Below are 288,358 nucleotides of genomic sequence, written 5' to 3' on the forward strand. Positions count from 1 at the left end.
TACAGTAGATAGAGTGAGTTGTGTTTACTGCATTAATCTCAGATATCCTGCTGTCTGATTATCCTTTGTTAAATCCTTACTAAATTAATAGAGACCTGTCACCATGAAATCTGCAGGCAGCATGTTATAGGGCAGAAGGAGCTGAGTAGATTGATATATAGTTTTGTGGGAAAACATTAAAAGGGTTGTATCAGCTGGGATTTTGATAGCGTATCACTAGGATATGCCATCAAAGTCAGAAAGGTGCGGGCACCCACCTCTGAGACCTGCATCTATCTCTAAAACAGGCCCTCAAAAGTGAAGGAGAGTGCATCGTGCATGAGCGGCATGGTCTCCACTCATTTCTATGGGAGTTCAGAAAAATTCTGAGCGAACGTGCTCAGCTATTTTCTGAACCTCCTTAGAAATTAATGGAAGGTGGCAGCGCATGTGCAGCTGCGCTCTGTTCCGTTCTGGAGATAGGTGCGGGTCCCAGAGGTGGGACCAATACCTTTCTGGCCAATGTCTCAAATGGGACAACTACTTTGAAGGGCATCTGTCAGCCAATTTGTGCCTATGACACTGGCTGACCAGTTACATGTGCACTTGGCAGCTGAAGGCATCTGTGTTGGTCCCATGTTCATATGTGCCTGCAATGCTGAGAAAAATGTTTTAATATATGCAAATGAGCCTATAGGAGCAACGGGGGCGTTGTCATTACACCTAGAGGCTCTGCTCTCTCTGCAACTGCCGCATTCTTTCCACTTTGATTGACACGGCACCATCACGCCTGGTCCTGTCAAAGTGGAGAGGGACTGGTAGTTGCAGAAAGCAGAGCCTCTAGGTGATGATGATGATGATGTATAGTCTTGTGTACACGCAGTCTTACCCTTAGGGCCTCGATGCGCTTAGTTGGCTGATTCAAGACCATGGGGCGCAAAGGCCTAGAGAATAAGGCACCTATTCCAGAGACCAATTTCCTAGCACTTATCAAATGGAGAATTAAGAAAAAGGGAGAAAAGGTAGGGGGATCTCAAGGTTCAAAGGGTTCGGACGAGATATAGAGAATGTGAAGAGAACAAAATTAATAAACGTGAGGAAAAAGTATCTTTAAAATAGAAGGGACATTACCAACCGTGAATTTATAGACTAAAATTTAGGAAAACCCCCAAAATTATACGAACCAAAAATAAGTGTTATATAGGAAGATCAAACGCCTGTTTGAAAAGTAAGGTTTTTTAGTGCACGTCTGAATGAGAGAAGACTGGGAATCATTTTCAGGGCCAGAGGTAGGTGGTTTCAAAATCTGGCCCCTTGATCCAGAAAGGATCTACCTCCACGTCTGATCTTGTTAACTTGCGGGATGTTAAAATTCGCAGAGTTACTAGACCTCAATGTACTCAACGGGGCATACCTGGTGAATTTACGTCGCAGGTACAGGGGCCCAACACCATGGAATACCCTATGCATGAAGCATCCAATCTTGAACATCACCCGTTGTTGGACGGGGAGCCAGTGCAAGGCATTAAGAGAGGGAGTGATATGCTCACGACGGGCAACACCCGTTAGTAGCCTTGCTGCGGCATTCTGCACAAGTTGAAGTCTATGCAAGTTCTTCTTAGGGAGTCCTGTGTACAAGGCATTACAGTAGTCCAACCGACTGCTGATTTGCTGCTCTGACCAAGGCTTTCCTGAGAGGGGATTCAATGTATTTTAAGATCCTCCTCAGAAGTTTCAGCTGGTAGTGACAGGTACTAACCACCTGATTTATCTGAGGAGCCAGGGTTAATCTGGAGTCCAAGACCACTCCCAAGTCCCTGACCTGGATGGCTGTCTCAGGGACAGGTCCAAAAGACAATGGCCATTGGGGTGCTGAGGGTGTAATTTTATGGTCACTGAATGTAATACATTCAGTTTTGGTGCCATTAAGCTTTAGATGATTGGCACTCATCCAGTGATCAATCTCCAAGAGACATCCGGCCAGATCGACTTGATCAACTGTTCCTTTGGCAAGCCTAAAGTACAGTTGTGTATCATCTGCATAAACATCAAACTAAAGATTGTGGCTCCTGATGAGGTCGGCCAATGGTCTCAGATAGATGTTGAACAAGACTGGGGATAGTGCCAAGCCTTGTGGTACTCCACAGGACAGTGGGAGATCGTCTGAGTGAAATACCCCCAGCTTCACTCGTTGTACCCTGTTCTGGAGAAATGAGACCATCCATGCCAAGGCCTTTCCATCTAATCCCGCTACCACTTTCAACCGGTTCAGTAACACTTGATGGTCAATAGTGTCAAAAGCGGATGATAGGTCCAGAAGGACTAGGACCATAGAGTCCTTCTGGTCTGATGCCATCAGTAGATCGTCCTGGACATTGACCAGAGTGGTCTCAGTACCCCTTCCGGGTCGGAATCCCGACTGGAAGTCGTCAAGAATGTGATTGGCCTCCAGATATCCCTGTAGTTGTGCAACAACCTCCCTCTCGCCTATCTTTGCAGCGAACGGCAGTCCTGAAATCGGTCTAAGGTTACTCAGATCGGTCACAGGTAGCGCCGGTTTCTTAGGCAGGGGTATTACCACTGCCTGCTTCAGAATAGCCGGCACCTGACCGCTGGAAAAGGAACTATTTATAATGTCTCGAATGTATGGTGCCATTGCAACCGCGGTGGACTTCACCACGGCCGCCGGGCATGGGTCTAGAGGAGAGGAGGAGGATCTAAGAGCTCCAATGATTTCAATCGTTCTCTCCTCAGATGGGCTAAAATTTTGTGAGGGAATAGGGTAAGGTTGAGAGTGAAGAAGAAAGTGTCTCGTCCGTCCTATGAACCATAGGGATACTGTCCCTAAGTTTCTGGATTTTTTCAGCAAAGTAGTCGGCCATTTGCTGGCACAGTGCTGGAGAGTGCTCCGTTGTTGCAATCTTACATCTAGGATTGGCTAGTTGTTTAGCCACTTTGAAAAGTTCTCTGGTGTTGTTAGCCGCATTGTCTATTTTATTTGAGTAGTATGTTCTTTCGGTATTTTTAATATTATCTCTATACTTTCTCATACTTATTTAGTATTTAATTTTAGTGTCTTCTATGGGATTTTTTTCTCCAGGCCTTTTCAAGGGCTCTGGTAGTCTTTTTATCCTCTCTTAATTCAGCAGTGAACCAAGGCGGGTTTTTATTAGGGGGGCGAGGTTGCTGTTTATGTTTCATAGGTGCTAAGGTGTTTAGTGTGGCCTCTATACAATCATTAAAAGCTGTTAGCTTTGCTTCCGTGGATTCTATGGAGCAAAATAAATCTATATTCAGATCCTCCTTAAAGCTATTGCCATATTCCTCCAAATTAAGAATTTTTAAATTTCTTTCTTGGGTGAGAGTCTTTGTTGGTTGTAATAACAACGCCCCCGTTGCTCCTAGAAGCTAATTTGCATGTATTAAAATATCATATTTCTCAGCAATGTGGACACATATGAACATGGGACCAACACAGATATCTTCAGCTGCCAAGTGCACATGTAATAGGTCAGCCAGTGTGATAGGTACAAATCTGCTGAAAGAGGCCCTTTAAGAAAAACTAAATTTATTCATTGAAATTCAAGTTCATTCTGAGTTTTAACGTCAAGGAGGTAGTCCTACTGTTGACTAGAGAAAGCCACCTCCTTGACTTCAAAGTTTAGAATGAAAATGAACTTAAATGAATAAAATACTGTATAAGTTGTACTAAATCTTTTCCCACAGAACTATATATCAATCTGCTTCTCCTGCTTCATAACATGCTGTCCACAGATTGCTCTGCACTTCATGATGATGGGAACATATGATCGATTATAGACATTTTATTCTTCTACTGATTGTCAAATACAAAACAAAAAATGTGTCCACAATGAGTTCAAAGTGAAATTTGTTGGTCTTTTCTGTTCAAATCAAGTTTGTGTTGACCTAGAGCTTGGCGTTGAAGCAGATGTTGAATTCAAACAGGTCACGACACAGCGCAGATCGTTCTACTAAATATTTATTGTCACATGACAGAAATGTCTATGCAGAAAAAGCACACAACACATAAACATCTGTATTAAATTACATCCAAATCTGGGTAATTTTGACAAAATAATAGAAAATTAAAAAGTAAATCTAACAATTTGCAATCAGCTTCTCATTCGATGCAATTTTACACGGCTGAAACAAATGGTGAAAATGTGCTTAAAGCTGACATTGTTCTAGGAAGAAAAGAAACAGTCAATGGAAAAATGCAATGACATTTACATGTGTATTGCCCTTCCCAGTCAAACAGGCTATCAATATGGAGAAAGGCTACTCTGACCCTTCAACATGACCATGTTTTTTTCCTAGTGGTTTTCCTTGAAAAGGTTTTAGAAAAGTCCGATCAGACAAGTTAACAAGGTTTTCCAGGATAAGAAAACATGACTGCTTTCTTGCAGAAACAGTACCACACATGTCCACGGGTCACCTTGGAGCTGATCTGTGTTACCTGACACAACCTGTGAACAGGTATAGTGCTGTTTACAGAAGAAAGCATTTTTTTTTCCAATTCTGTACAACCTCGTTAAGAAGTTGACTGGTGGGTGCATTCAATGTATAGGAATTCTAAAAACCTATGAGTGAACTCTTAGGCCACCACCTTCTTTTTGTGGAGGGCCCTCTAAGCCCATGTCCTTACAATGAGGAAATACGTGAGACCTTCAAGGGAAGAATATTTGGTATCAAGTGGGTCATGTTGGAGGGCCAGGATATTACTGGTTCCTTTAAGTGTCCATTAACAATTTATAAATAAAGTCACATCTAAAATCTTACATAAATTATCTTAACAACAAATAAACCCAGTGGTCACTGGTGAAATACGCAATAGACTGGTAAAATATGCTTATTCCATTTATATTTTAAGTCACACAAAAAATGAGGTTAGACTAAAAAGTCAATTTTGCTGGATTTGTCCATAGATAAATGCACTTCATTTTCTTGTGGCCAAACAAATACAAACAACAATTATTAGAAATCAATCATCATTAGAAATTATCTCCAATTTACCAAAAGTGGTTATGGTTTGGAACTAAAAATTATAAAACTGTCAACCAAATGTATAATAATCTTTTCATTTGAAAACTATTTCATCTTAAATAAGTGATCTCAATCACAAAGACAAAAAGTTACCTACAAAACTTGGTCCCATCACCCACCAAATCCAAAAAGCCATTGTGATTGGCTACTGGCCATGTTTACATCTTGGGCACTGGGAGTGGAAACTTGCCCTTCTCCTGTGACTAACACAATCTGGTGCCCTACAGAAGCATAGAGACCTTTTGTAATCATGAAATACTAAAGGGATTTTCCAAATTTTTGATACTGATGACCTATCCTCTTGAAAGTTCATCAGTATCTGATCAGTGGAGGACCCCCACCAATCAGCTGTTTGAGAAAGCTACGGTGTTCCTGTGAGCGTCATGTTCATCTTGCAGATTACCATAGGCCAGTGATGTCATGTTCATTAGTCATGTGGCCTAGGCGCAGCTCAGTCCCATTCAACTGAATGGAGCTGAGATGCGATATCAAGTGCAGCCACTATACAATGTACAGAGCTGTGTTTGGTAAGCTGTGAGAACGCAGCGGTTTCATCAAACAGCAGATTGGTGGGGTTCCCGGGTGTCAGACCAACGCTCATCAGTCACTGATGACCTATCCGGAGGATAGTTCATCAGTATAAAAAAAAAGTCAGAAAACCCCTTTAAGGACTTCATACTGAATAAGTACAACTGGAGGGTTCCTGTAATGCTTTTGCTATGTAGATTAATTGGCAGAAGTATTCCCTATACTGCTCTTTAAGAAATGCATATTAGTGTCGCTTGGTGTTCATGGCCAACATGGCTTCAGCTTTGGACTTGAAGAGGAATTCACATAATTAAAACTTTGTAGGATATGTAGAATTCTCAGTTATTGCCCAAAGGCTGATTTATTTCATCAGGATTTTCATGTTAAAGGGAATGTTTCATGATATCGTAGAGAAAGGTTGCCCACTTGTGATCCCCCTCTTTGAGCCAGAGCATTCCCCATTCTGGAAGACATTAGATGTCAATGACAGCCATTCAGCTGAGAGGTCATCATAAGACAGATGGTCATAGCTTCCACTGGTAAAACCAACTGTTTGCTTGCATGCTAGGAGATGGACTCACTGATTAGAGAACCCCAATACTGGAGAACGACCCCACATTTCTTTTACAGAAATCTCTAAAAATGATCATAGTTGAAGGGCCGCCACATGTCAATGACACTTGTGCGTCATGTAATTCTCAACCAGAAGAAGCCCATCCTGGTAAATCCATTGTATTGTGCTGGAAATGTCTGCATACTGTTTGAATGCCTATTGCTATTGCAAGACGAGCAAGTTAATGTCACAGCATCTGAGATTCTTTCCTGCAAATTATAATGGTTTTCAAATTTGAAGAATTATCTTGAAGTTATTGATTATAAAGATGAATTCTAACCAGGAATACAGCATCATTTACGACAGATTAAAAAAGAAGCGGTCACAGTCGTGGCCCAATTGTCTTCCCATTCAAGATTTTAATTAACACTATAATTATATACCTGGTATGTAGCATGGGTCCATTACTTACTACTACTATTTGTATCACCATTACTGGCTATTAAGATATCTAATAATACTTTTTTCTTCAATTAATTTTTTTTACATTTATTTGAAATTTGGCAACTCTTTTTTATTACATTTTGAAATATTAACAGTGAACAGTCTGACAAAATTCTAAAAATCCATTAGACAAAATTAAGAAAGTAAAGAAAGTAGACCTAAAACTGTAGGTGAAGTCATACATACATATTTATCTGAGATCCAGTTTTAGCCTTACCCGTAAATTTAAAAAATGTTGATCTTTTACTGACTAATTATACATTTACTGACAATTTGTAGCTAAAATCTGTTAACATAATTTGGCTCTTTGTGTATTTCTAAGTTACTCTACATCTATTTACAGACTATATTATAAACAGATTTGGTTCTTATATTATGAAAATGTGATATATTTTCAGAAATATTGTGTATCATTATTTATGTTCATAATATAATATTATTCTTATTATAAATCTTAACAAATTATAGGTTATTAAATCATTAAAATGGTTTTGACTTTTACATTGGAATATGTGGAACTGTAGTGCCAAACCTAAACTACAGTTACAAAACACAGATTTAAATAGATTATACATTATATCTTCTAGAAAAAAAAATTAAAAGCATAAATGGAATACTCTAAATTTTAAAAATGCCCCAAAAAGTCATTTGTCATGAGTATGTGTTTTTAATCCAATATTGTTTTTTCCTGTGAACGCTTAATTTTCCATCTCTAAGCCCCTTGAAGAGGACAGAGAAGGAAAAAAAAAAAACAGTAAATAATTCACCAGCTTCAAAACGAATTCATTAAAATGCATACAGCACATAAATACTGAATATCTTATGGTGGTTAAAGGGGTTTTCTGATTTCTGGGAGTTTGACATCAGGGACAAACAGCCTGATCAACTGTTTGAGAAGACACCAGCGCTCACAGTAGCACCACAGACTTCTCTCAGCTCACCAAGCACAGCGCTGTACACTGCAGAGTGGCTTTGCTTGGTATTGCAGCTCAGCCCCATTCACTTCAATGGGGCTGAGCTGCACCTAGGCCACGTGACTGATGAACGTGGCCTAGGCTAAGCTGCAAGAAGGCTGTGGCACTAATGCGAGCACCGATGCCTTCTCGAACAGCTGATTGGCCAGGATCCCAGGTGTTGGACTCCCACCGATCAGACACTGATGATCTTGGACTTTGGAATGAAAAATAGACCATTGTGTTTTTTCTGAGAAAACCCCTTTAACGCCTAATATCATGTTTTCACCGTTTTCCCAAGAGCTAAAGTACAGACTCTGTATGTATATTTAGATGCTGTACATCCAATAACTATGGCTTCCAAAAATTTCCACTGCTTTCCATCATGAATGGGCACACTACTCTGGCTGTAGCTCACCTTCCTTGAGAACAGGGTTGGATTAATCCATTATCCAGAGACAGGACACCATTCATTGTATGCCTACCAATCCTACATGTCTATTGGAAGGGGGGGGGGGGTAAGTGGTTGATTTGCTACTAACCGCTATGAGGAAGTGAGTTTACATTTATGCCTACTACACCGTTTCTGTGTTGTATTGGGCAACTCTTGAACCCTGGATGTACGGTATGTTTCCTTCCATATCATGTTCTACATTGGCACCAACTCTTCATGTTCTGAAGGTTTTGATGGTTTAGTGCCCCCCTGCCTAGGATGTCCATTAAACAGGGACCCCTGAGTGTTTATTTCTGAAGGATCTCTTGGCCTTTAGGTGTATTAGTGGGCGTCTGGGAATAGACAACCCATTATGCAACTGGTGACTTCACCATAACCCATAATCTGCCTAGGAGCACTGTCTACTATTTTCTTTTAACCTATTAATTAGGATCAGACATGTTGAAATCTAACATCCTGATCATTTGTTTCTCAAATCCATACACACGAGATAGCCATCAGGTTACACAAATTCAGTGGATTTGGCCTACATTCAGGGGCGTCGCTAGGTTAAAACATTCGGGGCCTGGGCTGCCTGCTAGATACAACTGTATTGCCGTACACAGAACGGCAATACAATGGAATCTTACACTGGGAAGAGATGAAGGACCTTTGGTGACATCACAGGTCATGTGATCAGCAAAACAGGCTGTGATAGGATGACCTGGATGATGTCACCATCATGTGACCAGGGCAGGCTTGGACCAGAGTGAAGAGGAGAAGGAGCCTAATGCTGATGTCTGTACAGGAGAGGTAAGTGAAGGGAGAGGCAGAGCAATGCTGGGAGTTGTAGTTATTTAACTGGGATGTATGTTAGGGCTAAAGGGAGGGATGTTATTGACATGGAACTGTGTGCTTGAGGTGGCTGGGGGAGGGAGTGATGTTATTTACATGGGACTGTATGTGGAAAGTGGATGGTGGGGGGGAATGATGTTTATGTACATGGGACTTAATGTTTAGGCCCGTGTTTCCCAACCAGTGTGCCTCCAGCTGTTGCAAAACTACAACTCCCAGCATGCCTGGACAGCCTTTGGCTGTGCGGGCATGCTGGGAGTTGTAGTTTTGCAACAGCTGGAGGCACACTGGTTGGGAAACACTGGTTTAGGCTACGGTCACACTTGCGTTTGGTGATCCGCTTGTGAGATCCGTTTCAGGTCTCTCACAAGCAGCCCCAAATGCATCAGTTTAACCCCAATGCATTCTGAATGGATGCGGATCCGTTTAGAATGCATTCGTTCGGCTCCGTACGGCCCCCCGTTCCATTTTGGAGGCGGACCCCAAAATGCTGCAAGCAGCGTTTTTGTGTCCGCATGTCCTTGCGGAGCCAAACGGATCCGTCCTGACTTACAATGTAAGTCAATAGGGACGGATCTCTTTGCATTGCCACAAAATGGTGCAATTGTAAACGGATCCGTCCCACATTGACTTTCAATGTAAGTCAGGACGGATCAGTATTGGGACTTAGAAATTCAAATCTAATACAAACGGATCGGTCCTGAACGGATGCATTCGTTTGTATTATATCGGTGCGGATCCGTCCTGTACAAGTACAGGACAGATCTGCACGAACGCAAGTGTGAAAGTAGCCTTAGGGGGTGATGTTTACATGGGATTGTGTGTTGGAGGCAGCTGGGGAGGAGGTGATGTTATTTACATGGGACTGTATGGTGGAGGGGGGATTATAACTGCAGGGGCACTGCAGATCCAGGGGACATTATAGGCTGCTGGGGGCTCTATAGGAGGGTCTTATAGATCCGCCTTATTTCTACTAAGCGCACTATGGGGGTCTTATTACTACTGAGGGGTCTGTAGGGAGCTTTATCACCACTGGGTGAACAATAGGGGGCCTTATTTCTACTGGGTACTCTGTGAGGGTATTATTAATATGGGAGGGCTCTTCTAATAATGGGGGCATTGTTGAGGAGCATTATCACGGTTGGGGCAGTGTTACTAACGAGGGCATTCTAGAAGGGAATTATTATTGGTGGGACTATGAGGAGCACTATTACTATGGGGGGCAGTAATGTTTCGTTAGGATAGTATTTGGGGGTATTGGGGGGGGGGTTGAGGTTTTGGCATAGCAAGCAGCAGGATAACACTGTGGGGACTCCAGTTGGGGGATAATGATAGAATGTGAGGAAGCTAAGATGTCTGTGTGTCACACTCTGCAGAGACGAGGCGGCTGAGAGAAGTTGTCCAGACCAAGTGGAGAAGATGATGACAGAGAGGAGACGTCACCTGGAGGCCCTGGATGTGACAGGTAAGTGCCGCTGTATAAAAAGTACAGCATAGTGCGGGGGGGAGGGGGGGGGGGCACATATTTATTGGGTCTTGTGCCCCGGATCTTTTGAGACCCTAGCAACGCCCCTGCCTACATTAATTGAACGTGTAAGGCCAGCTTAAGTCTAACTTTAGAGTCATATGCCAGATAGTGCAGATAGTAAAATTATTAACAAATGATAAATTACTATAAGTCATGATTACTACTACTTCCTGTTTAATGCTTACTTACCTATGCAAGTAACAAAACCTCTAATGCTTTCTTCTTCAGCTGTACATACAGGTCCTTCTAAAAAAATTAGCATATTGTGATAAAGTTCATTATTTTCTGTAATGTACTGATAAACATTAGACTTTTATATATTTTAGATTCATTACACACCAACTGAAGTAGTTCAAGCCTTTTATTGTTTTAATATTGATGATTTTGGCATACAGCTCATGAAAACCGAAATTTCCTATCTCAAAAAATTAGCATATTTCATCCGACCAATAAAAGAAAAGTGTTTTTAATACAAAAAAAGTCAACCTTCAAATAATTATGTTCAGTTATGCACTCAATACTTGGTCGGGAATCCTTTTGCAGAAATGACTGCTTCAATGCGGCGTGGCATGGAGGCCATCAGCCTGTGGCACTGCTGAGGTGTTATGGAGGCCCAGGATGCTTCGATAGCGGCCTTAAGCTCATCCAGAGTGTTGGGTCTTGCGTCTCTCAACTTTCTCTTCCCAATATCCCGCAGATTCTCTATGGGGTTCAGGTCAGGAGAGTTGGCAGGCCAATTGAGCACAGTAATACCATGGTCAGTAAACCATTTACCAGTGGTTTTGGCACTGTGAGCAGGTGCCAGGTCGTGCTGAAAAATGAAATCTTCATCTCTATAAAGCTTTTCAGCAGATGGAAGCATGAAGTGCTCCAAAATCTCCTGATAGCTAGCTGCATTGACCCTGTCCTTGATAAAACACAGTGGACCAACACCAGCAGCTGACATGGCACCCCAGACCATCACTGACTGTGGGTACTTGACACTGGACTTCAGGCATTTTGGCATTTCCCTCTCCCCAGTCTTCCTCCAGACTCTGGCACCTTGATTTCCGAATGACATGCAACAGTCCAGTGCTGCTTCTCTGTAGCCCAGGTCAGGCGCTTCTGCCGCTGTTTCTGGTTCAAAATTGGCTTGACCTGGGGAATGCGGCACCTGTAGCCCATTTCCTGCACACGCCTGTACACGGTGGCTCTGGATGTTTCTACTCCAGACTCAGTCCACTGTTTCCGCAGGTCCCCCAAGGTCTGGAATCGGTCCTTCTCCACAATCTTCCTCAGGGTCCGGTCACCTCTTCTCGTTGTGCAGCGTTTTCTGCCACACTTTTTCCTTCCCACAGACTTCCCACTGAGGTGCCTTGATACAGCACTCTGGGAACAGCCTATTCGTTCAGAAATTTCTTTCTGTGTCTTACCCTCTTGCTTGAGGGTGTCAATGATGGCCTTCTGGACAGCAGTCAGGTCGGCAGTCTTACCCATGATTGCGGTTTTGAGTAATGAACCAGGCTGGGAGTTTTTAAAAGCCTCAGGAATCTTTTGCAGGTGTTTAGAGTTAATTAGTTGATTCAGATGATTAGGTTAATAGCTCGTTTAGAGAACCTTTTCATGATATGCTAATTTTTTTAGATAGGAATTTTGGGTTTTCATGAGCTGTATGCCAAAATCATCAGTAGTAAAACAATAAAAGGCTTGAACTACTTCAGTTGGTGTGTAATGAATCTAAAATATATGAAAGTCTAATGTTTATCAGTACATTACAGAAAATAATGAACTTTATCACAATATGCTATTTTTTGGAGAAGGACCTGTATACATTAGATGTAGTGCAGCCAGAGATGTGTCTAATCCACATATTGTGAGTCTTTTCCTTTCTTTCTTCTGCTTTCTGATGTCGGTAGCTGCAGCTGCATATCCCTCCTCTCCCCTCCTCCCAGTTAGTTATCTATCTACTGCTTTATAATAAATGACTCTGTTTTTAAACATGTAGTGAGACGGAGAAAAGGGAAATTACAGGCTGAGTGATACAAAATAAAAAAATAGGTACAGATCAGAATCATTTATACTATGCCATTCTTTCATCCGAAGAGGTAAACAAGAACATATTACTTTTCGGTCCCGCTCCTAGATAGTATTGAACTTCTACAGAAATAGGACTTTAACAACAACCATAGACCTTTTGAAGGCGAGAGATGATGTCATTTATAATAATTTATAATCCGTGTGCAATAGGGTGGAGCTCATCAATAACCAGACTTGGTGCCTATTATTGTACTTTTTTTTTGGGAGACTACTTTTTAGCATCCACCGCACCCAAACAGTGTAAGTACCAAAGGAAACTCTATACTTCTCAGCACAGGATGCGAAAATGCTCCGACCAGTGGGATATACTCCGTGACATAGGGGCAAATTGCATAGGTACTGCATACTTTGCACCATTATTTGTCATTTTTCAGTGTATTACGGTTACAATTTTCAATAAAAAACAAACATAAAGAGGTGCTTAGGAACAAGACTCTGGGAATTCAGAACAAAGCTCTGATTTATGACTGAAATGTGCTTTTTACAGCAAGGAATTTCACTAAGCAGTCCACTAATAAACCTGACAACAGTAGGCCACCCATATGTCAGGAATATATTTAACACATGAAATATATCAGGCATATGGCAGCCAAAAGATTCCTCGGTATATACGGAACAATAACATAAAATACAATCAAAACTATACATTGATTTCTAAATAAATAAAACATAAATTAAACTGTAGCGTGTAAGTACTTTTCACTAGTATAACAAATAGATTGCGATAGTTCCCCTTTAATATATACTCTGTGGGTGAAGTCAATGAGTCTAGTGGAGAAGGATGAGTTAGGATGTGCATTAATGGCAGAGAGACCTACCATTGTCTTTGTGAGAATATTTAATCGAAAATTAAAGGAGGTTCTCAAATTAGTATTTAACAACCCCTATCTATTGGACATACAGAATTACAGCTAGGAGGATCTGGCAGCAGATTTCCATTAACCTCGATGGGCACCAAGTCATGTTGTGTGCTTTAGAAACCCCATTTTAAAATACTCTATTAGGGAGCCAATAGAAGAGAATTTCCCCTTCAAGATCTTCATCTAGTGGAGTGCATCTTGAGGACCTGAACTTACGGGCATTAATGGGAAATGTTTCATGTCTCATTTTTTCTGTGGTGGCACTGCAAGAAAATTGAAGACTTGCTACCCTGTGATTAGCTTATTGTTGGGGAACCCTTTTAACAAGAATACATGGAAACTTCTTTAACTTTCTCTGCAGTGAAAGGTTAAAAAAAGTAATTCATATATAATATCTGAACTCTGGAGAACTCCCATCCAGCAGCTGCTTGTGGGGCGTCCTGCTGAAAGCCGCTACTTACCTTACATTTAATTGTAGAGGAAGTTAAAAAAAGTTTCCAGTTTGATTTTATAAAAGATTTTTACCTCTTGTATTATTTTTTTTCTTCGCTGCAATGGGACGTGTTCTTGGTCTACTGTGTAATCATGAATGATGCTGGTGGTCGACCTATACCAACACTCAGCACTAAAATGACGATATGTTTGCAATTGGAGAACCTCCTTTAAATCAACCTGCATCAATGACTTACATATCAGCGTCCATCTTTGTTCTGATCTCTAGCCACATTCAAATGGGATGGAATCGTGTAGAATACCAGTTAGACCTGCTCTCGTTGAACCCTTTCCAGAATACCTAGTAACTTACCTACACACAGTTGAGGCAGACATTTTATTGAACGTAATATCCACGATAAAGCATTTGAGGAACACGTGACAGCTCTAAGACACTCGTCTCGTTCCTTGGTGATATCACTGCTAAAAAGTGCTCTGATTGGTGGTCCCAGCATGGTCAAACTCAGTTCCACAAAATGGCCGCCTACACTGTGTCTAGGTGTCACTTAGAAACTTGACTTTGATATGGATGAGATAACAACAATGTAAAAATAAGAACAAGCCTAAGTGAAATGAGAACCATGAAATCCATACAGCATTTTCTTCGAAGAAAGTTACAGTAATGAGATCCCCCTCTGTCAGGAAGGCTTCATTGCCGAGTTCTCTGACAGCAAGTGAGCTAATACATTTCTTAAAAAAATATTGCACTGCTATATATTGCACTGCTAATGGATGTGATGATTTACAGTGTAAATAACCCACATAGAGCGGCAAGTATATTCTTTAAATTTGCTTGTAAAAATAGACTGAAGAGCAAGTCAGAGACATGTCTCCCTGTCAACACCTTTCCCTGAGGCAGCTTTCTTCTCTGTCTTGCTTTCAGAGCTGGAAACAAACAAAAAAAAAAGTCATAAAATTAGTCAGGCATTAAGCTATCCCTTTAAATAACAACTCATGCAACGGAGGAGGCCATTTTGTGGGCTGCAACCACAAAGCACTAAAGGGCTGATGACATTACATGAGGACTTCAACAGAAGCATTGACCAAGGCCTCGACTAATAGCTTGTACTTAGACATAGGGCACCCTGATCATTCTTTGAGGGTGATGTCACTTGCCTCTAGTCTTTGTTTCCATATCGATGCAGGACACAAAATGGCTTCCTCTACAGCATCAATGACAGGACATTTTAACAGTTTTGATCATGATAGGCATTGATTCAATATTACAGCAACATATTAGCCATGCAATGCAAGACAATCTGCAAACAATCAGCAGGAATGCTGGAAGGAAAGCAGAGTAAGCAATTTGCAGAAGAATTAGGCATTTGTAAGGCAGCTGTGGCATGCAGACAAGCAGATATTCCAATTTACAGAAGCCAAGCCGGTTGACAGCCATAGGATTTTCGCATGCGTATTATTAGCATTTAGATCGGTTTAAGCATTCCAATGATTTCCATAGATCAAGACAATGAAGATATTGCTGATGTTAGGTTAAGGCTACAGCAAAGTTCTGGTATCCTAGGTGGCAGCATGGTTACTGCCATAGATTTAGTTCCCACCCACTGTTGCTTTGACTTTTCCAATCTAATGTCCACATTGATAACAGATTAGTCTGAAGCTTAGGCCAGGACTGAAGTACGATTCCCACCATGCCCTGACTGAAGTTGGGTATCAGAGCATAGTGGTAGTTTTGAGACTACTGGCTTAGGCTATAGACCTCAATGAGATCTGACTTGACCACATGCTGTCACCATGTTACCCTATGATTAAGATTATGAGATTGGTAGAAGAATAGATTTTCGTGGATTGGCGTAACCTGGAGCATTTAAGGTGTCACATAGTCCCTTTGAAGGTATACTTCACTTACGGCCACTTTCACTCAGCAGGTTTAGCAAACCTGTAATAGCTGCAATAGCCTCACTACACACTACGCTCTGGCGCTTGCATATTCTACATATTGGTAAGTTTTCCTGTCAGGCTGCTCAGCCATCATGGCATATCATAGGTGGGATCACATAATTACGATTTATCATAAGGCAGTGCAGTGTGTAATGATTCTCTGCTTCCTCACCATACTAGGCACCTCTGCAAGTGGTGGCACCCAGCCCTACTTATATTCTAGGAGAGGCTGCTGGCGGCCCTTTTAAATCCTTCCCGGGGAACCCCTTTATGAGCTTCCTGCATGCTGCTGAATGGAATGATAACACAGTAAGCAGTAACCTCCTAGGCTCCCTCTAGTGGTGACTGTGGGCATCCAGGATGTTATTATTTATGTCTAAGCAGAGGATCTGGAGCTCTGTACCAGAAAAACTGAGCTGGTGGCTATAACGATATTTAAGAAATTAATTGGCAGAGAGTTTGGATTTAAAAACAACGTGATCATAAAGGATGGACATTCACTTTAAAGCCTCGTGCACACAGCACTCCCACAAAAAGGTTTATTCTCTGGTCTGTTAGAAAGGTACAAGATGTAAATTGTAGTGAAGGTCGACTATAGTTGTGAGTTATAACCTCCCTTCCGACCATCAGCTGTGTCACGTGTAGGTCACTTTATTTTCGAGCTGGGCACACTTTTATATAACTATGGGTTCTGGATATCTAACCGTACGATTACCGCACAGATTTCTTACTATTTACAGACAAGTACCAATACATATAGAAGCAGCATGCCAATTCTGGGACGACAACAAAAAGGAAAGCAGATTTTAATCAAATTCAAACACAATGTGATAGTCTCATGAATTCAGTCTTTCGGTCACTGGAAGTGAGCGAAAAATATTCTTTAAAGTAGCCAATTTTACTTATTTATTTCTGAATCTGAATCTTTCCAAAACCCAGCGACATCATTAAGCAAGAGTTTTTATACAAAATTGAGCCCAAAGTGACTGAATCGGCGTTCCTAATTTTTGTACCTGTAGCCAGATTTCCTTTTTGTGTTCCCACTGGTAATCCATTGCAGAGTAATCAATGCGTACGGAGGCAGACAGCTCATAGTCATACAAGGGTTAATGCGATGGCATGTAGATGCAGAGAGATCTTACCTTTAGGGATCAGCTTCTACAGTGATTATGAAGGGGAGCTTATGGTGGAAATGTAATATGCAAAACATTAAATACGGTCGTTCTGCATGGACACAGAAATTCAGATCATGCTGAGTCTATTGGGTAACGTGTGCTATATAGGTCTTCTGCCTATGTATTATAGTATGTACAGATGTAGCAGGGTTAGCACTCCAGCTCTTAACTCAGATTTCTTAACTCATTACGTTATCTTGAGACAAAAGCCATTGAAAAGCAATTGAAGGTGTTATCTAAACTAAATGCGTAAAGCAAACACGTCTCATAAATCATGAGTACTACGTACCCTGGAATTATCAAACATGTTGGAGGAAGGGGTTGTCCAGGATTAGAAAAACATGGCTGCTTTTGACAAAAACACCACCACACCTGTTCACAGGTTGTGTGGGGTATTGAAGCTCAGCTCCCTTCACTACAGTGAAGTTTAGCTGCAATACCGGACACAATCTTTGAGCTGATGTGGCGCTGTTTCTGGCAAAAAAAACTAAACAAAACTGTAATCTTTGTCAATCCCTTTAACCTTTAAGAATCTGTTGTGCACATTTGGTAGAGATGGGTTTAGGTTACATTTTTTTTGTATTTGATGAGCTCTACATGTCCAAAATAAAGGGACACATTTATTAAAAATGTCTAAGAGACCGTTCACATGGTATATTTTTGTACAGATTTTGGAGCAGACAGCTGCGCTGAAAGTTTGTCGAGATCCCTCCAGAGGCCACGTCCTTTATGCTTTCCCTTAATTTCACTGGGAAGCAGCTCTAAAGATTTCGGAGCGGTGTTGTGTTTTAACGCCGTGCCCACATTAGTAGCGGCGGTTTAAGGCCATGGCAGAGTCAATAATGGACATGTCCGTTCTCGGCACAGCCGCAGCTGTAAACCCCTGCTTGACGATCTTCAGCGCTGCCTCTCATTCTAAAGAACGGGAGGCAAAAAGGACACCCCCGCCGGCGAGATTTCCGCTGAAGGATACACTGTGTGAACGGACCCCAAAAGAAAAACTGGCCTTGTTGTCAATATATCCAAGCTCATTTGCTAACAGGGTTGTCCAGATAGAAACCCCATTTCCAAACACCTCACTGAGTGGACACAGAAGGAAGTCCTCAGTTCAGGGCGGAGAGAGAAACCACAAGTAGTCATTCTTGTTCTGGAGGACACAGAGCATTCATGCCTTACATCAACAGCCCATAGATTTCAATGGGAACTGTGCAATGCTTTATGTCACCTGTTGGGGCAGTGTAGGCCAACTAAACACTCACTGTAAGGTTCCCTTAGGCTGAGTTCATATCACCGTTTAGCTTTCTGTTCTTATGATCCGTCAGAAGAAGAGAAAAAAACAAAATAAAACAGGGTCCTTTAAAAAAAACAAAAAATGGATCCTGTTGCATCAGTTATGCATAGCCTTTTGCATCAGTTGTCATCCGTTTGAGCCATTTCCGCCTGAGATCCGTTTTTGTTTAGACTGGGAAAAAAAGTACTGCATGATGGACTTTTTTTCCGTCTCAAAAAAACTGATTTTGCATGGAAATGGCTTAAATGGATGATATCTGATGCAACAGGATCTGTTTTTTTATAGGCTTCTGTAAAAAGATGTATCCTATGCATAAGGGCGCATTCACACGACAGTGCCGTATTTTGCACAGAACAGGCGGCCCATTATAGAAAAGCCTAGCATTAGGTGGATTTGGTGATCTCAACCCCTTTGCTTGGTTTTCCTTCCTTTGAGGGATATCTGGCTATCACTGTGTTGAAGACCCATAACTGGGGCTCCACAACTATTTAGCATATTACTGTTTCCCAGGGAGCTTTGCACTTTGGATTGCTGTGTCGAGACTCTTAAATGAGGCTCACAGTGTTTTCTGTAGATGGTCTCCCTAAGATCAGCCGTTTTGTTTGAGTAGTCTCCAAGGCATTGCTCCCGGTTAGCCTAGAATCCTACTCCACACTGATGAGGGGCAACACCCCGAAACAGCTGTCTGTGGATGGATAACTGGCATAGGCATTCCCCGTCACATCCTTAAAGCTTGTAAAAGAGCGGGATCTTGACATAGGGGCCACTTAACATGGTGGATTTGGTGATCTCTGTAATGGGGACACCCCTTTGCTCGGTTTTCCTTCCTTTGAGGGATATCTGGCTATCACTGTGTTGAAGACCCATAACTGGGGCTCCACAACTATTTAGCATATTACTTTTTCCCAGGGAGCTTTGCACTTTGGATTGCTGTGTCGAGACTCTTAAATGAGGCTCACAGTGTTTTTTGTAGCTGGTCTCCCTAAGATCAGCCATTGTTTTGTTTATCATTATTAATAGGACATGCTCTAGATTTTCTGCGGGCCCGCGGAACAGAACAACGGATGCTGACAGCACATGGTGTGCTGTCCGCATCTTTTGCGGCCCCACTGAAATGAATGGGTCCACACCCGTTCCGCAAAATAAGGTCATGTGAATGAGCCCATTTATTTTATTTTTTTACAGGATCCTGTTTTTTTTTCTTCCTTTCTCTTCTTCTGATGGATCATCATAACGGAAAGCTAAACGGTGATGTGAATGCACCCTTAAGCGAACATCCCCATTAAACTGTGCTAGATGAACGCTGTACAGCTGTGGGTTACTATGGATAACAAAGCCAGTTGTTCTTCTAGATAATTTTGACTAACATGGTTTTGTTAGAAAGAAAAAAAATCTATTTCCTGTTCCAGGAAAAAGAAGATATAATAGTAATCTGGTCAATCTGGAAGTAAATTATATTTAACAACTTTTCACAGGATAGGTGATAATCAGCTGGCACAAGGAAATATGTTGGCCAGCAGAAAAGGATAAGTAGCAGGTCACTGAAGTGTCCCTTGCTAACAGACTTTAGATCTCTGTGTTGCATGTAAATGATGTGTCTGTAACATGCTGGGATTCTTTCACGTAATGTATCACAGGGACAGGTAATCGCGTTCTGCGCTAAAATTTCGTGCAGTAAGGCTGGAATTGCACATGTAGTTTTTGATGCGATTTCTGCAGCCAAAGCCAGAAAGGGGTCCTATATGAAGGGGACGTATAAAGGAAGGAATGATATGTTTCCATCCTAAAAATTGCATCAAATCTTAAAGGGCATCTGTCAGCAGGTTTGTCCCTATGACACCGGCTGACCTGTTACATGTGCACTTGGCAGCTGAAGACATCTGTGTTGGTCCCATGTTCATATGTGTCCACATTGATATTGTAACATATGAAAATGAGCCTCTAGGAGCAACAGGGGCGTTGCCATTACACCTAGAGGCTCTGCTCTCTCTGCAACTGTTGCCCCCTCTGCACTTTGCTTGACAGGGCCAGGCAGTAAAAATGTGATGGCCCCTGGCCCTGACTTCAATCAAAGTGCAGAGGACATAGCAGTTGCAGAGAGAGCAGAGCCTCTAGGTGTAACAGCGACGCCCCCATTGCTCCTAGAGGCTCATTTGCATATATTATAACATCATTTTTCTCGGCAATGCGGACACATATGAACATGGGACCAACACAGATGTCTTCAGCTGCCAAGCGCACATGTAACAGGTCAGCCAGTGTCATAGGTACAAAACTGCTGACAGATGCCCTTTAATGTTTACGACTTCTCACAAGGGGTGAGCCATATGTCAACTAAAGGGGTTGTCTGAGATAAGAAAAAAAAAATCATGTGTCTTTTTACCTAGCAATGATGCAGTTTTGGAAATAAAAAAAGCCATTATGTTTTCTAATTAGAGACAACTTTCTGTTTTAAAATAATTGTATTCCTCGTTAAATTACAATTCTGGAGCATCTTTACTTATGACTATGTTGTGCCTTTCCTCAATTATTCCCCCAAGAAGTTTATGAACAAATTGCTAACTGAATGTTTGTTTATTTTTGTCAGAGGAATTTGGCGAGGAATCCATGCCCAAAAAGCCGGAACCTGTCTGACTTTTTTTTTTTTTCAATGGTAGGCAACACTGCACTTACTGATACTGCAGTTTATAACCACGACCACATCAAGAAAGGACATGTCTGGATGGACACCAGTCTGCACGGCCTGACACTGTCTAATCAAAGACATACTGACCCTGTCCAGTGTGGGAATGCGCCAAAAAGTGTTAACACCCAGTTGGCAAATCATTCATAAACTTCTAGTAAGGATAACATGACACTTTTAACTGGTCAATTGGGCCCCCTGGCACTCTTAGAATGGGGGGACTCTCTAATACAATAATCACAGGTTGCTGGAGGACTCTCTAATACAATAATCACAGGTTGCTGGAGGACTCTCTAATACAATAATCACAGGTTGCTGGAGGACTCTCTAATACAATAATCACAGGTTGCTGGAGGACTCTCTAATACAATAATCACAGGTTGCTGGAGGACTCTCTAATACAATAATCACAGGTTGCTGGAGGACTCTCTAATACAATAATCACAGGTTGCTGGAGGACTCTCTAATATAATAATCACAGGTTGCTGGAGGACTCTCTAATATAATAATCACAGGTTGCTGGAGGACTCTCTAATACAATAATCACAGGTTGCTGGAGGACTCTCTAATACAATAATCACAGGTTGCTGGAGGACTCTCTAATACAATAATCACAGGTTGCTGGAGGACTCTCTAATACAATAATCACAGGTTGCTGGAGGACTCTCTAATATAATAATCACAGGTTGCTGGAGGACTCTCTAATACAATAATCACAGGTTGCTTAGTAAAAATAGCAAATTTACTTTATTTCATACTTGTTTTACAATATATTGATCAATATTTAGACAGACTATAATTGAACTACTACGTCATTCATATTGTGTACACCAGTATCCAACACACAAACGGCGACACCTTTTTTAAAGGGGTTGTCCAAGATACAAAAAAAAGAGCAGCTCTTGTCCATGGTCTGTGTCCGGTATTGCAGTTAGGCTAGGGCTACACAACGACATGTGTCGTGCGACAACAAGTCGCGAGACACATAGGGCACAACTACACTGCAACATGTGTCGCGCGACATTGATGTCGCACGACAATTTTTATAATGATAGTCTATGGTGTCACACTGCGACATGCTGCGGCTGCGACATTCGCAGAAAAATCCATTTTGGATGTTTTTTTTTGCGACACCATAGACTATCATTATGAAAATTATTGCGCGCCATTGGTGCGACAAAATGATGCGGACAAATGTCGTTGTGTAGCCCTAGCCTTATTCACATGAGGCTGTGATACCAGACACAGCGTATGGATTGGAGTGCCGCTGATTCTAAGAATAGTCATGGACAACCCCTTTAAGAATATAGGATTGACCGTGACATGAATAGGCCAAGATCTACTTATAGAAAAATAAGGTAAATAGGCATCAAATATAGAACGAATAGAAAAATGAATGTAATGAAAGTAAAGGAACAATCACTGACAAACGTCTGAAGCCATCATCTAGTACATATGATAGGGATGAAACTAATCATACGACACATGATATATCACCTTCAGCTTGCTTATGAAATTATGACTAGGTTAAATGAATTACAATGAACCCGGTCAAATCTCAGCAAATTTAGACTAAACCATGTTATGTCATAAAAAAAATAATAATAAAATAGCTGTCAGAGGCAATTTAATAAATTTAAGAGAGAATTTCATTAAAAAATATATTCTACTATTATCACAATCACTCCCTTTATAAACAGTGGCTGGTTTGATTATGAATTGGGGTCTGGAGGGATTTTTCTTTTCCTCGCTTGCGCGCTGTAAAAGTCATACGTTGGATACTGGAGAAGATGTTCATGGCAGCCTTGATTCTGTCAGTGCAAATGCTCTAGTGTGTGTAAATTACATGCAAAGATGGCGGCTGTTGTGGCGGTGCAAACCTGTGCAGTTCAACGGCAGGGGGTTTGAAACTCCCTGCAGGGTTATTACCTGCCTATAGAGGGAGTAATTCTGATAATAACATTATATTAGGGAATTCGTAGTTGTGCAACTCCCTAATATAAGAATTAAAACTGGATCCAAAAGTCGAACTTAAAGGGAACCTGTCATGGTGAAGATACAGTCTCACCTGCCAGCAGCATGGTATAGAGCATGAGGAGCAGAGCAAATTGATATATATGTTTGTGGGAAAAGATTCAGTAAAACTTGTCATTTTTTTTCATTTGGAGCCCTGCTCATTCTGAGCTTAGGAGTCCAGTGGGCAGAACTACTCAGTAACTGACAATCACAGATTAGTGCCGCCCACTGGACTCCTGGACCCAGAATCAGCTGGGATCTACAGTGACGAACAAAAGGGTAACAATGTTCTGAACTTTTGACTTTCAGGCTCCATATCTCACCATCCACTACAGCTTCGAACTTGAGACTACCATCATTTTATAGACGATCATCTTGGCTATCTCATACATAAATTAGACTTGTAACTATTTAGCATATGATTAGTTCTGCAGATTCTTGTCATGTGACTGCATTGTTACTGTTTTGCTCCGGGTGGTGGAACAATCTTTTTCTTCTTGTAGACCACAAATACAACCTGTTTTCACATTCCGTAATAGCTCAGTGTGTTATTAGGTTGATTCCCAAGCGAAAGGTCACTGCTTCGAATCAAGGAGCAGTCATGAAGAAGATTTCCCAAGAAAAGTGAAACAGCATCATGTGAGCGCCACGAGTGTTGGAAGAATACGAAATGAAGTCCGTCCATCCATTCCAGAGCCAAGAGGTGGACGTCCGGGCAAAATATCGGAGTCGACAAATTGCTCACCACAAGGTCTATCAGTTCTGGCGTGAGAAACATGGCAGTGGGGGTGGCTTGTGTGCTTTGTAATAGTGAGGTCACAGATGTCCATGTAGGCACCGCGTGAAGAATATCGTCATAGCGCTGGCTTGAGTTTGCAAAAAGGTATGAACAGTGGACAGTAGAAGATTGGAAACAGGTGATTTGGAGCTATGACACGAGAGTCAATAGATTAGGCTCTGATGGGTGCAAACGGGTCTGGAAGAAACAAGGGAAAAGGGGGCTAACGGATCGAGAAATCAAGGGAACTGTCAAGTTAGGTGAAAGAAACCTGATGATATGGGGTTGTTTCACAGTCAAAGGGATTGGATACTTGACCAGGATCGATGGTGGTCTCAATGCCGAGTAATATGTGAGTATTCTACAAGACAAGTAACTTTGTACACTCGAGTACTATGGGAATGAAAAGGATGACAGCAGGACAACGACCCAAAGCATTACGTCAAGATTGGCAAAAAAATTGTTCAATGACAATGAAGTAGAGGTCCCCAGACCTCAATCCAATCGAACACTTGGGGATAGAGTTGAAGAAAAAGCTATTTTCCTATTCAAGTGAGTCGACCAGCATGCACCAACATTGGGAACGTGTAGAAGAGACCTGGGAGCAGAATCGGTCGAGATATGCTTGAATCTGATAGAGAGTATGCCCAAAAGGATTCAGAGAGTGTTGAAAGCCAAAGGCGGATTTACAAAATAATAAAAATAAAAATTTAGAATTTTAGGAACAAAACTTGACAGCGGCGAATCATTAGATGTCGTATATCTGGACTTTTCCAAAGCATTTGACACTGTACCACATAAAAGGTTAGTATATAAAATGAGAATGCTCGGACTGGGAGAAAATGTCTGTATGTGGGTAAGTAACTGGCTCAGTGATAGAAAACAGAGGGTGGTTATTAACAATACACACTCAGATTGGGTCACTGTCACTAGTGGGGTACCTCAGGGGTCAGTATTGGGCCCTCTTCTCTTCAATATATTTATTAATGATCCTGTAGAAGGCTTGCATAGTAAAGTATCAATTTTTGCAGATGACACTAAACTGTGTAAAGTAATTGACACGGAAGAGGACAATATACTACTACAGAGCGATCTGGATAGATTGAAGGCCTGGTCAGAGAAGTGGCAGATGAGGTTTAACACTGACAAATGTAAGGTTTATGCACCTGGGAAGGAATAATGCAAGTCACCCGTACATACTAAATGGTAAAACACTGGGTAACACTGACATGGAAAAGGACCTAGGAATTTTTGTGAACAGCAAAATAAGCTGTAAAAACCAGTGTCAGGCAGCTGCTGCCAAGGCCAATAAGATAATGGGTTGCATCAAAAGGGGCATAGATGCCCGTGATGAGAACATAGTCCTACCACTTTACAAATCGCTAGTCAGACCGCACATGGAGTACTGTGTACAGTTCTGGGCTCCTGTAAACAAGGCAGACATAGCAGAGCTGGAGAAGGTCCAGAGGAGGGCAACTAAAGTAATAACTGGAATGGGGCAACTACAGTACCCGGAAAGATTATCAACAATAGGGTTGTTCACTTTAGAAAAAAGACGACTGAGAGGAGATCTAATTAATATGTATAAATATATCAGGGGACAGTACAGAGATCTATCCCATCTTCTATTTATCCACAGGACTGTGACGAGGGGACATCCTCTGCGTCTGGAGGAAAGAAGGTTTGTACACAAACATAGAAGAGGATTACTAGAGAGGGGTCATTGATCCAGGGAGTTATTCTGATTGCCTGATTGGAGTCGGGAAGGAATTTTTTCCCCTTAAGTGGGGAAAATTGGCTTCTACCTCACAGTTTTTTTTTTTGCCTTCCTCTGGATCAACTTGCAGGATAACAGGCCGAACTGGATGGACAAATGTCTTTTTTCGGCCTTATATACTATATTACTAAGCAGTTACATGACAATAATCTGCTTAAGTTGCAAGTACAATTTATGTGTAAGATAGCCAAAATGATTGTCTATAAAACGATGGAAGTCTCACATTCGAAGCTGTAGTGGATGGTGAGATATGGAGCCTGAAAGCCAAACGTTCAAAACATTGTTACCCTTTGGCTGGTCAGTGTAAATGAATAACATATGTTTCCCACCAAACTATATATCAATTTGCTCAGCTCGTTCTGCTCTACAACACACTGCCCACAGATCAGACATGATGTTCAATGTGACCAGTTACCTTTAAGCTTAAAATGGTTCCCATCCAATCCACTTATGGCATATCCACTGGCAACCCCATAAAGGCCTGATAGTCATGAGTCACACCTCCATTAGTGGGAGAACAGGCATATCCTGGCCCCTTTTTGCCAGCATAATTCAGTCACCTGGTGCTTTGTGCTTCCACAGAGGGGTGGCTATGCTCCATTGAAGTCTACAGCAATGATGGAAGCAGCGCTGCTTGCTGGCTCTTTATGCATGGCCTTATCACAGACCGGTCCACTGAAGCCAAGGCAACCAGTGGCTTCTGGCATCAGCAAATGGGCGTCAGAAGAGCCTTGTCATCCTTGGGGTGGCAGTCCTAAAGGAGCGACCCACCAGATTTCAGGCATTTGTGGCATATCCTGTGGATATACCACAAAATACATCACATGGAAACCGCTTAAAGATATCTAAATGCGTAGTATGGCTGAATAAAAAAAAAAAAAGTATTCTCTGCATATATTACAGAAAAATGTTCCACTACTAGAACTATGCAAAATGAGGAATGAATGTACTAAGAAAAAAAAATTAAAACCTTTTAGAAGAAAAGCTGGATTCCTTAGTCTTTGCATTTTCTGAGGTTATTAGCAGAGTCTTCCACACAGAGGTTTTTGCCATTTCATCAGAAATGTTTATTACTGATGGGTCCTCTCTAGACAGAATGGACACAATAATGCACACAATGAATAAAGGCACTCTCTGGTCACAGAGCTCTCTCCGAAGTGAAAAATATTTTCAAATTGAAAAATACTGAAAATTTTACATTCAAAATGTGGTGAATACTACCGACACGGTGTGGCAACAGGACTGCAGTGTATAACCAGTCTGACACATCCACTTATGGTATTATGTCTAGGGAAAAAAAAGGGAGGGGGGTTCGTTTTTTGGTCCCTGCCAATACAGTGGTCCCTCACGTTACAGTATTAATTGGTTCCAGGATGAGCATTGTATGTTAAAACCATTGTAACTCTATGGAAACTTAAAAGTCCCAAAATGTCATCCGAAGTTAAGAGAAGATGAAGATTTAAGAAAAATAACTAAGAGATAAAACAAGTTGTTACATATAACAGTCAGGGTTAGATGATAGAAGTTGTAAACCACGTTCTATGATGAGGACAGGAGCTTCTGCAGGGTTCTGTATAGCACACGTATTGTACCAGAAAAATAAAATGGAGTATTCTTCACTTGACATCCAAAGTAGCCGTTCATCGCGGTACAGACAGGGCAGTAGAGGAGATGTACTACCATACTGTACTGTAAAGAGGAGCTACTACACACCAATACAGTGTTTTACCAAAGAAATTCCCATGTTGATTGGCTGGATCTGAATTGGAGCCTAGTTTTAACCTTCAATAGTCCAGGAAAGCCCAATGTAAGTGGAAATATTGTATCCTGAGGCCATTGTGTCTTGGGGGACCACTATACATAGTTGGCATCAGTCCCGAATTTGGAGAGACAGTTCCTAATTTTCAGTGACAGTCCCTGCAAATTTGGGCTACTCAGGGTTGAAAAAGAATTATACTGTATATGCACATAAGTGGGCAGAGCTGTGTGTGTTTAGGGGAAGGGCTTACATGCCCCCAAATTACCAATTATAATGCTGGTAATTATGCCAATGCTGCAAGCATAGATGACACGCTGTATGTCATAATTGCCACTTCTACAAACAAGTTACATGTATAACAAAGCACCATCTAGGTCTAACCCTAATCATCATAGGGTATAGGGATCCATGAATGAGAGACAGAGGTACAGATTGTCTGAACACGTACATGGAAGGTGCAAAAGGAATGCAATTTTTGACACAAATTTAGGCACATGTCAACCGTTGAGCATCATTGTGTTTTTAGGCCTATGATTCCACCAGCCTACAGCAGCCACTAGGGGGATTCCTGGCGTTTTTTGCATACAGATGTGTTAATGAGTTTAATGGGAGCTCTATATAACCATATAAATAGAGCTCCCCCTTGTGGTCACTTCAGGCAGCCAGAATTTTATCTAAATGATGCTCCAACCCATTTTTAACAGGACATTATTGTGGACTTAAAAATGAAATGATGCTCTAATTTGGAGAGACACTTCAAAACTATCACAACCTTTGCATCTTTGTGTAATTTTATAGATGTTTTACAGAACATTTATACACAAGCCTTTAGCCCTGTAAAAAGGTATACTCCCTTAATTATATCGTCCAGTTATCAATAGCACATAAGCTATTAACCAATATACCGTGGATAGGTGATAAATTTATATTTGAAGGGGTCCAGCTGCTAGGACCCCAACTGATCTCGGGAATGGGGGTCCCTACGATCTCTGTGTGAATGGAGCAGTGGACATTTATTTCTACTTCTCAATGACCATTAATCCCAAGTGTTCTACTGGACAGAGTGGAAACGTTGGGAGTAGTTGCGGCTCCCCTTGGAGGCCTAGGCAAGGGAGGTCCCTCAGACTTTTCCATGTTAAAGTAACATAAAGAGGTTTTCTAGGTATGATTGGTGGAGTATATTACAATACATAGGTTTTCTTAGTGAATTCTATGACATAAAAACTTACTGATCATAATAGTTGCATGTACAATTTAGTACATTGCTGTTGTTGACTGGGGAAGAAAAACAAGGATCAACGGGTCTCCCGAATTGTCTACCTTAAAGGGAACCTGTCATTAACTTTATCCTGCCCATACTAACGGCATAATAAAGTAGAGACAGGTGAGATGATTTCAGCGATCTGTCATTTCTAAGTTAAAAGTAAGTGGTTGCTGAGAACCAACATCACAATCATTGCAGACTGGGCCTGGAAAAGAGTCACGGCCACCTGAGAAGAGTCATGGTTATTCCTGCTCTCCTGCTGATGACTGACAGTCTTCTACCTAGTTTTCTCCCTTTCTCTCTAGGAGAGAACTGCCAATCTTTTCAAGGCCTGGGCTGTAATGATTATGATGCTGGTTCTCAGCAACCACTCACTTTTAGCTCATAAATGACACACCGCTGAAATCAGCATTTCCGTCACTATTTTATGCTGCCCTCAGTGAGGTCAGCATAAAGTTGATGACAGGTTCCCTTTAACAGAATCACAATTTCAAACTTTTTGAATTAAGTTTTAAAATCCCTTCTTTTAGGGTACGGCTACACAGTCAGGTTTCTGCACGCAGTTTTGGAAGCCAAAATCAGAAGTGGATAATAAGAGAAAGTATAAAGGACAGATAAAATGTCTCCTCTTTTCTGAATTCACACAAAGTTCTAGGCTTCCAAAACTGCATGCAGAAACCTGACCATCTGGCCGTACCCGTAACACAAAGTATCGCTAGGATTTCGGAGGACATGATAGAAGGTAAATGTGTGCTAACAATGCAATGCCGTATACGGTTTATCCTATTTTAGGACCACTAGATTGCATTAAAAAATATACATATATTACAGTGAAAGTCTGTGCTAAAAAACACGCTATACTATATGTCTATATCAACAGAAGTCATTTACGAATACTTTGCTTTACTGCTGATTTTCCTTTCACAGTTCAGCCGGCTTATCTCCGCTATGCTGTCAGCTCTGTGACTTAAAGGGGTTGTCCCATGAAAAATATTCTACAGTTTTTAAAACCAGCATCTGGATCTGAATACTTTTGTAATTGCATGTAATTAAAAAATTTGCATAGCCACTGAGTTATTCAATAAAATGTATCTGTATAGCGCCACCTGATGTTCTGTTGTTTTCTTATTTCTTTGTCCAGCCCACTGAGAATGCCGCACATGCTCAGTTTCATCCTTCAACTGCCTCCTGAGCTGTGATAGGGAGAGCTGAGACACGCCCCCTGAGCTGCAGCAGAAAAGACACTCCCCTTGAGCTGCCAGCTTGATATAAACCTAGCAGAGCAATGACTGGGGAGATCTCTGGACCCATGTGAGTTACAGGGCTGGTTCTAGCTTTGTTGGAAAGATATTGTCACGTACTAAAAGATGTCTGGTCCTCATTTTTTACATTAATCAGGAGATAACCCCTTTGAGGACGACCTGTCTCCTCTCCTGACATTTCCATTTTAGTAACTAATTCCCCATGTAATAACAATTCTGGAGCTTCTATTTTAATGACTCTATGTTGTGTCATTTTTTTATTATTCCTGCTAAAATTTCATGGCTAAAAGGTACAACTTGGTGTTACCGGTTGGGGGCATGTCCAGTCGGTGCTGCTAGTGTTATCCTCTGCAGTGACAACCCGCCCCTCCCCACCTGTCAACATCCAGTTGTACCTTTATTCATAAAATCCTAGCGGGAATAATAGAGGAACAGTACAGTATGGAGTGATAAGAACAGATGCTCCAGAATTGTAATTTCACATGGAATACAATTATTTATCAACATTAAAACAGACATATCAGGGGAGTTAAAAGAGCCTCTGTAACAGCTTAGCTATATGGCTCTGTTCACATAACGCTACAGCTATACAAGTATTAAGGCTGATGACAGCCTGTATTTGTGGACGGGGCGTCAGTGCCCTATATATACCTGCCACTCCTGTACACCTGTGGTGTGTCTCACGTACCCCTCCCTCCCACCCCTTTTTTCATACACTCCAATAGGGTACGCCCTCTCCAGGCCTACCCACGCCCGTGGCTCCAGGCACAACTCAGCCATGTAGTTCAGGTTTGGCATGCCTTACCCACGATCAGTACGTGTCAAGCCCAGTCCACAATGGAGGTATATGTACAGAGAATTCCCCAACATATACCTCTCTGACGTATGTCACAATGTTAGACAGCAACGTATTCTGCTTGGTATACACTTTATTTTGTGGTGCGTACTGATGGAGGACAAAAAGCACACTCTTTTGGCCTCTGGCAGGTGAGTGGGTGCATACACTAAACCTGTTCACATAGTGTCGTGTGAACACAGCCTTACTATGTCACTTTTATTCCAGCTCCAACAATACACTGTTCTCTGGAAACCCAAAAACAAAATCTGCAGAATTCTGAATTTAGCTTTGGACATAAAAAGAAAAGAAAACATTGTGTAATTCAACATAAAAGCAATTGCAACGTTATTCAACATTTTAGGGTGGAATTTACCTAAAGGGGGTTGGCCCATCACATAACACAATTTCTGAATGCACATTTTAGGGAATCGTCCTATGAGAACAAACCCTTTCAATTAGCCTTAATAGGGTATATGAACGTCATATGGGGGTGTCCCCCACTTAGAACGCCCCTCTATTCAGCCTTATGCACAATGCTGAAATACAGCTTCTTATTGCGCAGACCAGTAACATGACACCTATAGAGGGGCATGGGGCCATATTGTATCTTTGTATAATTCAGGTTTATATATATATATTTTCATATATATATATATATATATATATATATATATACACACATACATATATATATATTGTCTGATCGCTTCTCCCATAGACTGCAATGATTTACTATGACTTGGATCAGCATGATCGCCGATCCCAGTTGTTGAGTTTGTGTGCGCTCCATACACTTTACACCACAATGTAACTGTACATCATGGTGTGTGTAAGGGTTATACTGGTTGTCCCATGAAAATTATTCTACATTTTCAACTAGCACAAGGTTCTGAACACTTTTGTAATTGCATGTAATTTAGTTTAGTAACTCAGTAATTAAATAAAATGTATCTGAATAACACCATCATCTGTTTGCTCTTTTTCTTCTGTCCACCTTGCTGAGGTGGTCGCACATGTTCAGTTCCATACTTCAGCTGCCATCAGCCATATATTGTGTTAGGATCTGTGACGGTTACACAGAGAGAGCTACAGCAAAAAGGACCCACCCCCTGAGAAAAGACAAGCCCCTGAAGTGCCACTAACGTGCTGGCTTGAAATAAATCTACCAGAGCAATTGGAGCAATGAATGGGGAGATCTCAAGATCCATGTGCAGGACAGGGCTGGTTCTAAAGAGATTGTCATGCACTATTTGATGTCTGCATTTCGTTTTTTACATTTACCATGGGATAACCTCTTTAAGTAAGTTCTGCTGTGTCATTTGCTTTGTGCTTAAATAAGGAAGGTGCATTAACAATATCACGAGATTACCTGCAATTCCCTTCCATTGGTAACTGAACTGTCCCTTCGTCTTCCAACACAAGCATACTTTGTTCTTCCTAAAATGTCAAAGTACAGGAATAATGTAAGGCCAAATGGTGCAATGGTGTCACATAAGCTGAGCTGATGGAACCTAAATCCCACAGTGTAACCAGCAGAAGTGCACTTTATCTCCATGCAAACTAAGCAATCGCTTAAGGTCTCAGAGATCAGAGAACAATCAGCTGGCTAAAAAACTAAAGGTGCAGACATACCACCAGTTCAGTTAGTCCAGCTGCACAGGGTCCCCGGATAAAGGAGGGCCCTTCCCAGCTGTACAACAGTAGCAGAAGTGCCCAGTCTGCAGTGCTAAGCTGAGTATGGGGCTAACTGGGTCTGCATAGGTGGAGCTAATGGGTGGAGGGGAGCTTAGAGGTGTTACGGGGTGGAGCTTTGTAATGCAACAGGGGCCTCCAGATATGACTTTGCTTGGGGCCCCCAGAAATGGCAAATTCTCACTTGGTAACCAGAGCTGAAAGAATATGGTATTCTTTTACATCAGGGGTCAGCAACCTTCGGCACTCCAGCTCTTGTGAAACTACAATTCCCAGCATGCTCTATTCACTTCTATGAGAGTTTTAAGAGCAGAGCAAGCATGCATGCTAGGAGTTGTAGTTTCTCAACAGCTGGAGTGCCGGAGGTTGCTGATCCCTATTCAAGATACTAAACAATCAGTCAGATTGCAGCTTTCTGAGCTTTGTCCCTACATATTATTGGCTTACTCAACTCTCTAGAGCAATGATCTCTAACCTGTTGCTCTCCAGCTGTTGAACACTTAAGATAAAACTCCCCTCATGAAGGTCTGTGTCCATCAGGCAAGTTGGGAGTCATAGTTTAGCCACAGAATGAAAAGCACTGTTCTTGAATACCTAGTTAACTTTCTGCTTTGTGGGTTAACAATGATGAGCGAAAGTCCATTACAATAGTTATTGGTCTTTTTCTTTGTGGAGAGGGCTAGAATTGGCGTATGGAGTCTTATAGGTCAGGCAATGATCCCTGGGAAAAGGGATATGCAGATTAGCTCACTTCTAAGAGGAAGCAAGCTGTAGTGCTCGCTCTGTAGTGCCACCTTGTGGAGGAAGCTACCCTATAGTCAATGACCGACCCTTTAACCAGAGTTGCAACATGACTAAGGACATTGGGCCAACCTAGAGCCTCCTCCAAAATGAAAAGCCTGCTGGATTGGCTAATATTCTTAGTCAAGTTGCAAGGGCTATTAAAGGGTTGGACATTGGCTAACTACCTCCACTAGGTGGCTCGGCAGGGACAGCTTCTTTCTCTTGGAAGAGAGCTAATCAGCATATTGTAACAATGGATCTGACTTCATAATGCATAACGGTTACCTAAAAGCAAATGTGAGTTTGAATTGAATATTTTGCCCAAAAAAACCTTATGGATCCTGCTAAAGCGCCATAAAAACAATGCTTATTTATACACATGTGGCAACTGCTATGGACCCCTAGGAAAGAGAGAGCCTAATCTTAGGTCTCATCCCCTTTGTAACTGGGTGGTGAGAACCTGTGCAGGGCTCTCCTTTCTCATCTCTCCATTACATGACATTTTAAAAAGTGAGTTATAAATACTGTACCTTTATTTTATTTTAGGCTATTTGCAGTCTCCTTCACCATTTTATTACAGGTCGGATAACCGCTTTAAATTATCTTTTGCTAACATTGCTGCAGTTTCAGTAAACCTTACCTTTCTATGAGTACAATGTTGATGGCCTCTCCTCGGGATATGTCATCAATATCTGGTCTGTGAGGGTCCGACTTTTAGCACCCTTGCCCATTAGCTGTTTGAAGAGGCTGCAAGGCTCTGGTGAGCACCACGTCACCTTCCTAGGCCAGTTACGTTGTGTTCATTGGTCACATGGCCTAGGTACAACTCAGCTCCTTTCAAGTGAATGGGTCTGTGCTGTAATACCAAGCACAACAACTATACAATGGATGGCGCTGTGTTTGGTATGCTGTGAGGAGGCCACAGCATTCACTGGAGTGCCGCGGCCTCCTCAAACAGCTGATTGACAGGTGCCAGGTGTTGGACCCCCACCGATCAGATAGTGATGACCTATCCTGAGGATAGGTCATCAATATTCTACTCCCAGAAAACCTGACTTTCAATGGTTTTTGGTGTATCAGTTTAAAGTTTTGTGCAACTAGGATTTTACCGTGTTAAGTTAAAGGGGTTGTCTGTGCTGTTACTATTGATGACCTATCCTCAGATTGGCAGGGGTCCAACACTCGGCACCCCGCCGATCAGCTGTATGAGGAGACGGCGCGCACAGTGCGCATGTGCTGTCTCCCTTCTCTCTTCCTGTTTATAACATAGACTACAGCAGCGGACAGGAAAAGAGAAGCGAAACGGCATTTGCGCACGCCGCCTCCTCATACAGCTGATCGAAGGTGGTGCCAGGTATCGGACTCCAACCGATCTGATATGGATGACCTATCCTGAGGATAGGTCATCAATAGTAAAAGCCAGGACAACCCCTTTAATCTTTGCTACATCTGGCATATAATATACGTAGCTTACTGTAAGTTACATAGTTTTGTACATGACAATGTTCCATTTACCTCTTTTTCTGCATCTTCCAACTTCTTTTTCTTACTTTCAGGCATTAAATCATCTAACCAACTCAACTCCCGTTTCGTGAAGAAAAAGTCCATTAGTTTCCTTACAAACACCAATGCCAGGACCTGGTCAGAAACATTGAATGACTAAAGAAGTAATGCAAAGTTTACATCAATAAATATAGAGCAACACAATGTGAACAGTTGGTCCAAAGGAAAAGATGAAGAAAACTAGGAAGAAAGAAGAAAACAAAGATAAGACGAAGCAGGAAGAAGATGAAGAAGAAATAAGGAACAGCAATTTCTAAATCAAACAGTAGGACTTTAAAATGTTTTAATTTAATTTTAATTACTTCATTTTTTGTATATCTGGTCAAATATATAAGTTACCAGTTCTCTTAGGGCAGATATTTGCTAATATCGAATGTAATTTTGCCCCTTCATTGCTTTAGACACCAAATCAGCAGGGGGTGACAATGGGCACACTAAAAAGCGCTTTCCAATGTAAAGCACACGTAGACCATTTTATTTACTAATGTTAAAGGGGTTTTCTGGGTTAAAGTGAATAAGAGCTGAGCTGCAGAACCCTGTCATGGCCACTACACTGTTAAAGGAGGAGAGCTTCCATGACAAGAGTTCACCTAGCCAAAAACCCTGTGCAGGGCTGTGCTGGGAAGACTTCGATGCTGCCCAGACCAGCCCCAACTGGTCAAGCTACCAGTAAGACTGGAAGCCAAGCCAACCAGGTTCCTGGATCAGCGCTGAATTCCTGAGTTAGGCGGGGGATTTAAGTCTACTACTCGGCTACAGTGTCTTCTGGTTACTGCATATATGGTATCCAGCTCAATTTGTTCCTTAGCTTTAGATCTGCTTGTTAACTCTCTGTGTATTGACCTTGGCTATCTTCTGGATTAAGTCTTAGTCTGCTGTTTTGGCTCATTCTGATTATTCTGAGTATCCTGAATGTGGCTTGCTTTTGGATTAACCTCTCAACTGTTGACTTTCCTTTATCCATCTCTCCTGGTGGTTGACTACTCTTTGCACCCCCAGTCTACCTAGTAGGTCTACTTCTAGCAAGCTTGCACCAGAAATCCACTACCTTAACCTGCAGATGTAACCTGGGTCTCTAGAAGCCAAGTCTATTCTTCCTTGCAGTAGGCTCTGATGAATATCTAGGGATAACTGTCAGTTGTAATGAACAGTTGATCAGTTGGGGGTGCCAGGTGTCGGACCCCCACCGATCGGATATTGATGACATATCCAGGTCATCACTATTAGGAGCCCAGAAAATCTCTTTCATAATTGGGTGTCATATTAAACTGAGACTGACATTTCTTTTTACATATAAAACACAGTACAGTACCTGCTTTATATAGTACCCTATATACAACACAACACTTTTTAATACTCGATTCAGAACTAGCCATTACTGCCTCTCACCATCATAGGAAATACAATGGCTGCCCGAGATACTTTGATGACCCATAGCAGTATAAGGCAAGTCAGCTGCAACACGGTGAATAGATGGACCTTCCGCAGGGGAACATGTCTCAAGTAGATGAAGTCTGGCTGATGTTTTGGTGGCATCCAGAACAACATGATTCGATCAAAGAACTACAAAACAGAATCAGGTTAATCATTCACGTGAATCTTTTGTTTTCCTCTGAACTACACTACCAAGTTAACGAAGTTCTTGTCTGAATTTAAAAATGAGGGTGAACATCACCTTCCTGAACACAAGGCAGACACTTGAGATAGATTAAAGCACTTAGTAGAAGTGGGTGTACTTAGAGAGAAAGGGTTCAGGGATAGATTGTTGGGTTGGCTGCTATATTTTCATAATCTGGACCTGGAACTATCTCTAGAATAGACCCTTCAACCCAGTCAGTCACGATACTGTGGCCTGAAGTGCACGGCTCTACGAAAACACCCGAATGGGCATGCTACGCTGTAGCTTCCATAAAAGTGAATGGGCACTACAGAGACAACACACAACAGCCTGCCTGTTTACATAGCTCTGCCACCTCTGGCTACTTCATCCAGGTGGGACTAGGCCAGGGGGCATATGGTGATGGAAATTCCACTTTAATATTGCAAAAATGGGCACTGATAATACAAAAATCTTCTAGAATTTAAAAAATCTATAAAAACATTTGATTTTCACTATAGATTTGCACATTGTATCAAAGTACCCATCCATTTTTAGAACCATAGCATGTAAATTCACTATGAACCCCTCTCAATGTAGATGGGTCAAATCCGCAGCGAAATCTGACTCTTATTTGAGTTTTTCTGCAGTTTGCAACAGATTTGCAGCAAAATCCCCTGCTGGATATACAGGGTATCCTTGTCAGGAAGGAAAAGAAGAATACTTTGTTTTAGCAATAATAAAACACATTACCTGAATTCCCTTTAGTGACGAGGCACCCATATAGAGAAAGACGCCATAAAGAACGGGCATAGGAATAAACTAGATCCAAAATAAAAAGAAAAAAAAGAAAAAATCAAAGCATGCTAAAGTTTAGTCTCAAAAGATCTACGTAATCTAGACAAATACATTCATTTTCATAGACATATTACATGTTTTTGCATTCCTACTTGCATTATGGGCAAGCTATTATGAAAAGTAATTTAGACTACATAAGAATATTTTCACAACTATGCATTTCGCTATTTTTAAATTTTACACAATAATATATTTTAAAACATGTTGCTACGAGGGGTGTTCAATAAGTTATCTCCCTGAATATGAAAAAAATGTTTTTGAGAAAACTGAACCAAATACTTTTCAATGTAATACCCCTTGACTTCAACACACTTGTTCCGCTTCGCCTCCACTGATCGGATGCCCTCAGAATAGACGTAGACTCCTCGCTGCTGCAGGAACCCTGTTACCACCTCCTTGACTACATAATCATCAGGAAATCAATTTATTCTTCCAAAAGAGAAAGTAATCACTTAGAGCAGCAAGGTCTGGACTGTACGGTGGATGGTTAAAGTCCATGAAGCCGCATTCCCCGATAGCAGCTTGTGAGCTGACGCATTGTCGTGAAGCAGCAACACACCTGCCGACAATTTCCCATGGTGTGTCTCTTTGATTGCCTCATGTAACTTTCCAGTTGACTGCTTCACACTAAATTTCTTTGGATTGGTGACCCCTTGTGCTTCCATTGCATGGCCTTTCGTTTGGCCTCAGGATCATGGTGGTGGACCCATGTTTCATCACCACTAATAATTCGAGAATAGGAGTCTCCTGGATTTTCTCTAAGAATGTCTAAATTCTCTTGTCTAAATTGCTGGAGTTTTTTGCTCAGGCGTCAACATTTGTGGCACCCACCTGGAACTGACCTTTGACATCATCAAAACATCATACTAAAACTGAAATGCCTAATTCATGAGCTACAGTATAACACTGACTTTGACCCGACGATCTTCCAAAATCATGGCCTCCACTTTAAGGCACATTTCCTCTGAAGATGCTTCCACAGGTCGCCCTGAACGGGGCTCATCTTCAATTAATCCCCTACCCCAATTAAACTGCTTGGCCCAAAACTTTACTTGGTAGTAGGATGGTGCACCATCACAATATACAGCAATCATCCTTTCATGGATTTCTTTAGGCTTCTTTTGTAAGAAATGTAATCATGGAACAAAGCTCCAAATCCCTCGCTTTCTTTGTAGACCCGCACTGTACTGCACTTGCCACCCTGTCACTTCCAGGGCTTTCATCATACTGAACTGCCACTGTGTGCGCTGCATGTCCAGAAATGTCTGAACATGCACAGACAAGCTCAGCTCTCTAACACTGACAGAACATGCTGGGGTAGATAACTTACTGAACACCACTCGTATGTACTTTTTTTTTTCATTTCATAAAGGATATCTGTCAGTAAAACCATCAGCCTCTGTAGAACTGTGCCTGTCAGCATATTGTAATGATATTTGTCCTATCTCAATAAGTGCCACCAATCTGGAGAAAAAAAGGCTTTTTACCCTATAAATATTAGCCCCCTGGTGCAAGAAGGGTGTTGCTATTGGGGGGCGGAGCCTGACTGGCTACATGCCGGACGCTTGAACGCGAGCTCCTACTCCACAAACCCACGTTCCACTGCCAAGTTGCTTCAAATTAGCCCATATGGTGAAAATAGGCAAACACAGACCTGCTGAACAGATGGAGACCCCCAAACAGAAACAAGGTCAGTCAGAAATAGACAAAATCTGGAAGAGAAGACAGGTGTTGCCTCGAGCAGGAAAATCTAAGATGGCGCTGGATCCCGCGCTAGAGTCAGACGTCATTGAAGACTCAGACGTGGACTCTGCTGAAATGGGGGCAGCTGCACCTGACACAGACAGGGCCCCACTGTCTCTAAGAGCATCCTGAAAAGGACATTAGAGCAAGCACTAGGCCCAGTACTAAAAGAACTTGTGGATATAAAACAGGAAATGCGACATATTAGGAACAGGGTTGAGGCACTTAAATCCAACCAGGCCTCCCTTATCTCATTTGGTGCCGCCGCGGTGAAAAAGAAAATCGCTTCACAAAATGAGTCCCTGAACCTGGCACATATATTAATTGGAGAACAAGAAAACAGAAGTAGTAGGAAAAATATACATATAAAAGGACTACCCGAGAAGCCAGGAGAAGATATACAGGCTGTTGCCAAAACCCTCTTTTTTTCTCCTACTGGGCCAAGACCGAAGAAAAGATATAACAATTGAAAGGGTCCACAGAGCTCTCAGACCACCACCAAAGCAAGGAGAACCCCCCAGAGATGTAAAATGTGGCTTACTTAGTTATGTGGATACGGCTGCCATACTCACTCGCATGCTGCGCCCACCCACAGAGCCACTGAAACAACGTACGGTCATGTACAAATGGCTATTCCCGTTTGGGATGACATTTTTGGTGGAGGGCCAAAGAAGAGTGATTAAGACCCCAGCTGATCTACCGCCAATATGGAGCCTCCTGAATGTAGAACCTATGACCATCCCATCGTGGCTTGCGCTGCCTGGCACCTGAGATAGGTGGTCAGTCTTGCCGGAACAAGAAGTGGTATACTGTCCCCAGTCAGAAGAGCAGGAGGATCAAAGCACAGTCTGATCATCATATGGACTAAACGTAGGACTCTGAGGGTGGTAAATTCAAGTTGGTGAGGGGCGCTACCTGGCGTATGCAAATGTTGGAGGTCCAGGTAGGGCCTCTTTGTGGACCGCATGGTTTAAGTTACTCAGGTTCCCTGGCCCTTTGTTCTAGTTAGAGGAAGATCTTAATCTCTGGCTTAGAGTTATGTAAACCATATTGTGCATTACTATCTACTCAGGCACTAAAGCAGGTTATTAATTCGGTTTAACAGTTTGTATTAGGGAAATGGTGGAACGTGGGTGAGGAGACACAGTTCAGGATAATGACTCTGAGTCATATTATCTCCTTTCCTATTATATGCAAAGTTCAGAGTGGTGAGGGATTTCTGTGCCTATTAGTACTATCTGTGCTGTGCTCTTTATCCACTCTCCCCCTTCGATTTAGGTTTCTCTTGAGAGGATTACTCCTTTTAATTCTTATTTTCTATTGTTTGTTTATGTTCTGCTTTCCTACATCTGGTGGCGAAAGGTATGGGTGAGGATAATTGCTGGACTTGGTACCTGTCTCGTCTTAACCTATGGCCAGTATCAAGGTAACGTTGTTTAATGTGAGGGGTATGAACACCCCACAGAAGCATTAACAGGTATTGGCCATGTTAAGGAGGGCCAAGACAGGCATTTGTTTTCTTCAGGAGACACCCTTTAGAACAGACAGTGTCCCATGGCTGCTGTGCTCCCTTTTCAGTAAATCGTATCATAGCACACATAGCAGTGCATCTAGAGGTGTTAGCATTGCCATTGCAAATTTACACTCCTGGACTCTGGTGCTGATCCAGAGGGCCGCTTTATTTTTGTTAAAGGGACAATAGGCTCAGTGAAGATATCACTAGCAAACATATACTGTATGCGCCGAATAAATGCAGATTCCCTGGATGAATTATACTTTGCAAACATTCAATGAATTTGCAGATGGGATCCGTGTTTTTGGTGGTGACATCAATGTAGCCCTGGATCCAGTGCTAGACTCTTCTACTGGTCTTTCTATTCACACGCAAAGATCCCTGGGTCGTCTCCACAAAGCTTTTCAGATGCCAGACTGATAGACACACGGAGACTCCAAAATCCTTCATCAAAGGATTACACTTACTTTTCTGTGGTGCATAATACCTTTCACCGAATTGATTATGTATTTGTCTCAGATCATTATGTGGAGATGGTGCAGAAGACAGACATAGGCCCAATAACAATCTCAGACCATTCAGATGTATCAGTCTTAATCCCTTTCTCTAACCTCCCTGAAAGGCATTGGACCTGGCGGTTGAATGAGATGTTATTCAATAGGGAATCAGACTTAATAGCCATTCAAAATAAACTGTAGTTCTCCTTCAAGGAAAACAATACCCCTGATGTGTCACCTACTACTATCTGGGAAACTCATAAGGCAGTTGTGAGGGGAGAATTTATCGCTTTAGGTAGTAGTATTAAGAAAGAGAGGCAGAAATGCACTCAGTCCCTAATTTCACAAATAGCTGCCATGGAAAGGCTTCATAAGAGATCGAAAGCAAGATTGACACATGAAGACTTAGTTAAGCTACGTCAACAGTTTAAGGACTATCTTAATATTCAACATGCTAAAACATACCAATATGCCAAATTTAGATATTATTATTATCATGGGGACAAAGGCAATCGTATGATGTCCTACTTAATCAATAAGAGGAGGGAATCGACTTATGTAAATTCCATCTCAGTAAGGGGGACAGGTAAGGTCTCCATAGCTAAAGATATTGCTAGAGCCTTTAAGAACTTTTACTTGTCACTTTATAATCTAGAGGGTAGCCATAAAGAAGAGATACAAGAGACAAATGAAGAGGCAGAGTCCTTGCTGAAATCACTCAACCTACCTAGGCTATCTAATGCAGACTGCAATAACTTGTGCCTGATTACCTCGGAGGAACACATACAGTCGGGTCCATAAATATTGGAACATCGACATAATTCTAACGTTTTTGGCTCTATACACCACCACAATGGATTTGAAATTAAACAAACAAGATGTGCTTTAAGTGCAGACTGTCAGCTTTAATTTGAGGGTATTTACATCCAAATCAGGTGTACGGTGTAGGAATTACAACAGTTTGCATATGTGCATCCCACTTGTTAAGGGACCAAAAGTAATGGGACACAATAATAATCATATATCAAACTTTCACTTTCTAATACTAGGTTGCAAATCCTTTGCAGTCAATTACAGCCTGAAGTCTGGAACGCATAGACATCACCAGACGCTGGGTTTCATCCCTGGTGATGCTCTGCCAGGCCTCTACTGCAACTGTCTTCAGTTCCTGCTTGTTCTTGGGGCATTTTCTCTTCAGTTTTGTCTTCAGCAAGTGAAATACATGCTCAATCGGATTCAGGTCAGGTGATTGACTTTGCCATTGCATAAAATTCCACTTCTTTCCCTTAAAAAACTCTTTGGTTACTTTTGCAGTATGCTTTGGGTCATTGTCCATCTGCACTGTGAAGAGCCGTCCAATGAGTTCTAAAACATTTGGCTGAATATGAGCAAATAATATTGCCCCCGAAACACTTCAGAATTAATCCTGCTGCTTTTGTCATCAGTCACATAATCAATAAATACAAGAGAACCAGTTCCATTGGCAGCCATACATGCCCACGCCATGACACTACCACCACCATGCTTCACTGATGAGGTGGTATGCTTAGGATCATGAGCAGTTCCTTTCCTTCTCCATACTCTTCTCTTCCCATCACTCTGGTACAAGTTGATCTTGGTCTCATCTGTCCATAGGATGTTGTTCCAGAACTGTGACGGCTTTTTTAGATGTCGTTTGGCAAACTCTAATCTGACCTTCTTGTTTTTGAGGCTCACCAATGGTTTACATCTTGTGGTGAACCCTCTGTATTCACTCTGGTGAAGTCTTCTCTTGATTGTTGACTTTGACACAGATACACCTACCTCCTGGAGAGTGTTCTTGATCTGGCTAAATGTTGTGAAAGGTGTTTTCTTCACCAGGGAAAGAATTCTTCGGTCATCCACCACAGTTGTTTTCCATGGTCTTCCGGTGTTGCTGAGCTCACCAGGGCGTTCCTTCTTTTTAAGAGTGTTCCAAACAGTTGTTTTGGCCACGCCTAATGTTTTTGCTATCTCTCTGATAGGTTTGTTTTGTTTTTTTTCAGCCTAATAATGGATTGCTTCACTGATAGTGACAGCTCTTTGGATCTCATCTTGAGAGTTGACAGCAACAGATTCCAAATGCAAATAGCAGACTGGAAATTAACTCTGTACCTTTTATCTGCTCATTGTAATTGGGAAAATAAGGGAATAACACACACCTGGCCATGGAACAGCTGAGAAGCCAATTGTCCCATTACTTATGGTCCCTTAACAAGTGGGAGGCACATATGCAAACTGTTGTAATTCCTACACCGTTCACCTGATTTGGATGTAAATACCCTCAAATGAAAGCTGACAGTCTGCAGTTAAAGCACATCTTGTTTGTTTCATTTCAAATCCATTGTGGTGGTGTATAGAGCCAAAAATGTTAGAATTATGTCAATGTCCCAATATTTATGGACCTGACTGTAGGTCTTATTAGGTCCCTTCCCATGGGCAAAAGTCCTGGGCCTGATGGCCTCCCAGCCTGTTACTATAAAAAGTTTATGCCGACTCTGATTCCGCATCTTACAATATGGGGAACGGCATTGTTCCAGGGTACACCTTTACCTAAACAAGCACTGGAGGCTATTATTACTATTCTGCCTAAGGAGGGGAAGGATCTGGAGCAGTGTGGGAGCTACCGCCCCATCTCATTACTGAATGTAGACTTGAAGCTATGGGCTAAGCTGCTAGCTAAAAGAATGACTCCACTCCTCCCCAAGTTGAATCATTCAGAGCAAGCAGGTTTTGTACCAGGAAGGGAGGGTAACCACAATTCCTGTAGAGTAATACACTATATTCACTATGCCCGGGATAACAGAATCCCCCTAGGCCTTTGGTAGAATCAACTTGTCATTCATGCAAACTTTCTTAGATCACTTTGGCTTTCCCCCAATCTTCATTCGGGCTATTATGTCCTTGTATAGCTGCCCTAGCGCTAAAATCAGGGTAAATGGCATTTTGTCTGATCCTCTCGATATACATAATGGCACTAGACAGGGGTTCCCTTTGTCCCCTTCCCTTTTTATTTTAGTAATGGAAACCCTGTTGAGAGCCATCAGGAACCAATCAGGTATTGAGGGCCTGAGGGTTGGGGATCAGGTGCATACTATGGCGGCCTTTGCAGACGACTTGTTGCTAATAATCACTAACCCCTCCCAGGCTTTTCCCCATATTCTCACTCTATTCTAGACTTTTGGGAAGATTTCAAACTTCAAAGTGAACTACAGCAAGTCAGAAGTCCCAGATAGTGTGGTTATTTCCTTAAAGAAAAACTTCCCATTTAAATGGGCTGCCCCACAACCGACATATCTAGGTATACAACTCACGAAAGACCGTGAGAAGCTTTATCAGGCAAAATGTTGTCCCTCTGGCTGTTCCCAATGTTTCGTGGGTAGGGAGAAAAAAATCTACTTAAGACGTTTATTATGCCCAAGTTCTTGTACCTATTACAGATGGCTCCCATTGGCCTTCCTAAGACTTTCTTCTCACAGGTTAAGTCCTTGTTTTCCACCTTTTTATGGCAGGGAAAAAAGCCGCGCATCTCTTACGACAGACTAAAACTGAGGAGGGAAATGGGAGGCTTTGGTCATGTGAGACATCCTCACATATTATAGAGCAGTCCAACTTAGATGCTGGTTGCAACTATGTATTGCAAAATACCATATCCTAGGCACAGATATAGAACTAAGTTGGCCATGGCTATGTCCGTGACTCCTTACCGCATGCGGTTGCCTACGGTTTAGTTTGTGTGTTTCAACCACAGGTGAGGGTCGCTGTGTGTGGCTCTCACTGGCAAGGAAGATGGAGGTCACAGGAGGCTGCTCCAGCAAGCATGGCTGAAGCAACCCACTGAGCCATGCTAACAGTGAGGCTTTATAGGCCAAGAAGCCACACCCCACAGTCAGACACACCCAGTGACACAACACACACACTGGGAAGGGAGTTAACCCTTCCAGCACCAGAGAAGGGAAAATACCACTTAAATGGGAAGTGCACACAATACATAAACACAAGTGCACACATACCCACACACCTAACATAAAGGGAGTCAGGTGAGACCGCATGCCAAAGCAGCAAGCTGCCTAGCACCGCTCAGGCTGCTCTGCTGACAATAACAGAACACAACTAGTTGCCCGCGGCAACCACAAGTTAGGCCACACACAGCGACCCTCACCTGTGGTTGAAACACACAAACTAAACCGTAGGCAACCGCATGCGGTAAGGAGTCACGGACATAGCCATGGCCGTGACAGTTCATTACACAAATCACATATGGCCAGTTTATGGAGACTGACACCAGTAAAGGGCATCTCGAACTGCCTTACCAGGGAAGTGGCTGTTTCTATTCAGACTCTTAACTCCGACCTGTCCTTGATTTCCAAGCCATTACCTATGTTGCCAGCTCCCACGATTCCGTTTCTGCTTCGGCCCGAATTAGGAAACTGTTCTGAGGTATGGAACAAGCTGGGTGACCATTCATTGGAGTCTATTTTGCAGATATTGAGAGGTGGGGATGGGGGTGGTAGGATTTTGTACCGGGATTTGCTCTCCAAGTGACTTTCTGGGGTCATTGGATCTGTCCTCGTCTTTATCTATCTTATTGTCAAAATATCTATCATTGCCCTCCTGCACATGGATGGAGAAATTGCTCCAGATTCAATCACCTCCTCAGAAGCTGGTTTCCTTGTAATACAATGCATTATTAACAGCTAAAAGGCGGGAGGTCCCGGCCTACATCAGGACATGGGAAAGAGAGCTCAATAGATCTTCTTCCGAAAAGGATATAACAACTGTACACCTTAGGTCACACGGTTTCTCAAGATGTGTCAGAATACAGGAACACTCTTATAAAACTCTAACCCAGTGGTACAAAACCCAGAGTCAGCTAAACCGTAGAGGTTTGGGGGGAGTCTGGTCTGTGCTGAAGGTGTGGACTGGAGGAAGGGACTCCTGTGCAGTGACCAGCTGGTTCACTGCTAATAGGTTAATGCTATAATGGTTCATTGACAAATCTGTTAAAATCTTTATTGTGATGATAACTATGCACTATGTATTCCAAAATGCTATGTATGGGTAGGAATTAGTTAACTGGCAGTCTTTAGTTTTAGTCACCAGGTAATGGGCTGGCCCTATTTTCCCCTTATTAGTTGAGAGTCTGCTGCTGTATGAGCTAGAGTGAAGATCTATTTGCATGTGCTGCTGCCAAGTAGGCCAAGACAGGAGTTTTTGCAAGGAATACACCGTGCTTGAGAGTCAAAAATGCCAGAAAAGCAACTTTGCTAAGGATTTACCTCTGAGAAAAAGAAAGCATTGAATTATTACAGAAAGTTGAGGACCTTAAAGTGTGTGCTGGACTGAGAATGCAAAGGTAATGCACACATAGAGCTTTAGACTTTACTGCATGTGGTTAGAGTTATTTATTTCTGGCACCCGCCACACTATTGAGATGGACTGGCCATCCAATCTAGGACTATGCACTGCAACTTGGAATTGCAGAAAGTTACTAGGAGTTTGCATGGCTTTGGTCAATTTGGGAAGTTTGCTAGTACTTACAGAGAAAGACTCAGGGAGGACCATCATTACAGCCACCTCTTAAACACAGCCCTTGGAAAAAAGTACTCTGTAAGATACCTGAGAAATGTGCCTGCTGCTCATATTTGTACTACAACCCCCATCATCTCTACAGTAGAGAGAGACTTTGCTTTATTATAACCAAGCGAGACTGGTCATTGCCTTTATCATCCCCCTACCTTGCAACTCTCCAATCCCTGTGCATGTTATACCTGGGGCGCGCTAGAGCAAGGCATTAGCCACCATAAGGACTGCGAGCACCCTTGCTGCTGCCGCCGCCGCCACCACCACACCTACAGTATCCTCCAACCACACCTTCCCCCTGCCCTTATTGCATCAAAGGGCTAATTTCCATAACACAATAAGGCTTTTTTTCTCCGGATTAGTGGCATACATTGAGATGTAATAAATATCATTAGAATATGCTGGCAAGCACAGATCTACAGAGGCTGATACTTTTAGTTTCAAGTATGTAGTGATATTTCCTTTAAAGAGGCTCTGTCACCAGGATCAACCCTATTAAACCAGACATTCTGACTGGTAGGGCTCATCATGCTGATAAAAACAATACCTTTTTATTCATATGCAGCTCTCAGACACAGCTCTGCCCTCAGCCTGATGTCTGGTCCTGTTAATCAAGGGGAGGGGCGGAGTGTGCAGAGCCCGGGGGTGTTACATAGCAGTGCTCAAACGATTCAGCCCCACCTCTTGGTGCTCCAATTGCTCATTTGCACATGAATAAAAATGCAGATTTCTCTTTAGCTGTTTAACATACATACAAAAGAAAGGTATTTTTTGAATCAGCATAATGATCCCTACCAGGCAGTATGTCTGGTTACAAAGGTTGATCCTGGTGACAGAGCCTCTTTTAAGCCTTCACAAGCTGATATTTTAAAGTGTTATTCTAGCACAGTGATGGCGAACCTATGGCACGGGTGCCAGAGGCGGCACTCAGAGCCCTCTCTGTGGGCACCCGCACCCTGGAAAAATCGATGGTTTACCAATATGCCTTAGACTTTTCCTGCCATTCATCAGTGCAGGGCGCACGATGAACAGCACAGGCAGCGCACTAAATGTAGGCAGGCTATTATAGATAACGATAAAGTACATGGAGGATATACTATATTGGACTGTAGTATTCAGGTTACATTGCCGTGTTGGCACTTTGCGATAAATAAGTGGGTTTTGGGTTGCAGTTTGGGCACTCTGTCTCTAAAGGGTTCGCCATCACTGTTCTAGCAGATAGATTTTATTATGCATTATCCAACATGTGCTTGGGTACTCCAAGTGGTGAATAGATGCAGACATTAGCATGGCCACCTCTTCATCGAGACAGGGTCCTAATCGTCAAACTCACGTCACAATTTGGTATCATAAAAGTTAATTGTTTGAAAACTCATTGGATTCCTTAAGTTTTCTATATGGCCAATACATGGGATCATTTTATCTTAACTTGGTAATATAGCTTTATCTATTTTGTATACAATGGTCCACATTTCAATTGGAAGGCAATAAAACACACTAAAAGTATCTTTTCATTGTAAGTCGCCCAAAAAATTATAATAAATAAATACATTAGTTTTACATACCTGAAGAACCCTTGTCATAAACACAGATGACCCCATAAGAACAAAGATCATGAGTCCCGTCACTCTTTGTTCCCGGATTCCCAAAAACTTAGGCTGCTCTCCTGGAGCGGAACACTCCGATTCCAGCTTCAGACTGTTGACATGTGTGATGGACAAGACAGTGGCAGCAACGAACCAGGGCAATCCCATCACAGAGCACACACCAAGCATAACCCCAACCATGAGAAGATCGAGATGATAACCACAGCCTTTCTGTAACAACAATGGTAAGTTGCTTATTAGTACAATGATGTCACTAGTTTCAGGTTGATGAACCAGGGTACTCTCAGTTTGCTAAAAAATTTGCTGTGGTCCACATCTCGTATGGCTTCCAGAACCCTAACCACTGTCAATTTTTAGGTGAGCTCCTCAGTTCAGAAGGTAATATTCAAAATGTCAGCTTGTTACAAGATCAGAAATGGCATTGACTGTGTAGGACTATGGACATACAGAATTATAGGAGAAAATGTGCCATCACTATAACAATTACTGTCTTCACACTAAAGTAATACTTATTCTACCTTCAACTTGTGTTCTTTTCTATTAATGATGACAGCTGTGATTTGTTGGTCCATAAAGATCAAAATGGTACATAGCAGAGAGGGAATAATGGCTGCCAACACAGTCCACCAAGGGTTTGGTCCTAAGGGATTTACAAGCCAGCCTCGGTCGTCTCTGGTCGGCTAAAAAAAAGAACAAAGTAACATTATGTGGCAACTACAGTATATCATTGTTACAGTATATGTTTTCAAAGAATGTAATAAAATGAACAACCTTTTTCTACCTTGTGACATTCATTGAAAGGACGGTCCTCCACACAACCATTTCAATTGAAAGTCTTAGCTAAAAAAAATCTCCTACTATTTTGTGCCTTCAGGTCGAAGCTCCTATGCAGAACTACGTGTCTTCATGCTATCAGACTACAAACCAACCTGGTGTAGTCCAATCCTGTGGTCACATTGATATCATGCAGTATGTCCTCTATATCCTGATGACCTACAGTACAAAATGTAAGTGTGGGACAGATGGAGAAGAGCATGGCTGCAGGATCAGACCGATAAGGGTACGACCACACCGTCAGTTTTTTTTAAATTAAGTTTTCGAAACCAAAATCAGGAGTGGATCATAAAAGTAGTGAAAGTATAATGGACAGGTATGACCTCTCCTTTTTTATTTTTATTCATTTTATTCATTATTCATTCCTGGTTTTGGCATCCAAAGCTGCATGCAGAAACCTGACTGTGCGACTGTACCCTAAGGGTTTGTAGTCTGTTACCATAGCAACACAGAGGTTTGTATAGGAGCTGTAGACACAAATAAAAAAAAAATGATTTTTAATGAAGGCTACCTGCAAGGTTACTTCATTTTAAGTAATCTATGGACTCCTTTAACGTAGGAAAAATTATTTTACATGTGTTAGTGGTTAACTTGAATTTTAAAAGTTGCATTAAGCTTCAGTCTGTATCTTCATTCCTTCAGTCATATTCAGACCCCTTGATAAGCAGTTTGTGAAGAGCACCTAGTTCCAGATTGTTCTCATGTGGACGTGTCTCTCCCAGGAATACATGCTGGATGTGAGGTGAGTGTGTCCAGGATGCTGCTGTCTAACCTAGCTCTCATGTATGCGCACAGCTTCATTCTTGTACTGACTTCTTTTACAGCCCATGAGGAATCTCTTCTCTCCTGTGCTGGTAGACACTGATGTTAAGGAATTTTTGATTTCCGCCTCCTCTTACAGAGTCTGCCCTGGATTCTTTCCTCTCTTTGTAAACTGAGACAGACCCCGTGAGATTCACCGCTCCCATGCAGAATGTCTCGTGTGTGCTTTCCTCACTATCCACACTGTGATACACTGCAGCCCGTGTGAGATGCCCTCCATGAGGACTCGGATACGTTAATTTCTCTTTACAATCTTAGATGTATACCCTCTTCCCCTTTTGATATATCTAACATTAGAAGCATGGACGAGGGGGAACGCGGCCAGGAGCAGCATACTATCAGATCTACAGCATGTTAGAAGCAGAAGGGCAGATCCTGTGTGAACATCCTATTATGTCTACCTTGCTTGTATTTACATATGGAAATTTGACACGTCTGTGTTCTAGACGTGCCTGTTTATGACATGGTTATTGAAAAACCTAATAAAAACTATTGAAAGTGAAGAGAAGCAGCAGGACAGCCCGCTAAGTACAGGAGTTTCAGATTCTACGACAGAAAAATATTAGGAATTTTGAAAGACGTTTACTTAGAAAGTTGCCTAATTTTGCATTTAGGAAACATATGATCAATAAAAATTCTGTGCAAAGATGTCTATAGCCTTCACAGCAAGCACTATTACTACCTGTATTCGTGGTACACATTTCACTGGCATGCCAATAGAAATCTAGCCAGAGTACAATACTATAAAATATTGACATCGCTGGGGACAAAGGCATCTCACATGGTATCCTTTCCCCTTTTTGACTTAAGTGTTTTTTAATAGATGCATTTCGAGGAAAACTTCCTAGACCTGCTTCATTAGGGCTCATGCACACGAACGTAAGGGCTCCGTGCCCGTGCTGCAGACCGAAAATTGCGGTCCGCAATGCGCGGGCACCATTCGTGGGGCAGCCGCATGCGGATTGCGGACCCATTCACTTTAATGGGGTCCACGATCTGCATCCGACGGTCCGCACTACTTTTTTGCGGAGGCATGGCCAGAAACACCACGGAAGCACGCCGTAGTGCTTCAGTGGGGTTCCGATCCGTGCTTCCGCACCACATCTCCGGTTTTGCGGACCCATTCAAGTGGTGGCGGCGGCAGGGCAACGGCCATGTGCATGAGCCCTTAATAAGATATTTTAGTATCAGCAAATAAAACTATTTTTATATTATATGTTTTCATAACACTCTATCAATTCTCCACTGTTTTCACAAACTCTGCTTGCTGCCATTCAATAGAAACCTGCATTATTAACCTACAGAGGTTGAAAAATAGGAGAAAGTGTAGTAGTAAAATTGTATAACTTGAACAAACTACCACATATAAAGTCATTTTATGGGTTACTTTTGGGATGAATGAAGGAATCCAGTATAAGTAACAGGATGCATCTTACACAAAATGCTTTTCATTTGAAATGGAGGAAATGTGGATTCTTAAAGAAGAATCTCTCCAGATTATACTGCAGCAATTTTGATCATCTCTACTTAGAAATTCATATTTTCCAATGTCTCCATTACTTGAAGAGTAATTTATCACATTTATAAAATGTGTCCAGGTTGATGAATAGTTCCCCGCAGGAGCTCTTGAAGCAGCTTATTATAAAATGAGATCGATGTCTAAGTATATACGTTGACAGGTACTTTTATAAATTCATGTTCCAGGATGGAAAAATAGGCAAAATTCATTTAGATTCTAAAATGAATGATTCTAGCAAACAACAGCCCCCTGAGCATCAACCCTTTACTGCATTAATCAGGCGATGTATCTATGTGGCCAACACTTTAAAGGGGCATTTCAGGATGATCTATCCTCAGAATAGGTCTGATCTGCGAGGATCCAACACCTCACACCCACTAATCAGCTATTCTACAGCATCTCCTGTGTGGGAACTACACAGCTCCATCCACTGTGTCCCGGACAGAGCTGATTACTGCAGAGCTGCTCCCATTCATTCAATGGACGTAGAACTGCAGTAACCAGGAATGTCTACTACACAGTGCATGGAGCTGTGTAGTTCCAGGGTCAGTGCTACTTGGTTCCAACTGATTGGTGGGGATGTCGAATTCCCCATTGATCAGATAGCGATGGCCTATCCTGAGTTTTCTGTGGTAGAACTTAACTGGCCCACACAGAGCCCTGACCTCAACCCCATGTTGGTCCTCTCGTCCGACATCAGTGTCTGACCTCACAAATGCTCCTCCGGATGAATGAGGAAAAAATTCCCACAGACAACATCCAAGAGCTTTCAAGAGTGGAAACTGTTACAAAGGGATGATCAACTCCACATTAATATTTATGGTTTTAGAAACCTCATAAAAACTCCTGTAGGCATCCCAATACATAGTGTATTTGGTGTTGTTCTACATGGGACAATGAGCATTATTTTTTGCATACATTTGTTAGATTACATTTTTTACACTGAATTACATATGGGGGGAAAAAATCTGAATTTTTGTGAATTTGCCACTTTTCTGTATATAAAACATGACATTAGAATATACAAGTCCAAGATAGAAGCACCTTCAATAGGAAAAGCAGCCAGTTGCCGGCAACAAGGTCCCAGATAGAGAAGACTACATAAATAAAAAATAAAAAAAGTCGCAGCACTTAAAAATAGTGAAGTGTTTATTGCTCTATATCCATGCAACGATTCCTCTGAGGACAGAGCTAAAATATTGCATGGATATATGGATAATGAGCGATAAACACTCACTCCAGCAGATTGCTACTGTACTGGGCGTGAAAATAGACATCAATCCCAAGCCTAGGGTGGCAAACAGCATCTACAAAAACCATCAGAAGGCATTTGCATTCCATTGACCTCACGCCACTTCTCTTAAAAGATATCATGTGCACAGCAAGACAGGAATGGACGCTGGAATGGAGGTCTATCCTCTTCAAAGATGAGTCCTGCTTTTGTTACACTGGTTTATACTCCTGGGATTATGATGTGGAGTGGCATAATATACGGTAGCTGGACCTCTATAGTCTTCATTTCATGTACAGTAACAGATTGTCGTTATATTGATTTGGTCATGAACCAGTGGTACAGCCATTTCTCCAAAGTGTCCCAGGAGTCATTTTTCAAAAGCACAATGCCGGCTGCATTTTGCTTGTGCTACTGTGAGCAGCCTGCATGGCCAATATGTGCTACCATGGCCTGCAGCATCTCTGGACTTGTCTCCCATCGAGAACACCTGGGATGTCATTGGTCGGCAATGGCAAAGGTTGCTGCCATCAACAGATCTTGATGATTTAAGTACCCAAGTGCATTTAGAGTGGCACAATATTCCTCAGACAACCTCCTTGATAGCATGTATTTCTGCACATGACGCTTAAACTCAATAAATCAAGATCTTTTGATTATTTTGCTTCTATTTGAATATTATTTCCATATCATTAACATGTCTATTGATCCTGTGACTTCCATAATTCCACAACTTTTCCTTCTTAGTGTTGCAATTTCAATGTGATTAAGCACTTATGGTCATTAATTTCACTCACATAGACGTTGTCGAGGATATTATACTAATGACCTATCCTTTGAATGGTATACAAAGAGAAGATCGGCACTGGCAGGATAGTTGCAATTCTATTTATTGCCACATCAGGAGAAAAATGACGCGTTTCGACTCTACAATCGAGTCTTGTAGAGTTGAAACGCGTATTTTTTTTTCTGATGTGGCAATAAAAAAAATTGCATCTATCCTGCGAGTGCCGGTCTTCTCTTTGTATATGTAAGCGGGACGCCGACCCTGGACACGTGCACCGCGCACCAGTTAAGCGGAGTGCCGACTGTGCTCTTGTGAATCTATCCTTTGAATGGGTCATCAATATTTCATTACTGTCAGTCCCATGGGGGACTCCCAACAATCAGCAGAACAAAGTGGTCCCAACACTGCAGTATCTGGCACAGAGATGACATAATAATCTGACTCTGCCTGGTACTGCAGCTCAGCCCATTCATGTGAATTGGGCTGAGCTACAGTATCACGTACAGCCACACTTATATGGAAGTTGCTGTGCTGGGAACAGCAGTAAAGGGGCTGCATGCCTCTTCATCCTACTAATCAATGCAATATCCTAGAACACTCTTTTAATTACCAGATATTTTCTTACCTTGAAATCACTGGGGACCTGAAGCTTTGGAGATGGAATTCCAAGGCCATAATCTATAAGAACCATTGACATTATGGTAAGGAACACAGCAAAGTCACTGATAATTGAACGAACCTACAATTAAAACAAAAGGACACATGAATTTGTAGCTTAAAAGTTCCAACAGTCAATAAAATTAGCTACATTATGTAAAATAATTACATTGTAATAAAATATAAAATGCCCCACCACTGTAAGGACCTGATAAACTCTATGTCAAGAACTGCTCGGGGCAGCCAGATGTATATAGACTAGTATGTATGTGGCGCATGGTCGGTACCTTTGTTGGGAAATATCTGCTGGTTTTGAACTGTTTCAGGGTTGATGAAAGTGTAACAGTGGAAAAAAATAAGATGATTGACCAGAACAGGACATCGGGAACGTATGGGCCTTCATGTCCACAGGCACCACCCACAAAAACTCCTTTGTATTCCTTGCATGCCTGAAAATACAATTGATGTTAACAATTAGTTTCATGCAATGCATTTATCTTATTTAAGAGTATATGTTAGCAGCATCAGTCATACTGCCTGGCAGAGTTGATCCTGCAGATTAAAATAATATCTGTCTTGTAAAAATTCATTGCAGCGTTCCCGAGATGAAAAGACTTATTATTCATGCCAATGAGGGCTTCAGCGCACCAAGGGATGTGGCCAGAATTCTAAAGCTGAGGTGCACAGAGGAGCTAGGCCCTGCCTTCAGTGCACTGAGGGGTCACTTGCTTAAAAAGCAAAAGGTTTTTTTCTTGCAACTTATTTTCATAAGACAGGTATCATTTTATTCAGCAGATTCAACCCTACCATCCAGTATGTCTGGTTTAATAGCGCTGACCCTTCTTACAGATGCTCCTTAGCCCCCTTTCCGAGCTCCACCCGGGCATGTACAGCAGAAGTTGGGTATTTAAACATGACACTTACTCAGAATCTGAGCAATGGCCGTAGCTGCCAGGTGCTTGCTGTTTTACCCAGCAGACACCTGCAGGTAATGTCTGCCATCGGTGGTAACATTTGACCCTGCAGATGCTATGGTCAATTACAAGCTCGGCATCTGTGAGGTCTTTCCCCGGGAATGCTGTCTGAGCCTGAACAGCTGTGGTAGGGCTTCATAGGAACATTGCGAATATCCCATAGAATGAAATGGAAATTCATTGCAGTCAATGGGAGAAGCTATCAGATGACTTAGAAAAGTAAGAAAAAGTTTTCAAAAACCTCTTCATTTATAGTAGGTACAGTACCACTTTAATCCAGAATAATCCCTAATCTCATGTTCTACTGTTTGAACGTGTAACAGTGTGCTGCCATATTCTGTTTGCTGTTCCATTATGGAAGCATTCATCAGTGTGCAGGAGGCACTAGGAGTTGTGAGGAAAGCACTGCGCTGGCTCTACTCATTCTTCCTGTTCTTCTTCCGGTCCCCGCTCTGCACTGTGTCCTGACAGTGTACAGTGTCTGGATGTAGTGCACGTAGGCACGCACTATGACCTGACGCTGTGCGACGTCAGGTTAAAGTTCAGCGCGGGCAGGAGGAAGACCAGGGACCAGTGAGTGGCAGCACCGTCCGGAGTAAGCAGGGTAAGGTTTGGTTTTTGTGATCTGAGATCTGATGGGGTTCCGATATGAGGCTGATGGGGGACATCTGAGGTTGATGGAGGTAAGGGGGGGGGGGTCTGATCTAAGGCTAATGTGGTCTTATCTGAGGCTGATGGGGGTATGATCTGAGGCTGATGGGAGTGATCTGAGGCTAATGGGAGTCTGATCTGAGGCTAATGGGAGTCTGATCTGAGGCTGATGGAGCATGGGGGTCTTGAGGGTCTGATCTGAGGCTAATGGAGCTTGGGGGGTATGATCTGAGGCTGATTAAGCTTGGGGGTCTGATCTGAGGCTGATGGAGCTTGGGGGGTCTGATCTGAGGCTGATGGAGCTTGGGGGGTCTGATCTGAGGCTGATGAAGCTTGGGGGTCTGATCTGAGGCTGATGGAGCTTGGGGGGTATGATCTGAGGCTGATGAAGCTTGGGGGTCTGATCTGAGGCTGATGAAGCTTGGGGGTCTGATCTGAGGCTGATGGAGCTTGGGGGGTATGATCTAAGGCTGATGAAGCTTGGGGGTCTGATCTGAGGCTGATGGAGCTTGGGGGGTATGATCTGAGGCTGATGAAGCTTGGGGTCTGATCTGAGGCTGATGGAGCTTGGGGTCTGATTTTGGGGTCTGATCTGAGTTCTGATTAAAAATATGTTTTTTCTTATTTCCTCCAAACCCTAGTTGGGTCTTATAATTAGAAAATTACTATGTGTATTACTTGATGAACATTATATTGACAACAGAATTACAGTCAGGGCCGATCCTACACGGGGTGCAGTGGGTGCCCCGCACCCCAGCGCTGTCACCCGAAAGGCGCCGAGCGCAGGGCCGGACTGGCCTGCCGGGATAGCGGGAAATTTCCCGGTGGGCCGGCAAGCCTGAGTGCCGCAAGGCCGCGGCCCTGGTGACAAGTGGGGGCGGCCGCGGCCGGCGGCAGGGCAGAGCAGGAGATGAGCGCCTCCATTGCTGAAGCGCTCATCTCCATAGTCATCTGTATTGCCGTCCTCAGGACGGCAATACAGATGCCTGTGCTGCGGCAGAGGAGGGAGAGGTGTGTCCCCTCCTGTTCCTCTGATAGGCTGCCGGCTTAGTGCTGGCAGCCTATCAGAGCTCAGGCCGGTGCAGGCGGCGCGATGACGTCATCGCGTCCCCTGAGCCGTATAGCGAGGGACACAGACGGAAGAGGCGGCCTGCATCGCATCGCATTGCTGGAGGTAAGTATAAGTGTATTATTTTTTTTATTTTTTTATATAGGTACAATACTGGGCTGGCACATGATAAGGGGGGCTACTGGGCTGGCACATAAGGGGGGCTACTGGGCTGGCACATAAGGGGGGCTACTGGGCTGGCACATAAGGGGGGACTACTGGGCTGGGCTGGCACATGATAAGGGGGGCTACTGGGCTGGCACATGATAAGGGGGGACTACTGGGCTGGCACATGATAAGGGGGGACTACTGGGCTGGCACATGATAAGGGGGGCTACTGGCACATGATATGGGGGGCTACTGGCACATGATATGGGGGCACTCTGGCTACTGGCACATGATATGGGGGGGCTCTGGCTACTGGCATATGATATGGGGGGCTCTGGCTACTGGCACATGATGGTGGGGGGGCTCTTATTTCTGGCACATGATTGGGGGCACTCTGGCTACTGGCACATGATATGGGGGGCTCTGGCTACTGACACATGATATGGGGGGGCTCTGGCTACTGACATGATATGGGGGGGCTCTGGCTACTGGCACATGATGGTGGGGGGGCTCTTATTACTGGCACATGATTGGGGGCATCTATGGGGGCACATCTTACTGCAGATTATTGGGGGGCACTATAGGGGCATCTACTGAGGCTAAAAAAGAAGATATTTTATATGGGGGCTCTGTATAGGGGCATTTTATACTGGGACACATTATGGTGGGTACTATGGGGAAGGGGGGGGCACTATGGGGGTCATCTACGGGGGCACTGAGAAGGGGTATTTTATATTGGCACATTATGGGAACATTAGCTCAACTGGGGGCATTACAAATGTTTTTGCATATTATAAGGAGAATTATTACTACTGGGGGGGCATTATGGTGGGCTTTATTACTCCCCCATGGTATGACCCCCTAGTAGCAGCACCAGCCTCTCCCTGCTCTGCTATCCCTCTGCCCTTTCTCCAAATCCTTATTATGAAATCTTTCTCATTAGGTTAAAGCACAACATCAGCTCCGCCGAGCCCCCGGCCAAAGTGTTGAAGTGGCGTCCGAGATCCCCAAGGGCCAAGTCAAGTAACTGTAAGTTTTTATGGGGGTTCTACAAAAGAGCTATCGTGGGGCAAAGTTCATATTCGTGTTTGCACACGTGTTTTAAAATGAATGCTTTCTCCTATTATAAACAAGTAAATAATGACGCAATGCTGTGGGGCTGGTGTGCAACTTTTTCCAGGGCTGGTTTTTATCCCCAGTCCGGCCCTGGCCGAGCGAGCCGCCGGGACTTTTTTTTTTTTGACTTTTTTGATTTTTTTTTTTTTAAGCCGAGCCGCCGATTCGTGGGGCTGAAGTTGTTGCCATAGAAACATTGTAAAGGGGAGGAGTTAGTAAGATAACCACGCCCATGTGGGGGCGCCAGAAATATTTCTGCACCCAGGCGCCTGTGACCCTAGGATCGGCCCTGATTACAGTTACCATTAATAACCCTTAATATATATTAAACATATCTTAATTTATGGTTTATCTGTGTGCCACTACTATGCAAGTGATATGATACAGTATGACATTACTTGACTATTAGATGTCATTCCCCCTATATGTCACTTTTATTTTACAGCCATTTGGGCACTGTAATGCAGCATTCTTACAGACACTTCATGAGCACTGTATTGAAGTATTTCTTAGGCGCTTCATGGCAGTAATAAATATTTTGCTGATCGGCAGCAATGTATTGGCGTGAATCAGATCATTACTTAGTCACTACATGGCAGTATTAACTGGCCGCTACTTATTTGGCCATGACATTCCAATATTGTATCTATAGAATTATGTGATCAGTGATATTGATGGAAATATATCTTTAATATGTGACAGAATTTTTCTGTGATGCGCACACGCATGGCTAACCTTACTAACCAATACCCCCTTCTTCGCCATCTTAATACAGATATACCCATGCCCACTTGTGCACAGTTTTAACACAAATTGATTGCAATCACTTTCCGCTTTCAAATGCAATCTCCTTCACCCCAGTATTACATGTCCAAAGCAAGGTCAAGATTCCCAAAAATTCAGATTCACAGACACAGCTAAAACAATATGCTGATTGCAACTGTTAAAAGGGAAGCAGAGTTTATGATAAGCTTAGGAATTGAAAATAAAAATTGTTATACTTTGATACATACCCTGAACAGCTGGGGAAAAAAATATTTCAGAGGAAACATGAGCTTTTGGATACATTTTAGAATAGTCTCACTGCACCATCTGTCATGCATCAAGAGAAATCCTCTTTGTTCTATGATGTTTTTAAGTTGGTTTTGTTAACAAAAAAAATAAAAAAAATAACTTTATTGCCGTGGTTTTAGCTTTATCTGAAAACGAACAGCCATAAAATGTGATGCATGAGATACTCGTGGATATAATTTCCTATTTCCTGTGTAAATCACGGATTTATATGACAGGAAGGAGCTCAAGCAGAACGCTGCGAAACATGGTAAGCTTATTGGCTTTGACCCCACATGGAAATATCACATAAACAATCACATCCTTAGATATATTAGATACTGAAAGCAGGATTAAAGGGCAAATGACAATTAATACTTGGCCTTTCTTGTTTTAATGAAGTAGAATGGGCAAAGTGTTAAGCTGACTTGAAACAAAATCGAATGAGAAATAAAAACTGCTTTTGAAGAAAACAAGGACCTATTAGCTACGAATCTAGATGGGGATTAGATAAAGGCTTGGGGCATAGCTTTTTTCTGGGCTCTCAAGGTAGTCAGCTGGATTAAAAGGAGGGCAAATGGGGCACATGCTCTGGCGTCCAGCAACCTAGAGGAACGGTTGCTTTCTCTATTTTTAAGGGTACTCCCAAGCATACTGGAAGTAATCTGTACTGCATGCAGAGTTTATACCGAGAGGGGTGAAATCCATCCAAAAGAAAAAAATTGTGCACATTGGTTCCATGGTGCATTTCCCATCCAAAAATCCAGAATCAAAATTCACAGCATTTCTGCTATGTGAGAACATGCTGACTCAACTATCTCCATAACACCCGTTTAAGAGCCGTGTGCATACACTGCCACCGCTCCATGGGTCAATTTCCAGACAGTTCCTCGTGTGCAAATTTGAACCAAGGTGAATTTTCCACGCAGAAATCCAGAAGGAAAATTTGTGGGAACATACTGGCTCAACTATCTCCATCACACCCATGGGCTTCAGTTAAGAGCCATGTGCATGTGCTGCCACCTCTACTATATCTGGCTGCTATTGGGTGTCAGGTGTGATACAGGTCCTTTGGTGGGATGGAGACCCTCACACACATCAGTCCAGCCCCGGCAGGACAGTAGTGGAAGGTTTTTGCTGTTGTATATGAGTCTATCAGAAAAAAAGTATCCAGTTTTGCAGTGGATTTCAGTCCATTTCCAGAACTGAAATTAATTTTAAAAACTAAATGGGCCGTCAATATTAGATCTGTGAGGGTCGTGGCACCCATGCTGATCAGCTGTTTGAAGTGGCTACACTTTATGAGTGCCAGAAACCCTTCATTATTTTCCATGCACTGCTCCATACTTTTACTAGCGGCTGTGACTGGTATTACAGCTTACTATATCTTCTTCCCATTCAAGTGGGTTAATAGAAGTGCGGAACTTTGACTGGTAAACGATGGAGGAGATGAAGCATTTGCCATAACCCCTATAAACAAGTGATTGACAGGGGTGTCTAGAGTTGGTCCCCCTCCAATCTAACATTGATGGCCTATCCTGAAGAAGGGCCATTAGTTTAAAGTCCCAGATAAGCCTTTAAGCACTGGCTGTAGACACAACTAACTTGACACATGATGGAGTCTTACAAGACCACAATTTTTTAGAACCACAGTCTGATAAGTTTGGTTATTTAATCAAAAGCACCTCTACTCACACTAACAGTCAGGTTGTTCCAGGTTATCTCTGATGTGGTTATATTGGCTTCATCCCAATATTTCAAAGTCTCATTACTAGGGCTAGTGGGCTCCGCACAACTGCACCTACAAAAGACACAAGATCCAGACAAGATCTTTGGGAGATAGTTTGACTAAGGATGCAATGGTAAAATTTTGAAATGTATCTTAATTGGTTTTCTCAAACTAAACCTACATAGAAAACCCTAGCATACTGCGCTCGACAGAACTCGTATTCATTCGCTGCATTGTGACATATGTTATGCCTGTTTTATTTGGGATGCTCATTACTCCAGGGCTATCAATTAAATCCATATACTATTGGACGACCTTGTAATCACACAACATATTTCTCAAAGCAAACCATGAACTACTGATCAGTGCAATTCTAATGATCAAAACTGTGGGGAAAAAACCCTAAGTGAGTTTTTAATTTATGGAAATTTACTAAAGTCTGAATTGAAAACATGTCCATATATTTTCTTGATATTGCTATTTGAATTAAGTCAATTGTCTACCAGGATCCTAAGGGCACATCCACACAGTCTGGTTCCCTGATGCTGTCTGGGATTGAATAAAAAAAAAGGGGAGAAGTTGTATCTGTCTTGTATACCTTCTCTGCTTTTATGATCCACTTCTGATCTGGGCTTCCAAAACTACATGCAGAAACCTGAGGGTGTTCCCGTATCCTAAGGGTTGGAGTCCATAGTTTATGGAGGCTGGAAATCCAGGTGCAATTGTTCAATTGTTCTATGACTCCAAGTGCACATTCCTTAAGAGAGGTAAAAGGACATATATCCACATCTCTTAAGAAATGTGTCCCTCAGACCTCTCGGGTTCATCGCATTCTTACTGAATATCTATTAGAGGACAATAAAACTTCCACATTCTTTATCTATAATTGCCATAACAATTTACTGCTACAATAGTTTGTTTCCTCCTCCCCTCATACTGATATGCTTTACATCACTCGTCTCATCTACCACATTATTCCTATGTACTCTGGTGTAAAAATATGTGAATCTTCAGATACTGTCTTAAAAGACGCCTGAATAAGAGGCCTAAGTCTCAAAGCTTGCAATTGTGTCATCATCTTTTCAGTTAGCCATCAAAAGGTATCAACCACTGGGGAATCTCAATTTTTATTTTTTATCTTCTATGGACTGGCTAGCTCAGTACAAGTACATTTTCATTTAAATGCAGAAATTGCAGTTAGTATGGGAACAAACGATCGTTAAGGCGATTGTTTTTCCCTATACACTTTTGTTGGTCAGCAGCACACACACAGAGCGTTGTGCTGCCAAAAACGATGATTTTTGAATACAGTACTGAATTAAAGAACTAATCAACCAGCAATGATCAGGCGATCGAACGTTTGTACCAACGTCCGTTCTGGATCATCGGTCCATGTAAAAGAACCTTTAGACAGTCCTTTTTTTAAATGTTCTATTCAGATATTCTGAGTTAATAGAGGAAGGTCCCTTGTTCAGCACCTCCATATCTCACAGTGGAAAGAGGCTCTTGCCTAGGAGAACCTAACTCATTTGTGCGGTCCGCTCACTATGATGAAAGCCTTTCCTGTACTGCGGCCTGTACTTACCAGCTGATTTGCTTATTATAATGGACCACTGCTAATAAAATAGAGTTGTTAAAGCTGTAACGATCTGTCACCTTTCCTGACATGTCTGATTTAGTAAATACAGACGTGGACAAAATTGTTGGTACCCTTTGGTCAATGAAAGAAAAAGTCACAATGGTCACAGAAATAACTTTAATCTGACAAAAGTAATAATAAATTAAAATTCTATAAATGTTAACCAATGAAAGTCAGACATTGTTTTTCAACCATGCTTCAACAGAATTATGTAAAAAAATAAACTCATGAAACAGGCATGGACAAAAATGATGGTACCCCTAGAAAACACAGAACATAATGTGACCAAAGGGACATGTTAATTCAAGGTGTGTCCACTAATTAGCATCACAGGTGTCTACAACCTTGTAATCAGCCATTGGGCCTATATATATGGCTCCAGGTAATCACTGTGTTGTTTGGTGATATGGTGTGTACCACACTCGACATGGACCAGAGGAAGCAAAGGAAAGAGCTGTCTCAAGAGATCAGAAAGAAAATTATAGACAAGCATGTTAAAGGTAAAGGCTATAAGACCATCTCCAAGCAACTAGATGTTCCTGTGAGTACAGTTGCACATATTATTCATAAGTTTAAGATCCATGGGACTGTAGCCAACCTCCCTGGACGTGGCCGCAGGAGGAAAATTGATGACAAATCTAAGAGACGGATAATCCGAATGGTAACAAAAGAGCCTAGAAAGACTTCTAAAGAGATTCAAGGTGAACTTCATGCTCAAGGAACATCAGTGTCAGATCGCACCATCCGTCGTTGTTTGAGCCAAAGTGGACTACATGGGAGACGACCAAGGAGGACACCATTGTTGAAAACGAATCATAAAAAAGCAAGACTGGAATATGCCAAACTACATGTTGACAAGCCACAAAGCTTCTGGGAGAATGTCCTGTGGACAGATGAGACAAAAATCGAAGTTTTTGCCAAGGCACATCAGCTGTATGTTCACAGACGAAAAAATGAAGCATATCAAGAAAAGAACACTGTCCCTACTGTGAAACATGGAGGAGGCTCTGTTATGTTCTGGGGCTGCTTTGCTGCGTCTGGCACAGGGTGTCTTGAATCTGTGCAGGGTACAATGAAATCTCAAGACTATCAAGGAATTCTAGAGAGAAATGTACTAGCCAGTGTCAGAAAGCTTGGTCTCAGTCGCAGGTCATGGGTCTTGCAACAGGACAATGACCCAAAACACACCGCTAAAAACACCCAAGAATGGCTAAGAGGAAAAAATTGGACTATTCTAAAGTGGCCTTCTATGAGCCCTGACCTCAATCCTATTGAGCATCTTTGGAAGGAGCTGAAACATGCAGTCTGGAAAAGGCACCCTTCAAACCGGACACAACTGGAGCAGTTTGCTCATGAGGAGTGGGCCAAAATACCTGCTGAGAGGTGCAGATGTCTCATTGACAGTTACAGGAAGCGTTTGATTGCAGTGATTGCCTCAAAAGGTTGCGCAACAAAATATTAAGTTAGGGGTACCATCATTTTTGTCCATGCCTGTTTCATGAGTTTATTTTTTTACATAATTCTGTTGAAGCATGGTTGAAAAACAATGTCTGACTTTCATTGGTTAACATTTATAGAATTTTAATTTATTATTACTTTTGTCAGATTAAAGTTATTTCTGTGACCATTGTGACTTTTTCTTTCATTGACCAAAGGGTACCAACAATTTTGTCCACGTCTGTACTTGCATTCCTTATGAAATGACAATTCTGCAGCATATTTTCTCAGAAGTCTGTATCGAACTGTTCCTCGGTAAAAAAAAAAAAAGGGGGAAGCATGGAAATGCTCCGTAGCTCTACTCATATATAGTAAATGAATAAAGAAGAGGCTATATACGGGTTCAGCCCTGGACAACCCCTTTAATGGATAAGGCAACTTGTATCTCAGGAGTTTGGCCAACTTTAGAGGGTGATATGAACACCAAGCATGTCCACATGGTTTTGGCCACACGATTTCATATTTTCCCAATTCAGACTTTAGTAAATCGACTCCTTGTCATGTCCTCTGTTGTATTCAGCAAGGACAGGTGGGAGATTGGGAGCGCGTACTAAGTGATCGTATAAGAGAGCTATGAAAGTGTCTGACAGGATAAAGCTACAGGCCTCTAAACCTCTCCCTCCCTCTGGAATTCATAACTTAGAGGAAAAAGAGACTGTACTTACGAATACTGTGTTAGTAGTTCCAAATTATTATTCATGTTGATTGGATAGTTCTCACCTAGATGAATCAGCTTTTCTAAGGCCTCGTAAATGAAAATGACGCAGATGAGAGCCGCAAACGCTTCCTCGGTAAACCGTGTAATGTAACACACCAGGGAACTCGCATCAGTGGCCACCAGGACTATACAGTTAAAAGCCGTCCAGAGACCGATGCTCGCTCTCAGTGAGAGGTACGAAAGCCCATATTCCCTATGGGAGGAAAGAAAGTGGAATGAAAAACTAATTGTAATATGTACATCGATATGAGATAGATGATAGATAGAAAGAAGAGATAGAAGAGATAGATAGATAGATAGAAAGAAAAGGAAGTTTCAGGGCGGCACAAACAACAATAAGAAAAAGGCAGTCAAGATGTGACCAAACATCAAACCATCGACTGATAGATAGATAATAAATAGATAGACAGATAGATATGAGATAGATAGATAAGAGAGAGAGATAATAAATAGATAAACATATAGATAGGAGACAGATGATAGATAGCAGTGGCGTAACTAGAAAAGACTGGGCCCCACAGCAAATTTTGGAGGAACGGGGCCACCCCCCCAGCAACTTCTTTGCAACCCTCTCCTCCCGTGCAACCCCCACCCCTGTGGCTAGTCAAGATCGCTCTCTCAGACGAGTCCCGGCTTTCGCTCCGTCCTTTTCCTACAGTGTCTATGTATATAATATCATTGTATAATACTGTTGAGGGGGCCCCAAAGCAGCGGCTTCCCCTGCTTCCCCTATAGCTACGCCCCTGATAGATAGATAGATAGATAATAAATAATAGATGATAGATAGATAGATAGATAGATAGATAGATAGATAGATAATAAATAGATAGATATGAGATAGATAGATATATAAATAATAGATGATAGATAGATTGATAGATAGTAGATAGATAATAGATAGATAGATATGAGAGTGATAGATAGATGGTAGATAGATCGATGCTAGATAGATAGACATATAGATAGATATGAGATAGTTAGATAGATAGATAAATGATAAATAGACAGATAGATAGATAATAGATAAATGACAGATAGATAGATAGATGGATAGATAGATACCAGTAAACTGAGTTTTATCAATTACTTGCAAAATTTGAACAGAATCTTTTCGAACACCAGCACTGGTCCTGTACTGCCCAGAATGGTAAGGGGTTGTCCACCAAACAAGGAATACGCTATCCCTGTCATTGAGGCTCCGAATAAAGACTCTATTGCACTCTAGTAGAATGAAGAACATACAGGTTCATTAGTCAACACAATAAGTAAAACAGTAAGCCATTGGTGAGAATACCATATGCTGTAAGGTACAACACCTACTATACGACCTTCAGTTGCCTCTCCAAGAAGACCACCGAATGTGATAACAGGGGACATGCACGCACAGTACAGGAACAGGAATGAAGCTAAACACTGCAGGCTAAAAGCATCCCTGAAGTCACTCCAGAAGAAAGGAGCTTTCCTCTTAATATCTAGGATCAAGCCCCCAAACAACCTAGAATGGAGAAAGAGTACAAATCTAGGAACTGAAAAGTATTTTAAGATGCTGTAAAATGTATATTAATAAGAAAGACCAGTCATCAAAATCTGCCCAGACTTGAGGTGTCTTCTTCTACATATGAAAACTAGTGGGGTCATTAATTAAGACTTAATAACCCTGTGCTAGCACTTGATGCGCCTAAGTTATGTAGAGGCGTCAGCCTCTAGATAACTTAGGCGCATCTACAGCCAGCCTATATCTACCCCAGCTTCCTTGCCTGCTGCCTGGTTTCTGTTATGCAGGACGGAAAAGAAAGTCCTGTCAACAGGACTTTTTTCCGTCCTGCATAACAGAAACCAGATGATTCCATTATACATGCCCATAGACCTCTATTATGACGGATCAAAAAGGAATGCCTGTAAAGGTTTCCGTTTTGAATTCAGTCTTATGAATTCCATTATTTTCCATTAAAACACGGAATTTATAACGTTGATGTGAACCCACCCATAAAAGTTACCCGCCCTTTCCCCAGATTTAAAATAAAAATAAATAAAAAACATAATGATCATGGACATCCCCGCATCCCAAAATGCCTGAACTATTTAAATACAAAAATATTTATCCCATACAGAGAATGGTGCAACAGAAAAAAAATATAAATGAGTGATTCGATATTTTTTTATTACCCACACAATTGAATAAAATGCGATCAAAAACTCACACAAATTTCAAAATGCAAAAAAATTAGCCCCTAACTCCGTAGATGTAACTATAAAAATGTTATGAGGGTCAGAATATGGCAATGAAAATAAAGTGTAAATTGTCATGCAAAAAAAAACACATCACATCATTATGTGAACAGAAAAAAATAAAATAAAATTATGGCTCAGGGAAGAAAATAAAAATGAAAAAATGAAAAAAAAAAAACTCCAGGGTTTAAAGGTTATGTACACTTTTGATGGAATTTTTTTTTTATCATTGCATTGTACTCATTTTGAGCCAAAATTAACTTTTTTAATTGGTTTCATAAAAAATGCTGAGTCCCTTTCTCTGTACATTCTTGAGATTAGTAGCATGCTCTGTATTTTTACTCTTTCCATCAGGCAGATCATCTCCTTATTTCTGACTTTATAAACACTCAATTAGTATCTTACTGATAAGAATGGGGCTTAAATAAGTGTTTATGATCTTTTAGTAAGAGATAAGCTTTAATAGATGACCACAAAGTGAAAGTGAAACTACCAGTCACACAGCTGGACAAACTGTTAACCCTTTGTGACAGAACGGCTGAATATTGTTAATTAAGACCAATTAAAAAAATTATTTTTAGCCCAAAATGAGTAAAATGCTATAAAAAAAATGCCCCTGAAGGTGTACGTAGCCTTTAAGGAGATAAGAAACAGTCGAGAGTAATAACAACAAAATGGACAAGTTGGTGGTTATGCAGTATAATATTCATTCAGCTCTAAACCATGACTCCTCCAATGTGTGATGACCAATTTCACGAGAAGTCAACTGCAGTAACCTATGAGTGTGTTTTTGGAGTGTGGGAGTCATTTGGGAAAGCATACAAACTCCATGCATATTTTTGACCATGTTCAGTCTCACCACTCCCACCCTATAGTCATTGCTGCCATAAACTGGGCTGTCCTAAATGCTGTAAAGTAAAATGTAACCAACCTTCCACTCCTTTGTAGCTCAGGCCCGCTGTGACCCTCATGTTCTTCTGACTCCCCTAGTGCTGCCGTCCCATTAGGCACACCAGGAGTTTTTCTCTTTTCCTAAATGCAATTGCAAAATGAAAGGTTTGATTTCTGGAAGCACCATTTCTATCTAAGCCAAGTGTCAGAGTCCTAGGAGCTTCACTTAGTAGAGATTAGAGCATTATTTTTTATCTGAGATGAAAAAGAAAATCTGATGTCAATAAGAGGTATTCTCACCTAGAAGTAGGGATCGACCGATATTGATTTTTTAGGGCCGATACCGATACCGATAATTTGTGAACTTTCAGGCCGATAGCCGATAATTTATACCGATATTCTGGGAATTTTCATTTTTGAAAAAAAAATAAAAAATCCCACAAATCTGCTGAAAATTAATGTTTATTGTTAATGTGTATTTTTTTTTTGGTAAATCTTTCTTTTTCATTTATACTTAATATTTTGGTGTTTTTATTTTTATTTTTGTAACTTTTTTTTTTTTTACTAACTTTTAGCCCCCCTTAGGGACTAGAGCCCTTGTCCTATTCACCCTGATAGATCTCTATCAGGGTGAATAGGAGCTCACACTGTCCCTGCTGCTGTGTGCTTTGTGCACACAGCAGCATGGAGCTTACCATGGCATCGAGGGCTTCAATAGCGTCCTGGCTGCCATGGTAACCGATCGGAGCCCCAGCATTACACTGCTGGGGCTCCGATCGGAGGAGCAGGGGAGAGGGGATCCTGTGGAGGGGGGGCGCACTGCGCCACCAATGTTTTTAATACTGGGGTGGGGGGGGCCCTAATGCGCCACCACTGCTTAATACTGGGGCGGCTTGGGGGGGAGGGGGGGAGCACTGCGCCACCAATGCTTAATACTGGGGGGGCTTAGGGGGGGGCGCACTGCGCCACCAATTTCTAATACTGGGGGGCTTGGGGGGGGCGCACTGCGCCACCAATGAAGCTTAATCTCTTATTTATTCATATACAGGAGGCGGGAGCTGGCTGCCGGCTCCCGACCTCTATGAGCAGTAGCTGCGATCCTCGGCACCTGAGGAGTTAACTACCGCAGATCGCAGCTACAGCTCATAGAGGCCGGGAGCCAGCTCGATGATCTGCAGCTCCCGCCTCCTGTATATGAATAAATGTGAGATTAAGCTTCATTGGTGGCGCAGTGGCCATAGCTCCTCCCCTCCTCTTGTCCCCTGTCCTTTCATTGGCGGCAGCAGCACAGGGGGAGGAGACACTGCTCCTTCTCCCCTGTGCTGCTGCTGAGGGAACACGGAGAGCGCTGACAGCAGCGCGATCTGTGTTCCCCATGCGCTATCGGAATATCGGCAAAATAAATGCCGATAGCGTTCAAAATCCTGAATATAAGCCGATAATATCGGTAAATCCGATAATCGGTCGATCCCTACCTAGAAGCTATGCTTTTAGGTGGCGAAGAATATCTCTGTAATAAGAAGATCATTAGACTGCCTAAAGCTCCTAAGAACACAATATGCATGTCACATAAAAGTGTCTATACACTTCCAAAAGCTGTTTCCCAAACGCTTGTTTGCACAACCGCTGTTCCTTCTGATTCATGTGTAGTTGGGTTACTTCTTTCCTGAGAAATATTTAATGGCAGGGGGGATACATAGCAAGATTTTCCATTAAAGTGGTGGACCTATATATACATCCTAGCTGCATGGCGCATCTTCAAAAAAAGAATGTATACATACAGATGGTGTGGAGGGGTTAAGAAACTCACAGTCTTCATTTCCCCCATCATAGTGTTGGTGTGTCTACGGATCATCCAAGCTAGGTGCTGTCCATGCCCATTAGATTAACTGGCAGATATGACCATTATGGTAGCCTCTCAATGGTTTCTGATGGTACTACAATACGCTGCCTTTCCTTATTGAAATGTGCCCATGCTCACATTGGGGAAGGGGGTGGGTCTAGGAGATAGCTGTCAGCCAAAAGGGCCAACAATTACCATTTGTGCAAGGCAGCACTCACATCGGGCATCTTAGATGTTGCTTTGGGGAAAGCTGTGGGAAAAACAGAACCCAACCACCACTCGTGAAAGCTGCTAAAAGGGAATTACATGCAGCATAAAGAGAAACAGAAATGGTGATGCTGTTAGGAATGTTAATGGGTTTTTCCAGGATTCTTCAACTGATGACCTATCATCAGTTTCGGATCAGTGGGGGTCCGATACTCAAGACCTCCGCCAATTAGTTGTTTGAGAAGGCACCGGCTCTCACAGTAGTGCAGTGGCCTTTTTGCAGCTTAGCCTAGACCAGTGATGGCCAAGGTTCAGCTCAGCCTCACTGAAGTGAGCATAGCAGCTATACAATGTATGTCACTGTGCTTGGTGAGCTGAGAGAAGGCCCCAGCGCTACTGCGAGCACCAGTGCCTTCTTAAACAGCTGACTGGCAGGTTGGACAACTACCAGATACTGATGACCTATCCAGAGGATGGTCATCAGTTAAATAATCTCGGAAAACACCTTTAATACTTTAGCCCCATGTGAATGAAAACATAAGGTTCCTAAGGGCTAGCTTTTATAGCTCTTTGATAAAATAATCGTTATCTGTCCCTCTTTAGACTTGGTTGATCTAAAGCCTGGATTGAAACAGCAGAGATAAGCATTTTCATAAGTAGTCGGGTGTAACTCACTTGTGATGGGACGTTTTTTGGTGGTTCAATACGTATTGAAGGATCCCACTCCCCTGGAGGAAGAACTGTGACTTGGTCAAGAAATTCATCTATTCCAGAGACCAAATCATTGCGATCTTTAGCTTTGTACGCAACATCATGAAATACCTATAAAAGGGAATGGGACATTCTGCACTTAGAATAGGACTGGTTGGATTTCAACAAAATAAATAATCAAGAGAAACAGTAAAAACTAAAAAGGTTTTCTTAGGAAAAGAAAAAGGTGCCCATACATGCTGAGTCCCTATAGACTGAATGTTTGTTCGGCTGACAGCCATGCCTCCTAACTGCCCCAAACACTTGCAGACCAATTTCAACCAAACAAGTGTGTGTTGTCAATGGGATAAGGGATTATCTCCCCTGAGAACAGAAGGACTGAGCACTGAAATTCAACATCCTTGATCCTTCCTAACCACAACATCATCTGTCATGGGAGTACCAGTAGACCTTCATACACATAAGATAGTCAATCCGTCTCACCGATATCAATGGATTTGGAAAACTTTTCTTTTATCTGTATGGGGAACTAAAGGTTTTAGAATCATGTTGCATCAGGGGTGGGCTGGTGGTGACTACCAGAGCAACAACCAGTCGTGGACACTGAATAGAATAGACTGTCTTAAAATGATGCTGCTGGCAAAATCTGAAGATAAAGCTACTTCTTGAGGTGGAGTTTCCTACCAATTGGGGGCACCTTAGGTGTCTTCAGGTAAGCTTCTCCTTCAGCGGTTATACACTCTGGTTCTGGGTAGTGGTTGTCATAATGCAATTGTGGACAATAATAATTATACAAGAAGAGTACAGGAGCAGATACACATGGCTCTACCAACCGGGGAATTATGTATGTGAGACTCCAGTAGTGGATGGACGTCACCACTCTGGTCAAGAGCTGAATTTTCAGCTTCTTATATGAGTATTACTTTGAATTGCTTGTCTCTTGAAGAATCTGGTTAGTACATAAACCACAGTTCAGCCAACACTCAGCAGTGAATAATAGGCCCTAGATCAAGTGGGCAGATTTAAATTGCTCTGAACCCTATGCCACAAGGCAACAGGGAACCAACCAAAAATTCTCAAGATATGTGAACATGGGTCCAAAGTATGGTAGCTCTAACCACTAACAGGAGGGCGTAGGCATCATTGGGATGTTTGCTATAGGGCTCCCCCTCCTTCATCTATGCCCCTCTTCAGAACAAAACCAGCTGCCAATGTGTTGGTGAAACTCACTTTTCATTTTCCATCACACTCTAGGGGTATGAATGTAGAAAACAATTCCTGAGTTCTATATCAAGAACCGAATAGGTTGATTGCCAAAAAGGGCCCTGAGTCACAGACTAGATTTATCCAATCTTCTCCAAAAGACTTAGTAACGGCCTTGTTATTTGCAGCATCATTCTCCAGCAGATGTAGGAATTTGCTGCTTCAATGTGCTTGTCATTCATTATTAATGAGAATCATCCTTAACCCATTTACAGCAGTGCACGTCATATCTTCGGAACGATTCATTTATTTCCATAAGTCTGAAACAGATTGTCTGTGTCCTTATGTCCAGATTTAGCAGAACTGTAATTGTCATTCGGCACAGCGCCTATGAATATATTTTCTATTTCCTCAAAGATAATGTGTTCTGAACAGTGTGAAACAATGGAGGACACTTAATTAGAGGTTATCGAGCCTTCTGTTTGTCTTTATTTTCTAGAGGGGGCCTCTTTATTTAGTAGGTCCCATGCTCAAGAAAAAAAAAACTCTTATTATTCACCATCTATGGTGTCTTCCCTGGCAGACTTCATGTGATCTAATATTACATGGCTGCCTTTACGACTGAATGGACGTCATGTAATACTACATTTGTCCACTAGTGGCTGCTGCAGGGGAAATGACCTCAGCTGATTATCAGGACATTTTAATTTTAAAAAGAAGCTGCTGTGTTAACGCCATTCTTTTAAAGTACCAAGTGTAAAGATTTAAACTTTATATAACGTTAAAGTTTAAAGTACCAAGTATATAAAGATTTATACTGCAACTCTATTCATAGGTGATAAGTGTCTGATCGGTGGTGATCCAACCACTAGGACCCCCACATATTACTTGGGTTAGGTCAGACCAGGTAAATGAAGAAGTGCTCATTCGTGCTCACGGCTACTCTATTCAAAGCCTATGGGACTGTCGAGGACAATCAAAAGCTGTAGTCCACTATCTTTGGCAGTCCCATAGAGACTGATTGGAGCGTCATCACCACTGCATCCTCGTGATTGGTCGGATCCCACTGGTTGGACCCTCACTGGTCAGATACTTGTGGATAGGTGATTTATCTTAGTACAACCGTTTATTAAGGAAGAGGCGAATAAATGATGTTACTTATTGTTACTATATGTATTTGTATATATTTTTATAGAATTTATTTCTGTAGCCGGGAACTGGACATTTACGTAGTTTTTACTGTAATATCCCTTCTTCATGTCCAGTTATTCAGTTTCTATAAATTTTATAACATTCACAAGGAGCGAGGTCAATACGTTGTAAAGAAGATGGAATAATAATTACCTCGTCTGTCATCAAGGTAGCAATTGAGCGCCCAATCTCATGATACTGCTGTCCCTTTCCAAGCGGCCCCAGAAGTATGAACAAAAATCTGAAAAAAGGGAAAAAGATCAAGGGCAAGTTCTTTAAGGTTAAGACATGCAAAACAACCTCTTAAAAACTCAAATACTAGTGACTCCTCGTTTCCATGGTTATGACCACCCTGCAATCCATCAGTGGTGGTCGTGCTACGAATGTCCATATAACGACGCTTTTTCCTACAGCGTACAAGTACGACCACCATTACTGTATTACAGGGTAGTCGTAACCCCTGGATACGAGTAGCGTATAATGTGATGAAAAAATGAATCAAGCCAGCAAAGGAAGCAATATGGACAATCACAATACATTAGTAAGTGCCTTGTATTAACTTTCTCTACATGATAAAAGCCATTTGCTGAAGTGAGACAACCCTTTTAATGAGATGAGCTACCATGAGTAGATGGGAAGTTATAAGATTAAATATAAATAATAAGAGCCATCAGCATTTTGCATGCTTGTTGGTGGTTTCCAGGCACTAACATATTTCTGTACAATCACATAAAGTAAAAATAAATTAGAATATGAGTAGAAACAACATAAAAAGCAATAAAGGGGTACCAAAATGCTAAATTATACTCCTGCCAACTAAAGTACTCAATGATGGATATATACTGTGAACACTAAGAACGTTATAAGAAGGTTATTCTTATATATTACATTCAATACCTGGACGGAATGGGCACTTCTGTAAGGCCAGAAAGCAGGACTGCAGGAGAAAGACGAACAAAAGCGACTACAGCGCGGTCCAGGAATTCCAGCTCACCGACTAGGATGTTTGATGCTTCGGCTCCAGCCGGGATCTTCTTCATGAAATGCAAGTCAAACTACGTTGGGGGGAAAAAAAGAAGAATTACACAAAATATTCTACATTTAATGTCTCCAGTTGGGTCCGCCAACACTTTGGTCGGGGTCCCTTTACTGTAACAACTAAAAACCAATTTGCATAATGATCCAGTTTTCCCTGTTCCTTTATTGCAATTTTTTACACTTGGACCGAGCTTTACATGTTACATATAAAATGAACTTTGTAAATACACCATTACATTGCATCTGTATTATAGAACAGAACTGCAGTCACAGTTCTGAAGGCTGCAGAGCTGAAATTTCCCAGCATTCCTTGCTGGCTCAATGTCTGCATATTACATACAGCGTATATTAAAAACTAAAAATGGCCAAATATTTTAGATAACTGAACAAACTAATCCTCCTACCTAATGCTGTTGTTTTTTGTTTAGAAAAAAAGACTAAAACTAGTGATACACAACACAAAATGCATTCAGATATTTTCGTATGATGGGAGGGCAATTATAGAGATAGGTGAATATGCCATAAATGTCTCAGATAAGAATACCCCTTTATTACAGCCATCAGACCCCAAAATTAATGTGTAACTGTCATGTTTTAAAAAAAATGCTGCAGCATTATGCATAAAGCAATCTTTAGTTTCTTCACATATCACTGTTTTCCTTGAGCTTTTCCCTTAGTTACCGCAGTTTTGAACCCTACAATATGAGGATCTTCTCAAGATGGCTCCTCTGCCAGTTCTCTGAGGCCAATACTGCTTTCCCTCACATTTGATGTAGCCAGCAGCTCCCTTCCAGCCAACCAGATTGGATTACTGAGAGACACGCCTCCGCACTCTGAAGCCTAATGCAGCCATGCAGTGTGGAGGACCGCCCCTCTGCCTTCTGTTTACAATTAGCCAGAGACAGACAAGCCAAAGCGACGGTCTTTTAAGGGACCAGTGGAAAGGGACAGGGGACATTAATGAAAGCTGTTATTATAAGGTAATTACAGATCCTTTGGCAATCATTGATAGTCTAACTCAGGTATACATGCCTAACTCTAATAAACTAGTAAATTAAAAGAAATATGACAGTTACACTTTAAAACCCCATACCAAAAAATGAATTTGGGTATTTTTGTATGATGGGAGGGCAGTTATAGAGATAGGTAAGAGTTACCGAGGTGAATATGCCATAAATGTCTGAGATAAGAATACCTCTTTAATATAGCCATCAGACCCCCACATTATTCAGACTCCAGATATCTTAATGAATTAGATCCCCACACCAGTAACTGTAAATCATTGATCATGGTTGGTTCCACCTATATACGGTGTTCATTCCATGGTCTTGGCACTGCCTGGCTCTTGTCATCTCACACCAGCCAGCGCTGAGCCTGAAGATCTGCTACCCTGGCTAAGTGTGACCTTCAGGCTGTTGCTGTTGTCTCCTCTGTAGGGGCTCATGGCCACCCCCTAGCATTGGTATACTGGGTGCTCTAGTACAAGACATCTAGGAAGACAAAAACACATTGGGTAACTAAAAGGAGAAGGCCTCCAACTGACGTGATTCCAGGAAGAGGGGAAAGGAGGATGAGATGGGAGAGAACAATGGGAGGTGGAGGAGCAGGAAGACGATACAGGGGCAGCTGTATTTAAGTCTGCATAGCCAGTATTAACATGTTATATGCTACGCATGCAGGACGTCTACTAAATGGAGGAACAATTGGAAGTGCTCCAGATAAAATTAACCGGCCTAATGTGTACGTGCAGCTTAACGGTCCCACTGCTTTATAAGAGGCCAGCTTAGCAGCTAGAAGTGTGTCTGATGACAAGCTTGTCGACTGCTTCATGTGACCACCATCAGAAATCCCCCGCAACATCTAGTGCCATACTCCGGTCCTCCCCAGGCAGTGGTAACATGCCCGTATATCCCACATGACAACTGCAGCCAATCATTGGTCTGAGCGCTATAAGGCACAAGACTGCAGAGGCCATTGACTGGCTGCAGTGGTCACGTAGTTAAACAAAGACTGGTAGAGAGGACTGTAACATGGAGATGGAAGCTGTGGAGGATTAAACTGTTAGGTACACTTTAAAAAAATAAAAACCTTTAGTGCAGATACGTGAAGAATGTTTTTCTAGAATATTTTGATGCAAAGAAGCAACATTCTTACATGTGGTACGAATTTTTTTTATACTGAAGCCTCATTCATCCCTTAATATATTCTGAGTACTAAAAATATCAATGATGCACACACAGTAAAAATGAATGCGAGATACATAATACTTCAACATCAGTAAAGATGCGCCAGTGACGTCATCCTAGCCAAAAATAATTAGAAAAGTTCAAAAGTGCGTCCTGCGATGGAAGCAGACGCTGCACTGACCAGATTCCCAGATACACTATGAAAATGGCCGTTATGTTTAGATTGTTCCGTCAGCCATCTGTTATACTTCGATATCCGCACACGTTCTGTGTTAGCATTTACAAGATTATCTATGCAAATTTAGCTGGCATCTCTCCAGAGTTTTTGAATATGGCACCAGAGATTTCTGGATTTTGTCAAATATTTATACATTTGGCGTTCCAAAAAAATAAAACAATATACACATAGGATAGTGAGACGCATTCAAGCAAAAACTCCGCAGCCGCATTACAACTTGGGATTAAGGATGAGTAAACTGGTTCTACAAGTTCGTGATTCATTCCGAACTTCTCAAAAAGTTGGGATTCAGACTTAACCAAATTTTTTGTGGTTCGAAAGAAAGAAAGCATATTTTAATTTGGCTGGCTAAGGCTAAGCCAGCCTCACATCTGCAACTAGCTGTTTCAGGACAAAAGCCTTTTATCACAGTAAGACCTCATGCACACGACCGTGCCGTTTTTTGCGGTCCGCAAAAAACGGAAGCCAACCGTGTGCCTTCCGCAATTTGTGGAACGGAACGGGCGGCCCATTGTAGACATGTCTATTCTTGTCTGCAAAACGGACAAGAATAGGACATGCTATATTTTTTTTTGCGGGGCCTCGGAACGGAGCAGCAGATGCGGGCAGCACTCGGAGTGCTGTCAGCATCTTTTGCAGCCCCATTGAAGTGAATAGGGTCCGCACTCGAGCCGCAAAAACTGTGGCTCGGATGCGGACCTGAAAAACGGTTGTGTGCATGAGGCCTAAAGCAGTTAAGAACAGCTTTTCTAGTTGCAAGGCCTTAGGGGGAACCTCTGGGTGGGTACTATTTCTATTATGGAGACTAGTTGCTATACATGATGACTATTGTAGGCTAGACAATGCTCCTCTTGATTTCTGAGGGGAATATATGCAAATTATCATGTCTAACATCTGCTGGCATCAGATAGGTTCGGGAAAGCTAATTTAAGTATCTTTCCCCAAAACCCAAGGGGCCATTGCCTGGCCTACAATACTGTGCACAAGCACTCGGCATACTAAGGGCTCTCCATAATGAGAAAGAGTACCCCATATTGTTGAGAGACACACATTTGTATAATAGACTCCGTCTTTCTCTCTCTGTACAAACTGGTTTGCAACTGAACTTTTCGAACTTGAAACTAACTGAATCTTACCAAGTTTGCTCATCTTTACTTGAGATTTTTAGAACTTTCAGTGTGTGCAACCTGCTCTTGTGCATGGGTTAGTTTGGATATTGCAGCTCCTTCTATATCTAGTGAGTGAAGCTGAGCTGTGATTTCAGCCCATCAATAAGAGTGGAGGGAAAAAAAACAGGCCAGTGCCCTGTGGGCGTTACAAGACCAATTAAATGTCCTATTAAACCAGCCCCTAGTCTGTTAATTGCTTCAACTGTCATCCACAGTCCATTGCACAGTGTTGCACTGCATGATGTAGAAGACGAGAATCTGATACATATGTACTATGGGGGAGATTTACACCGGTCTGTGATATTCCCTATCCACATTGTGGTAGAAATGGTTAATGGGGTAAAACCTGGTGACAATTCTTTTTTTTTTTTTTTTTTTTTTTTTTTTTTTAATACTCCACCCACCAACCAAGTGGGACCTTTGAGGGAATCATACTTGGGCTACATGCACATGACAGTGAAAAAAGGTGATTGAATAGCAGCCATCAAAAACCAGGACATGTCCTATTTTTGGATGTTTTCATGGCCTAACGGAACACATTGAAATCAATGGGACCGTTTTTAACAGGCACTTAGGAATGCACACATCTAACAGCCGTTAAAAATGGGTACACTAGTGCGCTATGGCCTTTTAGTGGTTAGGAAAAAACACTCACCTCATCCACTTGAACGCATCAAGGCAGTTTGTGAAGGACGTGCCCTCAGCGTGATGATGTCACTACGCAATCATGCTTGGTTTGCGCAGTGACGTCATCACGCTTAGCTTAAGTCCTTCACAATTAAATAAGGAGCAACTGCCTCTACGTGTGCAAGTGGATGAGGTGATTTTTTTTTTTTTAAAGAAACATGACAGCTGAGGACCACTATGTTGGATATTGAGGGCCACGCTAACAGCCATGAAAAACGGATGCAAAAACGGACAGAAAATGGATGCACACATGGTTGAAAAATGTAGCCGTACCCGCTCCCCAATGCTTAACTACCACCATAGACGGGGGTCATGTCCACCACTGCAGCCAATGACTGACCCCAGGGATGACATGTCCTCAAACGGTAGATCACTGCTGGTTCATGTGAAGCTTTGGGACACGTCGTCATTGCAGCCAGTCATTGGGGGTCAGACTCTTGGAACTCTCACTGATTAGCTTTTAGAAGGGGTTGTGGTGGGGGTGTGGCCAGCAGCAAAGAGGAGAAGACGTGTTTTCCAGTAGCTCCCACGATATCCTACTCCATCTAACCCACCAAAAGCATCTAGAAGAAACTACATTCTGCTGTCTGGTCACATCACTTCGCAATCTGCAGGCAGAGCTTTGTCCGAAGCTCCCCGGTCCATCAGAACGGGAGATACAGACACGGCCTAATCGGGCCTGTGAATCCCGGCCTCAATTAGCAGCAGGTAGCGGCACATGTGGAAGGGAGGCGGAGCCTACAGCCAATTGAGCTGAATTTTGCAGCTGGCCTACAGCAGAGAGGAGCGGATGATCGACTGGCGAGTTTCCCTTCCATCAAACCCCATCTGCGTGTATTACCTGAACGTCGGCACAGGTGGAGGACAAGTGGCTCACACAGAAGTCGGGTCCCGGTGACTCAAACAACCCCTCACCCTTGCAGAGTCACCTGTCCGGCGTGCAGCGACTGGCACTGCCAGAGATATTGTGCCCTTGCCGACTTGGCCCCTGAGAAGAAGTCGGCCATTTTAACTGCCCCTGCCCTCAGCCTTCGCTGCGAGGTGCTCTTCAGGTGCACTACCTACTAGGTCCCAGACAACAAGAGGGACATAGAGGGACTCACCTAAAAATCAGTAACAAGGAGAGACCATACGAGCCCGCAGGTCAGAGTCCCCCTGCGCAGAGTTTCAACATATCTAAAAGGTGCCATCTGGGGCAGCACACCTAGTTCTGCAAAGGCTTGTCAATGCCTCCCCGCAGGCACACTACCTTCATCGTTGGTGGCACCCCACTATACTCCCAGACACCTCAGGGTAGTTGTATATGAAGGAACAGCACACCAAAAGACTGAACAGAAGACATCCTGATGCATCCTGAGGGACGGACTCTCCATTCAGAATGCATTAGAATAAAACTGATCAGTTTTTTTCCGGATTTGAGCCCCTAGGACGGAACTCAGTGCCGGAAAAGAAAAACGCTAGTGTGAAAGTAGCCTTAATGTTTCCTAAGGAACTCTATAAATAATATTTGGAGTTCTGCTCATCAACTTAGATATTTAAAGGGCCAGCGACCCATTTTTTAAAATCAGTTTGTACACTGAGCTACCCACAATCCCAGCGTTGCATCCAACATGACATCCAACATGCTATACTAGACCTCCTTAGTCTAGCACAGAAGGGCTAGCAAGTGGAGAGGCCCAGAAAATTACATTCAAATACTCATACCAGGGAAACAGCCCTATCCTTGAAAGTTATGGTGAAAATCAGCTCACAAAAATCCTGTAGTATCGTTCCTCAGCGCCAAACAGGATCCCTAGACTCCTTTTTTAAGAAGAGTAAACCACAAAGCACAATAAAGCCTACTCGTCCTCATAACAACTCTCCAAGTAGAAACACAGAAGGAGAGCTCTCATCGAACGTACAAGAAATGGAGAGCGACAGTGAGGAAACTCCTGAGGATAGAGGCCTACCTATATCACGGTCCTTCCTCAGCAAGGCACTCACAAAGGCCCTAGAACCTGTTGTAAATGAACTGCAAGACATTAAACAAGATATGAAGAGTATTGGAGGCAGAGTACAACAATTAGAATCTACTCAATCCCAATTGATATCCTACACTGAAGCGACAACCACAGCCCTCACATGAACAAAATGGTAAACTGGATGGAAGACCAAGAAAGTAGAGCGGGACGAAACAACCTACGCTTAAAAGGGGTTCCAGAATGTATCCAAACAGAAGCTCTACCAGATACCGTCAAACAGATCTTCATTTCAATACTTGGAGACTCATATCCACTAGAAATCAACATCGAAAGGGCACACAGATCTCTCAAGGCTAAGCCTGGTCCCTCTGAAACTCCCAGAGATGTTATTTGTAGACTGTTTCATTCCAAGGTCATAGATTACATTCTACGCACAGCCATAAATAATCCACCCTCACCAGTGGAAGGTTCAAACATCACCATCTTTCAAGATCTAGCTAGGATTATGCTTTCCAAAAGAAACATCTTGAGACCATTGACGGAAGTACTCCACCACAAGAACATTGCCTATAGATGGCTCTTTCCTTTCGGCTATACACCCTGAGAGATCATTCGGAGTTACCAGAACTTTTACAACTTCTGAAGATCAATGACCTCGATATCCCAGAGTGGTCCCCTATACAAGATCTGGGCACCATGCCTGCTATACCTCCACCCACTCCCTGGGAAACAGTGGGGGCTGAAAAAAAGAAACAAGATACGCAGGCGTCAAGGGAAGCAAGCTCCCAGAAGGATGGAAGAGGATTTCACCTGATTTATTTGACAACGAATAGGTTTAAAGTTAATACCCATCTCAGGGGGACATTTTCTGAGTTTTTTCTGTTCTTATCATGAGTAAGAATGTAAGTACTTAAATGTTATTGTGGGAAGACCAGGGCCGGCTCGATCACCTGATTAAGTGGTGGTAGATCAGATTTATGGGCAAGTTGGGCCTAGTTGGGCTCTGGTGGAACGACCCCGGCCTGTCACTAACTTTGATGTTCACAGGCAAGACCAGGCTCTAGTGTCTTTAGTTCTTTTATCAAGCGTATCTTGCCTGTTAACCCTCTCCACCAGACCATAGTTGCACATGCTCACTTCCATCCTCCAACTGCCACCAGCAGTATCTTCTGTTACAAGCTGTGACAGTTAAAGACCTCATGCACACGGCTGTTGCCCGGCTATGCCCGTATTGCGGCCCACAAACAGGGGGTTTTGCAATATACGGACCCAGGCTGTTTGTGCACTGCATCACGGATGTGGACCCATTCACTTGAATAGATCCGCAATCCGGAAGGTGCAGTGCGGAATGGCGGCACAAAACCCCACGGAAGCACTACGGAGTGCCTCCACACCGCAAAAAATAGAACATGTTCTATTTTTTTGCAGTGCAGACAGATCACAGACCCATTCAAGTTGAATGGCTCTGGATCCGTCTGCGGCAGCCACACAGATGGTACCCATACATTGGGAACTGCACAGAATGGCCGTATGCATGAGGCCAAATAGAGAGAGTTGCGACAGAAAGGACATGCCCCACTCAGCTGTGATAGGAAGAGAGCTGCTGCAGAAAGGACACACACCCTGAACTTCCTGCTTCAAATAAATCTAGCAGAGCAATTGCAGCAATGAATTGGGAGATCTCTGGACCCATGTGAGGTACAGGCAGTGGCGGATTGGCCATAGACCTCACAGGGAAATCTCCCGGTGGGCTGTCTGATCCCTCCTCATGGCCGTCCAGTGGAGTTTTTGTTGATGTATTCTGTACTGCTGGCAGTATTTTGTGATGGACAGTGGTATTTGGCTCTGTTGGGGTGGTATAATGTACAGCAATATGATATTGCTGACCCTCGCCTACTTGCGTTGCCCTGCTGTCCATTAATTTGGACCTGAGTACAGAACAGGGCCACTTTTAGGTGTTTTTTCCAGGGCGACTTCAAGTTCCCAGTCTGCCCCTGGGTACAGGACTGGTTCTAGCGACGTAAGAAAGGAAGCGTTAATTTTAACGTAAATTTGTTTTCCCTTAGTCCTAACAGCAGCACAAGTGGGGAGTTATCCCCTGTGAAACAGGTAGGACAGGTGGAATTTTTATTGATTAAAATTGCTACTAAGACAATTAAACAATTAACCCACCCCCTATAAAGGGACACCCGCCCTTAAACCAGTGCTTTATCAGCAAGTACACAAACAAAAATAGGGTGGGAAATTTGTGTGCTGCTGTTAGGACTAAGGGAAAACAAATTTACCTTAAAATTAACGCTTCCCTTACATCCTAACCAGCATGCACAAGTGGGAACCTAGCAAGGAGCGGCACTGAGAATGGTACGTCCAAATGCCACTCCCTCAGAGCGCCTTGAATCTAGGCAGTAATGCTTCATAAAGGTGCTGTGGGAGCTCAAAGAGGCTGCAGCCCAGATTTGTTCTAGCGGGACCAAACTTTTCTCTGCGTACGAAGTAGATACTACCCTTGTAGAGTGGGCAGTGACAAAGGATGGAGGAGCCAACCCCTGGGCTAGAAAAGCTTCATGGATTGCCTCTTTTACCCATCTACTCAAAGAGGGTTTAGGAGGCCTTTAGACCTTTGTTTTGTCCTGACAAGGACAGCAGGAGGTGTTCGGATCTTCTGAAGTCCGCAGTTCTGTTCAGATAGATTATGAGATTTCTTGAAATGTCCAAGGAATGGAGGGCTTCTTCCTCTGGAGATGAGGGAGAGGGACAAAAAAAAAAAAAACGGTAAGGTGATGGTCTGATTAGTATTTCTAAACTGATGGTACCTTGGGGACAAAGGTTGGTAGGAACCTCAACAGAACTCTGTCCTGGAGGAAGAGGGTATAAGCCTCAGCGGCCGCTAAGGCCTGCAGTTCTCCAATCATCTTGGCCGAAGTTATGGGCAGTAGAAATGTGACCTTCAAAGATAAAAATCTAAGGTACACATTTTCCAAGGGTTCAAAGGGGGGAGAGGATAGCCCCTTCAGAACCACAGATAAATCCCATTCAGGGATAGGTCTCAGGATTCTAGGTTTTAGTCTTTCGGCTCCTTTGAGGAACCTCCTAAGTAGGGGGTCTTGAGCTAAAGGTCTACCTAAACAGGCAGAAAGCGCACTGGTATGAACTTTGAGCGTTGACGGGCTTAGACCCTTGTCCAGGCCGTCCTGCAGAAACTGTAGAATCGCTGAAAGAGGAGGATCTCAGGGTACAACCTCTTTATCAGCACACCACTGAAGGAAGATCTTGTATATCCTTGAGTAAGCTTTGTTTGTAGACTCCGCCCTGGAGTGTAAAAATGGTTCTCAAGACCTCCGCAGAAAGCCCTCTAGCTTCTAGTAGGGACCTGTCAATCTCCAGGCTGTCAGATTGAGTTTCCTCAGATCTAGGCAGGGGCCTGTGTCCTGATACACAAGGTCCTGCTTTAGGGGAAGTCTCCAATATGTGCCCTGACTAATCTTCATGAGCTGGGTGAACCAAGACCTCTTCGGCCAGAATGGTATTATCGCAATGACCGGGGTCTGGTCTTGCTTGATTTTCGTCAATACCCTTGGTATCATGGAAATTGGAGGGAATATGTAAGCCAGCCTGAACCTCCATGTTATGGACAGAGCGTCTATCGCCAGAGGATTGTCCTCCTTGTAGAGGGAGCAGAATCTGTCCACCTTGGTGTTTAAACGGGTCGCCATCAAGTCGATCTCTGGAACACCCCACCGGAGTGTGATCTGGTTGAAAACAGTCTCTGTTCAATGACCATTCGCCTGGAACTAGGCAGATCCCGACTCAGCAGATCTGCAACCACGTTGAGATTCCCTCTGATGTGAACAGCCAAAAGGTAGGATAGACTGGTTTCTGCCCAAGCAAGAATTAAACCAACTTCCTGGAGGAGAGGTTGAGATCTTGTGCCTCCCTGTCTATTGATTTAAGCGACTACCGTCGTATTGTCCGAGTGGACTCTTACCGCCTTCCGAGGATAGAGGAGCAAAGTGGTAGAGAGCGAGACGAACTGCTCTCAATTCTCTCAGATTCGAATGAGAGAAGCCTCTCCTGCGGACTCCAGGTACCTTGTACTGGATTGTCCTCCAGATGGGCTCCCCAACCTAGAAGGGAGGCGTCTGTGGTCAACGTGATCCAACAAGGTTGAATCAAGGACCTCCCATCTGATAGGTTTGTCCACCACCTGAGGGAGGAACGGACCTCGGTAGACAGGGAGTGCGTCTTGTCCAACCCCTTGGGGTTGCGATTCCAGACTGCTAACACTTCTTCCTGAAGTGGACATGGGTGCTTCTGTTTATGGGAGGATTTCCCATGCTGGTCAATATTCAGAGACGCCATCTGAAAAAACAACTTGGAAAGTAGTTTAGAATAGACTAACTGCAGGCAGAGAGGGAGAGTCTGGTGTCTGCTGAGCTTTTATAGCTAACAGACCCTCCCCCTAGCGTAGCTCCGCCCCCCCCCCCGCCGGAAGTGACCCACTGTCACTACTTTATCTATTTAAAAAAATAACAGAAGGGGTTGCCCCTCCCCCCCTGATTATATGTGTAAATCTGGGGCAAAAATAAAAATTAGGCACACCCGGGGCCGAAGCGCAGCTAAAATAGGCGCCGAATGCGGCAGCCGGGACCGCGGCAGAATACAGGCCGAGCCTCCACTCCAACGTGGGTTGCTGGGGGCTCACTCACCTGATCTCAGGTGACACCATGTGAGGGCGGAGAGGGCTCCTGCAGGGGGATATCGCCGGGATATAGAGGTGCAAACAGACCCCTATCATCTAACTGCGGCAGAGGCCGCAACCCAGCAGAACCTAGGAAAAAAACTGCCACAAGGACCAAGAACTTGGCAGCAAACAAATCAAAAATGTAACAGGCAGTGCCTGAACCTGTCCTCAGTCCACAGGACAGATAAAAAAAAGCACTGGTTTAAGGGCGAAGTACCTTTATAGGGGGTGGGTTAATTGTTTAATTGTCTTGGTAGCAATTTTAATCAATAAAAATTCCACCTGTCCAACCAGTTTCACAGGGGATAACGCCCCACTTGTGCTGCTGGTTAGGACATAAGGGAATAGTTATGTACCATATGATTCCTGATTTTCCTTTTTTAACATCAATTATAGGATAACCACCTTAAAGGGATTTTCCAAAATATTTTTACTGATGATGACCTATCCTCTGGACAGGTCACCAGTATCTGATCGGTGGGGGTCCGACACCCGGGACCCCAGCTGATCAGCTATATGAGAAGGCACCAATACTCACAGTAGCGCGGCGGCCTTCTTCCTCACTTCAAGGGAGCTGAGCTGCACCTAGGCCATGTGACCAATGAACATGACGTCACATAGCCTAGAAAAAAACTGCTAGAAGGCCGCGGCACTACTGTGATCGCCGGTGCCTTCTCAAATAGCTGATCAGCAGGGGTCCCAGGTGTAGGGCCCCCACCGATCAGATATTGATGATAGGTCCTCAATAAAAATATCGCAGAAAACCCTTGTAAGTATGTCACTTCATACGTAACCCTTGATTAGCATTACTAAGTTTTACTTGGAAACGTTCAATGATTTCCTCAGCATCACTCACCTTGGTAACATCCAAAGTGCTGTTTTCCCTGCTGACGTCAGTCTTGGCTTCGATGCAGGAAGGAGCAGACTGCGGAGACACCAGCTGACCTGCTAAAGAACACAGACTGTTATTTTCCAATCACTGTTCTGAAATCCCTTTCACAAGAAACATTCTGTATACAGAGAAATGCTCCTATATATATATATATATATATATATATATACACAGTATGTTCTGTGCTATATACATTACAATGCAAAGAGCACCAGCTGCATGGTTTATACAGCAAGACAATCCATGGAATATACAAATTCAGTAGAGCTGAGCTGCAATACCAGACACAACCTATGGACAGAAGTGGTGCTGTTTCTGGAAAAGATCAGGCATGTTTTTCTAATCCTGGACAAACCCTTTAAATATTTACTATCCATGCCCTTAAAAAGTGTATTCCATGGATTGTCTTGCTGTACAAGAAAAAGCAGACATTTTTTCTAATTAGGGGCAACCTCTTTTAGCTAGGCTTTTCTTAACCCTGGAAAATATTTGTTCAGTGTCTTAGCCCTGTATTTAACCCTTTTGGGCATCCACCGTACATATACAGGAGATGCCTGGCATTTAAACATGACGCCTGCTCGGAAGTTCATGTGACCATATGGTTTTTGGTTCTTCTGATTCGTCAGAAGAGAAAAAAAAAAAAACTGGATAAAAAAAAAAAAATGATCCTGTTTAGGGATGAGCGAACTCGAACTGTATAGTTCGGGTTCGTACCGAATTTTGGGGTGTCCGTGACACGGACCCGAACCCGGACATTTTCGTAAAAGTCCGGGTTCGGGTTCGGTGTTCGTCGCTTTCTTCGCGCTTTTGTGACGCTTTCTTGGCGCTTTTTGAAAGGCTGCAAAGCAGCCAATCAACAAGCGTCATACTACTTGCCCCAAGAGGCCATCACAGCCATGCCTACTATTGGCATGGCTGTGATTGGCCAGAGCACCATGTGACCCAGCCTCTATTTAAGCTGGAGTCACATAGCGCCGCCCGTCACTCTGCTCTGATTAGCGTAGGGAGAGGTTGCGGCTGCGACAGTAGGGCGAGATTAGGCAGATTAACTCCTCCAAAGGACTTGATTAACTGATCGATCTGCAGCTGTGGATCATTGAGCTGCTGATCCTCAATTGCTCACTGTTTTTAGGCTGCACAGACCGTTTGTCAGTCACATTTTTCTGGGGTGATCGGCGGCCATTTTGTGTCTTGTGGTGCGCCAGCACAAGCTGCGACCAAGTGCATTTAACCCTCAATGGTGTGGTTGTTTTTTGGCTAAAGCCTACATCAGGGTGAAGCTGTCACACCAAGTGCATTTAACCAGCAATAGTCTGTTCATTTTTTGGCCATATACTAAATCAGGGGCAAGCTGCGCCTGTCACCAAGTGCATTTAACCCTCAATGGTGTGGTTGTTTTTTGGCTAAAGCCTACATCAGGGTGAAGCTGTCACACCAAGTGCATTTAACCAGCAATAGTCTGTTTATTTTTTGGCCATATCCCAGTCTAATTCTGTCACTAAATCCATACTGGTCACCCAGCGCCTAAATACTAGGCCTCAAATTTATATCCCGCTAAATCTGTCCTTAGTGCTGTAGCTGGGCGAGTTATTTAGTGTCCGTTCAAGCACATTTCTTGTTCTGGGTTGAAATACAATTCCCAATTTAGCAATTTCATAATTTAGTGGTTTCTGCTATATCAGAGCTATTTGAAATCTATCCCTAAAAGGGTATATAATATTCAAGGTGCACATTGGGTCATTCAGAATAACTTCACACACACCCGCTACTGTGTATTTCCAAGTCTAATTCTGTCACTAAACCCATACCTGTCACGCAGCGCCTAAATACTAGGCCTCAAATTTATATCCAGCTAAATCTGTCCCTAGTGCTGTAGCTGGGCGAGTTATTTAGTGTCCGTTCAAGCACATTTCTTGTTCTGGGTTGAAATACAATTCCCAATTTAGCAATTTCATAATTTAGTGGTTTCTGCTATATCAGAGCTATTTGAAATCTATCCCTAAAAGGGTATATAATATTCAAGGTGCACATTGGGTCATTCAGAATAACTTCACACACACCCGCTACTGTGTATTTCCAAGTCTAATTCTGTCACTAAACCCATACCTGTCACCCAGCGCCTAAATACTAGGCCTCAAATTTATATCCAGCTAAATCTGTCCTTAGTGCTGTAGCTGGGCGAGTTATTTAGTGTCCGTTCAAGCACATTTCTTGTTCTGGGTTGAAATACAATTCCCAATTTAGCAATTTCATAATTTAGTGGTTTCTGCTATATCAGAGCTATTTGAAATCTATCCCTAAAAGGGTATATAATATTCAAGGTGCACATTGGGTCATTCAGAATAACTTCACACACACCCGCTACTGTGTATTTCCAAGTCTAATTCTGTCACTAAACCCATACCTGTCACCCAGCGCCTAAATACTAGGCCTCAAATTTATATCCAGCTAAATCTGTCCTTAGTGCTGTAGCTGGGCGAGTTATTTAGTGTCCGTTCAAGCACATTTCTTGTTCTGGGTTGAAATACAATTCCCAATTTAGCAATTTCATAATTTAGTGGTTTCTGCTATATCAGAGCTATTTGAAATCTATCCCTAAAAGGGTATATAATATTCAAGGTGCACATTGGGTCATTCAGAATAACTTCACACACACCCGCTACTGTGTATTTCCAAGTCTAATTCTGTCACTAAACCCATACCTGTCACCCAGCGCCTAAATACTAGGCCTCAAATTTATATCCAGCTAAATCTGTCCTTAGTGCTGTAGCTGGGCGAGTTATTTAGTGTCCGTTCAAGCACATTTCTTGTTCTGGGTTGAAATACAATTCCCAATTTAGCAATTTCATAATTTAGTGGTTTCTGCTATATCAGAGCTATTTGAAATCTATCCCTAAAAGGGTATATAATATTCAAGGTGCACATTGGGTCATTCAGAATAACTTCACACACACCCGCTACTGTGTATTTCCAAGTCTAATTCTGTCACTAAACCCATACCTGTCACCCAGCGCCTAAATACTAGGCCTCAAATTTATATCCAGCTAAATCTGTCCCTAGTGCTGTAGCTGGGCGAGTTATTTAGTGTCCGTTCAAGCACATTTCTTGTTCTGGGTTGAAATACAATTCCCAATTTAGCAATTTCATAATTTAGTGGTTTCTGCTATATCAGAGCTATTTGAAATCTATCCCTAAAAGGGTATATAATATTCAAGGTGCACATTGGGTCATTCAGAATAACTTCACACACACCCGCTACTGTGTATTTCCAAGTCTAATTCTGTCACTAAACCCATACCTGTCACCCAGCGCCTAAATACTAGGCCTCAAATTTATATCCAGCTAAATCTGTCCTTAGTGCTGTAGCTGGGCGAGTTATTTAGTGTCCGTTCAAGCACATTTCTTGTTCTGGGTTGAAATACAATTCCCAATTTAGCAATTTCATAATTTAGTGGTTTCTGCTATATCAGAGCTATTTGAAATCTATCCCTAAAAGGGTATATAATATTCAAGGTGCACATTGGGTCATTCAGAATAACTTCACACACACCCGCTACTGTGTATTTCCAAGTCTAATTCTGTCACTAAACCCATACCTGTCACCCAGCGCCTAAATACTAGGCCTCAAATTTATATCCAGCTAAATCTGTCCCTAGTGCTGTAGCTGGGCGAGTTATTTAGTGTCCGTTCAAGCACATTTCTTGTTCTGGGTTGAAATACAATTCCCAATTTAGCAATTTCATAATTTAGTGGTTTCTGCTATATCAGAGCTATTTGAAATCTATCCCTAAAAGGGTATATAATATTCAAGGTGCACATTGGGTCATTCAGAATAACTTCACACACACCCGCTACTGTGTATTTCCAAGTCTAATTCTGTCACTAAACCCATACCTGTCACCCAGCGCCTAAATACTAGGCCTCAAATTTATATCCAGCTAAATCTGTCCCTAGTGCTGTAGCTGGGCGAGTTATTTAGTGTCCGTTCAAGCACATTTCTTGTTCTGGGTTGAAATACAATTCCCAATTTAGCAATTTCATAATTTAGTGGTTTCTGCTATATCAGAGCTATTTGAAATCTATCCCTAAAAGGGTATATAATATTCAAGGTGCACATTGGGTCATTCAGAATAACTTCACACACACCCGCTACTGTGTATTTCCAAGTCTAATTCTGTCACTAAACCCATACCTGTCACCCAGCGCCTAAATACTAGGCCTCAAATTTATATCCAGCTAAATCTGTCCCTAGTGCTGTAGCTGGGCGAGTTATTTAGTGTCCGTTCAAGCACATTTCTTGTTCTGGGTTGAAATACAATTCCCAATTTAGCAATTTCATAATTTAGTGGTTTCTGCTATATCAGAGCTATTTGAAATCTATCCCTAAAAGGGTATATAATATTCAAGGTGCACATTGGGTCATTCAGAATAACTTCACACACACCCGCTACTGTGTATTTCCAAGTCTAATTCTGTCACTAAACCCATACCTGTCACCCAGCGCCTAAATACTAGGCCTCAAATTTATATCCAGCTAAATCTGTCCTTAGTGCTGTAGCTGGGCGAGTTATTTAGTGTCCGTTCAAGCACATTTCTTGTTCTGGGTTGAAATACAATTCCCAATTTAGCAATTTCATAATTTAGTGGTTTCTGCTATATCAGAGCTATTTGAAATCTATCCCTAAAAGGGTATATAATATTCAAGGTGCACATTGGGTCATTCAGAATAACTTCACACACACCCGCTACTGTGTATTTCCAAGTCTAATTCTGTCACTAAACCCATACCTGTCACCCAGCGCCTAAATACTAGGCCTCAAATTTATATCCAGCTAAATCTGTCCCTAGTGCTGTAGCTGGGCGAGTTATTTAGTGTCCGTTCAAGCACATTTCTTGTTCTGGGTTGAAATACAATTCCCAATTTAGCAATTTCATAATTTAGTGGTTTCTGCTATATCAGAGCTATTTGAAATCTATCCCTAAAAGGGTATATAATATTCAAGGTGCACATTGGGTCATTCAGAATAACTTCACACACACCCGCTACTGTGTATTTCCAAGTCTAATTCTGTCACTAAACCCATACCTGTCACGCAGCGCCTAAATACTAGGCCTCAAATTTATATCCAGCTAAATCTGTCCCTAGTGCTGTAGCTGGGCGAGTTATTTAGTGTCCGTTCAAGCACATTTCTTGTTCTGGGTTGAAATACAATTCCCAATTTAGCAATTTCATAATTTAGTGGTTTCTGCTATATCAGAGCTATTTGAAATCTATCCCTAAAAGGGTATATAATATTCAAGGTGCACATAGGGTCATTCAGAATAACTTCACACACACGCTTCTGTGCATTTCCAAGTCTAATTCTGTCACTAAATCCATACCGGTCACCCAGCGCCTAAATACTAGGCCTCAAATTTATATCCAGCTAAATCTGTCCCTAGTGCTGTAGCTGGGCGAGTTATTTAGTGTCCGTTCAAGCACATTTCTTGTTCTGGGTTGAAATACAATTCCCAATTTAGCAATTTCATAATTTAGTGGTTTCTGCTATATCAGAGCTATTTGAAATCTATCCCTAAAAGGGTATATAATATTCAAGGTGCACATAGGGTCATTCAGAATAACTTCACACACACGCTTCTGTGCATTTCCAAGTCTAATTCTGTCACTAAATCCATACCGGTCACCCAGCGCCTAAATACTAGGCCTCAAATTTATATCCCGCTGAATTTGAATACAATACATTGGGCCAAATAATATATTTGTTGTTGTGGTGAACCATAACAATGAGAAAAACATCTAGTAAGGGACGCGGACGTGGACATGGTCGTGGTGGTGTTAGTGGACCCTCTGGTGCTGGGAGAGGACGTGGCCGTTCTGCCACATCCACACGTCCTAGTGTACCAACTACCTCAGGTCCCAGTAGCCGCCAGAATTTACAGCGATATATGGTGGGGCCCAATGCCGTTCTAAGGATGGTAAGGCCTGAGCAGGTACAGGCATTAGTCAATTGGGTGGCCGACAGTGGATCCAGCACGTTCACATTATCTCCCACCCAGTCTTCTGCAGAAAGCGCACAGATGGCGCCTGAAAACCAACCCCATCAGTCTGTCACATCACCCCCATGCATACCAGGGAAACTGTCTCAGCCTCAAGTTATGCAGCAGTCTCTTATGCTGTTTGAAGACTCCGCTGGCAGGGTTTCCCAAGGGCATCCACCTAGCCCTTCCCCAGCGGTGAAAGACATAGAATGCACTGACGCACAACCACTTATGTTTCCTGATGATGAGGACATGGGAATACCACCTCAGCATGTCTCTGATGATGACGAAACACAGGTGCCAACTGCTGCGTCTTTCTGCAGTGTGCAGACTGAACAGGAGGTCAGGGATCAAGACTGGGTGGAAGACGATGCAGGGGACGATGAGGTCCTAGACCCCACATGGAATGAAGGTCGTGCCACTGACTTTCACAGTTCGGAGGAAGAGGCAGTGGTGAGACCGAGCCAACAGCGTAGCAAAAGAGGGAGCAGTGGGCAAAAGCAGAACACCCGCCGCCAAGAGACTCCGCCTGCTACTGACCGCCGCCATCTGGGACCGAGCACCCCAAAGGCAGCTTCAAGGAGTTCCCTGGCATGGCACTTCTTCAAACAATGTGCTGACGACAAGACCCGAGTGGTTTGCACGCTGTGCCATCAGAGCCTGAAGCGAGGCATTAACGTTCTGAACCTGAGCACAACCTGCATGACCAGGCACCTGCATGCAAAGCATGAACTGCAGTGGAGTAAACACCTTAAAACCAAGGAAGTCACTCAGGCTCCCCCTGCTACCTCTTCTGCTGCTGCCGCCTCGGCCTATTCTGCTGCTGCCGCCTCGGCCTCTTCCTCCGCCTCTGGAGGAACGTTGGCACCTGCCGCCCAGCAAACAGGGGATGTACCACCAACACCACCACCACCACCTCCGTCACCAAGCGTCTCAACCATGTCACACGCCAGCGTTCAGCTCTCCATCTCACAAACATTTGATAGAAAGCGTAAATTCCCACCTAGCCACCCTCGATCCCTGGCCCTGAATGCCAGCATTTCTAAACTACTGGCCTATGAAATGCTGTCATTTAGGCTGGTGGACACAGACAGCTTCAAACAGCTCATGTCGCTTGCTGTCCCACAGTATGTTGTTCCCAGCCGGCACTACTTCTCCAAGAGAGCCGTGCCTTCCCTGCACAACCAAGTATCCGATAAAATCAAGTGTGCACTGCGCAACGCCATCTGTGGCAAGGTCCACCTAACCACAGATACGTGGACCAGTAAGCACGGCCAGGGACGCTATATCTCCCTAACTGCACACTGGGTAAATGTAGTGGCAGCTGGGCCCCAGGCGGAGAGCTGTTTGGCGCACGTCCTTCCGCCGCCAAGGATCGCAGGGCAACATTCTTTGCCTCCTGTTGCCACCTCCTCCTTCTCGGCTTCCTCCTCCTCTTCTTCCACCTGCTCATCCAGTCAGCCACACACCTTCACCACCAACTTCAGCACAGCCCGGGGTAAACGTCAGCAGGCCATTCTGAAACTCATATGTTTGGGGGACAGGCCCCACACCGCACAGGAGTTGTGGCGGGGTATAGAACAACAGACCGACGAGTGGTTGCTGCCGGTGAGCCTCAAGCCCGGCCTGGTGGTGTGTGATAATGGGCGAAATCTCGTTGCAGCTCTGGGACTAGCCAATTTGACGCACATCCCTTGCTTGGCGCATGTGCTGAATTTGGTGGTGCAGAAGTTCATTCACAACTACCCCGACATGTCAGAGCTGCTGCATAAAGTGCGGGCCGTCTGTTCGCGCTTCCGGCGTTCACATCCTGCTGCTGCTCGCCTGTCTGCGCTACAGCGTAACTTCGGCCTTCCCGCTCACCGCCTCATATGCGACGTGCCCACCAGGTGGAACTCCACCTTGCACATGCTGGACAGACTGTGCGAGCAGCAGCAGGCCATAGTGGAGTTTCAGCTGCAGCACGCACGGGTCAGTCGCACTACAGAACAGCACCACTTCACCACCAATGACTGGGCCTCCATGCGAGACCTGTGTGCCCTGTTGCGCTGTTTCGAGTACTCCACCAACATGGCCAGTGGCGATGACACCGTTATCAGCGTTACAATACCACTTCTATGTCTCCTTGAGAAAACACTTAGGGCGATGATGGAAGAGGAGGTGGCCCAGGAGGAGGAGGAGGAGGAGGAGGAAGAGGGGTCATTTTTAGCACTTTCAGGCCAGTCTCTTCGAAGTGACTCAGAGGGAGGTTTTGGCAACAGCAGAGGCCAGGTACAAATGTGGCCAGACAGGGCCCACTACTGGAGGACGAGGAGGACGAGGATGAGGAGGAGGTGGAGGAGGATGAGGATGAAGCATGGTCACAGCGGGGTGGCACCCAACGCAGCTCGGGTCCATCACTGGTGCGTGGCTGGGGGGAAAGGCAGGACGATGACGATACGCCTCCCACAGAGGACAGCTTGTCCTTATCCCTGGGCAGCCTGGCACACATGAGCGACTACATGCTGCAGTGCCTGCGCAACGACAGCAGAGTTGCCCACATTTTAACCTGTGCGGACTACTGGGTTGCCACCCTGCTGGATCCACGCTACAAAGACAATGTGCCCACCTTACTTCCTGCACTGGAGCGTGATAGGAAGATGCGCGAGTACAAGCGCACGTTGGTAGACGCGCTACTGAGAGCATTCCCAAATGTCACAGGGGAACAAGTGGAAGCCCAAGGCCAAGGCAGAGGAGGAGCAAGAGGTCGCCAAGGCAGCTGTGTCACGGCCAGCTCCTCTGAGGGCAGGGTTAGCATGGCAGAGATGTGGAAAACTTTTGTCAACACGCCACAGCTAACTGCACCACCACCTGATACGCAACGTGTTAGCAGGAGGCAACATTTCACTAACATGGTGGAACAGTACGTGTGCACACCCCTCCACGTACTGACTGATGGTTCGGCCCCATTCAACTTCTGGGTCTCTAAATTGTCCACGTGGCCAGAGCTAGCCTTTTATGCCTTGGAGGTGCTGGCCTGCCCGGCAGCCAGCGTTTTGTCTGAACGTGTATTCAGCACGGCAGGGGGCGTCATTACAGACAAACGCAGCCGCCTGTCTACAGCCAATGTGGACAAGCTGACGTTCATAAAAATGAACCAGGCATGGATCCCACAGGACCTGTCCGTCCCTTGTCCAGATTAGACATTAACTACCTCCCCATAACCATATATTATTGGACTCCAGGGCACTTCCTCATTCAATCCTATTTTTATTTTCATTTTACCATTATATTGCGAGGCTACCCAAAGTTGAATGAACCTCTCCTCTGCCTGTGTGCTAGGCCTAAATATATGCCAATGGACTGTTGCAGTGGTGGCTGACATGAAGCCTGATTCTCTGCTATGATATGCAGACTAATTCTCTGCTGACATGAAGCCAGATTGTCTGTTACGGGACCTCTCTCCTCTGCCTGGGTGCTGGGCCTAAATTTATGACAATGGACTGTTGCAGTGGTGGCTGACGTGAAGCCTGATTCTCTGCTATGACATGCAGACTGATTCTCTGCTGACATGAAGCCAGATTGTCTGTTACGGGACCTCTCTGCTCTGCCTGTGTGCTAGGCCTAAATATATGCCAATGGACTGTTGCAGTGGTGGCTGACGTGAAGCCTCATTCTCTGCTATGACATGCAGACTGATTCTCTGCTGTCATGAAGCCAGATTGTCTGTTACGGGACCTCTCTGCTCTGCCTGTGTGCTAGGCCTAAATATATGCCAATGGACTGTTGCAGTGGTGGGTGACGTGAAGCCTCATTCTCTGCTATGACATGCAGACTGATTCTCTGCTGACATGAAGCCAGATTGTCTGTTACGGGACCTCTCTCCTCTGCCTGTGTGCTAGGCCTAAATATATGCCAATGGACTGTTGCAGTGGTGGCTGACGTGAAGCCTGATTCTCTGCTATGACATGCAGACTGATTCTCTGCTGACATGAAGCCAGATTGTCTGTTACGGGACCTCTCTGCTCTGCCTGTGTGCTAGGCCTAAATATATGCCAATGGACTGTTGCAGTGGTGGGTGACGTGAAGCCTCATTCTCTGCTATGACATGCAGACTGATTCTCTGCTGTCATGAAGCCAGATTGTCTGTTACGGGACCTCTCTGCTCTGCCTGTGTGCTAGGCCTAAATATATGCCAATGGACTGTTGCAGTGGTGGGTGACGTGAAGCCTCATTCTCTGCTATGACATGCAGACTGATTCTCTGCTGACATGAAGCCAGATTGTCTGTTACGGGACCTCTCTCCTCTGCCTGTGTGCTAGGCCTAAATATATGCCAATGGACTGTTGCAGTGGTGGCTGACGTGAAGCCTCATTCTCTGCTATGACATGCAGACTAATTCTCTGCTGACATGAAGCCAGATTGTCTGTTACGGGACCTCTCTCCTCTGCCTGGGTGCTGGGCCTAAATTTATGACAATGGACTGTTGCAGTGGTGGCTGACGTGAAGCCTCATTCTCTGCTATGACATGCAGACTGATTCTCTGCTGACATGAAGCCAGATCCTCTGTTACGGGACCTCTCTCCTCTGCCTGGGTGCTGGGCATAAATTTATGACAATGGACTGTTGCAGTGGTGGCTGACGTGAAGCCTCATTCTCTGCTATGACATGCAGACTGATTCTCTGCTGACATGAAGCCAGATCCTCTGTTACGGGACCTCTCTCCTCTGCCTGGGTGCTGGGCCTAAATTTATGACAATGGACTGTTGCAGTGGTGGCTGACGTGAAGCCTCATTCTCTGCTATGACATGCAGACTGATTCTCTGCTGACATGAAGCCAGATCCTCTTTTACGGGACCTCTCTCCTCTGCCTGGGTGCTGGGCCTAAATTTATGACAATGGACTGTTGCAGTGGTGGCTGACGTGAAGCCTCATTCTCTGCTATGACATGCAGACTGATTCTCTGCTGACATGAAGCCAGATCCTCTGTTACGGGACCTCTCTCCTCTGCCTGGGTGCTGGGCCTAAATTTATGACAATGGACTGTTGCAGTGGTGGCTGACGTGAAGCCTGATTCTCTGCTATGACATGCAGACTGATTCTCTGCTGTCATGAAGCCAGATTGTCTGTTACGGGACCTCTCTGCTCTGCCTGTGTGCTAGGCCTAAATATATGCCAATGGACTGTTGCAGTGTTGGGTGACGTGAAGCCTGATTCTCTGCTATGATATGAAGACTGATTCTCTGCTGACATGAAGCCAGATTGTCTGTTACGGGACCTTTCTCCTCTGCCTGGGTTCTGGGCCTAAATTTATGAAAATTGACTCTTACAGTGGTGGGTGACGTGAAGCCTGATTCTCTGCTATGATATGAAGACTGATTCTCTGCTGACATGAAGCCAGATTCTCTGTTACGGGACCTCTCTCCTCTGCCTGGGTGCTGGGCCTAAATTTATGACAATGGACTGTTGCAGTGGTGGCTGACGTGAAGCCTGATTCTCTGCTATGACATGCAGACTGATTCTCTGCTGACATGAAGCCAGATCCTCTGTTACGGGACCTCTCTCCTCTGCCTGTGTGTGTGCTGGGCCTAAATATATGCCAATGGACTGTTGCAGTGGTGGCTGACGTGAAGCCTCATTCTCTGCTATGACATGCAGACTGATTCTCTGCTGACATGAAGCCAGATCCTCTGTTACGGGACCTCTCTCCTCTGCCTGTGTGTGTGCTGGGCCTAAATATATGCCAATGGACTGTTGCAGTGGTGGCTGACGTGAAGCCTCATTCTCTGCTATGACATGCAGACTGATTCTCTGCTGACATGAAGCCAGATTCTCTGTTACGGGACCTCTCTCCTCTGCCTGTGTGTGTGCTGGGCCTAAATATATGCCAATGGACTGTTGCAGTGGTGGCTGACGTGAAGCCTCATTCTCTGCTATGACATGCAGACTAATTCTCTGCTGACATGAAGACAGATTCTCTGTTACGGGACCTCCCTCCTCTGCCTGGGTGCTGGGCCTAAATATATGCCAATGGACTGTTGCAGTGGTGGCTGACGTGAAGCCTCATTCTCTGCTATGACATGCAGACTAATTCTCTGCTGACATGAAGACAGATTCTCTGTTACGGGACCTCCCTCCTCTGCCTGGGTGCTGGGCCTAAATATATGCCAATGGACTGTTGCAGTGGTGGCTGACGTGAAGCCTCATTCTCTGCTATGACATGCAGACTGATTCTCTGCTGACATGAAGCCAGATTCTCTGTTACGGGACCTCTCTCCTCTGCCTGTGTGTGTGCTGGGCCTAAATATATGCCAATGGACTGTTGCAGTGGTGGCTGACGTGAAGCCTCATTCTCTGCTATGACATGCAGACTAATTCTCTGCTGACATGAAGACAGATTCTCTGTTACGGGACCTCCCTCCTCTGCCTGGGTGCTGGGCCTAAATATATGCCAATGGACTGTTGCAGTGGTGGCTGACGTGAAGCCTCATTCTCTGCTATGACATGCAGACTAATTCTCTGCTGACATGAAGACAGATTCTCTGTTACGGGACCTCCCTCCTCTGCCTGGGTGCTGGGCCTAAATATATGCCAATGGACTGTTGCAGTGGTGGCTGACGTGAAGCCTCATTCTCTGCTATGACATGCAGACTGATTCTCTGCTGACATGAAGCCAGATTCTCTGTTACGGGACCTCTCTCCTCTGCCTGTGTGCTGGGCCTAAATATATGCCAATGGACTGTTGCAGTGGTGGCTGACGTGAAGCCTCATTCTCTGCTATGACATGCAGACTGATTCTCTGCTGACATGAAGCCAGATTCTCTGTTACGGGACCTCTCTCCTCTGCCTGTGTGTGTGCTGGGCCTAAATATATGCCAATGGACTGTTGCAGTGGTGGCTGACGTGAAGCCTCATTCTCTGCTATGACATGCAGACTGATTCTCTGCTGACATGAAGACAGATTTTCTGTTACGGGACCTCCCTCCTCTGCCTGGGTGCTGGGCCTAAATATATGCCAATGGACTGTTGCAGTGGTGGCTGACGTGAAGCCTCATTCTCTGCTATGACATGCAGACTAATTCTCTGCTGACATGAAGACAGATTCTCTGTTACGGGACCTCTCTCCTCTGCCTGGGTGCCGGGGCCTAAATATCTGAGAATGGACTGTTCCAGTGGTGGGTGACGGGAAGCCAGATTCTCTGCTATGGAACCTCTCTCCAATTGATTTTGGTTAATTTTTATTTATTTAATTTTTATTTTAATTCATTTCCCTATCCACATTTGTTTGCAGGGGATTTACCTACATGTTGCTGCCTTTTGCAGCCCTCTAGCTCTTTCCTGGGCTGTTTTACAGCCTTTTTAGTGCCGAAAAGTTCGGGTCCCCATTGACTTCAATGGGGTTCGGGTTCGGGACGAAGTTCGGATCGGGTTCGGATCCCGAACCCGAACATTTCCGGGATGTTCGGCCGAACTTCTCGAACCCGAACATCCAGGTGTTCGCTCAACTCTAATCCTGTTGCATCAGTTGTCATCTGTTTGAGCCATTTTAACCTGAAATACGTTTTTCCAAACAAAAAAAAATACTGCATGCAGGACTGTTTTTTCCCCCGTCTAAAAAAACGGATCTCAGATGGAAATGGCTCAAACGGATGACAACTGATGCAACAGGATCGTTTTTTTTTGTTTGTTTTTTACAGGATCCAGTTTTTTTTCCTCTCTCTTCTTCTGACGGATCAGAAGAACGGAAAGCTAAATGGTGGTGTGAACTCAGCCTTACTGCTGTTTTAAATGGTACCTGAGAGGCTTTTCATTGGCAGCACTGCACTCCTGGGGCTGAACGGCTTCCCCGCGCCGAGGTCTGAGGCTACCACAGCAATAGTTCCTATGGAGCCCTGGCTCTATAGGAACATAATGAAACTCCCACAGGCTGCAATGGTAACTCACTGCTGTCTAAGGAAAGAGCGATCAGAGAGTCGCATGTTCAAGTATTTATTCTATAGCGTGAACTTCGTAAAGGGGAAAAAATCTAAATGGCCAATTATCAATTTTTTTCCTCGCCTCATCTCCCCCCAAGAAATTGAATAAAAAGTGATCAAGATGTCATACATGTCATACACACTCCAAACAGGTATCAACAAAAGCTTCAGATCCAAGACTCTGCTCTGTAGACATAACTATAAAAATGGTCATGGGAGTCAGAATATGGAGATACAAAGGAAAAAGATCCTTGTTTTTTTTTTCCACTTTTTCATTTTTTTTATGGAGAAAAACGATAAAAATGTGGTGTCGCTTTAATCGTACTGACCAGGAGAATGAAGGTAACAGGTTAGTTTTAGCACAAAGGGAACGAAACCCACAAAACTGTTGTGTATTTGTTTGTTCTTCCCATTCCAACCTATTTAGAATTTCTTTCCAGCTTCTCTTTACATTTTATGCAATATTAAAAAAACAAGCCCTCATATGTCTATGTGAATGGAAAAATACAAAAAAGATTTGGCTTCGGGAGAGTAAAAAAACAAAAACGCTAAAATTGAAAATTACAAGGTCCTGAAGGGGCTTAAAGCATTGTGGCTTGTTAGTGCTCCTCGAGCACACATAACCTGGGGCAAATTGCCCACCAGTCCCACCTCTCGGAAGTTCTGCCTTATAGTACTGTTAGGGAGTATTCTAGCAATGTTCATGGGGGCAACTCTGGCTGTCGATATGGGAACACAGTCAGTGGTGGGTAGACCATATCTGAGATCTCCTTAAAAGTAATCCTCTGAAGTTAACACCTTTGGGTGTAGCTTTTGACCCAGTCCCCAAGAGCTTTAAAAGGGTTTTTCGACATTTTAATACTAATGACCTATCCTCTGGATAGGTCATCTTTATCTGATCGGTGGAGGACCCCCTGCGATCAGCTGTTTTGAGAAGGCAGTGGTGCTCCGGTGAGCGCTGCTGCCTTCTCTCAGCTCACCAAGAACAGCGCCGTACATTGTATAGCGGCTGTGCTCGGTATTGCAGCTCAGCCCAATTTACTTCTATGGGCCGGAGCTGCTCCTAGGCCACGTGACCGAAGAACGTGTTGGCCTAGAAAAAGCTGGAGAAGGCCGTAACGTTCACAGGAGCGCCGCTGCCTTCTCAAACAGCTGATCGGCGGGGGTCCTGGGTGTCGGACCCCCACCGATCAGATACTATCCACAGGACAGGTCATCGGTATCAAAATTTCGGAAAACCCCTTTAAAGGCTATGGACAGCTTTGGTGCAATTTTTTTTATGATTGCATTTTACACACACATGGGGTCATTTATCAAACTGGTGTAAAGTAGAACTGGCTTTGTTGCCCACAGAATCCAGATTCCACCTTTAATTTTCCAAAGGAGCTGTCAAAAATGAAAGGTGGAATCTGATTGGTTTTGAGGAACGGGTTAAAGATGAGTCTGTCTGTAGAGTATCACTTCTGAGTGCTGTCAGCTGATGGCTCACCTGAAGCTTATCTTTGACACCCTGACCTGAAACAAACAGGGATGGCCCAACCGGAAGCTCTCCAGCTGCTGCAAAACTACAACTCCCAGCATGCCAACACTACCTACAACTAACATCCTTTTATGGTGGGAGTTGTAGTTTTATAACATCTGGAGAGCCACAGGCTGGCCATGCCTGTCATAAACACTCATTTAAGCCATATTCTTATCTGTTTGAGAAAAGATTAGCTATAATGAGTGTTTATGAGGTCGGGAGATCAGAGATAAGGCTTTATATGAACCAGCAGCTTACAGAACTCAGATACTCTGCAAACAGACTGATTTTGACCCCTGTATCTCAAAAACTGCTGAAAACTTTTAATAAAGACCAAATAAAAAAAGATTTTTAGCCCAAAACAAGGAAAATGCATCCATAAAAAAATGCAAAAAGATGTCCTTTAAACCAGGGACGAAGCCAGAGCAACATGAGATAAGTAAACATTCACTTGGGCAGCATGGTGGTTCAGTGGTAAGTGCTGCTGCTTTGAAGTCCTTGGTTCAAATCCATGTGTAACATCTGTATATTCCCCTTTGGCTTGCCTAGGCTTTCTCTGGTTACCTCCCACATAAAGTATATATGAACCTCTAGTGTTTGTATACTGCTGAAAACTGTAATTTTTGCTCATCTTGTTATCTGAGAAGTGTCAATGCCAAGTCATGTGGAGAGCCAGAAAATATGAACTGTCAGCTTCATATGTCCCAGCAGGTGGCGCTGTACCAATATAATGAAATACAGCCTGCAATGTAACGCTAGCAAGTTCCTGAGATAAAAGGTCACAAATGGGTATGCTGACACCTGCCATGTATTTAAAATGAGGTGACGTCTGACAAAGCGTTTTATGAGCCAAGAAACTTGTGTGGGCTGAAACGTTGCCTGGGAATAAACGGGTCATCACCTTTTATCACATTGTTGTGCTGCCTATTCTTTGGATACACTATACTGGAGGAAAGGTCGTCCACCTTTTCAGAGGATTTTGCACCCTAACTACTTTTTGTACACTGTGCTGCTGTTACTATCTGGTTTTTGTAGGAGCCAAAAAACAAAATAGTGCTTTAAAGTATGAATGTTAACACTGCAGGATTCATATGTACAGGTACCTCTTTCATTTTTGCATGGTTGAAACTACAGACATAGCAATTGCAGCAAGTGAGAAAAAAATATGTTGGAAACTTTCTGCTGTCTGCTAGTACTAGGAGGCTCACTTTATGCAACTCTGCTAACCATTCCTTTGACTCTGTTTGCAATACTACAGTACTGTATGCTAGCTGCTTTGCTATAAAGCAGTAGCATACCCATAGTAGAGCCGGGACAGCAGACTGCTATAGGGGAAGTGTTATCAAAGGGCCAGGCACTTGTTGTGATACTGACAAAGCAGCTACTTGCAGGGGCCACTGGTTGGAGCTAACTGCAGAAAAAAAATCCAAGTGCAGTGAGCTCCCCCTAGTGGTGACTGCACTCAACAAAAATTATTTCATTTATAAAATGTCCAACAAATATATCATGAAATGAATCAGCACAGAATGCTGAACCAACAAATGGAGGGGTGGGCATTTAAAAGGTTGTCCAGGCTACAGATATTGGTGAGCTACCTTCAGGATAGGTCATCAATATCAGATCAGTGGGGTTCTGATACCTGGCACTGATCAGCTTTTTCAGGCAGCCAAGGCACTGGGAACTATACAGTGTATGGGGTAGAAGAAGAAGGCTCTGTAAACAATGTCGTTTCTAGTGCCAGAGTACTGAAGCTCAGCAAACGTTCACTCGAATGGAAGCTGAGCTGCAGTACCATGACACAGCCACTGCACAGGATATGGAGCCTTCTGCTTCCAGCTCTATACACTGTATAGTCTCTGCCTGAAACAGCTGATCAGTGGGGGTGCTGATTTTTTTTTATTTTAAAGTGGTTGATAAAAGTTAAAAAAGAATTACAAGCCCTCTTCATAAGAAGCAGAAGGCCACTAACCCTCCACCCCAAAAGGCTTTGCAAGGTAAGGAACTAGTGACCTCCTCTGTGGAGCCTGTCTCTGACATTTGCATAGACTGCCACCTACACATCCAATGGAACTCAAAGTCTACACACACACCTCCCCGACATCGTAAGAAGGTGTGGCAACTCCAGGTTTGAATGTGCCTTGATTTTGATCTATGGGTGTGGCCTGCGTCACATGAGCCAGTGGTAGGTGGGACTCACAGGCTCCTCCCATTGTATGTGTGATTTCATGCTGGAGGTAACTGAGAGTTGTTCGCTGTGTGTCGGACCTTATGCCCCTGTAAATGCCCATACGGCCCCTGTAAATGCCCATACAGCCCCTGTAATTGCCTATACGGCACAGGTACGTTAGCGTTAGGTCCTGTGCCAGTTTGATATGTGAGGTGCGCAGGCTCCGGTATGTTTTTGATATAAGAATATATTGGCGAAAGTCTTATTTTAATATCAGTGTGAGGGTTTCGCCATATATTGTCAATTGCATTTACCATTGTAGTGCACCATTTTTTGTAAATCTCTGTTTTATATAGCACATTTGGCTATCCTGTGTAGGATGTCTTTGTGGTACATGTGGTCCGCTGCAGGCATCCTCCATTGTATGCATTTTTGCTGGGGATTGCTGTTAGCAACAGATCACATGTGCAGGATTTGCTAACATCATATGGGGTTTTGAGCATTTTCTGCCTTTTGAGACCACTTTATTCTGTTATTCTGCCTTTAAGAATTGACATGCATAAAGTCACCCTACCATGAGGTCCGCTACCTGCTGGTGAAGCGCAGCTGGAGAGACAGTTTTCACTGAAATGGTGATAAGCTACACCGTTCTTTCTTCTGGAACAATAATCTCTTTTTTATCAATATAACTGACTCCCTTTACTGAAATGTTAACATTCTGGAGACAATTGAAATATAACTTTTTAAACTTTGGCATGGACTTTGACCTTCGCTGATGAGGCCTATTGCATACCATGTTCTGCCAGTGCAGATTCTTCTGCAAGAAAGAGAAAGATGTCTATGCAGCGCCACCTAGGTAAAGCTACCCTATGGTCAATGTCCAACCCAACAGTTATTACTATGTGGTTTTAGCCAAACCAAGAGCCCTCTCCAAAAGGAACCCATCTGTAGACATCTGTTTTATGGTCCTTGCCTATTGTTAATAGATAGTATGATGCCGGGTTAGGTCAGTGAGATGTCTTTATTGTGGGGCTCTGTTTTCCCTTGTGGAGATATCCAAAACTCAGTGCTCCATGGGAAAAGGATATCCAGATTAGCTCACTTCCAAGGAAAAGTAAGCTGTCTATCTAGTGCCACCTAGTTGAGAGAGAGAGCCTATACTTAATGTCCAACCTTTTAACAGGCCTTGCAATATGACTAAGGATATTAGCCAAACCAAGAGCCTTCTCGCTGCATAGTTGCCAAGAGACCCAAATTTGCAGGGACTGTCCTAATTTTTAGAAACTGTCCCTGCAAATATGGTTTGTCCCAGGCAGAAAATAGGCAGGGGTTACATAACCCTCACCCATAAATGGGCGGTTCAGCGTGGTTTAGGGCAGAGGTCCTGAACTCCCCAACTGAAATGTTGGTAAGTATATGGCTGGTGATGCCCCAGTAGAAAAAGTTTGAGAATCCCTGCTGAAGACAACACGTCATCATGGGCCTGATTTCCCTGGAAAACTATCAACAGTAGACTACTTGTCACAATTTGGAATAGGAATCATTTACATAAGGGAAAACATAATATGGAAATACTGGAAATGAACAATCAGCATTTTTATGCCTTTTGTATCAGCATCTTCCTTTTTCAGCTTGAAATTCATTAGACCGGGGTTACATGCTGCAATTCAGTCTTCAGAAGTGATTGTCTACACTGATTGTCTACGTGCAGCCATCAGCGATCCTCTCCTCCGTGACAGTGATTACAATCTTATCATTATTAATCTGAAGACTAAAATGTCTCCTGTTTGCATGCAGCAGAGGTTTTTATCATCCCAGATCATTTAGTTTTGGTTTTGTATGGTCTTCTTCATGTCCATTCATTGCATTTTTTTTTTCTTTTGGTGGTTTTGCATCAGTTTTTGAGCACACCATAGGGTTTATAATAACAGGATCTGTTCCAAAGGATTGACCCTTAGCAAATGTGGTGCCAATATTCAAAAAGGGGACAAAAACTGAGCCTCGAAACTAAGTCTAACATCTGTCGTGGGTAAACTGTTTGAAGGTTTTCTGAGAGATGCTATCTTAGAGCATCTCAATAAAAATAAGCAAATAACTCCATATCAGCATGGCTTCATGAGGGATCGGTCATGTCAAACTAATTTATTCAGTTTCTATGAGGAGGTCAGTTCTAGACTTGACAGCGGCGAATCAATGGATGGCGTATATCTGGACTTCTCCAAAGCATTTGACACTGTACCACATAAAAGGTTAGTATATAAAATGAGAATGCTCGGACTGGGAAAAAACATCTGTAAGTGGGTAAGTAACTGGCTCAGTGATAGAAAACAGAGGGTGGTTATTAATGGTACACACTCAGATTGGGTCACTGTCACTAGTGGGGTACCTCAGGGGTCAGTATTGGGCCCTATTCTCTTCAATATATTTATTAATGATCTTGTAGAAGGCTTGCACAGTAAAATATAAATTGTTGCAGATGACACTAAACTGTGCAAAATAATTAACACGGAAGAGGACAGTATACTACTACAGAGGGATCTGGATAGACTGGAGGCTTGGGCAGAGAAGTGGCAGATGAGGTTTAACACTGACAAATGTAAGGTTATGCACATGGGAAGGAATAATGCAAGTCACCGTACATACTAAATGGTAAAACACTGGGTAACACACTGATAAAGGACCTAGGAATTTTTGTGAACAGCAAACTAGACTGTTGAAACCAGTGTCAGGCAGCTGCTGCCAAGGCCAATAGGATTATGGGGTGCATAAAAAGGGGCATAGATGCCCGTGATATGAACATAGGGGCACTTTTTATTAGGACCAGCGATTTAGACGCCTGTCTTAATGAAGTCCTAAGTTGGCGGTGGTTCAGCCGAAGTTAAGAAGAGGAGCCGGCCTCTCCATAACTTTGGCGCATCCAGCGCCAGTTGTAAATGTAAGACAGCTTCCTAGATGTCTTACATTTGGACCTTTTCTAAGCCAGGCGCTGAAAATGGTAAATGAGACGGGCCCGCTCACAATTTTAAACCTGGCATGAGCGGTTCCGATGCAGAATCTGGCAAAAAAGGACAAAATGCTGTTGTATACTGATGCATTTGGTATGGCAGAAGGCCGGAATTCATACCGGAAACCGATGGACCCCATTGTAGGTGTTTGTCATAAGCCAAATCCAACAATTCAGCAGTGTCTTTTTTGCTGGATTCTGCAGTGAGAGGCTTCTGCTGGAACCTTGGCTGCAGATGTGAACTTTGCCTTAGATGACATAATTTTGGTCTGCAAAGCTATGGACAACCAATGAATCTGACCAAATGCAAATACACGTGGTATAATGAAGTGTTTATCAATCCCACTTTGGAACCTAATGTCCTTGCAAACTAATCTAGGGATACCAGAAGGAGAAGCAAAAGTGGCCACTTGAACAACATGGTTGGCAAAATAGCCTGAGAGTTGGGGGAAGCCAACAAATCTCAGCAAAAACATGGATTCAACCTCTGGTTGAGAATCATAGAATTCCTTTCCAGTCTCCATGCTAAACTTCTCTGAGGTACGGATAGAAGTCCCCCAGCTGGGAATGGGAACATCCTATGGACTCCCCATGATAAACTGGTTGAGAATCACCAGTATAGACCATGACTTCCTCCAAGTAGTGGACTTCCTCCAGGTAGTAGATTGTCCTGTAAATTGGCTATATGCAAAGGAGACACATTTGTACAATTCTTTATAAATGAGGTGAAAACATCATGACTTAGACCAGACAAGATGACACAAGGCAGACAACAATATGACTTTTGTACTTTATATGGTCATTTCAGGAGCAGATTGGCAGAATATTCCAAATTATATGATTGTAATAATGTATTATTCTTACTATCAATCTAGTAATCAACATTGATATTGTAAGCCATTACTTTAGGCCATCAATGACTACTTTTACTTGCGGACCATACAGTATATCCACATGACCAGATATAGGCCATTTTTTCCAAAAACAAATTATAAAGCCATTGGTTATCAGCCAATTCAGTAGAAATAGACTATATGTACCAATCTGTCTCTGAAGAATGCAAAATTTGTGAACACGTAGTTAGTTACATGCGATGTACATATAGTAATAGTCATCTAGAGTCCAAATGTGTACGTTTTACACTACCTCAAAGGCCAAGGGGAGGAAGATGAGAGAGGAACAGAGATGAGATGATGAGCCTGTTAGAGACACATACAACAAAGACAGAGTAAAATAAGGAAGGATAACGATGAATGACAAAACACACAGCATATCGCTACATACATGACCTGACTTGTGCTGTTGTCATAGGACGCCATTGAAAGCCTACTGTTGTTGAAGCATCCCACCTACCACTGATGTGACATTTCTTTCATGTATGGAAGATATTTTTAAGTTTTTAGTACTCAAAGACTTATTGAGACAAATCGGGTGGACCCAGTGACCACTTACATATGTTAGTGAAAAAGTAATTTTATAAGATATTCTATATCAGATATCGAAAAAAAGCCAAAATTCTGTCATAAAGCTGGTCATGCACATGCCTCCAAATTCTTCCAGGACCAAGTATTGGTAACACCAATACTTCAAGGTGGCTGATATAAAAGAATTAAAAATAGCAGATTAAAGGGGTTCTCCGGGAATAAAGAAAATAAAAATAATTAAATATTACTTAATTATAAATGTATTCCCAAATACATTTCCCTAAGTTGCAACCAGAAAAGTCTAAAGTTTTGTAAGGCCCCTTAGGCGAAGGCTCTGCCATGTGCATGGGACCACCATGGAGTCTCTGTGGATCTGTACTATGGAGCTGTAGAACTCACTGTAGCACCACACAATACTTTTGTTGTAAATATATCTATATGAAAGTACTGTATGGTCCCATAGGGTGCCCTATTGCAGCTCCACACAACAAAACATTTGTACAACTATGTACATTAGACGTCTAAAATAAAAGCTTTGAGAGTCCAGATCACGGGGGCATCATGTACAAACATAAACTTGAATACTTTTAAAGAGCACTTGTCACCTGAATTTATGGGAATAATGCCCTTATAACATAAGGTGGGCCAAAAACTAACTCCTTCAAATTGTATAGGTTCCATGGGGACAAGTTGTGTGCATACCTACTAACACTGTCATTAGTAAATTTGGGGTATGTAAGCACTTGCCCCAGGAATGCCCACAAATCCGCCCACGAATGCCTAATTATTGGTGGGGTTAACACAAGACGGCCCATTTCGGCCTGGGATATTCTCTGAAAATTAGGGACTGTTGGCAACTATGGTTGTGTCATACCTCTTGATTGGTCAGTGGAATCCCGCTGGTTTCCCCATTATTGCCCTAGGACTTGGTATCTGTGACATCGGTAAACGTCGTTAAGCTTCTTTATATAAAGCAGCTTCTGGTTTACCTTGGCACTATATGATAACAAAGGAGCATTTCACAAGGCGTAATATCCGTCACCTATCTAAGACGTATTATTTAATGATCTGCTTGGCTGAGGAATCCAATTTACCATGTAGAAATGTAATGACATCTGACACTGCTCTAGAGACAACATTAATACAATGAGGGATGTGTTCCAGGGATGAGATTTCGAGATAGCACACGTATCATTCAGATCAGGCCTAGTAATGGTTCTGCATGGCTTCATGTTGCTTAAGACCCAGGCACTGCTTTATGTAGTGCACCACAATTAGGTGCCTAATATTTCTAATGAGAAAGGACACAAAAGGATTAGTGATTATGTTGGGCACATCAAGGTTTTATGACAATGGCTGATGTTGGATAATCACAAATGGGAAATGAAAGTTTTATTGCATGAAATACAATGAATTACAAAGTACCGTACTCATTTCCTATAATTACCTGGCAGAAAACAGAACTGACAGTGATTACAGGAAAACAGGAGAACAATATTTATTCCCGAGCTGTGGCTATACTACAACTCCTAGCATGCCTATGTAAATCGGTGAAACCCCGTCAAACCCCCACCTAGGTGAGAATCCATAGCATGATTGTTCCTTACACTGTCTGGCCCCAAAAAAGGTTCAGCAACGTTATGTGTCAGGTCAGCGGACTACCTGAACATACTGAGTGACCAGGCTATTCCATCAATGGATTTTTTCTTCCCTGATGGCACGGGCATATTCCAAGATGACAATGTCAGGATTCATCTGGCTTCAAATTGTGACCGAGGGTTTCAGGAAGAAAGAGACATTATTTCACCCATGGATTGGCCACCACAGAGTAGAGACCTGAACCCCATTGAGAATAGTTGGGAATTTGCGCAGTGATCCAAACCACCCAAAGCAAAATCGTGGGGAAAAATTCATGCAATGCTGGACAGAAATAAGTGTTGTGACATTGCAGAAGCTTGTGGAAACGACGCCACAGCGAATGTGTGCCATAATCAAAGCTAAAGGTGGTCCAACGAAATATTAGAGTGTGTGACCTTTTTTTTGGGCAGGCAGTGTATAACTGCTTTAACCATTTGTTTCAGCAAAAGACTTGATGGATGATGTTCAGTGTAGGTTGTGATGCTGTATTTATTGCGTTGTCTTACATGTGCGCAGGACCTGAGGTCACTTGACCTTATCTGTGGGGGTTCTCAAGTCAGTGAGTGTTAGCGGTTCTTTGTATGGACATCAATATGGAGGACAGGTCATCAATATCGTTATCCTGGAAACCCACCTTAAAGTATTGTGCCTTCCTGTAGAAACACTGTCTAGGCCTCCTGAGGACACATTGTGTCCAAGCAAGAAATGCCTGTGACTGTTATTCCAAGTACAACCCCAATTTGAGGTGAACAACCCAGTGTTGAGGTGTTATACCCTGAAGGCCACAGGCTGTGACTGCTGAGAAAGTGGAGTAGATGCTATGACTACTGGGGAAGTGGGAAGGCACTTTTTAACTACTGGTGAACTCCATTCTGATGATGAGGGGCCAAAACTCAAGTGATGTGTAAGTCCTGGTTCACACAATGTACATCAATTGCTCCTCAACCTAGTTCCATAGACCCAGTCTTCAGCACGTCCTTTCTGGTTTCTAAGTTTTAGAGCTGGCTCCTACACCTGGTTTATACTATCCCTAATATTTTATGCACCACAGGTTAATCCTTTAAAGTGGTTGGCAGCTTTAGAGTATCCACGTTTTGTGGGCTTTGTGTAAAGCATGGATGTGCCGGGTCTTCAACAGTGAGGGACTTTCCTGGCATTTCAGATCTGCTCTGGCTAATATATGAAAATCCTGCATAAGAGAACCTCCCTCTACTAACTCAGAACTCACCAAGACTACTTTCACACTTGTGGCAGAGTGATCCGGCAAGCAATTCCGGCAAAACGTATGCCAACTGATGCGCATGCGCAGAACTGGAAGGACAGATACGCCATTCCGGTATTTTGAATGCCAGATCCGACACTAATACATTCCTATGGAAAAAAATGCCGGATCCGGCATTCAGGCAAGTGTTTAGTTTTTTGGGCCGGAGATAAAACCGTAACATGTTGCGGTTTTATCTTTGTCCTGATCAGTCAAAAAGACTGAACTGAAGACATCCTGATGCATCCTGAACTGGATTGCTCTCCATTCAGAATGCATGGGGCTATGCCCTCCCTAGGACGGAACTCTATGGCCTCTTTCACACTTGCGTTGTCTGGATCCGGCGTGTACTCCACTTGCCGGAATTACACGCCGGATCCGGAAAAACGCAAGTGTACTGAAAGCATTTGAAGACGGATCCGTCTTCAAAATGCTTTCAGTGTTACTATGGCAGCCAGGACGCTATTAAAGTCCTGGTTGCCATAGTAGGAGCGGGGAGCGAGGGAGCGGTATACTTACAGTCCGTGCGGCTCCCGGGGCGCTCCAGAATGACGTCGATCACGTGATCCATGCGCGTGGGGCGCCCTGACTTCACTCTGGAGCGCCCCGGGAGCCGCACGGACGGTAAGTATACTGCTCCGCCGCTCCCCACTACACTTTACCATGGCTGCCAGGACTTTAGCGTCCCGGCAGCCATGGTAACCATTGAGAAAAAGCTAAACGTCGGATCCGGCAATGCGCCGAAACGACGTTTAGCTTAAGGCCGGATCCGGATCAATGCCTTTCAATGGGCATTAATTCCGGATCCGGCCTTGCGGCAAGTGTTCAGGATTTTTGGCCGGAGCAAAAAGCGCAGCATGCTGCGGTATTTTCTCAGGCCAAAAAACGTTCCGGTCCGGAACTGAAGACATCCTGAACGGATTTCACTCCATTCAGAATGCATTAGGATAATCCTGATCAGGATTCTTCCGGCATAGAGCCCCGACGACGGAACTCTATGCCGGAAGAAAAGAAAAGAACGCAGGTGTGAAAGAGCCCTATGCCAGAAAAGAAAAACGTTAGTGTGAAAGTACCCTAACAGAGTGTTTGACAATACGTTTAGGAAACCAGACAAACCCTATACAGAACACATAACTGATGAAGCAATCAAACACTGTAGTAATACATAAGCCCAACTGTATCTCACCTCCTGGACAAACAATACTTGCCAATTACGTTTGTTAGATGTACAGGCGGAGATGCAGTCATTAATCATATCACCTGAGGGACAAGACCCTCAGTGATTTCTGAGAGTACATTTGCTGCACGTCCTGGAGGAGCAGAGCAGAGGATGGGAGTGGTAGTGGCTCTGGCTTCAATAATCATTCAAAGTGGCAATCCTTACACTGGTGCTCATTAGGGCCAGGATAGTGATCGGAGGGTGCACCTTTCCTTCCCTTGGGGCACACCTCCTCTCCAATGTCTCTCTCTGCAGAATCTAGGGCTGGCAATAAGGTTCTTGCAAAACGTGTCTGTAATTTCCTGGCTGATACAGGATTAAGTTATGGTGGACCGGACCATGTCCAAGTGTGAAGGGTGTATTGTCCCTCCTACTGCAGTAAAGTCTCAGCCTTAGGCCTCATGCACACGACCGTTGTTGTGTCCCGCGTCCGTTGTTCCGTTTCCGTGATTTTCTGCGGACCCATTGACATTCAATGGGTCCGTGGAAAACTCGGCTAATGCACCGTTTGTCATACGCGTCCGTGATCCGTGTTTCCAGTCCGTGAAAAAAATATGACCTGCCCTATTTTTTTCACGGACAACGGTTCGCGGATCCATTCAAGTCAATGGGTCAGTGAAAAAACACGGAGGAACACAAGATTGTCATCCGCAGTCCGTTTTTTTCCTATCATTTGCATGGCAAACTTGACTTATTTTTTTTACTTTCCTTCATGTCTGGAGATCCTCCAAAAATAAAGGAAGACACACAGAAACATAAACGGACACGGATCACGGAACAACGGAACCCCTTTTTGCGGACCGCAAAAAAATACTGTCGTGTAGCATGAGGCCTTAAACAGCGAACACCTTACTGACTGACTCCAGTGCTCGGTCATGCAGATTCTGAACCTTTTATTTCTTTCTTTCCCTTTCTTTCTGAGTACTGTGAAGTAGAGATGGTTTTCTCTGTGTAGATTTCTCTGATATTGATTCTCTGATGTGAAGGCCTAGTTCTCTGAGGAGAGTGCACATGTAGCTCCCACTAGAGTGAGCTATGGGGGAATCTAACTCCATTTTCTAACTTCCTATAGTGGCAGAGTCAGGATCATTAACCCCAACTGATCCATACAGTGATATGCTGGTACATTACAAGACATTAACATAATAAATAACAAAATCAGTTTCAAGTACCCTATTCTGAGGTACTGCTCATTCTCTCCTGTTTTATTGCATGCAGTAGATAACTTGTAAAATGCAGTGCACTGCAGAAAGAATTTATGACACAGATTTCCTAAAAGCTGCTTTGTCTGTAATGCATTTAAGGAATCACTTTGGATTTTTTTTTAAAAATCTTTACCTCCATTTGTAAAGTACATTGGGAAAAAGCTAATACAGGCAATTCTCTTGCTGGGCACTTTACTGCCAAACTATCATTTCCGTGCCCCTGTTATATCATGTGATATAGTCCAATCTAGCCTTCTTACTCTTGAGGCTTATGAGTGGCTTGCACCGTGCAGTGAACCCTCTGTAGTTACTTTCATGCAGTCTTCTCTTTATGGTAGATTTGGATATTGATACGTCTATATCCTGGAGAGTGTTGTTCACTTGGTTGGCTGTTGTGAAGGGGTTTCTCTTCTCCATGGTAATTATTCTGTGATCATCCACCACTGTTGTCTTCCGTGGGCGTCCAGGTCTTTTTGTATTGTTGAGGTCACCAGTGCTTTCTTTCTTTCTCAATAGTGTAGCAATTTCTCGAATGGGATTTTTATGTTTTCGCAGATGAAGGATGGCTTGTTTCACCTGCATGGAGAGCTTCTTTGACCATATGTTTACTACTCAGCAAAATCGTCAATATGCAAGCACCACACCTCAAATCAACTCCGGGTCTTTTATGTGCTTAATTGAGAATGAAGGAATTACCCACACCTGCCCATGAAAGCCTTTGAGTCAATCGTCCAATTACTTTTGGTCCCCTTAAAAACAAGGTGCCACATGTAAAGGAGCTGAAACTCCTAAAGCCGTCATGCAATTTTAATGTGGATACCCTCAAATGAAAGCTAAAAGTCTGGACTTTATGTCCATTATATAACTATAACTTGAATATGTTTTAGTAAACAGGTAATAAAAACAAAATATGTATCCAAATATATATGGACCTAACTATATGTCCACAGGGATGCCATGTCGACAAGTGGAGTCGGGAGATAAAACAAATCCCTAAACTAGCCCTGCGGCTACCCCTGCCTAAAAATAGAACACCCATCCCGAAAGGAGCGACCCCACTTATCGGTGGCTAAACACCAGGATGACACCTGGAAGGCCCTAAAGAAATCTTCAAATTTGTCTCTAGACGGCTAGGCCCGACGCGTTTCCCCAGCTGAAGCTAAACAAGTGGTTCATCGGGGTGCTCATTATTTCAGGTTAAAAAAAAAGGAGATAGTGGTAACCTAGATAATATGGGCGCACCAACATGTTGAAGGGTGCCCATATTTATAGATTAGATGGTCTGGACAGACATCCCACATGGTACCGCTTCCGGTTGATGACGTACTTCCGGTAAACCCCCCCCCCCCTCCAAAAAAACGCAATATATGATCAAGGATTTAAAGAAAAGATTATCCTCCTATAGGTAGACAGATGTAAATACCCTGCCATGTATTATTAACGACACAAGGTGCAAGATAAACGAACCTGGCTGAGAGGTATACAGAGCGGTGGGACGCGGGCTACAGTCCGTCCCACCAGAAGTGCGTCACACAACCTTCCCATACGCACGCATTAGAGATTTGTCAGGCCGGTGGAACGCATGTGTGGTCCATCATGCTGGAAGAAAGCTCCTCATACCTACCGACAAAGCGTATGCCCACATTCTATTTGGTAGCAGATAGATGGGCACACTATTGATGTGTTCCAGCCTGAAACGCAAACTGTCATGCATGGAATGGTAATATGGCTGTTTGGAAACAGACAATAGATGGAGGGGGGAAGGGACTATTATTTATAACAAAACACTGAAATAGCTTAAAATGATGAGGGCGCTCAAGGGGTTCCCTAAAGGAAGGATACACATGTATATTGTTAACCAATTATGGTTAGATGCAAAGCAGGATTTCAACCTATAGACTGGTAAGGAAGGATACCAAAATAAAAATATTTAATGAACAAAACAAAAAATGGTTTAGAGGATTACAGGAAGCATGCAAAGGAGATCTGTTTGTTTAGGCCCAGTGGGCTCACAGTTTTAAGATGGTGAATCCCCCCCCTCCCCCCGGGGAGATTTCTCAACCACCTCTATCACTCTAGAACTTCAAAACCCTATAGTCCCCATCATGATATTCAAGAACATGTCGCTCTATTGGTTTATCCATCCGGTTGATTATGTCACCAATATGATTACCTACTCTCTGTCTTAACTCGCAGTTTTGTCTTACCCACGTAATGTATGGGGCATTGGCACGTGAAAAAGTAGACAACTCCCAGAGTTTTGCAATTTGCAAAATCCCTCATGGAGTAACTTTTACCTGTGGAGACACTGGTAAACTGCTAAATTTAAGAATGAGCGGGCAGCATATACAGTCATTTCCACATTAGAAGGTACCACATGGTCTGCAGTTCAGCCAAGTGCCTTTACTTTGAGGCCTTTGATAATGGCTGTGTACCAATCTACCTCTGATTGATCTTACACTCCTGTATGTAATGAGCGATTTTGGGGGAATATAATCCCTTAAATCAGGATCCAATAAAAGGATACCGCAATACCTTCGCAGGATACTCAGGATTTTTGGGTTTTGTACATCATAGGTGCCAATAATCCTCATCATATTGTTCCCGCGGTCTGAACGTGTGCTGGAGGTAAGTAAAAAATGCCTATCCCTATTAAGGGAGTAATTAAAAGTATCCTTGAGAACCTCTAGGGCAGGGGTGCACAACTCGTGGGCCACATGCGGCCCCCAGAGCCAAGGTTTGCGGCCCCCGTCCTCCTGGACAGAAACACAGATGATCGTGTGATCAACTCTGTTTCTGCCCGCAGTGCCACACGATGGAGCATTATAGCTCCTGCTCCCGCACTGTAGCAGGAGCAAGTCTGCTCCCGGCTGTCAGTGACAGCGGGGGAGCCAAGGGGAAGGCTGAAGCAGTGTATCAGCGCTTCTGCCTTCTCCTCAGATAGGTGAGTGCTATGGAGGGTGGACCCGGCTTGGGGGCAGAAGAGCACAGAGCTGCAGGGTCAGGAGTCCCTGCTCAGCCCCCACAGCAGGCTGGTTTCCCCTGTAACTGGGGCTCCTCAATCAAAGGGTTAATACCCATGAACATGTATCATCTATCTGAGGCACTCCATTCCCCCATCCATACCCACCATAATGACCATGGTGGACAGCAATCGTGTGGGATAATGCGTGATCGTGCTGGACTTTGTCATTACTCCAACAGAGTTGTATGGTGTGTGCTCCCTCAGCAGCGGGTTCCCTGCAATCTACCATTTACCAATTTGATGAAGGATAAATACCCCTTTAAAGGGCATCTGTCAGCAGTTTTGTACCTATGACACTGGCTGACCTGTTACATGTGCGCTTGGCAGCCGAAGACATCTGTGTTGGTTCCATGTACATATGTGTCCTGCATTACTGGGGAAAATGATGTTGTAATATATGCAAATTATCCTCTAGAAGCAACGGGGGCGTTACCATTGCTGCGTCCTCTGCACTATGATTGACAGGACCAGGCAGTGTAAATGTGATCACACCTGACCCTGCCAATCAAAGTATAGAGGGTGCGGCAGTTGCAGAGAGAGCAGAGCCTCTAGGTGTAATGGTAACGACCCCGTTGCTCCTAGAGGCTCATTTGCATATAATAAAACATTCTTTTTGTCAGTAATCTGGGCACATATGAACATGGGACCAACACAGATGTCTTCAGCTGCCAAGTACACATGTAACAGGTCAGCCAGTGTCACAGGTACACATCTGCTAATAGATGCCCTATCATTCTGGAGTTTTGGCACAACAAACTACCTTACTAACTATAAAACATTTGTGTCCTCAGAGGAACAGTATTCTTAACTTTTTTCTCAGCAGAATGACTCGTTTTTCTTTCATTGCATTAGTATGGTGGCCTGAGAGCACAAGCCATCGTCTATCATGGTAATGGCAGGAGTTAGCGCAGTGACCTGCAGATCAATGTTACTGGGGGCACTGAGAAGGTTCCTTGCCGCTAATCAACTTTAATGATGCATAGGAAGAAAATGTAATTGTCTCATTCAGATTAGATAATATGGACTGATCTCATTAGGATGTAATGCTAAGGAATAACAAACGATGGACACATTACAAAAAACTGGAAAAAATCCAGGAGGATATTACACAATGCTATGAGGAGGGATTCAAGGTGGAACATGTCTGAGATTATGCATAGCAATATACATTATAGTACACAAGTGACAATTCCAGATGTCCTTGTATTAATAAGACACCAACCACAGAGAGACTGGCACTGTACATATGGATAGATTAGATAGATATTGCATAGTCCTTCTTTGCCTTGAAAATTAACTTAATCCCTAAAAAAACTTTCCACTGCATTTCATTGCTGTCATTAAAGGACCTGCTGAGATCATTTCAGTAATCGTCTTGTTAACTCAGGTGAGAATGTTGACGAGCACAAGGCTGGAGATTATTATGTCAGGCTGATTGGGTTAAAATGGCAGACTTGACTTGTTAAAAGGAGGGTAATGCTTGAAATCATTGTTCTTCCATTGTTAACCATGGTGACCTGCAAAGAAACGCGTGCAGCCATCATTGGGTTGCATAAAAATGGCTTCACAGGCAAGGATATTGTGGCTACTAAGATTGCACCTCAATCAACAATTTATAGGATCATCAAGAACTTCAAGGAAAGAGGTTCAATTCTTGTTAAGAAGGCTTCAGGGCGTCCAAGAAAGTCCAGCAAGCGCCAGGATCGTCTCCTAAAGAGGATTCAGCTGCGGGATCGGAGTGCCACCAGTGCAGAGCTTGCTCAGGATCGGCAGCAGGCAGGTGTGAGCGCATCTGCACGCACAGTGAGGCGAAGACTTTTGGAAGATGGCCTGGTGTCAAGAAGGGCAGCAAAGAAGCCACTTCTCTCCCAAAAAAACATCAGGGACAGATTGATCTTCTGCAGAAAATATGGTGAATGGACTGCTGAGGACTGGGGCAAAGTCATATTCTCCGATGAAGCCTCTTTCCGATTGTTTGGGGCAGAAAAAAGGCTTGTCCGGAGAAGAAAAGGTGAGCGCTACCATCAGTCCTGTGTCATGCCAACAGTAAAGCATCCTGAGACCATTCATGTGTGGGGTTGCTTCTCATCTAAGGGAGTGGGCTCACTCACAATTTTGCCCAAAAACACAGCCATGAATAAAGAATGGTACCAAAACACCCTCCAACAGCAACTTCTTCCAACAATCCAACAACAGTTTGGTGAAGAACAATGCATTTTCCAGCATGGTGGAGCACCGTGCCATAAGGCAAAAGTGATAACTAAGAAGTGATTATGAAGGAATGGGTTGCTATCAGTCAGGAATTGGCCCAGAAGTTGATTGAGAGCATGCCCAGTCGAATTGCAGAGGTCCAGAAAAAGAAGGGCCAACACTGCAAATACTGACTCTTTGCATAAATGTCATGTAATTGTCGATAAAAGCCTTTGAAACGTATGAAGTGCGTGTAATTATATTTCACTACATCACAGAAACAACTGAAATACTACATCGTGCCACCATGTCAGCCATCATGCCCCCATGTCAGCTATTATGCCCCCCCCATGTCAGGGATCATGCCCCTATGTCAGCCATCATGCCCCCCATGTCAGCCATCAGAGCAAATAAAAAAAAAAAATAATAACTTACCTCTCCTGCTCCTGGACGCCGCCGCTCCTCACCACCAGCGCTCTCTCTTCTTCCTGGTTCTTGGCTGCCCACAGTGAGGTCACATGGTGCGCAGCCCTGCACAGCAGAGAGCCGAGCGGAGGACCAGGAAGCGGTAAGTACAGCGTCTTATGGGGCGAAAAATACGGTATAACAAATAAAGGCTTGAAATATCTCACTTTGCATGTAATGAGTCTATCTCACATATTTGTTTCACCTTTTAAGTTGCAATACTGAAATAAAATGAACTTTTGCACGATATTCTAATATTTCGAGTTTCTCCTGTAGATAGATAGAGTAGATAGATATCAGATAGATATCAGATAGATAGATAGATAGATAGATAGATAGATATGGGATAGATAGAGATAGATAGATAAATAGATAGACAGATATAGGATATAGATAGATAGATAGATAGATAGATAGATAGATAGATAGATAGATAGATAGATCATAGGGTGAAACCCTGACGTTACATTATACAAGCTTCCTGTCTCCCATTCTTGACAATCAATAAGAGAAAACAGTTTTCTGACTTGATTAATACTTGTAAAGTTATCTGAGATCAGATCTACCAAGAAATGTTTCATTTCAATGGCAAAAATGTCTGTCAGAAGCTGAAGCTGTTCTAAAAATACAGAAGAGATATCTGCTGAAAGCGTCAATTTGTCTTCACATTGACATATAAAATAGATTTTTTTCATACTGAACACAGAGTAAAAGCTTACAAGGGATCTTTGGGTGCGATTATAGCAAAGCTTGGCAAAAAAATAATAATGGGACCACGTAACTGCCATTTTGTCAGGATATGACCTTACCAAGTGCTCTACAAAAGACTTTTCTGGTTTTCAAAAAGCAAAAATATTGAAATATAGATTGTACAGCAGGTGTGCTTGGTATCGCAGCTTAGCCCCATTCACTTCAGTAGGGCTGAGCTTTGCCTAGGCCACGTGACTGAGGAATGTGACATCAATGGCCAGGGGTGGATTGGTCATAGACCTTACAGGGAAATTTCCCAGTGGGCCGATGCCCAGGGGGCTGCCTGAGCCCTCCTCATGGCTGGCCAGTGGAAGTTTTTTGGGATGTATTTTGTGAAGGACTGTGGTATTTGGCTCTGTTGAGGTGGTATAATGTGCCACAATATGGCATTGCTGGCCCCACCTACTTGTGTTGTCCCTGCCTTCCATCAATATGGACCCGACTACAAAATAGGGCCACTTTTAGTATTTTTTCCAGGGCCACTTTATGTTCCCAGTTCGCCCCTGTCAATGGCTTAGGAAAAGCTGGAGAAGGCTTCATCACTACTGTCTTCTCAAACTGCTATTCGGCAGTGACCCCAGGTCTCAGACCCCCACCGATGAGATACTGATGACCTCTCATCTGACAATTTACCTAGTGTCGGGCTCTAGAAGCAATGACTGGAGATTGGAAATGGGGGGTGGGGGTGGGACTAGAAGAAAATCAGCTCTGAAACCAGTGAAGAGGTGGATGTAAAAGTATGCCGCCAGGTTCAGTTATGTGACAGGTCCTCTTTATCTGAAGTCAACTAGAGCAGAAGCCACTCAGAAGTAGCTCTTCAATCTGGTTCTAGACGACAACTTGGGTGCTAATAGGGCATATAGACAACACCTATAAAGAAGAACAATGCAAATAAATATGGCGTTGTGGGCATTATTGCCCATGACAGTGGTAGACTGTCCTATCAAAGCTACATTATTATATTACAAAGTGTGGACCCTGCCCAAAAGGTCCACACACATTTGAGAGAGAGGGGGAAAATTCTACTGTGAATATTCCTAATTTGATTAATTAAAGGGCTTCTGTCACCCCACTAAACAGGTTTTTTTTTTTTGTCTACTTATAATCCCTATCCTGCGATATTGCTATACCTTATGTTATTAATAATTTTCGTTCAGTAGATTTTGCAAAAAAAGTACTTTTATGATATGCTAATTACCTTTCTACCAGCAAGTAGGGCGTCTACTTGCTGGTAGCAGCCACAGAAAACCGCCCCCTCCTCTTGTTTATTGACAGGGCCAGCCGCGATCTCCTCCTCCCGGCTGCCTCCTTATCTTAGAGCGCCTGCGCCGAATCAACACAGGCGCGCGATTTTTGAAATGCTGACAGGGCCAGCCGGGAGGAGGAGATCGCGGCTGGCCCTGTCAATCAACAAGAGGAGGGGGCGGTTTTCTGCGGCTGCTACCAGCAAGTAGACACCCAAAGCATTTATACAAAGTCAAGGACTGAATCCTCACCGCCACTGTGAGCTCACCGCCAGACAAGGTTTGCTTTCCTGGTGATAAACTCTTTAACACTGCCCTTTTTTTTTCAGTAGTTAGCTTGATAATTTGTACTTAAATTAACAATATAAAATAAATCATATGATTACAGCATTCACGGCTCTCCGCAGAGAGTCCCTAACACAGAATTTGGAAATGATGTTGGCACCGGATTAACCCTTAGACATGTACGGAACTGGGAGAGTCTTTAAATATGGCGCCCGCTCGCAAGCTCATCAAAACACATACGGACGTCTGAATGGAGCCTTACAGGGGGGTGATCAACGACAGGGGGGTCATCAGGGAGTCTATATGGGGTGACCAGGGGTTAATAAGTGACGGGGGGGGGGTGTAGTGTAGTGTGGTGCTTAGTGCTACTTATTACAGAGCTACCTGTGTCCTCTGGTGGTCGATCCAAGCAAAAGGGACCACCAGAGGACCAGGTAGCAGGTATATCAGACGCTGTTAACAAAACAGCGTCTGATATACCTTTCAAGGGTTAAAAAAAATCGCATCTACAGCCTGCCAGCAAATGATCGCCGCTGGCAGGCTGTAGATGCACTCGTTTACCTCTGGATCCTGTGAACGCGCGCTCCTGTGTGTGTGCAATCACAGGAAATCTCGCGTCTCGCAAGATGACGCGCCAAGGAGGAACAAATCGACCGCCTCCGGAACGCAATCCAGCGTTATGCGGTCCGGAGGCGGTTAAATGAGTTATCTAGGTCTAAATTTTTCTTTTCCCCTGTCCTTCTCCTGCTAGATCCTGCAATTTACCAATGTCCTTGCTCTACTTTATCTGTCTCACTCCAGAAAATGGGAGAGTGGTCCCCTGTGGAGACTGTGTTTCCTCTGACATCACGGCCAGGCCTCGCATGATGCCCTCCCGTCAGAATCCCCAGCCAAATGGTCGTGATGTCAGACCCATGTGATCTTGGAATAGGCTGGTCTACACATAAACAAGGTAGGTGGTCACTGCTAGCCATATCAAAACTGTGTGGGAGGAAACAGCAAGGGGATGATGGAGGGTGTAGTGGGCAGAGTTGACAGCGAAAGGAAGGGTGTATTAGGGGTCTACATATCTGGTTGATCTTACAACACTATGGGAAATGTGGTGGCTCCTGCTCCTCTACACCCACAACTTAGATGTTCGGGTTGTAAACAATGGAGCGCAGCGTGAGTATGAAGATTGAAGTGAATGAAAAGTCAGGAAAAGTTGACAGATACTCTATTATGCTCTGTAGGAGATTAGACTGATATTAGTCTGATATTGTCCACACCCCTCATCTTTCATTCTCATCCTGGTATGTCTACATTGAAGCTAACTGCTGCACCCAGCTTTTTCACAGTTTGATATTGTTCACACTCCTCATCTTTCCTTCTCATCCCTGGTATGCCTACATTGAACTTTTAATGTCTGTTTACCTGACGGATTTATGGAGTATTTGTTTACATTGACTATTTCACCCCAGTATCTGGTCCTCCCTTGATTAAGTCCTTAGGTCTTTTCAATGCAACATCTTTTAAGTGCAACTCTTTAAGTGCATATTCCAAATTATACCAGAATTAGACCAGAAGGGAACCACAGGTGATTACAGAAATATTTAATGCAAACAATGTTTCACTTTTTCATCTTACTCTTTCCATTTGTCCACAACCTCCTGAAATACCCCCACATCCATTGACCCAGCAAGGAACTATTCATCTCTTCCTCCATCTTACCTTCTCATCTGACCGCTTACACAAACCTGTTTGGCAACTTAAAACACTTCCTTCCCAAACACACACAGATACCTCATGCCCTCTATTATTCTCATCTATTAACACTTTCTCTGCTTGTCCTTACTGCTGGTGATATCTCTCCAAATCCAGGCCCCCCATAGCAAATCCCCACTATCACCTCCATGTCCCACTACAAATCTCCTTCTACAAATTTCTGCAACCCCTTAAACATAATAACCATTTCTCTGAATCCTGCTCCTTTGGTTCCTCTTGCAGGAGCATTATGGAATGCATGCTCTGTCTGTAACAAACTCTCCTACATTCATGATCTTTTCATCTCTCAAAAACTTTCCTTTCTGGGTCTCACAGAAACATGGCTGACACCCTCTGACACCTCCTCCCCTCATATAGTGGATTTCAATTTACTCACACCCCCGGCTCCTGCTGCAAACATGGTGGAGGAGTTGGTCTTCTCCTATCAGACACCTGCTCCTACAGCCCAACTCCACTGCCACCCTCCATTACGCTCACCTCATTTGAAGTACACTGTGTGCATCCTCCTCTGTGGCCTTCCATCTAGCACTCTCGCACCCCTCCAATCTATCCTGAACTCTGCTGCTCGATTAATCCACCTCTCACCCTGTTACTCCTCTGCCTCTCCCCTCTGCCAATCTCTTCACTAGCTCCCCATTGCCCAGCAAATTCACTTCAAAATACTAACAAATACACACAAGGCCATCCACAACCTGTCTCCTACCTACATCTCTGAGCTACTTTCCCGATACATTCCCACACGTAATCTCCTCTCCTCTTATCACCTCTTCCCACAATCGCCTCGTGCATCCCCACACTCCGCTACCCCAACATATCAGACTCTCACCTACAGTGGAACCCTTCAAAAGAAACCTAAAAACCCACTTCTTCAGACAAGCCTACAACCAGTGACCCTGCTGCTGTAAGCCCTCACTGGAGGGCCCTCTCTCCTTTTGTACCAGTTTGTAACTCGTCTTGTTTATGCTTAGTGAAATTGTCTGTATTATGTACAGACGTGGACAAAATTGTTGGTACCCTTTGGTCAATGAAAGAAAAAGTCACAATGGTCACAGAAATAACTTTAATCTGACAAAAGTAATAATAAATTAAAATTCTATAAATGTTAACCAATGAAAGTCAGACATTGTTTTTCAACCATGCTTCAACAGAATTATGTAAAAAAATAAACTCATGAAACAGGCATGGACAAAAATGATGGTACCCCTAGAAAACACAGAACATAATGTGACCAAAGGGACATGTTAATTCAAGGTGTGTCCACTAATTAGCATCACAGGTGTCTACAACCTTGTAATCAGCCATTGGGCCTATATATATGGCTCCAGGTAATCACTGTGTTGTTTGGTGATATGGTGTGTACCACACTCGACATGGACCAGAGGAAGCAAAGGAAAGAGCTGTCTCAAGAGATCAGAAAGAAAATTATAGACAAGCATGTTAAAGGTAAAGGCTATAAGACCATCTCCAAGCAACTAGATGTTCCTGTGAGTACAGTTGCACATATTATTCATAAGTTTAAGATCCATGGGACTGTAGCCAACCTCCCTGGACGTGGCCGCAGGAGGAAAATTGATGACAAATCTAAGAGACGGATAATCCGAATGGTAACAAAAGAGCCTAGAAAGACTTCTAAAGAGATTCAAGGTGAACTTCATGCTCAAGGAACATCAGTGTCAGATCGCACCATCCGTCGTTGTTTGAGCCAAAGTGGACTACATGGGAGACGACCAAGGAGGACACCATTGTTGAAAACGAATCATAAAAAAGCAAGACTGGAATATGCCAAACTACATGTTGACAAGCCACAAAGCTTCTGGGAGAATGTCCTGTGGACAGATGAGACAAAAATCGAAGTTTTTGCCAAGGCACATCAGCTGTATGTTCACAGACGAAAAAATGAAGCATATCAAGAAAAGAACACTGTCCCTACTGTGAAACATGGAGGAGGCTCTGTTATGTTCTGGGGCTGCTTTGCTGCGTCTGGCACAGGGTGTCTTGAATCTGTGCAGGGTACAATGAAATCTCAAGACTATCAAGGAATTCTAGAGAGAAATGTACTAGCCAGTGTCAGAAAGCTTGGTCTCAGTCGCAGGTCATGGGTCTTGCAACAGGACAATGACCCAAAACACACCGCTAAAAACACCCAAGAATGGCTAAGAGGAAAAAATTGGACTATTCTAAAGTGGCCTTCTATGAGCCCTGACCTCAATCCTATTGAGCATCTTTGGAAGGAGCTGAAACATGCAGTCTGGAAAAGGCACCCTTCAAACCGGACACAACTGGAGCAGTTTGCTCATGAGGAGTGGGCCAAAATACCTGCTGAGAGGTGCAGATGTCTCATTGACAGTTACAGGAAGCGTTTGATTGCAGTGATTGCCTCAAAAGGTTGCGCAACAAAATATTAAGTTAGGGGTACCATCATTTTTGTCCATGCCTGTTTCATGAGTTTATTTTTTTACATAATTCTGTTGAAGCATGGTTGAAAAACAATGTCTGACTTTCATTGGTTAACATTTATAGAATTTTAATTTATTATTACTTTTGTCAGATTAAAGTTATTTCTGTGACCATTGTGACTTTTTCTTTCATTGACCAAAGGGTACCAACAATTTTGTCCACGTCTGTATGTTTACCCCTTTTCATATGTACAGTGCTATGGAATGAATGGCGCTTTAATAATAAATAATAATAATAATAATAATAATTAGACGAGGTTTACACAATTAAATTACATTTTCTTGGATCCCACATAACCCCTTTAATAAAACACAAATGTCTTTGTCACATGTGACAATCCCTTAGCTGTCACATACAGGTAGCCGCAGACCTTAACTATAGTTTGGCATCTGTAGTACAACAGAGCGGGCACTACCATTCCTACAACCTGTTACTGTCTTAAATGCCTAAACAGTGTGTGACGCCACCATGCCTTCTACAGGTATGTTCATTAGGTGCTATGTAAATGTTATTACATGCACTGTGCCTGGTTCTCCAGCAGGTGGCAGTGTATCTAGCAGAAAGTACCTTTATTTAGAATAGAAGTTGCCATTCAATTATCCCACTTTTGGGCAGAAGAGGGCTAGTCTCACTTCTTACCAAGGGAGGGGTTGTGGGAAGCTGTTTTAGTTGGAGAGTCAAGAGTGGAGTTGAGAGCTGGAGCGAGAGAGTGAAGAAGTATGGTATGGTGAGGGAGTGTTTCTCCTCACTGCTGCAGGAGCTTTGGGAGAGTAGCTCAGAGTGCATCCCATTCCTGATATATAAAAGGACTTAGTACATCTGAGACGGAAAACGGTGCAAAACACACCATACTCAGATAAACGGGTTACAGGATACCTGACTCTCATAAGAAACAGTAACTGAAGCTGATAGGAACCAGACTGAAGCCAGAGATTAGCACAGCAGCTGAGAGATAAAGCTAAGTATTGAAGTTCACCTGTCAGTTAACCCTTAGCCTGCTGGAACCAAGAGAAGGAACAAGTATTGTTTGGATGACACAAGTTTATTGCAAGTTTATTCAAGTAAAAACCGTTGAACTTTAACAAGTCTGGACTCTACTTACTCCACCAACTACAACTCCTTTGTTGCTATGGAGCTTAACCCCGGAGAGCGACAGTATGCAGGTAGGAGCACCCTAACACAAACTATTAGGGCCACAACATACCACACCGCATTCCTAAATACTGGGACCCGATCACCCCTGGCAGGCAGCCCACCGCTCATCTCCTAATGATTTTGACAGGATTCACTTATAATCTAAGAACTATGGAAACTGTCTTTAATTAGAAAAAAAATGTAATAAAAATGTATGAATAGGTTAGAGTTTTCTTGTCTGATTTTATTATTTCTGTGGGATAAGTGTCACTAGAAGAAATCTCCTCCTACTTCTATAACATTAGCGTATAGGTGATTTTATGAGGGCAGGGCAAGTCTTCTATTAACCAGAATGGCACAAAAACATTGGGCCATTTAGCTAATCAAAGAATACACAGGATAAATAGTTATGAGCTTGCTGTATTATTTAGGAGAGCGCTGCCCCTGCCTCTTTGCCCTTCTCTGTGGAAACACTGCAGCTGCTCAGTATCTGAGGTAGAGCCTCCAACCCTGAGTCTGTGCTGCTGATGGTAGACAGGGTTAAACTTTGATAAAGAATCCAGTGGGAGGGGAGACGCAGGGTAGACAACTCAGCCAGCAGACGGCGCAGTGCAGGGGCGCTTGGTCAGCAGATCGGGCAGTGCAGGGGGTATGGCTTGTCGCTCCAACCAGCACGGCCCAGTGACATTCCGTGCACAGACACAAAACTGCTGCCTCCTGCTCCCTCGGGCTTGTGCACGGAACGTCATCACAGCAGGGAAAGAAGCTGACATCACAGGCCATGTGACGCTCACCTAACTAGGAGAACAAGGCCACTGTAGATGAACTAAGTGAACTGAAAACCCCTTACATTTTCTTAGTTGGAAACATACAAAGAACAAAAAACAAAAAAGAAAAATAACTTGGACAACCCTTTAACAAGTTAAACTAATAGTTGCCAGAAATGTTTACTGGACTTTTTCAGTGGCTTTTGTGACGTGACATCACACTACAACGTTATTTGACAGTCAACACTGTAGCTAAGGACTCACCGCTGAGAGGGGGCATTGGAAATGTTAATATGAATTTCAGCAATCTTCATTTGCACCAGATTTTTAGGTGACTGTAATTTGGTGTTTATGGCCAGCTTCAAATCAATCACCCTTACTTACTTGATCAAATGTTTAAAAGTAGGAGCTATAAAAATTAGAGTCTTCTAGAATCTCGAAGATCTACAATGAAACTTCTTTGAGATGACCAGCCAAAACTGCACTGAAAAGATGATAGCAAGTATGTATAATATATGGAAGAACTGAAAATCTGTCACAGGAAATTTTGTCTGGATAAGGGGGTGTTCTTCTCAAGGGGATGGTCTTTTGGAGAAGTTTTACAGTGCAAAACATGCTTCTCCATGAACTTAAAAAATGGTAACTTTTGTATTTTTGCATTAGCGTCTATGTGTATCACAACTTCAGTCCAGATTCCAGTGTGGATCCTATGGGGCAGGACTCCCCCAAATGCCTATGTTACATGTGGCAGAAAACGAATGAATGCTCGTTTAAAGGTTGCATATATATATATATATATATATATATATATATATACATAAAGATATAGGCACTGAAGTGGTCTGAAGTTCTTTTTTTTATATAATTGTATTTTTTATTGAAATACAACAGTACAAATCAGTTTCATCTTTTGCTTAATGTATAAAGTAAAATGAGTAAGGCTGTACGCACAAAGCCTTCAGCCAAAGAAACAAAAAAGAAGCATCAGATGTCAAATACAATGTAAGTTGAATAGAAAAAGAAAAAAGACTTTGACAATAGAGACACATAAGGAGGTGGAGAGGGAGAGAGGGATTATGTCATTCTCTTGGGCTCATCTCAAGGTTGCCTACTAATCCAATAGGTGTCCCATACATCCGAAATAGCATTAAACATGTCCACCTTAGCCTGAAGCTGTTGTATATTCTAAGGTCCGTATTACTGTCACCTTGACATATAGGTCAGAGATCTTTGGAGGGTCAGAACGTTTCCAAAAGCGGGCAATAAGGCAGCGAGCTGCAGTCAGCACTTGTACTAATAATTTAAGAGAATGTTTCCTTATATGTGCCGGTGTAATATTGAGTAGTAAGGATATGGGGTCAGGGGGTATACTACAGCCAAAAAGATCACTCAGAAGAGTGCTAACTCAAGACCAGAAGGTACATATTAAGGGGCAATCCTAAAAAACGTGGATGCAGCGTTCCCCGAGATGTCCCGCATCTCCAGCAAACCCCCGGGACTGCCGGATTCAATCTATTGAGGAGATCAGGAGTGTGGTACCAATACATTAATATCTTATACTGGTTCTCCTGAGAGAGAACTGACATAGAAGACTTCGCCGATCTCCAAGTGGTCTGAAGTTCTAATTGCTATACAACACATTGTACATATCTTTAAAGATCCCTTTACACAGGCTGAAACAGCAGGCAATTATTGGGAACTGTTTGTTACCCAATAATTGCCTACTAGTTACAGGAGGTGAGAGCTGCATTTACATGCGGCAATCACTTCCACTGTATGGGACCAGTGATCTGTAGAGTGATCACTTGTCCCCATACACCATCATTGTTTCTGGGCAGTAGATTCCTGTTATGACAGCACAATCTGCCGTCCAGAAATAATTACTTAGTTGACTGCAACATCAAGCATTTCCTCGTTCATCAGGTCATAGGCAGCACCTTTAAAGAGGGGAATAATTGGTAAGGAGTATTCCTAGGAATGCTCATTCCTAATAGTTTCCCGATGATTTGCCCAATTGCTTAATCACAAGAAACCATGTAGCACTTGGAACCTAATTAGGTTTTCAGAACTACAGTAATCCACTGGACAACTTATTGAAGTTGTCCTCTTCATAAGGCTTCTCTAACACTCTCTTCCGTTGTGATGGAGGCGGAAAGCTGCTTGTACTACTCAATAGTGTTAATTATATGCTTCTCATTCAAATTAATGGTTTCAAGTTCGCAACAATAGGACCTGTTCTCCAGCATTTATTTGTCCTATGCCTCATAGGATAACCCACTTTTTGGAATTTACCAGAAGGCAAACTAAAGTGAAAAAAACTAAGATAGATTTGCAATTATCTATATGCTGACCTGTAGCGCAAGCATGAAGTTTATGTTCCACTTAAAGGAAATCTGTCAGGAGGTTGCTGCCAGCACTAGGCTGGGGAGAACAGTGCAAACATACTTGGTGGAGTTTTCATCATCAGGTGTAGTGAGAATATGAACTTTTATTCTGCCAGATTCTGCTCCTTAAACACACCGGAGGCAGTTCACTAGGAAGCTCTTTTAGTTTCTTCCAGTGCATTTAAGAAGCAAAATCTGGCAGAATACAAGTTCATATTCTCACAACTCCTGATAAAGAAAACTGCACAAAAAGTATGTTTGTACTGTTCTACCCAGCGACTACCTAGTGCTGGCAGCAGTTTAGCATGGTCAAAACTGCTAATAGACTGCCTTTAAGTCAATATATCTATCAAATAAATGAAAAGCAACATACAGTAATACAGTAACATGGCGCGATGTGATGCCAGCTAGCAAGAATTTTTATGCTTAAACAAAAAGATACCAGCACTTGACAAATGAGCTTGTTTTTCAGCTGATTGTCACACTGATTACACTGGGTAATTATCCGAAATTAATGCTCTTATGATCAATCGCTGATCATCGGCTTATGTAAGAGATCCCTAACATAGACATAACGGGACCCTAACGGGACCCTAACCCTAACTATTCTTTATCACTGCCTAAAATCCGCTCCTAAAATGTGAAACACATAACGTGAAGATTTACCATTTTTATCCATGGAGTGAGGCTCTGACTGTTTCTTGCCAATGTCAGCAAATGAGCGCACAATTGGGATTCTGTTGCTGAGCTTCTTTTGGTTTTGGTGATAGTGCCTTTTCAAAAGTGCTTCATGAACTCTATGCCGGACATCTTCACTGAGCTGCCCCTGATGCGACTTGCTGATCCAGAATCATATCTGTTAGAGAAAAGGTTGGATACATGTCAGTGGAGTCAATTCACATTTTTGTTCTAATAGTCAAATTATGGGAGGCAATTTTGAATAAGTGTTGGTGCTTCTTGGGAGGGTTACCTCCCAGTATAATGAAACAGAATGCTAAGATTATCAGTTCTATGGTTCATCAGCTAACATTTTTATTTAGTTTATTAAAAATTTTATTGCTAAAAAATGTGTACAAATATCTATCTATATATATTATATAACATATATAAATATACCTATATTCTATAGACGTCATCTATTAAACAGTGACCTCCATTTAACACACATAGGACAAGTTATATACATAAAACAGAGATACGGAGGACAGAGGAGGCTGGTTCAAAGCTGGATCAAAAGTATTGGGGGTTATATATTAAGACTAACATTTCATACGTCAGTTAATCAGAAGTGTGCTGGAGTAAGATGCTCCAAATTTATTATGAGGTGCAGGCCTCTTTAAAAATTTGGCCTCCATGCATTAGAAAAGCAAATCTAAATTCATTGGGCCCCTGCAGGCCATGTCCCAGCCTGCTAAGTCCCACCAACATTTTTAAAAAGTGTCCTGAGTGCTGTAAAATTGAAAGAAGATTCACACTGTTGCGCAAATTGCTGACCATCACAAGTACTCTGGCTCCCATCTCTGTTGCTTCTAGTCCCCGCTGGACCGGAAATGCTGTCCACATGCATGTCACCACTGCTGTCCAATCAATGGTCTCAACAGTGATCTGTGTAGGAACGACACATGACCAAGTTGACCGATGAAACCATTGAGGCATTTTTCAGGCAGAAAGCTGGCATTTAGGCCGGAAAGCCCTGAATTTCTGCCGGATCTCATTATGGTGCATAGCAGTGTCCGGCTAGGTCGGATATAATAATCCCAGTAGTCTGTTCTTCTGCTGGAACAGAAAAATGAAAAAGAAGAAGGGGTCCAGCTTCTCCAAAAAGTGACTATCTTTATTTTCTTAGTGCAGATTAAAATCCATAATCCAATGACAGCGTCTACGCTTCTCGGACCTCTTTGGCTGAGTCCTTAATTACTAAATTATCTTAATGGAGATGTATCGTAGCCTAATTGCAAAACTGCAATCTTTTACAAAAAGCACAAGGAGATCCAGATTGAAAGCATCCTGGAAGTTGTAGTCTCACTACAGCTGGCGTGTTAGAGGTTACAGACTCCTAATCTAGAGGTTCTGCTATTTGATTGTTGCTAAAATGTAGCCCCCCCAATATCATCACCGTCATCATAGGATAATAATAAACTGATAAGAAGACTATCTTGCACAAAGTGTGTACAGAGTGGTGCCTATGCACACAATGAACATAATCTGAGTTCTACTAGTTCTGGAAACAAAACTGCCAAGACTACAATATCTTCCCAATTGACCAAAGGCATTCAAGTTCTTACTATATTTTTGAAGTTCCTCGCTGTGTAGTATAGTATAGTCCTAGGTCAGACGGCCAGTCCATCCTAGGAGTGTGGCCGGCGCCTGACGCAATATATCCTGCAGTAAAGTCTACAGCTGTATACATGTGTTACCTTCACTGGCTTTCATGTCCATGGTCCTCAACCATCTGTAGTAGTCTGTTCCACTCTCCCTGAGAGGGTAGCTCTTGGCACAGTTGCTTTTCTAGCAGCTTTAAATCGCATAGGGATGAAGTTTCCCCGGATAAATTCAGCTTCAGCTATACAAAGATTTCTGGCTTGGCTTACTTGTCGGCAGCACATACTAAACACATCCTCTCTTATGGCCTGCTTGCCAGGAAGTCTTTCACTAGTGAGGGGAAGCCCACTACCCAGAAACTTTTAATAAGGCTGCCAGTAAACTATTCCCCTCCCATGCATAGCCTTTTTGGACTACATAGTGCATAAGGAATCACATTAATCACTTACAGTGAACCACAGAGTTAACTCTTTTAGCAGTAAACCATTTTCTAATAATCAGTGAAGCACTGGGTCACTGCCAAATGGCTTTAAAGATAAAATATCCTAATAAGTATACTGTTTGTTTCCATGTGTTAATATGACGTTAGTGGAATTGTTAAAAATGGCAAATACCACATTTTATTTTCACAATGGCTTTGTATGGTTTGAAGCGCACAGTCTACTAGTCAATTATTTTATTTTCTGGAGGCCAAATACAACAATGCAGGTAAATGTTTGACGTTCGCACTAATCTTGGCAATCTGATGCATCAGATTCCGAGTCATGAGAGAGAAAATAGATGCATGAATTTTATTTTATAAATAGGTGTGCGACACGGAATATTTGATTTCTATTTACAGCATATCATTAAAGATCACTGTTCTTGCTCATATTGACAATTGCCTCTAGTGGGTCAAGTGAACACAAAGGCTAGCCTAATGGACGTGGGTTGGTAAAGCTGGGCGCCATAAAAAAGGGTGCTCGTCCATTTCTGCTTCCATCTTACATGCTTTTCTTTAATATTTTCCTACAAATGGACAAGTAAGAGATGACTTTAAGAGCTTAGACATGGTGGATGTTCAGTCAGACTTCGTCTATTGCAATATTAGATGTCCTCTACAGGTCTAAACTACCTGGACAATGGTGTGGTCTGACTTTTAGTTTCAGCAATCATGTTCATTTCTGCTACAACAGTTTATATTTCTGGTAAAAACTGAAAGCTAGCTGAATAATATTTTGTAGGCGTGAGGAAGCTTTTCTGGTACCCAGCTTTGTCAACCCATGTTGAGACTGACCTGTCACAGTATTGCACTTGGAAGGTCCAGAAGAAGAAGCCATTGTGAACCAGTCATTTGCCACTAGAGTCTATCTCATATGGATTCTTTCAAAATTAATATATTTGACCTTGAGGATGATATGTCCTATGTGTGCATGTAGGATCTCCTGTAACTAAGAGTTGAGCCCAAAAGAAGAATGACTCTCAAACCCAAAGAAAGTTTTTTAATTTTTTACTTAATGAAATTTATCACTTTGTTTTTCGTTAGCAATTAAAACGAGATACTGACACATCCTAATCTATTTTTATTTTCTAATGGGAGATTTTCATATTTACTCCATTAACTGTACATGATTATGGGGGCAGCCATCTTGCCCTAGCTGTTAGCAGCATTAAAAAATTTGCTTAACAACAAGCTAAATGGACAATTGGAACCTATAGCAAGGAGATAACTCATTGAACTCTATGCTGTGGCCATGCTCTGAGACCTGGGCAGAAAGGGGGAGGATGTGATCTCTGACCATCACCTTTTGTGAATAATATAGGTGCTACCTATCATTCTATACCTGAAAGTGGTAACCATGAGATGACTTCTGAGAAGTGATCTCTACAGAACAGGAAATATCAGCCTACTACGAGGCTCAGTAGTTAGCGAGTGAAAAGTGCAAGATTTCAGGAATAGAACATTTTTTTAAAAAATCACAAAAATTCTTAAAAACATAAAATACTTTATGTAAACAATAGTTCATTTTCTAATGACACGTTCACCTTTAAAGTGTAACTGCCATTTTATTTATTTTTCTTCTAATGTGTAGAGACATTGATAGGGAACATTTTTCTACAATATTTTTAGAGAACTTGTACATTTATATGAGCAGCTCTCTCTAAATAAGCATTGCTAAGGCATGTCTGTCTACATAGTTCAGAGGAGTGCTCACTGTGAAGACAGCTGGGGTTAATTCTTTTTCATTCCCCTAAGGCATGTCTGTCTACACAGTACAGAGCAGCACTTTCTGTGAAGATGGCTAGGGTTAATTATTTTTCCCTCCCTGCTGGCTACTATATTTTTCTAGAACCTAACATCTGCCTTATGCACACGACAGTTGTTTTTCTCGGCCTCCGTTCCGTTTCTTTTGCGGATAGGATGGGGACCCATTCATTTCAATAGTTCAGCAAAAAAATGCTGATAGTTCATCCGTTTGTGTTCCGCGTCCGTTGTCAGTGTTTCCCTTCAGCAAAAAAAATAGTGCATGTCCTACTTTTTTCACATTTGCGGACAAGGATAGGCATTTATTACAAGGGATCTGTGGGAAAAAAACGGATCCTCACAAAAAAACGAACGCACAATTTGCGGACGCAAAAAACAACTGTCGTGTGCATGAGGCCATATTGACACTGATCAGTGTGGCCAGCACTGACCGTGAATAATTCTACAGTATCCCCGTCATGCTGAGTAACTAACCAGCTTTCCCTGTCTTTCCTCCTCAATTGCTAGTACTGACTGCATGATCTGCCCTGCATCTGCTGGCAGTTGGTTAGTTGCTCAGCACGTTGGGGATAAGTAGAAATATTCACTGTCAGTGCTGGCCACTCTGATCAGTGTCAACACAGCAGGAGGGCAGAGCAAATATATATATATATATATATATATATATATACACACACACATAGTGTATATGTTAATGTCTAGAAATATATAGAGGCCAGCAGGGAGGGAAAAAGAATTAACCCTAGCCATCTTCAAAATGAGCACTGCTCTGTACTGTAGAAACGGGCATGCCTTATAAACACTTATTTAGACAGCACTGCTAAGGGACATTTCAAGGCAAGTTTTTTCATGTAAATGTACACATTTTCAAAATAACGTGGATTAGAAAAATGTTCCCTATCATTGTCCGTACACATTAGAAGAAGAAACAATAAATGGCAGTTACACTTTAAAATTTGACATTTTGCTACAAATTCTTCCTAATCCCTGTATGGTTTTAATGTTGACATACATTAGCAGCCTTAAAAAAATATTAGTAATAGATTTCCATCAGCTAAAGAGCCACTGTCGTGGAAAAACTAGGACACATGGCAACCCAACCCTAGTTAATCCAGGCTTGGCCACAACGCTGCAGTCAAGCCAAGTTTCCCTGGTGTAGATAATGAGCATTACTTATCATTTTCACAATAAATACGGATAATTAAAGTGGATTATTGTTATAACTTGGCTTTTATTAAATTATGGCAAAAAATGTTATATGAAATGCCTGCCATGCAAAAAACAACATAACGTGGTTTGCATAAGGCTAGGACTATGATTTCGATCAACCACATTAAATATGGAGATTAAAGAAAAACCCTGTTACATGTCAACAGAGAACCTGAGCGCAGATTACATAACGTGCTGTTCGCCCGCAGAGGATCATTTAGGAAGCCTGACGGTTTTCAGTGATCTTATTTGAAAGGCTCTGCCTACAGTGTATTTCATTCCACTAATCTCCTTCCAGCAAATTCACAACGTTTCATTTATTAAAAACCTTAAATAATTGTAAAACAAGTCTAATTTAAAACACGCAGTGGCTGTTGGCAAGGAAAGCTTGATCAGAATTAACTCTTAATTAGAAATATGGAAAGAGCCACTTGGACCAAAGGAAATGAATACTTTTTGGACAAATTCATCAGATTATCAATTTTACGCAAGTTGTCGTCAGAAAAAAGAATTGAAGTGACCGTGAACCCTACGTCAGCATTTCACGTTTTTCATTCTGAGCAGGTTCCAAGCATTGAGCTGATTCATTTCATGATACAGACAGACAGACATGATAGAGGCAGATTTATTAAGAATGGTTCGTCAGAGTGAACTGTGCCAAATGAATAGTGGCTGCACTTTGGTCTGTCTTAAATGAGTTTTCTCACAAATTTAAAGGCTATGCACACCTCTTTTGTGATTGCATTGGGCTACAAATCATTTTTTCAAAAATGATCAGCCGTTTCTTAGCAACAAGGGTTAAAAATCAGTCTGTTTGCAGGCTTTCACTTTGTGTTTTCTTTGAATCTTGCCATCTGACAGCTCATGTGTAGTTCTTATCTTCTGACCTCATAAACACTTATATAATCCCTATTGTTATGAGTTTGCTAAGAATTCTGAGGTCAAGAGATTAGTACAGTCAGATGAAGGGATTTAAAGAAAACACAAAGTGACAGCTTGCAAACAGACTGATTTTTAACCCTTGTAACTCAGAAATGGCTAAACATGTTTAATAGACCCCATATGAAATAAAATGTCTCCTAGCTCAAAATGAGTGAAGGGCAAACATAAGAAATTGCCCCGACAGTGTGCATAGCCTTTAAAACTCTTTTTTTTGCTCAAGAGGACTTTCTTCCCTTTCTGTGGGTGAGCAGCAGCTCATCCAATACCTTCATCTTCCAGTATGCATTGCAATTATCTCCTGTTAACCCTTTCCTCCCCTGCACATGAAATAGTCCCTCACATATAGCCCCAGAGGTAGATACAGTAAGTAATGCCCCCACGATTTTCTAGAGAGCGATATATCGCTATATACTTATACTATATATAAAGGAAAGTTGTCTGGGCTGCGTCATCTGCTGCACTGTGAGGTCACTATTCTAGCCATGAGAGGAGAGGCACAGAGCAAGGCATGTTAATCCACCTTTAAATAATGCAGCCTGTAATAGGCAAAATTCCCATCGAGGTGTCTATGCCAGGGGCCAACACAGGTCACCAGTATGTCATAGGGTATGGGCTTTTATACTAACATCCTATAGCACAGGGGTGCACAACCTTTTTTGGTCTGAGGGCCGCATTGCCACATCGCTCTATTTGAAGGGGCCACAAAAAAAAGGCGATCAGCGCTTGTTTTCATTGGCCTATTACACAAGCCGATGCAAAGTGAATGGGGAGGAATGATCACTACCACAGTCATTCCTCCCACAGTTCCCTCATATTCGGTAGCACATCCTTGATTTACACAGGATACTGTAGAAACGCTAGACCATAGATATCAAGCGGACTCATGGACGGTACCAGGCGCAATGTCACAACCAAGTGTCAAAGTAGATTTCAGTTTATTTAAAGACGGCGCGTTTCGGGGTACAGGACCGCTTTATCAAGTCTAAAAAGGGTAACACAATATAAAATGGTATAAAAAATATTAAGACCTGTCTCATACCATTGGGAAAACACACCCAAAAGACAATGTAATGGACATAAATCTCTGTGCATATAAAAATCAGGAGGGGGGGGGGAACACTCGAACCCAGTAATTGGCCCAAATGTCGTGCAGTGTAATAGGAGCTTAAAGGAATTTGCCAGTAAAAATTTGTTTTCAGCAAGTTCCTGCAGCATACCCCCCTTAAAATGAAGATTTAGACTTACCTGCTCCGCGCTGTTCCGGTCCTCTGTGCTGCCCCCGCTATCTCCATCTTTCCGTCCCTGTGCTGTTTACATCTGGCTGGCTCTGGGAATAGTCACATGCACCTCTCCTGCTAATGACTGGCTTCAGCGCTAAAGCCAGTCATTGGCTGGAGAAGTGCATTTGACCATGTCCATGCACTGCTAGGTGTAAACGGTGCCAGGACCGGAAGATGGACACAGCGGAGGCAGTGTGGAGCAGGTATGAAACCGGTAAAAAATATTTTTTACCGGAAAAACTCTTTAAGTGGCGACATTACCTTCCATTCTGCCTCCTACTCATAAATGAGCGCTTTCCGTCATTGCAGAGGATGGCGTTCACTGGGTATTACCGCCTCCTGCCCCAGTTATAGGTGCCCTGCAAAAAGCAGTAAGCACTTTCCCTTACTAGCGGGGAAAGCGCTTTAATGAGGCCTTAATGACCAGTCACTTTTTTACGATTTAGCACAAGTGGTTCAAACAGTTATAACTTTATTTGTTGGACTTCCAAAATAATTTTTGCAACTTTTTTTTTTTACGTGACACATAGGGCTGTATAATATATTTTTACGTTTTATTTGGGGACATTTTTGAAAATAATTTTTTTTCAAACTATAGCTCCTTAAGCTGTGTTTTAAAGCTGCCCCTGGGGGGAGCTCAGTGCATAGAAATTTATGCAGGTGAAATTTACTGGAAGCTGAAATACCGTATTTTTCGGACTATAAAACACACCGGATTATCAGATGCACCTAGGATTTGGAGGAGAAAATATGCAAAAAAATATTTTTCATCAGACTTTAGAGCAGACCCCAATCCTCATCAGACCCCCAAATCAGACCCCCATTCTTCATCAGACCTTAGCTCAGACCCCAAAATCAGCCTCAGATCAAACCCTGCATCAGAACTCAGATCAGATTTGAAAAAAATATATAAACTTAGCTTGTTTGCTCCGGACGGCGCTGCCACTCACTGCTCCATGGTCTTCTTCTGGCCTATGCAGCACTATGACCTGACGTCACACAGCGCCTATGTGCACTACATTCTGACACTGTACACCATCAGGACACAGTGCAGAGTGGGGCACAGAACAAGACCAAGGAGGGGGAGTAGAGCCAGCGCAGTGGCACAGACTGCAGGCAATTCATTCATAAACTATAAGTACAAATAATACAGAAATGGCACAAGAGAGTTGCATGAAAAGATGCTCCAGAATTGTTATTACATGGGGAATGCAAATAGTTTAAAAAAAATTAAAAAAACATGCCAGGAGAGGTAACAGCAACAGTATTTAAAGTAATACTTCCATAATGTGGCCTTATTATATATATAGTGCCTAAATAATACTACCACAAGATTCTTTACTGCCACATATACCTGCTCCATCCTGTTCTTTATATCACAATATTTAATTCAGCATTGTATGGCACAACCTATTTGGGTAATCTGATTTATGACTGAACAACTAAATAAAGGTTCATTTTTCTATGAAGTAACTAAATTGCAAAGAATAAAATTTCTATTTGTTCAGTAAAAATCAGGGCAGGATACAGGGGGCTCTTTCTGGGATGGCTGGGTGATAATATGACAGCACATTCAATTCGGTTCCTTTGACTAAAATCTACTTATACAAAAAAATCGATGCATTGTTCCCATTGTCCTCAATATGGAGCTGTCCTGATCACAGACTCCCAGAAACTTTGATCAAGATAAAAGGGTAGGAGTATTCCTGGCCCGGTAATAAGTAACATTTCTCATGGAAATCAGATATGAAAAGGAAACATAAAAATAACTTTGAAGTTCCTAAATAAAAGGTTACTAGGGGCTTAAAGGGGTTGTCCGGGAACAGAAAAAAAGGATATTTTTTGTTTTGCTTCTTTAACAAAATCATTTCCAGCTCAACTATATTCATGGATTAAATAAAAATACAGAATCCCTGTGTTAAGAACCCCCCTCCTCCAGCTCAGTATTAATAATACATTGTATAGTTTTTATGTATCAAAAAGTCGCACATGCCACAAAAATGGTACCACTATGACGGATCTCAATAGTGGAAAGGGAACGCTCAGATGTGAAAGTAGCTTAACAAGGGTAGTTTAAGTGGCCACTAACTTTTCACATAACTTTGCATTAATTAATTGTATGAGTGTAAGAAACGTTGTAATATATCTTATCAGAAAAAAATTCATTTATACCCGCATGAGGTAACAATCTCAAAGACTGATAAGATACATTACAAAGTTTCTGTACTATTGAATTATGCAAAGTTGTGTGAAAAGTTAGTCACCATTCAAAAGTTATTTATTAGGTCTGCAACAATTTTACAAAAATTATAGAACTGGAAAAAAATCCATTAAAATGTTTTACATACATGTATGGCATTATGCGCCCGCATTTGTATGGAGCAGGCTGCTGCGGAGAGCCCACCGCAATGATGGGGAATGGCGAGTGCCACACCCAGTCATTTAAACTCTCAGATGCCACAATCAATGCTGATCGTGGCATCTGTGAGGAAAGGCAGAGGGATGCGAATCCCTCTACCTTCCGATTGTAGCCCCCGCAGCGAAATCGCGGTGCTCCAATCAGTTACCATGGGAGCCTGGACGCTGCTGATGCCTTCCAGGCCTGCCATGGTAAGCTCCCTGCTGCGCTGTGCACCAGACACAGCTCAGCAGAGAGCATATGAAAATCCCTATTAGGGTGAAAAGGACAAGGGATCAAAAGATCCCAGGTTCTAGCTCCCTAAAATATTAAAAAAGAAGAAAAACTACCACAAGAGGACACAGTTTTAAATTAGAGGGGCAAAGGTTTAAAAGTAATATAAGGAAGTATTACTTTACTGAGAGGGTAGTGGATGCATGGAATAGCCTTCCTGCAGAAGTGGTAGCTGCAAATACAGTGAAGGAGTTTAAGCATGCATGGGATAGGCATAAGGCCATCCTTCATATAAGATAGGGCCGGGGCTATTCATAGGATTCAGATATATTGGGCAGACTAGATGGGCCAAATGGTTCTTATCTGCCGACACATTCTATGTTTCTATGTTTCTATTAAAAGTTTAAATCACCCAGCTTTCACAATTTTACATATAGAATATATAAAGAATAAAAAACATATTAGGTATCGCCGCATCTGAAAATGCCTGAACTATTAGAATATTTTGTGAGATGAATGCCCTAACGAAAAAAAAATATTTAAAACACGATTTCTTTTTGTCATCTTGTCGTCGTCCCCCCCCCAAAAAAATTGAAGTCTGGAGGATCCATCTGTATAATACCTCATTTCCCCTGTGGGGGTGCTGCAGAGAAATATAACACTTCCCACCGGGATTCATCACAGACTACAGCAGATATTGGGTGTCCTAGAAGTAGGAGACCCTCTGGTTAGGTTATCAATAGGGGATCCTTCTAGTAAAAAAGGGGTATTCCAAAGCGCAATAGTCCCTAAGCTGCAGAATGCATTAGAATAAATATGATTCCATTAAGTAAGAAAACATATAAAACATATTTCATTGATACAAGTTTAGTCAGATTAAGTCATTTTAGACGAATGCAGTTAAGCATAACATCTGTGGTTTTATCCTGTTACGGACATCAGTTGTCAAAGCAAAAATGCTGACATTGTCAAGGCCAATTAATTTGAGGCGTAGAATCTGTATCTGATCACGTCTCATACGGCTTTACTGAAATAGAAGGCAGAATTGGAAAAAAAAAGTGAAAAAACAAGAAGTTCACATCTGCAGACAGCATCTGAAATAAAGGAATAAATATAGAATTTGTGATAGTATAATTTACTCTCTTCCTTTTTTCTGGTAAAAGCCTATAATTTGGAACAGAAGCTTTTTTCTTTTAAAGAGACAGAACTGTGATTTTCTTGCTGTGCTGCTTTATAACAGGCATGAGATATGTGATATAACTGGAATTAAAGGGGTTATCCCAAAAATCAGACATCATATAGTATATATTAGCCTCTTTATAACAACCTCAGAACCAGCCTTGTACCTCACATTGATCGAGAGATCTCCCCATTCTTTGCCCCTAGATTTATTTCCAGCTGGCAGCTTAAGAGGCGTGCACTTTCCTGGGGGGTGTCCTTGCTGCTGCAGCTGGTGGCACCTGAAGGATGGAACTGAGCATGTGCTTCCATCTCAGCCAGGGGGACAGAGAAATTAGAAAAAAGTAAACAGCAGGTGGCGCTATACAGATAATTCTCAGTGACTACATGCAATTACAAAAGTATTCAGATTCATATGCTGGTTTGAAAAATGTTTTTTCATGGGACAACCCCTTTAATTTGCATCTTCAAAGATAAATTTGCCATTTCATACTTTCACATTTTGATCTTCCATTTTTGATACCTACACTTATTATTTTTTGACAGCCACCTTCTCTTACATGGAAGTTGACACCTATATCTAGTTCTTTCCAATTAAAATGGCAGGTTTTGCTGTTGGCGTACTGGATGACCTGGGCTACATGGAGATTGACATGACAGCTGCAGCCTATTAATTGTTTGCAACTCAATGTATTGCTTTGGAATAAAGTTGTACCTTTATAGGTAATATCAATCAGTGATGCTACAAAATGTCTCATGTAGCCCTTGCCTTAGGCCTCATGCACACGACAGTTTTTTTTCACGGTCCGCAAAAACGGGGTCCGTGGGTCCGTGATCCGTGACCGTTTTTTCGTCCGTGGGTCTTCCTTGATTTTTGGAGGATCCACGGACATGAAAAAAAAGTCGTTTTGGTGTCCGCCTGGCCGTGCGGAGCCAAACGGATCCGTCCTGAATTACAATGCAAGTCAATGGGGACGGATCCGTTTGATGTTGACACAATATGGTGCCATTTCAAACGGATCCGTCCCCATTGACTTTCAATGTAAAGTCTGGAGTTCTTTTATACCATCGGATTGGAGTTTTCTCCAATCCGATGGTATATTTTAACTTGAAGCGTCCCCATCACCATGGGAACGCCTCTATGTTAGAATATACTGTCGGATATGAGCTACTTCGTGAACCTCAGATCCGACAGTATATTCTAATACAGAGGCGTTCCCATGGTGATGGGGACGCTTCAGGTTAGAATACACTACAAACTTTGTACAAGACTGCCCCCTGCTGCCTGGCAGCACCCGATCTCTTACAGGGGATATGATAGCACAATTAACCCCTTCAGGTGCGGCACCTAAAGGGGTTAATTGTATTATCATATTCCCCTGTAAGAGATCAGGGCTGCCAGGCAGCAGGGGGCAGCCCCCCCCCCCTCCCCAGTTTGAATATCGTTGGTGGCACAGTGTGCGCCCCCCATCGGGCCCCCCCTTCCTCCCTCTAATGTTATAAATCGTTGGTGGCACAGTGTGCCAACCACCATCGGCCCCCCTCCCTCCCTCTATTGTATTAAATCGTTGGTGGCACAGTGTGCCAACCACCATCGCCCCCCCCCCCTCCCTCTATAGCAGTAACATTGGTGGCAGTGTGCGGTCTCCCATTCCCCCCCCCCATCATTGGTGGCAGCGGAGTACAACAGTAGAAGATTCATACTTACCTGCTTGCTGCTGCGATGTCTGTGTCCGGCCGGGAGCTCCTCCTACTGGTAAGTGAAAGGTCTGTGCGGCGCATTGCTAAAGAACTGTCACTTACCAGTAGGAGGAGCTCCCGGCCGGTCACAGACATCGCAGCAGCAAGCAGGTAACTATGAATCTTCTACTGTTGTACTATTGCTAAGTAACCATGGCAACCAGGGCTGCAGTAGCTTCCTGGTTGCCATGGTTACCGATCGGAGCCCCAGCGATTAAACTGGGACTCCGATCGGAACTCCGCTGCCACCAATGATGGGGGGGGGGGGGAATGGGAGACCGCACACTGCCACCAATGTTACTGCTATAGAGGGAGGGGGGGGGCGATGGTGGTTGGCACACTGTGCCACCAACGATTTAATACAATAGAAGGAGGGAGGGGGGGGGCGATGGTGGGGGCACACTGTGCCACCAACGATATTCAAACTGGGGAGGGGGGGGGTCTGCCCCCTGCTGCCTGGCAGCCCTGATCTCTTACAGGGGAATATAATAGTACAATTAACCCCTTTAGGTGCCACACCTGAAGGGGTTAATTGTGCTATCATATCCCCCTGTAAGAGATCGGGTGCTGCCAGGCAGCAGGGGGCAGTCTTGTACAAAGTTTGCAGTGTATTCTAACTAGAAGCGTCCCCATTACCATGGGAACGCTTCTGTGTTAGAATATACTGTCGGAAATGAGTTTTCACGAAGTGAAAACTTAGATCAGAAAAAGCTTTTATGCAGACGGATCTTCGGATCCGTCTGTATGAAAGCAACCTACGGCCACGGATCACGGACACGGATGCCAATCTTGTGTGCATCCGTGTTCTTTCACGGACCCATTGACTTGAATGGGTCCGTGAACCGTTGTCCGTCAAAAAAATAGGACAGGTCATATTTTTTTGACGGACAGGATACACGGATCACGGCCTCGGCTGCAAAACGGTGCATTTTCCGATTTTTCCACGGACCCATTGAAAGTCAATGGGTCCGCGAAAAAAAACGGAAAACGGCACAACGGCCACGGATGCACACAACGGTCGTGTGCATGAGGCCTAAGGCTGAGGTTATATCTAGAATTATTTGTAACACCTTTAATTAATTTTAACTATTGAGCTACAGCTGCAATCCAAAGCAGTATATTGACGTGCATGCATTATTGTGCACTGCAACTAATAGCTAAAATCAATCAAAAGCTCTACAAAAAGTCTAGGTGCAGCCTCGGCTTAAGGGCTTGTTCACACGGCCGTTGTGTACCCACATACGGCAGGTAGTGATGGACGAACATCTGCCGGGACGGTTCGCGATCGCGCGAACACGATCGAATGTTCGCGAACCGCAAGTTCGCGGCGGGTCACATTTATTTTAATGGCAGGCGAACCTAAAAAACCTTCAGCTTATATTTGCAGCCAAGAAATAATTACTAGAAGTGCACAAATAGTCCCACAACATGGACAGTGACATACCAGATGTATTATTCGAATTTGCGATCTCCATTTATTATTTTTTTCAATGCAAAATATCGGCAATTCAATTTTCGCATACGCGCATGCGCAAATGCACTATACAGTACCCAAATGCACTATAAAGAAAGTATATTGGTATATAACCCCCCGCTTCAATCAGTTTTTTGGGGGGGCGACTGGTATATCACACCAGTAGAAATTATTTGTTCCAATAACGCTTGTCCCTCTATATACCTGCAGTATCGCAGCAGAACCGCACACAACTGCCGCACAATACAAATGCACTATAATATACTCTCTAACATAGAAAGTATATTATAACATTGTACACGGAAGGCAATCCATTAGAATATACATGAAGATAAAACGTAACCTTTAATAATTTTACTATGAGGGTCTATTCACACGTCCGTAAGTGTTTTGCGGATCCGCAAAACACGGACACCGGCAATGTGCATTCCGCAATTTGCGGACCGCACAACGCCAGCACTATAATAGAAAATGCCTAATCTTGTCTGCAATTGCGGACAAGAATAGGACATGTTCTATTTTTTTGCGGAAACGGAAGCACAGATGCGGAAGTGCGGATCCGCATATGTGGACAGCACATTCTGGCTCCATTGAAAATTAATGGGTCTGCACCCGTTCCGCAAAATTGCGGAACAGATGCGGACCCATTTTGCGGACATGTGAATGGAAAAGATATCCCTCAAAATGAAAATATATTAAATTATTAAAGTTAAGCAAAAAGCATAGATGTGGTCGGCAATAACAGGTGCTCAGCGGCACCAAATCAGGAACCATATGTCCTACCACAATCCGGGGGGTTCCAGTGCACATCCATGAATCCCGGAGGGGAAGAAAAAAACCATCCATCCCTGGGCTAGATGATGATGTGGTATTGAAGGACAGGGTGGGCAAAGAACTGTCCCTGATATTGCCCTACAGGGGGTGCTATTCTGGCCCTGATAGCCTAACCACAGACCACCCGCCCTGATAAGAGCGACCTCGTCCGGAACATTACCCTATATAAAAATGGCCCTAGTAAGCCCCTAGCCCCTGACTTCCAGGTGATCACTATATAGATCTATGTGTTTTTGACTCATTATAAAAGTATATTATAAGTATATCGCACCTCTCTGTGTATCACACATATCGATAGCACACCTATACTAGTGCTTAAAATGACATTTGTGGCCCTATTAGCTAGCGTTTGGTGTCCCTAACAGCCTGTCCCTGCTCCACACAGCAACCTCTCCCAATACTGGCAAAACACTGAATGTAAAATAGCGGCCAGATCCGGTTTATTTATAAGGTAGGGGGTGTGTCCATGTGCTGAAACGTCTCAATTGGCTGTCCTGTACCACCTGATGGATGTGTCATGGGTCAAAGTTCTTCACAATGTAAAAGAATATGGCGGGCGCAAATTTCTCCATATGTTCGCATGTTCGGCGAATCGCGAACACGCAAAGTTTGACGCGAAACGACCGTCGGGCGAACCACAAGGCCATCTCTAACGGCAGGTCCGTAATACACGGGCACCAGTCTGTGTGCACTTGAATGGGTCCGCAATCACAGAGATGTGGAACGGATGCATGGATTGGAACCCCACAGAAGCACTACGGAGTGCTTCCAAGGTGTCTCTGGCCGTGCCTCCGTACCGCAAAAAAATAGAACATGTTCTATTTTTTTGCAGTGTGGACGGATCACGGACCCATTCAAGTTAAATGGGTCTGGATATGTCCTAGCCGCCGCATGGATGTTGCCCGTGCATTGGGGCCCGCAAATTGCGGTCCCCAATGCACGGAACGGCCGCACAACAGAACGTGTGAACAAGCCCTAATGGTGACAGTGGGAAGAGAGAGATGCAAATCCTGCCTTTCTGCTCCTAGTTGCCACCTGTAAATTTAGAATTTCACCGTCTGCACAAGACCTTATAAATACAAGGCAATTTATCCCAGCTGTCATGCATCAGTTTTCTTTTTTTGAAAGTATCAGCTCATGCTTCCTATCACACAAATTGAAAAAGTGCAGTCCATTGCATGTCCTCTGCAAAAAAGAGAGGCCCTCTATAAACCTATTCCCCCAATTCTCTCAACCAGAAGGTCTGGGATCATGGGAGTTCTTGTCTTGCTGCTGGATTAGCCTAACATTGGCTCGAACGGGAGCAGAAGGAGGTCCACAAGGGTCACTTCTTTTGGTTCTTTATGCCTTTCTGACCCTTTAAAACAATACTGGCCAGACAGCCCCTTCAAGGTTCTGAATTATGGAGTCATGGGCACTACATCTACTACTGTATGGTGCTCCATGAGATGTCACAAGCATGCCATATTTTTTCAGCACACATAGTTGTAGCACTGCACATGCAGTTATAACTTCCAGGTTACTTCCCCACAGGGAAAAATAGGGGGAATACTCCAAAAACATCAAGCATTAGATTAGCACTCACAAACCTTGACAGTCCATGATATAAATGCTATTTACTATAGTGTAATAACTGAGAAATGTAACAGAATACCTCAGCTGTCAGTGCACAAACGCTACCTATGAATGACTGCTACATAGTGACAAAACCACTGATGTGAATGTACAAGTCATTGGTGTATTTGTGAGGTATTGTCATGACTGTGTGACGGTCTTGTCGTTGTGCGCCGTGACACATTAACCGTGCATGCTGGTTGCCAGTGGCAACGGGTTGTGGTGCAGCATGTTTGTGCTTTCCTCCTCTTTATGGTTCTTTCTTTGTCTGGTGCTGGAGGGGTTAACTTCCTGGCTAGGTGTGTTCTGGGTATGGCTTCATGGCTCTTCTTAATCTTGTGCTGTGAGTGTGAGGTCAGTAGTTATCCAGCCTTGGTGTGTGCTGGAGCTTTGCTCCTGCCCTGGATATTCCATCTTTCCACTGTGAAGGCCACATAGTTAGACATCAAGGTCTTCCGATGTTATCCTTATGTATTTTTCCCCTTCCTTCCCTTGTATATGTTTGGTGAGGGTTTATGTACAGGGTGTGTTGTTATGTCTAGTGTTGTGTTCCATGTCTGGTCTGTTTTGTGTGTTGTCCAGCATGGTTGTTAGACATTCCCCTGTCTGTCTGTGCCTTCGGTGAGAGGGCCCCTGGGTTCCCCAGAGGAGGAACCACAAGTCAGTGAGCAGCTCTGCATGGGGCCGCCATGCATTTGGTCCGCATGGGGGTCCAGGTAGTTTTGGTGCTAGTGTTCCACTATGTTGCTGCGGCAGGTAAGTGCTTGTTGTTCCGGTGTGTTTATATATCACTGGGTTCTTACCTGCCGACCCAGTTGCTGCTCACTGTCTTCCCTTACCCTTGCAGCTTGGCCTGTGAGACTCCTGTTCATCCGTGGTCTGGAGGAACAGGTCGTCTCTAGCTCCTAACCTTTATTCAGGGATCACTATGGCGACTTAGGGTCCAAGGTTCCTGTGTATTAGCCCACCTACCATCTGGGTCTGCTCATGCCATCTGGGTCTGCTTTTTTTTTTTATGGTACCTTATGTAAATATTATGTAAATATAAGTAATATTATGGCATATTATTTAAATATTATGTAAATATGAGTAATGTTAGAGTACCTGCAATTTCTTCTAACGTGTTGGCTCTCATGTCCAATAAGACAGTTCCATGCAGAATACAACTTCTCAACTCAAATAGGCTATGAAGAGACAATGTAGCTACGTAGGGCTTGCTCCACCTCTCTCCACCATCTTCAACGTCTTCTTCAAATTTCAACCATCTGCCCAAAGAAGTTTTGGTTAAGTACAATGAAAGCTAAACTCTGATGACACAACTTCACATCTCTATCGTACAGTACAGAGTAAGGGAATTGTATTCTTATTCTATCTAGTATTGTGCATTTCCTAAACCCACCCCCATTTCATAAAACAATGTAATTGCATTAAAGGGGATCTTCACTTAATGAGATGGTCTGCATCGACTTTTGCAGCTGTAATGGACATCATGGATACCACTTGGCAATATTTCTCCTTTAAGTTGAGGTGAGTTTTGAAAGATGGGCACATAAAATCATTGAAACATGTTGGGATAACCAACTATGTCATTATGTACCACAGTATATCAGATTGTGACTTTATTGCTATGTATTTAAAAGGACCCTACCATTTTAAAACACTCATGGTGACATATCAAAAGCTTTCAAAATTGGACATTCAAGATCTGAGACCTCCAATGATCTCTAAAAGGAGAAGCACTCACCTGAGTGCTATGCCCTTTGGTTTCTGGTCAGCTTGGCTTTCCTCAGATAGCAGTGTATTGTCTCATAAAAAGTCTCTAAGGCTACTTTCACACTAGCGTTAATATTTTCCGGTATTGAGATCCGTCATAGGGTCTCAATACCGGAAAAAAAAAAGCTTCCATTTTGTCCTCATTCATTGTCCAAAATGCATTCCGTTCCGTTTGGTTGCGTTCTCATACCAGAGAGCAAATCACAGCATGCTGCGGTTTGCTTTCCGTCATTGGATGCGGAGCAAGACGGATCCGTCATGATCCACAATGCAAGTCAGTGGGGATGGATCCATTTTCTCTGGCAAAATCTGACACAATAGAAAACGGATCCGTCCCCCATTGACTTTCAATAGAGTTCATGTGTGGATCTGTCTTGGCTATGTTGAAGATAATACAACCGGATCCGTTCATAACGGATGCAGACGGTTGTATTATCAGTAATGGAAGCGTTTTTGCTGAGCCCTGCCGGATCCAGCAAAAACGCTAGTGTGAAAGTAGCCTAAGTCCATGTACCGGCTTTGCTCACTCTCCGAACAAACCGATCAGAGACATAGGGACACAATGCCCAGCTAAGGCTAATGCCTCTCCATTTCAGCACCAGAAACCCGCGACACTCCCGTAGGCCTACTGCCTAACCTATCACTGGACCAGCACTTCAACGGCTCCCTGCCTGACCATGACCACAGCACTGCTCATCATCTAATCTTTTTTGTTTAACTATTATGGAAAGCTTGAAATTAGGACTTGAAAGTGTTGCATAAATACTGACCTGGCCATCTCTCTCCATTCAGCATCATCCCCCTCACGTAAGCATATTTCATCCAGCTCTGTGAATAAATCATGGGGAATGTGTTCTTCGTCATCGTCTTCCGTTCCCAGGATGAACTGGACCCTCTGAGACGGAGTGTCTACAAACAATGGTAAAAATGGGGTCAGAGTCTAAAAACCATCAGCTTGCTTTTCATTTGTGTGCATTAACCCCTTCCTGCCTGCCCCACGTAATGAGCTAATGACACAGTCCATGTGTCTCATGTCCTTGTGCCGCATGTACGGGACTGCTGCCGTGTCTGGTATAGTACCTGCTAATCTCACACTAATGGCCTATCCTAAAGTTTGTACATCGATGCAATTTAAACCAAGACCCTTATAACTATTTGAGAACTGCTTGAATTAAATTTATGGTGTGTTATATTTCTACAGGAACTATTCATCCACCTGCCCCATGAGCAGAGGAGATGGTCTTCGGAATGTAGGATTTTCCAAAGAAGAGTGTCGTGTGACCCGGTCCCAGAGAGGCTGATCAACGCAACTTACAGATGGTAACCATATTGGAAAATTTCTATTGCAGGCAAGATATGATTAAATAAGGTGGGTTGCTGAGTCCCGCTGAGTCATGGAAAAAGCCCTTTAAAGACAACAATGATTCACAATACAATATAACAATTCCTACTACATCAGTGTCCCTCAACTCAAGTCCTCAGGGCCCACCGTTCGGTCATGATTTGAGAATATCCCACAGAGTGAAGACCTGTGGTAATTTCTGATGCACTGACACTAATTACATCACCTGCTCAATACTAAGGAAATCCTGAAAACATGACCGGTAGGTGGTTCCTGAGGACTAGAGTTGAGGAACACTGTACCTCATGCAGTACTATAGGCCAGGACCATGGACAGCAGCACATCCACATACAATACAAGGCTAGGGATTTCTGGTTTTATCTAAATAATTTGTGCATATTGTATAACAAAAAGTTCTTCAACTTCCTCATATACAGTACTTTTTCAATTATTCACCCTTCTCAAGATCTCTGCTTGATGTCAATGAATGGAAACCTTATTGTTTACACCCAGAGGCTGGACTATCATGTCAAGATGAAAGTGTATGAGCTAAGCTTCCATGGCTATTTCTATTATCCCCACAGACTTAGGCCTCATGCAGATGACTGTAGTTTCAGTCTATATCTGATCCGCATTTGTGGAACTATTCGTTTCAATGGGTCCAGAAAAGATGCGGTGGCACACTGTCTGCTGTCCGCATCCTCATGTCCATTGGCCCAGCCAAAAAAAAAAAAAAAACATGTCCTATCCTTGTCCATTTTGCGGATACGAATAGCCATTTCTAACATAGTGCAGGACCTGTGGAAGGGGAAATGCGGGATGCACGTGGCCGGTATCAGTATTTTGCAAAAACGGATCCGGTTATGTGCATGAGGCCTTAAAAAGGGGAGATTTGATCTCTTGTATGTGACCAGTGCTAATGATTTGGCTTGCCAGGGCTACACATAACATAACTGGATAGGGGAAAAGTCAAACTTTACTATCTTAAATCCTGAAAGTGGATCTGTCAGTATAATGTGCCTTCCAAGTCCAGCTGATTCTGGAATACGGGTGCTGCCCCTGCCATCCCACAGCAATTTAGGTTTATACGGCGGCTGCCATCACTCGGGATATTCTAATTGTCCCACTGATATTCCTTACCATAAGTAGGAGAGTCCCGTCCATCTTCAAGACCTGAATCCCGTTCCCGGTCTCTTTTTTTGTGTTTGTGTCCCCGATGCCGGTGACTGTGACGGCGATGACTTTTTCGACCTCCCAGAGGTACATGAACGCCAATGAACAATGTGCGGTGCCCTGAAAAAAAGAAGAATATATTTCAACCTCACCCAAAATTATGAGCTGTGAAAATAATGCTACCTTCCATGTCAGTCAAAGCTGTATAATAATTAGCATATTTAAATGGTTACTTTTTTAATCTAAGTATGTGCAAATTTCTGTGTTGGTTAAAGAGTACCCATCACCTCTCCTACATGAATGTTTTAGTATACACTTGTATTCCAAAAGAAATAACAAATGTGTAGCATCTACTCTTACAACTCTGCATTGTTCCTGCATTATTCCACTTGGAAATATTTGAATAAATGAACAAGTGAGTGGTATTGGTTGGAGGTTTTTCCCTACACAGTCTGATGCCCAGACAATACCAGACTGGGCAGGGACAAACCTCTTCGACAAGGGGAATGGTGACACCCTGTTGTCAATTTATTCTTAAATTTCCAAGAAAAATAACAGAAAGAAGCTCCAGATTCAAGTATGTATTAAAAACAGATCAGGGGAGCTGTCAGGACCTTTTAAAATGTACATTATAATATAATAGGAGCCCTTGTATTTCTTACAGCCACCACTAGGGGGAGCTTAGGAGTTTAACCAAAGCTATTTAAATCACAATTGTCTTCTGTGAGCTCCCCCTACTGGTAGTTTGGGGCAGCTATAGTTTTATATTTCAAATTATAATTGTGTGTAAGGAAAGCGCCGGTATTTGGAGCATTGTCGACCCCAAAAAAAATAGCTCAACTCCTACACACTATAGAATTAATTTTTACCTGCTGTAGGAAGGCGCAAGGGTCCGTCATTGACCGAAGGTACGTGTCACCGAGATTCCTGGCCTTGGTGAGGTAAGAGCCGGTAATTTTAAGTGTCAGCGGCAGTTAGTGCTGACTGACACTATTTGTTATTTAGTATGGCTGTAAAGCCGGGCCGGCTCTTACTGGGAGCAGCCAAAGTGCAGGGTGGGTGGCTGCTCCCCACGCTCCAGGCCGGGTTTTGGCTGGGATATAAAAACCCAGCCAGCAGTCTCAGCTGTGTGTATTTTACCTCCATCTGACAGTGAAGCTGTGGAGCCTCTGTGCTGAAGGCTGAAAACTGCAAACAGGCGTGCAGGCCGCCTGGAAGAGGCCAATAAACTTTTCTGTGGCTGAGCATTCAGCCGGGTGTGAACTGACACCTAGGATTCCAGGTGACTATTGTTTTGTCTTGCTGTGAACAAGCACAAAGACTATCATGTTATGTTTTGCTGTGTGTGAACAAGCAGCAAGACTGTTGTGTTTTTGCTGAGTGTGAATAAAACACTGAAGTTGATTTACAACCTGGTTCCTTGCCTCTATACTGCGTCCGCTAACCTTTCTACCAGAGAAAAACCCCACACTGTTTAGGAAAAAATGTCTACACTCTGGTTTGTGGCTGCTTCCTCCTGTAAGGAGTCTAATATACATGTCGTTTTATCATAACCATAAACTGTATACAGCTTTGCATAATGTGGTCTCACTAGTAGAAAAAGTGGCATTTAGGATTTTACGGATATCCTTGTGGACTAACAGAGGATCCTGGCTCCATACTGTAGAGCTAGACCTAATTAAGAATCCAGTACATACTGTCATGATCAGTGTGGGGGGGGGGACTCCAAACTGAACACAGGAGGGAAGGGGAACAGATACTGGGCCTGGAAACTAGGGAAGAAACAGGTCACCTCCTAGACAACCCTAATCCGGGCCCTGACTACCTATCAATATGAATAGACCTTGAAGGTAGGAATATTCATAAGCAGGATGCCTAGGCCCTGATTTCCCTATAAGGCCGTGGAATAAGTATAGGACCAGAGACAACCCTTTCCTCCCCAGATGGACGAATGGAAGTCTCTGTCTCAGGCCCAGATACAACAACAGGGAATATAACTAATACAAACAAACGCGACACTTAACTTCTGTAGAGATGGAAGAACAGGAACACTAGAGACAACCTCACACCAGCTCAGCCAAACTCCAATAAAGCTATCAACCGCATAGTCAGAAGGGTGGGGTGAGACTATAAAGGGTAGAAGTGATGACCACTGAGCAACAGCTGAGAAAAGGGAAGTAGGTCATTAACCCTATCAACACTGAATCAAGAGAAATTCAAGGAGGCTGTTAGATTCCTCCACACTCAGCCAATCTCCTTGATTTCCTGACATCAGTCACCTGAAGGGCCATGACACATACCTCCCGTAGGTTTCTACAGATTCTATAAAGCTGTAATGTTACTTCGGAAGTCGAGAGAATATTTTCTTCTGCTTTTTCTTAGGCGTGTATTAAAAGAAAAGTATCTTAAAGTTTATTCATTGATGTACATGAAGTGCAGAGAAGTGTATAAAAAACATAGATTTCTTAGCACTTGACTGAAACTAACAAGATGCCGTATTTGCATTTCATTCTGTTTTTTCCCCAAGATAGAGTATAATGATCAGGACGCTGACAAATGTATAATGAACAGATGTTAGCTTTGTAAGAAGTTTGGGAATATTCAGTACACCGTGTACTTGTTGTTTCCTAAATTGCAATGAAACATTTGATAGAAGCACCATTGTCCTAATCTTAATTGAGCTGAGACAAAGAAAAGAGGAAAAGAAGTGTTACTGGTTCACCTCTGGTGGTAGGGAGCCACATCACTATTATTGGAGGAACCGCATGTCTTTCTTGCAGATGAATTTTGGCTGGATTTTGGCTGCAGGAAAGAATGACGTCACAAGGATACAAGGCTGGCCAGAGGATGCATAGGTGAGGAGTTAGGCTTGAGTAAGGCCGGAGGGTCCTGGGCACTTGCAGAAAACGCACCATCTTTGGGCACTTACAGAAAGCGCGCCACCCCTGGGCACTTACAGAAAGTGCGCCACCCCTGGGCACTAGCGATGGCTCATTTGGCTATCTTTAAAACTTCTTTTTTGGTGCTTTGGAGAATCTCACAAGCTAAACAAAGGTAACATCGGCATCATGTATTTGTGTCCCACAGAGCTATATAATCAGTTTAAAATGTGTCAAATAGGTGACAGCAGTGGCGTACCTACCATATAGGCAGACCACGCAGCTGCTATGGGGCCCGTGGCATGGGGAGCCAGGAGCACATGGAAAGCCCCGCCCCCTACATTTGCAGACAGTTTTTTCGGGCATTGAGGCACACCCACTTCTCCTCCATTCAGACATGGCCGGGCCCTGCTTGCTTCCCCTATTCCCAGTCAGGGCCCCCATCATGGACCGGGCGTGGGTAGTGGGCGGAGTTAGAGGGCCCAAATTAGATTCTTGCTATGAGGCCCAATGATTTCTATGTACGCCCCTGGGTGACAGGCTTTCTTTAATGCTATTTTATATGTATCTTATAATGTACCCAGCATAGCTTTGGTATGGATGAGTCAGGGTTAACTACCAGCAGGAAGTGAAGTGTAGATCCTGGATCCACCCCTAGCTCAGTCTGATATCGACAGAGGAAGAGGAAGTTCCATGTGCTCTACTCCTCATAGGACTGGACCAAAGATCCAGATAATCACCTTCTCTGGAGATTATCTAGTGAAAGACCTGAGCATTTTTGCATTACTCAAGAAAGAGAGAGAAAAAAGGAAAGAACCAAGAAGGTCCAGAATCAGCATGGCTGAGTTTTAGAGTAAGACAGTAAGTGGTAGACATTACCACTGTGAGAGGTACATTCCTGATACACCATTCACACTTGGACATCACCTGGCCAGTTGTTTCTTAAGCCCAGTGTTACCCCAGTTAGAAAATGCAGCCAGCATTGCAAGAGTAATATTGTCAGCCAGAGATTCTGCAGAAAGAGACTTTGGGAAGATAGAGAGGAAAGAGTACTACGTTCCCATTCTTGCTTAAATCCATACATTACACTCTGGGGAGATTTGCACTGTGAATTGTTGGAACTGTGTTTTGATACTGTTGGATGTACTACCACTCCCATTCTGCACTTAAAGAGAGATGTTTCTTTTCTACATCTGGCCTTGTTCCTGACTCCTACACCATATGCCAGCCATTGCACCCTACACCTCCTGCCTTTTACCAGCACAAAACCTACAACATCAAGGGCACCACAACTTCCATCAGGCAGGAGCACCAACAACAGGGTGTGCCCTGAGGGAAGAAAGGGTGCACCCTGCTTTCACTGCCCTGGCATCGGTGGGGAGCCAGAGCCACTACCACTCCCTTCCTCCACTCTGCTCCTCCTTCGTGATGACTTACACTTAGAATAGGCCACCAATATCAGATTGGGGGGAGAGGGCAAAGTGTGTGACACAACTGTCGATCAGCTGTTTACACTACTTAAAGGTGCAGGTACCAGGTACCAACACTTTATGGTTGAATATACTGTTTAGTAGCCGTGCCTGGTTACTGAGATGCCACAACCATTGGAAATACATAGCCCCATACTGTGTATAGAGCTGTATTGTTCCAGTGCCTGGTAGCAGCATCTCACCTAGTTAAAACAGCACAGTGGTGGGGTATTGGGAGTCTGTCCCCTGTGATATAATATTGATGACCTATCCTAAGGATAGGTCATCTATAAGTAAGTCATGAAAAACCCCTTTAATTCATTTATGTCAGTTATCCAACACTCTTCTATCTGAGGTGTTCTAGAGATTTAATCTCTATTTTAAAAAGCTGTTTAAACTAGAGAAAGCCTGTGAGTCCTTTCCCCACACATAGAGAAAGCCTGTGAGTAGTGTTGAGCGAACTTCAGTTTTAAGTTCGGCGTCTAAAGTTCGGCTTCCGGTTAGCGGAGAATCCCGATATGGATTCCGAATACCGTTGTGGTCCGTGGTAGCAGAATCAATAATGGCCGAGATTCTCCGCTAACCGGAAGCCGAACTTTAGACGCCGAACTTAAAACTGAAGTTCGCTCAACACTACCTGTGAGTCCTTTCCCCACACACACAAAAAGCCTGAGAGTCCTCCCCCCACACATAGAAAAAGTCTGAGTCCTCCCCCCACACATAGAGAAAGCCTATAAGTCCTGTTTCCCTCACACATAGAGAAAGCCTGAAAGTCCTCCCCCCACACACAAAGACAGCCTGAGAGTCCTCCCCCCACACATAGAGAAAGCCTGAGAGTCCTCTCCCCACACATAGAGAAAGCCTGTGAGTCCTCCCCCACACATAGAGAAAGCCTGAAAGTCCTCCCCCCACACATAGAGAAAGCCTGAGAGTCCTCCCCCCACACATAGAGAAAGCCTGAAGGTCCTCCCCCCACACACAAAGACAGCCTGAGAGTCCTCCCCCCACACATAGAGAAAACCTGAGAGTCCTCTCCCCACACATAGAGAAAGCCTGTGAGTCCTCCCCCACACATAGAGAAAGCCTGAGAGTCCTCCCCCCACACATAGAGAAAGCCTGAGAGTCCTCCCCCCACACATAGAGAAAGCCTGAGAGTCCTCCCCCCACACACAAAGACAGCCTGAGAGTCCTCCCCCCACACATAGAGAAAGCCTGAGAGTCCTCCCCCCACACATAGAGAAAGCCTGTGAGTCCTCCCCCACACATAGAGAAAGTCTGAGAGTCCTCCCCCCACACATAGAGAAAGCCTGAGAGTCCTCCCCCCACACACAAAGACAGCCTGAGAGTCCTCCCCCCACACATAGAGAAAACCTGAGAGTCCTCTCCCCACACATAGAGAAAGCCTGTGAGTCCTCCCCCACACATAGAGAAAGCCTGAGAGTCCTCCCCCCACACATAGAGAAAGCCTGAGAGTCCTCCCCCCACACATAGAGAAAGCCTGAGAGTCCTCCCCCCACACACAAAGACAGCCTGAGAGTCCTCCCCCCACACATAGAGAAAGCCTGAGAGTCCTCCCCCCACACATAGAGAAAGCCTGTGAGTCCTCCCCCACACATAGAGAAAGTCTGAGAGTCCTCCCCCCACACATAGAGAAAGCCTGAGAGTCCTCCCCCCACACATAGAGAAAGCCTGAGAGTCCTCCCCCACACACAAAGACAGCCTGAGAGTCCTCCCCCCACACACAAAGACAGCCTGAGAGTCCTCCCCCACACATAGAGAAAGCCTGAGTCCTCCCCCCACACATAGAGAAAGCCTGTGAGTCCTGCTTTCCCTGCGCACCCATGCTTCCCCCATACATATACTAGAAGCATTACTCACCTCACCGATCCTCTGCTGCTGCCTATATGAGGCTTACCGGGTGCTTTCTGGCTCCACATCCTGGTCCCGCCTTTAGATGCAGGAATTGCCTGCTCAGCCACTCACAAGCTGAGGCCGGTCACCGCTGCAGCCAGTGATTACCAGTGTAGGTATTTCTTGTCACATCATTCATGTAGAGACAGGATCAGGAAGTGGAGACCTTCAGGAACCCAGTAAGCACTGGAACAGCAGAGGCAGGGGATCAGTGAAGGTGAGTAATGATTATTATTTTTTTTTAACCCATTCTGCCCTTTTCTGAAAAGAAAAAAAAAAAAAGACCCTGTCAGACAACCCCTAGATCTCAGTCTTAATACATGAAACGGTCAAATGAGTACATTAAGAGATCATCTTTAGCTTTCTTTTTTTGCATGGCAATATACAGCCAACTTCATTTGCGTTGGTTGGTCCCAGTGTCATCGTAGTTATTAGTATGAAGTCAGTTGCTATTTTTTTTTGTGGCGGCTGAACTGGGAAATTTAAAAAATTGTGCATGAGTTTCCATTAGATATTTGCTGCTGGTACAACATTCTCCCAATTTGCAAACAACCTTGAGTCACTTTAATATTCCCCTAATCTACAATATAGGCCACGCAACCCCTCCCCCACTCTGGATAGACTGTACTCTGAAAAACACTCGCTTGAATTGAAATCACTGGAATTTCTCATAAGTCCCATAATCTTTCAATGCATTGTAAATCGGGTTGAGCGAACACCTGGAAGTTCGGGTTCGCCGGATTCGGACGAACTTCGGCGCAAAGTTCGGGTTCGGGACCTGAACTTGACCCCGAATCCCATTAAAGTCAATGGGGACCTGAAGTTTGGGGCACTAAAATGGCTCTAAAAAAGTCATAGAAAGGGCTAGAGGGCTGCAAAAGGAAGCAAAATATGGGTACAAGCAGGACAATTGCCCTGCAAACAAATGTGGATAAGGAAATGAATCAAAATAACATAGAATTTAAAAAAGTTAAAAATAATTATCTTGAACTAGGAGGCAGAGGTCAAAGTGGAGTAGGAGGTTGAGGAGGCGGTGGACGTGGCGGTGTAGGTGGAAGCGGTGGTGGAGAAGGAGGAGGTAGCCAACACAATTTTTGTAGTTTTTTTTTATTTTATAAATTTGGGAAGACCCCAAAACATTGGAGAATATCAAAAAAAAGAAGAGAAAGGGCGCTGAAGTATAACAATGGCTGGGTGCGGCCGGTACACTTGTCTATTCTGCACAATGTACGGACAAGTCCTGTGGGTTCCATGCCTGGTTCATTTTAATGAACGTGAGCTTGTCCACGTTGACTGTGGACAGGCAGCTGTGCTTGTCTGTGATCACCCCACCCCCCCCTGAATCCTCTGTATCCCCCCAGCCACGCTCCAGTGATGCTGATGGGCTGCTTTGGGTGCCACCCTACTGTGAACACGGTTCCTCCTCCTCATCATCCTCCTCCTCATCTTCCAGAACTGAGGCGTGGCTGGACAATTGTGTACCTGGCCTCTGTTGGTGCAGGAACCCACCCTCCGAGCCACTTGTGAATGACTGGCCTGATAACCGTGGAAATGACCGCTCTTCCTCCTCCTCTTCCTCCTGTGCCACACCCTCTTCCATCATCGCCAAAAGTGTTTTTTCAAGGAAACATAGAAGTGGGATAGTAACGCTGAGCCATGTTGGTGGAGTACTCGAAACAGCGCAACATGGCACACACGTCCCGCATGGAGGCCCACTCGTTGGTGATGAAGTGGTGCTGTTCCACAGAGTGAATCACCCGTACGTGCTGCAGCTGAAACTCCACTATGGCCTGCTGCTGCTCGCACAGTCTCTCCAGCATGTGCAAGGTGGAGTTCCACCTTGTGGGCACGTCACAAATGAGGCGGTGAGCGGGAACGCCGAAGATACGATGCAGCGCAGAAAGGTGAGCAGCAGCAGGATGAGTACGCCGAAAGCACGCACAGACGGCCCGCACTTTATGCAGCAGCTCTGACATGTCGGGGTAGTTGTGAATGAACTTCTGCACCACCAAATTCAGCACATGCGCCAGGCAAGGGATATGCGTCAAACCGGCTAGGCCCAGAGCTGCTATGAGATTTCACCCATTATCGCACACCACCAGGCCGGGCTTGAAGCTCACTGGCAGCAACCACTCATTGGTCTGTTGTTCCATGCCTGTCCACAGCTCCTGCGCGGTGTGGGGTTTTTCCCCCAAACAGATGAGTTTCAAAACAGCCTGCTGTCGTTTCCCCCTGGCTGTGCTGAAGTTGGTGGTGAAGGTGTTACGCTGACCAGATGAGGAGGCGGTAGAGGAGGAAGCGGAGTAGGAGGCAACAAGAGGCAAAGAGAAACGTCCTGCAATCCTCGGTGGCGGAAGGACATGCGCCAAACTGCTATCCGCCTCAGGCCCAGCCGCCACTGCATTTACCCAGTGTGCAGTTAGGGAGATAGAACGTCCCTGCCCGTGCTTACTGGTCCAGGTATCGGTGGTTATGTGGACCTTGCCACAGATGGCGTTGCGCAGTGCACACCTAATTTTGTCCGGCACTTGGTTGTGCAGGGTGGGGATGGCTCGCCTGGAAAAGTAGTGGCGGCTGGGCACCATGTACTGTGGGACAGCCACCGCCAAAAAGTTTTTAAAATGCTGCCGTTCAGGGCCAGGGATCACGGGTGGGTAGGGTGGTACTTCCTCTTTTTCTCCAGTGTTTGGGAGATGGACAGATGAACGCTTCCATTTGACACTGTGGAGATTCTTGGTGACGGACGTGGTGGCGCTGCTGCCACATCCTCTGTTTGCGGGGTGGCAGGTGCCACTGTCACTCCAGAGGGGAAGGAAGAGGCCGAGGCTGCAACAGGAGGAGCCTGAGATCTTTTGTGGTTCTTGAGGTATTTACTCCGCTGCAGCTCGTGCTTTGCATTTAGATGCCTGGTCATGCAGGTGGTGAGCAGGTTTAGAACATTAATGCCTCACTTCAGGCTCTAATTGAACAGCGTGCAAACCACTCGCGTTTTGTCATCAGCATATTGTCTGAAGAACTGCCACGCCAGGGAACTCCTTGGAGCTGGCTTTGGTGTGCTCAGTCCCTGGTTGCAGTGGGCAGTAGCTGGCGTACTGGCTAGGGGACGGCCATTCTGCTTTTGCACACTGCTCCCTCTTTTGCTGTGCGGCTGGCGCTGTGTGACCACCACCTCTTCCTCCGAACTGCACACATCACTCGCATGACCTTGATTCCATGTGGGGTCTAGGACCTCATCGTCCTCCACATCATCTTCCACACACTCGTCACCCCTGCTATACTTGCCTGTCTGCATACTGCAGAAAGCTGCAGCAGTTGGCACCTGTGTTTCGTCATCATCAGAGATGTGCTGCGGTGGTCCTCCCATGTCCACATCCTGAAACATAAGTGGTTGGGCATCAGCGCACTCAATCTCTTCCACTTCTGGGGCAGGGCAATGTGGACGGCACTCGGAAACCCTGCCAGCAGAGTCATCAAAAAGCATAAGAGACTGTTGCATGATTTGGGGCTCAGACTGCTTGGCTGATTTGCAAGGGGGTGAGGTGAAAGACAGATGCCCATGGGCAGTACACCGGGTAGGAGACAATGTGAAGGAACTGGAGGCACTATCAGCCACCCAATCTCTTACCGCCTGTACTTGTTCTGGCCTCACCATTCGTACACCGGTATTCGTGCCTACAAAATAACGCTGAACGTTCTGTCGCCTACTCGCACCTGAGGAAGGTGTTTCATTTGGGCTTGTAGCTGTTACAGATCGACCACGTCCTCTCCCTGCAACAGGAGCTCCACCAACCCCAGCAGCACCACGACCAGGGCCACGTCCCTTATTTGATGCTCTCCTCATTCTTTGAGGTCACCCACTGAACTAACAGACAGATTAACTATATTATTTTTCCCTGTCGCGTATGCAGTGCAGGTGTACTTCACGCAATAAATGGGTATATGACGTGCACCTAACTAACAGACGGATTAACTATTATATTTGTGTGTCAGGGGTACAAAGTACAATGTTGCATTGCGCCCACCAAAAAAAAAAAAAAATCGCAGTAGGTCACCCACAGAATTAACTGCCAAATTTATGATTAGCTTTCTGTGTCAGGGGTGCAAAGATGGTGTATTGCACCCACCAAAAATCGCACTAACACTGTCCTTTACTTCAGCCGCCTGCTTTCTGTCCCTTCACTACTGAGAGCTGATGGGCGGTGCTACATGTGATCCAGCTTGTATAGAGGCTGGGTCACATGATGCCCCGGCCAATCACAGCCATGCCATTACTAGGCATAGCTGTGATGGCTCCTAAGGGCACACAGCTTAAAAGCTTGTTGATTGGCTACCCTGCAGCCTTTCAACAAGCTTTATTAAATGCCCAAAACCGAACTCGAACCCAAACTTTTCCAGCAAAGTTCAGGTTTGGGTCCGGGTACTAAAAATCACAAAGTTCGGTACGGACCCGAACTTTACAGTTCGGGTTCGCTCAACACTAATTGAAAAACAATTCTCTGGGAATTAAGAAAATGAAAATACCTAAATATTACTTTATAATAAATATATGTCCAAATACCTTTCATTAGTATTAAAGGGAACCTGTCACCGAGATTTTGTGTATAGAGCTGAGGACATGGGTTGCTAGATGGCATCTAGCACATCCGCAATACCCAGTCCCCATAGCTCTGTGTGCTTTTATTGTGTAAACAAACCGATTTGATACATATGCAAATTAACCTGAGATCAGTCCTGTAGATGAGATGAGTCAGGGACGGGACTCATCTCAGGTTAATTTGCATATGTATTAAATCGTTTTTTTTTTACACAATAAAAGCACACAGAGCTATGGGGACTGGGTATTCCAGATGTGCTAGGGGCGATCTAGCAACCCATGTCCTCAGCTCTATACCCCAAATCCAGGTGACAGGTTCCCTTTAATGGCTCTTTTTGTCGGGGAAGCAATCATCAGGGGAAACAAAATGGCCGCTGTCCTACCAGTACACACAGAACCTGTCCTAATCACACAGGAGGACAAGTTACTTCACAACACTGAGGTAAAGAGCTGACTCATCCTCTTCTCTGCTCTACTGGTCAGTGATTATGATCCTGAATACAGCTGATAATATCTTCAGCTGAATCTCTGTAGGAATGGAGTTCATGAGGAGACATAAAGTACAGAAGGGATGGACAGGACAGACTGTGGTAAAATGGAGCTGTGGTAATGGAGACTGCTGCTCATTATCCCCACCCTCCTCTTTGTACTTCATGTCCCCTCATCATTTCCATTCCCACTGAGCAGAGAGGAGGATGAGGCATCTCTTCAACTTAGTGTTGAGAAGTAACTTGTCTTCCTGAGTGATTAGGACAGGTTCTGTGTGTACTGGTAGGACGGCGGCCATTTTATTTCTCCTAGTGATTGCTCCGTGGACAAAACTAGCCACTTTAACTCATGAAAGGTATTTGGGAATATATTTATTATAAAGTAATATTTATTAAGTATTTTCATTTTCTTAATTCCCAGAGAACCCCTTTAATATGTATGGACAATACACAGGTTTTAATGAGAACATGATTGAGGAAACGAGCATATACTGTAGTCAGCAGTTGGCCTAAACTACAATGTCACCTTCAACAACCGCAGCAAATTAAATAGTGTAATTAAAGCAGAAGGAGTTTTAATCAGGCAACACATTTCTGGGATAACTGAGACAAAAGTATATTGTTCATGTCAGATCTACACACAGTGACTATAAGCTGCTTTTGGCCACTTGAAGTTTACTATGCTCTTTACCACAGCCGCTTTTATTTACAGACAAATTTATAATCTCACGGATAAAACTTTTAAAATTTTTAATAGATTAACGAAAATAAAGATTTATAAAGAAGGTGGGGTCACAAAGACCTGTCCATACCTGTCCCTGGAAGTCATAAAGGTGGTCCTGAGCTAAAACTCCTGATTTGGTGGACCTGGATTATCCTTATATGACAAGCTATTTTTAGTCTTTTGAATGGACAGCATGTAATACTACGCTTCCCCAGCAGAGGCCGCTGCATGGAGAATACTTGACCAGAATAAACAGACGATGATGCAGCTTCTGGGAGACCAGTTCTCATTTGGGAAGGCAGTGAAGTGCTCCAGGATGGCACCACTCAACTTACATGTCTTAGGGCTCTTTCACACTTGCGTTCTTTTGTTCCGGCATAGAGTTCCGTCGTCGGGGCTCTATGCCGGAAGAATCCTGATCAGGATTATCCCCATGCATTCTGAATGAAGAGAAATCCGTTCAGGATGCATCAGGATGCCTTCAGTTCCGGACCGGAACGTTTTTTGGCCGGAGAAAATACTGCAGCATGCTGCGCTTTTTGCTCCGGCCAAAAATCCTGAACACTTGCCGCAAGGCCGGATCCGGAATTTATGCCCATTGAAAGGCATTAATCCGGATCCGGCCTTAAGCTAAACGTCGTTTTCGGCGCATTGCCGGATCCGACGTTTAGCTTTTTCTGGTTACCATGGCTGTGTAGTGGGGAGCGGGGGAGCAGTATACTTACCGTCCGTGCGGCTCCCGGGGCGCTCCAGAGTGACGTCAGGGCGCCCCACACGCATGGATGACGTGATCGCATGGCACGTCATCCATGCGCATGGGGCGCTCTGACGTCATTCTGGAGCGCCCCGGGAGCCGTACGGACTGTAAGTATACTGCTCCCCCGCTCCCCGCTCCTACTATGGCAACCAGGACTTTAATAGCGTCCTGGCTGCCATAGTAACACTGAACGCATTTTGAAGACGGATCCGTCTTCAAATGCTTTCAGTTCACTTGCGTTTTTCAGGATCCGGCCTGTAATTCCGGCAAGTGGAGTACACGCCGGATCCGGACAACGCAAGTGTGAAAGAGGCCTGGATGGAAAGGTCATAATCATTCTCATTTTGCAGTACAAACCAGGACGCTATATGGATATTGTATATACCCCACTGCAAAATGAATAAAATTCAGCACTTCTATTTCCCGCAGCAGTGGCTGCTAAATACAGCTCATAGGTCGGGTGCTTGGTGTCAGAAGGCCAACAATCTGATGTTGATGACCTATCCTGCAGATATGTCATCAGTATCTAGAAACCAAGAGTTGCTTGTTGTGTCCGAGCTAAGCTCACCACAGAGGATCTTCTGGTGTTCTGGTGGACAATTCCAACACCAGGAGACTAATGCAACATAGAAAGTAAATACAGTACAAGTAAATATAGAGAGTACATAAAACACACATAATAATAATGGTGATAACAAAGACAACAATAAGCAACGTAGCCTAAAGAAAGATTTCCTGCATTAGACAGATCTATCAAGCCACAATGTCACATTGATTTTTAGACTATTCTCTACTGAGCAAAACATTATTAAAGGCCGTTGATTCAGAACTCAATGTTCTAGATGAAGCATTTCCCCAAGACTATTATGAAAAACGCCGTAGCTTAATAAAAAGTGAATTGTCTTGTAGAACATTCATTGTCAGGGAGAACTTTCAGACTGGATTTGCTACATTCATACAAAAGCCCTATGCGCTACGATACTGAATACAGATTTTACCATAATGGTTTTATTACACCCAACAGATGTTCCTTTCTTGAAGTAAATAACTGGGATCAGCAATTCAGAGCAATCTAAAGCGGAATTCTGAAGGACAATATGGTAATTCTTCAGATTTGTGATGCAAATGCACGCAGAGGCAACCATATTACTCCCAGCAAGTATCTTATTCTTATAAAAGGGGTTCTCTCAGACTGGGGACCCCTTTTAATATAGCCAGGCAATATGCAGGAATAAAAGAAAACAATTGTCAACTACACTGGTCAACAAGCACATCATCGCTTCCGGCCAACCAAAAAAATCATCAGTGTCATTCGTAGGCACAGTACTAGATTGCTGTCACCACTGAGGCAACTGACTGGTCAGCAGCGGTCAAGTCACTTTTGGTCCAGAAGGGACAAGGAGCACAGAAGAAGGGAGTACCACACTAGAACTGGAGCACTGGTGACAGGTGAGTTGTTTAATTATTTTTTATTCCTGCACCATGCCTGGAAATATTAAAAGGTGTTCCCAGTCTTGGAGAAACCCTTTAATGGGAATCATGCATACTGCTCTCTCGAAAGTTGCTCAGTAAGACAACTGCACACTCTGGAGTTGCTTCTCGTCATGCCTAATGTCTGACCAGGAGGGGCATGATACCTAGACCACCCCTTTAAAAAGGGACCTGTCGAGGATTGGGATATATATCAGGCAGCAGGTGAACAGTCAGTTGTTTTGTTGGAAGCATGATGCATTGGTCAAGAGGAAGGATCTCAGCAGTAGCTCCGAGGGTGGCCACTGCCTCCCAATATCATAACCTCCCACTGTTTTACACCAGAGCCTATTTCAATCTGCTACAGGGCCAATCGTCATCAGAGCAGAATGTCCAGGACTGACAAGGTATCACTGCTGCTGCCATGGTTAGAACCTACCAAAGTGGCCTAAGGAAGGACAACTGGTGATTCGGCAACAGTATGATTGGCACCCAAGGGTTACTGATGTGCCACAGCTGCTAGAAAGGTGTCAGAACAACCAGGGCATCACAGCTGACCTCCATTTCCACTGCAGAAGGTGCCTACAGCGGGCATCAGAACTAGACCATTAACCAATGGAAGAAGGAAGCCTTCTTCTTTTACATCTTTTAATGCAATGTTTTCAAATTAATAAAAGAATATTGGAAGGAAATATGGTATAATAAAAATAAATTAGCATGGGCATTCAAAACTGTTTACATGAGGTCTAACAGTGGCTTAACTAAAGAGAGTTTGAGGATGCACTAGGGCCCTGTTAAAGTTTGGCCATTGGGGCATAGGATCTCCAAATTATAGTCACAGTTTCCTAGAGCATCCTGCAGAAGACAACAAGTATATTGCTTGATTATCCCATCTGAAACTGTGCAAATATTCTTATTCCACAGACAGCCCGATGTATTGATACAGTATATGCTACTAGAACATGGAGGTGTAAAGCCTGAAGAGCATGAGTTGACCTTTTGATAAAACTAGAAAGGCCAACATCAACAGCTACAATGGAAACAATGGAAAAAAATGTCAAAACCAAAAACATTGGCTGCTTCTACTTGCAGACTGCCCATAGACTATAAACATCTCAGCTAGTCCCTGTTTAACTCTGCAGAGATATTTTTGAATGTCCTCAGTAGCTGCAGGAGTCGGGAGTTAAGTGCCTAAGCAATGTATGGCTTCCACAGAGGCAAAGTCTTTAGCCTTAAAGAGGACCTTTCACTTGTAAAAACAATGTGAACTAAGTATGCTGACATGTAGAGCGGCGCCCGGGGATCTCACTGCACTTACTATTATCCCAGGGCGCCGCTCTGTTCTCCCGCTATGCCCTCCGGTATCTTCGCTCTGTAAGTTATAGTAGGCGGTGTCTGCCCTTGTCCTGTGGGCGTCTCCTTCTACTAGGCTGCAGCGCTGGCCAATCGCAGCGCACAGCTCACAGCCTTTGCTGGTGTTAACGTGCATGACCCTGATGACTCTTGCCAGGGGCGTACATAGAAATCACTGGGCCCAATAGCAAAAATCTGAATTTTGCCCCCATTCCCCTTTTATATCACATCCCAATACCTATTCCAGGCCTCTCCCTTTGCTCCATCAACTATGCTTGCTGCTGCGTTTTATGCTGTATGCCATCAGGGCCAGATTGGGATGCAGTGTGTACAGATGTATAGTATATACAGCAGTGTACTGTTATGTGAGGTACGAGATATAATAGATGCAGTAGGTATAATAGATGCAGTGTGTATAGATATATTGTATATACAGCAGTGTACTGATATGTGAGGCATGAGGTATAATAGATGCAGTGTGTACAGGTATATAGTATATACAGTAGTGTACTGATATGTGAGGTACAAGGTATAATAGATGCAGTGTGTATAGATATATTGTATATACAGCAGTGTACTGATATGTGAGGTACAAGGTATAATAGATGCAGTGTGTATAGATATATTGTATATACAGTAGTGTACTGATATGTGAGGTACAAGGTATAATAGATGCAGTGTGTATAGATATATAGTATATACAGCAGTGTACTGATATGTGAGGTACAAGGTATAATAGATGCAGTGTGTATAGATATATTGTATATACAGTAGTGTACTGATATGTGAGGTACAAGGTATAATAGATGCAGTGTGTATAGATATATAGTATATACAGCAGTGTACTGATATGTGAGGTACAAGGTATAATAGATGCAGTGTGTATAGATATATTGTATATACTGTACAGCAGTGTACTGATATGTGAGGCACGAGGTATAATAGATGCAGTGTGTACAGGTATATTGTATATACAGCAGTGTACTGATATGTGAGGTATGAGGTATATTAGATGCAGTGTGTACAGGTATATTGTATATACAGCAGTGTACTGATATGTGAGGTATGAGGTATATTAGATGCAGTGTGTACAGGTATATTGTATATACAGTAGTGTACTGATATGTGAGGTACAAGGTATAATAGATGCAGTGTGTACAGGTATATAGTATATACAGTAGTGTACTGATATGTGATGTACAAGGTATAATAGATGAAGTTCATACAGATATATAGTATATACAACTGTATACTGATATGTTAGGTACAAGGTATAATAGATAAAGTATGTACAGATATACTGAGGTATAATAGATGCAGTGTGTATAGATATATAGTATATACAGCAGTGTACTGATATGTGAGGTACGAGATATTATAGATGCAGTGTGTACAGGTATATAGTAAATACAGCAGTGTACTGACATGAGGTATAATGTATAAATTACAGCTCGTACCTCACATATTATATACTATATGCCTGTACACACTGCGACTGTTATACCTTGTATTTCACATACATGTATTGATGTGAGACATAGAATGTATAATAGGTGCAGTGTGTACATATATATGTGGTCACTTATACATTATGTTCACTGTGTGTGAGGTACATGAGGTAGTGGTCACTGTAACTATCTGAAGTATTATATATGAGTGAGCAATGAATAAAAACAGGGCATGGGTGGGGGGCAAATGAAGAGAAAAGTGGAGGACCTCCTCTTACCACTCCATTCCAGTCTGTATGGATCAATGCAGAGCTGATTGTGAACTTTTAATACTTGCTGTTAGGGGTTGAAAGACCTGTGATGATGTCATCACAGGTCCTGGCAGATGTACCTTTCAAACTTTACATTGTGCAGTTCCCTTAAAGGACCTGTGATGACATCATCAAAGGTCCTTTAGCTTTGGGAAGATAGACGGAGCAATTAGGGGCGGAGCCTCTCCTCCACTGCGGCCCCTCCTTCCTCACTGGCCCCATAGCAGCCGAGTGGTCTGCCTATATGGTAGGTACGCCACTGACTCTTGCTCTTCTCAAGATGTATGTTCTTTTCTCAGAAGTACCTTTGTGTCGAGGTTGTTCTGTAAGCAGAGTCACAGAGATAACAGTTCTGAAACTCAAGGCCTGATACGCAGAGCTTCCTCACACACACCTTTCCTCCTTCTCTGCGCAGGGTAGACTCATTAACTAAAATAAGTGGGTGGACCATGGTCAATCACCCAAGTAACCTATCAAGTAAACAAATGTTAACCTTCTAGTTGCCTGTACACTTGCCACTGGGCTTATATAACACAGGAAAAATAAGTACTTTAACTACAAATCACATTATATCGATAGGTAAAAAAAAAAAAAAAAATTCTTAGGAGAGGATTTTAGTTCCTGCCTCCAATGAATCATGAAAAAAACATAAATTTAAAAAGCAGAATGCGAGAAGCAATTTATAAAGTAAAGTTGGGAAGAAAGAGATAATTAAAATGCGAAATTGTAAGTACTGGAGTAACAAGTCCAGAGGCAAAAAATATATCTACATGTAATGGTAATAAAGCGATCACATTAATGTTGCTGTGCTGAGCTGTAATGGCTTTAGAATGGAAGTTTGTCGCATTATTAGATATGTGTTATCTCATTTGTGGATAATCAGCAGGCAAAAAGTGGAAAGGTAATATTCAAAACCTGTAAAGTGTACCGCATGTATGGTTAGACGGGTTAAACGGAAACACATAAAACCGAGATCAAACTTTAAGAATTCAGCTTTTTTTTTTGTACAGTATAATGTTAGAACAGCTTTGTGAAAGGTTGTCTCACTAGAGACATTGATGGTATATTGCCAGGTTATGATGTTAATGATGAATCGGGGGAGGTCTGACCGATGTGACCTACACCGAGTGCTAGAACGATGTGGCAGTGGTGAGAAGAAGGCTCTTTGCCTTCCAGCTCCGTTCGTCTTTCCTTTAAAGGCCACTGACTATAATGTGCCGGCCATGTGTCCTCCTAAAACTGCTGAGCACTGCTGACAGAAGTCAAAGTTGTAAAGTGCTTACATAAAGCGGCTGTCATATTCTTGTGGCGATCCAACCTGATTTCTTCCGGAGCATGTACAGATATGACCTTTTTAAAACATTCCTTTTGGTTTGAAATATCCAGAGATGAGTGGTACAAGATGACCAGCTCTGAGAAAGAAAATCCTTACGTTTCAATGCTGGTCATGTAATGCTGGTCACCTTGTGCCACTCATCTAGGGATATCTCAACAAGGACTTAGAAGCAGATTTGACCAGGACTGTGGAGCAGAATCCTCACCTTAAGGCCTCTTTCACACTACAGTTTTTTGCGTTCCGTATACGGTCCGTTTTTTGCGTTCCGTATACGGTCCGTATACGGAACCATTCATTTCAATGGTTCCGCAAAAAAACGGAATGTGTTCCGTATGCATTCCGTTTCCGTATTTCCGTTTTTCCGTTCCGTTGAAAAGATAGAACATGTCCTATATTTGGCCGAGAATCACAGTCCGTGGCTCCATTCAAGTCAATGGGGCCGCAAAAAAAACGGAACACATACGGAAATGCATCCGTATGTCTTCCGTATCCGTTCCGTTTTTTGCGGAACCATCAATTGAAAATGTTATGCCCAGCCCAATTTTTAATATGAAATTACTGTATACTGTATTTGCCATACGGAAAAACGGAACGGAACAACGGAACGGAAACGGAACCACAACGGAAGCAAAAAACGGAACAACGGATCCGTGAAAAACGGAACGCAAAACACTGAATGCAACATACTGTAGTGTGAAAGAGGCCTAAGGGTGCATTCACACAACCGTAAGTGGTTTGCGGACCACACATGGCCGGCGCTATATAGAGAATGCTTATTCTTGTGGATAAGAATAGGACATGGTCCATATTTTTTGCGGGGCCACGGAACAGTTGAGGCGGACAGCAGACGGGGTGCTGTCCGCATCTTTTGCTGCCCCATTGAAATCAATGGGTCCGCACCTGTTCTGCAAAATTGCAGAAGGAATGCGGATCCGTTTATACGGTCGTGTGAATGCACCCTAATACTCTTCAAATAAAGGTTGTGTGAACTAGGGCCGGGACGATAACTAGGGCTTCATCTCATTAGAGGTAAGGGGGTGCAATTTTATTTTTGACGGAAAAAATAGATTAATTTCTAACTTTTTAATTGTAACATATGACCGCTTCCATTGGTCTATCAGTGACTGAAACTTTAATAGTAGGCCCAGGGAGTAGTGGGCATGCCTGGCATTACTCTCCACTCCAAGCACCTGGCATCTTACAGTATGACCTGACGCTGTATGAGGCAGTGCAGCACCAGCGTCAGAGATCAGTGCTGCACCAAGAACATACTGGCGGCAGAGCAGAAGACGAATGAGGAGAAGTGAGGTTCTCTGTCTGATCTGAGGTCTGCATTTAGTGGCTGGGAAGTGGAGGAGTTCAAGACAGGGGACGACCGGGGTCTGTATAAATTTAACAGCTGATCTGTGGTCCATGTGAATTGGGGCTGATTTGGGATCCTATCTGAGGTCTGATCTGGGGGTATATATGAATTTGGGTTCTGGTCTGGGGATCTCTTTTAATTTTGAGCTATGGGGGTATGTATTAATTTGGGGGTTTATAGATGGTCTTTAATAATTATAGGTTCTCATTAGTGATCTGTATTCATTTCGGGGTCTCATCTGGAGCTGTCCAGCCATGTAAAATTCAATTTTTCAAACTATTTAGAATGTTATTAAATAAAAAAATTAGTGATACCTTTCTGATCCCCCGCTGCTCTCCTGCTGCTTCCTTTCTCCTTGCTGGTCCCTGTACATCCAAGTCCGTCTCCACTCAAATGTGACATCTGGCTGTGGCCAGTGACTGGAGAGCGAGCAGCAGGGTATCAGTAAGGTATTACTACTTTTATTTTTTTTTTATTTTTTTTAACTTTCTAAACAGTTAAAAAATACATGGCCGAACAAACCAATTAATTTGGGGTCCTGATCTGAGGTTTGAATCTATTATGGGGTCTGGTCTCGGGTTTGATCCCTAAAAATTGCTTTGGGTTCCATCATTTTCTAGTTCTGCATCTTTGGGCACTTATATTTTAGCAGTAACGTATTTGGGGGCATTGGGCAGCACTGTTCTCACAGTAATGGGGGCACATGGGGCAGCGACAGGCACAGTGAGGGTCATTTATGAAAAAATATACACCACTTTTTGGCGTAATTAAGGAGCAGATTTTTACGCAAAGGTGTTTTGTGGCAAAATCTGCACCTTTTTTCCCTGTGTACACCACTTCCAGTTCCAAGAAAAGGGGGCATGGCGGGGAAGGGAGCAGTGAAGTGGGTGGACTGGCAGGCCCGTCTCTATTTTTTATACCTGTTTTTGGCGTAGACAATTACTTAAATCTATGCCAGCAAGGGAGCTGGCATAGATTTAATCTTGCTGAACGGCCACCGGATCATGCGCCTAAGTTATGTAAAGGCCGGCGCTTCTATATAACTTAGGTGTATGAAGCTGCAGTGGACAGGGACTAAGACCGGAGTCTAAATCGCCAGTCTTAGTAAATGTCCCCCAGTATTCGTAGAAGAAACAGGATGGCAGTGTTAAAGCAGACAGCTATATAGGGGATTGTCTCATAGCATAAATAATAACCCCCCCCCCCCACCCCATTTATTAATACTAGTATCTTCATATGTGGCAATAGGGGCTGCACACCCCTTGCCAAAGATGCCTGCACAGTAAACTCTAGTGTATGATTTAGCAGAAAGCATCATGACGGTCTGGGCCAAATGGAGAAGAAAGGGACAGTGAACACCTCAAATCAGTGAAGAAGTCACCTGTGAGTCACTGGATTGGCGTTGTTCTGCCCGTTACTGCTTGTTTGAAATTTGTGCTTAAATATCTTTATTAAAATGAAGGTCAACATGTGAAACATAACCTTACTGACTTGGCTCTTTACTCTAAAAGGTGGCGATTTGAGACGGTAGTAACTACAGCGCTCCATTATTTTGACAATATACATGAACAGTAGCTTTGGCTACTAAATTAAAAAAATTGAAATAACAGAGTGTTTAGTACATTTTCTAATGCCATTAATTAAAAACTGATTTGGTTAATGAAGCCTGAACATCCCACAAGTTAAACATGGTTCCAAGATTCTGTACACATTGGTAATAGCAGGTGCTCCTGAAAAACAATGATAATTGGGCACTGCTTTATGTATAAGGGCACAATTATTGTTAATACCATCTGGTTTCATTTCATGTGTAATTAGATAAGTTCTTCCTGCAGACTGTGCAAGTTGGAAGATCACATACTCATGGTTTATATCCACCAAGTTTGTACCTAGAATAATAAAGGAACGCTGCTATTGACAAGTTGGTTCATGCAGTAGTTATTCCATCTGGACAGTTATGAAGTGCTTCAGGAATAGCGACTGTACGAATGACTCAACTCTATAGGATGCCGATAGAAGCCCATATTGGTTATGTCAACCAATTTTTTTCCGAAACACAAACAACCAAGAAAGTAAAATTTTTCACATTATTCTTTCTAGAGGTTTACAGATGGTAGTTACCAGTTGGGGTGTGTCCCTGCTCCATCTGACATTGTCCAATGAGAGCTGACAGTGGCCGACTGTGTAAGGACGCATCCACAAATGGTAACACTCATCTGTACCTTTATCCATAAACTTCTAACAGGAGTAAGAGAAGAATGGCACAACATAGAGTCATGAGAATAGATGTTCCGGAACTGTCATTACATGGGGAATGTAAGTAGCTACTAAAAAAGACATGTCAGGAGAGGGGACGGGTCCCCTTTAGAGCTGTGTGAGCATTCTGGAAATGACATACAGACCCCCAAAGGAAATTCCCTACACACTCCTTATAGATCAGGGTTAATGGCACGCTAAAGTAATGAGCTTTAGTCTAGGTAATGGCAAGGACATTTGATATCTTGCGAGAATATCTAGAATTAATAATGGGCATCCTGATAGTTTGTAGTAGAACAACTACTTTATACAACTGTGGACCACTGAATATCAAGATATCTTCTGGATTATTGGATTCTATATATACAATGTACTTGCTTACTGTCCCTCAATGTCTGGAATTTTCCAGAAATAAACTAAACCTTCCCAAACTCCCTTCACAGGAAAATGAGCCTCTTGCACAAGGAGAGAATCTCTTTCTGATGTTGCTGCTTTACGCCAATGTATATTTATACCAGGACAAGATAGTCTGGAGCTCACTAGCCCTGGTTTGGTGCTTGGTCTCTTCTGCCAATTCCCTATGTTTAGGTTAGCTGTACTTATGAGAAAACGTGCACATATGCAAAGAGAGAACAGGTCACTGTGATCATGGCTCACTCTTCCGCAGAGCAGCGGCTGAGTGGTCGCCACGTGTGGCCACGGTGTATGTTAAATAACTTTCAGATCTCTCTTGTTGGAGGACTCTATCAGGGCTGCAAATCTGAAATTACAGCTAGAGAACATCTAAGATATGTGAGATGTTTTCATAGACTGGGAACAACATCATTGGGTCATGGTCAGGCCTGCAAAAATATTAGGATAGAGCCAAGGAAACAGGACATGACCTTCGAGTTTTCCAATGTTATTGGCATCGCTATGCCAATGTTTCTATTTAGGTAATCTGTATTCTCAATGTCTACTTCATGCCTCCTCCATTCTATCCATCTCTTCATCTCTTTCCTTTGGATGCCTTCTCCAATGAGATTGGTCTTCAAATAATACATCACAATAAGGTTTCAATCTCATCATCTGTGCTTCAAGCAAAAAGAAGGTGCAGAATCTAATATACAAATATAATATACTTTATACACGCTTTTCATCTTTTTCCAGAGAGTGGGATGTCATTTAGAGCAGCATTTCTTAAACCGTATGTATTACACAGTCCCAATGCCTTTTTTCATGATCATCACTGTTGCTCTAGATTTGACATACGATTTATGTTTTGTCTAAAGTGTTTTTATAGCCGTTGGTCTTCCAGAAATAAAACTTTGTTCACAGCTTGTCTGTGGCCTTTGAGATGTGCTCTTGGCGTGGTATCCTCAGACTAAGGTCATCAATCGGATTTAGTACACTGGACTGAACTCGTCTCCCAAAAAAACGATGTGTTTTTTAGGTTCTTTAGAATACTCATGTTGATTAACACCTTAAGGACCAAGACGATTTTGGCCTTAAAGCAGCACTCCGAAATTTTTTATTTTTGGACTTATAATGCACCATTAACATTATAGAGGTAATTTTTCATGCCATATCAGGGTCATCCTCATATTTTAAATCCTGGGCATCTGGGTTATGTGGTCCCAGTTTGAGTGCGTAAATAGGAGGTCAGTCTCTCCTGTATGGCTCACGTCAGGTGAGATAAATGATTAGCATCTCTCAAAGTCCATCTAGCATCCCTTGGACCCCTCCTCACCAAGCTCCACTCTTTGTATGTCCTTCCATGCATATAATACAACTGAAGATATAACGTCTGTCTTATCAAAAAGATAAGGAGTGCAGTAATACAGCAGATGAGTCCATACAGGGATTAGCTAGCTGCATGGTTACAAAACTCCCCTGACACTCACTATCTATACTGTCTGTGAGTGCTGTTTGCAGAATCCCAGTGTATTCCTATGAGATGCAGCTTCACACTGCTCTCCTCTGCTCCTGCTTGTAACAGCTGACAGGGAGAAATGTATCACATGTAGGATGCAGGGGAGACAGACTGAAGCTGCAGCACATACGGATACAACAAAACTCTAAAAATTGTGAGTTAGGGGACAGTAGTCCTATGCCACTGATGTATCTCTTGCTGCCTTCAGATAGCACAGAGCAGAGCAATTTCATTGTGATGAGACTCTATCCCTCCCACATCTCTGCAAAGCCAGAAACAGGGTGGGAAATGTAGGCTGCATTAGGGCAACCGCATACAAAAGAGAGGGAAGAAAAAAACTAAATGGGTATAAACATAAACATGTATACACAAGACATACACAAGAGCCTCCACATTATTTGTTTACGATTCGTCCATTCCAAGGAGATATCTATGACATGTTTGTTTTTGCATACTTTTTATTAAGAAAAACTTCTGTTTATTGCATTTTTTCATTTTGCTTTGCTAATGTCACAATGGACCCCCTTTACTTTATCATCACTTCAACCTTCATTGATCGCAGTGTAGAATGGGTTAAAACTCCAATCCCAGCTGTCAGGGATGATGGACGGCTGCTCAGCTGTCCTTCAGGGGATGATCACGACGGCACAGCTTCTAATCACCCTTGAGTGCGTTCATATGCAGGAAGGCAGCTTTCCTTTCCCATACATGCACGTGCTCATGTGGAAAGGGGTTAATAAGGACCTAATGGGAATGTATTTTCTACAACACCTCTCGGAGACCTGCTCTTATTAAGCAAAACAGAGTCATGTGTTTCCACACATGGTGGAGATTCATTAGACATTCATTCAGAGACATTCATTCATTACACCCTTTAAACTCTAGCTAGGCAGCTGGGTGGCTCAGTGGTCAACAGTGTCCCCTTTCAGCCCAAAAGTCCTGGGTTCAAATCAACAAACAACATTTGCAGAATTGTAAGTGTTCCCCTTTGTTCACATATAGATGGGTATACTGTTCGTAGTGAGGACAGGGACCAACATCAGAGAAGACAACAGCACTGAGAAATATACTGATTTGGAAAAATATTAAAGGAGTTGACAAGGGAGGCAAAATTTTTAGTACAGTGCTCAGGGTGGTTTAAAAAGAAACAATACTCACCACCACGGATCCCCTGCCACTGTTATTTCAATGCTTAATGGGTCCCCACTGGTCTCTGCACACAGGAAATGCCAGCTCAGTCAATCACTGCTCGAGAAAAGTATAGCGCCATGGCTAGTGATTGGCTGAGCAGGCTTCTCCTGGCATTTTTCTGCTTGTGGAGACTGGACCATTAAGTAGAGACCAGTGGAAACCCAGTTGGAACATCAGGGATTGAGGGATGGCGAGTTTTGATTCTATAATATAAAACCACTCCAAAAACTTTACTAAAATTTTGCACTGCACTGGACAATCCCTTTAAACATTTTGTACTCAGTACTTAAAGGGACAGCAATAGGTTAGATAATAAAAATTAAAAAAAACTCCCACATCTGCTGGGGACAAGAGCATCAGCGCTGGAGTAGCCGGGAATTAACCAGTGAGTGAGTTTATTTTTTTTATATTTCCTGCGCTTAATTTCTTTTGAATTAAAGTTCTTGAAAATCCCTTTAATTACTAATTAACCTGATTTATTTATGCAGTAATGATGGTCCTTAATACTAATAATGTGCAATCAGCACTGTAGAAACTGGGGAATATGGACAAGGACATATGCAGAATACATACTCATGTTTCAGGCTCCTTGAAGTGTATGAGATTAGGGAAGCCATCAAACGTTTGAGACTTGTTAGTCCCATCAGTTCGTTGTGAGGGAGTCCAAAGTCTGCTGGGAGCTTGACGGGATTTGCGATGTAGGAGTGCTGAATTCACACGTCTGTGAGATCCCGGCCCGGAGTCCTGCTGCCGCAGCAGTACGGTAATACACTGGTATGATCTATACCAGGCAGTGCATTACTGTACTGCTCCGGCAGCAGGAAGCGCACGGCGTCATAGCAACCAATGACGCCTTGCGCTCCTGCTCTCAGCAGGACTCTGGGCCGGGATCTCAGACGTGTGAATTCAGAACTTGCAGACTGCTGGAAGCGGAAGCACAAGATGCGGGAACCCAAGCCACGGCCGCCCTCTATGCCGAGTAGTGTGAGCGAGCGGATCTTCACCCAGCAGACGGCTGCAGCGTGTGTCTGCTGGGTGAAAGCTTTTTATTCTTAGAGGCAGAGCAGCGGAGGGTTTAGGCGCAAATGGCGACAAGACTACAAAGTCTTGTCGTCATTTTGCAATTCCAAGTCGCATTGGCGACCATTTTGGTCGCCATCTGGAGCCCTGCATTAGGGTTATTCACTTTAGAAAACAGATGACTGAGGGGAGATCTAATAACTATGTATAAATATATCAGGGGTCAGTACAGAGATCTCTCCCATCATCTATTTATCCCCAGGACTGTGACGAGGGGACATCCTCTGCGTCTGGAGGAAAGAAGGTTTGTACACAAACATAGAAGAGGATTCTTTACGGTAAGAGCAGTGAGACTATGGAACTCTCTGCCTGAGGAGGTGGTGATGGTGAGTACAATAAAAGAGTTCAGGAGCGGCCTGGATGTATTTCTGGAGTGTAATAATATTACAGGCTATAGCTACTAGAGAGGGGTCGTTGATCCAGGGAGTTATTCTGATGCCTGATTGGAGGCGGGAAGGAATTTTTTATTCCCCTAAAGTGAAGAAAATTGGCTTCTACCTCACAGTTTTTTTTGCCTTCCTCTGGATCAACTTGCAGGATGACAGGCCGAACTGGATGGTAAAATGTCTTTTTTCGGCCTTATGTACTATGTTACTATGTTACATACAGAGACATCACTGTGCATTTTCCCTGTAGTATGACATCACCAAGTAGATTATCCGTACATGGTGATGTCACCTGTAGTTAATAGCTGCAGTGACCTATTGACATGACACCATGGAAGATATAAAGGGTACGTATATTACACTTTCATCTTTACTAAAGTGGTATGAACTGTAATGCAATTTATGGTGGATTGTATGTATCTGAGATCGGGCTCCAAGGCTACTGAGTAATGAGATGAGCTGTTGTCACATTACATTTATAGCACTTGCAGGCAATGTCAGCTACTGTATTTCTTCCGTTTTTGCCGAGGCTGATTAAATGGTCACAGCTATCCAAGATGATGCTCCACACAGATTTTTGGAAGCTGTTGAGATAGTGCTGCAAGCACACAGGGCGTTCATTGGGAGAGTAGAACAGCGGTTGCTGCTTTTCAGCTCGAAATGTTAGATTTTAAGGTACAGGTAATAATACGTATAGACGGAGGACGCAATTCTGAAGCCCCTAAGGCAAATTTTATGTTTGTCCTACATAGGCAGATCGGATTCAGTAAACTGATGATTTCTTACAAAATGTGATTCTGCCTGAAAAACTGAGCAAACAACTCTGGGCTGCTGCTTATCTTATTGTACAAGGTAGAGAACTGACCCAAACTGGGGCCAAACTGTGCTTCCTCCAAGTCCAATTCAATATTCCAAAACTGCCCTTCAGTACTGCCAATGGATCTGATCCCGAATTTGGCAAAAAAAAAAAAAGAAATGCTGCACTGTGTGAACCAGACCTACAAATGAATTATATAACTAAGGGCTCTTTCACACTTGCGTTCTTGTCTTCCGGCATAGAGTTCCGTCGTCGGGGCTCTATGCCGGAAGAATCCTGATCAGGATTATCCTATTCCTAATGCATTCTGAATGGAGTGAAATCCGTTCAGGATGCATCAGGATGTCTTCAGTTCCGGAACGGAACGTTTTTTGGCCAGAAAAATACCGCAGCATGCTGCGCTTTTTGCTCCGGCCAAAAATCCTGAAGACTTGCCGCAAGGCCGGATCCGGAATTAATGCCCATTGAAAGGCATTGATCCGGATCCGGCCTTAAGCTAAACGTCGTTTCAGCGCATTGCTGGATCCGACGTTTAGCTTTTTCTCAATGGTTACCATGGCTGCCGGGACGCTAAAGTCCTGGCAGCCATGGCAAAGTGTAGTGGGGAGCGGGGGAGCAGTATACTTACCGTCCGTGCGGCTCCCGGGGCGCTCCAGAGTGACGTCAGGGCGCCCCAAGCGCATGGATCACGTGATCGCATGGCACGTCACTCTGGAGCGCCCCGGGAGCCGCGCGGACTGTAAGTATACCGCTCCCCCGCTCCCCGCTCCTACTATGGCAACCAGGACTTTAATAGCATCCTGGGTGCCATAGTAACACTGAAAGCATTTTGAAGACGGATCCGTCTTCAAATGCTTTCAGTACACTTGCGTGTAATTCCGGCAAGTGGAGTACACGCCGGATCCGGACAACGCAAGTGTGAAAGAGGTCTTAGGCCTCTTGCACACGAATGTGTGCGCCCCGTGGTCATGCTGCGACCCGCAATGCATGAACACCATCCATGGGGCAGCCGCAGCGTGTCGCGGACCCATTCACTTTAATGGATCCGCCATCCGGCCGTTTCGCAAAAAGATAGGACATGTTCTATCTTTTTGCGGAACGGAAGTACGGGATGGAACCCCATGGAAGCACTCTGTAGTGCTCCCGTAGGGTTCCGTTCCCTGCTTCCGTTCCGCACCATTCCGCATCTCCAGATTTGCGGACCGATTGAAGTCAATGGGTCCGCATTGAAGTCAATGGGTCCGCATTGAAGTCAATGGGTCCGCATTGAAGTCAATGGGTCCGCATTGAAGTCAATGGGTTCGCATTGAAGTCAATGGGTTCGCATTGAAGTCAATGGGTTCGCATTGAAGTCAATGGGTCCGCATTGAAGTCAATGGGTTCGCATTGAAGTCAATGGGTTCGCATTGAAGTCAATGGGTCCGCATTGAAGTCAATGGGTTCGCATTGAAGTCAATGGGTTCGCATTGAAGTCAATGGGTTCGCATTGAAGTCAATGGGTCCGCATTGAAGTCAATGGGTCCGCATTGAAGTCAATGGGTCCGCATTGAAGTCAATGGGTCCGCATTGAAGTCAATGGGTCCGCATTGAAGTCAATGGGTCCGCATTGAAGTCAATGGGTCCGCAATACGGCCATGGAGCGCACACGTTCGTGTGCAGGAGGCCTAACCATGACAATGGAGAAGCATTCCCATGACTGGGAGAGAAGGAAGGGGAAGCATAGTCCAGGAAACAAGTTTATAGTCTGAGAAGAAGACTAGGAGACCAAGGCTGTCACATTTAGCATAATATCCCAGGCTTTGCATCAACAGCCATCATCAGTGCAGGAAAATAAATAAAAGATTGTAGAGAAAGATTCCACACACTAAAGTTTTCATTTCTGCCTGAAGGTAAGAGATAAAGGAAATGGACATCTTTCAGGTCAATTTTTATTAATTAATTTTGGGACAGAAATCTCTTTTTCAATTGCTCATTATTACTAAAACTTTTCTACAGTTTGTCCTCTACAGACTTTTACTCTCTGCTTCACACTGAGTCCATCATGTTGCTGCTCCGACGGCTCGATATGTAGTCCTTATCACGAAATCCTGAGAGCTCATAAATAGTGATAAGCGAAGTATTGAAAAATTCGATTCGGCTGCTTCGCCGAATTTCCAAAAAAAAATCACTTTGTGACAAATTACTTCGTCACGTAGCGCATTTATTTGGGAGTAGTGGGTGCAATGACAGGGAGCGGCAGTTGCATCGCCCCACGTCATTGCGCCCCGCAGATGCCGCATTCATAGTTAATCGCGGCATCGGACATTAATATTACAGTGTAAAAAATGTTTTAAAAATTAATAAAATCATACGTACCCTCATCCATTTGATTGCGAACAGCCGGTCGGTGCCATCTTGATTGATGATCTAGAGCATAATCTCGTCGAGCGGGCCATGATGACATCATCACGTTGGCCGGCGTGGTGATGTCATACGTGACCACGCATGGGCTTTCGTGTGAGATTTTCAATCAAGATGGCGGCGGCTGGCTCTTCGCGCTCAAACGGATGAGATAAGTATGATTTGTTTTATTTTTTTTACCACTATTCAGGGAAAATTCGCTATCACAAAGCACGAGGAAATTTGGCTTTGCGACGAATCGAGTTTTCCCTGAAATTCTGATCGAATTCTACTTCTTCCGGATCAATCCGCTCAACACAACCGATAAACACTCATTATGGCTAAATTCTTATCAGACTGAGCGTTTACGAGCTGTCAGGAAAGTACAGATAAGGACTAGCGACCGAACCGTCAGAGCAGCTCTGACGGTTTCACTGGAAAGCAAAGAACCAATGGAAAAAGGGATTTTTAGTCCAAAACGATTAAAACTAAATGCTAACTAAAAAAAATTATATTCCTTTTTGCACATCATGTGCATATAAATGTATGTTCAGTGTAATTACATGTAAATGTTCCCTTCGGTCGCCATCCTTCACACACAACCATCTACAGACACAGGCCTACTCTGCCCATAGGTAAATCCAGTCTGGGTCCCTGTTTAGTTGGTGATTATACATACACTGCCTGTCCCAAAATAAAGTCGCCACCTGGATTTAACTAAGCAAATAGTTATGAGCCTCCTATTGGATAATTACTGCATGGGCGATTGTCTTTCAGCTGGCAACAAGTAAGGCTACTTTCACACTTGCGCTTGATCGGATCCGTTCTGAACGGATCCGATCATATTAATGCAGACGGAGGCTCCGTTCAGTACGGATCCGTCTGCATTAATAACTTAGAAAAAATTCTAAGTGTGAAAGCAGCCTGAGCGGATCCGTTCAGACTTTCAATGTAAAGTCAATGGGGGACGGATCCGCTTGAAGATTGAGCCATATGGTGACATCTTCAAGCGGATCCGTTCCCATTGACTTACATTGTAAGTCTGAACGGATCCGCTCGCCTCCGCACGGCCAGGCGGACAGCTGAACGCTGCAAGCAGCGTTCAGCTGTCCGCCTGTCCGTGCGGAGGCGAGCGGAGCGGAGGCTGAACGCCGCCAGACTGATGCAGTCTGAGCGGATCCGCGTCCATTCAGACTGCATCAGGGCTGGACGGAGGCGTTTGGGTCCGCTCGTGAGCTCCTTCAAACGGAGCTCACAAACGGAGCTCACGAACGGACCCATGAACGCTAGTGTGAAACTAGCCTTATTTAACCCCAACTGGTGCAATGCGTTGCTTCTCATTTCTTAAACAACCATGTCGAAAGACACATCTCGTGGTCGTGGAAAAGATGTTAGTCTGTTTGAGAAGGGTCAAATCATTGGTATGCATCAAGCAGAAAAAACATGTAAGGAGATCGCAGAAACGACTAAAATTGGGTTAAGAACTGTCCAACGCATTATTAAAAACTGGAAGGATAGTGAGGACCCATCGTATTAGAGAAAGAATCGTGGCGGATAAAAAATCCTGAATGATCGTGATCGGCGATCACTTAAACGTTTGGTGAAATCAAATCGAAGAAAAACAACAGTAGAACTCAGGGCTATGCTTAATAGTGAAAGTAAGAGCATTTCCACACGCACAATGCGAAGGGAACTCAAGGGATTGGGACTGAACAGCTGTGTAGCCGTAAGAAAACCACTAATCAGCGAGGCAAACCAGAAAAAAAGGCTTAAATTTGCTTTAAATCTGGAGCAATGGAAGAAGGTCATGTGGTCTGATGAGTCCATTTACCCTGTTCCAGAGTGATGGGCGCATCAGGGTAAGAAGAGAGGCAGATGAAGTGATACACCCATCATGCCTAGTGCCTACTGTACAAGCCTGTGGGGGCAGTGCTATGATCTGGGGTTGCTGCAGTTGGTCAGGTCCAGGTTCAGCAACAGTATGTGCTCCAAGAATGAGGTCAGCGACTACCTGAACATACTGAATGACCAGGTTATTCCATCAATGGATTTTTTCTTCCCTGATGCCACGGGCATATTCCAAGATGACAACGCCAGGATTCATCGGGCTCAAATTGTGAAAGAGTGGTTCAGGGAGCATGAGACATCATCTTCACACATGGATTGGCCACCACAGAGTCCAGACCTTAACCCCATTGAGAATCTTTGGGATTTTCTGGAGAAGGCTTTGCGCAGCAGTCAGACTCTACCATCATCAATGCAAGATCTTGGTGAAAAATTAATGCAACACTGGATGGAAATAAATCTTGTGACATTGCAGAAGCTTATCGAAACAATGCCACAGCGAATGTGTGCCGTAATCAAAGCTAAAGGCGGTCCAACGTAATATTAGAGTGTGTGACCTTTTTTTTTTGTGCCTGATTATTAGATTAATGCATTTCCTGTACTAATGTTTTAAAGGGTTTCTGTCACCACACATTTCACTATTAAACAGGCTGACATTATACATGTGCAAAAGTGTGGTGACAGAAACCCTTTAACTCTAGAAATGTCAATCTATGCTTTACTAGATGCTTAAAAACAGCAAAGTGGTCACGACATGACCATTTAATCCAGCAGCCTAGATGATCTGCATACATTATTGTGTGTATTATCGCTTATGTTACATTATAGTCACTTTGGTGGCATTTAAAATAGAGCATCATAGTAGAAATATAAGCTGAGCAGATTTTACATTAAAGGGAATCTAGGACGTGCTGACAGATGGCCATGGTTATCTAGCTATGTATTTCCTACCCATGGTAAACAAGGTTTTCTTATTATAGTGTCATTAGAATAGGTTAACGGACAAGATCAGCAGAAAGACCCCCCATGGCACAGAGCAGGACAGGCCATCAACACTGAAGTGAATGGTAGCGGTGCTGCGGTTACCAGCTTTATCCACTACACAATGGATGGGGCAATGTAGTCTGGAGCTACTCTGAAACAGCTGATCAGCAAGGGTATGGGGTCTGTATTTCACGAAGTGACAGTATCTATGGCTGTAGAGGGTGCTTATCTAGTGTCATGTCCCCACCATCACAGTACACAGTTCCAGTGGAAGACAACACACCAGTGAGGTGTTGGACCCATTCAGATATTGATGGCCTATGCTAAAAGGCTATCCATCTTAACCTCCTGGAAATTAAGCTAACATCCAAATTTGAGTGTTTGTAAAATACATTCTTAAATGAAAGATGTCTGGAACAACCAGGACTCTTCCTAGAGCTGGCCGCCCCATCAAACTAAGGAATCGGGGGAGAAGATTCTTGGTAAGAGAGGTGACCAAGAACCCAATGGTCATTCTGACTAAGCTTTAGAGATCTGCCAGATGGGAGAAACTTCCAGAAGGTCAACCATCATTGCAGCACTCCTCCAATCTGGGCTTTATGGCAGACTGGCCAGGAAGAAGCCTCTACTCAGTAAAAGACACATACAAGTTTTTATAAAACACCTAAAGGACTCTCAGACTGTGAGAAAAAAAAATTCTGGTCTGATGAAACCAAAATTTAACATTTTGGCAATTTTAAGGGTTATGCCTGGAGGAAACTAGGCACTGCACAGTACAATCCCTACAGTGATGCATGGTTGTGGCAGCATCATGCTGTGGGGGTGTTTTTTAGTGGCTGGGCCAGGGAGACTGGTCAGAGTTGAGGGAAAGCTGAATGGAGAAAAGTACAGAGATATTCTTAATGAAAACCTGATCCAGAATATTCTGGAACTCAGCATGGGCCTAAGATTCACAATCCAACAAGACAATGACCCTATGCACACAGCCAAGACAACACAGGGGTGGCTTAGGGACAACTGTGGGAATGTGCTTAAGTGGCCTGGCCAGAGCCCTGACTTGAACCCAATCAAACATCTCTGGAGAGACCTGAAAATGGCTGTCCACTGACAGTCCTCATCCAATCTGACAGAGTTTGAGAGAATCTGCAGAGAAGAATGGCAGAAAATCTTCAAATCCAGGTGTGCAAACCTTGTGGCATCATACCCTAGACGACTTGAAGCTGCAAGCACTGCCAAAGAGGCTTCAACTAAATCCTGAGTACAGGCTGTTTCACATGAGCGAGTCCATTGCAGGAATCACGCTCAGTGTTTGAGCGTGATCCTCTGTTCTGGACTTCAAGGACACAACAATGTCAATGAGCAGATAAAACAGGTATGGTCTCAGAATGCAATAAAAAGAAAACAGAAAAATATGCTACATTCTGAAGGCCAAAATTATACCTCATTATAAGGAATTATAGCCCCATAAACCCATTTTACCTTTAGCGATATGTTTCTTACATTACTAGAGTAAACTTTGCACAGAAATTGGCCAAGCATGGAATACTAAAAGATTTCAGCTCTTTTCTACAAAACTATGAATGCAGCTCTGAAGTACAATACAGTCTATTACTATAAGTAATATATTACCTATAACTCAGTATCAGTATAGAGTAATGAAATTTGCTTTGAAATTACTCAACTTTTTACTTCTATATGTTTACTGTAAGACTGTGTCTAAAGGTGAAGGCTGCTTCTATGTTATATAAGGCTATGTACACTTTTGGGGATATTTTTTTTATTATTGCACTGTACTAATTTTTTCAATTGGTCTTTTTTAAAAATATGTGGTCCCTTTTTCTATACATAGCTGAGATGCTCTAGAAGCAGCCTCTGGATTTTCTATCTTTTCCGTCAGTCGGGGAGCTGACGGGCTCCTTACCTCTTACAGATGGGAATGTGGCTTAAATAAGTGTTTAGGACCTCTTAGTAGTTTAGGGATAAGGTTTATTAGATGACTGGCACAAAGTGAAAGTGAAAGTACCAGTCACACAGTTAGAAAAAGTTACCCCTTTGTGACAGAACGGCTCAATATTTTTAATAAAGGCCATTTGAAAATATGATTTTTGGCAAAAAATTAGTAAAAGGCAATCATGAACAAAAATTGCCTCCAAAGGTGTATATAGTCTTTAAGACAAACTGTGCCGAAACTGTTAGAAACGCATGATGGTGAGCCACAAGCCTTACTCACTACAACCATGGTTTCTATATCTTGCATTAATAAAAGCTAATGAAATAAATGGATCGGTTTACTAGGACTCAGGCACACAGTAAAGCTGTGCACACTGGGCATATACATTATATGAATACCTCAGTACTCAGTACTCAGTGTGCAGACATATGGTGCCTCTGTAGAAATACCTTCATAATGCAGCACGCAATAAAACATCTTTTTAAAATTACTGACCCCACAGTTACATTATAAACCCACAGGATTTCAACTGGTCAATATTATTGATTCGTATTATGGTCCTTTGCATGGGAGTTACACCAGTGGGTTTTGGCTGCACAGTTGACCATATATTTTTTGCCTCTACCCTTATAGATTAACCCCTTGTTCTCTGGATGTGTAATGCCAGTCAAGGTGGCAATATACGTTAAACAGCTACTAGCTGAAAGCTCATTCTGGCAACATGCATGCTCGGCTAAGCCGAGTGGAGAGGAGACTAAGCCACTGCTAGACACCTCTAAAGGTGCAGATACCCTTCAGACTGTCGGCTGCCCCACTGAAATTGGTGGCTTCGGCTGACACTGATCTAATGTGTGTGGGCACCCTTAGCTACAGTGTGTGCCTACTTTATAAAAAAAAAAAAGGAAAACTTTATCCCATTATGAATACATACAATCAACGCAAAAACAACAAATGAAAAAGCTTCAAAGAACTAAAAGTATCTATTATAAAAACAATTTGTCCACAATGTTACAAGTAATTCTAATCACATGCAAATGAAATTCGCTGAATCCCCAGCCATATGCATATGACATTTCCATCTAATTGTATCTGTCATCCTGGAGAATGGCCATATGTATAGGGTTTGACAAGCTCATTGTTTCAGTGTCTATACAGCAAGTATGTGTCAGAGATAATGTAGCACACAAGCAATTTACTCTAATGGCACAGAACATTTGCACAAAAAGCAAACCAAAAAAATACTTGAAGAGGACCTTTCACGGGTCCAGACATCATGAAATAACTAGCAGGCTATGTAGGGCATAGCATAGTGCAGAGATGAATAGCATCGGTACAGGGAGGAGGGGACGGGCGGGTTTCTCAACGGGCGTCGCCTTCTCCCTGACTGTAGCGCTGTCCAATCACAGCGGAGAGCGTCAGAGCCAGGGAGAAAAAACAGCTCCCCTTCCCCCTGACTTTGACGCTCTCCGCTGTGATTGGACAGTGCTACAGCCAGGGAGAAGGCGACGCCCATTGAGAAACCCGTCCGTCTCCTCCTCCCTGTACCGATACTATTCATTAGCATTCCAGGCGGGAAATGTGAACGGGGGACACAGCGGGCGAACAGAGCAGCGCCCAGACAAACTAGTAAGAGATATTACATCCCTGCACTATGCCCTACATAAAACCTGCTAGTTATTTCCTAATGGTGGACCCATGAAAGGTCCTCTTCAAAGTGTGCATCAAAGGACAATCAGCAATGGGAAAAATCTCAAACAGGAGGTAGATTCCTTAGACCAGGGATGGCCAACGTGAGGCTCTCCAGCTGTTGTAAAACTACAACTCCCACCATGTCCTGCTGTAGGCTGATAGCTGTAGGCAGTGTGGGCATGCTGGGAGTTGTAGTTTTGCAACAGCTGGAGAGCCTCAAGTTGGCCATCACAGACCCTTAGCTTATGTCTCTGCTCTCCTCTATGTTGTTACTATATATTACCAGCAGGGGGAGCATTTATTTAATAGCACTGACAAGCGTGACGGTCTCTCTTAGCAAGATCAGCCTCTAGTGCCGAAAGAAGTAAGGTAGCTATCCTATAAGTCAATGTTCCACCTTGTTAAAAAGGTGGAACCTTGGCTTATAGCAGGGATGCACAACTTACTGCTATCAGGGCATGTTGGGAGTTGTAGTTTTGCAACAGCTGCAGGGTCACAGGTTGGGCATCCCTGGCTTCTAGGATAGCTACCTTACATCTGGAAGCATTGGAGGCAAAGCTTGCTAAGAGCTTATTTACATACCTTCTTCCCAGAATTCCAGAGGAGCATTTATGGCCTATAAGACTCCTCAAGACGTTTAGTGCTCTCCATAAGGAGGTATAGTACGTAGCCCCCCGTACACTGATAGTTGTGGCATCATTGGACCCAACCTAAGCAATATTATGGACTCGGTTTCACATGGATTTAATAAAATTACTATGTAGCTCAGCTCATATCCTAAAGGTGTCTAGTCTAGGGATCAGTAACCTTCGGCACTGTGAGATTACAACTCCCAGCGTGCACACGTACTTGGCTGTTCTAGTACCTCCCACAGAAGTGAAAGGAGGATTCTGGGAGTTGTAGTTTCAGCATAGCTGGAGTGCCTGAGGTTGCTGATCCCTGGTCTAGTCATCAACCGTGGACATAATCATTTCAGCTAGGGCTGTAAGGCAGAAAAGGACAGAAGCAGCTCCAATGGAAATATCACTCTGGTGGCATCAGCTGCTAGAAACGAGACGTCAGGCCATTGATTTGGCTTGTCCTGGATGCAGCTGTCAAACACAATGTAATGCAACCATAAAACCAGAACAAATGAGGACCGTTCTCCTTACCTTCCAAATCTTCTTTCTCAAATTGTGTATTGAGAAGAGAGCGTGTCCCTCCTCTGTCCACTACTGCCTCCTCATCATTTCTCTGGCAAAAAAAACAACAACAAAAAATACATTAGACAATATTCAATGCATGTATAAAACTTTGTGTCTTGGGAATAAAACATAGGAATTAGCGTATATGTGTGTGGTTGAGAATTGAATATTGGATTGAAAAAGGCCCATTCAGGTAAGTATCGTGGCATGTTTTTTGCAGCAAGTTCTGCAAAACTGTGCCCAAAAAATTTGGTAATGCAAAATCACAGCAAAATGCAGTGCAATTTTGTTTAACGGCTGTATATATATATCTGTGTATGCTGATGGGATGAGTGTGTCCCATGACAGCCACACTACATGAAGTTATTGGTGATGGCAAAGGGAGACGATATAATCGCCTGAGCTAATGGCTGGGCTTGATTTTCCTCCCCCTTGGCCATTTCCAATTATACTGTTATTCTGGATCTGTGCGCATGTAGTTGCCCTGGCCGTGCTGGGCTCGTCCGCTGGTCTAGGCTTGTTTGCGTCGCCATGGTGACGGCGGGGTCCCGCCTGCGACGTGACGTGCGCTGAACCACATGGTCTGGCCTCTCTCCCCCAGCAGCTGCGGCTCCTGCGTGCGTTCCGGTGGATGACGCTGCGGTCCATTGGAGCGTGACGTGGGGGCGCGGCGCCGTCGGGGGCGCGGCCAGAGCTGTCGGGTCCGGCGCATGTGCACTGCCGACTGGGGGACGCTAACGCTGAAGGCATGGCGATGTTGACAAGCATAATGTGCGTAGATGGTGAGCTCCCTCCAATTTTTAATATGGTTCAGCTGCAACTGCAGCATATGATTTTAACTCTGTGTGTACTGCACTGTATAATGGTCACTGTATAAAAGGGGCTTGGATCCTCTATACATTACGTATTGTATATGCACTATAACTGCTGTACACATCACTTATGTTTTTATGAACAAGATGTACACTTTTGATGCACGTGAATGTGTAAAAGTATTATGTTTACTATATCTGGACATCATGTGACTATGCAGTCCCAGGTCATGTGACTTGATAGTTAACAGGTGTAATCACTGAATGTCACTTATTTGTCTATGTAGTGTGGGTATATATACCCAGTCATTTGCACTGTTATGTAGCTTGATAAAGGCCTCATTGAGTAGGCCGAAACGTCGCTTGGATTAAAGTTTGGGGTCTTCACCCGTACACTAGAAGCTGGAAGTGCTGCCTCGTTATTTCGTCTACTATATACCGTGGAGGAGCGGCCTGCCTCTGTGGGGATTTGCACCCAGTCCATTGGCTCTGACTGTGCTGCTGCACTATTTGTGTTTTGTATATATATATATATATATATATATATATATACAGTACAGACCAAAAGTTTGGACACACCTTCTCATTCAAAGAGTTTTCTTTATTTTCATGACTATGAAAATTGTAGATTCACACTGAAGGCATCAAAACTATGAATTAACACATGTGGAATTATATACATAACAAAAAAGTGTGAAACAACTGAAAATATGTCATATTCTAGGTTCTTCAAAGTAGCCAGCTTTTGCTTTGATTACTGCTTTGCACACTCTTGGCATTCTCTTGTTGAGCTTCAAGAGGTAGTCACCTGAAATGGTCTTCCAACAGTTTTGAAGGAGTTCCCAGAGATGCTGAGCACTTGTTGGCCCTTTTGCCTTCACTCTGCGGTCCAGCTCACCCCAAACCATCTTGATTGGGTTCAGGTCTGGTGACTGTGGAGACCAGGTCATCTGGCGCAGCACCCCATCACTCTCCTTCCTGGTCAAATAGCCCTTACACAGCCTGGAGGTGTGTTTGGGGTCATTGTCCTGTTGAAAAATAAATGATGGTCCAACTAAACGCAAACCGGGTGGAATAGCATGCTGCTGCAAGATGCTGTGGTAGCCATGCTGGTTCAGTATGCCTTCAATTTTGAATAAATCCCCAACAGTTTCACCAGCAAAGCACACCCACACCATCACACCTCCTCCTCCATGCTTCACGGTGGGAACCAGGCATGTAGAGTCCATCCGTTCACCTTTTCTGCGTCGCACAAAGACACGGTGGTTGGAACCAAAGATCTCAAATTTGGACTCATCAGACCAAAGCACAGATTTCCACTGGTCTAATGTCCATTCCTTGTGTTCTTTAGCCCAAACAAGTCTCTTCTGCTTGTTGCCTGTCCTTAGCAGTGGTTTCCTAGCAGATATTCTACCATGAAGGCCTGATTCACACAGTCTCCTCTTAACAGTTGTTCTAGAGATGTGTCTGCTGCTAGAACTCTGTGTGGCATTGACCTGGTCTCTAATCTGAGCTGCTGTTAACCTGCGATTTCTGAGGCTGGTGATTCGGATGAACTTATCCTCCGCAGCAGAGGTGACTCTTGGTCTTCCTTTCCTAGGGCGGTCCGCATGTGAACCAGTTTCTTTGTAGCGCTTGATGGTTTTTGTGACTGCACTTTGGGACACTTTCAAAGTTTTCCCAATTTTTCGGACTGACTGACCTTTATTTCTTAAAGTAATGATGGACACTCGTTTTTCTTTACTTAGCTGCTTTTTTCTTGCCATAATACAAATTCTAACAGTCTATTCAGTAGGACTATCAGCTGTGTATTCACCTGACTTCTCCACAAGGCAACTGATGGTCCCAACCCCATTTATAAGGCAAGAAATCCCACTTATTAAACCTGACAGGGCACACCTGTGAAGTGAAAACCATTTCAGGTGACTACCTCTTGAAGTTCAATAAGAGAATGCCAAGAGTGTGCAAAGCAGTAATCTAAGCAAAAAGTGGCTACTTTGAAGAACCTAGAATATGACATATTTTCAGTTGTTTCACACTTTTTTGTTATGTATATAATTCCACATGTGTTAATTCATAGTTTTGATGCCTTCAGTGTGAATCTACAATTTTCATAGTCATGAAAATAAAGAAAACTCTTTGAATGAGAAGGTGTGTCCAAACTTTTGGTCTGTACTGTATATTATCACAGAAAGCCACAAAACCTGCTAGAAATAAGTCAGGAGAGGGCTGAGTCTCAAGGCTCATGCACACGACTGTTGGGTGTATTGCGGTCCACAAATTGCGGATCTACAAAACACAGATACCAGTCTTGTGGATGGGAAGGGCCGGCCTCTAATACAACAGTCCTATCCTTGTTCATAATGCAGACAATAAGTGGACATGTTCCATTAGGCCTCATGCACACGACCGTTGTTGTGTTCCGTTCCGCAAAATGGGGTTCCGTTGTTCCGTGATCCGTTTCCGGTTTTGTTTCCGTGTGTCTTCCTTTATTTTTGGAGGATCACCAGACATGAAGGAAAGTAAAAAAAAAAAAATCTAAGACAGGTTTGCCATGCAAATGATAGGAAAAAAACAGACGCGGACGACAATCTTGTGTGCCTCCGTGTTTTTTCACGGTCCCATTGACTTGAATGGGTCCGCGAGCTGTTTTGCGTGAAAAAAATAGGACAGGTTATATTTTTTTGACGGACTGGAACCACGGAACACGGACGCGGATGACAAACGGTGTATTAGCAGAGTTTTCAACGGACCCATTGAAAGTCAATGGGTCTGCAGAAAATTTACGAAAAACGGCACAACGGACACGGAATAAAACAACGGTCGTGTGCATGAGGCTTTATTTTGCGGAATACCATATGGACACTGATTTCACACTTTTTGCTTCCCCATCGAAGTAAATAGTTCCACATACAGGCCGCAAAAAAACTGACCAGACACGGAAAAAAAAAAACGTTTGTGTGCATGAGCCCTCAGACTGAGGACTGGTCCCACTCCCAGCACCTCTATAAAACATCTTACAATGGAAATCCATGACCAGCCAGGCCTTTCCTCTGTTGGGGCCGTCCATGAAATACAAGGGCAGCTGGAGGAGAAGAAGGGACGTTGTACAGAGCAGCTCTCCATTCTGGTTCATGGACGGGAGTCTTTAGTGGCAGAATAAACTTAATAAAAGGGTTATCCCCATAAAAAATATTCTACATTTTTCAAAGCAGCGCATGGATCTGAATACTTTGTAATTAATCTTAATTAAAACCTTAGTACAGACACTGAGTTTTTCAATAAAATGTATCTGCAGAGCGCCACCTGCTGTTTGTTCTTTTCCTTTTTTCTGTATGTCCACCTCGGTAACATCGCTGAGGTGGTCGCACATGCTCAGTTTCATCCGTCAACTGCCACCAGTTGTTAGAAGCTGTGACAGCTATAGGGAGAGAGCCGCAACAAAAAGGACACATCCCCGTCCACTGAGATCCCAGCTTCAAAGAAACCTAGCAGAGCAATTGGAGCAATGAATGGGGAGATCTCTGGATCCATGTGAGGCACAGGTCTGGTTCTAGCTTTGTTAGAAAGAGTCTGTCATGTCCTACAGGATATCTGGTTTTCACTCTTTTATATTAATCACGGGATAACCCCTTTAAGTATTATACTGCCAAAGTCTGGGAGTATTGAGACGTCAACTGAATGTAAATAGCAATGTTTCCATTTTACTGACAGCAAGCAGGGATCTTGCATTTCTTTTCATTATACACCAAAGTATCAATTTGGGTAAAACGGATACATTGCATTTCTGCTCCATTAAGGTGTCTCTGCATTGTGACTCCGGGTACTCTGCTCTGCCGCGTGCTTAGTACGACATATAGTATAGCGTCCCGCGCTGTGCAGGGTCCGGCTCACACAACCATGTGCGTACGGCTAATGAGATTTTCCATAGTAAAGGTTATATAGGTTATTACATTGCTGGAGATGTAGGTTAGGGGAGCCAAGCAATTCCTAGATGATTAGGGCAGATGTCATGACTTAGGGCAGATGCTTATTTCTACATCAATGCTATAGATCTGTATAACCTATAGGATATCTGTGTGACACGTCACTGTGCCAAGGTCATCTCAAATCAATCAATGTGAACGGGGAAGCTACCACAACTGATGGGGGAAGCTGTCCCTGGTTCTTCTAATTGCAGTCCCACAGCAGTGCACATAATAATAAGTCCACCCGCTAGACAATATATTATTTTATCTCATGTGATATTCACTAATAGTCAGTATTTAGCACACGCGTCACTGCTGCCTGGACAAACTGCAGATTGCAGATCAAACCCTTTGGGGTGCGTTTCCTAATTCAATTAAGTGTTTAACTCCATATTTTCTGGACTGATTAATTAACAAACAAATTGATAATTTGATAATGATTATTTGTACAGCATGTGGTATCACAGCTCATCCCCACGCACTTCAATGAAGCTGAGCTGCAATACCACACACAACCTGTGGATAAGTGAGGTGCTGTTGTTGGGAGAAAGCAGCCATCTTTGTGCAGTTCTGGGGAAACCCTTTTTAATTATTTTATTATTTTCTAGCATTCTAAGCCGTTTTTAAAAATTTTAGGTGGCTGGACAACGACTTTAAGAACTGAAGAGGGGTTATATTAGGAAGATAACCCCTGCCAATATGCCCTATAAAAGGAACACTGTCATCATAAAGAGGATCCCCCACTCGGTAGCCCCCTATAAGACAGGAAGAAGGGTTACTCTCAATGAGCGGCTCCTATTCTGGTGGACCTGAGCCATCATTACAATAGTGGACATTCATCCGGATGACCGCCGTGCAATACAACAGGGGAGACAATCTAGCTGGCCGCCGATTCCCCTGAAAAAAGGACTTGTTTGCCGTAGCTGCTTGGAGCCGTACTCAGGGCAATCAGCCGATCATTCCGGGATAGGCGCCTTCTGGAAGGGCTTGTTTTTAAACAGATAACCCCTTTAAGGTCAGTTTCACATTTTAGGGTCTGTATTAAAGGGGTTATAATTCCGGAGTGTTGGGTCAGCGCCAAAACTAAATCAAGATGTAGCTTTGAGGATGTAACTTTGAGCCATGATGGTCCTCAAACCCCTGATCTTCAGTCACACCAATCATTAATGTAACAACAGGGTTCCCTGGTAATATATCTTTACTGTGCCCAAATCATGAGCGGGAGCCACAAAAAAGAGATGTGGTCTGCAAAACAGGGGAAAGTCTTCATGTCTTCAAAAAAAAAAAAAGTGACCCTCTCACAGACATCCTAGAATTTTAAAAAGTTGGTAAGTATGATTAAAGGGGTTGTCCTGGTACCCACATTTTTACCCCTCCAGCCTCCCTAATATGAGCATCAGAGAATTTCATGCTCCGATGCTCAAGTTTGCCCTGTGCCCTGCCTGGATTGCGCAAAGAAAGGGCTTTTTTGTTTATGTTGTTACACTGCTAGGCGGAGGCTTCCACCCAGCAGTGTATTGGGTGATGTCACCATCTCTGATGGGCAGGCTTTAGCGCTGCCCTATCCGTTTTTCAGGCTAGGGCAGAGCTAAAGTCCGCCCATTAGTGCCGGTGACATCACGGGGCTCACTGCTGGGCGGAAGCCTCCGCCTAGCAGTCCTTATGGAGGGCCCGGTATGTCACCCGATATCCCCCCAAAAGCTTTTTCCTCCACGATTCAGCACAGGGCAAAGGGGAGCACTAGAGCATGAAATACTCCGATGCTCATATTAGGCGGGCTGCCTTGGTAAAAATGTAGGTATTACGTATGATCATGGGCCCTCAGAAATCCCGGCTTGTACTGAATCCCAGTGTACCTATGCCCAATGTGTAGATGGTAGGACTAATCCAGTGATCACGATAGGATTAAAATTGGAGGAGCACCCCTTCCCACATTTGGGGCTCCGTCCCTAGGACCCACTGTAACAGACCAATACAAGAGAGGTGGCTGTGTATGCATCTGGCACTCACTACTGAAGTTTATGAGCGTTATGGAGACAGCCAACCTCATGGTACATGCATACAAAGTGTTTGCGCCAATCGTAGACCAGAAATTTCAGAATTTTTGCTGTTTTAATGAGCTTCACCTGTCCTAGTTGTGCAACCACAGCGATTCGTGGTTAACCCACATGCAGATCTTGTCACTTGGTTCTCAAATGTGTGGCAATGACCATAGCGCAACCGCATGGCATGAATGTACTGCTGGATTTCTAATATACATGCATGGGCAGGGTAAGAGGTGGAGGCAGCTAAGACCCTAAGAATGCTCACCCTATATTCCATCACAGTCAGAGATGCATCATCTTCAGGAGGTAAATTCAAATGGTGGAGGTAGATGGTTAATTCATGGTATCTGATGCCTATAGGACCAACAGTGAATACTATACACCATTCCCATGCACAGAATTGATGCTAGAGGCCAGGGTTAGAATATATGACTAGATGTCAACAATTGTCTGCGTTACTGCGCAGAATGTGTTATTTTATGTAAAGAATGCCCAAAAGCAACCTTTGTGCACAGCCAAGAATTACTGACTGGAAAAATGCAGCTCCATAATTGAGAGAATAACAAAGAATAATTATGGATTAGATCCACTGCAGCCTTCAGCAAACACAAGAAGCGCAGAAAATTCATTTCAATGCCATTTGTGCCTACAAAAGCCAATCTGATATTCATGTCAACAGGGCATAGGCTTGCAATAAAACATCATTACATAATCTATTATGCTTATAGCACGACAAGGACAGGACAAATAATTGAGCATCTGGGTTCATTTGAATAGCTAGGATGTAATACTACATTTCACCACCAGTGGCTGCTGCAGAAGAAGTGAATAGCACAGCTGACTAGTACAAAAGAGTTGGACCAGCAGTGATCAGCCGCTCACTAGGTTGGGCGTCTTCAGAGAATTGGTTGTCTTCAAGAGAACTCCATTAACTGAGGTCCCACAATGAGGAATTCTCAGAGGTTCTCCTGGAGGAAGCCTGAAAATCTTAGAGTTTTCAAGGAGCATTCTCATGACCTTTCACTATCACAGTCTAATTGCATACGCCCCCTGCTGGTTAATACAGAATCCAGTTGAGGAAGCATTTATTTATAAAGATAATGTGACAGGGTGTAACATTACTGTATGCCGACTACTTAATGAGGGCCCAGTGGGTAGTGGATATGTCTTTAAGGGCTCATGCACACTATTGTTCCGTTTTTTGCTGTCCGCAAACCGCAGATCCGCAAAAAACGGAAGCCGCCCGTGTGCCTTCCGCAATTTGCAGAACGGAACGGGCGGCCCATTGTAGACATGCCTATTCTTGTCCGCAAAACCGAAAAGAATAGGCCATGCTATATTTTTTTTGCTGGGCCACGGAATGGAGCAACGGATGCGGACAGCACACGGAGTGCTGTCCGCATCTTTTGCGGCGTCATTGAAGTGAATGGGTCCGCACCCGAGCCGCAAAAAATGCGGCTCGGATGCGGACCACAACAACGGCTGTGTGCATGAGGCCTAAATGGGTTTTCTGAAATTTTGATATCTGATCGGTGTGGTTCCGACACCCGAGACCCCCCACTCGATCAGCTGATTGAGAAGGCACTAACGTTTCTATGAGCACCGCAGCCTTCTCTGTGCTCATCAAGAATAGCGCCGTACCGTGTATAGCGGCTGTGCTTGGTATTGTGCTCAGCCCCATTGAAGCGAATGCGGCTGAATAAGATACCAAGCACGGCGCTGTGCTTAGTAGGCTGCAAGAAGGCCGCGGCGCTCACAGGAACCCCCGGTGCCGTCTCAAACAGCTGATTGGTGGGGGGTTTCGGGTGTCGGACCCCCACAGATCAGATACTGATGACCTATCCAGAGGATAGTTTATTAGCATCAAAATCTTGGAAAACCCCTTTAGGTACTGGAATATGTCAATTTTATTTTATTATTCTCATGTTTTATATTCTACGCAATATGAGGGCCGCTATGTGTACTCTATATACTCGTACATAGACACTGGAAGACTGATTTTATACTTCTATATACCATATAGTACAGTGATCTGCAAGCTGTAGTTCACCGCCTCTGAAACTACAAATCCCAATATGCCTAATTATATATATATATATATATATATATATATATATATATATATACACAGTATATAGTACTTTAAGGCTAGGTCTACACAACGACATTTGTTGCGCGACAGATAGGGCAGAACTACACTAGAACATTTGTCGCACGACATTTTGTAGCACCAATGTCAAGCAACAATTTTTATAATGGTAGTCTATGGTGTCGCACTGCAACATTCGACATGCTGCTACTAAATGTTGCGCGCTAAATGTCGTCGTGTAGACCTAGCCTAAAACTCTAGTGAGCGCCATACTACAGATCATGACGGTTTAATGGAAGACAATTTGTCTGTGTTATAACCGCCTTCAAGATATCTTGGGGTCAACGGCTGTAAAGCGGACTTGCCTATATTTTTGTGGTTGAGAAATGGTTGCAAAATGCCCAGTTATAAGGATGTATGACAAGACATACGGGTGTCCTGGCCTCGCCGCATGTTTAATTACCCATACTCAGGGCACCATAGATTTCTTCTGCAGCACTGAAGTGATCTCGGGTGATTAAACCTGCAGTCGGTCCAGGACGCACATTCAGAATACGGAGTAACAGGTTCAATGAGTACTGTGTACTGTGGTGGCGTTACGGGGGAACTGAGCACTTGCAGCTGGTTTACCCCAAAAATTACCACTGATTTCTGGGGGTCCCAGCAGCAGGACACACTGTGATCAGGTTATCATCAAGAGACTCTACTACTTACTAACCAAAACAAATTATCCAGTGGACATCCCTTTATTTCCCATCATTGATAATGTACGCATTCTGTATACAGATGCGCAGGACACACTGTTACGGGAGTCCTGAGATGCAATGAGCCTTACCCCTGAATAAGCAGAAATAAGATTAAGGCCTCGTGCACACGACCGTTGTGTGCATCCGCGGCCGTTGTTCCGTTTTCCGTTTTTTTCCGCGGACCAATTGACTTTCAATGGGTCCGTGGAAAAATCGGAAAATGCACAGTTTGGCATCCGCGTCCGTGATCCGTGTTTCCAGTCCGTGAAAATAATATGACCTGTCCTATTTTTTCACGGACAACGGTTCACGGACCCATTCAAGTCAATGGGTCCGTGAAAAATCACGGATGCACACAAGATTGTCATCCGCGTCCGTGATCCGTGTCCGTTTTTTCCTAGCATTTCAAAGGCAAACTTGACTTAGATTTTTTTTTCATTTTTCATGTCCGTGGATCCTCCAAAAATCAAGGAAGACCCACGGAAGAAAAAACGGACACGGATCACGGAACAACGGAAACCGTTTTTGCGGACCGCAAAAAAAAAAAAGTCCGTATGCATGAGGCCTAAATGTCTTAGGGAACTTTTACACTAGCGTTTTTCTTTTCTGGTATCGAGTTCAGTCACAGGGGCTTAATACCAGGAAAAAACTGATCAGTTTTGTCCTAATGCATTAGGAATGGAGAACATTCCGTTCAGGATGCATCAGTTCAGTCCCTCTTTCGTTTTTTGGCCGGAGAAAATACCGGAGCATGCTGTATTTTTCTCTCCGGCCAAACATTTTGAACACATGCCGGCATTAATTTCCATTGAAATGTATGCATTAAAATTGCCGCATTGACGGATTCGTTCTTCCGGTCCGCGCATGTACAGACCTTTAAATCTGTGAAAAAAATAAATACCGGATCCGTTTTTCCGGATGACACCAGAGAAACGGATCCGGTATTTTAATGCATTAGTCAGACAGATCCACATCTGGATCCGTCTGACAAATGCCATCCGTTTGTGTCCGGATTGCCGGCAACGGAACTGCCTGCCGGAATCCTCTGCCGCAAGTGTGAGAGTCCCCTTAGCGTTGTACATACGTTTAGAAATGGATGTTCAGAGGACAATAAATCAGAAATCATCTCAATGTTCTCACCCGCTGCGCTGTTTTATTGCTTCATTGTAGCAACAAATTCTCATTTTGCTACAGCGCCCGAGGATTGTGTCATCTACCTTCCCGGGTTCTGTACGGAGGCATCACCGATAATCAGTCACATGCATCTGAATGCTGCAATCATTTCTACCACAAGATCTGGGTTTTTCCGGGAGGTCAATATTGATGACCTATCCTCAGGAGAAGTGATCAATATCTGATTGTGGGGGTTCGACGCCCGGAACCCCCCACTGATCAGCTGTTTGAAGAGGCCGCAGCTCTCCTGTGAGCACCGATGCCTCTTCCTAGGCCATGGACGTCACATTCATCAGTCACATGGCCTATCTGTAGCTAAGGGCTACAGATGGACGTTATTTTTTGCGGCCCGCAAACTGCAGATCTGCAAAACACGTATACCGGCCCATGTGCGCTCCACGTTTTGCAGACTGCACATGGCTGGCACTATGATAGAAAATACCTATTCTTGTCCGCAATTGCAGACAAGAATAGGACATGCTCTATGTCAAAATTGTCTGAATGAGCCCTAAGTCTGATTCAAGTGAATGGGCCACGGCTGCAATACCAAGCACGGCCACTATACAACATATGGCGCTGTGCTGGGTATCTGTGACGAGGCCATTCAATCTGCAGAACGTCAATTTATGCTGCAGATTTTCACTACCAATTTTAAGCTCCGGGTAAAATTGGGATACAAATCCGCAGCAAAATCCACAAGTTGGCATGTAACAATATGTGGATTGCAGATTGTGCTGCCACATAAAATCCAGAGTGTGCATGGATGCCATAACTGCAATACAAAGGCAAAGGCAAGATGCTACAGCACACGGCGAACACTGAATGTACGCATTCTGTATTACATTAGTACTATACTCCCAAGACATCACACTTTGTCAAGTTGTCCTCTGGGAGGTCACATAAACATGCCCATTTTCCAGCAAGCCTTGCTCCATAAAACCTGACCCTACCTCCTTCCCACACTGAAGCACCAGCCCCTCAAGGCACTACTGGGCACCAGGACTGAGTCTGGTGACACAGTACCCCAGCGCCACATAGAGATACAGTTCATGGAGGGTTAAATTCCGGTAGAATAAAGTCCTCCATGCGGTGTCCATGAGATTTTCTTACACTTCCAGTAGTCCAGGAGCCTCCTCGATGCACCAGGAGCGTTGGCACATGTGCACTACGTATAAATATGAGGTTCTTAGGGCACATCTTGACCAACGTAGGTGGTTTACCCTTTGCAGATAGACTCACGCACTTTGATCACACTCACATTTTGCATAGTGAAAATACAGCAGCGATGCGATTCAGCATCCATACATCCAATGGTTGCTGCGTCGTGCGCAGTCGGCAACTAACAAGAACATTGCAAACCCAGCCTTTGGCTAGAATTATACATGGGCTTTTGATGCAGCCAGAGTGTTTGTGTCTTGAACTTATGGGCTTCTAGGACAATTCGGTTGTGCACCAAAACGATCTTCAGAAACCAAGAGACCACATACTGTAGATCCCCTTAAAGGGAATCTGTCACCAGGTTTTAAGCTGTCACCATTGCCATGTACAATAAACAACCTTCTTTCCTGCAGGTGTCTTTTTTCGTTGCATGGTGTCATTTTGATAAAAAAGCGCTTTTTCAGTTATGCAAATGAACCTCCAAGGTGCCCAGAGGGGCGTTATTCTTCTTCTCTTGAGCCCAGTAACGCCCCCTGCAGTGCCCAGCCCGCCTTAATTTACAGCCTAAGCACGCCTCCTCATCAAGAAATATCCTCCCACAGCCGAGGTGAACGGCGCCGCCCCCTCTGCTACGTCATCTAATACATTCCAGATACGCCCCTTGCTTCTTCCTTTTCGGCCACCGGAAATCTCGCGCAGGCGCAGTACCGCCGACTGCCTGCGCGATCGTAAAGCTCCTGCGGGCAACAGCCTCAAAAGTGTCACTGGGCATGCACCGAGCAACAGCGATCGGATTACATCACTGGGCTCGGTGCAGGCCCAGTGACACTTTTGAGGCTGTTGCCCTCAGGAGCTTTACAATCGCGCAGGCAGTCGGCGGTACTGCGCCTGCGCAAGATTTCCGGTGGCCGAAAATGAAGACGCAAGGGGCGTATCTAGAATATATTAGATGACGTAGCGGAGGGGGCGGCGCCGTTCACCTCGGCTGTGGGAGGATACTTCTTGATGAGGAGGCGTGCTTGGGCTGGAAATTAAGGCGGGCTGGGCACTGCAGGGGGCATTACTGGGCTCAAGAGAAGAAGGATAACGCCTCTCTGGGCACCTTGGAGGTTCATTTGCATAACAGAAAAAGCGCTTTTTTATCAAAATGACACCATGAAACGAAAAAAGATGACCACAGCAGGAAAGAAGGTAGTTTATTGTACATGGCAATGCTCTTTGGTAAACGCTACTTTTTACCACCACCTGTCTCTGCATGATGAGACCTCCTCACATGTCCTAAACCTCCCAGGAGCGCCCACACTCCGCTTTATCAAGACAGAGGTGGATCCAGCGGGAAGAAGAAGTCATTCCAACTGGATATGTGTAAAGATATGCAAATGTAAACCCACCGATGAACAGACGACGACTACGGCCACCTCTCACACCAGCTTTTCTGTCAGTAGTGACCAATATGTCAATAAACGATGAGAAACTGCATCTGTGTAGTTCTGGCATTACTTTCATGAACATGGAGGCCCAGGATGTACAGAACTATATGTTCCTCCCAGATGGGAAAGTGTGGCAGTGTATTTAATTGTTAGATGAAAGAGAAAAGGAGAATTCAGAACATACCTGCTTACTCTCACCTGGAAGAGCAGGCAAGTGTCCAGCAAAGACTACCGACAGCTACCACTAGGGGGGGCTAGCTTCACATGTACTATATTCATATTACTTCCATTGACTTCACAAGGAGCTGTATAAATGTGTGAGCTCCCCCTAGTGGCAGCAGCCAACAGCCAAACTTGTATCATTTAAAGGGGTTGTCTTATCTGAGACATTGGTGGCATATCGCTAGCATGTGTCACCAATATCAGAGAGATTCATGTCCCACCTCTGGGATCCCCTGTATCCAGAATGGGGCCCACAAAGTGAGCGGAGAGCAGCTTCACATGCGCGCCGCTCTCCATTCAATTGTAGGGGACCAGCGAAAATCTCAGGCAGTCCCATAGATTCTCCGAGCTTGTGCAGCGCGCTCTGTATTCATTTCTATGGGACTTGCAAAAAATGGTCGAACATGCTTGCTCACACGCTCGGCTATTTTCAGATCTCCCATAGAAATGAATGGAGAGCACAGTGCACTCTCCTTCACTTGCAGGGCCCATTGTAGAGATAGGTGTGAGTCCTAGAGGTCCCTATCTGACATTGGTAGTATATCCGAGCAATATGCCACCAATGTCTCAGATGAGAATACCCCTTTAAGTGTTACTTTTGCTGTTTGTGTTGTTCAGAGGGGGTATTTTGCTGGTACTGTATATAAAGGGGAAATCTGGAAGCATTATTCTTTATGGGGTTTATGGGGGGGGGGGGCAGTCAGACAGTTACTGGGTCCCTTGGAAGAAGCAGATGTGAACAGAGCCTAAGAACATGTACTCACTAAGCAGCTACTATGTGATATTATTTGTATTGTAAGTTGCTACTAACATAATACTTGTAACAATGTAACATTCTAAAAGGGGAAGTAGAATCTGCAGTGACAGGAATTTCAGCTCAAGGCCAAGTAACAGAATGTACTCATGGAAACTAATACATTGCAATACAGTGAATACATTCCAGCAGATTAAGCCGGGTTTTGTGGAAAGGTATACTGCGTCTAGTTCTAGACTAATCGCGCTTATATCAGAGTGTTCCCATTAAATAAAGATTGTAAGCCGGATAAGCAGATGGGAGAAAGTGCTAAATTACTAAATATCAGGCATAAGAGTTTAATTAAAATATTAGAAGTAGGATTTGAAATGGTTCCTCATATGGATTGGGAGTGAATCTGTTGAAAAACGTTTGGTATGTGTTTTGGGGCATAAAATGGGTACATTTTGGGCGGGTTTACCAGGGGGGGGGGGGGTATATGCCGCAACTAGCGGGTGGAAAATCCAGAGTGTTTTACAGTAGCAGCAGTGGATGAGAGTTACATGTCGCCTTTTTGACATGTTTGCGTTAGTAAATAATTTTTTATTCTCCATGAAAAACATTTACCTATTTTTATATAACTCTACATTCCTCTATTATTCCTCCAAAATTTTTATGCCTAAATTGAGAACTGGATGTTACTATTCACCTTGTCAAATAAACAGGTCGCTACACCATCTGCCATTGTCAGCTATGATGAGGTAAAGTAAATAGGGACACAAGGGTAATACGTAGCTGTCAATGTATTCATAACTGTCTAGGAGGAATAGTAGAGGGTTGACAGAAGTTCTAAGAAATGATGCTTCTGAAATATGTACTTAAACAGACTTGTCAACAAATCTGACAGATCCTCTTTAAAGAACTCCCACAATTATTTTTTTATCCCATGGCCTTTTAGAAAGGTACACAATGTAAATTGTAGAGAAGGTAATCTTCTTACTGGTGACTGTAGTTGTAAGTTATAACCCCCCTTCTGCTCCTCAGCTGTGTTATGTGCCCAACACTCCGACTATCCAGCTAACACAGTTCTAACTGTGGACAGAAAGGCAGTCTCATAGGAATAAGGTTCTCTGTCAGCTGGAGAGTCAGAGTGCTGGTCACATGACACAGCTGAGGATCAGAAGGAAGGTTATAACTTACAACTACAGTCACCAGTAAGAAGATTACCTTCACTACAATTGTGTACCTTTCTAAAAGGCCAGGGGATAAAAAGGTTTGTGGGACTGCTTCCTTAAACAAATGTCATCCACATGGAATCCACACGGAAGTTGACATTCATTGCAGATCAGAAATCTGCACCATGTGAATTTATGCCATGGATTTCCTCTACGGGTGTTGCCCTTTGCAATGTATAGAGTGAATTCCACAGCCATAATCCACGACAAATCTGCGTGTAATGGATCCGTTCACTGAAGATTTTCCTGCTGCTTTTTATATTGCGCGTGGACGTACCCTTGGCATGACTGGTAAAAAAAAAAAAGGATCGAAAAGGTTTTCACGATTCACAATGGCTGCATACACACAAAATGAAAGCACTTCTCGACCTCCTACACTTTAATGAATCACTGCCATTCAGAGATCTTTTTAACCAATCAGAACTGAAAGTGCCCCCCCCCCCCCGTTTACCGAAGGTTTAGACCTCTTTGCTCATGACATCGAGGGGGGATTAAATGGCAGGCGAGAAGGTTCTGAAATTGCAAAACCTCTTCAAGTCAAGTCCTAGTCTGAAGTCCCATGGTAGACACACTGCAGACGCACCTACTTCAATTATATTAATGATGCAGATAAAAATGACATCTCCAAATAGTAATTCATGGCAGGTTTAGATGGGGCGATAGAGCGGCCAATTGTCGGGAAGTGTTCCTTCCTGACAGTTGGCGGCTCGTTCAGTGAAGGAGACCGCGCATTTACATGCAGCAATCTTCTTCACAGCATGAGGACAAGGGATCACTATTGTGGCCCCATGTCCTCATACAGATTCATCATTTCTGGGCAGCAGATCACTGTTTAGACAGCACGATCTGCTGCCCAGAAATGATGATTGGCGGTGCCTGCAAAAAACAACAGGATCACCTGATGAACAAGCGTTTCGCTCGTTCATCAGGTGACTGGCGGCACATTTCGAAGGCCAGATTATCAGGAAGGTGCGTTCACAGGAACAGTAATTCCTGATAATCTAGACGTTTATTGGTTCGTCTAAATCCACTTTTAGTCTACTACCGAACAGTCACTAAGATGGGGCCCTTTCAAGGGGTGTCCGGTCTGCGAATTTTGACTTAGTAGTTGAGTAACCCCCATTCCGACCTTCATCTATTAGCTACAATCAGGAGCAGGAACAGAGAAGATCTCTCACTCTAAAAAGGATCCAGCATATCCATGCATTACACTATTACAGGGGGGACCTTCTAAGGCCTCTTTCACACTTGCGTTGTCCGGATCCAGCGTGTACTCCACTTGCCGGAGGTACACGCCGGATCCGGAAAAACGCAAGTGTACTGAAAGCATTTGAAGACGGATCCGTCTTCAAAATGCTTTCAGTGTTACTATGGCAGCCAGGACGGTATTAAAGTCCTGGTTGCCATAGTAGTAGTGGGGAGCGGGGGAGCGGTATACTTACAGTCCGCGCGGCTCCCGGGGCGCTCCAGAATGACGTCAGAGCGCCCCATGCGCATGGATGACGTGCCATGCGATCACGTCATCCATGCGCGTGGGGCGCCCTGACGTCACTCTGGAGCGCCCCGGGAGCCGCACGGACGGTAAGTATACTGCTCCCCCGCTCCCCGCTACACTTTACCATGGCTGCCAGGACTTTAGCGTCCCGGCAGCCATGGTAACCATTGAGAAAAAGCTAAACGTCGTATCCGGCAATGCGCCGAAACGACGTTTAGCTTAAGGCCGGATCCGGATCAATGCCTTTCAATGGGCATTAATTCCGGATCCGGCCTTGCGGCAAGTGTTCAGGATTTTTGGCCGGAGCAAAAAGCGCAGCATGCTGCGGTATTTTCTCCGGCCAAAAAACGTTCTGTTCCGGAACTGAAGACATCCTGATGCATCCTGAACGGATTTCACTCCATTCAGAATGCATTAGGATAATCCTGATCAGGATTCTTCCGGCATAGAGCCCCGACGACGGAACTCTATGCCGGAAGAAAAGAACACAGGTGTGAAAGAGCCCTAGACAGATGGAGTCCCAAGCCAACCCTTTCACATCTGTGCTGTTGCAGATTCTATGACATTGACAGGTAAAATAGCAGTTTTTCTATTCAAAATGACAAACACCTTGGTTGAACCCAATGGGACCTATTGTACATCAAGAAAGGAAGGATGAAGAGTGGGAAGGGTAGGAAGAAAGGAGCAAAGAATGGAAGGAAGAAGGGAAGAACTCCCCAAGAGCCAAAAGTAATTCTAAGGTTGAGTGGTTAATAAGTGACATGTGCCAGATGTGCACCAAAAGACCGAAGTACATGCCATGCCCCCCATTAACTATGTATCTTAGACTTTTTGTGGCATGGCTCAGTGGGAAAGAGCATGGCTTACGATGCTCCAACATGTCTAAATAGTAGGATTAGTAAATCTGCACTAATATCAGTGGTTTTGGTACATTCTTCCAATCATTCATGCACAGCCTTCCATATATATATGCCTGCTCACTAGTGATGAGCGAATTTCCTGAAATTCTATTCAGATTCAATTTGGCCAATTCGATTTGTGTCTGAATTATTTCAAACGGAATTGAAAGTGCCCCAAATCTCCTGACAAGTTGTGGATGACATTCTAGGATCTCCTAGGACTCAATGCAACTCTTTTCAAGATCTTAAATGGCAAGCCAGAGTTAGTTATCTTAGGCTGGGGTCACATCTGCGGTTTTGTCTCTGGCAGTTTGTTTCAGCAGAGGAACAGACTGCCGGAGTTTACCGTATGCGGCACAGCCGGATACCACCGCGCACCGCCGTAGCCCTATTCACTGTAATAGGATCCATCTGCGATCCGGCCACTTACCGGCATATGTGCCGGCTTTCGGCTGTACAAAAATTGCTGCATGTAGCATTTTTTGTCCGTCCGATGGCCGGCATGTACCCCGGATACAGCGAATTCCGGCAGTCTTTTACCCAGACGGAACAGAGTGCCAGAATTAAGGATGTAAATGTGAACCCAGCCTTAAAGTGACAGTGACGTGGTAAAAGTCTCTTCAACAATGCACTACACCATCTGATTTGTAACTTAAAAAAAAAAATAGACCAACATTTTTGGCTTTTTTGGCAGCTGCTGGTGAGCATACACAGACATCTCCCCGGGCCATATGATTCTCCTTCTTTATCTTTCCTGAAAAGCAGCTGATGCCATTTTGAGAAATTCACCAGAATCAAATCGTCAAAAATTTGGATTCCGCTTCAATCCAAATTTTGGGAAAACTTGCTTCGAACCAAATGGATTTGGTGATCTCTACCGCTCACTCTGAAGTGCTGCAATCTCACACTTTACTTTAGAGAATATTCGGTGAGAATGTTGAGATATTCTTCTTCATTTTAAACTTGTCTCATTACATGTAGGATGTGCTTGGACTTAACAGTGCATGAAATGGCAATCTCTTTTTCAAGAAGCACAGAATAATGAAGAACTCACATAGTTCCAAGGTCAGTGACAATTCTATAATCTTCCTCCTCGCCTATCGCACTGGCGAGATAGAAGCAGAGTTCATTTTTGAAACCACCGAGGGTCATTATGATCCCAATATCACATCCAGGGCTGAGTTTACAGCAGCAACAAGATTTGTGAATTTCACAAGAGAAAGAAAAATCCTTTTGTTGAAACTGCTGATCCTTCTGGGTGAATATTCTCATTTAATATTGCAATCTCACTGCTAGGTTGTACCATCTGGTCTAGTCAGATGAGGAACCGGCTACAAATCTTCCAAGGATCAGAGGATGAGAAGGAATAAAAGGTTATTCCCATCACAGATATTTAAGGATATGTAAAACAAATAATGTCTGGTAGTCGCAGGTACTACCCCTGGGACCCATTCCCATCTCCAGAGTGGAGGTCCCCAACCTCATCCCCTGTAGCAAGACAACCAATGGCCATTGCATCCAGTGTGGCCGCTCAAGTGCATGTGCCAGCATGTTCAACTGTTTCCAAAGGAATGAGTGGAGAGCCATGTGCATTCCTGTCACCTCTCCATCCGTTCCTCACCGAGATGGGAGGAGGGACCTGCATCTATCAAATACTTATTGGGCAGCACGGTGGCTCAGTGGTTAGCATTGGTGCCTTGCAGCGCTGGGGTTCTGGGTTTGAATCTGACCAAGGACAACATCTGCATGGAGTTTGTATCTTCTCCCCTTGGGTTTCCTCCGGGTTCTCCGGTTTCCTCCCACACTCCAAAGACATACTGATAGGGACCTCAGATTGTGAGCCCCATTGGGCGTGATGCTAATGTCTGTAAAGTGCTGTGGAATACATCAGCGCTATATAAGTGAGTATAATAAATAAAATAAAAAACTCAATGATGGGGGCACCAGAATATTGTAAATAGTGCTTATAAATCAAAAGATAATCAATTTTCTCATATGTTAACACTTCTAATTGTGCCCTGCCACACTTTGTTTTCGAGAAAGATAACGTGGCCCCCTACTGTATCCTGTTTACATAATCAGCACAATGACATATCGCGACCGCATGATGAGGTCACTGCAGCTCTTTAAAACCTGGCTCCATGGTCTTAGGGACTACAAGAAGTCCACAGGGGTCATTTATTATAGCTCTACTCCAGACAAGAATTTTGGAGAAACTGAGAGAGGCTCCTTCCTCCAGCAGCTCTTACACCACAAAATCACATTTTAAGGACCAAGTTTTGAAACCGGATAGTGGATACCATAAAATCATAGCACTGTATTTGCTCAGCTAGTAAAGAACGTATAGTCCCGCCGTTTTATTGTTCCTATAGCTCCCACAATGTCATGGTGCAACTAATTGGGCTAAACTCAATTTCGGATATCTTGGGAGGATGTACTGAGAAAATTTTATTACGTGTTATTTGAAAAGTGTCTAGAAAAAGGGAAATGGTTAAAAAGAGTCATAATCAGTAAAAAATATTAATAATTTGAAGAATTTTTGGTGTAAAACATAGAGAGGTAAAGGCATTTCAGCAACTCGTAAATATGTCTATTCCACACATCTACTGAAGGTTTTTTTCTTTACTTTATTACTTTATTTTTCTTTACTTTATTACTTTATTTTTTCCAACGTGACATTCAGGGGTGTTGCTAGGTTAAAACATTCGGGGCCTGGGCCCCTGATGTTTTGTCCCAGGCCCCGAATGTCCTGCCTGTCTACCAGATACAACTGTATTGGTGTCCTGAATCTAATGCACTGGAAATGCTGTGGTGACATCAAAGATCATGTGACCAGTAAAACAGGCAGTGGTTGAGAAGGACCTGCGACGATGTCACCATCATGTGACCAGTGCTGGAGAGGACAGCAGTGAAGGGGAGAAGAAGCTGTGGTGATGTCTGCTACATGAGGAGAGGTAAGTGCAGGGAAAGGCAGAGCAATGCTGGGAGTTGTGGTTATTTAACTGGGATGTATGTTAGGGTTGAAGGGATGTTACTTACATGGAATTGTGTGTTGGAGATGGCTAGGGGGAGAAGCTCATGTTATTTACATGGGACTGTATGTTGGAGGTGGCTGGGGAGGGGGTGATGTTATTTACATGGGACTATATGTTGAAGGGGGCTGGGGGAGGGAGTGATGTTATTTACATGGGACTGTATGTTAATGGCATGTGTGGGACTGACTGATGTTATTTACATGGGACTGAATGTTGGAGGGGGCTGGGGAAGGGTGATGTTATTTACATGGGACAGTATGTTGAAGGCAGCTGTGGGAGGGGATTATGTTATATACATGGGACTGGAATGTTGGAGGCAGCTGTGGAATGGTGTGATGTTATTTACATGGGACTGTATGTTAATGGCAGCTGTGGGAGGGAGTGATGTTATTTACATGGGACTGAATGTTACAGGGGTCTGAGGGAGAGATTTATGTTATTTACATGGGACTGAATGTTGAGGGGGCGATGTTATTTACATGGGATTGAATTCTGAAGGCGGCTGTGGGAGGGGAATATGTTATTTACATGGGACTGTATGTTGGAGGCGGCTGTGGGAGGGAGTAATGTTATTTACATGGGACTGTATGTCAGAAAGGGTTGGGGGAGGCAGTGATGTTATTTACATAGGACTGTATGTTGATGGCGGCTGTGGGAGGGATGTTATTTACATGGGACTGAAGGTTGAGGGGGCGAAGGTATTTACATGGGAATGTATGTTGAAGGTGGCTGGTGGGGCAGAATTATGTTATTTACATGGGACTGAATGTTGAGGGGTGATGTTTACATGGGACTGTATGTTGAAGGAAGCTGAGCAGGAGGTGGTTATTTACATGGGGCTGTATTTTGGAGGGGGCTGTAGATAGAGATGTTAATTACATGGCACTGTATATTGGAGGGGGCTGGAGAGATGGTGTGATGTTATTTACATGGGGCTGTATGGCAGAGGGGGGTAAATAGTGTTATTTACATGGGACTGAATTTTGGAGGGGCTGAAGGGAGGGGAGTGATGCTATTTACATAGGACTATATTTTGGAGGGGGCAGGAGAGATGATGTGATGTTATTTACATGGGACTGTATGGTGGAGGGAGGAATATAACTACAGGGGGCACTGCAAATCCAGGGGACATTAGGCATTCTTATTACTACTGGGGGCTCTATAGGAGGGACTTATAGATCTGCTTTATTTCTACTAAGAGCACTATGGGGGCCTTATTATTACTGAGGGGTCTGTAGAGAGCTTTATTACCACTGGGGGAACAAAATGGGGGCTTATTTCAACCAGGGGCTCTGTGAGGGTATCATTAATACTGGAGAGCTCTTCTACTAATAGAGGCACTCTTGGGGAGCGTTATCACGGTTGGGGGAATAATGGGGGCAAATGTATGCAAATGTATTAATGGGGGCGTTCTAGAAGGGAATTACTATGAGGAGCACTATTACTATGGGGGGCACTATTTTTTCTTCAGGATAGTATTTGGGGGTATTGGGGAGCACAGTGAGCAGCAGGAGAACACTGTGAGGACTCCAGGTTGGGGAATGATGACAGAAAAGTGAGCTAAGATGTCCTTGTCTCACACTCTGCAGAGACGAGGCGGCTGAGAGAAGTTGTACGGACCATATGGAGAAGATGATGACAGAGAAGATCTACATCAGAGGAGACGTCACCTGGAGGCCCTGGATGTGACAGGTATGTGCTGCTGTATAGCAAGTACAGGAAAATGCGGTGTGTGGGGGGAGGGGGGTCTACTTAGAGAACTGGGCCATATTCATTGGGGCTTGGGCCCCGGATCTTTTGAGACCCTAACAACGCCCTTGGTGACATTACCTCTAGGGATGAGCGAATCGAGTGGTACCTTGGAACCAAACCTGAATTCGGGAAATGTTTATTTACAGTAAAAATTCATTTATGAAGTTATTACGGGAAGTCTCGCGAGACTTCGCAAAGCAATAACTTCGGCTCATCGGAGCCAATACATTCTAATACTGTAGAGAGCTCCTGCTCCGTACAGTATTAGAACAAAGTTTTATGCAAATCGACTTTGGATGTTTAATCCGAAGTCGATTCGCTCATCCCTAATTACCACCCTCCTGAAACCTGTCGGCCCAATGATAAATGCCATTAAATCCAGTACTTTGTATAATTATAATTCCCTAGTGCAGGGATCAGCAACCTTCAGCGCTCCAGCTGCTGTGAAACTACAAGTCCCAGCATGCACACTTGCACAGCTTTTCTTGTAACTCCCATAGAAGTGAATGATGGATTCTGGGAATTGTAGTTTCCGAACAGCTGGAGCTAATCCCCTGTCCTATTGTTTACTAATTAGTAACAGAACCTCGTCTTATAATGGTTCAGAAATTTTCCCGGAGTCCTCAAGTAACTCTCGACACATATAACGAGTGAGCTACGGCTAACACGGTACGACACACTTGGCCATGTATGAGTTAACGTTGCAAGGACGGGGGGGGGGCTTTAACCGCATGACCTAGTAACGAATCAAACGTATCCTCCAAACATGAGGCTTCCATGACGGTGGCAATTAAGAGATCAAGTCGTCACTTAACCAAATCATAAAAATGTAACAAAATATATATTTTTTAAGATTACTGTATTCCAAAATTTGCAAAAGCATTGCCTCCTTGCTGGCCCTACACATACCAGCAGTCCAATGTACTGTACTCTCACGGCCTGGAAAACTGTTTTGCACATAAATAATAATAATAAAAAAAAAAAACATAAAAGAACATAAAATCGGATAGGCCTTACCTGGTGACAAAGTGCCTGGAACAAGTCATTGCTTGCTGACAGCATGGCTCCGCTATTACCAGGAGCCTCTATCAATGGCATTTATTATCTCCGCACAGTGTCCATGACCCATTTATCTTCCTACCGTTGGGAGATTTCATCTAGATAGAAAAAGAGTCGTTTGTGCGTGCTCGGCCTAAACAGATCTGTGCCGCGAAGCCCCCAATATCTGCTCGGCGGTAATGTTAATGCTATCTGAAGAGGCTAAGCTTAGTGCCCAGAGCTACGCAGCGCCGGCCAACGAGACAGCATCTTTCAGCTCGTCACTGTCACAGGAAAATCCATCTTGCTGCCATGGATTTTTTTTTTTTTCTTTTCTATCTCTGGACCCAAAACCAAAGTAAGTCAAGATTCGCTGGTCAAGCTGGTGAAAATCTGCCCAGCCGGAATTAACGTTACCCTGAGGATTTACAGATTATGGAAGAAAGTGAAGAAGAGCATCCTGGGGAATATGACAAATAGAAAAGTAAAAGTCTCGTGCCCCCTCCCCCCTCTGCTTTTTATGCTGTGTTCTGTCATGGAGCTGAATGGTGAATTTCTTTCAGTGTGACAGATGCTCGCTCATGTAACGCGGGCCCCCCCAGCCCATACCGCTGCCAGTCCACAATGACTAACAGCATGTGTCAGTGCATAGGATGGAAGGGGATGGGAAAGTGGAGACATAGGCTACAGAATACAATCTATTTCACTAGCTCAATAAATGGACACCTCCCATCCATTCTCCATATCATGTTTTAAGGAAGCGGAGATAATAAGCTGGGTTGTGTTTTTTGTTTCTTAGGCTGGTTTCACAACAGCTTTGTGATGCGTTTAGACTGCAGTAATGCTATACTCACTATATGAAAATTTGCGTTTATTTTTGATCAAGAATATGTCGGGCCCATCTACCGGTGACAAGGTGGCTTCTATCAGACAGGACCTACACTAAGGGTGCGACCACACGGTCAGGAATCTGCATGCAGTTTTGGAAGCCAAAACCAGTAGTAATTTTATACCTATCAAGAATATGTTGGGCCCATCAAGATGGCTTCTATCAGACAGGACCTGCGGTCTACATTTATTCACGTTTTCAATGTTTGCATGTGTCTTTGTGCATAAAGCAGCGTGCAGCTACTTGTAGTCCTTGTTTGTTTTTGCATTGCCGCCATGGTGCACCTGAATTTCGTTGATACATAGTTTGGAGGTGCTGGTCTAACTCTCTTTTACACTGTATATTTGGGAGAGAGGCTGTCCCGATTTAGACCATGCACTCTCGCCCAGCTGCCTTGTGCTTGTAGTCAAAGTAGCCCATAGCTGGATTCTACAGTGTACTGAATTTTGAAGGCCAAAAGCCCAGGAAAGCCACAGCCAAACAGTCAGGTTCCTCCATGCAGTTTTGGAATCCAAAACTAGCAGTGGATCATAAAAGGAAAGAAAGTATAAAGAACAGATACGACTTCTCCTCTTTTCTGAATTCACTGCCGGTTTTGGCTTCCAAAACTGCATCAGGAAACCTGACTGCGTGGCCATACCCTTAGTGTAGGCCCTGTCTGATAGAAGCCACCTTGTCGCTGGTAGATGGGCCTGAGATACTCTTGATTAAACATATATGCAAAGAGCTCCTAATTTTCATATAGTAAGCATAGCATCACTAGTAATGAATAGCAGAGTAGACTACACCATTCCATACAAAGGTGTCCAGTAGACAAATGTATATGATTTTCTACAATGGGATCCTATGGGTCACAGAGGCCACTGCAAGGCTCCCGTTAGAGGCATCCATTTGACATACATGACCTAGCATGTATGCTAAACAGAGGGCTTAATAAAACACTCCCATCGATCTGATATTGATGACCTATCCCAAGGATAAATCATTAATATTGTACTCCTAGAAAACCCCTTTAAAGGGAATCTAGCACATTGAAAATGCAGCATGTTATACAGCAGGTTATATTCACTTAAATCTCTGCTCTTTTCATGCTTCGGAGTCCAGTGGGTGGTCTTATCAGTGATTGACAGCTATCTCTGTATACACGCTCACACAGGAAGGGCTGTCAATCACTTATAGGCCCCCCACTGGACTCCTAAGCCCAGAGCAAAGATATTTCAATGAATAAATTACAAGTTTTACTGAATCTTTTCCTACAAAACTACATATCAATCTGCTCAGCTCCTCCGGCTCTACAGCCTGCTGCCAGCAGATTGCACTGCATTTTCATGGTGACAGGTTCGCTTTAACAGATTAGAAAAACCATTTCAGCCAGAGAAGTTTTCTGCTGACAGCTGATAATTATTTGGGTGTTAAAATAATTCATTAATATGGTGATTAGTGGCAAGAAATCAATTGAGCTTTGCCCTCTGCATTTGCATAAGCCACAGATGAAGCTAGAAGATTTTGGCATCAACAAACTTTGAGCTGTGAAATGCCCATGTGGGGATCTGCGTGTTTCACGGCTTTTTTCCTACAGTAATAGACATGAATTGTTGGTGAAGTTCTTGTCACATATTTCAGTCAGTTTTTTTCCAAAACCAAGGTGACCTCAGCTCTTCTAGTTATTGTTCAAACACAAAATTGGGAAATTGCAAAAACTCAATCATTTTAGCGTAAGACCACATGGTGCAGCTAAATGCACGTGGCCAGACCATGCCCATATGCAATGGGGAATGTGGGCACTATTTACTGGCAAAATCATTGAGCTGCACTGTGTGGTCTCCCCCTTAGATTAGGGTTTCCATATAATGCCCTATCACGAATGATTGTGAGCAGAGGTGTACCTTCATGCATCTAGATCCCAATGCAAAATCTGTTAAAGGCCCGTCAGCTATCTTGCACCATTCACAATACTGGTCAGGGCTCCAGACTAAAAAAAATCTCAAGGAGCAATTGACTCCTAACCTGAAAAATTTTGTCGTTCTTATTTAGATGTTTTGAGATGTTGGGAGAGGGGATTAAAGGGATTGTCCGGGTTCAGAGCTGAACCCGGACCAATCCCCATTTTCACCCAGGCAGACTTGAGCATCAGAGCAGTTCATGCTCCGATACTCTCCTTTGCTGAATCACGCAGGGCAAAGGCATTTTCTGGAGTTCCGGTGACGAACCGGGCTCTCCTTAGGGCTGCCAGGCAGAGGCCCATCAGAGCCGGTGACATCACCGAACACACTGCTGGGGGGAAGCCTTTGCCCAGCAGTGTGTTATGGTAAATAAAAGAGCCCTTGCCCTGCGCGATCCTGCGCAGGGCAAGGGAGAGCATAAAATGCTCTGATGCTAACATCAGGGGGGCTGCCTGGGTGAAATTATGGGTATGTCCGGGTTCAGCTCTGAACCCAGACAACCCCTTTAAGCCTTTGTTAGACACCCCTGGCGGCAGCTCATCTCTTCCGAGAACAAAATTATCAGGCATGTTAAAATTCAACAGCCGACTCCCTCTTTGGCTACCATTCATCTAATGTGTTTGGCCAAGCTTTATTCCTGTTAAACCTAAGTAATAGCTATATGGTGTTCAGAGCTCTAAATCAGAGAATGGAGGCTCTTGGTGTAGTCTTACTGCTTATGTAGATATTCTGGAGTAGTTTACACAATTTTATAACAGCTACAAGGAAAGGAAACACAAGGGTGCTTCCTCTGGAAGTAAGCCTATTGGGCCTAAGGGCAGATTCACAAGGTGGATTTTGTTTGCACTTTCTGCACTGAAAACCTTGTGGAATTGGCCTCCCATTGTTGTTAATGGGAATTCCCACTGCTGTTCCTTAAACCCCAGAGGGTCGGCCTCAGATAATATTCTTAGATGGGGCCAGGAAATTTACTGAAAAACACAGTTGGAAAAATTTGTTAAAGGGGTTGTCCAGGCTTTTTCTATCAACAACCTATTCTCAAGGATGGGTCATCAACATCCGATCTGCGAGGTTCCGACAACCGCCCCCCCCCCCCCCCCCCCACCGATCAGCTGTACGGGGAGACGGCACGCGCAGTGTGCACATGCCATCTCACGTCTCTCTTTCTGTCCGCTGCTGTATGTCTACAGGAAAGGAGCAGCCGACAGGAAGAGAGAAGGGAGACGGTGTAACGGTCAGGTACACACACACACAGGGGGGAGGATAGTGACCACTGCGCTCCACCCTCACCCCTGGCCCTGCCTACTTGCCTCACGACTCCTGATGACAGGGGACAACTGGACGGCAGTCCCTAACTTAGAATACGTGCGGGAAGGACAGACAAGACAAATAACGGATAGTGAACGGACCAGGTCAAAACCAAGAGGACAACGCAGTACAGAGGGATAAGCAAAGAAAGGTCAGGAGAAGCCGGGGTCATAAATACCAGGAGAGTCGAGAAGTACCAAAGGAGTCCGCAAAGAATAGTCAGGTGGAAGCCGAGGTCAATATACCAGGAAGGATGCGCAGTACAGGAGGAGCAGGCAAAGGATCGTCAGGGAACAGGATCAGGTAAGTACACAGGTATCCAACAACTGCCAGGAACCTAAATCTGCAGGCAACCTGTGGCCAGCAGGCTGCCTGTATTTATAGTGGGGAGTGAGGGTCATATGACGTGGCCAGCGTCACATGACCAACAGACCGACCAGTCGAGCACCAAGTGATCAGCTCGGCGCTCAAGGCAGACTTAGGAGCAGGGAGCCTCCCAGCTAGCAAAGCCGCCCTGGGAACGAGGTCAAACACAGATCCTCGCTCCTGAAGCTAAGCAGAAGGTCTGCGGCTGATGGGAGACCGAGTGCGCCTTCGGCACCCCGTTACAGACGGCACGTGGGCACTGCGAGCACTGCCTCCTCATAAATCTGATCGGCTGGGATGCCGGGTGTCGGACCCCCACCAATCTGATATTGAAGACCTACCCTGCGGATAGGTTATCAATAGAAACAGGACAACTGTTTTAATGTTTTTACACTACTGTGGTTTAAAAAAGGGCAAATTATGACGCATGCCATATTTGCACCATAATTTGCGACTTCTTAAGCTTCTTGCGACTTTTTTTTTAACTGGCAAAAAAGGTTTGAGGCTTAGAAGGAGGGGCAGAGTCTATCATGTCCCATCAGGTTTACTATAAATTGCAGCAGAAACTGGCATAAGTTATAGCTGATGTCTACGCCAGCCCCTAGTTAGTGTAGATTTGAGTTTCTGCCACACAAAAGGGCAAAAATTTGACTAATTTATATAGAGGTTTCTTAGTGGCCTGTTGCTTTATTCTGGAGAAAAAGTATTTTAAAACATACACAAATGAGCAGTTAAATGAGGGCGGGCCAAAGCAACTCTGTGCACCCTTGCTCCTCCTGCTTCTTCGGCCAGCCCCACCCTCCAGGGGTGGATTAAGTGCATGATAGGCCCGGGGCTGTCTACCCAACTTGGGCCCCTCCCTCTATTTTAGTTTAGTTTTAGTTTTTTGTATGAAGAGGCTGCGGTGCTTCATGAGCGCCACAGTCTCTTCCTAGGCCATATGACATCTTCAGACAAAAAAAAATACCCCAAATTGGGACCTAAACTGAAAAGTTTGGTCGCCAAATTTAAAAAAAATATAATTATAATAAAAAAGACATGGAGGAGAATACAGCACCACATACCTGTTACATCCAGTGACATCTCTTGTCATGTAGACCTTCTCTGTCCTCTTCGCCTCCATTTGACCAAGACCACCATGGCAAATTCTTTCAGCCGCATCTCGTCTCTACAGTTTGTAACACAGACACGTTATAATTCTAAATTTTTCCATCAACCTCCTCATCCTGGTGTCCCCACAGTGTCATCCTGCCACCCCCAATACTGTGCCCGTTGTGCTCCCCAATGCCCCAGGAACTATACTGCTGAAAAAATAGTGACCCTAATAGACATAATTAGAGTCATTTATCAAACTGGTGTAAAGTAGAACTGGATTTCCAAAAGAGCTGTCAAATATGAAAGGTGGGATTTGATTGGCTGCTATGGGCAACTAAGCCAGTTCTGCTTTACATCAGTTTGATAAATTACCCCAAATGTTCCTATAGTGTCCACAGCAGCTATAATGTCCCCTAGAGTGCCCCCAGTAATAATACCACCCTCTATTGTGCTTGAGGCAATAATCCCTGTATAGTGTCCCCAAAAATAATAGAATTGCCCCTACAGTACCTCCCCAAAAGCAACACCCCCATATAGTAATTTCCACCACACTGCCCTATATAGTAATCCCCCCCATAGTAATTTGCCACCACACAGTAATTTCCCCAAAACTGCCCCCATATAGTAGTTTGCCCCCACACAGTAATTTCCCCTACATAGTAATTTCCCCCACACTGCCCCTACATAGTAATTTCCCCCACACTGCCCCCACATAGTAATTTCCCCCACACTGCCCCCACATAGTCATTTCTACCACACTGCCCCCACATAGTAATTTCCCCCACACTGCCCCCACATAGCAATGTCCCCACACTGTCCTCACACAATAGTTTTCCCCACACTGCCCCCACACAATAGTTTCCCCCACACTGCCCCCACACAATAGTTTCCCCCACATACTAATTTGCCCCCACATACTAATTTGTCCCCACATACTAATTTGTCCCCACATAGCAATTTCCCCACACTGTCCCCACTGAGAAATTACCCCACACTGTCCTCACATAGCAATTTCCCCACACCGTCCCCACATAGAAATTACCCCACTGTCCCCACATAGAAATTACCCCACACTGTCCCCACATAGAAATTACCCCACACTGTCCCCACATAGCAATTTCCCCACACTGTCCCCACATAGCAATTACTCCACACTGTCCCCACATAGAAATTACCCCACACAGTCCCCACATAGAAATTACCCCACACAGTCCCCACATAGAAATTACCCCACACTGTCCCCACATAGAAATTTCCCCACACTGTCCCCACATAGCAAATGCCCCACACTGTCCCCACATAGCAATTGCCCCACACTGTCCCCACATAGCAATTTCCCCCCACACTGCCCCATAAAGTAATTTGCCCCCACATAGTAGTCCCTCCCATAATAATGTGGCCGCACAGCCCCCACATTCTTCCCCTCCCCATGTACTCGATGTCTCTTAATATGTCCTACTGTTTGTCCCCCAAAGTAGGCACATGAAAAAAAAAAAAAAAGACAAAAAATGAAAAGCTAAATACTCACCTAGGCTATGTCCAGGGCCAGGCTCGCAGAGGAAGGCAGGATGAGGCAGTGCTGCATCCCGGCACAGGCGTGCGATGACGTCATCACGCACGCCTGCGACGGGATTTCACTACCGCATAGGCCTCAGGCCTAGGTGTGGCCTGAAGCCTATGGCGGTGATCGGCGACGGGACAGGAAGCTATGCGCTCCCGTTCCCCGCCGCAGTATGTGGGCGTTCGGGTCGGCGTTGGGCCCGGGGCTGCCGGCCTGAACGTCCCTATTGTAATCCGCCACTGCCACCCTCTCCTTCATTGACAGGGACAGACGAAATGACTATGAAGGAACTTATCCTTGTCAACCAGAAAGGAGAGGGAGGGGCTGGCAGAGGAAGCAGGAGAAGTAAGAGTGCACAGAGTGACTTGGGCATGCCCTTAGTGCACTTAACTGCTCATTTGCATATGGATTAAAAGTAGTTTTTCTCCTGAATGAAGCAACGGGTCACCAAATGTAGAAATAACATAACCCCAGAAGATTGGGCCAAGTCTTTCTTGTGCACTAATCTGGAAAGTCTGATAATTCAGCACCTGTCTGATCCACCGGACGATCCAAATTTTGAAGTTCATTTGAATTAAATTATAGCGTTTTGTCTTCTCTATCTATTGAGTATGTTCATAATGAAATTCTTACCAATGACCCATCTATGAAAAAGAAACAGCTTTTGCTTGCACCAGTGGATTTACTTTTAGAAATGTTTTCCTAGATTTTCTCAGTGCTGGTTTTATGCCAATTTATTTTTTTCTGTGTACAAGGAATTTTAATTCTTTCACACTGCTACACGATATTCATTAATAGAACGAAGAAAAATTTATAAAAGTTGCTCAAAGATAAATCTGCTAATTAATTCTGTGATGAACACGAACCTGGAATTTAGTAAAAAAAAAAAAAAAAAGATGTATAAACAATATTTACTGCACACCATGGAGTATCTTAGAGCTGTCAACCAAACCTGATGATCCAAGGGGGGGAAGGGGGGTCTCAGACTACCACAGACTCCTTATAAACACTGTAGCTATGCTGTAGTCACAGATCATAGCCATGCCCTAAAGAAGCTAGGGTCAATGAGCAAGATCCACGAAAAATGAAGCAGGTGATCTTCCCCTGTAAGTCCTAATGTACATATAGTTTTTTGTTTTTTTGACTGGATAGCCATAAGCATGGCTTTATTATTGACCTTTGATGTACATATCTATAATACAAAGTCCATAACCAAGGACCAAATCTCTTTCGGAATCAAAGCCAAAAACTTTTACTGTCCTGAAACATCTCTGTTGTCTACACCAACAGCCAACCCTCCCCGAGTGTCTTCCATTTGCAGAAACAGTGATAGGTAGGTCAACAGGCTGAATCCTATTGTTTTCCCTGAGAAAATTAGCACCATATATGTCTACCAACCACTTATCTTAGGGCTCTTTCACACTTGCGTATTTCTTTTCCGGCATAGAGTTCCGTCGTCGGGGCTCTATGCCGGAAAAATCCTGATCAGGATTATCCCCATGCATTCTGAAAGGAGAGAAATCCGTTCAGGATGCATCAGGATGTCTTCAGTTCAGGACCGGAACGTATTTTGGCCGGAGAAAATACCGCAGCATGCTGTGCTTTTTGCTCCGGCCAAAAATCCTGAACACTTGCCGCAAGGCCGATCCGGAATTAATGCCCATTGAAAGGCATTAATCTGGATCCGGACTTAAGCTAAACGTCGTTTCGGCGCATTACCGGATCCGACGTTTAGCTTTTTCTGAATGGTTACCATGGCTGCCAGGACGCTAAAGTCCTGTCTGCCATGGTAAAGTGTAGTGGAGAGCAGGGGAGCAGTATACTTACCGTCCGTGCGGCTCCCGGGGCGCTTCAGAGTGACGTCAGGGCGCCCCACGCGCATGGATGATGTGATCGCATGGATCACGTCATCCATGCGCATGGGGCGCTCTGACGTCATTCTGGAGCGCCCCGGGAGCCGCACGGGCGGTAAGTATACCTGCTCCCCCAGCTCCCCACCTCCTACTATGGCAACCAGGACTTTAATAGCGTCCTGGCTGCCATAGTAACACTGAACGCATTTTGAAGACTGATCCAGTCTTCAAATGCTTTCAGTTCACTTGCGGTGTTACGGATCCGGCGGGCACTTCCGGCAATGGAAGTGCATGCTGGATCCTAACAACGCAAGTGTGAAAGAGGCCTAACTCACTCCATAATGTTGACCAAACACGTATGTTATTGAGGAATCGGGAAGGCAGCAGCTGGCTGTATACCCATCCTAAAAGTAGTCATACACATCAGACGAATATCAATTGAAGACGACCATCTACTGAGTATATGCAGTGCCCGGGTTTGGAATGGCCCCAATGCTTCGCTGGGTCCACTGGACATCGTCGAGGTGTCACTACGTGTTGCTGCTCTCTGGAAGGGATGGTAAAAAGTGGTGCACCCCAATGGTAAAAAAGCCCAGAGAGTAAACCAGTGTGCTTCTTTGCTGGAGGAAGTCAAGTGCAAAACAATACAGGCGAGGCATAGGGCTGGCTTCTCCAGTCTCCTTCCCGGCAGAAGACGGTTTTGTGCAGAGTAAAGGCCTGAGCTAGATGTCCCTCTCTCTCTCAGAAGGCTCTATAGCTCAGTAGTCCGGGTGGCTCCCTGGACACGGGGCTGGTATCCCCGTCTCAGCGTCTTCTTCTAGTCACTCATACAGTATGTCTACGGCACAGTCTTTCCTACTAAACATGGGTCCCTATCTGGAGACAACTAGACTGACTGCTCTCCTTATATACAGTTTCTAGCTGAAATTGAACCTTCTAGAGGGAGCGGTGGAGTGGAGATGCACAGCCTAAACAGAAACAATGTTACAATTTGAGTCTGTCATAGATTTGTATAAAGCTTCAATGCAAGTATATGGGAATGAATAAGCAGTTTTTCCAGACATAAACAACAGAGCTAAACCCATACTTACCAACATTTAGGTTGGTAAAATTGGGGTATCTAAAAACCTTGTCCCTTGGAAAACCCCACCAAGGACCCCTCACTCATGGGAGAGGGTTATCATTATCCCTGCCTATTTTTGGCCCAGGAAAAAACTAATTTGCCGGAAATGTCTCTGAAAATCAGGAACAGTCCTAGCAAATTCTTGACAGTTGGACAACTATGACTAAACCAGACAGTCAGAAGGTCAGAGTGTCTATTTTGTTTCCCTCTGCATAGGTAGAAAGTCACAAAGTCTTTCAGTATTAGCTGGCTGGGCATTAACCCTTTCCACAGTGCAGTGCAGCTATAGTGTAATAACAATTGCAAATGAACAGGATATATTACAATAAACATAGAAACGCAGTTCAAATACAGTGTAAGTGCACACACCATCATAAATTACAGTGCAAGTTAATCCTTCTAAGTGCAATAAAGTATGGGGTTGATGTCTTTGCATAGTAGCAATAAAGACACAAATGTCCACAAAAATGTCCATGGTCCAAAGTAGCTTAGCTCCAGGCAGGGCTGGCTCCAGGTTCATGTGGGCCCTTGGGCGATAAAGTGTCAGTGGGCCCCCTTGTGGCATTTTGCACGGTGCTTACAGCAATGAAACTGCATGTATTATAGATTAAATACCTTACACAGAGCATGCTACAGAGCGGATATGTGTGAATCAGTCCTTATGTGCCTACTTTTATTTTCTACCCAGTATTTTAGTCCCTCAGGTCTACTCACAGATATGTGCCCCCTCACAGTAGATATGCCAAGATATGCCCCTTTCATAGTAGATATGCCAAGATATGTGCCCCCTTCACAGTAGATATCCCAAAATATGTTCCCCCTCACAGTAGATATGCCAAGATATGTGCCCTCTTAGAGTGGATATGCCAAGATATGTGCCCAGTGCCCCCTTTCAAAGTGGTTATGCCCAGATGTGCTCCCTTCACAGGAAGTAAAAAAAACAAACACTAAATCCTCCTCGCCTCAATCTCCTGGCTCCTCTCATCATCCGCGCTCCCCATCAGCAGCAGCAGGATACTGTGACACATGGCGTTGCTGTGCAGGAGGAGCAGAGGCTGATTCCCAGCCTGCCCAGCTCCTCCTCCTACACAGATCAGCAGGACAATGTGTGAGGACATCGTGCTGCTGCTGTGGAGCCCTGGCGACTCCATGGTGTAGAGCAGGGAGCAAATAGTTCCCTGCGTCAGTGGCATGCCTACGGTGTTTGGCACCCGGGGCGGGTCCATTCTCTGCAAACCCTCCAATACTTAAAACAAAAATTTGCCCTCTCACAGTAGTATTGCCCTCATTGTACAACCTTCACAGTAGTTATACCCTCTCTATGCCCCTTTCACAGTTGTAATGCCCTTTCTGTGCCACCTTCACAGTAATAATCCCCATTGTGTCCCCTTCATAGTAATAATGCCGACTGTGCCCCCTTCGCGGTAATAATGCCCAACGTGCCCCCTTATTGTAGTAATGCCCTCTGGCTTTGTGCCCCTTCCATAGTAGAAATGCCCATTGTGCCCCCTTCACATTAGTAATGCCCTCTGTGCCCCCTCCAGAGTAATAAAGGCCTCTGTACCCCCTCCATGGTAATAATGTCCTCTGTGCCCCCTCCATAGTAATAAATCCTCTGTGCCCCCTCCATAGTAATACAGTCCTTTGTGCCCCCTCCATATTATTAAAGACCTCTGTGACCCCTCTGTATTAAAAAAAAAAACCACAGTAACTAACTACTCACCTTGTCCCGTTCCCTGCAGGCACAGATTGCTCTGCAGCACTGTTTGGGCGGAGCTTATGTAGATTTTCTGGCTGTAGGCTCCGCCCACACAGGCCCCCAGCGCGATCTGTGCCTGCAGGCTGAATGGTGGAGCAGGGAGAAGTCTTTCTGCTTCCCCATTGAGAGTGCGGCTGGCCTGAAGAAGGTGAGGAGCGCGGGAACTGAGCGGTGAGTGACAGGACCGCAGCTCCCTGGCTCCAGCAATGAGCGCTTCTATCTGTATTGATGGAAGCACTCATTGCTTCTGGCCTATGGCAGTTTTGCTGCGGGCCCCCGCAGGAGCTGTAGGCCCAGGCACTTGCCCAGGTATGCCGGGTGCTGACGCGGGCCTTGGCTTCAGGGCACTACATAAAGGTGTTTCCAAACTCTCCCATGACAGGATGTTGGGATGTTGAATTTTAGAGATAAGTTGTTATCCAACATCTTTTAGGCATTGGCTTATTCCTCTCTCCCTACTGAGAACACACAGACGCTCAGCATGCACGTGCATGGTGTCGGGGGAGGTGGCCAAAAGAAATAGCTCCTTGCTGGACGGGATTCACCTGATGGTGTATGGCCACCTTTAACCTATAATTTTCTGCTGCTTAGAGAAGACAGCATAATAAAGCACAATTGACATGTCTTTAGTTTGTATTGCTATTCACTAAGTTTTTAGAGCTTGCTTTGTTCTTCGCTATAATGAAGAAATCAGTTCAAAGGGAAGATGTAAAACACGAGGATCTGGAGTCATAACATATGCAATGGGCGCAGAGCAATCTTCATACCATGGTAACAGCGAGGGAACTCTTTGTCCTGTTGTACAAAGAATCCTATTAAGGGAACACTTGTGTTGCACGTCACTTGCGGCTGTACTATTCTCTGTTTACGATTAGGTATACAAAGATACACTGCAATCAATAGACATGCACAGAGTTTATAGGACGCTTCATACTATGTGGTTATAAGCGTACCATGTAAAACCATTTGGTGCCTCTGTATAGCATCTTATCATAGAGAAATTCTGCTCTAGAAAAAATGCTATAATACAGCATCTAATGGAGCATGCCATGATTTTTTACTGTTTGCTTCTAAATGCCTTTATGGCATCTGTCAGCAGATTTGTACCTATGAAACTGGTGGCGGACCTGTTGCATGTGCCCTTGGTAGCTGAAGGCATCAGTGTTGGTCCCATGTTCATATGTGCAAATGAGCCTCTAGGAGCAATGGGGGTGTTGCAATTACACCTAGAGGCTCAGCTCGTATCTGCCCTATCCCTTTAAAGTATTGTACTTGTATATGAGAGCAGTGAGTTTGTAGATTGACAGGGCTGGCAGCCAGAAAGGAACAGCATGTCTGCCAACCCTACAGTGAAGAAGTTACTGGATTCAACAGAGGGTGTAATAGCTCTACAAGTGGCAGTGAAGTGCATTCTGTTAGGGAAGGTGAATGCTTGCAATTTGGCTACAGACTTCCTTGCATGTGGTGGGATCTAATGAGCTTCAAGTTCCCCATCATACCAAAAGAACAGCCTGATCACCTGTTTAGAGACTGTGCTATATTGAGGAGATACCAGGAGACACCAAAACAGTTAGGAATAAGTTGCACCTCTTTGCTGAGTTGAGAAAGACTGTGCAGCATAAAAGAAGGAGACTTAAAAGGGTTGCCCTGGTATATTGCTAGGATATACTACCAATGTACGATGGGTGTGGTTCCTATCTCTAGAACATGGCCCCCAAAGCTCTCCATTCACTTTGAAAAGAGCCAAGCAAGCGTGCTATTTCTGGCATAGAAGTAAATGGAGGGTGGCCACGCTTGCACGCTGCACCCTCGTTCACTTTGGGGGCACCATTCTAGATATAGGTGTTGGTCCCAGAAGTAGAATCCGCACCTAATTGACAGTGGTGGTATATTCTAGAAATATGCCACCAAAGTGTGAGATGGGCCAACCTCTGTAACACACTGTCTCCTATACCTAGTCTTGAGAGATTACACAGAATCGCTTGACAAGGATATTCTTTTTGTATAGAGGCTGATAAGCTCCGTATTCGCATGCGTCTATTTTGCAATATACAACTGGTTGTATATTGGCGGTTTTATGATAATTTGAAAATAGTAAAGGTTATAATGATGCATTTCTATAAATGAATCTTAACCTATTTTGGGCCAAGTCCATTTCCTTGATAGAGGTGGTCTACTGTGTAATAGTGTTGAGTGAACTTGTTTTTTCTAGTTCGTACAAGCTTCGGGTTATCTAAGAATCCCGTTATGGATTCCGGTACTATGGACCATAACAGAATTCTACGACACCATGCACCACGGAAGCCTATAAGAGGAATTCCGTCATAATAAAAGTCTATGGCCAGCATAGACTTCTATTATGACGGAATGCAATACGGAATGCCTCTTATAGGCTTCCGTGGTGCATGGCGTCATTGAATTCCGTTATAGTCCGTGGTAGAGGATTCTTAGATCAGTGTTTCCCAACCAGTGTGCCTCCAGCTGTTGCAAAACTACAACTCCCAGCATGCCTTGACAGCCTTTGGCTGGGCGGGCATGCTGGGAGTTGTAGTTTTGCAACAGCTGGAGGCACACTGGTTGGGAAACACTGTCTTAGATAACCCGAACCTTGTACGCCAAACTTGAAAACACAAGTTCACTCAACACTACTGTGTAACTATACGCTTAAAACTTTCTGCATACAAAATACATTTTTCTTTAGGACATGTAGAGCAATTTATAAAATGAAAAGTTGTGACCTGTAGCAATGTGCAGTGTCGGGCTGGGGTTCCTGGGGCCCACCAGAGGGAATTATTCTTGGGGTCCACCTTCTATATCATCAATAAGGTCTAACAGATTTTGAATCAGACATAACCCTTAATGTCAAGTGAATGGCTCCTGGACCTATGGTATCAGAGACTGGCCCGGAGGATCCTCTGGTACTCTGGTTGGCCAGTCCGACCCTGGCAATGTACATACGAACTGTATGCCCCGATTTATGTCACTGTTAAAGAGGACCTGTAACCTCTACTGACTTGTCTGCTTTCGTATCTACTTGCATTTAACATGTAATAAAAATTCTGAAGCATCTACTGTTATGACTCTCTATTGTGCCATTCCTCTTATTCCTAGTAGATGTTTATGAAGAAATAGCCAGCAGTCTGCAATAATGATCCACCTGAATGTGTCCCTACACAGTCTGTCACTGTCCAATCAGCACTGATCGTGCCAGACTATGTAAGAACACACAGGCAATGGTAACACCCAGTTGTATAAATTATTAATACATTCTTAGCACGAATAACAGAGGCATGGGCCAACGTACAGATATAAAAAGGAGATGGTCCAGAATTGTTATTTATATTTACATACAAAAACATAAGGCGATGTCTTCTTTAATAAAAGGTCGATGTCCTTTAGCTGACTGCTGTGTTTCTTATGTTAAGCTCCATGAACAATTTGATGAATGGCTTTCAATATAATGCATTGACTGTCTGAGTCACTGATTGACAGTGGTCCTCCATTCTGGCTCATGGGGGGGGGGGGACTGTCGTGATGGGACAACCCTTTAGGTCAGGACAAGTATGCACATTACAGTATCTTAACAGAAAGTGGAGATAAGCAGCTGCCAGCTGCTGACACCACTTAACTCCATAGCAAATAATGGATCATACAAGCTAAAATCCAACCTGTCTGATCCTTTTGTCAATTGGGAGAGAGTTGGTCTGTGCTCATACATCTTTCATTATTTGTGACTCATGTGTGACCAACAAAAAACATAGGAACCCAAACTGATGAATACCCTGGCATCACCTTCCTCATTTAATAAACTGATGAGGGCCCCTGGCATCTCCTTCCTCATTTAATAAACTGATGAATACCCTGCCATCACCTTCCTCATTTAATAAACTGATGAGGGCCCCTGGCATCTCCTTCCTCATTTAATAAACTGATGAATACCCTGGCATCTCCTTCCTCATTTAATAAACTGATGATCACCCCTGGTATCACCTTCCTCATTTATTAAACGAATGAATACCCCGGCATCACCTTCCTTATTTAATAAACTCATGAATACCCGGGCATCACCTTCCTCATTTAATAAACTAATGAGCACCCGCATCACCTTCCTCATTTAAAAAACTGATGAAGACCCTGGCATTACCTTCCTCATTTAATAAACTAATGAAAACCCTGGCATCATCTTCCTCATTTAATAAACTGATGAAGACCCCTGGCATCATCTTCCTCATTTAATAAACTGATGAATACCCCTGGTATCACCTTCCTCATTTAATAAACTGATGAATACCCCTGGCATCACCTTCCTCATTTAATAAACTGATGAGTACCCTGGTATCACCTTCCTCATTTAATAAACTGATGAAGACCCCTGGTATCACCTTCCTCCTTTAATAAACTGATGAGCACCCCTGGTATCACCTTCCTCATTTAATAAACTGATGAGCACCCCTGGTACCACCTTCCTCATTTAATAAACTGATGAGCACCCCTGGTATCACCTTCCTCATTTAATAAACTGATGAGCACCCCTGGTATCACCTTCCTCATTTAATAAACTGATGAGCACCCCTGGTATCACCTTCCTCATTTAATAAACTGATAAGCACCCCTGGTATCACCTTCCTCCTTTAATAAACTGATGAGCACCCCTGGTATCACCTTCCTCATTTAATAAACTGATGAGCACCCCTGGTATCACCTTCCTAATTTAATAAACTGTTGAGCACCCCTGGTATCACCTTCCTTATTTAAGAAACTGATGAATACCGTGGCATCACCTTCCTCCTTTAATAACAGACCAGGTTCCCTCATAGTCACTGCATAATAAGCTTCCTAAGGATCATATTTTGGCCAATAACCAAACATCCTCACGTTTCAGAATAAGGACACATAATTTCATTCTGCTTCATCCTTGTGCCTATTTCTGTCTTGCTAAATGACATGCTTAATGCCTCGCCATCGTTCTCTTCAGGGAGACTGTTCCAAGAAGCTATCTCCAGTGTTTGGCTTATCTCAAGGATTTATGTAAATTCCTGATTCCTAATCTATTTAGAAACCATGAACAATTCCTAGAAATGTCCAGACATGGCAGGAATATTGTAGCCTTGGAGTATTGATTTGGGCTAATACAATAAAGACTCAACAATATTTAATTAGCAAACTCCTTGCTTTCTGTGTAAAACATAGACCCTAGTACAGATGGAAGGTCCATGCAGTCATGAGGATGATATATATACAGTACAGACCAAAAGTTTGGACACACCTTCTCATTCAAAGAGTTTTCTTTTTTTCATGACTATGAAAATTGTAGATTCACACTGAAGGCATCAAAACTATGAATTAACACATGTGGAATTATATTCATAACAAAAAAGTGTGAAACAACTGAAAATATGTCATATTCTAGGTTCTTCAAAGTAGCCACCTTTTGCTTTGATTACTGCTTTGCACACTGCTTTGCACACAAAAATGCAGCTAAGTAAAGAAAAATGAGTGGCCATCATTACTGCTTTGCACACTCTTGGCATTCTCTTGATGAGCTTCAAGAGGTAGTCACCTGAAATAGTTTTCACTTCACAGGTGTGCCCTGTCAGGTTTAATAAGTGGGATTTCTTGCCTTATAAATGGGGTTGGGACCATCAGTTGCGTTGTGGAGAAGTCAGGTGGATACACAGCTGATAGTCCTACTGAATAGACTGTTAGAATTTGTATTATGGCAAGAAAAAAGCAGCTAAGTAAAGAAAAACGAGTGGCCATCATTACTTTAAGAAATTAATGTCAGTCAGTCCGAAAAATTGGGAAAACTTTGAAAGTGTCCCCAAGTGCAGTCACAAAAACCATCAAGCGCTACAAATAAACTGGCTCACATGTGGACCGCCCCAGGAAAGGAAGACCAAGAGTCACCTCTGCTGCGGAGGATAAGTTCATCCGAGTCACCAGCCTCAGAAATCGCAGGTTAACAGCAGCTCAGATTAGAGACCAGGTCAATGCCACACAGAGTTCTAGCAGCAGACACATCTCTAGAATAACTGTTAAGAGGAGACTGTGTGAATCAGGCCTTCATGGTAGAATATCTGCTAGGAAACCACTGCTAAGAACAGGCAACAAGCAGAAGAGACTTGTTTGGGCTAAAGAACACAAGGAATGGACATTAGACAGTGGAAATCTGTGCTTTGGTCTGATGAGTCCAAATTTGAGATCTTTGGTTCCAACCACCGTGTCTCTTCGTACGACGCAGAAAAGGTGAACGGATGGACCCTACTTGCCTGGTTCCCACCGTGAAGCATGGAGGAGGAGGTGTGATGGTGTGGGGGTGCTTTGCTGGTGACACTGTTGGAGTTTTATTCAAAATTGAAGGCATACTGAACCAGCATGGCTACCACAGCATCTTGCAGCGGCATGCTGGAGTGATGGGGTGCTGCGCCAGATGACCTGGCCTCCACAGTCACCGGACCTGAACCCAATCGAGATGGTTTGGGGTGAGCTGGACTGCAGAGTGAAGGCAAAAGGGCCAACAAGTGCTAAGCATCTCTGGGAACTCCTTCAAGACTGTTGGAAGACCATTTCAGGTGACTACCTCTTGAAGCTCATCAAGAGAATGCCAAAGCAGTAATCAAAGCAAAAGGTGGCTACTTTGAAGAACCTAGAATATTACATATTTTCAGTTGTTTCACACTTTTTTGTTATGTATATAATTCCACATGTGTTAATTCATAGTTTTGATGCCTTCAGTGTGAATCTACAATTTTCATAGTCATGAAAAAAAGAAAACTCTTTGAATGAGAAGGTGTGTCCAAACTTTTGGTCTGTACTGTATATATATATATATATATATATATATATATATATATGTCCTAAATGTAGCACAGCTAAGAACAGACTCTCTTTTAACCAATGGGTGGACCAAGGTCCATCTCCTGGCAACCTAAGGGGATGAGCCAATGCTAATAGGTAAACAAACACAATAAATTTGAACATTTCATTATATCAGTTAACCCTTTTGCAGTAACCCTGTTCTGGGATACTGCACGTGATGCTGGGGAGCTGTGTCATCAGACTTAGGCCAGGCATCTAAAAATATATATTCAGGGGTTGGTAAAGCATTTGTTTAAAGGCTGTAGCCTAGAGAAAATGTCTTGCTTCTCCTACCTATTGCTTTTAAAAAGTTGGTAAGTATGATCTGAATGGATTATTGGGCCTCTTCAGGCACCAGGGATCAAGTTCTATTCCTACCTCTGCACCCCCTAGCTGTGCCTACTCCAGCTTCCATCACAAAAAATATTCGGACTCAAAGTTAAGGGACATTTATAACACTGTCTAAAAGAAAAACTGCTGCAGCAAAGCTTTCATTTCCTACAGTGTTCTTGAAAAATCAAAACGTTTAAAGGGGTTTTCTGAGTCTTGATAGGTCATTAGTATCTGATCAGTAGGGGTCAGACACCCGGATCCCCACCGATCAGCTGTTTGAGAAGACACCGGTGCTTGCAGTAACGCCGTGACCTTCTCCGGCTTTGCCCAGTTCATGTGATGTAACGTTCATCAATCACATGGTCTAGGCACAGCTCAGCCCCATTCACCCTATTGAAGTGAATGGGGCTGAGCTGGCATACCAAGCACAGCCGCAATACTATGTATGCCACTGTGCTTGATGAGCAGACAGAAGGCCGTGGTGCTCCCAGGGGGGCCACTGTCCTCCCATACAGCTGAACAGTGGGGGTACCAGCTGTCGGACCCCGACCGATCAGATACTGATGACCTATCCAGAGGACAGATTATCAGAAGACCCCTTTAATATTGATGGCCTAGCCTTTCAGAATTTCTAATCAATATCTGATCGATGGAGATCCAACTCCCGGCATATCCGCTGATCATCTGTCCAGTGGGCGTTGCGGACTCTTCCTAGGCCAGTGATGTCATGTTCATCAGTCACATGGCCGTCCCCTGAGGAAGCTGCCTAACCTAATGGCGGCGATACGATACTGCACAGGTCATAGTATACCTTCTATACACCATGCCATAGCATTTTCAGCACTAGTACTTTTTCTTGTTCTCCTCCTCCGTGGACACAGTAAATCTTAGTCTATGCTTTCATAACTCCCATAGAAATGGAGAATGGAGAGAGCCGCACACGTGCACAGCTGCCTTTCCATTCCTTCTCTGCTTGGATGTGACTGCTAGAGCCTGCCTCTTCAGACAGAATGGGGGTCAGGGGACCCCGTTCTAGCAATAAAGTGGAACCTGCATCTTTGCATTCATCCTGTGAATATGCCCAAAAATTTCTCATAGGAGAACACCCCTTCAAATTCTATTCCTCTGTGCAGCCCTAGTCTTAAAGGGGTTCTCTCACATCAGCAAATGGCATTTATCATGTAGAGAAAGTGAATACAGTGGCGTACCAAGGGGGGGGCGGGGGGGGGGGCGGCCCGCAGGGTCGCAGGGGTCGCAATTGCGACCGGGCCCCTGAGCCAGGGGGGCCCACGGCCCCCCCACCGCCTCCTATTCAAAATGTGATCTAATAGTGCCGGGGCCCGGGGGCAGTGCGCACGGCGCAGCGCAGTAGGCAGCTCACGTGACTGTGTCAGAGGGGGCGGCCGCGGAAGCAGACATTGAGTGAGGTGAGGTCCGAGTGACTGAGTGAGGAGGAGCCGCCCGGAGGCGTGGTTTCCGCGCATCTCCGGCTCCCTCCCAGTCAGACACTCGGAAGCAGCAGGCAGGCGGCAGTGACTGTGCGGACGTGCGGTGGCTGGCGGCGCGAGGTGAGTTTTGAATAGCCTCTGGCCGGCCGCCGGGCCCTCTAGCCCCTCTACAGTACTTTATAATACAGATGTGCCGCCGTAAAGCCCCCTCTCATCTCCCCTCTTGCTGCAGACTCAGGAATGTGCTTGCCTGTCCTTCCATTCTTTGGGCAGAGACCCTAGCAACCAGTTGCTCTCCCACTGTTCGAAGTACTACTTGTTGCAGCATGCCCTGCAAGTTTTACAAGTGAAGCTCTGGTAACTGAACGATACATGACAGCGAGCAGTAAGCTGTTATGCATCTCCCAGTAGCTGGTTAATCACTGACAAATAGCAGAGAGATAAATATATATTTAGGGTATAGAAATTAAAGGGAAGCTGTCTGCTAAGAAACACACCATAAACCACCAGCATTACCTTACAGATGTTCTCAGCATGTTTCTAAATTTGGTTTTCTCTTTGCAGTTTTTGAAGTCAAGGGTGCTGTGGCTTTCTGGCCTAAAGTCCAGCTCACCGCCCCCCCTTCATGCCCCTTCACATTTGATGGAATCCATTCTAATTTCATGTACAAACCCAGCTTGAAATTTCACGCATGCGCTGTATTGTCGGGATACCGGCGCCTCTGAAATGTTCCCCGCTGCTGTGTACTTGTCTTAAGTGGCTCAATGTGCAGGTGCAGGCTCACCTTTGCACGAGCACACCACAAAACAATGCAGCGCGTATACGTCACTAACAGGACCAGAAGCACGCATAGTTTTGTGGCGCCCTCGTATCAGAGAGCAAAGAGAAAACTAAATTTAGAAACGTAATGAGAACATCTGCCATGTAATGCTGGTGGTTTATGGTGCGTTTTTTAGCTGACAGCAGGGGCATAGCTATAGGGGGTGCAGAGGTAGCAGTTTCTACCGGGCCCAGGAGCCTGAGGAGACCCAAAGACCCTTGTGGTGCATAAGAAGAAACCAGTATTATAGAAAGTGCATGCAGGTCAAGTTACACCTCTGGCTCAAGGGGGTGCCGTTTCAGTTTTTGCCTCGGGCAGCACAAAGGCCTTGTGCTTCCTGCCCCTGGCTACAAAGCACTGAGGGAAGGGGGGGGCCGAAGCTGAACTCTTGCACCAGGGCCCATGAGCCATTAGCTACGCCCCTGCCTCCATCCACTGCTGCACCGCGACGCGACTCCGGAGGCGCGCAACATGCTACACGGTAATTTTGGATCCGACAGGGCAGCCATAGAAATGATTGGGGTCGCGGTGCGACTGGCATGTTTGCCATGGTAGTGGTTGGCTATTCTGAGGTCGCAGGATACAAGAGGCGCTGGCAGCCCCATCCATCTCTAAGCCTTCCTCCGGGTCACGTGACCTATGCCAGCCTTATGCGCTGAGAGCCTGGGAGCAGCGTCTGAAGCTTCACCTGCTGGATGTGGACGGAGTCCGTGGAGAGCGGGTTTACACGCCCCCTTGGGGCGGAGCTTCGAGGGTCAGCTGTCGGAAGTGCTGTTCTCCTCCCCACATGGAGTTAACTCTTCATGTCCTGGAACAGCAGCAGCGCTCTATGTTGGATTCTCTGCCTGGTGAGGAAACCCGTGTTTCTCGGTCTGTCCCTTCATCCTCTGATTTCTTTTCTCTGCTAAATCTGCTGTTTCTAATCCTGTTACTGAATGGGTTAATAAGGGATTGGGGTAGCACAGGCACTTCCTTTGGGTTACCATGCCTCTGCTTCAGTGCAGGGTCGGATGGGGGGGGTGCCAAACAAAGGGTTCGCCCCGGGTGCCAAATGCTCTAGGTACGCCCCTGAGTGATACAAGGCACTTACTAATGTATTGTGATTGTCCAGATGACCCCTTTAAAGGGAGTGTACAAGAATGTATTTATTTATTTGCCAAACCCCACCAGCACTTTACTGGACTTATAAAGGAAGGGTTACTTACCTGATTCCCGGACCCCCCTCTCCTTCACCTGCGATGCTCAGCTGGGCTCCCTTGATATCAACATCCGGTTTGACATTGCAGCCAATCACTGGTTGTGGCGGTGACCGGCTCCCCTTACGTCATCACAAATGGTCACATGATGCAAGGGTACCCGATCTCCACCGCGGCCAGTCACTGGTGATGTCAAACCAGATTTTGATATTGAGGGGGCCGGGCAGAGCATCGCAGGCCCGGAAGAGAAGGAGCGGGGAGCCAGCGCCAGGAAGCAAGTAAGTAATCCTTCCTTTACAGGTCTGGACAAATGGGGGAGTTTGTCCAAACACCCCCCCATTCTTCCACAACCCCTTAAAGCTTAAAGGGGTTTTCCTATCTCAGACAATGGGGGCATATAGCTAGGATGCGCGTCCCAGAGAATGAAGAACGAAGCCCCGAAAGTTGTGGAAAGCGCACTGTGCATGCGCAGCCACCCTCAGCTGTTTCCATTGGCCCCATAGAAATGAACGGGAGCGGTGGCCGCGCAAGTGCGGTAACCGCTCCCTATCACTACTGCAGGGAGAGCACTTGGTGGTGGCCAGACACGGGGAAACCAAGGGATCTCCGGCCACCGACCTTCTCCGATCCATTCTAGGTGTAAGCGTGGATCCCAGAGGTGGGACCTGCAACCATGAGACAATTGGGGCATATCCTAGCGATATGCCCCCATTGTCTCAGATGGGAAAACCCCTTTAAGCTGCATGTACTGTAGCAAGCTCCTAATCTCCTAGTGATGGAAGCAGCGATCTATAAACGTGTGAAGGGAAATAAGGGACTTGGAGCTTTGTATCAGAAAATTGGAAATCTGACTATTATAAAGATATAAATCAGCACAGAATCACTCCTGGGCTGCGGCTGCCATTGTTACTCAGCCCCAGTAACTTGTCTTAGTCCCAGAGCAGCGCTCCAGTCCTGTTTTACAGACAACAAATTAGAACCATCCCGAAAATCATTTTTCATATTGTAATTTCGTGTGCTAAAGTCATTTATTTTCATGAAATGCGAGTTATTAAAGACTTAAAGGACACACATGGCCGGCGCTGGACAATATGTCCGGAGGGAACCTCATGTGTGCACAGTAATGCAATGAATGAAAGGTCAATGTTCTCTTTAGGGCAATGAATAAAAAATCCAAAAGACATATTCACAAGTGTGAGTTTAGAATGACTGGGCCGAATGAGGGAGATTTATCAAAACTGGCTTAGTTGCCCATAGCAACCAATCAGATTCCACCTTTCATTTTTCAGAGCTCCTTTGGAAAATGAAAGGTGGAATCTGATTGGTTGCTATGGACAACTAAGCCAGTTATTCTTTATCCCCCAGTCTGAGCTAATAAGGCTGGGCTCTCAGGTCGCGGTGACATTACTGCCAAGGTGAGTGCAAGAGGCAGTTGAAACAGCACCACGGCACTGACAGACATGGCAAGTGACAGCTGCAGCCAATCGCTGGCCTCAGCAGTGCATGGCATCAGACCGCTGAGGTTACACAGATATTCTCTTTTTTTTGTTGTTGCAGATTTTGGTGTCGATTACACACCAAAAAAGTTCCATGCAATGCATGCAGACCTTCATCATTGATTTCAATGGAAAATCCGCATGTTAGGGTCCATTCACAACGTTGCGGAATGGATCCGGACCCATTCATTTTCAATGGGGTCAGAAAAGATGCGGATAGCCCACAGCGTGCTGTCTGCATCCGCTCTTCTGTTCCGCATTCGCACTTCCGTTTTACAAAAAATAGAACATGTCCTATTCTTGTCCGCAGACACGGACAAGAAAAGGCATTTCTATTAAAGTGCCGGCCATGTGCGGTCCGCAAAATGCAAAACGCACATGGCCAGTGTCCATGTTTTGCAGATCCGTAATATGCGTACCCCAAAACACTTGCAGACATGTGAATGGACCCTTAAAAACAACATTGAGCTTTTTTTTAATGCATTCCTCAGATCTCCACCGCAGCTCTGCAATCACCAGCACTGCCTCCCATTGAAATGAATGGGAAGCAGAATCCACACAGCCGCCACAGAAATTTTTGAAAAAGACGCCGTGGGAACATACCCTAAGGCCCAAGCCTTTGAATTCTACATGCCAGCTTCTTTTGTATTCATGGGAGATAACTCTGGCAGTAGCTTTCTCCCCATTGATGTGTGTGTGTATGGGAGGCTTAAAGGGGTATTCCGAGTACAGTACTCGCGTATCTCTGGTGCTCCCATAGACATGAATGGAGCGGCAAAACGTTTTTCTGACAAGCTGCTTCGTTCATTTCGGGGGACTCCACGGGGTACAGGGCACCCATTCTCACAATCCGTGCAGGTCCCAGTGGTAGGACCACACCAATTTGAGTTATACCCTATCTTGTGGATAGGGGATAACTTTCTATGCCTAGAATACCCCTTTAAAGAATACTTGTAATGATGAGACAAGATTAATATTAAATCGTTAAATTAAAGGGAGTCATTTTTGACCATGCTAAATTGCTGACAGCACTAGGCAGAGGCTGGAGAGAGCAGGGCAAACATACCTTTTGCATAGCTTTTATTATCAGGAGTAGTGATCCTGTAGTAGTGATTATAATCAGAGCCTGATCCTGAAAGTGTCCAGGGGGCGGAGCGTCACTGTGAAGTGCCCTCTGCACTGAACTACTTCACAGCCCCTTCCCTCTGCTGGGTGACAGCTGTAGTGTTCTTCTAGTTGAATGCTACAGCTGTCACTCAGAGCAGAGATCAGAGAGCGCCTCACAGTGGAGCTCTACCTGGGCACTTGCAGGAGCAGAACCTGGCAGAATAACATTTCATATTCACACTACTCCTGATAATAAAAGAAAAAACAAGAGAAAGGAGCCAAAGCGCCAGATAATGAATATAATAAATCCTTTATTGGAATGAGACAAGTATAAAATACATATAAAAATGCGGGGGAACAAGAAGAAAGGGGAGCAGGGAGGAGAAAAAGAGCGTCACCCTGGGAGGACCACTCCGGTCTGGATAGTAAAATATGTATGAGGTCAGCGGGATGAAAGTATATACTAGGTAAATAACCTACCCGCAGACAATTCTGATTGTATAATAGACAGGTGGGTCAAAAAGAATAACAGGGCCCAAAACCAGGCTGGATATTAACACCCGGCCATACAAAAATCAGACATGGAGATGAATGAGTACATAAGTAAAGGCCGGGGTAAACAATGAAACAAGACCTCACCTGAAACAGACCAGGAGTGGACCGACCAGGATGGCGCTACCAGGTCGCCCTTTTGTTTCCTGATAATAAAAGCAATGTTTGCACTGCTCTTACCTACCCGTAACTAGTACTGTCAATAGTTTAGCTTCGTCAAAACTACCGACAGACTCCCTAAATATTAGATGGTCTATCCTTAGGTTGTGCTGGTACTACAGCTCAGTCCAAATCACTTGAACGGGACAGAGCCTCGGTACCAGGCACAGCCACAACTATTGGTGCGGCACTATGCCTTTGTAAGCAATAAAGGGGCCTCTTTATTCATCTGATTGGCAAGGATCTGGGGCGCTGGAACCTTATCCATCACATATAGAGGGCCAGGGGACAGGTACAAGCTACTGGATTTACTACTGGCCATATGTTGGGGGTATCACGGAGTACATGCCACCACAGCGGGAACTGCTCGTATTCAGGTTCAAGGGTATTAAGCATTTTACAGGTATTTGTTCTGACTTTTAATACATTGTTTGCATTGACATAATCTGGAATTTCCTTTAGTAGACGCGATTACAATTTTTTTTCTCCCTACTTATATATTTAGAATTCACTAACTCCACATATAAAGGAGCTTTACCGCCATAGTAAGGAAGAGGTCAAATATAATTAATCATGAATTACTTAAACAAGGCTTAACAACCAAGCTGTACATTAAGTCTTTCTTATATGAGTATATTAGTTTTTTACTGAGACAATGGGAAGAATGTTGGAATGTGCACCCCATACCTATAGCCATATAGCATTCTCCTACATTATAGGGTCAGCGCCTTAAGCTGCTTCATGTGGTTAATGTCACACGTGGAACTTTACTTCATATTATTTCATTTAGTAGATGTTTTCGTGTTTTCACAAACTGATCAGACTGAATGTTCTAGAGATAGGGACACACACCCATTTGACATTGGTGGCATAGCCTAGCAATATGCCACCAAAGTGCAAGATGGGACAACCCTTTTAAATTTCCTTCTTACATTCTGCACAGTTTTTCTTACTTATTCCTCTCACTATTTTGGGTAAAATGTAACCACAATCGTTTTAGCTGACAATGAAACACCACCGTCATGTTCTGTAAAGTAGTCGGCCATGCTGAAAACTTTCATCGAATAGTAGCTTTACTATGGTTGGTCCGGTAATTATACAGACAGTGATTCAGCATATTATTTGGAATAGTGGCCAGTGCGAAAACTGCAGGATTTTAAGATTTTTTTGTTATGGAAATTTTTAAAAAATATCGCCAAAAATTCTAAATAATATATGCTTTACATATATAAAAAAAAACTTGATTTGGACAACAGGTCATTTTCTGATGATCCAGGATAAGGGAAGTTCATACAGCTCACCACTAAACCACTTTGCAAACCTTTCCGGTGCTCCGGAAACGGTCCCGTACTGATAGGAGAAATCAAGCACTATGTCTCGATAAAACAATTATTTCTTGGTCGCTTCTTAAACAGATCCATAAAGTGCAGATTCACATCCTTCATCATGGTAAAAAACACCAGGATGAAGGACAACATGCGTTCGTCTGAAACTTGTAGCATGTGAATCTGCACTTTTTTGGTCACTTCTTAAAAAGATCCATAAAAAATTGTTTTATTGAGATAAAGTGCTGGATTTCTCATCAATTTATGATGACACATTAATTGTAAAACGTCAAAAGTGATGGCATATGATGTCACTTTATGATCACGGGGGTCCGATGGTTGGGACCACCACTGATTCAGAGAATCAAGGGGCCACAGCATTAATTTTGGAATGAGGGGTGCAAAATATGGATGTGATGATACCGTTGTGTCTTTTTAATGAGAAACAGTACCCCCACCCCACTCCTGAGCTGTATCTAAGGCATTTCAATCAATACCCTACTCTGTATTGGTGAGGGACAAGAACCCTGCAAAAAAAAAAAAAAAAAGCCAATCCATACAGTTCTACATAAATCCCATTATGGGAAAGGAAACAATATCTTGCAAAGAAGGCGTACTAAAGATTTACTAAAGAACTACCAGTTTTCACTATACCATGAATGGTGTGCTCGTGGTCTACAATAGTGGTTGTTAATGGTCTTGGGTCTTCACCTGCCAAACCCTGGTGAACCATACGTCTCAAAAATGATTTAAAAAAAAACTAAAAACTGCCACCATTATGTCACTACTAAGTAAGAGCAAAAAGCAAGTTACATCTGCTGAAGTGATAGTCTACTTAGCTACAAAGCCATGGTGGGAAACGGCAACAACTCCAGTGAATATAATTTAGCTTCACATAATCTTCAAGATACCGTGCAGGGAAAAATTCACTTGAATGTGGCCATGCTGTAGTTGCCTGCTCAGGAAGGGGCGCCACTGAGCAGGGTAACACAGTAAAGGAGCCCCAATGGCGCTGTGGCTCGTTAATTCTCAGGATCATTGGAGGCCCAAGTGCTCAGACCCCGTTCTGTCCTAAGTGACAGACACTCTGCACCCCAGCTGTTTCCATGTAGCTCCAGCTGGAACTACACAGGTCCGTCCATTGTGTGTCGTGGACAGAGCTGGTATGTGCGGTGATGATCCCATTCGCTTTGTCACTCATCGCACCCGCGCATCACCATACACATTAATTAATGGGTCACCAGGCAGCCAGTGGAGGCACCGATAGTGCTCTGATTTGGAACATAGTAATTCAAATACATTTAACTACATGAAGATGGCATTGATTCCTGACATTGTGCCACTGACATTGTCTGCTAGGCTCCTAGAAACCAGGGTTTTACCACTTCTGGCCTCTCTGACTTCACAACGGTTCTTCAACTGATCTCAGTAAACACATGACTGATAATGTCATCACCGTATAGGCATACACACAGAGATAGCTGTCAATCAGTGGTTAGCACTGCCCACTGGACTCCTAGGCAAAGACTGAACAAGAAATGAAATGAATGAATTACACGTCCTGCACCTCCTGCTCTATACCATGCCATGGGTTATTCTCCCCCTTCTAAACCTATGGGGTAGTGTGTGCATTTATGGTGCTTCCCCCCCTCCCCCTTCCTTTCTTCTTCCTCCTTTCTGGTAAGGGTCTGGAAACGATGGTGTCTCACTGTCCTTTCACTTATTCTATTGCAGGACTGTGCACTGGATGGGTGTATTGTAAGGGTATTTTATAAGTACTAATTGGTTCTGTCCCTTTAAAGGGAGTCTGTCACCACAATTTGCCCTTATAGACCACTTACATAGCACTGTAGCATAACTATAGAGCAGTCAAATGGTACCTTTGTCTTTTTGTTTGGATGTTCCCCAGGGGCAAAAACAGAGCTTTATTCATATGTAAATGAGGGCTCGCAAGTGCCCAGGGGCGGCATTCGGGCTGTAAGTGCCCAGGGGCGGCGTTCGGGCTGTAAGTGCCCAGGGGCGGCATTCGGGCTGTAAGTGCCCAGGCCGCTCTTCCTTCTTCTCACATAACCCCTCCCCAGCCTGTTGCTTGGCCCGCCCTGTGTGCCTCTTACGTCATCTAGTGTACTGGCCGATATCCCGCCGGCGCATGCGCACTGCATGGAATGATGCTGCTGCCCACAATGGTCATCACAGTGCGCATGCGCGGGCGGGATATCGGCCAGTACACTGGATGACGTAAGAGGCACACAGGGCGGGCCAAGCAACAGGCTGGGGAGGCGTTATGTGAGAAGAAGGAAGAGCAGCCTGGGCACTTACAGCCCAAACGCTGCCCCTGGGCATTGCGAGCCCTCATTTACATATGAATAAAACTCTGTTTTTGCCCCTGGTGAACATCCAAACAAAAAGACAAAGGTACCATTTGACTGATCTATAGTTATGCTACTGTGCTATGTAAGCGGTCTATTAGGGCAAATTGTGGTGACAGACTCCCTTTAAGGTTACTTTCACACTGGCTTTTTGGCTTTCTGTTTGTGAGATCCGTTCAGGGCTCTCACAAGTGGTCCAAAATGGATCAGTTTGCATTCTAATGCATTCTGAATGGAAAAGGATCCGCTCAGAATGCATCAGTTTGCATCTGTTCAGTCTGTTGCAGCGTTTTGGTGTCCGTCTGATAAAACTGAGCCAAACGGATCCGTCCTGGCACACAATGTAAGTCAATAGGGGTGGATCCGTTTTCACTGACACAATCTGGCACAATGGAAAACGGATCCGTCCTTCATTGACTTTCAATGGTGTTCAAGATGGATCCGTCTTGGCTATGTTAAAGATAATACAAACGGATCCATTCTGAACAGATGCAGACGGTTGTATTATCTGAACAGATCCGTCCATGATGGATCCGCACAAAACGCGAGTGTGAAAGTAGTCTTATTCTGTTCCCTTTTCCTATTACCATTCTGTGTGAAGATGTGCCTTGTAATATAGTACCCATCCCCCATTGTGCTGATAAGACCACATTCATGAATGATCTCAGAGACATGCGTGCTGCACACTGGAGGAGGGGCTAAACGTTTAAAATCTGTAACACACACTGATTCAAGAGACTCCATTGAAGACTTCATCCTAGGTAGGATGTAATTATTGATTTGCCCTATCTCTTGTACATCCTGGGGTATCGGTCACGTGGTAGACAGCCAGGTGTTATAGCATGACCCCATATTGCATGTTGCATATTTAGGCTATTGATATATTTACGGTACTTTTTATTATTCAGTATGTGATTTGTTTGTCTTATCCTATATTTAATCACACTTAGTAAATATATTTATTCATTTAGCCTGTGCAAGCATATTTATTCTCAAATATTTTGGAGCTCATTTTATCCATACATGTTACTGTATTTTTTTTTTTATTATTGTTTTTTTTCCAGATTTTTTATCTATCAAGCTTTCTTTTTGTTCCTATTTCAGTGACATTTGGCAGATGGTCGTTGGATATGAACAAATTTCACGAGTCCGACATGCCTTGCAATTTACAACTGGTGACTAACTTTTTGGATCATTTTCAATTCCTTTCTATGGAAGTTCTCATTGATTGGCAACTAAATAGGTGATTACAGTATATTGGCACCTGGACACCTATAGTATTTTGTCCAACCACAATATTAGGTTATTTTATGATGAAATACACAAATCTATTGCCCTAGCCTGAAAAAAGGCAAGCCATACAGTTCTACATAAATTCCATTATGGAGAAGAAAGTCTTGCAAAGAAGACATACGAAAGGTTTACTAAAGAATAACCCGTTTTCACTATATCATGAATGGTGTGTACCTGGTCTACAATAGTGGTTGTCAATGGTCTTGAACTGGGTCGTCACCCGCCAAAGCCTAGTGAACAATAAGTCTAAAAAATTATTTAAAAAAATGCCCACCATGATGTCACCTCTAAGAAAGGGCAACTAGCAAGTTACAACTTCTGAAGTGATAATCTACTTAGCTACAAAGCTAATCATGGGGTTATAGGCTTGGCATCTGTGTCATGGTGGGAAAGGGCAACAATTCTGGTGACTATAGGGGAATATCTTACTTGTGAGACCCTTCTCCTAGTTTAAAGGGTCTGTCTCCTTTTTGGTAGAAAGTCCTTGACTAGCTGATCACAAAGTGACCTGCTGCTAATACCCTCAGCGATCAGCTGTGGAAGAACCTGGCAGTCAGTGTTGAATTCCTCTATAGCGCAGAAGAAACAAAGCACTACATGGTGTCCACTGAAATCAATAAACCATCCATGTAATGCATGGAAGTGTTGGGTCCTCCATAGTAAAAGATACTCTTTGTAGCAGCTCTCCACTTTGTCTAAAGGATGAGGGTCCAGAAATGTAAATCCCCCACTATTGGAGGATTTGAAAATTATTTTCTAAACCCATTTAACACCTATAAGGCCAGATCCTCGGTGGCAACTTTGGCTCTAAAGCTATTGCAAAATTACCACTCTTAGCATGCCCTGAAAGCCTACTGAGACGACAGCTCTACAGTAATGGAAATAAAGTCAGGATACACTAAAGTTTACTATCTATTCAAAATATATTAAGGTCCAATCTCCAATAAATATTAATAAATCAGATGACCTTCGAAGGACATTATTGAGGGGTTATCCTACAAATAATGTTCTGCAGTTTTCAAACCACAAGCTGGATATGAATACTTTTGTAATTGCATGTAATTAAAAATGTAGTAAATCTATCTGTATGGCGCCACCTGCTGTTTTTTTTATTTTTTATTTCTCTGTCCACTTCGCTGAGCTGGACGCACATGCTCAGTTCCATCCTTCAGCTGCCTCCTGATTTGATAGGGAGAGAGCTGCAGCAAAAAGGACATGCCCCTTGAGCTGCCAGCTTCAAATAAATATAGCAGCAATTGAAGCAATGAATGTGGTGATCTCTGGATCCATGTGAGGTACAGGGCTGGTTCCAGCTTTGTTAGAAAGAGATTCTCATGTACTGTATGATGTCTGATCTTCATTTGATAACCCCTTTATGGAAAAGAGCTTGACAAGAATTGGGACTCTCAACTAAAGCCAGGAATAGTTCTGAACCCCCCTACATACTGATGAGGGAGATGTTGTGCTAGTTTATATGTTTTTTTTATCCTTGGATTTCATGCTGTTTTACTGCATCCCTATGGGGCTGTACATAAGCTCTTCCCACGTTTTAGTTGATGTACTTTGATTCTATTCTTGAGCTTCACATGGATGAAAATGTAAATGAAAGCCTGTATTCAGTTATGTAACTTCATTTCTATACCTGTACCACTGCAATACCTATTAAGGAGATAACACAGGATTGCATTCGAAATTAAAAACCCTTGGATTTCAAAGTGGCCACTAAAGCTTCAGAGACCCCTGTGAATGGTGAAATGAATTAGAATTATTTTTCAGCTATTAAAGTAATGACATGTAATTGCTATTTAATTGCACTCCTTTGCAATAAAACATAAAATAAAAATAAATAAATACTCTGATACATCTACAATGAAAAAAAAGCAGTCTTTTGACTTTGTAAACAGTCTTCATTAAAAAATCCCCTACTGTGTTGTGTCTACACCTGCTATGCAGACCTATATGTCTTCACGGTAACAGACAAGAGACCCAGACCCTGGAGTCATGATCCATTCCATTTGTCCCTCATTTCTTTCTAACATACATTTAGTATACCTGCAGGAACTGGCAGACAGACAAAAGGGTGTATGATGGCAGGATCAGACTACACAGGGCTTGTTTGTTGTCTGTTACCATGGAGACACTTAGGTCCACATAGAAACACAACAATAGTAACGTTTTAATGAAGTCTGCTTGCAACAATGCTTTATGGAGCACCACATGTTTGCATATTAGGGCAACGGTCCTGAAGCGTAGAGCACAAATGAGTACATGTGCGGGTGTACAGGCTTTATGGACATGGTTCCTATGTGTGCATAAGCCCTTAGACCTAGGTCTCTCTATAAGGGCTCATTCAGACAGCCATATGTGTTTTCAGCAAGTCTGCAAAAGAACGGATTGCATTCAGCATTTTTGGGGACTCATAGACTTCAATGGCCAGTATAGGACATTTTTTATTTGTTTTGTGGGGCCGTGGAGTGGAAGAAAAGATGCGGACAGCACACGGTGTGGTATCCACATATTTTGGGGCCCCAAAGTGAATGGGTCTGCATCTAATACACAAAATTGTGGATCAGATGCGGAAAGCAACCTATGGCCGTCTGAATGAGCCCTAAATGTGAAGTGCCACTGGATGCATTCTTCAATTCCCAATATGTTATACGCAGAAAACCAGGGCACTCTCCTCTTGTGGTTATATGCTTGTGCTTTATTCAATGTATCATTTAATATGTACAAACATAAAAACAGAATCTCCTAATGTAGCCAGCTTTCATACAATAAATCCATATACTGTATATACATGATCATGTCTTGGTCATATAGACTAGAGATGAGCAAATTTTCAAGCAAGATGGTGGCGGCTGGCCCGTTGCGAGCAAATGGAGGCAGGTAAGTTTAATTTTATTTATTTTTATGTTAATGTCACACAGTTTTTACACTTAGATGCCGCGATCATGTATGAAAGCGGCATCTGAGGGGTACAATGACAGGGGGCAGCTGTCACGGCTGAGGATGGGGAAAATCCTCAGCCGTGCGGTGCCACATGGTGTTAGGCTGCTCTGCCAGGAAGACAGGATTAGGGAGCAGGTCACCTCCTATCGCGTCCCTAACCTGACCCTAACTCCTAGCTGCATGGGCCGACCTTTAAGGTAGGAGGACCCATGCTCAGGAACCTCGGAGCCCTAACTCACCCTCCGACCGGTCCCTGGACTAGGAGTCAGGGTAAGACACCCTGTTCCTTCTGGATACGGAGGAACAGGAGTCTCACTGGCCAAGCTGCAAGGAAGGGAGAACAAATACAACCTATGGCAATGGCAGGTACTTGCCACTAACATAACACTCACCTGCTACAGACACAAAGCCTGGAACCCAAGTGGAAGTACTGCTATCCACAAACATAAGGACTCAGCACACACAACACACACCACACGGGAACCCAGGACCATAGGTGCAATAAAGAAGCATAAAGACAAACATCTTCCAAACACCAAACAACTGTCACGGCTGAGGATGGGGGAAACCCTCAGCCGTGCGATGCCAGATGATGTTATGGCTGCTCGGCCAGGACAACAGGATAGGGAGCAGGTCACCTCCTACAGCGTCCCTAACCTGACCCTAACTCCTATCTGCATGGGCCGACCTTAAAGGTAGGAGGACCTATGCGCAGGAACCTAGGAGCCCTGACTTACCCTCCATCCGGTCCCTAGCTAGGAGTCAGGGTAAGACAACCTACTCCTCCTAGGCACGGAGGAGCAGGAGTCTCAATGGCCAAGCTGTTGGAAAAGGGGGAACATAAACAGCTCTATGGATATGGCAGGTGAACAGGGAGTTCCACCTACCTGCCACAGCCTTGCTGACTGGATCCCTGTGCTGGCAAGGTGAAGATCACAACGCATCCACACACAGGGACCCAGATCCATAGCTGCACAAAATCACAAGTAAACATCAAATAGACATCACACATAACTGGACATAAACTTAAATGTGACATAATGGTTATGACCACAGGGGTGGCTCTCACTGGCAGGTAGAAAATACAGGAGGCTGCTCCAGCCAAGCATGACTGAAGCAACCCTCAGACCTGTGCTTACAGTGAGGCTTTATAGGCCAAGAAGCCACACCCCACAGTCGGACACACCCAGTGATACACACACACTGGGAAGGGAGTTAACCCTTCCAGCACCAGAGAAGGGAAACACACATTAAAGGGAAAGTGTCCAACTCACTAACACACACTGGCTGTTGCCGCAGGCAACGACATGGGTGGCACTCATGTCCTGGGAGTCAGCCCGAAGGGCGGGACACTGCCACCACATGTACATCATACCAAACGTTGCCACGGGCAGCCACAGTGAAAGGAAAATGTCCGTGCGCAGCAAACATAAAACACAGTGCACACCAGACATACAAAAGTGCATACACACACGCACACAACTCCAAGGGAACCGCACACATCACTGTTGTCCGCGGCAACCGCACTTGAGGCAAACAACATCATGCCTCAAGCTGCGGTTGAAACAACAACCCAAACCGCGGGCAACTGTATGCGGCTCCCAAGGAGTCACTGGTCACGGCCATAACCGTGGCAACAACATTATATTTGCTATGACCAGAAGGATGGCCCCCACTGGCAGTTGGTAAGTAACCAGGAGGATGTCTCCAGCCAGCATAGCTTAAACACCCTCTCTGGCTACTGCCTACAACTGAGGCTTTATAGGGCCAAGAGGCCACACCCAACAATCAGACACACCCCGTGACTCACACACACAGGGAGTTAACCCTTCCAAACCCACAGAAGGGAAAACACAACTTAAAGGGGAAGTGTCCCAAACCAGCACACACTGTGGCTGTGGCCGCCGGCAACGACATGGGTGGCACTCATGTCCTGGGAGTCAGCCCGAAGGCCGGGACACTGCCACCACATGTACACAACGTCCAAAGGTTGCCACGGGCAACCACAATGAGGGGAAGATGTGAGTGCACACCACACATAACACAGAGTGCACACAGACATACGAAAGTGCATACAAACGCGCACACAACTCCAAGGGAACCGCACACATACCTGTTGTCCGCGGCAACCGCACTTGAGGCTAACAACATTATGCCTCCAGCTGCGGTTGACACTACAACCCAAACCGCGGGCAACTGTATGCGGCTCCCAAGGAGTCACGGCCATAAACATGGTCGTGACAGCAGCGCTATCACAGCTCCCTGTCATTGCACCCGCTACTTCCAAAAAAATGTGCTTCGTGATTAAGTATAATTCGTCACAAAGCAACTTTTTGCCTAAAATTCGGCGAATCAGCCAAATCGTACTTTTCAATAATTCCCTCATCTCTAATATAGACCTTTATCAAGTTGTATCTGGGGACAAGAAGCAGATTGGAATAATAATAAACGCGGACAGTACCATTACATGTTGCTGCGCTATCTGCTCCACGTCTTCAGATATGCTCCAGATACAACTTGATAATATATGAAAGCTGGCTATATTAGGAGATTCTATTTCGTTCATACATACAGTTGAAGACAAAAGTTTACATACACTATATAAAAAGACACATATGCATGTTTTTCTCAACATGAAATCAGAATAAACCTTTCCCGTTTTTTGGTCAATTAGGATTACCATAATTATTATTATTTGCCAAATGCCAGAATAATGAGAGAGAGAATGTTTTAAGGCATTTTTATTACTTTTTGCAAAGTCAAAAAGTTTACATACATTTCATTAATATTTGGTACCATTGCCCTTAAACTGTATGAATTGGGTCAAACGTTTTGGATATCCTCCCACAAGCTTCTCATAATAGTTGTTTGAAATTTGAGCCCATTCCTTCTGACAAAACTGGTGTAACTGAGCCATGTTTGTTGGTCGCCTTGCTCGCACCTGCCATTTCAGCTTTGCCAATAAATTTTCAATAGGATTGAGTCCAGTGCTTTGTGATGGCCACTCCAAAACATTGACTTTGTTATCCTTAAGCCACTCTGTAACCAGTTAGGCAGTATGCTTCGGGTCAATGTCCATTGGAAGACCCATTTCCGCCCAAGCTTTAGCTTCCTGGCTGATGTCTTGAGATGTTGCTTCAGTATTTCCACATAATCTTCTTTCCTCATGATGCCATCTATTTTGTGAAGTGCACCAGTCCCTCCTGCAGCAAATCAACCCCACAACATGATGCTGCCACCCCAGTGTTTCACAGTTGGGATGGTGTTCTTAGGCTTTCAAGCTTCCCGCTTTTTCCTCCAAACGTAACGATAGTCATTATGGCCAAAAAGTTAAATTTTTGTTTCGTCAGACCACAGGACATGTCTCCAAAAATGTAGGTCTTTGTTCCTGTGTGCATTTGCAAACAACAATCTGGGTATTTTATGTTTCTTTTGGAGTAATGGCTTCTTCCTGGCAGAGTGCCCTTTCAGCCCATGTTGATACAGTCCTCGTTTCACTGTGGATACTGACACAATCTTACCAGCTTCTGCCATCATCTTCATAAAGTCTTTTGCTTTTGTTCTTGGGTTAATATGCACATGTCGGACCAAAACACGTTCATCTCTGGGACACAGAACCCGTCTCCTTCCTGAGCGGTATGATGGCTGGACATTCCCATCTCGTTTGTACTTGCGTATAATTGTTTGTACAGATGAACGAGGCGCCTTCAGGTACCTTGAAATTGCACCCAAGGTTGAGCCAGACTTGTGCAAGTCCACAATTCTCTTCCTGATATCTTGGCTGATTTCTTTAGACTTTCCCATGATGCTACACAAAGAAGCAGTGTGTTTCAGGTGAGCATTTAAATACATCCACAGCTGTGTCTCTAATTAACTCAGATGTTGCCACCAAACCTAACAGAAGCTTCCAAACACATGACATCATCACATCGGCAGTCCAGAATTGTTTAAAGGCATAGTAATCTTAGTGTATGTAAACTTTTGACATTGTGTAACAAAAATGCCTTAAAAACATTCTCTCTCTATCATTATTCTGGCAGTTGGCAAATAATAATAATTATGGTAATCCTAATTGACCAAAACCAGAAAAGGTTTATTCTGATTTCATGTCAGATATTGAGAAAAACATGCATATGTGTCCTCCTATATAGTGTATGTAAACTTCTGGTTTCAACTGTCTTGAATGATACATTGAATAAGACATAAGCATATACCCACCAGAGAAGTGTGCCCTGGATTTCTGCATATTTTGCATTATACCAGACACGCTGATGTAAAACAGAACAACAGTTTTTTGGGGTTTTTTTGTGGGGGGGGGGGGTTGTTTTTGTTTTCATATTCATTTCTTACTTGACAATAATATGATGACTTTGAATAACTTTTATTCCTCTTTCTACTTCTAATAGTCTAGGTACAAATGACTTTTTGTGAGTCCTTTGTGCCCTGTTCCATTTCTGGGGTTTTGATGACAGAGAGGAACAGCCAAAAAGACACAAAACAAGTTAAAATAACTGAACAAGAAGCGGTAATGTGCAACGTGCTCCGCTACAAAAGGCACATGGTTATTACTTTTCACTTCATGTTCCCGGGGGTCTGAAGAATGAAATGGTTGCTGCACTAATTTAGTGCTGTGTCCTCTTCACTGCGTGGGCGCTGCTGTGCAGCGAGCTGCAGCACGACTCAATTCAACAGCAACATTCTTATGTATGGGCTGTACCTGGCATTACAGCGCACTTCCAGGCACTTGAATAAGGCTAAGCTTCAATACCAAGGAGACATTTTTAACAGAAACATATTTTTCACTTCTTCTAAACTGTGCAGTTCATTAAAAGAAAAGAAAAACACTATTGTTCATATGCCCCCCTATGGAGCTATCTATATATTTTGTTTGAGGTTCATATATTGTTCAAGCACATTATTCATCAGCGTATAGTACCAGATTATCACCAGTACCTATTCTGTTAACAACACATATACATGAGATAGTCAAATCTCCTGCTGAAATTGTCAGGTTCAGGCAAATTTCCTCTAATGTGTATGAGGATCTTAAAGGGGTTGTCCGGTTTCAGAGCTGCACCCGGATATATCCCCATTTTCGCCCCTCTGACCCCCCTGATATTAGCAGTGGAGCATTTCATGCTCCAATGTTCTCCCCTGCCCTGTGCTGGATCGTGCAGGGCAAGGGCTGTTTGTTTATGTTTTTACACTGCTAGGAGGAGGCTTCCGCCTAGCAGTGTTGCCGGTGACGTCACCAGCACTGATGGGCGGGCTTTAGCACTGCCTTAGCCGTTTTACAGGCCAGAGCAGCACTAAAGCCCGCCCATTAGTGCCAGTGACGTCACCGGGCTCATTGCTAGGCGAAAGCCTGGTATGTCACCGGATCTCCTAAAAAAGCCTTTGCCCTGCATGAAATGCTCCGATGCTCATAACAGGGAGGCTGTCTGGGTGAAAATGGGGGTATGTCCAGGTTCAGCTCGGAACCCGGACAACCCCTAGTGACCACTAATCTGCCTTTTTACTGACGTAAACAAAGAAGGTTTAAGCTAAACAGCTAGCTTTAATCAATGATTATATGTACCTTAAAATGGTGTATTAAAAACTATAATGTGTCCTGCAAAAAATAAGCACTTATACAGGTAAATTTATGAAAAAACAAAAAATGTATAGCTCTTGGAATGCGATTTAAAAAAAAAATCGTGGTTACTAAGGGGTTAAGTGTTGCTTGTATTCAAGGGAGAGATCAATGGGGTGTGTGGGTCCATAGGCATGCCCCATGAATAACTCGGGAGAGGATAACTAGCCTGGTGATCACGCCATAGTTCTGTCCTACAGTAGGGTGGGATTGAGAGGACCAAAAAAGGGCCAACATACAAGGGGGTAAACGCTTTAACCAGCTCCTGTAAGTGGCCCATTTAGATTTCTGCTGTGAACATTGCTGTCTGCTTTCCTCACTGGCCTCTCATCCTTTCTGTAACCTATTGCTGTCTTTTGTACATTAGTAGGTTCCTAAAAACAAAAAGTAAACCTTCAATAGTTGTCGGCCAAATGCTTGTTAGGCTGACCACTAATCCCCAGTACAGATGCGCATTTGGTTTGGGTGAGTATGGTGTTTTTTGCAGAGTAGCAAGTACCAGGCTGCTGCCAGATATCACTTCATGAAGCCCCATCCTTCCATCCCACATCTGTTGGGGGAGATTCGGCACACCTGCATACCCCCAATATTTCGATGGTCTCAGCGGTTTCAGACAACTTTTCTCATAGGGTATGTCCGTACATGACTGAAAACGTGAAAAAACTGACTTTCCACAGCATAATCCGTAACAAAAAACGTGTTTCACATGCATTTTTTTCCAGGGGAAAAGACAACGAATATCACGCTTTCCACTGCAAAGGGTGAATCCACAGTATTAACTTAGATGGCGAAGATTTCAAAATCGCAGTGCTGCACATTTTCCACTGGGTTTTTCTTATGCAATGTGTGGATGAGAATTCAGACAGACATTCTCATCCACTCTGCTGCTAATGAACAAGGTCAAGTATTTGCAGCACAAAAATCTGCAACGGCAGATCAGTGGCTAATCAGTCACATGTGAACGCAGCCTTAAAGTTTATGGGCAACTTAAAGAGGACTTTTCGCCACTCCTGAAATTTCCCGGTAGGCCGGCAGGCCTGAGTGCCACAAGGCCGCGGCCCTAGTGGGAAGTGGGGGCGGCTGGCGGCCGGCGGCAGGGCACAGCAGCAGATGAGCGCTTCCATTGTGGAAGCGCTCATCTCCATAGTCATCTGTATCGCCATCCTCAGGACAGCGATACAGATGTGTAATATGCTGCGGCAGGGGAGGGAGAGGTGTGTCCCTCCTGTTCTTCTGATAGGCTGCCAGCAATAGGCCGGCAGCCTATCAGAGGCCGGTGCAGGCGGCACGATGACGTCATCGTGCCGCCAGAGCCGTACTTACCTCACATCGCTGGAGGTAAGTATAAGTGTTTATTTATTTTATTTTTTATATAGGTACAATACTGGATCATGATAAGGGGGGGACCTACTGGACCATGATAAGGGGGGGCCTACTGGATCATGATAAGGGGGGCCTACTGGATCATGATAAGGGGGGGCCTACTGGATCATGATAAGGGGGGGCCTACTGGATCATGATAAGGGGGGGCCTACTGGATCATGATAAGGGGGGCCTACTGGATCATGATAAGGGGGGGCCTACTGGATCATGATAAGGGGGGGCCTACTGGATCATGATAAGGGGGGGCCTACTGAATCATGATAAGGGGGGGCCTACTGGATCATGATAAGGGGGGCCTACTGGATCATGATAAGGGGGGTCTACTACTAGCACATGATATGGGGGGCCTACTGGCACATGATATGGGGGCTATTGGCACATGATATGGGGGCTATTGGCACATGATATGGGGGCTACTGGCACATGATATGGGGGCTACTGGCACATGATATGGGGGCTACTGGAACATGATATGGGGGCTACTGGAACATGATTGGGGGGCACTATAGGGGCATCTACTGAGGCTAAAAAGAAGGGGTATTTTATATGGGGGGCTCTATATAGGGGCATTTTATACTGGGACATATTATGGTGGGAGGAAGGGGGGAGGAGCACTATGGGATCATCTACGGGGGCACTGAGAAGGGGTATTTTATATTGGCACATTATGGGAACATTAGCTCAACTGGGGGCATTACAAAAGGGTATCTTTTGCACATTCTAAGGACAATTATTACTACTGGGGGGGCATTATGGTGGGCTTTATTACTCCCCCATGGTATGACCCCCTAGTAGCAGCACCAGCCTCTCCCTGCTCTGCTATCCCTCTGCCCCTTCTCCAAATCCTTATTATGAAATCTTTCTCATTAGGATAAAAACACATCAGCTCCGCGGAGCCCCCGGCCAAGTGTGGAAGTGGTGACCGAGATCCCCAAGGGCCAAGCCAAGTAACTGTAAGTTTTCATGTAAAATATGTTGAAGTTTGTAGTTGATCTTAATTATCGATTTTACATTGCAGATTTTTAATTTTTTTTGCAGCATATGGGTGAGATTTTATAAACATTTTTATTATTTGGTCGAAAGGCTAATTGGGGGGATTGTAACAGGACTGCCGTAGAATATCTAAAATAGCTGGTCAAGTAAAATGTTGCATGCAACAATCATTAAATAGGTGGCCAACAAAAAAGGGGTGGGTCAAAGGGCGTGGTAAAACACTGTCTGAGCATGCTGAGAGTTGTAGTTTTGCAACAGTTGGAGGCATCCTGGTTGGGAAAACACTGTGATAATATGAACAATGGGGGTTCTACAAAAGAGCTATCGTGGGGCAAAGTTCATATTCGTGTTTACACACGTGTTTTAAAATGAACGCTTTCTCCTATTATAAACAAGTAAATAATGACGCGTTGCTGTGGGGCTGGTGTGCAACTTTTTCCAGGTCTGGTTTTTTATCCCCAGTCCGGCCCTGGTGGGAACAAGGCAGTACTGATTGGATAGAGTGAGACTGTGCAGGGACACACCCCCTAACTGGTTAACGCCCCTCTGTACCCTTACTGCAGACTGCTAGTAACTCATTCATACGTTCTAGTAGAAATAATAAAGGAATGGCACAACATAGAGTCATAAGAATAGATGCTCCAGAATTGTTATTACATGGGGAATGCATGACGCTATTAAAAAAGGCATGTCAGGAGTGGTGAAAGGTCCTCTTTAAGATAGGTTCCTTACACAACACCAATGTGTAGAAATCCTGAAGCTGAATCACCTCGTAGATTGTAAGCTCTTGCGGGCAGGCCCCGCTCTCCTTCTGTACCAGTCTGTAACTCGTCTTGTTCATGCTTAGTGCAATCGTCTGTATTATGTATGTGCACCTCATATGTAGAGCGCCATGGAATGAATGGAGCTTTCATAATAATTATTAATAACAATAATCTGTTTTGCCAGGAAATGGCGTTGTCTTTTTCAAGCAGTAATTTCACATTGCTTCACCAGTCCCGGTTTAGATGCAGCACAACAGACCTTGGCATTCTGTCTGCAGCATTAGACTACTGGCAGACTGATTAACCCATTCTATGACACCAATCGTTAAAGGGATTGTCAAGAATTAGGAAGACATGGCTCCATTCTTACTAAAACAGCTTCATACCTGGGCACAGGTTGTGTGCGTGTAAAGATGGCAGCAGGTACCTCACTTTCATGATGAAAAACAAGGGGCCACAGACTGTACACAGTTTACTAAAAGGGTTTAACTCAGAGGACTTCAGGTAACCAGCCTGGGTACAACACCTTTGGTGGTGGGAGGGTGGATCAACACAGCACAATCAGTCCTTTACATATAGCATCTAAAAGGGTTTAGCTCAGAGGACTTCAGGTAACCAGCCTGGGTACAACACCTTTGGTGGTGGGAGGGTGGATCAACACAGCCCAATGACACAGCCAAAAAATGGGCTCAGCCTTCCATGCGCGCCCACTGCTCACCATTACTACTGACTACTCCCAACTCATACTTTGGTGGGAACAGGAATGTTTCACTCCACCAGCTCCTCCTAGGTGGGTCACACTATCCAGTTACCGTCTTCACACTAGCAAGCCAGGCAAGCAACTCCTCCCCTATCACTCTATATGAGTTATCCAAACCCCCAGACTGTGCACATCCCTAGTCCTCCAACTGTTACAACAGTACAACGGAAAATGTATTCCAACAGCACAAAACACTATAAAATTATGTAATTTCTCCCCGACATGGTGAGTGTCTGTGATATTGCAGCTCAATCCCATTGTTTTAATTGGAGCTGAGCTGCAATGCCAGATGCAGGTATTATTTTGGGAAGAAAGCACCTGTGTTTTTCTAACCCTTTAGGGCCCCAGAATGATGAATGTATATCAGATTATTACAAACTGGGAACCTTCAACCATCTACATTTCTTTCAGTTATATATTCAGTGCATTTATGTCATAAACAGCTAGATGACAGCAGATTGCGTGACCTGTATCCCCTGCTCTAGTCATTAGTAATTGAACACAATACTAAAGTCAGAGGAGATTTAATGCATTTACGGAATAGTTTGGAACAGATTTCAGGGCTGGAGTACACGGCGCACTTTAATTTTCTCATCAACAGATTGATTCTACATCAAACGGCAGCTGCTGTCCAGAAAAATCGACTGATTGTAATGATCACTTAGATAGCTTCTGATGGGCCGCTTATATCTTTGTATAATTGAGGCCTGATTTTTATTTTAACATCAGAGCAGGGCGGCTTTTTTACCCACAATACAAAGCTTCTGTGGGGGTCAACACACTGGTGAGACCTACAGTATATAAGTTTTATTTTATAAAAAAAAATCTATGACTATAAACTCTATACATGATGGTCCACATAAAGTGTATATAGAAATGTTAAAGGTCTTCTTTATTTCAAGGGTATTTGCCTTTTGGCATTCTTTCTATTGTTTATTTGGATATAAAATAATAAATTACATTTTGCAAATACTCTTGATCAAAATATATCAAATATTTAGTTTTGTGTATACAGCTCATATGCAGATCTATGTATTATCAGGGTAACAGACTTCAAAAATACCCTGTGTAGTCTGATTTCTACAGTTGTGTTATTTCATCCATCTGTAGAAGGAGGGGACAGATGACACTGTTGCACTGGTGTCCTGTGCCCACCACTGCCCCACTACTACTGGCAGTTAGGGGTACTGCACTACTCACCCAGCCGGCTTCCCCTCCAGACCTGCTGTCCAGGCCCATTCTTTGCATCTTCTGTAAGTGCTGCAGACCCTGGCCTGAATCCTGTTGTTAAGGCCTCCAGGTCTGTTCCTTAAGGCATGCACACGCTGGTCCTTTAAGAGACTGGAATGATCATCCAAATTGTTCCCCAACCAATGGCTGGCAGTCCCTGGGTACTTATGGCACCTTCCCCAGTGGGAGGGCTCCTGAGCTTTAGGTTTCCTAATCTGACCAGCAAAGATGTATTCCCTGTCTGACTATCTGTGTACCATACTCCAGCCTGATTACCGACTCTATACATAGGATATCTGCAAATTGTTTGGTTTGTAACACTACTGTAATGTCTTTCAATGTATACACTGTTACACCAGCAGATGGTGTATGGGTGGCAGTGGGAGTAGTGCTAAACACTCCATCCATTTCCCCTTGAAAGGAGTTGGCTGGTCTGACTTCCTGTTAGGAGGGAGATCTAGCTAGGCTAGTGAGGAAACAGGGAGCATGTCCATCAGTTCCTGCTCCTTAGGGCCTTAGAATCAGAAACCAGCTCATCCATGAGGAACGCTGCTCCAGGGGAGACGGAAAGGTCCAAGGACTGCATAAACTCATTAAAGCTATGGTGTTCCAGTCAGCAGAATGACCAGCTACCACACCTTTACAGACACTGCTGCAAGGAGGGAGAAGGAGTTAAAGAGGACCTTTCACTTGTATAAACTATGTGAACTGAGTATGCTGCCATATAGAGCGGCGCCCGGGGATCTCACTGTGCGCCACTCCGTTCTCCCGTTATGGGCGCCGCTCCGTTCTCCCGTTATAGGCTCCGGTACCTTTGCTCCTTAAGTTATAGTAGGCGGGTCTTCCCTTGTCCTGTGGGCGTCTCCTTCTCCTAGGCTGCAGCGCTGGCCAATCGCAGCGCACAGCTCACAGCCTGGGAGTTTTTTTTCTCCCAGGCTGTGAGCTGTGCGCTGCGGTTGGCCAGCGCTGCAGCCTAGGAGAAGGAGACGCCCACAGGACAAGGGAAGACCCGCCTACTATAACTTAAGGAGCAAAGGTACCGGAGCCTATAACGGGAGAATGGAGCGGCGCCCGGGGATAATAGTAAGTGCAGTGAGATCCCCGGGCGCCGTTCTATAAGGCAGCATACTCAGTTCACATAGTTTATACAGGTGAAAGGTCCTCTTTAAGACACCCATGACCATAGCCCAATTCAAACAACCTTCAGGAAAACCTCAAAGCTTGCATTATGTAGTGGACACCTCTAGCCATAGGTGCCAGCTTTATATCCACAGTGAAATGGAATCAGGAGAGAGACTTTCAGCTAGCATATGCTATTCATTGCCATCTAACATCTAAACTGCACCTTGTACCTACTATTGACAGATGCACCACAAGTCATACTTTGCACTCAGTAAAGAGAGATGTTTGATGTTCTCTTATGTCTACCTGATTCCTTTACTCCACCGATCCCCAGGGAGCGAGGGCCTGAGAGAGGACACCGTGACAGAACATCTCATCAGGGCAACTACCACTCCCATCCTCTGCACTAGCTCCTTAGGGGATTGCTGCACTTGTTTCTCGGATTGCCCTACTGCTGCCTGCCGTGACTTGTCTCACAAATACACTAGCACGCCGTTTACCCTGACCTCGGTCTGTCTCCTAACTAAGTATATTGCCTGACTCAACTGCCAACTACATTGGGACTACTCCAGGAGACAGCAGCCTGGTTGGTTCCCTGCAGCGAAGTCCAGATCTCTGTATAGGGGTTAAAAGGTGAATACTAGGTGACAACCAGTACAATCCTCTTTGGTCCAAAGCAAAACTGAATAGTTGGCACAGTGGGTCCATGCCCACTACCCGTAACAGAAATGTAATAACAGATAACTGCAGACTCAGACTACACATAGGGTTTGTTTGTGGTCTATAACTATAGAGACATACAGGAGACAGGAACGCTGTAGGATATTTCTAATAGAGACTTTTTGCAAAATTAATTCATTTTTTATTACTTAGCTGCTTTTTTCTTGCCATAATACAAATTCTAACAGTCTATTCAGTAGGACTATCAGCTGTGTATTCACCTGACTTCTCCACAACACAACTGATGGTCCCAACCCCATTTAATAGGCAAGAAATTCCACTTATTAAACCTGACAGGGCACACCTGTGAAGTGAAAACCATTTCAGGTCACTACCTCTTGAAGCTCATCAAGAGAATGCCAAGAGTGTGCAAAGCAGTATTCAAAGCAAAAGGTGGCTACTTTGAAGAACCTAGAATATGACATATTTTCAGTTGTTTCACACTTTTTTGCTATGTATATAATTCAACATGTGTTAATTCATAGTTTTGATGCCTTCAGTGTGAATCTACAATTTTCATAGTCATGAAAATAAAGAAAACTCTTTGAATGAGAAGGTGTGTCCAAACTTTTGGTCTGTACTGTATGTGCTCATAGAAAACATCTGGATCTTAAAGAAAATATTCATAGGTTTAAAAACAAAATCCTAATGGACCTCTGACGCTGATTTGCTAGCGCACTACTGAGAACATGTGCCATAGGATGTGCTTGGCTTCATCTTTGATAAGAGCTAGGCACACAAATCTAGCTTCATCTATTGTAGCTCATTCCAGTTCATTGAGCCATAAGACACTGCTAAATGAAAGGCCTGACGTACAGATCACAGCAACTGCAGTAGTAAGCCTACCATGCCATGAGCATCAATGTGCAATTTATACCGATTGTATATTAATCCAAACTTTGTCCTCCCATACATTAGAAAGATCCATTCTATATGCTATTTGATGACACCAACACTGAGGTCAGATCTTAGTGGAAGAACCCATGGCCAACAAGGTAAAGTTTTCTGCTGAGACTTTGGATGAAATAGGGTAGATTTCTGTTTATGACAAGTGAATTTGCTGAACTATCACTGCAGATCTCCGAGCTTCCCCCACCCCCGTCTGCAATCGAGCATATCACAACATGATCAAGGTCTTCATGGAAAGCCAAAATGATCAACCCTAAGCTTGATATAAATAAATACAGTGAAAAAATCTACTGTATGTATATTCTAAATATATCAACCTTCTTTGAGACTGCAAAGTGAGACATGGGTTGGCGATGGTGAGAATGTCATAGACACCAGACATTTTGCAGAATGAGTCTCTTTATTGTCTCACAAGGAGACACTGTCACTTTAACAACCTGCAATTAAATACCACAGTAATGATGAAACAACAGTCCGAGACCTAACAAAGAACAGGGAAAAAAACTAAAATCTCTCCATCATGCACACAAGGAACAGGTAAGCTTATGATGGTCTCTTGGTACACCAGATGCCTCCTGTTGCTGATTCAATCTCCTTGAGAAAATATGTGTAAGACTGTCTTTAAGAATCCCACCCTAACTACTTTAACTCTATGGTCCTCAACTCTCAGACAACATATGGTACCTACTAACCTGGAGGCTCTGTGGCCAGTATTCTGATGCTGCTCCATTACTGCAACCTCTTACCGCTTTTGCGATTTAGCTGTGCACCTGTGAAGCTATCTGCCATACATGTTCCTGCTACCATCTACAGCCCCCCAGCTTCAGCACCAACCCATTCCTGCTCTTTGAAAAGCTCTTCCCCCAGGAACCCACTACTCTTTGGACCTTCTACTACAGGTTACAAGACAACTGTTATGGCAGTGGGTGTGGAACCATCGTGTCAACCAACAGATTTGGCTTAGGGCAATTCCTAAAGGTGATATCCTGGTAGTCCCCTGGTATTAACCATTTAGCCCATATACAGGGACCTGGACTTTGCTGCAGGGGAATGACCAGGCTGCTAACTTCTAGAGTAGTCTCTGTGTGACTGACAGCTGGCCCACAGGAGTCAGAGACACCAGTGCTAAGCACCAAGGCATCCGGCAAAACTGTAGTAAGGGACAGGCCAAGGTCAGCGCATGCAGAGTACGAGCAATCTGATAAACAGTCCAAGGTCAGGGCAAGGCAACACAGAGGTCAGGCATAGGTCAGGTCAGGCACCGGAGGGTCCAGTAAATCCAGTAAACGGGCAGAAAGTCAGTATTAGGGTTGCATCGGGTATAAAATTTTCGATACCCAATCAATAATTTTACACCCAGAACGATCCAATACTGGGATTTGCTATTTTCCGATACTAGGCTATGCTACTGCACAGCCTAGTATCTGTTAGAGCAGCGGTCCCCAATTGCCCTGGAAGATTGTTTGCTGGGCCGCGGCAATACATAGGAGCGGAGACGCCAGGCGCATGAGCGCCCGATGCGCACATCTGAAAAGCGCGCAGCCGTACAGCGGGAAGGAAGGAGAGCGTTCCTTCCCTCCAACTGTGATGCTGGCCAGCCACTGCCACCAATGAAAATGCTTGAAAAGAGCTAGTGAGGGAGGGATTGGTTAGGTCTCACTGCCCCACCAATGGAAATAAACATGACGGCCCGAGGAGGGAGGGGGGTTGTCGGCATCCAGTTTCAGCTAGTATCTGAGGGAGTAAGCTGGAGAATGACCTGCAGTTCCTCTTCCATGTCACCTTGAAAATATCAGCAGTGCAGCATAGCCCAGTGCAGCAGAGACCAGTGCAGCAGAGACCAATGACCACTAGACCCTAGTCAGTTTTCTGCAGCCAATTCAGGTATAGTTACCAGTGTCGGACTGGGGTACCTAGAGCCCACCAGTAAAATTTATTTTGGGGGCCCACCGTACGGATACATTCAAATATAATAAATAATCTAACAAGTTTTTATATGAACATAGGCTGGTTGAGGTGCTGTACATTGAATATATGTATGTAGTACAGTAAGGCTACTGTGTTATGTGCCACTTGTGCAGGGGGTGGGAGACTAGGGGCCCACCTTGCTCAGGGGTCCACCGGGGGATTCCCCTGTAACCCTGTGGGCCAGTCCGAGCCTGATAGTTACCATGTCAGCCTGAAATAAAGGCAGGGAGATATCAATGTAATAGTAAGGCCTATTTCACACTGATTCTGCATTATGGTGAGTTGAGTCACATTTAAATAATAAATGTAATCGTTATATAGTGTTATATATTTAATATGCACCTTGTGTTTTGTTATGCGCGTGAATCAGTCAGCGCCGACCAGCACCCCTAAGCCCCGCCCGCTAAGCCCCGTCCCAGAACCACGCCCCCACCCCACCCGTCCCTTGGAAAATTGTCTTGCATGAAACTGGTCTTTGGTGCAAAAAAGGTTGGGGACCACTGTGTTAGAGAACATGGCACGCGCCACTATCAGCACAGCCGTATGATACAGTTAACACCTGGCCTCAATGACAGGACACGGCGATCCGCTGAACCGCGGCAATTAACCCCTGAGGTGCAGCACCTGAGGGGTTAATATACAGTCATGTGAAAAAATTAGGACACCCTTTGAAAGCATGTGGTTTTTTGTAACATTTTTAATAAAAGGTTATTTCATCTCCGTTTCAACAATACAGAGAGATTAAAGTAATCCAACTAAACAAAGAAAACTGAAGAAAAGTCTTTTCAAGATCTTCTGTAAATGTCATTCTACAAAAATGCCTATTCTAACTGAGGAAAAAGATAGGACACCCTCACATGTATTCCCTCTTAAATTGGCTCAGATCTCACACAGGTATATCACACCAGGTGCACATAATTAGTAGATCGTTACTCTGCATGTTGAATGAGGCTTGCCCTATTTAAACCTCAGACATTTAGTTTGGTGTGCTCCTGACTGTTGAAGTGAGAGTGAGCACCATGGTGAGAGCAAAAGAGCTGTCAGAGGACTTCAGAAAAAAGATTGTAGCAGCCTATGAGTCTGGGAAGGGATTTAAAAAGATCTCAAAAGATTTTGAAATCAGCCATTCCACTGTCCGGAAGATAGTCTACAAGTGGAGGGCTTTCAAAACAACTGCCAACATGCCCAGGACTGGTCGCCCCAGCAAGTTCACCCCAAGAGCAGACCGCAAGATGCTAAAAGAGGTCTCCAAAAACCCTAAAGTGTCATCTCGAGAACTACAGCAGGCTCTGGCTACTGTTGCTGTAGAAGTACATGCCTCTACAATCAGAAAGAGACTGTACAAGTTTAACTTGCATGGGAGGTGTGCAAGGAGGAAACATTTGCTTTCCAAGAGAAACATCGAGGCCAGACTGACATTTGCCAGATATAAAGTTGACAAAGACCAGGACTTCTGGAATAATGTTCTTTGGACAGATGAGTCCAAAATTGAATTATTTGGACACAACAGCAGAGGACATGTTTGGCGTAAACCAAACACAGCATTCCAAGAAAAGAACCTCATACCAACTGTGAAGCATGGAGGTGGAAGTGTCATGGTTTGGGGCTGCTTTGCTGCAGCAGGACCTGGTCAGCTCACCATCATAGAATCCACGATGAATTCTACTGTGTATCAGAAGGTGCTTGAAGAACATGTGAGACCATCAGTTAGAAAATTAAAGCTGAAGCGGAACTGGACCATGCAACATGACAATGACCCAAAACATACTAGTAAATCAACCAAAGATTGGCTGAAAAAGAAGAAATGGAGAGTCCTGGAATGGCCAAGTCAAAGTCCAGATTTGAATCCCATTGAGATGCTGTGGGGTGACTTGAAAAGGGCTGTACGTGCAAGAAACCCCTCAAACATCTCACAGCTGAAAAAGTTCTGCATTGAGGAGTGGGGTAAAATTTCCTCAGACCGATGTCGAAGACTGGTAGATGGCTACAAGAACCGTCTCACTGCAGTTATTTCAGCCAAAGGAGGTAACACTCGCTATTAGGGGCAAGGGTGTCCTATCTTTTTCCTCAGTTAGAATAGGCATTTTTGTAGAATGACATTTACAGAAGATCTTGAAAAGACTTTTCTTCAGTTTTCTTTGTTTAGTTGGATTACTTTAATCTCTCTGTATTGTTGAAACGGAGATGAAATAACCTTTTATTAAAAATGTTACAAAAAACCACATGCTTTCAAAGGGTGTCCTAATTTTTTCACATGACTGTACACCGTTCGCCGGGATCCTTGTCATTGATGCCAGGTATGTGATACAGCCAGCATCTGTAGCCTACATTTGTATTTAGGGATAAATGATATTCATTGGTGGCGCAGTGCGCCCCCCCCATTCCCCCACCCACCCCAGTATTATAATCATTGGTGGCACAGTGCGCCCCCCTTCAGTATTATAATCATTGGTGGCAGTGGCCACAGGGTCCCCTCCTCCTCAGTATTATCATTGGTGGCAGTGGCAGATTCCGATCGGAGCCCCAGCAGTGAAATTGTGGGGCTCCGATCGGTTACTATGGCAGCCAGGATGATACTGAAGCCTTCCATGGCTGCCATGGTTAGCTCCCTTCTGCTTTGCGCACAAAGCCCAGGGCAAGAGGGACAGTGTAAAGTCCTATTCACCCTAATAAAGCTATATTAGGGTGAATAGGAAAAGGGTTCTAGCCCCCTAAGGTAGCTAAAGTAAAAAGAAACAAAAAAAAAACACCAAAATATTAAGCTTAAATGACTCCAAATTTTACAAATAAAAATATAAACACAATAGAAAAAAAAAAAATATATATATATATATATATATATTAAATATTGCCACGTCCGAAAAAGTCTGAACTATTAAAATATGAAATAATATCTTGGCGGTAAACACTGTAACAGAAAAAAAAAGCACACACGATTCACCATTTTTAAGTCACCTTGTCCCCCCAAAAAATAAGTTAAGACTGTTCTAGTATGGGCCAGACGTTTCATAAAATGAATGCGGCTTTTTTGTGTTTTATTTTTTTTGCGTGGTATTGAATGGTATAGAGCAGGGATGCCCAACCTGCGACCCTCTAGCTGTTGTAGAACTACAACTCCTACCATGCCCTTCTGTAGGCTGAAAGCTGTAGGCTGTCCGGGAATGATGGGAGTTGTAGTTTTGCAACAGCTGGAGGGCCCCAGGTTGAGCATGCCTGGTATAGAGTATCGCAATACTTTTTATGGTATCTAAATAAAAATTTTGGTATTGTGACAACCCTAGTCAGTATGCAAGCAGACAAACAAATACAGCACACCTCAGCAGGAACTTGCAAGCTAGAAACCTATTGCTCAGGCACCCTACCATAGGGTAAGTTGCCTTAAAAGGCTTCTGTCACCCCACTAAAGTCTTTTTTTTTTTCCTGGGCTACTTATAATCCCTATACTGCGATATATCAATCTATAATGCTATTACTCATTTTGGTTCAGTAGTTAATTCCAAAAACTGACTTTTATAATATGCAAATTACCTGTCTACCAGCAAGTAGGGCGGCTACTTGCTGGTAGCAGCCGCATCCTCCTTTTATAAAGACGCCCCCTCCTCATGTTGATTGACAGGGCCAGTGAAGACTTTAGTGGGGTGACAGAAGCCCTTTAAGTACCCCGGGGTAGCCAGTCAATGACTGGTAAAGATCAGGGTGCGCGTGTTGGCCCACAAACAACCGGTGGGAGCGCACACATGCACCCTACGGGGAGAGGCAATCGTGGTGGGACAGACCAGACCTAGCGGCCAGGCCTGCCGGTAAGAAGACAGTAGGAGGCATGTCCAGGAAAAGAACAGTGGAGGATTTGGGTTGCCGCTGTAACAGCCCTATAAAATTGTATTGAGGGACGGTCCCAAAGAACAGAAAATCTGCTGAAGGTTTTTGGATAGGCAAGCAAATATAGTCATTGTTAGTGTTGAAAATGCACCGTATTTGCATTGCACGATTTTAATATTTCAGACCTTACAAGCTGTAGTACAGTTTTGGCATCAGAAAGTCACACTTTGAAAACATGTAGAGAGTTTTCTTAACAACATTTAAAAATAAAAACACCCGTATCAGTGATTCTAATGGTTCACAAGGTTAAGTGTATACAATTTTACATTTAACACCCTTTATGTCAGGATTTAAGTATTTTTATCCTGCATTCACCACAGCATACAATGGATAAATGCTGCAGACACATTTTGGATTATATGTTCCTTATAATACCATAGTTTTTGTTTTCAGAAATATGTACAATTAAAGATGAGCGAATTTCCTCGTGCATCGTGTTAGCGAATCGATTTAATCTGAAATAGTGTAAAAAAAAAAAAAAATCATACTTACCTACTCCATTTGCTCACGACAGGCCGCCAGCCGCCATCCTAATTGAAGATCTTGGCCGAGATCCCGTGCGTGGTGATGTATGACGTCACCACGCTGGCCTGTGTGATGACAAAATCTCGAGCTGCGCCAGATTTCGCGCCAGATCTTCAAGCAAGATGGCAGCGGCCAGCCCGTTGCGAGCAAATGGAGGTGGTAAGTTTGATTTAATTTTTTTAATGTTAATTTTAGACTGTTTTTACACTCAGATGCCGCGATTATGTATGGACGTGGCATCTGAGGGGTACAATGACGGGTGGCGGTGCTATCGCAGCTACCTGTCATTGCACCCGCTACTTACAAAAAAATGCGCTTTCTGATGCTCATCTCTATGTACAATGTATTCTGAAAATCTTCAGACCCTTTCATTGTTTCACATTTTACTTGTGCGGAAATAAATAAAAATCCAGTTTTCCCCATCAATCTGCACTCAATACTCCATAATGAAAAAGTGAAAACATAATCTTAGCTAATTCCTAAAATACAGTCTTGACATAAGTATTCAGACCCTTTGCTCAATACTTAGTTGAAGGCCCTTTGGCAGTGATTCCAGCCTCCAATCTTCTTGGTATGATGCCACAAGGATTTGGGTATTTCCTGCCATCCTTCTCTGCGGATCCCCTCAAGCTCTGTCCGGTTGGATGGGGACCGTTGGTGGACAGCCATTTCAAGTCTCTCCAAAGATGTTCAATTGGATTCAAGTCAAGAAGACTAACAGTGTCCCTAAGCCACACCTGTGTTGTCGTGGCTGTGAGCTTAGGGTCATTGTCCTATTGGAATGTTAACCTTTAGCCCTGTTTGAGGTCAAGAGTGTTCTGGATCACTTTTTCATTAAGAATATCTCTGTACTTTGCTCCATTCAGCTTTCCCTCAACCCTGACCAGTCTTCCTGTCCCAGCTTCTGAAAAATACCCCCAACACCATGATGCTGCCACCACTATGCTTCACTGTAGGCATTGTATTGGGCAGGTGATGAGCAGTGCCTGGTTTCCACCAGACATAAACCTTAAAATTAAAGGGAACCTGTCACCTGTATTTTGTGTATAGAGCTGAGGACATGGGTTGCTAGATCGCCGCTAGCACATCCACAATACCCAGTCCCCATAGCTCTGTGTGCTTTTATTGTGGAAAAAAAACAATTTGATACATATGCAAATTAACCTGAGATAAGTCCTGTATGTGAGATGAGTCAGGGACAGGACTCATCTCAGGTTAATTTGCATATGTATCAAATTGTTTTTTTTCCACAATAAAAGCACACAGAGCTATGGGGACTGGGCATTTCAGAGGTGCTAGCGACCATCTAACAACCCATGTCCTCAGCTCCTATACGCAAAATCCAGATGACAGGTTCCCTTTAAGGCCAAAAAATTCAGTGTTGATTTCCTCAGAGAAGAATGTCCTTTAGGTGCTTTTTTCTATACTCCTGGCTGGCTTTCATGTGTCTTTTACTGAGGAGAGGCTTTGGCCACTCTGACATAAAGCCTGGTGGAGGGCAGCAGTGATGGTTGACCTTCTGGAAGTTTCTCCCATAGAGCTCAGCCAGGGTGACCATTGGGTTCTTGGTTACCTCTAATATAAAGACCATTCCCCTACTTAGTTTGGTAGGGGCTGTAGAAGAGTCCTGGATGTTCCAAACTTCTTCAATTTAAGAATTATGAAGGCCACAGTGCTCATAGGAACTCACAGTGCAGCAGATATTTTTTGTATGTATCTCCAGATCTCTGTCCTCACACAATCCTATCTCTGAGCTCTACAGGCAGATCTTTCCTCCTCGTGGCTTGTTTTTTGCTCTGCTATGCATTGTCAGCTGTGAGACCTTATAAAGACAGGGTTGTGTCTTTCCAAATCCAGTCAACTGAATTTACTACAGGTAAACTCCAATCAAGGTGTAGAATCATCTCAAGGATGATAAAAAGAAGCTGGTGGCCCCTAGAGCTAAATTTCAAATGTCATAGCAAGGGGTCTGAAATTCTGAATACGTACTGTGTTTCCTTTTTATAAATTTGTAAACATAAAAAAAAAAAAAATTCACTTTGTAATGGGGTATTGAGGGCAGATTGATGGAAAAACTTAATTTTATTTATTTTTGCACAAGTCCGCAACATAAATTATGAAAAAAGTGAACTGGTCTAAAGATTTTCTGAATGCAATGTAATTTTATTGGGGCCTGCTTCAGCTCTCCACACCCCTAACCATCTACTTGTTTACTCCATCTCCTCTCCATGGTCTCCCGCTATCCATGTTAGTAGGACCTGTGCAGGCAGGACCCATAAGGCATTCTTTCCATTGATGTCTATTAAAGCCAGCTATATTGGCACTTTTCAAAGTAACTGTCACCAAATACTATTGCCAAGAGTCAATAGTCAAAACCATCCTCTGCAATGGAAATAATCGTATTACAGGACACAATTTCCGCAAACCCTGGAGGAGCGGGAGCGGAGGATGGGAGTTGTAGTTGCTCTGTCTACAGTACTTATTCACAGTGCCAATTCTCACACCAATGTATCCTACAGGCAGGGTAGTGATAGGAGGATGCACCTTTTGTTCCCTTGGGTAACACCCTGATGCTGATGGTCCTGCCTGATGGTAGTTGGGGTGCCCTTGCAGTTATGAGTGTTTTACAGGTGCAAAGCAATGAGAAATAGGTTCAGTGGCCGGCAAACGGTGCTGGAGTCAGTAACCAGGCCAGTTGTAGAAAATAATTTTCTATCTTTACTAAAGTGAAGAATACAGAGGGCAACAAGGATGATAATATGATTAGTAGTCCCTGAGCTCCTTCTAAACATTTTCCATCCTTTCCATGATGATCACAGGTGTGCAAAACTCTCCAAAATGTGGTAGGCATCCAAGACTACAAACCATCCACACACAGAGCAAGAAAGTGTAGTAGGCGCCCGAGACGATTAACCATTCACAAGAAAAAAGTCTCATAATCACATCTGCATTTCCTGGACTGAGGTATGCAGAGTCATCAAACCATCGGCCAAGCCGTGGAAGGTGCCATTAACTGTTAATGCTTTCACAAACAGCAAAGTCTATAGCCATAAATGGATACCACCAGTGGCGTACCTTCAATGGAGGCAGACCAGGGGTCGAGTGGAGGGGGAACGCGTGGGAACGGCGTTCCTGCACTTTTTTCATGGCACGCGGCTGAAATCAGGGGGTGAAGCGTGCAGGGCAGGCTAAGCGGCTTCACAGCTGTCTGTGCGGTGCTGCTGCTGTCTGTGACTCCTCTCATGGCGCCCCGCCCCCTACTGACATCATCTCCTTCACTTCTTCTGTCGGCCTAATACGCTGCGAGTATGTTCAGTCACTTCGCAGCTGACACATAGGAGATCATTTAGAAGTTCATCATTAAGAAAAGTTTGTCCCTGGGATTCGAACTCACGACCTCTACACATCAGAGGTAAGGCATTTAACCCTCACAGCCATGAATGCTGTCTAGGTAGTTGCTTAAAAAAAAAAATATAAGACTTCTACTTATACCTAGTGTACTGATACCTAGTGTACAACCATACACATGACAGCTGCCCCAACACACCCAGCTCTGCTCCATCCATACACAGTGGGCAAAGTTACCTACAGTAGAAGTCTTATATATTTTTTTTTTAAGTTATAAGCTAGACAGCTTTCATAGCTGTGAGGGCATATGCCTTGCCTCTGATGTGTAGGGGTCATGAGTTCGAATCCCATGACAAACTTTTCTAAAAGTGTTTTTTTTTTTTTTTTAAATACCGGACTGTTACTTTACTGCCACGGGGGAGGCGGGCTATTGGCGCCATGATACTGGCACATGAAGGGGGTAGGAGAGAGGAACTTGATACTGGCACATTAGGGGACAGGGGGAGAGGATGGCACTATGATATTGTGTTTTGATCACAATGTGTACATTTGGCTCAGTCCGCAGCTACACAAATTACAGCGTGCTAGATTTTCTGTGCTTTTTTTTTTTTTTTTTGAGGGGGGGGGGGGGGTTGCAGTGGATCTTGGGTGAGTTCCCACACTTTTTTTCCCAGGACCTGACCCCTGAGGCAGACCATGCAGCTTCTATGGGGCCCGTGGGGGAAAGGGGCCCAGACAGTTTCGATGGCCCTGTCCTCTTTCTGACCTAAATACACACTGCAGTAACGCTAAACCAGGTCTGAGAAGTGAGCAGAGCTGCCTTGTACAAAAGTGAGTCGCCAGACGCAGTGCAGTGCACATACATAATCATCCTCTTCTTCTGGAGGATGCTCTGCGTGGGCAGATCTAACGCTGCAGACATTAGTCTCTTTGCTAGCTCCGCCTCCTGTCTGCTAGCTCCGCCTCCCATCTCCATAGGTGCATAAAACTTGCTGAACCTGACCACTGACCATGTGTCCCCAGAAGATTCTTATCTTCTCAGCTTCTTAAGGCCTGATTCCTCTAGCTCAGGGATCAGCAACCTTCAGCACTCCAGCTGTTCTGAAACTACAACGCCCATAATGCCCCATTCACTTTTATGGGAGTTAGAAGAACAGCCGAGCATGTTGCATGCTGGGAGTTGTAGTTTCACAACTGCTGGAGTGCCGAAGGTTGCTGATCCCTGCTCTAGCTTGCTGCAAACCCCGCCAGTAATGAAGTAAGTTGTGTGTGTGTGTGTAAGGCTGGGGTCACTCAGCTTTCCCAAACTATTCCTCCGCACATATGCCATTCAGATCAAGAGTAAAGCTGGTTGTCACTACATTATCTAATGCGACTCAGCTTTCCTGATGTCCTGCATGTCACAAGTACAAAGGCGTGAGAACATATGAAGGTAGTTGTGTTACTCAGACTATTCTCATGTCTCTCCACATGTGCCATGTATGACAGCAGAAAAGCTGGGTGCTATTACATGTAATGTCACTCAGAATTCCTGCTATCCTGCAAGGCCTAAATGCAGATGATGAAACAGGGAAAGGCGGGGGGTTACTTAGCTTTCCCATAGACATGTGTCATGCAGGATAGCGAGCAAAGTCAGTGTCACCCAGCTGTCCTGCATGACACAGAAGATGAGGGGAGGGGGGGCACTCCCTTCCTCAAACTTTTCTCATGTCTCTGCGCATGTGCCATGCTGGGCAGCAGGACAGTTGGGTGATATTACATCATGTAATGCCCCAGATTATTGTCAAAATATGCTGAACACCGCCGGGACCTACCAGATCCCATACACTATAATGGGTCTGTTGGGTTCCGGCGTGAGTACTGCCATTTTGTAGAACAAAATACTGCTGCATGAGGTGGGGCAGGGGAGAAGTTGGGGGGGGGGGAGGTAGTGAGAAGAGCCAGGGTGCATAGTGGGAGGGCTCAATTTAAATTCTTACTATGGGGCCCAATGATTTCTAAGTACGCCCCTGGATACTACGCTAACGTATGGCCTTTTGATCGTAGACAGTCGATGGATCTCTTCTCGAATTCCCTCAGGGATTTTTCTCTCAACAGGAAAGTTGTTTTTCCTGGAGCTGAACTTGAACAGGCATCTGCCCCTTTCACAGGCAGAGCTAAAATGAAGTGCCTGATGCAATAGTGACTACAAAGTTCCTCCTTCAGAGGGAAAATCTAATTCCCTCTGCTGAGTCAGAGCATAATTAAACATTGCCACCTACAGACAGCTTTGGGGAATATGTACAAAGCATAATAAAAAGCGTGAACAGATTAAATAACATCAAATAAAGAAATATTTCTAAGTACCCTGTCCTTCAAAAGTTTCAACAATTTTTGGACATGGTCATGCTGTGTATGAAACAAGGTTAGATGACATTCATCAGCTACCAAGTTCTAATCTGGGTGATGCTATCTTCTCAATGCCAATTCCACCAAGTGAAAAAAGGTTTTGAAAAACATCTGTTTTATCAGACCATGGAGACTGAGTAACCGAGAAACTCTGGTAAAATCTTTCTTTAAGGAGGAAACTCTTCCAAACCCCTCTGCAAAGACTCTGTGTCCCACAATGTCTGTGCATACCACTGCCATGTGCATGAATGAGACACTACAGTCTTAGAGCATGCATCCCCTTGGCCCCAGAATGTCCACTTTCAGGGGCCATTTAGTAAACAAAATTGCATCTACTTTTCACATGTTGAAAGTCCATGTTACAGATCTCATTAACCTGACTCCCTTTAACTCTGCAGACACAGAGTCAGATCATAGGGACTGAGCACGTGCCCTGCGACCTCCATCGTTCACCGTCCCTGCCCAGGTTGATTTTTCTGATCCCACTGTTGAAATCATACCTCGATCAGAAGAACCATTACTGTGCAGGGTTCAAGGGAGCCTTTGGCTTCCTAACCAGCCGTTAGGGGCCACAGACAAATTTTAGCCTGCAGCTAGACGAGGCTTGTGTCCTATATCATGGACGCCAATGTGAAAATGGGGGTATACGGTCCAGAGGCTTCCACCAACCTTAAAGGAGTACTCAGGGAATAACAACCGAGTAGTGGACAATGTGTAGTTCCTGCAGCACTGCTCACATGCACTTCAGTGGGAGCAGTACTACAGTAACCAGCTTCATCCACTACACAATGGACAAAACTACTCCCAAACAAATGATCAGCAGCAGTGCGGGGTGTCGGACCAACAGCGATCTCACATCCTATGGATAAATCATCAACTGTTAAAAAGGGAATGTGTAATCACAAAATGACCTATTCTTTAAATCACCTTTTTATGTTTAACATATTTTTAAAGCATTTCTGATGATGTTATTTTTAATTTTTCCATGTCAATATCTATAATTAAACAAAAACCATAAAATCCTGCAGTTTTCACACTGGCCACTAAGGGAGAGTTCACATCTCTGTTTCATTTTCCGCTCTTCTGATCTGTCAGAAGAACAGGGGAAAAAAAACAGGATCCCATAAAAAAAAAAAAAAAAAAAAAAGAATCCTGTGCAACAGTAGAGCATAGTATCCTGTAAAAAAGAGGGATCGTATTGCATATTTGGTATCCGTTTGAGCCATTTCCGTCTGAGATACGATCTTTTGGATGGGGAAAAAAAATCCAGAATGCAGGACTTTTTTTCCGTCTAAAAAAAAGGATCTCAGACAGAAATGGCTTAAACGGATGCTAAATGTGCATAATGGATGCAGCAGGCTCCGTTTTGTTTTTGTTTTTTTACAGGATCCTATATTTTTCTGTTCTTCTAATGAAACGGAGATGTGAATTCTCCCTAAGCCTAATAATTGGCGCCACTTCTTGGTTTATACAGATAACTTTCTGCAGTTATCTGCTTATCTGTCATTCTAATCCTGCCTGTAATGATATCACCTCTGTGTATAGATAAGACATGATCCATCATTTACAATAGGTGAATGTCAGATGTTATCTATTATTTCCTTGTACAATGACCTCTGCACCGGTCACAGAGCATGCCCAGAAAACTCTCCCATAGAAGTCACTGAGGTCCTCTCCTGACCATTGTGTCTATGGCTCTTGGGGCTGCCGTAAAGCAATTTTCTAATGCTTTCTAAATTCTGTTAAGAACAGCCCAGGTAGGATGGCCGCCGCCAAAATCATGTTCAGGAAATAGAATAAATAAATCTATAATCAGAAAATAAAACATTTTAGAAAGAAAAGATATGTGCAGCTATTTGGTATTTAATGGCAGACAAATTTTTGGTTGACACATTTCCTATAAATACTGCAGAACCCTTTTAATCCAGCTCGGCGCATAAAGCAGAAAGCCTCATGCACATGACCATATTTTGCATACATGTACTATCCACATTTTTTGCCGACACACTGACCCATACATTTCTAGAGATGCCCACATACGTATTTTCTGCCGATCTGTGTGGCCATTCTGCAAATGACAGAACATGTCCTACCCTTGTCCGTATTGTGGAGAGAATAGCCCTCTCTATTGAGGGAAGTGAGAAAAATACGGAATGCACACGTAAGGTGTCCGTATTTTGCTGATCCATTGTACCAGGCTCGTCATGTGCATGAAGCCTAACAACGAAGGAAAGATGGTGGATAAATATTACTGTAATAAAGGGTGAAGATATATGGACATTGTGAAACATCGGACCTAAATGTGAACTGGAGGTTTCACAAGGAATGGAAATATTTTACAGGGATTCCCTCTCTATTAATAAAGTTGGGAATCACTGTGTCAACATGTCATTTTTTAACAGACTTCTTCAGAGTGGCAGGATCCTGCGGTGAGCCCAAGCTCTGACAACAACGGACCCCTAATAAAACAGGATCCTTAAGGTCCTATATACACAGAGGATGGGCCCTCAGAATCCTTGGGCCCAAGGGATTTCAGTCCAACACTGCCGCTGGACTCCGCAGGTCCCAGGTGTCTGGGAATCAACATCCTGTTGACGGGCATCACGTGACTGCTGCAAATCACTGGCAGCAGCAGGTGGCCTGTCACCCATGTGGTACGTCACTGGGTCATGTGCCGCTATGACCAGTGATTGGTTGCCACATCACATGACGCCCGTCAACAGAATTCCCAGAGACCCGGGACCTATGGAGAGGGCCAGGGAGCGATGCAGCCAGAACCCACCGGCAGGAACAGGGTAATTATTTAAAGTTTAGTGTTGGATAACCCCTTATAAGGGATAGGGTATTCATTACTGAGGGCTGTATCATATGTGATTCAGTAAAACGATTTGAAGGCATGTCTCAGTGTGATGTCTTAATTCAAAATGAATTCCGAGATAGTATTAATCTTGAGGATCATTAGGAAAACAAGTCATCTTGCTCCTGGCTTATCAAAGCAATGTCAATCTAACCTTGACGCCTTCCAAATATAGCAGAATGCAGGAGAGGAAGCGGAGCAGAAGCCCGGCTGTGTATAGTTTCTGCTCAGATGCTTACGTCAAGTAACTATGTATCTATTGTGACACAGTGAGGGGAATGGTCTGGGAAAAAAGGTATTTTCCTCCCAGCGTGTGCTGCTGGGCTGATCTGCAGCCAGGTGGGGTCAAATACCGGACTGGATTTTAATTGGTTTTTGGAAGCACCTGGCTGTCCTTAAATAGGCAGCTGGGCTCGGCAGCAGGATCTCTGTGTTGGGATCTGAGGCTTGGTGCCAGGTTGGAGGGCTGAGACCCATGGGCCGAGGATACAGGCCCCCTAAAGCCTGCCGTGGACTGCTGGAGGCAGAACTGACATCAAGGTGACTTGTCTTATATGAACTTTGAAATTTGTGTGACGTAACACTAAGATGTACTTTCCATTGTGTGTGAAGTAAACACCAAGACTGTAAAGTAATGCATTTTTTTGTACATTTGCCTCAAGTGTGAATAGACAATAAAGTTTTGCTTTAAGAACTTGTCTTTTGCCTCTGTACTGCGTCCGCTTACCCTATCTACCAGAGCGAAACCCCACACTATGTATAACTGGAATGTACAATGGATACAGTAACAGAGTGCAAATATCAATCTACAACAAAGCAGAGGTGTATACAGGCAGGCTGTACGGACTGGCATCTATAGCATATCCCTGGGTGTTATATACTGAATGGAAATGGTCGCTGCAGCTTTTAACTCCCAAAAGACTGTATATTTTATGAACCAAATTCCATTAATTTGATCAAAAAAAATATTTGTTTTCCAGTGTGTTATACAGTATATTTAGCGTTATCAGAAGTCTCGCTCATTCTGCATGAGACCCAGGTCCTCCAGAAACTAATTTTAATCCAAAGACAGTTGCAATTTTTCAGGATCCAAATCTATATTGCAACTAGAGGCTAAGAGGGTTCTTCGGTCCTAAAACTGTTGGCCTATCTTTAGCATAGGTCATCAGATCAGTGGGGATCTGGATCTCGCAGGGGTGCACCTAGCCTTCCTGCTGCCTGAGACGAAAACTGAAACAACGGCCCCTCCCTCCCCAATGCCAATTTCTTAAACTAACCCCTTCCCTTCAGCTCATGGCCCTTCAGCTGCCCACCTTCTTGCCCATACCTGGTGCTGCCTGGGACGATCGCCTCACCTGGCCTCATTAGTGGTGCACCCCTGGGCTCTCGGCACCATAACCGATGAGCTGATGGAAAGGTGGGCTCCAGCGAGGGCTGTGTACTCTCCACGGTTTACTTTTTGCAGTGGTTGTGCCTGGTCTTACAACTCAGAGCAGCCCAGTTCCATTGACATGACAAGATGCTGGCTGGAACCTTATTCTTTGTGGTCGACGGGAAGGATGACCCCATATGATAGTATTATATAATGTTGTAGTCCCATATGTCATCATCATCTGATCATGTGCAAAACTCGGGACCCCCATCGATCAGCTGTTTGTGAAGGCAAAGGCACGCGCAGTAGTGACGCAGCTTTCTCGCTGCTTCCCACAGGCCAGTGACGTCACGACTATGTCAGCCCCATTCACTTCAATACCCTCTCAAACAGCTGATCAGTGGGGGTTCCGGGTGTCGGACGCCAGCCGTTGAGGTGCTGATGACCTATCCAAAGGATAGATCATCAGTAAGAAAAAGGCAGAGAACCCCTTTAAGGAGCTGTAGGGGGACTTTAATTGTGTTATTAATCCAGAGACGGATAGGATATCCATGGGAGGGAATATTTATACTACTGTTCGAGGGTCCTCATTGGCACGTTTCTGTCAGGAATCGGGCTTTGTAGATGCATAGGGATTCTTGGCGAAGGGGAAAAGAGCTTATTCCTGTGTAAGTAAATCTGGAAATTCTATGTCCAGGATAGATTTGGTCCTAATAAATAAAAAATATTTAAATTGTATAAAACGGATGAAAATGAGGCAAGGTCTTTATCAGACCATGTACCTCTTTGGGTGGAGTTCTGTATGGCTGATAATAACTTTAAAGGGAACCTGTCACCCAAAAATCGCCTATTAAGCTGTTTACAGTACCTTATAGTGCTGTATACTCGGTTCTTGATGCACTTTTTGTTCGTTTTCCCGCATGTCTGCTCATTCAGAAATCGTAGTTATATTCAGCTGCTGCCCCGTGCTGCAAGTCAGGCTTGAAGTCACGGGGGCAGCGGCCTCGGCGTCTTACATGGCCCTCTCCCCGCCCCCTGCCTCTGTTACTGACAGCCGAACTCCGAATCCGGGACCGCGCTCAACGGCCGCATGCGCAGTAAAGGGCGGCAGGAGCGCGGTCCCGGCTGCCGCGCGTACTACGCGCCGTCTTACTTTCGCCGCACTGCGCATGCGCCCGACATCCTGTATCAAACGCGCCCGCGCCCAGATGCCGGGCGCGGGCGCGTTTGATACAGGATGTCGGGCGCATGCGCAGTGCGGCGAAAGTAAGACGGCGCGTAGTACGCGCGGCAGCCGGGACCGCGCTCCTGCCGCCCTTTACTGCGCATGCGGCCGTTGAGCGCGGTCCCGGATTCGGAGTTCGGCTGTCAGTAACAGAGGCAGGGGGCGGGGAGAGGGCCATGTAAGACGCCGAGGCCGCTGCCCCCGTGACTTCAAGCCTGACTTGCAGCACGGGGCAGCAGCTGAATATAACTACGATTTCTGAATGAGCAGACATGCGGGAAAACGAACAAAAAGTGCATCAAGAACCGAGTATACAGCACTATAAGGTACTGTAAACAGCTTAATAGGCGATTTTTGGGTGACAGGTTCCCTTTAATGTAAGACCCCCATTTAGACTGAATCCCCATTGGATTTCTATAATGGATAATCATGATCTGATAAAAAATGAGACAATTTTTTGGGGGGAACAGGAATTATGGCTCAGCGAAGACACATTTGGTGTGGGATGCATTTAAGGCCTTTATGAGGGGGGTCTTTGTTAGTAATATTTGCAATTTGAGAAAACGTTATGCCATGAAAGAGAAGGAATTGGAGGAAGCAGCAGCTGCCGGAATGAATGAGTTCTCCAGGAGTGAAACAAAAGAAAATAGGGGAATTATGCAGGAGACAAGTCAGGCTTATTCTGATTTTCTCCTGGATAAGGCCCAGCAGAGGCTTTTCTTTAGAGGGCAAAAATATTTTTCGGAATCAGGTCGTCCAGGGAAAATGATCTCCAATCAGGACCAAAAAAAAAAAAGAGAGATTCTTAAAATTAGTTCCACTGATGGTATTATTATTGAATTGAATTATATAAATCAGATAATATCAGATAATATCCTTTCAGATGAAGCGATTGATTCATATTTGGATTCCATCTCTTTTCCAGTTCTTACAGATAGTCAAAAATAATCCCTTGAGGTGGATTTTCCTCTTCAAGAATTGAAGGATGCATTAAAGATCTGCTCAGGAAACTCTTCTCCTAGATCTGATGGATTCCCATAGGAATTTTATCGCAGGTATAGGGAGGCTATTTTCCCCTGTCTTTGGAGGGTATTTACTGAGTCATTAGAGGTAGGTATCCTTCCAGAATTAATGACAGAAGCAGTGATAATAGTAATATTGAAAGATTGAAAGAGGGTAAGGATCCCCTTGATATGGGGTCCTACAGACCCATCTCTCTTCTTAATACTGATGTTAAGCTTCTCTCAAGCATTCTTGCTACAAGGCTCTCTAAGGTTATTTTATCAATTATACATCCTGATCAAAACGGTTTTATTCCTAATAATGGTACTTATTATAATTTGCACAGTCTCTTTGCCAATATACAGTCCCCCCGGGGGAGGGGGGGTCTCTCGGTCCATCCTCTCTTTAGATGCCTCTAAGCAGGGGCGTTGCTAGGTCAAAACGTTCGGGCCTCGGCCCCTGATGTTTTGTCCCAGGCCCCGAATGTCCTGCCTGCCTGCTAGATACAACTGTGTTGCCATCCTCAGGATGCACTGCAAGAGCTGAAGGACCTGTGATGACATCACAGGTCATGTGATCAGTTCTAAATGCAGTAGCTGAAAAGGACCTGGGATGATGTCACCATCATGTGACCAGTGCAGGAGAGGACGGCAGTGAAGAGAAGTCCTGGGAAGAAGCTGAGGTGAGATCTGCTACATGAGGAGAGGTAAGTGAAGATTACTCAGTGTGAGAGGCAGAGCAATGTTGGGATTTGTAGTTATTTAACTGGCACACTATGTTAAGGCTGAAGGGAGGGAAGTTATTTAAATGGGACAGTGAGGTGGAGTGATGTTAATTACATGGGACTGAAATTTGGAAGTGGCTGGGGAAGGGTGATGTTATTTACATAGGACTGTATATTGAGGGGTAATGTTATTTATACGGGACTGCATGTTGAAGGCAGCTATGGGAGGGAGTGATATTATTTACATGGGATTGAATGTTAAGGGGTAATGTTATTTACATGGGACTGCATGTTGGAGGTGGCTGGGGTGGGGGTGATTTTATTTACATGGGACTGTATGTTGAAGGTGTCTGGGGGAGGGAGTGATGTTATTTACATGGGACTGTATATTGGAAGGGGCATGAGCGATGGCGTGATGTAATTTACATGGGACTGTATTTTGGAGGGGGCTGTAGATAGAGATGGATGTTATTTACATGGGACTGTATATTGGAGGAGGCTGGACAGATGGTGTGATGGTATTTATATGGGACTCTATGGCGGAGGGAGGTAAATAGTGTTATTTACATGGAACTGTATGGCGGAGGTGCTGAGGAATTATAATTTCTGAGAACACTAAATGGAGCAATATAACTACAGCGGGCACTGCAGGCGGCATTATAAATATTGGGGGCGCTTCAGGGCGAGCATTATAACAGTAGGGGGCGATATAAATACTGGGGGCACTGTGGGGGCATTTTAAATGCCAGGGGACATTAGGCGTTCTTATTACTACTGGGGGCTCTATAGGAGGGACTTATAGATCCACATTATTTCTACTGAGAGCAATATGGGGGCCTTATTACTACTGAAGGTCTGTAGAGAGCTTTAGTACCACTGGGGGGACAATAGGGGGCCTTATTTCTACTGGGCTCTGTAAGGGCATTAATACTGGAGGGCTCTTCTACTAATGGAGGCACTCTTGGGGAGCATTTTTACTGTTGGGGCACTGTAGGGGGCAGCATTACTAATGAGAGCATTCTAGAAGGGAATTACTATTGGTGGGACTATGAGGAGCACTATTACTATGGGGGGCACTGTTACTATGGGGGGCACTCATTTTTCTTCAGGATAGTATTTGGGGGTACAGAAAAGTAAGGAAGCTAAGATGTCTGTGTGTTACACTCTGCAGAGACGAGGCAGTAGCAAGTACAGCAAATGTTTTCAGAGCTAGTGTTTGCTGGGGGGGGGGGGTTGTTCAACTTAGAGAATTGGGCCACATACATTGGTGCTTGGGCCCCAGATCTTTTGAGACCCCAGCAAAGCCCCTGCCTCTAAGGCTTTTGACAGAGTGGAGTAGAGATTCCTCTGGAGAGTGTTGCAGAAGATGGGATTTGGTATTAGATTTATAAATATGATTAGGCTTTTGTATAGATCCCCTAGTGCGAGATTGAATATAAATGGCTTCCTTACAAGAGCATCTCCTTGAGTAGAGGTACCCGCCAGGTATGTCCTCTTTCTCCGCTCTTATTTGATATTTATATTGAGCCCCTTGCTGCTAGGGTTAGAAAAGACTCTCAGATAGAAGGCTTTGGGGTATTAGGAGTAAAATATGGTATTTCCCTATATGCCGATATTTTATTTTACATACAACATACGAATATTATACTCCCAAAAATTATTCAAATTGTTAACTCTTTTGGGGAAGTTTCTGGTCTTGATATAAATTGGTCCAAAACCAGTCTTATGCCCTAAGATAGACTTTCCAATGAGGGGTCCTCAAATATTTGAATATCTGGGTATAATAATATCTCCTAAGATTCTAGACCTTCTACAGCTTAATCTTATTCCATTGATATATAAACCGAGGTCCAAAATAACGATATAGCTCGGGCTTCCGCTATCGAGAGCTGACAGAATATCCCTAGTGAAGATGGTGATTCTACCCCAATTATTTTACATCCTTAGGAACTCCCCAGTATGGATTGAAGACAAGTTCTTCAAATTAATTGAGAGAATTATTAATGACTTACTCTGGGGGAGAAAACGGGTAAGGCTTAAATTGGAGCATTTCTATGAGCCGATGAAGCAGCGAGGGCTTAACCTTCTCTGCTTCAAGGGATATTTTATAGCTGAACAGCTGTGGTTTTTTTGTGAATGGAAGAATATCCCACTTTGTAGTACCTTGGTGAGGAAATCTCAGTATGATAATATGTTCACTTTATTAGAATCCGGTCAACTAATTAATTCCCAAAAGGACTATACAGCCGCTGGGAAGCTATTTACTAACTCTTGGAGTACTATTAGAGATTGGTTCGGAATAAAGGGTTCTCTTTGTTGTACCCCTCTTTGGTATAATTATTATTTTCAAGCTCTGGATGAATTGGCTGGTGATCAGTAATGGCAAAATAATTATCTTTTATGTTGCACAGGTGGTTGGGAATGGGGATATACTTCCATTTTTGGAGTTAGCACAAAGAGATGACGTATTGGGCCAGATTCATCATTACACTTACATCTTACTCCATTTTTACATATGTCCAAAGTCACTTTTGGCAAAGTCAGATTTATTAATGGTCCTTTAATACTGTGATCAATGTGGTTTGATGGTAGCAGTTTATCATTCAGTAAGCGGCTTAACAAAAGTCGCACGTCTATCCGAAAAAGTTGCATGTTTTATTAAAAAGTCGCATAAGATAAGCATGGTCCTCACTGGAGTGAAACTGCGCAATTTTTTTGCACCGTTTTTAGCGACTTTTTTAAATTGTCGCAATAGTAAATCTGTCTAGAGATTCATTTACAGAGGAAAACACGCCCACTTTCAGAAAACTGGCGAGCATAGCGCAGAGCCAATAAAAGTCGCACATTTTTCCGCCGTTTTAGCGATTGCGCAAAAATTTAGCGACTTTTTCACTCCATTATTTTGACTTGAGCTAATGATAAATCTGGCCCATTGAATTTATCCTGGTTTAGGTATTTTCAGTTACGATCAGCACTTGCGAGTGTAAAGAAAAAAGTGCTTTTTGAGATAGATACTTTTACACCTTTGACTCACTTGGTAGGTAATGTGTGTCAGAAGGTTAAGATTTCTCAACTTTATAAACTTTTACTTAAAACACGATTTAATAATACACGTTCTCCGGGACAAAAGGCTTGGCAAATTGACTGTCCAAGGATTTGTCTCGAATACTGGGATAATTTAAAGGGAGTCTTTCACCTAAACTGACCATTATAGAACACTAACACCATGATCTGCATTATAGTCCCCATATTGGAATGCTACTTACCGTATAACTGTCCGTAGCTTATTTTTTCGCTAAAAAACACTTTTATTCAATATGTAAATTAGGTTCTGAAGTTACCCACGGGCGGCATTCAAGCGGCCGGTGCCCAGGCCCCTCGTCGCTTTTCACCCTTCTGGCCCGCCCTAGGTTCTTCAGAAATCCAGCGCCAGCGCCGTTCACAAGATTCGCCAATCCTGTGTACTTCATTCCCCATTATGGGCAGAGGCACAAGGCCGGCTAGATGTATGGGCCGGCACATGCGCATTAAACGCTCTTTTTTTTAATAGCGAAAATAAGCGATAGACAGCTATACGGTAAGTAGCATTCCAATATGGGGACTATAATGCAGATCATGGTGTTAGTGTTCTATAATGGTCAATTTAGGTGAAAGACTCCCTTTAAGTTTAGTGTCTTATAACTTTAATCACGTTTTGGTTCAATTTAATATTTTGCACATAATCTATATTACACTTGTATGGCTTAATAAATGTGGTTTAAGTAATACCTCTAACTGTCCACGGTGTGACTCACCTGGGGCGGATCACTTGCATATGTTTTGGTCTTGTATAGAGTTGAAACAATAATGGGGGGAAATTTATGATTTTATTACCCAGAAATTGAAAGTTGAGATTTCATTCTCGGTGGAATTCTGGGTACTGAGTGACTTCTCCAAGGTGGGATGTCATAAATATAAAAGGAGCCTTTTGATCAAAATAATGTTCTTGGTGAGACTTTTGATTGCACGGGCTTGGTTCTCTCGAAACACTCCAAGTGTTTCTACATGGCTAAACCTTGTTAATGAGATTGAGAGATACCAAAATATTTTATTTATATAAACAAAGAAACACTGAGGAAAAATGGATTAGAATTTGGGGAGAATGGAAGTTCTAATGCTCTCCTGCCTCTATTCCCTCATTATCCCCCTTCTCGGTCTTGTTGATGGGGTGGAAGACGCATCGCAAGGGAGAGGGTTGGTTGGGGGGGAACTAGGGGGGTAAGGGCTAAAAGGGGAGAAAAAAAAAATATAATAATGTTGTTTTTATTGAATTGTATTGTTTGACTTTCAAAAAAAAAAAAAAGGAGCTGTAGGTATTCTATACAGGGCCATATTAGGAAGGTATTCTCTCATGAAACATGCCATTTCACACAATAAACTCTGTATGCATCAGTCTGATATTGAAGGTGTACAGAAGTACAGTAAAAGCCTCATATACGTTGACAAATGCCATATTACAGTTCCATACATTTTGAAGGTTGAGTGCATGAGCCCTTATTGTTATCTGGTTAGTGCAACCCTTTAAAGAGGTATTCCAATCTAGATACGTTTGGTTGCCCCCTTCAGAATGAGATCCTATCTCTAGAATGGGGACCAATCACTCGGCTATTAAAGTGAAAGAAGTGCTGTCCATTCCCAGCCAGGCACCACCGAGCCCTGTTCTTGACATAGGAACGGGTCCCCGAGGTGGGACATTCGCCTATCGGACATTTATGGCGTATACTGAGAGCGTGCCATAAATGTCCCAGATAGGAATACCGCTTTAAGTATGTTTCTAACTTTCATTCTGATGAATGTAGTGATACTAATTCTCATTAGTGTTTTACTATACCTGGAGGGTGTCCTTTGTAGGACGAGCCACAGTCACACCATTGGAGACTAAGAGCTTATTACAATTCTGAATGTTGCAATGTATGTGATTTTATTGCAAATCAGCTTTGAAGGGGTTACACCATGAATTCAAACGCTTTTTTTACTCACCCATCTGCTTATCTGGAGGACTTTCTTCCCTTTCAGTGGGTGGGCAGCAGCTCTTTAAGCAGTGCTCAGCAAAAATGCTTCCCTTACTGAAAATACAACCATCTGCATCAGTTATGAACGGATCCGGTTGTATTATCTTTCACATAGCCAAGACGGAACTCCATTGCTATCAAAGTCCCCCCTTAGACTTGCATTGTGGGTCATGCCGGATCCGTTTTGATCTGCCATGCTGCGGTTTGCTCTCCAGCATGGGAACAAAACCAAATGGAACGGAATGCATTTTGTAGCATTCTGATCAGTTACGTTTTGTCCCCATTGACAATGAATGGGGACAAAACGGAAGCAGGGTTTTTTCTGGTATTGAGATCCTATAACGGATCTCAATACCGGAAAATAGAAAAGTTAGTGTGAAAGTAGCCTTACTCCCTCTGCATAGAAAGAGCCCTCACATAAAGCCCCAGAGATACATATGGTATGTAATGCCTTCCCATCCTCCTTCTCCATTGTCTAGAAAGAGATATAGCTACTGTATATTTTTCTAGAATTTAGAAGAAGGGATAAACGAATGAAGGTTATCTGGGCAGCTTCACCTGCTTCTCTATGAGATCACTATGCCAGCACCGTCGAGGAGGGGAAGGGAAGCAACAACCTCAGCTTCACAAGTGTAGGGCTTGAAGTGCTCTCCTCTGCTACATGGAGGTAGTTAGTAAGTGACAGTACTGTCCCCCTGATAATTATCTGCATCTATAAGGTCAGATGATAACTTAACACTGACATGTTTTGCATAAAGGTAACATGAATTATTTCTATCAATGACACGAGCCGTAGGTAGAGGTAATAGAATATGAGAAGTATTTAACACCTTTCTCAGGCGTACAAACTAAGGAACATGCTGGGAGGAAGCTGGCTATATGCCGCACTGATTAAAATCAGCTATGGATAGACGAGCACTGGGCCAAAATTAAGGAGATCGCTACTTGATTAAAAACATACTAAGGATCTTATCTTTATTCCAGATATTATATTACACAGTCATTCTTAGTATGACTGTGACACAGGGACATCCTCTGCGTCTACAAGAAAGAAGGTTTCTACACCAACATAGAAGAGGATTCTTTACGGTAAGAGCAGTGAGACTATGGAGCTCTCTGCCTGAGGAGGTGGTGATGGTGAGTTCAATAAAAGAGTTCAAGAGGGGCCTGGATGTATTTCTGGAGTGTAATAATATTACAGGCTATAGATACTAGAGAGGGGACGTTGATCCAGCAAGTTATTCTGATTGCCTGATTGGAGTCGAGAAGGAATTTTTTTCCCCTAAAGTGAGGAAAATTGGATCCTACCTCACAGGGGATTTTTGCTTTTCTCTGGATCAACTTTGCAGGATAACAGGCCGAACTGGATGGTCAAATGTCTTTTTATCACACTTATAAACTATGTTACTAAGTCAAAAGACTGATAATCCAGCAGTCCAACTGCCCCCCGGAACAATACCAGAAGATGCCATTAGCACAAAGGTTAAGAAATGACAAGCTCAGATTCTTGTCTACAAATGCTCTCAGTTTAGGGAATAAGATCAATGAACTTGAGGCTATAATGGCATCTGAGAATATAGATGTAGTGGCTGTTACTGAGACGTGGTTCAAGGGGAGTAATGACTGGGATATAACAATACCAGGGTTCTCTCTATACAGGAAAGACAGAGAAGGCAAGAAGGGCGGAGGGGTGGCCCTGTATGTGAAAGATAGCATAAAATCTAATTTGATACAAGTTAGCAAGAACAATTTAGAGTCAGTTTGGGTTACCTTGCAGCTTGATAATCATAAAGTAACTTGTGTAGGTGTGATATATAGACCACCTAGCCAAGTCAAAGAATTAGATGATCTACTAGTTGAGGAAATAGCTAAAATGACATTGAAGGGGGAAGTTATCATTATGGGAGACTTCAATCTTCCTGATGTAAACTGAAAACCAGAATAGCTAGTTCTGCCAGGAGTACAGATATTCTAAATTCCCTACTGGGAATTATCTCTACAGCAAGTAGTTGAGGAGCCGACCCGGAAGGAGGACAATTTAGATTTAGTATTCACAAATAGGAATTTGGTATATGATATTACTGTAGGGGAAAGCTTGGGATCTAGTGATCACCAGTCAGTGTGGTTTACTATAAGTACAGTGACTGAGTCACACCACACAAAAACAAAAGTTTTAGATTTTAGAAAATCCGACTTTTCTAAAATTAGATTCGTGTATACGAGTCCCTATCAGATTGGAACAGTTTCACTGGCGTCCAGGAGAAATGGGACTACTTAATAGTGGCACTATTGAAGGCAACAGAAAATTGCATTAGGCTTGTCAGTAAAAGCAAAAAAAGGAAGAGACTACTGTGGTACTCAGCAGAAGTGGCCAAAATCATTAAAAACAAAAAGATAGCATTTAGGAATTATAAAAAAAAACTAAACCGAGGATGACAGGCAAATTTATAAGATTAGTCAGGGAAAAAAGGCGATACAACATTCTTCAGATGCATAAATGAAAAAAGGAAACTAAAACAAGGAATTACCAAATTAAAAACAAAAGAAGGAAGGTATATGAAAGAAGATAAAGAACTAGCTGACTGCCTCAATGAATACTTCTGTTCAGTTTTTACAAAGGAAAATGAAGGAAAAAGACCTCAGTTAGGAAAAAAAGACTAATGAATTGTTTGATGCGTGTGTCTTTACAGAGGAAGAGGTTCTAAGTCAACTGTCTAAAATTAATACAAATAAGTCACAGGGGCCTGATGGGATTCACCCGAAGCTAATAAAAGAGCTCAGCGTTGAACTAGCAAAACCATTAACAGATTTATTTAACCAATCACTGGTAACAGGAGTCATCCCAAAAGACTGGAAATTAGCAAATGTTGTGCCCATTCACAAGAAAGGTAGTAGGGAGGAATCAGGCAACTATAGGCCAGTAAGCCTGACATCAATAGTGGGGAAATTAATGGAAACCATACTTAAGGAGAGGATTGTGGAACATCTAAAATCCCATGGATTGAAAGATGAAAAACATGCATGGGTTTACTTCAGGGAGATCATGTCAAACTAATCTTATAGATTTTTTTTGATTGGGTGACTAAAATAATAGATGGCGGAGGTGCAGTAGACATCGCTTATCTAGACTTTAGTAAGGCTTTTGATACTGTCCCACATAGAAGGCTTATCAATAAATTGCAGTCTTTGGGCTTGGACTCCCATATTGTTGAATGGATTAGGCAGTGGCTGAGGGACAGACAACAGAGGGTTGTAGTCAATGGAGTATATTCAGACCATGGTCTTGTTACCAGTGGGGTACCTCAGGGATCTGTTCTGGGACCCATATTGTTTAATATCTTAATCAGCGAAATTGCAGAAGGCCTCGATGGTAAGGTGTGTCTTTTTGCTGATGACACAAAGATTTGTAACAGGGTTGATGTTCCTAGAGGGATACACCAAATGGAAAAGGACTTAGGAAAACTAGAGGAATGGTCAAAAACCTGGCAACTAAAATTTAATGTTGATAAGTGCAAGATAATGCACCTGGGACGTAAAAACCCAAGAGCAGAATATAAAATCAGTGATACAGTCCTAACCTCAGTATCTGAGGAAAGGGATTTAGGGATCATTATTTCAGAAGACTTAAAGGTAGGCAGACAATGTCATAGAGCAGCAGGAAATGCTAGCAGAATGCTTGGGTGTAAAGGGAGAGGCATTACCAGTAGAAAGAGGGAGGCGCTCATGCCGCTCTACAGAGCACTAGTGAGACCTCATTTGGAGTATTGTGCTCAGTACTGGAGACCATATCT

At 43.8% G+C, this 288,358-nt stretch overlaps 1 protein-coding gene across 1 annotated transcript; it reads right to left on the minus strand.

Moving 5' to 3' along the window:
- Positions 1-2,032: 2,032 nt before the first annotated feature.
- Positions 2,033-198,772, minus strand: SLC4A10 (solute carrier family 4 member 10). Its single transcript, XM_044303185.1, is given in 28 exon segments — positions 2,033-2,738; positions 26,415-26,531; positions 31,937-32,004; positions 34,558-34,680; positions 35,995-36,168; positions 36,956-37,024; positions 47,980-48,231; positions 48,540-48,701; positions 53,840-53,953; positions 54,159-54,320; positions 60,574-60,679; positions 64,409-64,654; positions 65,549-65,682; positions 65,782-65,956; positions 67,622-67,722; positions 70,307-70,453; positions 72,890-72,977; positions 73,634-73,791; positions 85,613-85,701; positions 130,214-130,373; positions 130,375-130,403; positions 148,123-148,283; positions 149,562-149,700; positions 151,274-151,426; positions 189,051-189,130; positions 191,902-191,933; positions 193,007-193,022; positions 198,738-198,772. Coding segments are annotated over 28 exon segments (3,996 nt in total).
- Positions 198,773-288,358: the final 89,586 nt, after the last annotated feature.

This window comes from Bufo gargarizans, chromosome 8 (genome assembly GCF_014858855.1).
Source record: "Bufo gargarizans isolate SCDJY-AF-19 chromosome 8, ASM1485885v1, whole genome shotgun sequence".
NCBI classification, from domain to species: Eukaryota; Metazoa; Chordata; class Amphibia; order Anura; family Bufonidae; genus Bufo; species Bufo gargarizans.